This window comes from Hyperoodon ampullatus (assembly GCF_949752795.1).
Source record: "Hyperoodon ampullatus genome assembly, chromosome: 11".
Classification (NCBI taxonomy): domain Eukaryota; kingdom Metazoa; phylum Chordata; class Mammalia; order Artiodactyla; family Ziphiidae; genus Hyperoodon; species Hyperoodon ampullatus.
In genome coordinates this window covers 19,671,660-19,903,320 of record NC_136924.1, presented here as the reverse complement: position 1 = coordinate 19,903,320, position 231,661 = coordinate 19,671,660, and the positions used below count along the sequence as shown (strand labels likewise).

Sequence of the window (231,661 nt, the reverse complement as noted above, 5' to 3'; positions counted from 1 at the left end):
TTCAGTGTAATCAGCAGAAATGATGGAAGTGTGTCATGATAATGCAGTAGAGGAGAGGGAATGATGGAGCCAGTCATCCTTTTAAAATGGATCCCCATCTTAAAAGGACAAGACAGGAAGTGAATTGAGTGCTTGCTTCAGAGTGCTTGCTTAAGAGGGTTGGTCTGAGTAATTTTTTGTGCTCCACTCTCACCCCCCAAAATGGGGAGGATCATGATTCAAAAATATTGAGACCCTTCATTATATAGTAAACAATGAAGTCATGTTAATGTGGGACTCTGTTCCAAATTCTTTTCTGTCAGGTTGAAAGACTAAAATAGAATGATCATTTTAAGAAATTGGGACATCCCTGGTGGTCCAGTGGTTAAGACTCCATGCTCCCAATGCAGGGGGTGCGGGTTCAACCCCTGCTAGGGGAACTAAGATCCTCCCCGTCCCCCCCAAAAAGAAATTACACCACAAAACTTTTTTGTTTTTTTTAGAAGTATTTTCCCCCTTTGCTTTATTTGATATTATTTGGTCCTGTCTGTTTGTACTAATTCAACATGTTTATGTTTTATCACACTTAACATAACAAAGGTTTGGGGAGGTTATATTTAAAAATACATCTAAACTGCAGTAGTATTTTCTTAGGGAGTTCTATTTGTCTCCTGAGAACCTCAAGTGAGGGTTAGAAATACAGTTTGTCTGGCTGTGTGCAGATTGGGCTTTCACTCCCTGGGACTCGCACAGACATTGAGCAACACAGAACAAAGGGCCATAGAAGCAGAATGTGAGGCTCTTGAGCCATAAGTGACTTCCTTGTCTCTGCTCTTTGCCCACTTCAAGGCCTATCCCGGACTGACCTACCACACCCAGACAGCTTACCTAGGACACACTGTAATCACAAACACTTTTTTTTTTTTTTTTTTTGTGGTACGCGGGCCTCTCACTGTTGTGGCCGCTCCCGTTGCGGAGCACAGGCTCCAGACACGCAGGCCCAGAGGCCATGGCTCACGGGCCCAGCCGCTCCACGGCATGTGGGATCTTCCCAGACTGGGGAACGAACCCGTGTCCCCTGCATCAGCAGGCGGACTCTCAACCACTGCGCCACCAGGGAAGCCCCACGAACACTTTGATATTCTCTTCAGTGTATATCAAGGACATTTTATCAAAGTTTTGGTATTCTTTACTCAGCCCGTGTTCTCAACCATTTTATCAGCAGAAAGGGTAAAAGGATTTATGAGAGGAGACCCTGGGTAGGGGAAGTTGAGAACTTTCTGGGACCCACCAGAGCAGAGAGGATTCTCCTGGGAAACAACCCAACCTGGATACTTCTTTTTTTTTTAAATTTAATTAATTAATTAATTTATTTTTAGCTGTGTTGGGTCTTCGTTGCTGCACGTGGGCTTCCTCTAGTTGCGGCGAGCGGGGGCTACTCTTCGTTGCGGTGCGCGGGGGCTACTCTTCGTTGCAGTGCGTGGGCTTCTCATTGCAGTGGCTTCTCTCATTGTGGAGCACGGGCTCTAGACGCACGGGCTTCAGTAGCTGCAGCACTTGGGCTCAGTAGTTGTGGCTCATGGGCTCTAGAGCACAGGCTCAGTAGTTGTGGCACACGAGCTTAGTTGCTCCGCAGCATGTGGGATCTTCCTGGGCCAGGGATCGAACCCGTGTCCCCTGCATTGGTAGGCGGATTCTCAACCACTGCGCCACTGGGGAAGCCCCCAACCTGGATCCTTCTGGTGTGTCTGCCTTCTTCACCAATGTCACAACGAAAGTAAAACTCATAAGAGAATGGGGTATAGATGTGTGCACCCACAGAGACTCTCTGTAGAGATGCGCACAGATCCTTTTATCTTCCTATGTCTTCTACCTTCTTAGTTTTCTAATCATGAAGGTCTTTGGAGTCTTATCTGGGCTGTTCTGTGAGAAGTCAGCACCACAGATTATTGGCAGGGGAGGGTTCTACTGATGTAACCCAATTTTTGGAAATGTAGAAGAGCATAAAGAAGGAAATAAAAATCATCCATACTCTTACTACCCAGAAATAAACACTGCTAATGGTTCAGTGTACTCCCTTGCAATGTTTACACACACACACACACACACCCTGAATTCGGGTCTTAAGGCACATATAATAATATAAGCATTTCCCTATATTACTAAGTATTGTTTCTACATTCTTTTACAGCAACACCATTTATGTTGGCCGATCATATTCCAATATATGGCTGTACCATGACTTATTACTTAATATATCTTTTATTGCTGGATATTAAATTATTTTAAAGAACATTAGAAAAAATTAGAGCTGTCTAATAATGTTGGAATTCATAGCCTTGCAAAGCAGTGAGCTCTCCTTTTGAAGAGGCTAGAATATAATTTTTAGGGGATATCTCAGAAGGAACTCCTACCCTAAGAGGGTACCTTCTTTCTATTCTCTGGCCCCATTTCTCTTGGCAATTATTTTTCTTCCTAGTATCTGTCCTCTTTCCTTGTGCTTCAGTCTCACCTCAGCTTTATCATCCTGGTCATCTCCTTTTCCCTCCTTAGTGCAAGGTTCAGAAAGCACTGCTTTTGCATCCCTGTCTCTACCATAGGGCTTTGCAGTCAAATGCTCTACCAATGTTCTATATCCCCACTATCATAAGGCTTCTCTCTTTCCTGGCCAATCTGACCAGATGCTCTCTAGGCCCAATAACTTTTTTTTGGTTTTTTTTTGTCCATGCTGCGCGGCTTGCGGGATCTTAGTTCACTGACCAGGGATCAAACTTGGCAGTGAAAGCCCCGAGTCCTAACCGCTGGACCACCAGGGAATTCCCAAGCTTTTCTGTTTAATAGTTGAGTAGCTTGGCATCACATCATAAAAATATCCTAGGCCTTCTTAAAAATGGAATACTATTCAGGGTGGGCATATGAAAGAGTTGGTAGAAGAAGTTTAAATATGTTTAAAACAAGAAAAAAATCTTTAAGGGGGATGCTCTTTCTTCTCGTACCAGCTCCTCAGGCCCATACAATAATATTAGTATGTGTAAATAAGAGTGAAAACAACTCTGTTCTGTCATTAGTTATAAAGTTTAGCAACACTGTATTACCCTCTTGAGATCCTCAATTCTGACTTTAATCACTTTAGGGCAGGGACTCTGCTCTCCTTATTTCTGTTGCATCCTTTACAGTAGCTACAAATCAGTATTTGTACAGTTGATTTGTGGTGAAAGAGTAAATTTAATATTTAGGATCCAAAATCAAAAGGGCATCCCTAAATTTTTCCAAAAGCTAGTACATAGCTTTCATTTCCTATTTAGAGTTTTCCTATCCTGCTATCTTGTCCACCTCTAACATTTCCTATTTAGAGATGGCTGTTTAATCGATATAAGTTAAACTAAGCCTGCAATTTAAGTTCAGACAAAGAAATCTTTTGGACATACCTCAGCAACCCTTATCATCAATCAAAGGGAATAAGCCATTGTCCTCAGAATGATGTGTTTACAGAGAATTATAAACACAATTCTGAATGCTTCTGATAAAACACTGACTTGCAGAGCTTCAGACTCAAATAGATGACTGACCCACTGCTGGTTTCTAAAGTGCTGATTTGCCCTTTTCTCAGCTTCTCCCAAGTTGGCTGTAACTTTGCACTTGCATTGAGAAACAGTGTTCTTTGTTTAGGGTCAAACTGCCTAGGTTTTAGAAAAAAAGACGGTTAGATCAAAGTCTTTGTTGGATATCAAACTTCTTTAGTGAGCCTTTTTCTTCCTAATACCTCATGGTTTTCTCCTTTGACATTGGATTTGATTCAAATTTAGTACAAATGACTAATAATAACTTGAATTAAATAACATTTTAGTTTATAGAGCAGTCTGTGTACCTCATTTTGTTGAATTCTTATAACAGTTCTGTGGGGTTGGCAAGCCAAATGTGGTTTGTCTTTTCCTGACTGGGGAAGCTGAGTTTGAGTGAAGTGGCTTACCCACTTGATTACCCCAGCTAATCAATCCTGGGATTGGATTGGCAACTTCCAATTCAATACTCTTTCTACTGCATGTAAAAAATAAGGAGAGGGAATGTAAAGTGATGCAGTCATTGTGGAAAACAGTATGGTGGTTTCTCAAAAAATTCAACATAGAATTTTCATATGATCCAGCAACTCCACTTCTGGGCATATATCAAAAAGAATTGGAGGGCTTCCCTGGTGGCGCAGTGGTTAAGAGTCCGCCTGCCAATGCAGGGGACACGGGTTCGTGCCCCGGTCCGGGAAGATCCCACATGCCGCGGAGCTGCTGGGCCCGTGAGCCATGGCCGCTGAGCCTGTGCGTCCGGAGCCTGTGCTCCGCAACGGGAGAGACCACAACAGTGAGAGGCCCGTGTACCGCAAAAAAAAAAAAAAAAAGAATTGAAAGCAGGGACTTGAACAGCTATTTGCTTCATGACAGCATTATTCACAAAAGCAAAAAGGTGGAAACAACACAAATGTCCATCAAGAGATGAAGGGATAAACAAAATGTGGTATGTATCTACAATGAAATATTACTCAGCCTTAAAAAGGAATGGAATTCTGATACTGGCTGTAACATGGATGAACCTTGAAGATGTTATGCTAGGTGAAATAAGTGAGACAGAAAAGGACAAATACTGTATGATTCCACTTATATGAGATACCTAGAACAGTCAAATGCATAGAGTCAGAAAATAGAACAGTGGTCACCAGGGCCTAGGCTGAGGGGAGAATGCAAAGTTCTTGTTTAAAGGGTACAGAGTTTCAGTTTGGGATGATGAAAAAATTCTAGAGATGGATATTGGTGATGGTTGCATAACGATGTGAATGATGTGAATGTGCTTAATGCCACTGAATTGTATCCTTAAAGATGGCTAAAGTGGTAAATTTTGTTATGTAAATTCTACTACAATAACAAAAAAGTCGGGGTGGGGGTGAGTATAGGAAAAGCAGTAAACCTTGATTCTAGCCCTGGTTCTGCCTCTAACTGGTTGCGTGACCACAGATAACCTTTTTAGTCCTCAATTTCTTTATCTGTAAATCTAGGGGGACTGGATTAGATGATCTCTTGGTATCCTTCCAACAGTCATCAGAAAAATGCATGTTCTGAGGACAAAGCCATATCAGGATTTCTATTGGGGTCCCACGTGATGGTCAAACATTTGTGGAAAAGACATCCCTTCAGTAAGTGATAGAGAAAAATTGACATTTGCTATGCATTTCAGAAATGAATGTTAGAGTTGCCAGGCTTATTAAAATACAGGTCTGTAGGAAGAAGTCCGGATAAACAGTCTAGATGCTTTCTGAGTTGTTGTTGTTGTTGTTGTTGTTGTTGTATTATTTAGGCACCAATTAGAGTCTAGAGAAGCTACAGAATAAAGTTGGTAAAGCTAATTATCTCAAGTTTGGTGGGTAAAAATCAATCTCTTATACAAATATAGCTTATAGCTTTAAGTAAATAAACATCATTTTAACAAATGCAGTTTCCGATTACAAACATTTATGATCTCAAGGGTGCAAGCCAACAGTCCTTGTAACCATTACAACGCATCTTTATATATCACCAGAAAGCTCTTTGCCTTTCGTAGCAAACAGCTTGAGAAACTCAACTTCATGATGACAAGCCACTGAATAAATATAAACTTTATGGTACTTACGGGTAAAATTCATAATCTTTTTCCTATCTGTCTTTTTTTTCTTTTTTTTCTTTAAAGAGATCTGTTTAAGGGGAGCCTGGGGGAGAATGGATACATGTATATATATGGCTGAGTCGCTTTGCTGTGCACCTGAAACTATCACAACATTGTTAATCGGCTATACTCCAATATAAATTAAAAAGTTAAAAACATTTTTAAAAAGAGATCTGTTTAATTTTGTTTAAATTAATTTTGTTCAAATTCCTTATCATTTAGCTGCAGAACCCGTTTTTGATATAACTCTTAACATTTCACTGGCCTTGTGTTCCAAATAACGTCTTCCAGGCTTCTGATGGATAGGAGAGCACTGCAAGTAAAAGTGAAGATGACTTCAATGGCTCTCTCCCTGTCCCAACCCCTCCCTGCCTTTCTGGTCCTTCCCATCTTAGCTGCAACATGAGAGCACCCCAGGCAGTGACTGGAACAAATCAGCGCCAAGCCAGTGGGCTGTGATCATGTCAGGCTGTTTGCGAGGCTTCAGCTGGGGACCCAGATCGGGATCACTTGGGGATCTGTGCTGCTGCCTGGTCAGAGGGACTAGGGTGTGTGTAATCTTTTTTGTTATATCTAGCTAAGGTGCACTGCTTTGCTGAGTATTTGTCTTGTCAATACTCGGGTTCGTTGCTGAACTGCTGGGGGTTGCTTCAATAATAATTTGTAGCCAGTGTTGAATTAAAGAACGTAGGCCTTAGAATTTTGTCTCCTCACTAAAGCCAGAAAAGGGAAGGATGAACTGTGAATAGGAAAGCTAGTTCTTTTGATCTGGATCATGTAGGAGTCAAGATATTTAAGAGGGCGTTCCTGGTTGGGGAATGCTGGAACGCTGGCCCTCCTCAGTGTTCTGCCGCAAGTCCCCCTTGAACTCCACACATCCACCCTTTCCTATGTTTCACTATCTCTGTAAGCTAGTGACACCCGAATCTCCATCACCAGTCCAGATTTCTCACCTGTGGCTTGGAGCCTCTGCACTTAGAGGTGTTTTAGGTACTTCAGAGTCAAGTCCAAAGATGAAATTCATCTGGATCATAAAGTGTAAGGAGGAGAAGGTGTGAGGAGAGCCGCAAAAGATGAGATCATAAATAATGTAAGGCCTTGTGAGCCGTGAAGGGAAGGAGGTGGGGAGAAGGAGGAGGGCGGGGAGGAGGGAGAAGGGGAGGAGGAGAGCATGAACTTGACTTTCAGAGCCATGAGGAAAACCGAAGTGTTTTAAACAGGGAGTGACATGACTCTACATCCGTGATTTAGGAAGATCACTATCGATCCAATACAGATGATGAACTGGAGAGAAACAAAACTGTGAGCAGGGAGAACTTCTAGGTAGCTATTGAGACAATCTGGGAGAGAGAGGAAGGAGGCGGTAGATCTGGAGAGGGGACGTTGCTTGGGCCAGAGTGCTGAAGGGGAAATGGAGTGCCCCGTGGCCAGCAAGCTGATGCCACTGATAATGCCCACAGTCCTAGGAAGAATCCAGGGAAGGGAGCAGGGTCTCTCCACCTAAAGAGGCTCATCTCACACGAAACCTCCTTCATTCCTTCCTTCCCCCAAATATTTACTGAGTGCCTACTATGCGCCGAACTATCCTTGATACCAGGGATACAGTCATTAAAAAAGACAAAAATTCCCTGTTCTTCTGGAGCATACATTCTAGTAGAGCAAGCGACAATAACAAACATTATGTTGGGGAGTGATCAATGCTCTCATAAAAATAAAGTAAGATAAGGAAAAAGAGGGATAGCGAGAAAGAAAGGCAGCAGAAAAGGGTGACCCCAGGTTGCTGCTTAAAAAGTCCTGTGTTTTGTTTTAGTGTTTCCTGTAATAATTAGTTGCTTCCCTCCTTCCTTTTTACACTCAAGTTATTAGAGTGAAAAATCATAAGCCCTCATAAGCTCTTAAAGGAAAAAGGATCCCTTCCCCAGTGCCACCTTCAAAAAAATGCCAAGAAGGATAGGATATAGTCAGAGATCAAGGTTAAGAGTCATGAAAATTATTTTTGCTGAAGAAGGTGTAAATTGATTTGCATGCAGAGCTATACAAATAGCACACAAACTAGAAACCTGTTTGGTTCAGCCAGCACATGTTCCTGAATAAATTATTTTGCACCAAAGCTCAAAGGCATTCTAACTTTCCGAATTTCTAAATGTACTTTCTAATCACAATTATACTGAATAGAAATAAGGAGGTAGTGACCTTGAAAGAAACTGATATTCTTCCTTCTAGTTTTGTACTTTATTTAATAGGCATTAAGGCGTGTATTTGGTTTCTTAATCAATTAAGGATCTTTGGTTCCAAGCAAAAGAAACCAACTAACTTCAATGCAGGAGTGGTTTTGAAGGGTTAGGGCAATTCACAGAGTCAAAGTCAGACTTCATCAGCTCCTTAAGAAGACCCCAGCTCATTAAGAAGACCCAAGGAGAGAGGGGAGCCAGGGGAGCCCCAAGAATCTCTGCAGCAGCTACTCTGGACCTTCTTTCCAGGGCACTGCTGCCGGATGGCATCAGCTTTCAGTGCCATCCATCTCAGTATGTTGTCACTGTGTATGCAGCCCATGAGAGATGAAGTCTGATTGGCCTGACTTATATCACATGTCCAATAACATGCAAAGTGTTATCGAAAATCATATATGTAGCCATGAGCTCTAGTTTTGAAAAGGTCTTAATATGTACATATCTAAATTCCATAGTGGAAAAGCATAGCTGTTGGGAGTTCAATGATTTTGAAAATTTGCTTCCTTTCTATAATGCGTCTAGCTGGGAAAGCTGGGTGACCCTTCCATCAGGACTCTTACTGGGTAAAGCATTGAGAATGAAACTGCTCTTTGTGCTTCTAAGTAAATTACCTTTTCACCACTTTTCCCTGCCTGATAACATGGAGACTGGCTAGGAGAATCAAGGAAGGGAGAAGTGGGGCAAACAATATACTTGAAAGCTAAACAACAGCTTCAGTCTTCACACCTTACCAGTGAAAGTTGGGCCACCGAGGCATAACTACTTACAGCTATTGTTATGGGCTCCTACTTCTCTTCTAAGGAAAAATTATTGCATAGAGTTTAAGAATTAGACAGTCTGAAGAAAACCAACTAATAATTAGGCAGTTATAAATAATGGAATTTTTTCCTCCCAGTTTTATTGATATAACTGACATGCAGCACTGTTTAAGTTGTGCAGCATAATGAATTGACCTAGATACATCATGAAATGATTATCACAATAAGTTTAGTGAACATCCATCATCTCATATAGATACAAAGTTAAAGAAATAGAAAAATTACTTTTCCGTGTGATGAGAACTCAGGATTTACTCTCTTAACTTTCATATACAACATACCGCAGTGTCAGTTACATTTATCATGTACATTACATCCCTAGTACTTACTTATCTTATAACTGGAAGTTTGTACTTTTTGACTGTCATCATCCAATTCCTCCTCCCTTCACCCCCCACCCACTCCCGTGTCTGGTAACCACAAATCTGATCTCTTTTTCTATGAGTTTGTTTGTTTGTTTTTGAAGTATAATTGACCTACAACACTATGTTTGTTCCTGCCATACAATGTATTCAATAGTTCCATACATTTCAAAATGATCCCCAAGATAAGTCTAGTTACAATATGTCACCATTCAAAGATATTACATATTTATTGACTATATTTCCCACATTGTACATTTCACCCCCATGACTCATTTATTTTGCAACTGGAAGTTTGTGCCTCTTAATCTCCCTCACCCATTTCAATCCTTCCCCCCCACCCCTCCCTTCTGACAACCACCTGTTTGTTCTCTGTGTCTATAACTCTATTTTGTTATGTTTGTTCATTTGTTTTGTTTTTTTAGATGCCACATATAAGTGAAATCATACATTATTTGTCCTTCTCTGTCTGACTTATTTCACTCAGCATAATACTCTCTAGGTCCACCCATGTTGTCACAAATGGCAAGATTTTATTTTTTTATGGCTGAGTAATATTCCGTTGTGTATATATACCACATCTTCTTATCCATTCATCTCTTGATGGGCATTTAGTTTTCTTCCATATCTTGGCTTTTGTAAATAATGCTGCAGTGAACATAGGGGTGCATGTATCTTTTTGAATTAGTGTTTTCATTTTCTGTGGATAAACAGCTAGGAGTGGAATTGCTGGATCATATGGTAATTCTATTTTTAATTTTTTGAAGAATCTCCAAGCTCTTTTTCATGGTGGCTGCACTAATTTACATTCGCATCATCAGTGCACGAGGGTTCCCTTGTCTCCACATCCTGGCTAACACTGGTTATTTGTTGCTTTTTGATGATGGCCATTCTGATAGGTGTGAGGTGATGTCTCTTTGTGGTTTTGATTTGCATTTCCTTGATGAATAGTGATGTTGAGCATCTTTTCATGTGTCTGTTGGCCATCTGCAGGCTTTCTTTGGAAAAATGTCTCTTCAGATACTCTGCCCATTTTATGGTTTTTGTTTGTTTTTTTGCGGTCGTGGGCCTCTCACTGTTGTGGCCTCTCCTGTTGCGGAGCACAGGCTCGGGACGCGCAGGCTCAGTGGCCATGACTCACGGGCCCAGCCGCTCCGCGGCGTGTGGGATCTTCCCGGACCGGGGCACGAACCTGTGTCCCCTGCATCGGCAGGCGGACTCTCAACCACTGCGCCACCAGGGAAGCCCAGCACTAAATTTTTTATTCTGTTTTCTTTTCAAGTCTAGAACCTCCTTAAGACATGGCTCTGAAATCTTTAATGTTTACTCTAAGTATGTGAATCTGGTACAGTGAAAACCAACAAAATACCTAGAAGCAGTTGGTTTGGGCATATCTGGTTTGACTCTAAGGAATTAGAATAAAGATTCTTCCTCATTAGGAGGCTCTTTCTATAAAACTGCATTCAGAAATTCTCCTAGGACTATATTTCAAGTCAGGAGGGCATATGGTTATCAATACTAGTGACCAAACTTACTAGTAAGAAACGGATTTTGTAATGCTGAACCTTAGGGGAAAGTCATGATGTCAGAAGGGGATGGATAATCACAGATAGAAGGGAAATGAAACTTCTCTCTTAATGTGGATAAAATTTATAACTCTCTTCACCAAATTCTACCAGCCTAAGTTGGATGTGGAGGCAATCAATTACTCCATTGTCCCATTTCTAGATTCTAATTTTAGAGGACTATTTGAGGAGCTTTCATATCTTCTACCTGCATCCCTAAGAAAATACTTTTCTTATAAAAAATTCTGTGAGCAAAACCAGTACCTACCAAGGAAGTGTGAAAATCTGGTTGAGATTGATGTCACAATAGTTATTTTAAAATCAGAAATTCCCAACACACTGCTATTTTTTTTTATCATTTCCTGGAAGACTGTAATGGTTCTGGGCTTTAAAAGCTAACCTAGTTTAGTAGCCTTTTTTTTAAAAAATGAAGCAGAGTAGTGATTAAATTTTTATATTTGATGAAATGAGAGCATAAGCTTTGGGGTCAAAAACTTGAGTTTGAATCCCAGATCTAACACTTCTTTTTGTGGCTTACCTCAGTTTCTTCATCTGTAAACTGGGGAGAAAATCACCACCTCAACTATTGGGATGTTGTGAGGATTAACTGAGTTAGCATACCAATGGGACCTGGATTTAATGGCTAGATTTAATAGAAGGAAATGCAATCTTTACCTGTTGCTCACAGGGTTGATGTGAGAATGTGTGTTCAAATGAGAAAATGTATACAAAAACTTGGTAAACCAAAAAGTATTGTGTATGTTATTATTATTTTGAGGTGTGGGAGTTACACATGTGAGTGTGGAGCTCAGTCTTTAAGAGTGATTAGTGATGGTGATAGAGGAAGTGGTGGTGGGGATAGGGTGTGTGTGTGTGTGTGTGTGTGTGTGTGTGTGTGTGTGTGTGTGTAGAAGTGAAGGGTTTAATGGGTTCTGTGTTGAGCCCTTGGTCTTTTTTCTTTTTTTTTTTTTTTTTTTAGTATTACCTGAACCACAGCCTTTCCCACTCTCTTTGCCTTATCTTTTCCTGGGTCAATAGTCCTCAAACCTGGCTGTCCACCCATGGAGCTCTTTAAGAAACACAAATCTCACCCCCTAGAGATTCTCATCCAGTAGATCCGTGTGGACCCTGAGTATCTTTTTATTATTATTATTATTGAGGTATAGTTAATGTACAATATTATATGTTTCAGGTGTACAACATAGTGATTCACAATTTTTAAAGGTTATATTCCATTTATAGTTACTATAAAATATTGGCTATATTCCCTGTGTTGCACAACATATCCTTGTAGCTTATTTATTTTATAATAGTAGTTTGAACCTCTTAATCCCTTACCCCTATTTTGCCCCTCCCCCATTCCCTCTCCCCACTGGTAACCACTAGTTTGTTCTCTATATCTGTGAGTCTGTTTCTTTTTTGTTATACTCACTAGTTTGTTTTATTCTGAGTTTTTTTTTTTTTTTGGCCACGCCACGTGGCTTGTGGGATCTTAGTTCCCCAACCTGAGCCCTTGGCAGTGAAAGCGCCGAGTCCTAACCACTGGACTGCCGGGGAATTCCCCGAGTTTCTATTTTTTAATAGACCATGGAGTGCCTTTTACATACAACCAGGGTTAAGAGTCGGCTGTGTCACTTGGCCTCTAGGAAGAGTAGCTCACCTCAGGTCTGTTTTCTCTTCCATCGACACTTGCTCTTGGTACTCTCACCTTGTCCTGTGGCTTTAAAAGCCCTGTCATTAATATCCCCACGTGCAGTGTTTTCCTTGAACTCCAGCTTCCTCTTAATTCCAACTCACTATTCATATTACCCTCGGACGTTGGATAACTAGGCATCTTGACTCGATTTTCCCAAAGAGAACTCTTGTTTCCCCCCAAATCTGCTCCTCCTCTTATCGTCTGCATTTCAGGAAGTGGTCCTCACCCACTTTATTCAGAGCAAAAATGCTGAAATACATCTTTCCTTCTCTCTTGTCATACCCTACTTGCAATCCATCTGCCAATCCTGTAGCCTCTTCCTTCCTAACAAATGCAGAATCCAACTATTTGTTCCATCTCACCACCTCGGTATCATCCTCTTTATCTGCTTCTGCTCTTGTCCTGCCTACTGTCCGTCCTCTACATAGCGACCAGAGTAATTAATCTTTATAAAACCTAAATCAGATTACAGCACTCTTTTGCCCGGAACCCTCTCATGGGTACTCAACACATTTGAAATGAAACCCCAGATCCTTTCTATGGACCACAAGGCGTCATGTAATCTGGCCCCTGCTGCCTCTCTTGCGCTCGCCCACTCAGCTCCTGAGGCTCTGGCATCCTTGTCATTCCCGTTCAGCGCCGTTACACGTGGTGCTCTCTTTGCTGGCTGTTCTCCATATACTTGCATGGTTTATTCTCTCACATAATCACATTTCTAGACAAATGCCACCCTCTCAGTGGCCTTCCCTTTCTGCTCTATTTTCCACTCTCCATTCCTTACCCTGTGTGGTTCATAGTACTCAACACTACTTGACATCTTATGCATCTGCTGGTTTATTATCTGGTCTCCCCACTGAGGGCAGGGGCTTTGTCCTTTCTGTTCATTCCTGCATTCCATTGCCTAGGAGAATGCCTAGAAAAATAGTAGACTGCAATAAATATTTTTTGACTGGGTGAATGAACGCTCACCAATCCTTCCAACAGGAACGACAAGCCCATTTTTACTTTGCTTTGCCTCTTTCACTTATCAACCAAGTCTTTGTCTCAGCCTTTGGCAAGGCCCCAGACTTTTCTACAAGGCAGGAATTTCCCAACAAAACGATAAATATTTGAGACCCAAAGGAAAAGAATATCTGCTGAGAATCATACCTTTTCACATAACTAATTCCATGAATTCTGGCAACAATCCTATGAGATGATACTGTTGTTTCCATTTTACATATGAAGAAACTGAGCCTTCAAGGAGACCACACAGCTAAGGGGTGGAGCTAAGGTTTGAACTCGGGCATCTTGACTCATAGTTCAAAATGGGCAACAGGAAGTGTCTGTTAGCAGCGTTGGGATATAATGCATGGGTAGGTAGGGTGGGAAATTGTCTCCTCATTATTTTTTTGTAAATGAGACTTTTTACAATTCCCGGGAGAGAGTACTTTGGAGTTCTCTACTTATGCTCCTAACACATATCTTTTTTCCAGTCTCTACTTAACTGAAAGAGTTGCTGTCTGGAAGCATCTTGGGATATTTCATTAAGGTTAAGTGGTAAGTGCTTTAGAGGGCCATTAAAAACTCTTTACTTTCAACTCACTATTTGGTCACCATAAGGCTAATATATTTTTAGTTTGAGAGAGAGCAAATCAGGGACTGTTTGCCTGGTTTGAGTTGTTTGGAAAAGTCTTTCAATTCCACTCAGTTAAGTTCCTGGAACAAAGGTATAACTGGTGTAGTTTAAACATTTAACCTCTCACCATAGTCAACCAAATAAAATTGAACAGACTAGATCCCACAACTAGATAATAATAATATCTTTTCAGTTTACAAAGTGCTCTTGCAAAAAGATTCTCACATCAACTTCATGAGTAATGAGGAATTTAAACATTGAGGACAGTGGTGTCAGAGAGACTGTCTAAAGAAATTAGATTAACAGTTTTAATATGTGAGTGAACAATGCACAGAGAAATTAATTGCCTATTTCTTTTAAGAATCCTGTGATTAAACTAAATGCAGAATGAGGGGATTATGCTGCTTGAAAGGGTAATTAGGATTTCTCTGTGTGTGTGTGTGTGTGTGTGTGTGTGTGTGTACGTGTATGTCCTTGTATGTGGTGACCGATGCAGGAAAACAAGAGAAAACTGACAAAATACGTAGAACAAACATCTAATTTGAAGTCAAAGAGCCTTTTTGGAGAAGCCAGTCTATTATTTTTTCTTGTTAAGAGACTTGGGCTCTTGGGCTAGATATTTAACTTATTTGAGAGCCACTTTCCTCATTTATAAAATGGGAATATTTATCTCACAGTGTGATTATCGTATCTGGTACAAAGATGACCAGTCAAGTGTACTGAATTAAAAATTCTATTTGTTACCATCCATCATTAACAAACAAAATATTGTACAGTCATAGTTCATTTGGATTTCCTTGAAAAGTTATTCAAGTATTCTTTTTTTTAAAAAAAATTATTTATTTATTTTTGGCTGTGTTGGGTCTTAGTTTCTGTGCGAGGGCTTTCTCTAGTTGTGGCAAGCGAGGGCCACTCTTCATCGCGGTGCGCGGGCCTCTCACTATCGCGGCCTCTCTTGTTGCGGAGCACAGGCTCCAGACGCGCAGGCTCAGTAGTTGTGGCTCACGGGCTTAGTTGCTCCGCGGCATGTGGGATCTTCCCAGACCAGGGCTCGAACCCATGTCCCCTGCATTGGCAGGCAGATTCTCAACCACTGCGCCACCAGGGAAGCCCTCAAGTATTCTTTATAGAATTTATTCTTACTATGTTTTGAAAATGTATTCATTCCTAAGGTATCTTGGGATATGTAATATAAATCAAAAAGAAATATAAACTTTAAAAAAAGAATAAGAGAAGCCACACAAGGTACAAACCAGACTAAATAAATGTGACTTAACATCCTGCCCTGAAATGCAGCTCATAAGGGTGAGATTGATCAGGCCTGGACAGTTAACTTCGCTGAAAACATCTTTGCTTTGGTAGCTGTAGGAACTCAGTGGGAACCCCATGTTCTGTTTACTGAACAGCAGATGAAATCCTCAAACAAACTTCTGCAGTGCACTCACAGCTCAGTTAAATGAATTCTCATGTCTACAACCCAAACAAAGTGAACAAAAAGATCCATTGATCTAGTCAATGGTAATATTTTAAGCACTTGCTTTTTACAGCAACAGCTGAGGATGAGTTAAGTTGGTGAACATCACAACCATGAGGAATGCAGTGGCTCAGGAAGCAGACTTGAAGACAGTCACCACTAAAAATCAGGAAAAAACTTTCCGATAGAATACAACAGCAGTGGGACTTCCCTGGTGGTCCAGTGGTTAAGACTTCACCTTCCAATGCAGGGGGTGCAGGTTTGATCCCTGGTCGGGGAGCTAAAATCCCACATGCCTCTGGGCCAAAAAAACAAAACATAAAACAGAAGCAATATTGTAACAAGTTCAATAAAGACTTTTAAAATGGCCCACATCAGGGCTTCCCTGGTGGCGCAGTGGTTGAGAGTCTGCCTGCCGATGCAGGGGACGCGGGTTCGTGCCCCGGTCCGGGAGGATCCCACATGCCGCGGAGCGGGTGGGCCCGTGAGCCATGGCCGCTGAGCCTTTGTGTCCGGAGCCTGTGCTCCGCAACGGGAGAGGCCACAGCAGTGAGAGGCCCGCGTACCGCAAAAAAAAAAAAAAAAAAGGTCCACATCAAAAGAAAAAAAGAATACAACAGCAGCCCAATTGTCATAAGCATTTCACATGTATTAATCTTATTACCATTACAAACCTGTAAGCCAATTATCTGTGAAATGAGAATACCCCACAAGACCTGGCATGCAGGGAGAACTACTGAATGCTAGAACCTTAGAACAAGGAGTTAGAGTAGAACGATCTATTATGGCAATGATAATTAACGACTTACCATCATGCTTACTCTTCACTTAAACTTGTCGTTGACCTTGTAAAGTAGGAATGATTGTCCTCTACGAGTGAGGGAACTGGAACTCTGGAAGTGAGCACAGGCATCACCGTGGTGGGAGACCAGGGACTTGAACCTAGTTGTTCTGACTCCAAATCGAGTCAGATTTGTACCTCAGCAAACCCCCATAGGTTCAAGCTTGTTTTGGAACTCCGTTAAGTGCTGAAACAGCAAGAAACCTGGCCCTGGACCCAAAAAGGGCCTAACAGTTTTTTTCCATCCAGTGTAATTTGGCATCTAACTGTCACACCACTGTCTTACCTTGTTGGTATCAAGTCTAAGTTTGTATGATCTTATTTGATATCTCTGCATCATTTTGCACTGTTGATCATGTTCTTCTTGAGACTCCTCTTACTTACTGCTTTTGTAATACTCTTCTACTTGTGGGGCTGGTTCCCTCACTCCCTCATACCTGACTGCCCTATATAAAAAGCACTCTGCATCCTCCATATCCCTTACTTGGCTTCATTTTCTGTATAGCTGACCCACCCAATATATTAAGTTGTCTGATTCTCCTCTCTAGTGTTCAATGAGGGCAGAAGCTTTTTGTTCACTGCTGTCTTCAGCACGAAGACCAGTGCCTGGCATGCAGCACACACTCAAACTAAAAGGCCATTACAGCTTTGGCTAGTTTAAAAAAGAAAAAAAAAAAGAGATTGGGAGGGTGTGCAACTTTCAGGGTTTTAATTAATATATATTATGTGATAGATGAAAATTATTCAAAGCATGGGGCCCATGGGGAAAATAGCATCAGGGGTCCCTAGTTGATAAAATGCTGAGAACCTCTGGATTATTTATTCCAGGTTTTTTTTTTTTTTTTTTTTTTTAAATATTTATTTATTTATCTATTTATTCATGGCTGTGTTGGCTCTTCATTTCTGTGCGAGGGCTTTCTCTAGTTGCGGCAAGTGGGGGCCACTCCTCATCGCGGTGCACAGGCCTGTCATTATCGTGGCCTCTCGTTGCGGAGCACAGGCTCCAGACGCGCAGGCTCAGTATTTGTGGCTCACGGGGCTAGTTGCTCCGCGGCATGTGGGATCTTCCCAGACCAGGGCTCAAACCTGTGTCCCCTGCATTGGCAGGCAGATTCTCAACCACTGCGCCACCAGGGAAGCCCCTATTCCAGGTTTTGAAGTTCAACTGAAACTCAATTTCAACATTTCAGTAAGAAAACATTTTGAATTTTGGTACTGTGTCAGGTCATATCCTGGCTTCAGGACATACACAAACTTAAGGGTTTTTTTTTTTTTTTCTAGCTTAACATTTTTCTGTATCTTGACCAACTTATTTCTGCAAGAACAGAAGATTGCAGTCTTGTCTCCTTTTCTCTAGCCTCCAGCTTTAACCTAAGAGGTGATGGCTTATATGAATGAATATAAGCCCAAAATAACAATGACACCCTGTACATTTGCAACTTATCAATTTCTTAAATTACACTCTTTCCCCCTATTATACAAGTGTTTCACATTTATCCTGGTGAAAAAACTGGCTAAAAGTCACCCTTATGTTACTGTTTAAGAGATTATCACTGTTAAATTCTTCAGGTCTTATAAAATATTCACATATATAATATACTGTACATAGTAATTTGGCTATCAGGTGAGGTAAGTAGCTTCATGGCTAATAGCTTCATGGGTGCTAAAGAATAAAGTGTTTTAGATCACGGAACCACACCAAACTCCATTTCAGCCAGCATTGGCTATAGATAGTCCTAGATATGAAACGAGAGATTCTTTTGTTGCTGAAATGAAGAAAAACAAGAAAATTCTCTTCCCAGAGAAAACCTTGCAATAGGACACCCCTTCATGATTTAAAGATTATGTTATCTAAGGGGAAAGAAATAATATGTTATCAGAGAGAACAACTGTTCCTTTTGAATTCTTAGACTCTCCTGTTAAATACTTGTATTGGACTGCTTTAAAAAATAAGGTATACTTAGTCCTTAGCAGGTTCTGTTCTGTGCTGGACCAGCTACATTGTTTTAAAACTATTTACTATCTCCCTCCCCTGCCACTTCTTCTTAACCTTTCTAATCTCTAAACGTTGATTAATTTTCAAGATGCTCACCTGTGCATAAATATAAGCTGTCTTGTACCCTGGAACAAAATGACAGATTTGGCTTTACATTTATTAAGAAACAGACAATCTTGAGAATTTTACTACTAGAAGAGGATTTTAGAGGTCTAGTCCAATTCATAAATCACAATTGTTAGGTTTTTTTCTTACTCAGGAAACTGTGGCTCATTATAGTTAAGTGATTTGCCTGAGACTTAGAGAAGTAGTTTTGTCCATAATCCAACTCTACTGACTTCCCAATTCAGGGCTCTGTACTTTATCTTAGAGGTTAACTATAAAATGAAAAGTATCCACAAGTAGCTTATCATAATGATGAACAGATGTTGGTGTCTTTTAAGAATTGGTTGGGATACTGGGACTGCCACTCCATGTGTACGACTATGAGTGAGAAAATTACTGAGCCTGTTTCTTTATCTTCAAACAACATATTCATGTTCCAGGATCATGTTTATTACTTAATATTACTTTGTATATAAAAATAAACATTTTCTCCTAGGGACACACCTAAGATCTTACTTCAAACAAATAGGACTACTTTTCATATGGTCAGATTCTGAAAGTGTTTTATTAATTTTTACAGATGTACATTTGGGGAAAATTACTATTCGCCAACTTTATTTTCAATGGTTATAGCACACCTGCTAAGGACCTTCAAAAGCAAATTGTGAAGACTACCCAATGACTTCAGAATCCGGCAGAGTAACCATATACAATCTACCTTATCTCACACCTTTAATTAACAAATCCCAGACAAGGGCCAAATTTCAAGAACTGCCTTTATGAATATTTATTCCTTGCCTCAAATCTTTTCTGCAAAGAGGTAGCTTTTTAATTTAAAAGTTCAGTTTGAGGAAGGCCACTTTCTCTTTAACCAGCATTCAGTCTGCAGAGCCACTGTGGAATTACCACAAATGTTCCCAAGACTATAGCTAAGCTTAGGAAAGTTAAAAACAATCATTCATTCATTACATAGGACAAGTATGATCCATTGGACGTTAATTCCCTTCTTAGTTCAGTATGTTCTTTCTGTCAGGGAGGCCATATAAGTCAACAAATACAACAGGATTAGAATGTATCCAGTGGCTGACAGTCACTGAGAACGGTTAACATGGAGCTTTTAGACTTAATCTGCTGTTTTCACTCTGATAAAATATTTAATACAATGTGAGGCACCTGAATGACCAAACAAAACTTAAGACTAATGAATCCAAGGCCTTCCTAGATAACTGCTGTCTTTTGTGGGTATATTAATAAATTCTGAAAAAATACAATAGAAAAATAGAGACAGAAGAAGGAAGAGAAAAAGAAAATTTATCTTTTGGCTAATTCATGTTGCAAACACCAGAGTAAAAAAGGTACAAAATATAAAGAAGTACAGATTTTATTGGAGACTTCTTAAGCTTAGAAGGAACAACAATAATACAGATATGTACAAACCTACTGTTGGTTTTTGGTAAAATCTTTTAAAACAGTTGACAAAAATTCAATATAATTAAATACATAAAGTTATTAAAGAAATTACTGTGTTAAAAAAAGTTATACTCTCAAGTCTTCAATTAAGTTGGAAATGTACAGTTTTACTATATAAGTAGTCAAAAGGTAAAAATTAAAACATATCTGAAAGAATATTTTTAAATTTTACTTTAAAAATACAGTTTAACACTCCAAAATTATCTAAAGTGAAGGCAGACTTTAGAAACTTACTATCTAAACATGCCTGAACTCTGTTGGACAGTACACAAATTCCTGTTTTCAGTGTTCATATGTAACAATGTTAAAAGCGAGTACAAAGGCCCTCCCCTAACTGAGAATACTTATTGTACATAAACCTAAGGAGGGCTCTGTCAGGAAATACAGTTAACCATGCTCACAGATTAGTGCACTCATACAAGAATGCCGATGATAGAACTTTTTCATGTTTGGGTAAATATAAAATGTCATAAATTCTGGCAGAAGCTGAATATAAGGCTCACCTATTTAATTCTATATAGTTCATTAGAGAAAAAATGAATGAGAAGACTTGAGGCATAAATTAAGAGTGAATTTACAAGACAATAAAAAGCATTTAAATCATTTAGCTTTAAAAAGAATCAAAATCCAAAATCATTAGATCCAAAGTCTACTGTTTTATTAAAATATATGTATATATATACATAGTAACATGTACAGTGTTTTGATTTATGCAAACAGGAAAACATTATGCGAAAAGAAAAACACTGAGAGAAGCTTAAACATAATAAGATTTAAAAGGCAAAAATAATAGAATCTGTGGGATGAAGCATCTACGTAATACATGTAGTACAGAACTAATCCCAGGGTTGAGTTCTTCAGAATGAGCTTCAACAGGCTCACAGTCCTATTTTAAAGGATTCCTCATTGACCCAAATTTTCTGGTGTGACAAGGCTTGGAGGAACAGCACAGTTTCAGCTCCTGTCATGTGTAGAGTCCCTGATTAGTCTGCAATTATTTCTAACATGGTCTAAACCTACTGAAATGCCAGTGTTACCAAAAGTATACATTTTCATTGTGTATAATAAATAACCTTTGGATTTGGGGGTCTTTTCAATGCATTTTCAGAAATCTTGTCCTCCAAATTAAACAAAACATGTTATGTGACTATAGTGATGCCACAGTTAGGATGTGAGACTTTGATTAATCAACTAGGTCAGAATATTTTTAAAATCCAGAGCAGCAGGGAGTGAAAAAAAAGGAAACCTGCTAAAAACCTTATAAAATACTTTTGTAAAATGTGAGGTATCAACCATTTCCACTCTATCATCCTAGATTTTCATCAACCACAGCAGATTCTAAAATGTAGCCTACAACGAGTCTAACAAGGGACAGTGCGTCTACAAATGATGCTAAGGTTCTTCCCGGATCTGGACCTCAAAAAGCAAGCTGAAGGCAATGTGGTAGATTCAGTAATACATTAAAAGAAAAAGGCATTAGATTCCAGAAACAAGAGTTTAAATCACTTATCAATGCAGCCAGAAAACAAACACTAATACCTTTTAGAAACTATGAAAAATTAGTTAAATGAGACTGATAATAATATTGTTGAGTAGAAAGTCTTTGAGAAAAACAAAAACAGAAATCATTAATTTGGGGGAGAATTTGTTTTGGTGGCTAAGTTGTTTAACCTAAAAATAGAGACCTGATAATTAAGAACAATTCTTCTCACTGGCAATTAATAATAACCATATTACATACCACATTCCCATTGTGATAAATTACTATAATGTCAAAGTCTGGTAAGACTTTATCTTGTCCACTGTCATCCCTTTATTTCAGAAGGATTAACCAACCAATTCTTGCTAACATGTAGGCACACATACAAAAAAGAGTGAACGCAGGATGTCTCATCAGCCTCAGGTTATCTTCCGTCTTCATACTCTTGACGTTCCAGGAATGATGCGCGAGTTTAGGTTGGTTCTAGGATAGGCCCAGGGGCCTGGTTTGATCTGGGATCCCTGGGACCATACCTAGAACAAACCCAAACAAAACCAAACTCCTTGGGAGTGCTTTCAGCTCAGGCAGACTTCTGGGCTTTTCACTCATATGGACCTCCAGGGCTGTACCAGAACCATAAGCCAGTCTTTAAGGGATGGGAGTAACATATCTGGAGCTTTCTGTACATTGCCAGATGCTAATACTGTGCCCGAGTGAGCATTATTTAAGTCATGGTATGAATAGAAGGTGCAGGTTGGTGAAATAAAAGTGCAGAAAATACTTTGATTTAGAAATGGAGCTACTGCAGATTGACTTGGGAGGGGAAAATGTATATGTAATTTCTCAGGAAATATTATAAAAGAATAAACTTGTAAAAGACATGTTTTAGTTTTTAAAAATATGTTCAATGATAATTTGTAGGTAGCCAACCTTTAAGAAATGCTACAAAGTGAAAAATGTCAAGTCCAAAATAGTAAAATTATCCCTTAGTTTGAGAAACTCTTAAAATATGAGAGGAAAAATATATTTGTACAACAATATCTCATAGATTATACTCACTTTTTAAAATAGTGTATTCCGAAGCATACACAACTTAAATACTGTCCTACTGCAGTAACATGTTTGATATATGCCAAATGAAATTCAGTAAATAGGGATGAGGCAAACTAATTTAATTGCTAACAGGTTAAAATATATTAAAATTTACAGCATTTAAAACACTATCATATGTATTTTAATTTATCACACATTTTAGGATATCCATAAAATCAACTCCTTATTCATGTTAAACTTTTATATGTGTGAATTCTGGAATCAATTCATCCCTCTTTTTGGTTTATAGCAATTACACTAAGTAGAATCACTTTCCTCTCACAACTATACTCAAGGAGAATTTTTCTCCTGTACCACCAAACCAAGTTTGGCCTCATAGCTATTTTGTAATAGCAGCCTCAACTCAAGAAACTGGTTTGGATCATCTATTTTTTGATGAATACTATATCATAATTCCCTTCTAGTAGCATGAATAACTGAAAGCTGACTTTGAGGCATGGCCATAAAATAAGTAGATTGATTCTCTAATTACCCTGTAATTAGATGGAAGGATGAATCAACATATGGTTACTAAAACACAATCAGCCTGTTGGTAAAACCAAGTTGTTCAACGCTAATCCCAGACAAATATCCCTTTCTAGACATTTGAATTTTGCTTGCAATCATTATAACATGCAAATTTAATGTTTATTTTTCACGAGAAAAATCATCATGCTTGATTAATTAACACATTAAATTATCATTTAAACATGCAAAATATAGAATGACAGTGGGAATTTAGTCATTCAAGTATCTGTCAATATCATTAGATCTAACACTAACATTTGTCCAGCTTTTAATACACATTTAATTGAATGAAATTAAGATATTGTCTTAAAAACCTGCATAATCAAAGAATAAATTCTTTGTGTATAATTGTCTACAGTCTAAAAACCTTATTACTTCTCAGTTCTCTATGGTATCAATAATGAAAAGTTTCCTTATTTTCCAGGGCTCAACCTACTTCATGTTTTAGAAATGAAGATACAGGTCTCTAAAAACAAAACCAACATAACAAAAACAACCCAGCCAAAGAAATTCTTAGCAGCATGTGGCATCCAAGTCAAATAGAAAGTACTATAGAAAATGCTGACTTGAGTGGACTGGTTTTAATCGGAGCCGAAAAATTAGAGGAGTGAAATATATAGAAGGTAAAGTATGGAAACAACATTTTTGTACACTAACAGCTCTCCTATTTTGAGAACAGGAATCTAATCTAGTACACTTATTTTAAAGATAGCAATGAAATAGGTAGTAATAGATGTCACAAAATCCACGCACTTAAGTATAATCCAGTTTTTCAGGTCTTCACTGAGTCAGGTTACTCTTACTTTGTATTTATACATTCTGCTAGCTGTCTTAGTCACCTGGTTTCCAAAACTGAAGCAGACTAGAAGAAGCATTATGAAGGTGGAGAAAGTCTATTGCTACAGACACACTGCAGTGAGCACTAATATGAATTAGAGGAATCAGAACTATTAGAAAACAAAGAAAACAAAAAAGGCACAGCCGAACGGAGTTATTTAGTAAAGGGGCATATAGCTCTCAGTGCCTAATTAGTCTATTACAGTAAAACTGTTGTTAGTAACGATCATTTTGACATCTAATTTATTTCATATATTGTTTGAGAAGACAGCAATACATAGCAAGTTTTAAAAACACTTCCATCAGGGCCTTCCCTGGCGGTCCAGTGGTTAAGACTCTGCGCTTCCACTGCAGGGGGTACGGGTTTGATCCCTGGTCAGGGAACTAAGATCCTTCAGAAATTATTTCAAAATTTTAAAATGCTTAAAGAGGTTTAAGCTCCATAGAAAACTGGGATATCTAGAATGACTCATTCCCCAAATATTCAGTTAGGCAGTTCTTACTAAATTAGCCAGGCATGTTTAGTCTCAAACCAATTAGTTCTAGAATATAAATCTTGGTGAACACAGTTGAAGTCCATTTATAGTGCTCTAAGTTTTAACTCTGCATACTATACTAGAACATTTAACAAGAACAGAATATTTAACATTTCCCTAAAATATACACAATGATTTATACAAAGATGATAGTCAAATTTTCTTTTATAGCTGAATTCATTAATGGAAAGCCCTAGAAACATCACCACATAAAAACTGCATTAATACTTTAAATGTATGGCAATCACATATTCAAACAGGTATTTTTAGCAAATTCTTAGTAAAGAACTAAGAGGCAAACAAAAGTATGCTAAGCAGACAAACAGGTACCACAAAGTCCATGCACTTTACTGACAGAAAAGCCCCTTAAGCTTTGTTCAGTCTACTTACTCTTATTTTAGACACAATTCTAGCAAGCTTGGCAATCTGGTTTCTCAGTCCACAGCAGATTAGAAGCAGCAAATTAGGGCCTAGTGCGGAAGGCAGGCACACAAAACAGCAGCAGAAAGTGACAGTTGATTAAAGGGAAGATAGAGAAACCGTGAAAAACAGACATAACTCAAAAAGCTTAGCAATATAAGGTCATATAGTAAAGGGGCATTATATATCTCAGTAGCCCCTAAGTGAATTTCTGTTTATCACCCCATGATAGGAAGTAATGTTATTAAAGATGACAAAGAAAACATGGACAAGTATAAAGTATATTTTAGAATATTTCTTATAAAACTGTTTAAAAAAATTAATGATTAAACTGATTGCTTCAGTTAACTGAAAAATTAACTTATGCAAGTTAGTCACCTGTCAGTGATGACATAAATGAATTGTTACTGTACTTAGGATATTTTCCCCCCATATTTTCTCTTCTAAAATATTTGTAGCTTCATTTTGTAATTTTAAGTGTGATTTGCAATCATTCATGGCTTATCTACTTTAGCTCAAATAATGAGTTATACCACAGCATTATGGTATTTAGTTCTTGTTTTGTTTGGATACAAAAACAATATACTATGATTAAACCAAACCCGTTGAACTTTTCTTCCCACATGATTTCTAATAATTTATCAAAATATTTTATATTACTGATGATGTGTAAGTAAAAGTCAGTCACCAGAGTGAAATGACCTCTAGGGTTTACTTTTGATGAACACTCCGTTGACTTATAATTTTGTGAAACGTAACAGAACTTGATTCTTTCTATACTTTAACATTAAAAGCTTTACTGTTTTTATTATGTGAATCAGAATATTACTACTTATTTTTCAAGAAAATTGAGTTTTAAATTTTTTAACCTATTTTACTAACATATTTACTAAGTAGTTACTAATATAACCAGATCTTGTTTTCCAGCCTCAAAAGTTTTATTTCCTTTTTAACTATTGTTGAGAAGTCAGAAGTTGCAAACATCATTTAGCAATTCAGAGAATTTGGGTTTTGCTGGAAAAACTCCCCATGATATTATTACATCAGCTGCACTCAAAGCTTTTAAATGATGGTTCTGGAACTTAAACTTAGATCTATCCTTCTGTATTAAACCCTTAAACCCATATTCTTAAATTTCCTTAGTAATTTGCCTTAAATGTGTTTCTCCTGACTTGCTTGTCTTCAACTTCAGAAATCAAACTTGAGTCAATGCATCAGTTCCTAATGAAATATATTCACAAGCTGTTAAGTACAATTAATTTTAATGAGGTCTTAACTTATGAAGTCAGATAAAACAGACAACTTGTGAAAATAAGCTGCAGACTGCAAATCAAAGACCAGCAAGAATCTCGCCCTAGATAGGCCAGATATGTAGACTTTTACTGAAAGCTGGGGGAAAAATGGGGGGGCAGAATTTAAGATATGGTAACTGTCACCAGATCATTTACTGCCATGACTTTCCTAACAGTAAGCAAAGGGCAAAAATCTTCTCTTCAAGAGTGATCTAAATGCCTCTTTTCATATATTCTTACCTTAAGTACTAGTTTTAAAATAAACGATGGAAACGTTCATATTAAAAGCTGTTAGGATATTACTCCTTACAAGAATTATTCTGTCGGGTTTCCCTGGTGGCGCAGTGGTTGAGAGTCCGCTTGCTGATGTAGGGGACGCGGGTTCGTGCCCCGGTCCGGGAAGATCCCACATGCCGCGGAGCGGCTGGGCCCGTGAGCTATGGCCGCTGAGCCTGCGCGTCCGGAGCCTGTGCTCCAAAACGGGAGAGGCCACAACAGAGAGAGGCCCACGTACCGCAAAAAAAAAAAAAAAAAGAATTATTCTGTCAAAATACCACTGTTAAATTTGGAAAGCACAATTACAAATTTTCCCCACAAAATAGTTTCCCCAGAGGGCTTCTTTTGGACATAGGGTGGCAGCTATTAAAACTAGTCACAAGCCTGATAAGAAAAAGTGAAATATTATTTGAAAAGTAACAAGAATATCTAGTTATATTACATGGACTTATTTATTTCCTAAGGTATTCACGGCAAGAAGAATAAAGTCCTAGACAGAAGTTCTTAGATTTTACCGGGTATAAACATCAGCTAGGTCTCATTTCAAAATGACCAACTAAGAATAATTGGGAGTATGGCCCCAGATCTGTATTAAAAAAATAAGACCTATGATTTATTCTAATGCAGGTGGCCCCGTGAAAAAAAACAGAAAAACATCGACTTTTAGACTATTATAAGAGAAAATTAGGAATTTTCACAGGGAAGATAATATTTTATCTTGGAAATATTCTAAAAGATGACAAATTTTGAAAACTACATAAAAAGAACATTCAATTAAAATTCCTAGATCCTTATTTCATGGTTTCAGTAAGTAGAATTTTCATGGAACTAAGTAACAACTAGTGAATAAAACAGATCAGACTGGAAGGTTAGGAATTCCTGATTAAAATTAGTCTTTCAATATTAAAAAGTATCACCTTAGAAAGCATTAAATAAAACTGATATAATACTATGAAGATATTTCCCCCAAGCTGTTATAATAAAAATCATATATGATAAAAGAATTAAAAATTATTAAACTCTAATTCTTATTATATAAGGTTACAGATTAAGAGAAAGATTACCAAGTTTTTCCATAATTCTTCTAAATTCAAGGAAAAAAGAAGTCTGGCAAACTAAGCAATTTAAAATGAAAATAAACTTTAAGCATTGTTATGTAAGAATATAATAGTCAGTTACAACACAAGATTTTTTTCTTGAAATTTAGCTAACTATCTAAGTGGTAAACTAGGCCCACCCTAAGATATTGCTCCTAAGAGCTTAATTATGGGTTAAGTCCTAGAATACTTAGCAACAGGCAGAATCACTTATAGTACAAAGGATCGCTACTATTCATATAAAACATAACCAAGTTTTTCCTCAGGATAAAAAATAAATTTCCTTAGATTATTGAAAAAAAAATCCCCTTTGGTATATGAAAATTTACTCACTTGAAGTGCTAAGTTACAGGAATTCAAAAGCATTTTTTAACTCCAAAGGCATACTAGATTCACAACTTTCTTTCTAGGACAGCAGCATAAATTGAGTTTTTCCTACATTTTCCTCAAATAATGTCTATAAACTATATCACTGCATAGGAGCTATAGGTATTAAGAAACAATATACTCCTGGAAGTATCACTCTTTGAAAATGTAATCACAACACAAAATAGATGAGATTGGATGATTTGGAAAGCAACCCCTTTTAAGAGGTAGTTTGTAAATAAAGTATTAAGGAGACAAGGATGCTTTCCAGGAAGCCGACAGGATGTTTCCAGAATCTTATTAAGGTGGAGAGGGTACAGCTTCAGGCTAGAAATCAGTAGCATGGTAACCTGCTTGTGTTAATGGCACCCATTATCTCTAGGCAAACTGATAAAAGGAATTTTTTTGCAAAGTTGAGGATGAGGCCTCAGACTATAGGGATCCCACTATGATATCATCTCTTTTCGTTGCAACAAGAACAGAAAAAGATAAACACACAAAACTGAAAGGGTAATTCTTAAAAAGGTACAATGTGTTTTTTTTAAAAGATCATTTAGAAATCTTAAAATTAACCACTGAATACACATACGAACAAGGAAACATAAGACACATGTTATAAGCCAAGTAATTCTGAAACTACATTTTAGTTCCAAACCCCAGTACACATCAATTGCATGAATTCAATTTTTTTTTATTCAGAATGTGTATCTTTGTTTTAAGACTGGTATAAACAAAAATAAAATACAAACAACTTGTTACTGACATGATAGCTGCAGTCATTAACTGCAAGAATACAGTAAAAAGGAGCCATACTAAATGTTAATGTTCTTGCAACAGAATTATCCCAGTCATTTTATGGTAGTAAATTCTGGCAAGAAATGATAAATTCATTTATTATTAAAGATACTTAAAGAATTTCCAAGATCAATCAGTTGTGCTGAAAATAAAATAGCAGTTTATTCAAAAGAGGCCTTACCTTTCTCTTATTTTCCTAAAAGATCTGCCATTTACAGGTCAACTACTATTTTCAGATCAGCTGTTCAAACCAGGGTTCTTCCTGTAAATTCACATCTTAGCTTTAAATATAGTAAACTTACACTCATTTTCCCTTTCCAGTGGAATATCTAGTCTTGAAGTTAAAACACTTTCACAAAAAAGAACAATTTAAAATCCTTAATGGAAATCTTGGTTCTTACTTTTCTTCTACCTCATTTTCATTTTCTTGCATTATTTGTTCTTCTTCCTCATCACCAAAAGTCTGTTCCTGCATGGTAGTAAAGGAGAGAGATCTAGCAGCCACTTCTGCAGCAAGGCCAGCAGTGAAGGTAAAATCCGGTGACAGCTGTAGCTGTGCCAGCCTCTGCTTGATGGAGGGCGGCAATGAGGCCCCGTGGATTGGGTGGGCAGGGGCCAGGCCACCTGCATCAGCCTGCTGGGACTCATCTTCGCTCTCACATTGGTAATACACTCTTTCTTCAGCTCCTTGGAGGAAGACTTCATTTGCAGAATTGTCTTTATTTTTACCATCTAGAGGGTATTCACATAAATACTCAGTCCTATTACTTATTTCACTGTCGGTTGTAGAGGGTTTATTATTTTCCTCTTCAGTATCATTTTTACAAACTTTCCCCATATCTGAATCCACTGATGGTTCTGAATTACTTATGGGTTCCACTGGGTCTACAGGACACAAGGATTTCAACACAGCTTCAAAGGAAAAAAACAAAGAAAGAAAGAAAGAAAGAAAGAAAAGAAAGAAAGGAGAAAGAAAGAAAGAAAATAACTAAAAACCCAGCAATGATTTAAACTTTAATTTAAACTCCCAGTAGTTTTTTCTTATAAAGAACAATAAATAAATAAAAGCTAAATAAAACTTGCCAGTAAATCAATGTAAATTTATAAAACCAGAGAACTTTATAAGAGATAAAATGCCTAAGATATAAAATGAGATGGGGTTTTGATGAATATTTTACAACACCTCACATATCTCTTATTCAAAATATTAAAGCAGTGGTTCTCAAGGTGTGGCCCTTGAACCAATAGCATCAGTCAGCATCACCTAGGAATTTGGTAGAAATTCAAATTCTTCGGCTCCATCCCACACCTACTGAACTGGAAACTGAGTGAGGACTGGCTATGTTTTACAAGCCCTCCACTGGATTCTGATGCACACTAAAGTTTGAGAACCACTGTACTAAAGAATAAGCAGCATGGTTTTCACTAGTAGTATGTCAGATAAAACACCTAAGAGTAATCCAGGTAATCATCCTATCATCAACACATATATATTTACAAGTTAAAACAGCATGGGAAAAAAAATGCAACATACAATTCAACTCACTTGCCAACCACCTAACAAGACCCTGATGAAAATAAAGGCAAAACTTGAACACATTTTGTAATGCCACAGAAAAATATAAAATTAAATAAAACCTGCATTCCAGATCAACTACTGTACAAAGCGTAATACATAAATATTATATCCATACGGCAGAAGTTGTCCTTTCAAGGAAAATGAAGTTTTATTTAGCCCCTCTTGATGTTAGTAGGCAGTGGGTTGCTTGCTAGGCAGTCTCTCCTCCCATTATGAGGGGTTAGTACAATACAATATGTTATGAAGCATGACGGAAGAAAAAAAAAAGCACGTCTTGAAGATCTGGCGTTTATTTAAAAAATAATTTTGTAAAACATGTCCATTTCCAAGAAACAGGTCCCTAAGCTGCAGTAACTCCACTAGAGAAGCAGCAACAACAGAAAAAAATGGCCACAGCAGGTTCCAGTGTAGAATTTCCCTCTCTAATTCCATTCGGACTTTACCCCTGTAGGCAGAGACGAAAACAACTCTGGAAGATGTACTGAAATTTTTCATGGGCAAAGCATTTTAAGGTTTCAGCTTTTTATTTCTTTTCACAAACTAAATTAGCATTATTGCCTTTTCAAATGTAAACTATGGAAAACACATACCTGAAAAAGAGATACATTTCTCTCATCATTATATCTTTACCCATACTGTCAAGAAGATAATTTTAAAGCCACATGAAGAAAATACTAAACAATAAAAAAGGATATAAGTTCACATACCATGTTATTTTCAGATTTCATGTACAGTGTTAGTCTATAAATCTGCTAATTAATTCTTAAAGAATGCAACATATATTAGAAGTTGATTGATATTCCTGATTATTGTTAATTAAATGGGGGCAGGTAATCTGTATAATGCACCAATTGTTAACTCTGGGTTAGAATATAAACCTCCAGGAGTATGGGGATTTTGTCTCTCGATCTATGTGCTAGGGATACAACAGTAAACAGTATCTTAATATCTACTTGTTGAGTGAGTAATTTACTAAATGAATACTGTGGGGGATAATAAAGCCCCTATTTAAGACCAATTTAATTATAGAAACAAAAAAAAATTGAATGCATAGGAAACAACAGTGTCTAAAATATAATACTCTTAATCTCTGGTTTATGTAGGCCATAAATATATAGACAAGCAAGTTCAGGAACTCTGTTTTTACTGCTGCTTCTGGGAAGTTCTTCATCTACTACATGCTTTGCTGCTCAAGATGTCCTTTCATTTCACTGGAGTGCCCCCAGGTGTGAGGGTCTGTAGTGGTGGGAGAGGTGGTAGGACCGGAGCAGTAAGAGGGGGACGCATGGAGGAGAGACTGGTGGAGAGGACAGCATTCCTGGTAAAGGGATCACCACATATGTGTTTCATTAACAAAAACAGCAACCATCGTCTAATTAGATAGATATAAGTAGAGGAAGATATCTATGTTAGAAATAGTGGGGAATATAATTGGATATGATGAACTCATGATGGAGAGGCTTGGAACCAGGAAAAGGAGTTTAGATTCAATACAATTAGAAAGGGGGAACCACCACAGGTTTTTAAGATAGAGAGCTATTATCAGTGTGCTGTTTGAGAAAAATCTAAGTAGCTTTCAAGGATAAATATAAGCTATCCTAAAAACTTAGAAGCCATTTTCTAAGAATAGCTTAGAAGAAAAAGGTATTGAAAATGCAAGTCAACTAAGAGGCTATCACAATATACGACCATAATCTTATAAGGACCTGGGCTACAAAGGGGACCAATGGGAAGAAAGAAGGATAAAATCAAGAACTGGGGGCTTCCCTGGTGGCGCAGTGGCTAAGAATCCACCTGCCAATGCAGGGGACATGGGTTTGAGCCCTGGTCTGGGAAGATCCCAGAAGCCACGGAGCAGCTAAGCCTGTGTTCCACAACTACTGAGCCTGTGCTCTAGAGCTCACGAGCCACAACTACTGAAGCCCGTGCAGCTAGAGCCCGTACTCTGCAACAACAGAAGCCACTGCAATGAGAAGTCCGCGCACCGCAACGAAGAGTAGGCCCCGCTCACCGCGACTAGAGAAAGCCTGCATGTGGCAACGAAGATCCAACACAGCCAAAAATAAATAAATTAAAAAAAAAAAAATCAAGAAGTGTACATCTGGACAAGGGAGGATGGTAGGGCTCCTAAGAGAAGAAAAGAGAACGACGAGGAACCTTCCAGAGTATAGGTAATCTATATACTTCTAGTGAAAAAGAAAAGGAAGAGAAGGCAGTTGATTCTGAGGCTCCACATACTCTAAAATGGAAGGGAAGTCCCACTCTACCTTCTTAGAAATCCATAGGAATTAATTCCTAATTACGAATTAGCTAGTTTGATATTGTCAAGTACTAAGCTTCCCCTCTTTCCCTCTCCTGCCTCCCATGAAGTTCGACTAAAGAAAAGATGGGTGGTTAACATGAAGAAGTTTAAGGGTAATCTTAGGTACTACCAGTCATCCAACTTTGTCCGAATCCAAGTATGGAGACAGCGTGCACAGAAGCATCTCTGCTTCCCATCTACTAAAGTGCTCAGATCAATTAAGTAACCTAATGATATAGTTAAGGCCCTAGGTTTTAACTCATTTGTTTTAATAGTGAACATAGTTATTAATTTTGTGTTTTATTAAAGTAATTATAAAATCAACATAGGACAGAGTTTAGAATCTCAAATTCACTAAATTTGAAAACACATCAATTTATTCACAACTCACTACCCATTTCAAAACAAATTTAGTAAAAAAAATCAAATAACCAATGAAAAAGTCTAATTTCGTATTCCCAATCTGATTATATACTCACTCTTTTATTGATCAAATTAATTTTGTGTCTAGAAGAAAAAGTACTATACTTACTGGTGGATCCCTAAAATTAAAACCATAAGAATTCTATACCTAAAATAAGATTTATAGTTCAAGAAAAAAGAATCCCTTACATTGAAATAACGTTTTACTCTGAAGTCAGTGCTTACCATGATCACTAAACAGAAGTTGCTTCCACTTCTGCCTTTCTGCCTCTGATGCTTTAAATCCCAGCACAGATTTTAGTTCTTGGAGTACCCTCTTGGATTCTTCATGCTCACGCTCCTGTCTCTCTCTGTCTTCTTGAGACAAGTAACAAAAATCATCCTTTCTGAAATCACTGTCCATATCAATATCATCTACATAAGCTTCTAACTCCTGAAAATGAATAAAAGAAAAAGCACTGTACTTCAAGAGGACAATTTTCTAGTAGCATTCACTTACTTGCACCTATTGATCTCCAAGATTAAAAAAAATGAGGACTCCTGGCACAGGTCATTAAAGCACAGCTGGGCGAACAAAGCAAACATAGATAAATTGAAATCTTAAAAAAACTTACCTGATATGAAAAGGGTTGTGGATAAGAAGTTTAACAACTTCGATTGTTGTTTTTCTACTCTGATACCATTCTATAGATCTAGTCAAGATTACAGCTTTAGCTTTGTTAAAACCAATCAAAATTAGCAGGGCTGCTGGTTTGGGGAGGTGGTCAGGTATGTTAGTCTTCTTTGGTAGACATTTGTGGTTCTTTCTGACTTCCCAGGAAGTTTGAACACTATTGCTAGGATTGGGGAACACCTCATCTTATGGTTCTCCTTATCTCTAAGGGAGAGGGTAGGATCCTTGCTTACTCAGCTTTCCTTGCAGTTATGGTTAAGGAAAATGAGTTGAGATCCTCTAATCGGTTGTACCTGGATCAGATCTGATTCAGAAGTTTGTTATGAAAGAAATAGGCATACTACCAAATGTAAAATAGATAGCTAGTGGGAAGCAGCCGCATAGCACAGGGAGATCAGCTTGGTGCTTTGCGACCACCTAGAGGGGTGGGATAGGGAGGGAGGGAGGGAGATGCAAGAGGGAGGAGATATGAGGATATATGTATAGCTGATTCACTTTGTTATAAAGCAGAGACTAACACATCATTGTAAAGCAATTATACTCCAATAAAGATGTTAAAAAAAGAAGAAGAAAAAGAAATAGGCATTTTGAGGAATCCATTTGGCAAGGATGGTGGCAGATCAAGTTTCCAGAGGTAGAGGTTCTGAAGATAGTTTTCATTATTCAACATTGATGGAGCAAGTGGCAACATCTGCACCCAGTGACTTAGCAGTGATGTTGCCACTGGAACAGTTCTTTTGAGTGATTTTGGCTGTTTACCCCAGCCTGCTTCAAGCCTGATTATCTGGACCTCTGAAATATTCTGTCAGCTATGTAATGTTTTTAAACAAATTTCTTGTAGGTTTAACTAAGTAGGGTTGGTCTCCCTTTGCAATTAAGAATACTGAATAGACAGTATGACCTAAGGAAAAGAAGCCTTCTTCAGAATGAGCAATCTGTTGTCAACAACCCAATCATTTAAAAAAGTGTTTTATAAAAAAGCATATAACATACATACATGCAGCCAAATGCACAAATCTTAAATGTACAGGATTTTTACATAGGCACAGGTACTGGTAAACCACCACTCTGATCAAGATAAAAACATTTCCAGCATCCCAGAAGGTACCTTTGCTAATGCACTAATTTTTAATGCATTTCATCACTTTTGAGTATTTAAAAAATGGACAATTAGATATAAACAGGAAAATGTGTGGGTAGATTCAATGGATCCAAATTCAAGGCACTAAGAACTAATGATATGACATAAATTCAATACATTGCATTGTGATTTTGAAGTTCATTAGAAATATAAATTCAACAACTTACGTGAACTTATCCATGTCACTTACAGAGAAAGGTGGGTAAGTTATGTACGTGAAACTCTTTAGGGGAAAAAAAAGCAATTTTCACCCTTACCTGCTCCTCCGGAATTGGATCCTTGTCTGCAATGTGTAGAGGAGGCTGCATCAAAGGTACCATAGTACAGTGTGGGTTTTCACATGCCATTTCAGGTTTGCCTTAAAAAGAAACACAGAAATGAGTGAACATCTATTAAAGTTAACAAGAGTAATATCTATAGATTTACAATTTAAGTTAAACTCTTGGAGAAGAAAAACCTGTTTTTTCTCTCCCTTTTTCACCTTACCATAGTATCTGGCACACAGTAGGTACTCTAAATACTCGCTGAACAATCAACTTTGTTCATGGCACAGAAACAGGCTCAAGACAGACCCACTGTTCCCTACAAAAAACAAACTTTGATCTTGTACTTCGCTTATACTATCTTTATTCTCAGGAGAAGTTAGGATTGGAAATGAGTTTCACAAGTAAACAGATTGAAAAGATCACCCAGATGAGTTTAACTTTAATTATTTAAAATTGGTGTTTGGCATCTAATCTCGGGGTTACTTAGCCTCATGTCCAGCTCTCTATCTTTTATCATTGTCTCTCTACTTTCAAGAAGCAGGGGTTAAGCCTCTAGGTTTTTACCTTTCAAGAGTAATGATAGATACATGGTTGGGAACAGAGTTGGGGGGATTCTTGGCTGGCATGGGCTGGTGTGGTCAAAGCAAGCTAGGCTGGGGTGGGAAGAACCTTCAGTAGGTGTGAATCAGCAGAAATGTGACTTAGCCTACAGCAGCAGGCAATTGGTTACATACAAAAGATTGAGTAAATATATTGAAACTAATGACAGCCAAGCTTCTCATAATCACAAAAGGGAGGAATAAATATAGAGGGGGGAAGGCGAGAATAAACTATGTGGTATTAGAATTGAATTGGAGGTATTGTTATGAACTCATGGCTTACAACATATATGGACAGACAGATACAGAAATAGAGATGGAGCGTATTATACATGCATATACACAGATGTATTTCACAGCTCTGTACACTGAGAAGTGGTAAAAGAAGTAACATCCCAGTGGCTCTGAGCATACCCAGCACCTAGATCTTGGTTTCTAAATGTCATTTTCCATTAAAAGGAATGAGGGCTTCTTGGAGACAAGGCTGATGTTATGGCTGGAGGCAGGGAAAGTATGAGACAAAGTGAAGAAGTGCTCAGAGAATGATGGTGACACGAATTACCTTGAATGGGCTCCCTCTGGTCAAACTTTGGACAACCTGGGCAACAATACAACATAAAAATAACAAACTAGGGCTTCCCTGGTGGCACAGTGGTTGAGAGTCCACCTGCCGATTCAGGGGACATGGGTTCGTGCCCCGGTCCGGGAAGATCCACATGCCACGGAGCGGCTGGGCCCGTGAGCCATGGCCGCTGAGCCTGCGCGTCCGGAGCCTGTGCTCCACAACGGGAGAGGCCACAACAGTGAGAGGCCCGCGTACCGCAAAAAAAAAAAAAAAAAAAAAAAAAAGTAACAAACTATGATCTACTGAATAAAATAAGAATCCATATATCCACACTGATATAAATAAGTAAATAAGTGGAAAGGGGGGATGCTTAACCTTATAATAGAGTGTCAACTAGTAAGTGTAAATGGAAAATGGAAGTAGAAATTACCATTTGGCAACCATCACAGTAATACCCAATTCAAGCAAGAACTATCAATGCATGCTAAAACTGGTGGGTGAAAAAATTTTAAGCTAATTTATTTTATTCACTCATAAAATTCATTCTTTTTTGTATATACAATTTCATGAGTTTAGACAAATTAGAGTCATGTAATCACCTCTACCACCACAATCATGATACAGAATTGTTCTATTACGTCAAAACATTTACTTATGCTGCCTCTTTATACCCTATTCCTCCCTCCATATCCAACTCCTAGTAACCATTGATACGTTTCCTGTTCCTATTAAATTCTATCATTTTCAGAATGTCATATACATGGAATAATACAGTATGTAGTGATTTGAGGCTGTCCTCTTCTGATTAGCATAGTGCATCTTCCATCTTATTAATGCATCAGTAGTTCACTTCTTTTTTATTTCTGAGTAGTATTCCATCGTATGGGTGGACATAATGGCTTACCTATTCATCAGCTGAAGGAGCCTTGGGCTATTTCCTGATTTTGATGGCATACTACGGGTATGTAAAAGAAAGTCTGTTTTTCAAAGATGTGAACAGAAGTATTTAGGGGTAATGGGGTTTCATGTCTGTTACTCTCAAATGGTTCAGAATAATACCACCAAAAGAATTTATAGACAGATACACAGAGAGATAAAGCAAATGTGGTAGAATGTCAACAACTGGGGAATCTGGATGAATGGTACTTAGAATTATTATTCTCGTGATATTCCTATAATTTTGAAATAACTAAAAAAAAAAAAGATATAGCTAACTAAAAGCACCTGCTTCTTAAAAAAATTCAAACGGCTAGGACCTGATCGCCTGCGGGCTTTGGCTCGAGTTCTTACTTTTGCTTCTGCAGGGGCTGGGGTGCCTGGGTTTGGGGGAAAAATAGTAACTTTTTTTTGTTGTTGTTGTTATTATCTCCTTTATTAAACACTTTAAAAATCAATACACCTAACCAGTTTTCTACAAAGTTCACCTTTAACATTAGAGCCCTAACCAACTGCAAAAGTAAGTCAACAAAGTTTCATTCCATGAGAGTCAGATGACCTATGAAGAGGCTTAATTAAATGTCACACAATCATCTTCTTATTTTACTTCAAATTTTTGGATAGTTATGCTAAATAGTCACATAATCCATAGCAATTCTTGCATACCTGCCTTATTTGGACACATTTGGATACATTTGCAAGATTGTTCAAAACAGCATTATCTTCATTAGCAAAATCTAGAAACTACTGAAATGTTAAGAGAGCAATACATCAATGAAAAGGAATAAATACATCTACATATTCCAATATGGCATAATTCCTCAATGTAATTTTGACATTATTTGACTTTTTATTATGCAATATGTCTTGCTTTGCCCAATGTAATCAGTGGATATGACACAAACATAAGCTAAAATGACCTTGCATGTTTGGTCTTGTTCTCTTGTGCCACCCAAAGAGCTTTTGAAAAAGAAAAGAACTTGTACAACGTGAGGGTGCGTGGCCTTCTCTCCGCCAAGGCAGTTAGGAGCTTGAAGTTCCTTAGAAAAGCCAAACCGTGGTTTATTTTCACAGCTCCGTAGTTGGTATGGAGAAAACAGCACAGCTCAGCTGTGAGGATAACAGCTTGGAGTAGCTGATGTATAAAAATGAGCAAAAAGCCAATAAAAGCATGTCTGAATATTGGATTTAGAATATGGATTCAGTGCTTGAAGAAGGGGATCTAGCTGAGTGGGTGGCCGTAGGATCATTGTTATTGCCGGCTTTAGTAAGTGGCCTGCTTGTAGTCTGGAAGAAGTCAACGTAATGCTCACTTAAATAGGCAAACGAGCTCCGTTGAAGGCTGGTTAATAACCAAAGAGCTTTCCCAGAGTTTCATACTACGGAAATGTGAATTCACCTGCATCATTACTATCGAATTGTGAGGCGGAAATTGGTTCCTTTAAGTAAATCAAGAAGTAAAAATAATACTTAAAAATTATTTACGGAAATAAAAAGTGATCATTAATAAGTAATTACTGTGGTGGTGTGATGAATTGGGAGATTGGGATTGACATATATACACTAATATGTATAAAATAGATAACAAATAACCTGCTGTATAAAAAAATACATAAAATTAAATTAAAAACAAAAAAGTAAAAAAAAAAAAATTCAAACGAACAGTTTTATTTCAAGTTGTGTAGCCAAGGCTACTATGGGCATTTTAGTGAGAAAAGTTTGTGAATACTTGTATCTTACTTCAGGTCATTATCACCTATGAGCAAAAGCCACATATACAGAGGACATCATGAAATGGCTTATCATCTGCCCAGTGATTTGGAGACAATTTTAACAATCATGTTTGAGTGACTAAGATTCAACATCTCAGAGTATGCTAAGGGAGGGGTGAATGAGATGCATCTTTTAACATCCAGTGGTCTTCTGAGTGTTTCTATTTACGGAAAATACACTTAAAAGCTCTAGAGTCATATCAAAAAGTTTAATATGTATAAATATTTGCACATATTAAAAATTCTTGGCAAATTTATCCTTTGGAGAAAGAATTATTCACCATTTACTTTTGAGATATAAAGGAAATCTATTGGTAGTATATCGGTAATTAGCTTGTTAACATTTCCTTTGAAAAAAGTTAATACTTTTACTATCTAAGGACTTACTCAGTTTGTTTAAGACATTAAACAAAGTATTACAGATCTAGCTGTAAACAAAACAATGACTAAGAGGATGATAAAGCATTACTCACCTTTGGCAGCAATACAATTTCTATACATAAATCTGATTAACCTCATAATAAGGTTCCAAGGGATAAACATGGTATTGACTTGTAGCATAAGTTTAAAGATTAATATGTCAACCATTTACAATGGAGTTAGTGAAATTAGTAAAAACAAGTATAACATCTGGGTCCAAAGGAAAGCAGTTTTGCTGAAAGTTTCAAGACTGCCTTTTAATCTAGCAGTACAAGGCACTCTGATGCTCCTATTAAATAACGGCACATTTTAATACATTTTCTTTTTTTTTTAACATCTTTATTGGAGTATAATAGCTTTACAGTGGTGTGTTAGTTTCTGCTGTATAACAAAGTGAATAACCTATATGCATACGTATATCCCTATATCCCTCCCTCTTGCGTCTCCCTCCCACCCTCCTTATCCCACCCCTGTAGGTGGTCGCAAAGCACCGAGCTGATCTCCCTGTGCTATGCGGCTACTTCCCACTACCTATCTCTTTTACATTTGGTAGTGTATATATGTCAATGTTACTCTCTCACCTCATCCCAGCTTACCCTGCCCCCTCCCCGTGTCCTCAAGTCTATTCTCTACGTCTGTGTCTTTATTCCTGTCCTGGCACTAGGTTCATCAGAACCTTTTTTTTTTCTAGATTCCATATATATGTGTCAGCATACGGTATTTGTTTTTCTCTTTCTGACTTAATTCACTCTGTATGACAGACTCTAGGTCCATCCACCTAAGTACAAATAATTCCGTTTCTTTTTATGGCTGAGGAATATTCCATTGTATATATGTGCCGCTTCCATGTCCTGGCTATTGTAAATAGAGCTGCAATGAACACTGTGGTACATGACTCTTTTTAAATTATGGTTTTCTCAGGGTATATGCCCAGTAGTGGGATTGCTGGGTTGTATAGTAGTTCTATTTTTAGCTTTTTAAGGAACCTCCATACTGTGCTCCATAGTGGCTGTATCAATTTACATTCCCACCAACAGACAGCACTTAATACATTTTAGATCCTTAATAACAAATATGCAGTACCAGCTAACATAGCATTTGTATACTTTTTTTTTTTTTTTTTTCTGTGGTACGCGGGCCTTCCACTGTTGTGGCCTCTCCCGTTGCGGAACACAGGCTCTGGATGCACAGGCTCAGTGGCCATGGCTCACGGGCCTAGCCGCTCCGCAGCACGGGGGATCTTCCCGGACCGGGTCACGAACCCGTGTCCCCTGCATCGGCAGGCGGACTCTCAACCACTGCGCCACCAGGGAAGCCCTTGTATACTATTTTTATTTTTATTTTTATTTTTATTTATTTATTTATTTATTTATTTTTGCGGTATGTGGGCCTCTCACTGTTGTGGCCTCTCCCGTTGCGGAGCACAGGCTCCGGACACGCAGGCTCAATGGCCATGGCTCATGGGCCAAGCCGCTCCGCGGCATGTGGGATCCTCCCAGACCGGGGCACGAACCCGTGTCCCCTGCATCGGCAGGCGGACTCTCAACCACTGCGCCACCAGGGAAGCCCCTATACTATTTTTAAATGACTGAAGTATTTTATCTTAGAAGTAAACTCAATTTCTGGCCCCTGACTACCAAACTCATTATTACCCTAACTGGAAGAGTTTCTGGAAGTCCTAATAATGGAATAATACTATTAAAATCTATTTGTTTAATTAATTTTTTTTAAAAAGGAGGTATATGATTCAGGGAACTTTCAAAGCATATTTATTTTTTATTTACAAAAATAAGAGCCAAGACTTTATGTTCAGTGTCAATTTGTACATATAGATTTAACTTTTTTTTTTTTAGTAAACTAAGTAATTTTGTCAAATCAGTTTCATCACATAGATAAGAAGTACACCTAGGGCCTCCCTGGTGGCGCAGTGGTTGAGAGTCCGCCTGCCGATGCAGGGGATACGGGTTCGTGCCCCTGTCTGGGAGGATCCCATATGCCGCGGAGCGGCTGGGCCCGTGAGCCATGGCCGCTGAGCCTGCGCATCCGGAGCCTGTGCTCCGCAACGGGAGAGGCCACAACAGTGAGAGGCCCACATACCGCAAAAAAAAAAAAAAAAAAAAAAGAAGTACACCTAATAAAATCTTACCAGAGAAGAATAAGCATATCTGATAAGGGTACGCAAAAGAACTCTCTCATAGGTACCTTTTTTATCTGTGTTTCTTCGTAGCAGCTTGTCCACTTGAGAAATGGCCTCTTCCCAGCAATTGTTGCTTGCTTGAACATGGGGCTGAATCAACTTTAATTTCTGTTCTAGGATTTGATAAGCTTCGGACACTAGTTCTTGTGTTTCTTTAGTACAAACAAGCTTTTCAAGTTCATCTTCAAAAATTATTACCCTGAGTAATACAGAAAAACAGCAACAGATTTCTAAACTACGAAGTGAAATGTATAATTCGCAAGGTTGATTTAAGAAATAAGTTTATAAGATGAAAAAAGCTCTGGACATGGAAGGTGGTGATGGTTGCACAACAATATATATGTAGTTAATGCCACTTAACTGTATGCTTAAAAATGGTTAAATGGTCAATTTTATATTATGTGCATTTTACTACAATTTTTAAAAAAGCTTATAAAGAGTATTCATACATTTATTCAACAAGTATTTCTTGCCTACATACAAGGCATTTTACAAACTGAAAGGATAAATTAAACCCATTTCCTACTTATAAGAAACTTAAACCAAATCAGGGAAATTATACATATATAATACAATATCATAAAAAATTAAAATTAACATTTTATTTCCATTCCAAATTAGGTCTAGAGAGTTGAAGAAACTTGTCCAGGTCATAGAGCTGGTAAGCTGTGAAGCTGGGCTAAATCCAGGCACAAAATGACTGAGAGATAAAGACAGGCTTGTAAGAATTCAGAAGAGGGGGAAGTTACTACAGCTATGGGTACAGACAGGGAACAGCTAAGGAGGAGGTACTTCTGAGGCAGCACTGAAAGGATGGATAAAATCGGAGCATGTACAGAAGACGAGGAAAGTCATCCTAGATGGTACATGGGGAAAGGCATTTATACAGTTTGGCTGGACCGAAGGAAAGAAGTGAGAAATAAAGACAGAAAGCAGCCTGTTGTCAGGTTATGGCAAACCCTTTCTGTAGAATGTTTTATACAGACTTTAGTCTAAGCTGTTATAGTCCAAAATCAGTGAAAATTTTCAGATAAGAAAGCATATATATGCCTCAGAAACATTAATCTTGCATCTAGAGGCCAGGAGAACAGTTAAAGGGTTAATGTCCTAGGGTAGGCAAGTGAGAGTGGGAATAGCAAAGGGGACAAGCGAGAGGGAGGGATGAAACACAAAATTTCTTAGATAACACTTTTAAAAGTTGTGTGTGGCAGTGCTAAAGAGCAAATCAGATATGATGGTTTGTGACTGGTTTGCTCTCTAGTGAAAGTATTTTGAAAGGTGACATGTAGTAGCATACATAGAATAGTTCATTTTTAAATAGGAAACATACTTCCCACGCATCATTCATAATCCCTGACCAAGGTACAAAGCCCTTCTTTATCATTTTCATGTCCATCCAGTGTAGCACTCCTCCTTCTCGAGCCACCTTCCCTCACGCTAATGCATTCCATTGCGCCCTGTATATTTCTGATTCTATTGCCAAACATTAATTCTTTATAGACCCTGGCTTTGCCTAACACAGCCTTTCCACTGAAATCTTTTTGTCCTCTCATGATGATCCAACTCTTGCCACCCACTCAAGTGGAGATTGCCTTATCTCCCATATTTCCTGTGGGAGACAGGGTTTTCTTAGAACGGCAGCAACAGACCACTGGAACGTCCCTGCCTCACAGGTTCTTAGTTTTACCCTATGCTGCAATCTTTACATCAAACTTAAATACCTATCTCAGACCTTGAACTGATGGGTATAAACTTCTCTTCTTAAAATGTCTTTCTGAACTTAATTTCCTATCCTTGTACATCACCGGCTTCTTCACTCCAGTAAATTAGCTTTTTGATTTTACTGAGACTTCAAGTCCTTTTGGCCCATTTTCTTATCTTACAAAATCAATTGCTGCCCTCCCCCTTCTACTTCTTGCCTGGTATCCAGGGTCAAGTTCATCAACTACAATCTTCTCAACTCATTAAATTCCTATGACCTTCCCCTGATTACAACATGAACCCAATCATTCATTTGATCCAGTTCTATGAGTATCTGTTACAGAAAAATTTCACTGAAATGACTGGACCCTACATTTCACTAAGGCGGAGTATCAAAGTAGAAGATCAACAAATATAAACTATGGATTCTACGTTTTTATTATTCAACTGGGGCCAAAAAACTTGTTCTATGCTATAGAAAAATGTCCAAACCTGCTCTGATTTATTCAGAAAAACAGCAATATTTTTCTCATCAACTGTATGTAATAATACTTCTCTGCTTTTGTCCTATCTTTCTAGGTTTTCTGTTGACATCAGGTAAAGTAAAAACTATAAATGGCTCCCCCAAATTACAGTACTTACAAATCACTGTTTGTCTGCTACATTTGTACCTTTAAACCATCGTTTAGGCTGCATGTCTCAATTTTGCTGCTGCTTTTTAGCTAGGACACAAGCCAACAACAACCACAATGGCACAAGACTGAAGCTTGCTAATCATGGGGACATTTCCTTACATGCCTTCTAAACTTACTCATTCAGTAATGCTTTCAGATGGAGCTGCAAGCTGCGTACTGCTGTGTGAACATTATTCAGTTCTCTTGACTTCTGCTGAGTTTTGGATAAACGCTGGGGTACTGACTGGTGCTGAGTTTCAAAGTACCGATAGAACTCATAGCTGCGCTTAAGCTCTTCCAAACAGGCAGAATGAGCATGAGGTAGACCTTGAGTCACATCAGATAGAATATGATGAGGCAAAAGTGCTGGAGTAAGTAAGGGCCCAGGAGGTGAATTAGCCGTAGAAAGTAACAGGGCTAACCGCCTGAAGAACTCTGAACTCTGTGCCACCCAGAGTTGGAACAAAACCTAAAAAAAACAACAAGAAAAAGGACTAGATCAATAAAAAATATTCGTCAACATTCAAAACAACAAAACAAACTACAGATTTGTTTATCTTAACTTCTGGTTTAAACTTTTCACTTTATTCTAAGTAACGAATATAGCTGAGTTTGAACTAACTCTAAGAGTAGCCAAGAATGTTACGTCAAATTATATAGTCATGGCACATGGGAACTTCTGATCATAATATAGCAGCTAATACCAGTATTTTTTTTTTTTTTTTTTTTTTTTTTTTTTGCGGTACGCGGGCCTCTCACTGTTGTGGCCTCTCCCGTTGCGGAGCACAGGCTCCGGACGCGCAGGCTCAGCGGCCATGGCTCACGGGCCCAGCTGCTCCGCGGCATGTGGGATCTTCCCGGACCAGGGCACGAACCCGCGTCCCCTGCATCAGCAGGCGGACTCTCAACCACTGCGCCACCAGGGAAGCCCGTCCAGTATATAATTTAGTACAGTTCTGTCCTAAAAGAGAAATGCTGGTGGAATGAGACACAGCTAATTAGAAATGAATGTTCTTTGATGAATTATTTTAAAAATGTACACAAAGGAGAAAAGGAGACAGCAGGAATGATGGACCTACATAAGTCCAAAGAAACAACTCATTGATGGAGCCAGAGTTTGGGCTTCAAACTATGCCATTATTTTGGCCTAGGAAATAGCTAAGAAAAAATATAAAAATCAGTCCCAGAGTGATCATACTCAGGAATGTCTGGCATGAGAAACTACAACATACATTCTCGAAAGACACACCCTGAGTCTGGCAGCAAAGGATTCCTCCAGATAGTACCATTCAAGAGGACAACATCAAACAAACAAATACAATCTAGTCTGAACAGGAGTTAGCAGACAATAAAAAGAGGATAATTTACCACTCTGGATAATTTAGATTTCAATTTTTTATAACCATGAAAATGGACATTATTTAAACTGTTTTATTAAATGAATTTTAAAATTATGCAAATAATGAATTAAGATAATTTAATGTAAACCTATTTTATTATTAACTCATTTTTTTTTTTAATGAGCAAGGCCAAAATTCTAAATCACTGAAGATACACTATCTAGGGATTCTTAAATATAAATACAAGGTATCTCACAAGTCTTCTTATTTAACCATTAAGTTTTGTTACTAAAATGATTTTCTTTATCCTTTATTTTTTAATTCACCAAATATTTCTTGAGCACCTATGATGGGCCAGGCAGTACTCTAGGTGCTGATAATACAGCAGAGAACAAAAGTGAAAAATATCCCTGCCCTGATGAAGTTTACATTCAAGTAGGGGGAGTAATAGATATTAACAAGTAAAATAAGTTTCTTGTCTGATAGGGTATGGGGAAAATACAGCAGAGAAAGGGAACAGCAAATGTGGGTTTGTGTGTGTATATGTGAGGGGAAGAAGAGGGAGAGAGAAACAAAGGGAAGGGGGGTGGCTAGGAGGGTCTCTAAATTCATCTGGAGGAACTGAGCCACCATGAGGAAAGAGTTCCAGGGAGCAGAAGGTTCAAGTGCAAAGTCCTGTAGTAGGAGTATACTTGGCACATGAAGGATTCTAAGCAGAAGAGTAATATTATCTGAGTTAAGCTTTAACAAGATCATCCTGTGTTGACAGATCATAGGGAGGTGAGCACAAGTGAAGACAGTTAGGAGGTTACTGCAATAATCCAGGTGGGAGTTAACATGGTAGCTCATACCATAGTGGTTCGTGGTAAGAGGTAAGCAGCGGTGAGAAAACTGACAGAATCTCTTGACAGACTGTTTAAGAGTAAAGGTGTTAACAAGGATGATTCCGGAGTTTCAGACCATAGCAATTAAAAAATCAAGTTGGCATAGGTTACTGCCATTTTAAAAAAGACAAATTTATTATCTAATCACTGCCATATTATACAATTAAACCAAAACTCAGAAATACACATTTTTTTCTGTTTGTTCTTTGAATAAGGGAAGCCGCTCTGGATGAGGGGATAACCATAGTTTATGGGCAATTAGGAAATTTTGATTTAAAGCATTTTCAGGGAATTCCCTGACAGTCCAGTAGTTAGGACTCGGTGCTTTCACTGCCATGGCCCAGTTTCGATCCCTGGTCAGGGAACTAAGATCCTGCCAGATACGCAGCATGGCAAAAAAAAAAGTATTTTCACAAAATGCAGATTTGTCTTTTAAAGCAGGAAATACACTCTTTATAATAATAATAATTTTATTAAAAAAACTAGTTAAAGTTTTAAACTAAGAAAAAAAAAGGGATAAGGACTCTGTACTAGATATTTCATGTCTCTCCTCAGGATGCAATTAGGAAGTTTCTTTCCTTTTCAAAGATGCAGCACTTGCAATTCCTAAGTTCTCCTGAGGGAAGATATGTGAACAATTAAAAAAAAAACAACCCCCAAATGTATTTTCTTTAGAGGACACAATGAAGATTACAAAGGAAAACAAGAGGCCCCGATTTATTTGTAAACAATCTTTCACTACATTTTTAAAGAAGCTTTAGTTAGTGTTGCTCTTTTGAGAAAGAATTTTAAAATTTAACTTACAAAATCCATTTTAAAATTCTTTATCTGGATATAATGCCAACTGTACAAGGTGGCACTACACAGTTTTTGAACATTACAGGGATTTTCAGCAGTTTATAAACTCTGTAAATCTCAAGATAGGCTTCTTTTGGAGTCTGATATTCCTGATAACAATGCAACATAATCATCAGGTTTAGTTATAGATTAGTTATATGTCAAAATAAAGCAGAATTAAAATACTAAAGTTTGTCTGACTTGTAAAATAATATGCGTGAGCAGAAAGGATCCAGCTACAACCAGTACCATTCGTGGTGGAGTAGAGAGAGAACGAGCGAACAAGTCCCACAGTTTAGAGTAGGTCATGTCAGATGCAATTTAAAAAAACAGCTAACATTTATTAATCACTTACTCTCTCCCAGGTATTGGACTGGCAAATATTTAATCCTTTAGTGATCAGCATTATGGTTATCTCATTTTATGAACGCAGAAACAATGACTTGCTCAAGTCCACATTAGCAGTCAGGTGAGAGAGAGTCAAACCTAGAAAGTCTGACTCCAGGAGGCCCACTGTTTCTTTTTGCTGCCTGTACTTTGGCCAAAATATAATCCAGGATTTAACAAGCTTTTTAAAAAGCATAAAGAAATAGGGAAATCACTGAGACATCTTTATGAGTAAACAAAAAAATAAGTTAAAAGGGAAATTAAGAAATATGACCATAATTCTTTCTCCAAATCCTTCTTTTTTTTTTCTTTTTTAAATTTATTTAATTAATCTTTTTTCTTTTTTCTTTTTTCTTAGTTTCTGCTTTATAACAAAGTGAATCAGTTATACATATACATCTGTTCCCACATCCCTTCCCTCTTGTGTCTCCCTCCCTCCCGCCCTCCCTATCCCTCCCCTCCAAATCCTTCTTAAAGCGTAACAGCTAGGGCTTCCCTGGTGGCGCAGTGGTTCAGAGTCCGCCTGCCGATGCAGGGGACATGGGTTCGTGCCCTGGTCGGGGAAGATCCCACATGCCGCGGAGCGGCTGGGCCCGTGAGCCATGGCCGCTGAGCCTGCATGTCCGGAGCCTGTGCCCCACAGCGGGAGAGGCCACAACAGTGAGAGGCCCGCATACCACACACACACAAAAAAAGAGTAACAGCTATTACCATTTTGGGTTAACCATTATACAACAAGCCCTGTTGTAGGTATTTTGTGTGTTTTCTCATTTAATCTAACACCTTGTAGGGCAGGTATGGTAACGCCTTTTTTTTTTTTTTTTGGTAACTCCTTTTTACAGATTAGGTAAGTTCAAAGAACAACTCACTCAAGGTCAAATGACTAGTCAGTGTCAGGGCTAAAATATAAACCCATGTCTGCTCAATTCCAAAGTCCCTGCTTTTTCATCGTTAAGAATCTCCCAAATTGTTCTTTGAAAATAACTTTATTTCCATCATAGAGTAAAGCATGGTCATGGTATTGAATTTGGAAGTAAATGGAATTACCTATAGTGCAACCACACTAAAGAGGAGCTATTGGTATATTAGTATTTTCTCACGGTCTTTTTCTAAACACAGAGTTACTAAATATATATTTATGTATCCTGATTGTTTCACTGGTTTCTCCAAGTTTTTACAAAATCTTCATAAGCAAGTTGTAGCTGGTATACAATGGTTCACCATGTTGGACTTACTGTAATTCATGCAACTATTCCTCTACTGCTGGACATTTAGGCTGTGTTCCATTTTTCACTATCATAAGCAAAGCTAATAAGCAACCTGGTTTATAAAGCTTTAGTATATTTGAAATCATTTCCTTAAGAAAGATTTGCAGAAGTGGAATTACTGATTTAAAGCATATATCATTTTTAAGGCACTTTACATGTCAAACTGCATTCTGAAACGAACTTTAGGGAACTAAGGAAACCAGTAAGAAAACCATTGTAGCAGCCTCGGTAAGAATGATGGCAGCTGGGACCAGAATGGTGGGAAATGACATGAAAAAAAGGGAATGAGTTTAAAATGTATTTTGAAGGCGGAACCAACACAAAAATCTACTCATAGCTTATACGTGAAGGGTAAAAAGAGGGATAAGAAGGATAGTGCCCAGGTTTCTAGCTTAATAAGTTGTATGATGCCATTTATTAAGATGGGTTAGAATGAGGTTAAAAATAAATCAAGGCAAATTTCAAGTAACTGGAAAGAAAAACAGGAGAACTAGAACTTTTATGTGGATCTGAAGATTTTAAAGATGTAAAAGTTTATACGGTTCAAAACAAAATGAATCTTGAAAAATATGCTGTTAACTACACTTGCACTGATTTCCATGGTATCAAGTGAAGTTAAAGGCTAGAAATAAAAAAATATCTAAGTGGAGTTTGCTAAATACTGAAAAGGAATTTAAAGACATTTGGCTTGACTTTTTAAAAATACTACTGGAATCTTACAATGCGTACAGTTAGTTTTTGTAAGATGCTTTAACTTATATTTTTTCATGTTATTTTTTTCTACTACTAACTCCAAAGCAGTTCATTAAATGAATATACCATAAATCTCATTACCAAACTCAAATCACTGAATTTTTAACTCATTTCGAAGATTTGCTGCTGTAGTAATATTATGAACATATATCTTTGATTACTTCCTGAGATGAATCTGTGAGCTTAAAATTGCTGGCGTAAAGGGTACATACCTTTGTGAAGACTGGTATTCACAGCTAAAGTGAAGCAGTTTATACTTTGACCACTGGTGTGAGGTCTCTCAGAATTTTCACTGACAATGAGTATTATCAACTTTCAATATCCTTGGCAAAATACTAGTAAGGCTGAAAATTTTTATCACATTTATTGGCCATTTCTGGTTTTTGTGAACTGGCAATTCACACACCTGACCTATCTTCAATAGGTTTCACATACCTTAGTGCTCTTTATGTAGAAAGAATTCAAGCCCTTTGTTTATAAATCACTGAAATTTTTTTCCTGAGCTTATTTACATTTAAAGTATACAGCATTTGGGGCTTCTCTGGTGGTGCAGTGGTTAAGAATCCGTCTGCCAATGCAGGGGACACAGGTTTGAGCCCTGGTCCGGGAAGATCCCACATGCCGCGGAGCAACAAAGCCCATGCACCACAACTACTGAGCCTGTGCTCTACAGCCCGCGAGCCACAACTACTGAGCCCATGTCCTGCAACTACTGAAACCCACGCACCTACAGCCCGTGCTCAGCAACAAGAGAAGCCACTGCAATGAGAAATGAGAAGCCTGTGCACCGCAACGAATAGTAGCCCCCCCTTGCCACAACTAGAGAAAGCCTGCATGCAGCACTGAAGACCCATGCAGCCATAAATAAATAAATAAGTAAACAAACAAACAAAACAAAACAAAAAAAGAATCCATCTGCCAATGCAGGGAACACCGGTTCGAGCCCTGGTCCGGGAAGATCCCACGTGCCGTGGAGCAACGAAGCCCATGCGCCACAACTACTGAGCCTGTGCTCCAGAGCCCACAAGCCACAACTACTGAGCCCGCAAGCCTAGAGCCCGTGCTCCACAACAGGAGAAGCCACCACAGTGAGAAGCCCGCGCATCGCAACGAGGAGTAGCCCCCGCTTGCCGCAACTAGAGAAAGCCCACGTGCAGTAACGAAGACCCAACACAGCCAAAAATAAATAAATAAATTTAAAAATATATCTATATAGGGCTTCCCTGGTGGCGCAGTGGTTGAGAGTCCGCCTGCCGATGTAGGGGACGCGGGTTTGTGCCCTGGTCCGGGAAGATCCCACATACCGCGGAGCGGCTGGGCCCATGAGCCATGGCCGCTGCGCCTGCGCGTCCGGAGCCTGTGCTCCACAACGGGAGAGGCCACAACAGTGAGAGGCCCACATACCGCAAAAAAAAAAAAAAAAAATATATATATATATAGCATTTAAAGTTTAGAAGTTTAATTCTTATGTAGTCAAATATATCCTTTTATGTGGTTTTTAAAATATGAAAAGATTCTTGTTCTATATAAGAATTTTGGAGATTTTCCAAGGAAAGATGCTGATCTTGTATGTTCTTTACCCATGTTTGTTGAAACAAATGGCTAGTAAATAAAATCACTCATATATTGGGTTCCTACTAAACTCATTTATCTTCAAACTCTAATTTAATACAAGAAATGCCTATAGTAAGAATTTAAAGTATTTCAATATCAGAACATAAGGATCTCCTCTCTTCATTCATTGATTCATTTATTTATGGCTACACTGCGCAGCATGTGGTATCTTGGTTCCCTGACTGGGGATGGAACCTGTGCCCCCTGCAGTGGAAGTGCAGAGTCCTAACCACTGGACCGCCAGGGAATTCCCACTCTTCATCCAGTCTTCACAGTGCTGTCCCTCTTTACAGGCAGTTTCAAAAACATCAGTAAGGCTATTATGGTAATGGTATCCAGCAAACAACAGGTGCACCATTTATGTTCAGAAAGCGCAGGCACAATCCAAATGCATCTATCTTTTCTTTGGCCCTTCCCATCCATGAATGGATTACCTTCAATGCAGGCAGGCTAAAGCCATCTGTAAGGTTATGTGCTTCCTCTTCTGAAATCTGCTCTTCACTAAGTCCAAGGCCCAGCTCCTTAAAAGGCACCACACAGATGTAGTTGGTTACATTGTCACTCTCAGAGTTCAGGGGGTAGGTTAAATTAGGTTAAGGCAATCAACAAAGCCTTTTCATTAAAGCATAAAGAGTACAATAAAACTGTCCAAAATTACCTTTACTTATCTTTGTTCTGAACTTTGAGGAGATTTACATCAGTTTTTTTAAAAAGAAACTAATCTTAAAATCTAATACATTAATATACTTCATATCTTACAGGATACTTGAGAATAAAATGTCTTTATAGCTGGACAACTAAAAGTTCAACTCTTCACAAGCACTAAAGTGCTAATTTAGTTATTTTTCGCATCTACCTTTTGAAACTGTATTATGTACTTTATTGTATCATGGCTCAGGCCCTCACCACCCTACAGCAAATACTTCCTCTTTTCCTCCAAGTCTGCACACTGCAGGACATCACTACCTGACCACTACCTGAAAACATAAACTACTGATGTAAGTAACACTAAGCCTGTTCCATCTAGGTTGTTGACAGAGACTGCTGCTCTGTTTCTGCCTTCCTCTTCCTTGTGCGCATCTATCAACATTACTATGTGATTTCCTCCTCTTTCATTGTTTTTGTAAAGAATTACATCCATACAATTCTTGATATCTGAACTCTTCATGCATTTATAACATAACCCTATTTTGTCATATTATAATAATCTTTTGATATAGTACTAGGCGGAATCTATAAATATTCTATTTGTGAGATTGGTTTTTATTTGGAACTGAGATGATAGTATCTGCATAAATAAAATGATGTACTGTAGCTTTCTAACCTTTTCTATGGTCTGAAATAGTTTTTTTTTTTAAACTACAAAACCATCTGGGCCAGGTAGTTAAAAACATTTTTTCATTCACTTAGTTTTTGAATAAGTAATATATTCACAGGATTAAAAATTTATAAGGTATTAAGGGGTATAATAAAAACTGCTTCCTACCTCTATCCCTTAGCCACCTAGTTCACCTACCCAAAGGCAAAGGCAATCACTGTTACCAGTATCTGGTGTATACTTCAAGATATCTTATGTTTATGTACATACATAAAAGGAAATCCAAATATAAATGTGTGTATGTGGGGATATATATATGTGTATATACACATGCACACACTCTTATTTATCCCCTCATATATACAATCCCTTCTACGTACAAATGGAAGGGTAGTATAAATACTGCTCTGTGCACTTCGCTTTTTTTTTTTTCCATTTAACAACATAATTTGGAGATCATTCCACAATAGTGCATCAAGACCTTTTATCACTTTTTTACAGCTGCACATTTTCCATTGTTTACATATATAACCAGGTGCTTTCTTTTTTTTAATGGAGTTCTTTTTATTAATCTCCAGTTTCTGAATTCTTCCTAGGTCAGTTTTAGAGATTTGTGTTTTGATATGAAATGATTCATTTCTCCCTACAGTTTCAAAGTTGTGGCCACAAAGTTACAGATACTATCCCCTTATAATAATTTTAATTTCTTGCTCTGTTCTCATTACTAATCTTGTACATTTCTATTCTTTTTACTTTGATCAGGCACACGAGGGTTTATATAACTTACTGGTCTTTCCAAAGAAATAGTTGGTGGATACATTTTTAATTCCTTAAGGTTTCTTATATGGAGAATATGATCCGGCCCCTGCCTACCTCTGAATCTCATCTCATACTCGGACTCCCAACTTACTGTGCTGCAGTCTTCGAGTATGATGGTCCTTTTTCTATACTCCAATCATACTAAATTCACTCCTGCCACAAGATCTTTATACTCGCTGGTCCATCTGACTGGAACTCCATCTCAAATCTAAGTTTAAATTGCAGGCCTTCCCCTATCATCCAATCAAAAACAGCAACCCACCAATCACTCGCTATCCTATTCCCCTGGGGTTTTTCCCCTTTATAGCAAATATCTGAAAATATTCTGTTCAGTTTTTATTAATTATATCATTCACTAGAAGGCAAACTCCATAAGAACAAGGATCTTGTCTATCTTGTTCACTGCTAGGTTCCCAGTATCTAGATAAGTGACTGGCCCAGGGAATTCATACCATCTGCAATCTTTGTTAGGGCCCTCTCAGCCCACCTCACTCCCAATCCCTCACTAATCTATAGGCTCCCCGAGGCAGGGACCATGTCTATTATGTGGACCACTGTATATCTAGTGACTAGCAAACTGCTTGGCATAATATTCACTGAATGAATAACTACTTGCAGTTAACATCCCACACTGTCATATATCTATTTCCTTCTATATCTTTTCTTCCTTCTACTTGCAATGCACACTTTTATCCTCAAGGTCAACTCCTACTCACTCCTTGAGGGTCAACTCAGGTGTCGCTTCCCTGAAAGCCTTCTGTGTCTTCACAGAAGTCACAGGTCAAGTACATTGTCCTGCTATGCTGGAAGGCACCCTGGGCACTTATACTGTATTATGAATATCTACTGACTACACTCAAAAGTCTTTAAAAGTAGGTAGTAACAGGTTTTTGTTCTGTCTTCCTAGCACATTGCAGGCAGGTATTTAGGCAGTAAACAAATTGAATAGACAAGTTCTTGACTAAAATGAAAGTGCTTTCTCCCAATTTCCAAAGAGGTAATACAGTACAATATGTGTATGTATGTATGTGTGTGTGTGTATCTAGATATAGTAAATCTATACTTATATAGAAAAGGTTTAAAGTCCTAAGTCCCACAGTCAAGACACAATTTCACCTCTTACTAACTGTGTGACACTGGGTAAATCCCATATAGAGATTTTATTCAGTTTTCGCATAAAGTGGAGATAAGAAAATCTAGATGGAAAGGTTTGTATAAGGATATAATGATAGAACATAAAGCACTCTGTTAACTTTTAAGCATTATATTTATCAATGTTACAGTACTCAGCATACTGAAGGTACAAAGTAGTTTTTGCATCCCATTTACTCATAACTTATCTAACTAAATTTTAACTAAAATAAAGATCTTATACACTTTTACTAACAGACCTAATTTCCTGATTTAGTAAATTTAAGAGACAGACTTATTCTCATGCAGTCTTTAAGTGCTTATTATATACCAGACACTGCCTAAGCACTTTATATGCACCAATTCATTTGGTCTAACAAAAGCAGTCAGGAAGATTTTGTTATTATTGTCAGTTTACCAATAAATAAAGCAAGGTATAGAGAGTGAAGAAACTTGCTTACGGTCACCTACACAGTAACTGATTCAGCCAAAATTTAGACAGCCAATCTGACCCTAGAGCCTCTGTTTTTTGAAAGGGGAAAGATTTCCTGTTGCCAGTTTATTTCCATGTCATGATGCAAATTTGTCACGTTCAGTAATTTGAAAAAATGTCTGACCTAGAGAAGCCAGGTTCTTTTGACTTTATTCTTTGGACCAGTGAAGGGAGGGACTTCAAATGTTTTCCTTGTTAAAAATGAGCCACATGAGAGCAGAAGAACTTTCTTCCTGTCTATTATTGTCATTCCCCTAGTTTTAAAATAGAAGTGATGATGGAAATCAGCTTCAAAATAGGCAATTTAAGTTTACAGTTAACTTTTATAGGATGCAGCTATGATATCTATATTCAGGACTCTGGAAACATTGCTTATTCTTACATACAGACAGAAAAGGATATTTTTTCAGCATGTATAGGGTAGCTAGCCTTGCTGCTTGAAAGTTGGCTCTTACAGTTCTGTAGACAGCTTTCCGAAGACCGATGAGATGCTGACTGGGATGCTGTCCAGCTTTATTAAATGGGCAAGCAGCACTGACCCTGTCAAGCAAACTTGAAAAGTAAAATGTGATACAACTGTACAGGTGTCCTAAAGTTTTTGTTTTCTAAATCCACAATTCTATTAAACTTAGGAAAAAAAATTCCTTTTTCATGATTTTCATTAGAAAATGCTTATAAATATCCCAACTCAGGTCTCATAAATAGATATTTCCCTGACACATATATAGCCACCAGAAAAAAGACAAATGAAAAATTAAAATCTCAAAGAATAAAGGCTCCCTCTGATATGGGGAAACAACAAATTTTAATTGAAATATAGTAGAACTGTAGGAATATTTATATAAGAAACTGTAACTTTTTGATATAGACACTCTATCTGCCAGAATATACTAAAGTGGTACTACTTTACATTTAGTTTTCAAAACCTATGTCTACAGTAAGTCTGAAAGCCTTAATTATAAACACTTTCACATTCTTAATATGCATTTACATATGTTCATCAATCGTATTTTTGGTCATTTGTACAGAACAATCAAATACTGTATAGAAATACATTCTGTACATTCATAAAAGTAGGGTAAAATGACTTACCCACCTGCAGCCACTGGCACTTACCTACTCAAAATGAAGTAGGGGACGCAGAAAGATAACAGGACCAGTGGCCAACAGGGGAATGCAAGTAGAAAGGCAAAGTAAGGGTTACTACGTAGTAGCATAGCTACTCTCAAAACTGTTCAAGAGGAGGCACATTTCATAAGCACTTTTCCAAAGATAAATGGGGAGTACCTATTTGCAACAACACCATGTAATGTATTATGCTTTTATAAATAAAACTATGAGTGATTTCATATTACATAGTTTTCCAGACAATAAGTTTTTCACCTAACTAGTAACCTCTCCTAATAGTAAAACAAAGTATTTGGAATTTATAAATTTCTTACACTATAACCACAAATTTGTAAAATAAGACATCTAACTCAAAACTTAAAAAAATGTTAAACCAAACTAAACATATTCAGGCATTAAAAATCTATAAAAAACAGGACAATGACGGATAGGCTTATTTTAAAATAAAGAAATGAGGCAAAGAAGGGTTAAATTATTTGCTAGAGAGGAAAAGCTGAGGCAGAATAAAACAGCACTAATATTTTCAATATATGGACACTATCGTTTGTGTTCCATTTTACTAACTCAGTCTTAAAAATGAAAATATTTCTAAAAAATTATGATTCAAAATTTATTATTCCTCATAATTTTTTCAATCCATTTTCCAGTGAGATGGAGACAAGTGAAGTACAATTGCTCCAAAAATTTTTCTGTCTGTCTGCATTTGAATAGATAGAAGTCATAATCCAGAGGGAAATCATGCCTAACGGGCCCCTTTTAGCTCTTCATGCCAATTCTATACATATGGGTAAAAGTGGGATAATGACAAAAGGCACAGAATCATCTATACAGGCCTAAGCATTAATTGGACACAGAGCCACTTTGCTTAACCTGTCAGTCCTCTTGTTGTGCAAGTCCAGAATGAAAAGGAGCTATAGTACTTACTTAGTACGATTTTTAACTTTTAAAATTTGACACTCAATATTTGCTATGCTCTATCAACAAGAAGTGGACTTTAATTACAATGGAAAGACCAAACTTAACAGACGCTAAGGACTGTTACATTTTGAATTAAGCAGAAAGAGAAATTATAAAATCTCTCTCATGTCTCTGGAGTTTAAAACAGTGTTCCAGAACACAACAGAGTGAAAAATGAGAGGATTACTGGAGATTCTTCTACTTTCCTGTTTCATGATATTCCAAATACAGCTTTTATGTCAAGATTGTTTAGGTACTACTCTAGAGTGAGCAGAGTGGAGGGTGCAATGACGCCCCAAGGTTCTTCTGCCCACCTCTTTTCATGACTTTCCAGATACAACTAATTAAGAGCAACAATTATTCTCTGCCATATACTTACTTTCTCCCACCTATAGGTTGCAGACGTTATATGAGTTATATAAATTATTAAATATACTATACTACAACTATCATCTCTAAGTGCTTAGCTGGCAGCCTAGTGTACGGGAAATAAGCTTTAGAGGCAGATGGAATGAACTTGAACATTTGCTCTACCGCTTATAATTGTATACCTTTAGTTGTATGCAAAATTGTCTGGCATAGAATATGGAACATAATTGGTGTTTTCCCTTTAATAATAGAATAAATAGCCTATCCATCTGGTAGCTTAATACACTTACAGCTAGACTGCTGAATATTTAATTTCCCATATTAAATATCAGTGAGAGTATCTGAGAGTATCAGTGCCAAAATATCTACTAATATTAACCTAAAGAATATTATTAATACATGGCAAGAGTTTTCAAAATGAATTCTTGTCAGATACATCTACCATGTAAACTGAGTAAAGAGAGCATCTGACGGTGAGTAAAGAGAACAAGTATTTATTGGGTAACTACTGCATGCGAGGATCAAGGCTCTCTCTATATATTATCTTATGTAATCACGTAGTAACACACAGAAATAATCATGACTCTCAAAGCACTTTGGTTTCTCAAAGTAGAAAAAAGAATAATACCACTTATTAAATCTAATATATAATGTATTTATTCTTTCACTTAGCAGTTAACAGACTTTAATACGTGCTAAAGAGAAACCTAGTTTTTTCTGTAAATGCAAAACAAAAATGAAAATAGGTAATAAACATTCTAATTTAACTATGTAGTAGAAAAGAATTATTTAAAAAATAAAATGAAAAATGAACTCACAGTGTAAATCCTCTGGAAATGACTTCAGTTTCTTGAATGAGACGTAAAGCTTTTCTCACGAGGTTAGTAAAACCTCGGCTATTTGTTGCTATATCTTCCAAATGGACATTGTATTTTTTTAGGGTTATTTGTAGTTTTGCTGTCCTCCATAATCTCAAAGCTCTTATGATCAGATAAACAAATAGAATCACTCCCCATAGCAGCCAGGAAGATATAATCCACCAAGTGGGAAGCATAATGAGCAAACTAATGAAGGCAAATAGCACTGAGACATCCCTAGAATAGAAAAGCCAAAAAAATGATATCCATCAGTCCAGAGAAAGATGAGTTACTTTAGTTAGCAATTCAGGTTTCCTAAAATAGATAAAACGCTAGCTTCTTTATAAAGTATGACTTTATAAAATATGACATTTAAAAAGTAATATGGAACAGTTAAAAAATATCTAGCACCACTGTCTAGTTGCTAGACACCCACTGTCTAGAGCTAATCAGTTTAGGTAAAGGACATAAATAGGTATCTTCTGAAAAAACCTTTTTTTTTAAAAAAAAGGTATGTGTTCTTTAACCTAAAAACAAATTACAGATTTTAAAATCTGACTTTACAAATATAAAATTTTAAAAAACTTTAATTTTTACTAATTTTTAATACTAAAAACCTTTAATATTTCGAGATATCATGAGGTCTTTTCCCCTAAAATTAGACTTTAATTATCTGTGCAAAAACATATAATACCTCAAGAAAATATAAGCATTTTTCCAATTAGAAATAATATATACTTCATGAGTAATTGCTTTGAATAAAGTCATCTTATTTTATTTTATTTTATTTTATTTATTTATTTTTTGCAGTATGTGGGCCTCTCACTGTTGTGGCCTCTCCCATTGCAGAGCACAGGCTCCGGACGCGCAGGCTCAGCAGCCATGGCTCACGGGCCCAGCTGCTCCGCGGCATGTGGGATCTTCCTGGACCGGGGCACAAACCTGTGTCCCCTGCATCGGCAGGTGGACTGTCAACCACTGCGCTACCAGGGAAGTCCCATCTTATTTTATTTTATCATTAATTTTATTTTTTATTTTATCATTAATTTTAAATAACCATCACCACAATTCTGGAATATACATATTTACTGCAGACCGTAATATGGACAAGCTTTGTATTTTTAAACTGCTTTAACTGAAGTCAAAATATGTATGAAATTTTTTTAATTTAGGTCAATTACAAATCTACAGACTAACATACATCATTCAAGCAATGAAGGCTTAGATGAAAATGTGAAAATAAAAGAAAGAGGTAAATATAGGGGAGCTGTATCTGAGGATATCCGAAAAACAACATCAACACTACTTTAGACAGTTATATAGTCAAACTACAAAGAAAATGTAAGAATGCTTCTTAATAAATATTTGCCTGCCCTAATTTCCCTTGGAATCCTTTACTGTTAGACAATATTGGTAATATCATAAAGCAAAATCTCATCATATACTTTTATGTATTTATAGCAAAGTCTATAACGTATTTATAGGGCTCAGAATTGCTTAATGACATTTGAGGTCAAAGAAAACTTGAATATAAAGTTATAAAATTCTTAAAACCTATGCTTCCTTCTAGCAGCTCCTTAAGTTCTTATATTTTTAAAGGATAACATGCTTTACTTCATCATGATATCTGAGTGACTACATATTTGGAAAACACCATACTTTGCTATCTATTACAATATGAAGCATTTGTCAATGTGACAGGAAAGACAGATAAATTCAGAACACTGTGGCCAATGAGTGTAACTGCCCATATGACTTGAACAGTTTGAGCAATAATTTAGTTCATTTAATAAACTCATACTTTAATAGGAAGAGGCTATTAACAGTTCTGTATATATAATCCCTTTTTACTATACATATATATTTCTTTTTAACAGATTATGGCCTGAGACTTCTGCATTAGACTCAAATACTTTAAGTGGTTGACAAGTTTTAGGATAGTTTGAATTGTCTATTGTCTATGATCTCTTCTCACCCAACAAAGCAGGATTCAACTGTTTACCTCCATGCCCCATGTCCTATCCTTGGTGTCTCTACAATGTAATTATTACATAATCTATTAATGGTAAAGAAACATACAGCACTGGCTAGGCCTTCATGCGCACATGCGTATAGGTATATGGGTAAGAGAGATTTTTTTTTTGGCATATGTTATACCTGCTTATTGGGTTGTTAAACACAGCACTAACTATACTGAGTTGAAAGTATATAATAATCAAACTGGATATTTTTTCCACCTTCACTTGAAATAGTATTTACTTTAGAAAGTGACTTTTTTTTTTTAACCTCTGGCATATCATTACATTAATTAAAATGCTAAAATGTTTATAATGCCGAGCGTGATGATGGATTTCCTCTGGTAATACTCTGTATATAAGCAACGGTTAGATGTTTTCTGGACAGTACCAAGTATTAGGGGTCGCCAGGGAGCAAAGTGTTGGAAGGTGTCCATTTTCCTGTTGTTGAGGTTGCCCTGCAGACAGGACACTGGGATCAAGTAGCTCAATCAGTTCCACATCCTCTTGTAACAGGACTTCCTGTTGCAGGATGGTATGTAATGAGTCGAGTCGGAATCCAATATCCTTGACATTAAAAGACCGGAAGAGAGGTATTAATACATGCATAATTTTGTATTAAATATTAAGCTCCTACCATGCTAATAAAATTAGAGGTGTTTATTTTCAGTACAGACTCCAAGAAGAAGAAACAATAGTCAATCTATTTTCAGTATGATGGAGAGGGTTTTATTTTCATTATAAATGTGAAACAATAAAGACTGAGGTAGACATTATGGAGCCACATGTGAGTGAAATATATATTTTTAATAAACAGATGTGAAGTAATTACAGATTAATAAACCTGTTGAGTTAAGCCTAATTAATTAAATTGTTGAAAAACAACATGGAAAATAAAATCCTGTAACAGAAGATGCTGTCCCTGAATGCTGTAACAATATAGCCAATATCTAAGAATTACATCAGTAGGATCAAGGCTTTCTAAAAATGGACATTTAGAATGTATTAAAAATACATCATTAAGGAATATAATACAAAATGACAAAAACATGTGCATAGCACTTTATAGTTTACAAAATGCTTTCACATATAGCAGCTTATTTATTCCTCCCTCTTTTCCTTCTACCCACCTATCAAGGAATACATACCAGGCAACGTGCTTGACATCAAAAGCATAAAAAACTGAACAAGACATACAAGACTTTACTCTTAGAGAGTTCATAGTCTAACACAGAGGACTGAAAAGTAAGTGCAAAGAAGTGTGATGAGGTATAACTAGGTTATTATCAAAATGGCATAGAAGGAACAAAACCTGCAACAAAGAGAAAGTAAAAGAGGTGATGCCTAAACTGAATCTTAAAGGATGAACCAGATGAAAGAGTTGGAAGAATGGGATGAGACAGAATGAAAGCAAGTCTCTTCTAGTTTGGGGACCTGCAAGTCACCAATATTAGTTTTTGCAGAGTGTACCTGGTGGAGGGGTGAGAGATGAGGTAGCAGTGTTAGAGCAATCCTCACAGTAACCCTGTGATGTACATTGTCATCCTCCAGTCCATTCTGTAGAGGAGAAAACTGAAGCTCAAAGAGATTAAGTAACTTTCCAGGATTATGATTTCAAACCCTAAGTCTTTGGTAGTTGATTCTTCTTCCCTGAATATAGTCTTCTCTACCAGAAAATTTAGTTTTATTTTGTATGAAACTTAGGAATAGGGAGATACTATTGTATGATAAAAATAAAGAGAACTTCTAATGGATAAGACCCTTAGCAATTAAAGTAAAACCAGTTAGGTCTAGGGTTTGAGGGCAGTGGCTTTGCTCTTCTTAATCATTCCCACACCACAGATTCTAGCCCTAGCTAACCATGAGGACTTAACCAGTGATCTATACACTACAGATCCATACACTATGCAGTGATCCATACACTAAGAGCACATATCCTCTTGGTCATGGGCTATACATCACTTTTAGAGAAGGAGAAGAATATTTTTAATATTAGGCCTATTTGGATATATTTCTTTTAATTATCTAAAAAAAAAAATCTCAGTGGAATGATGATCTTCCTTTTAGCCTATAAGGCTTTTTTACCATCTACTGATACACCCTGCACATACCTCTGCAGCACTTTCATATTTGAACTACTGCCTCCTCTCTCTTACAATCCTAACATTAGGAACTACTTAGTTTTTCGACATTCCACCCCACTTTCATAAAGACAGAACAACACAACTCACTTTATATTACTGTTGGGGGTGGAGAGGGGGAAGTGGGCTGCAGGGTAGCGACAGGAGGTGGGCGGTGGAAGGCAGGAGGGCAGGGGGTGGAGCATGGTAGCTTTTCCAGTAATCCTTAAAATAAACCTTCACATATTGGCATTATAATTTGGTTTAGATTCCCCAATCAGACATGACCATATTCACATACGAGTACTAAAAATAAAACTTTTGCTACAAAAACTTGAAATCAGGCCTTTTATGAGACCTCTAAGTAACTGTGTAGGGGTAAGTTTAAAGAAGCCTAATTAAATGAAGGCTAAGGCTGACAGAGAGGGGGAGGCTGTTAATGCAGATTGGGACCTCTTCCTCTCACAGACCCTCTTACGGGCATGCCGCTTAATCAGGAACTCACCTTCTTCAACACCACTCCTTGGCATCAGACCTGTTGCAGAACTGGGAGAAAGCCTCCCCCAAACCAGTGTGATTTGAGGCAGTATTAATAGTATGGGTGCTCTGTGCTGGGGGGAGGTATGCTATGTGAACTTTGGCTTGCCCTCAACAAGTATCAAGACTTAGTTAGTGCCTGGGTTTATATTTTGGTCCTACAACTTAAGCAAGTTAATAACCTTTCTGTTCCAGTTTCCTCATCTGCAAAGTGAGGATAATAACAGTACCCACTTCACAGGGTTGTTGCAAGGATTAAATAAGTACGTATTTATAAACTACTAAGAGTATCTGGCACGCAGTAAGCGCTATGTAAGTGTTAGCTGTTAGTGTTCTTAGTACATATGAAATAATTAAAAATACAATAAAGAAAAGCTCACAGGATATACAAACTTACAGAACATAGCATAGATAATTATTACAAGGTGGTTGCACAAAATAAGAGATCCAACAGACTGAAGTTTCTGGGAAAGGCCTTGAGGAAGAGCAAGTACCGCTTAGTGGAAAGATTCCAATAATAGAAAAATGGAACAAATTTCACAGTATAATAGTACAAATATAGACATAGAGAATAGGCAAGGAATAAAGGAAAAGGAAGGGTGCATTGGGCTGATGAAAATATTGGGGGATAAAGCTGGAAAGGTAGATTAGGGCCAAATTACGCAGACTCCTTCATGCCAGCCAAAGTGATGAATTGGACTTGATTTGATAGGTAGTAGGGATCTTTTTAGAATTTAAACAGAAATAGCATGAGAAGATAACTTAGGATGAATTCCACTTGGATGGAATGAAAAGACTATGAGAAGCACAGCTAAAGAATAAAGAGATTTCTATTTTGGCCCCTAGGGATGGAGAAGAGAACGTATTCATGTGTCAATATACTTCAATGATCTTACACACTTTTTAATATATAGTGCTATTTAATAAAGCTGATGAGGATCAAGTGAAATAGTGTATGATAGCACTTTATAGGCTAAAAAGCACTTAAAAAGTGCCAATACCACTAACATCATACTTGCTATAAAGGAATTTTTTTTTAATCTTTAAGAAGAAAAGTACTACCTTAATGAAAATGAACAATGGTAAAATGTTCAGATATCATGGAGCAATTGCCAGTATCTTTATAAAAGGAAGAGACTGGTTCAATATCTGTATAGCTAACAAAATTTAAAATATTTCATAATCAAGGGGAAAAGTCAAGCAATCTCATGCCAGATGCTAACTGGGCCATTCCTTGTTCCATTACTAGTAAACTATTTCTCAGGAATGTACTTCCTACAATTCTGCATAATATAGGCACAAAAGGGATGCATTCAGAAGCTGGTACTTTACAGTGAAATATGACATGAAGCATGTGGCCAGTGATAAAGAACCAAGAATGAAAAGATCAGGACTATGCAGACTATGATTAAACCACAGAAAAATGTATATGGATCCATATACCTTACCACAGTCCTAGTATTACTGAAGAATGAGGATGGCTCCACCTGGCTAGAGATGATGTCTACGTAGATGACAAGACACTTCATTGACCTTTTCAACACACCTATGAAGATGAAACCCTGAAGAGAGAACTTGCCCATATAAGATTGCTAAAAAAGTAATTTTAGTCAGTCAAAACATAGTAATACTCAAGCTAGAAAGTTGGTACATTATAATGAAAAGAGCCTGGGATTTGAAACCAGGAGACCCGAGTTCAAATTCTGATTCACTTTCTAGCTGAACATTCTTGAACAATTCAATTAATAAGTATTCTTTTTTTTTTTTTTTTTTTTTTTGCGGTACGCGGGCCTCTCTCTGTTGTGGCCTCTCCTGTTGCGGAGCACAGGCTCCGGACGCGCAGGCTCAGTGGCCATGGCTCACGGGCCCAGCTCCTCTGCAGCATGTGGGATCCTCCCGGACCGGGGCACGAACCCACGCCCCCTGCATCGGCAGCATCGGCAGGCGGACTCTCAACCACTGCGCCACCAGGGAAACCCTTAATAAGTATTCTTAACCAAACTGAAATGTCTGACCCTCAGGCTTCCAAGTGGTAAAACACACTAAACCTTATATAGCATTTGGATTAACAAATCAAAATGTGAAAGCACTTTGTAAACATCCTTTGACAAATGATAGTTTACAAGAATGATCATTATCATCTTAAGGTCACAGGGCAGCAGAAGATTCTGAAATCTGCTTACTTGTGAGAGTCATAAGAATTTTAAAACTTTAATTTTTTTAGCTATATTACCTAGACTTCATATTGTTAGGATGTACTCCCTCTTGGGGCTCAGAGATCAAGCTAGTCTTTGGGAAATTCTGTGATTTATCAGTCCCGGAAGACTAAATTTTATATATGAAGTTGTCAGAGAATGGTAGATTAATGATAAATAAATTAGGGAGGAACCACTCTTGATTTTGCCCAAACTTTGTAATCATAGGCTGTGGAATAGAGACAGTCAAGTTCCTAATGAAAAGGGGGAGGGTCCCACTAATAGATCTATTCCATTCCTCACGGAGAGGAATACCTGTCAATGGAGGAAGACGGCAGCAGGAAATGAGTAATTTAACAAATAGGGCTTCAATAATTACCAGAATATCCTATTCTCAGTGGCTAATAACCTCTTAGAAGACCTATGAAATACTACAAATGAGTCCAAATGCAAAGATCCCCAGTTACTGAAGAACTTCCTTTCCTTTTTTTTTTTCCTTAGGTGATACAAACAAACTTTAACAGTTCATGAAGCAGACAGTCTCCTTTTGAAGAACAGCCCAGAATTTCTAATCAAAATCAATCACTGCCCAAATCAGTAGCAAAACAAATTCGGATTCATCAATTTTCTCACTAATAAACCGGAGTCCTGAAAAGTGACAAAAAAGAAGTAAAGTGAACACTCACCAACTTGTGAAGTAAGTCGTCATTCTTCCTGCACTGAACCAAAATCCAGCTTTTGATGGTTTCAGCCACTTTTAACAGGATGCCTCGCTGAAGGAGATGAATGACATTGTAAAGGATTATTAAACCACACCTCAACAGCAGAAAAACTTCAAATAACTTAATTCTAATTGATCATAATTTTTATCAGAAAAAGGAAGAAAAAAGTCATCTAGGTTATATTATATGCTTTGCCAGTGTGTTGCAGCCTCCTTATTAGATCCCCAATTTACTCACACATCAGAATCACCTGGAGGATTCAGTCAGAAACATACTCCTGGGCCCCCCAACTAAAGATTCAGATTCAGTGAGTTTGGAATGAGACGTGTAAACCTACATATCTTGGGTACACTATATACTACCTATGTCCACATGACGATGGTATTGGGTACGTATTTCAAAATGAAAACCACGTACTCCAAGTTCTCAAATATTAAGAGCATTTCATTCTACAATACTAAGGCAGAAAGATATTTTAATCAATTTAAAAAAACTATCTCATATTGAAATAAAAGTTATATTATTGAATCAATCAAAAATTCAATTTACCTTAATAGCCCATTTCCTGAGCAGGCCAGTAAATGGAGTTTACATTCATTGAGTGACTATTATATTCCAGGTACTGAAAAAGGGTCATGGGAACAAAGATGAATATACATAACTGCTGTTTTCAAGAACTTAGAAGAGACAGTACAAATAATTACAAACCAATGTAAAATCTGAAAAAGTGTGGGTAAAAGGAGGTCAAGAGGAGCTGACACTGGAGCTAAGCCCTAATAGATGAATAGGAATTTAATAACAATGGAGGAAGGAACACTCCAGGCAAGGGGAAAGGATGAATAAAGGAGAGAGCCATGGAAGTACATGCCATTGGGGATGGTGGCATAGTTTGGGACAGTTAAGACCCAAGGGAAGAATAATGAAGTTTAAAAGGTACACTGAGATAGGTTGTAAAAGACTGTGGTCTTTTTTTTTTTTTTTTTTTTTTTTTTTTTTTTTTTTTTTTTTGGTATGCGGGCCTCTCACTGTCGTGGCCTCCCGTTGCGGAGCACAGGCTCCGGACGCACAGGCTCAGCGGCCATGGCTCACGGGCCCAGCCGCTCCGCGGCACGTGGGATCTTCCCGGACCGGGGCACGAACCCGTGTCCCCTGCATCGGCAGACGGACTCTCAACCACTGCGCCACCAGGGAAGCCCCAAGACTGTGGTCTTAATAACAGTTTAGAATTTATCCTATAGACTGTGAGGAGTCACCAAAGGTTTTTATATAAGGAAGTGAAACAATAAAAATCAGCACTTTAGAAAAATAACTGGCAACAGTGCAGAGGCTGTACTAGCGGGGAATGAGTGTTGCCAAGAAGCATGATTAGAAGGATATACAACAGCCCAGCTAAATAATGATAAAGGCTTGAACTAGCAAAAATGGTAATAAGTAAGGACTGGCTTTTAAGACAAAGATGTTGAGTCACTTAATGACCAAGTCAATGTGGGAGTGATGGGAAATTGCAAGATAATTGAGAGGGTGGTAATTTGGGAATACAGAAAGAATATTTTGTTTCAGGAATGCTGAGGAAAAAAAAAGTTGTTTTAGACATGTTGAATCTGAGTTGCCTGGAGCACAGGCAAATGGAAATGTATAACAAGTATCTGGAACTCAGTGAAAATGGAGAATAAACAAAAGTAGCCAATGAGGGTAAGAAAGCAGATGAGATAGCTCAGAGAAAACAGATAAAGCAAAGAGGACTGATGCTGAAACTTTGTGGGAGGAATGTTTAAGAATAATCACAGGGGGCTTCCCTGGTGGCACAGTGGTTGGGAGTCCGCCTGCCGATGCAGGGGACACGGGTTTGTGCCCCGGTCTGGGAGGATCCCACATGCTGCGGAGCGGCTGGGCCCGTGAGCCATGGCTGCTGAGCCTGCGTGTCCGGAGCCTGTGCTCCGCAATGGGAGAGGCCACGTCAGTGAGAGGCCCGCATACCCGAAAAAAAAAAAAAAAAAAAAAAAAAAAAGAATAATCACAGGAACAGAAACCAGAAAAATATACAGAGAATGAATATTCATGAAAAGAATACCAGTACAGACTACTCAATAAGTACTTTAACAAACACATTTAAAAAAAAAGTTTAAAAAGGGTGATTAATGCTAATGAGTGTTTCATCATGAACTCATATAGAAAATTTGCTTTCCAAAGAAAATAACTGCTACTTTACAGCTTGAACAGAATTTGGGGGGCAATTCTAAAAATATATCCGCTAAGAAGGAATAACAAATCTTTCTAAAATTTAGCTGCTTCATATCTAGAAAAACTCCATTCTAGAAAGATATAGCTTGTACAGTTGAAATGTGTAACATGAAGACTAAATGAATTTTCTAGACATGTGGTAATTTTGAAAAACACCCTCTGGCTATGCTTTTTACTGTTCCTCTATTTCTAAGAGGATGAAATTTTAAACTCTCATTTATTTATAAATTAATAACAACATTTCTATATGTAAAAATACCTGTCATAAATGAAAATTAAATACTTACAAAACCCAAGTTTACACACACACACTCACACACACAAGAGGTCAATGTCCATCTCCTGCCCCAGCACTATCCCTTGGCCCATTCTTTGTCTTTTGTTGCCAAGTAATCTCAAATTCAAATTTTAGTCTGTAAATAATCTTTTATTTTTATTATTTTTTAAAAAATATTTATTTATTTGGCCATGCCGGGTCTTAGTTGCGGCACTCAGGATCCCCACTGCGGCATGCAGGATCTTCAGTTGCGGCACGCGAACTCTTAGTTGCAGCATGTGATATCTAGTTCCCCGACCAGGGATTGAACCCGGGCCCCCTGCATTGGGAGCACGAAGTCTTAGCCACTGGACCACCAGGGAAGTCCCAATAATCTTTTAGATATATCTTTAGGTCTTGCTTTCAAAACTTTTCCCAGGAACATTCATATTTGAAAGGAGCAAGGAGAAGAAAGGGTTTAAGTACAGAGGACTCTTGCTCCCCTAACTCCCACCTTGTGAGTGTTAGTGAAAAAAAAAAAAAATTTCTCTGGTGTTTACTCTGCTGTTGCAATTGGGCCCAGCTTGGTTACCTCACATTTTAGAGTTTTTCTAAGAAGTACAGAAGGAAAGGTCTTTTCCTTTCTATCACACAGAGTAAATGACTAATTGAAAACTTTAAAATTCTCCTCCCAAAAGGAACTTGAATTATAATAAAACACTGATTAAACTAGAATGCTTGAGAAATGAGGTAATCTGGTTATATTTTTTGTTAAATTAGAATTCCTTTAGTTAAAACTGAAATATACTGGGATTTTTATTTTAATAAATACAGCTAATAGAACATGAATCAATCTAGTAAATATATTTTATAGAACATAATTATCGGTGGCTTCTTCTAGTATCTCAGCCTCACAATGATGTACATCAACTATGAAATATTCACTGTATAAAAGTATATGATACTGCAGATATAAAGGGCATCAGAAATTGAGGTAAATACACCCACTCCATCATATATCCTTGAAACTGTTTATTAAGTATTAATCTGCTTTCTTATAATTTGCACTCTCTTTAAAAAACTTTTTTTGTTTTGTCTGCACTTGCTATCCCACTATTTTTTTCTTTTTTTAAAAATTAGTTATCTATTTTGTACATATTAGTGTATATATGTCAATCCCAATCTCTCTCAAGGAAAAAAATTCTAGTTACTATAGGAATCCTATAGTTAGTTGGGTTCTCATTAAGGTTTTAGTTTATTTGTCTGGTTCCTTCCAGATAACTTCAATGTTTAAATATGTAATATATTTTAATCTTCAATCATATTAATTTTAATTCATTATACAAACTACCCATGAGATAGTCCAAAACAGCATGGATTCATGTTTATCTAAACAGACACGTACTACTGATGAAATAAAAATTAAAGTCTTACCAAGGGAGAACATGGAGGTGCCAACAAGGTGTTTTTTTGTTTTTGTTTTTTGTAAGGATAAGGGTAAAGGCAGTTTAAATAATCAGTAAAGAACAAAAGATTGAGTCAAAGAGAATGAGTATGCCTTCTTACTTTTGGCAGGGCTCTTGCAGGAGGCTTTTGTTGTCCCTCTGTCACTGTGCATTTTTCTGGTTTTGGTGACAGAGAAGAACATACTTCGAAGTCTGTGTGTCCCAGATCCTGTAAGTACTGGTAAAGCGGAGAATTCTGAAAAAGACATAAAGTAAATTTCAAGATCATTACTACAGTTGACCCTTTAACAATAAGGGTTTGAACTGTGGGGTTCCACTTTGATGAAGATTTTTAAAAATAAATACATATTATAGCACTACACAATGGAGGGTTGGTTGAAGCCCGGGAAGAGGAACTGAGAAAAGAGAGGGCTGATTGTGAAGTTATACGCGGGTGGGTGCCTCTAACTCCCCTATGTTTCAAAGGTCAACTGTATTTCAGAAGTTTTAGAGGCCAAATTCAACATTATGACAAGTATGCCCAAATTCTTTAAGGCTTCTTCTATAAAGAATTGAATTATCTGTCACAATGCCACGTACCATTAAAAAAAAAAAAAATCAACAAACAATTCAACAGAGTAACCCAAAAAAGGAAAAACTAAATAAAACACAGACTTTTTTTTTTGAGTGAGTACCAGCAAGAAAAAATGAATTTAGGAATATAAGTAGATTTGTTAAGCAATTTCTTTGTCCAAATTTTTGTAGTATTAGAATAGATTGCTTCATAATAGCTAATCCTGGCTAAAGATAGCTCCGAAAAGGACCTACAGTGAAAAAGTTATTACTTGAAGCCAAGAAGAATTAATCAATGATCATACTATATCAATTATAAATTTATCATACCATCATATTCATTAATTCATTCAAGCACAAATGAGTATTATGTATCATATGCCAGCACTGTAAACAAACTTAAAACTCCAAGAAAGTTACCTAAAATATGCCTACATAAAGCATATAGCAAATAAGACAGGTAGGTTTGTGCAGGTTAAGAACACAAACTCTGGAGCCAGACTGCGGATTCAAATCCCGATTCTGCCTCTTACTAGCTTGGTAACCCATGGCAAATTATAATCCTTCTCTGCTTGGGCTGTCTCATCTAAAAACAGGAATAATAATTAACACCTAACTCACAGGGTTCTTACGAGGACTAAATAAATATAAAGCATTTAGAACAGTCCTTGGCACATGGTAAGCATTCAATTTATACCTCAACTTTATATAAGCTATGTGGAAAGAGCACAGGTTTTGGAACAGACCAAAAAAAAAAAAAAAAAAGAACATCGAACAGAAACATCATCATCACTATTGAATGAAAATCCATGGGACAACTCTTTCTAGGTAAGTGGCAGCTTTAATTTTAACTTTTAGTCTTTTCTAAAGCACAAAGTTGGTAAATGTTTAAAATAAACCTTGGTTCCAGTCAACAAGATTTTTAATACTTAAAAAAGACATTATGTCAGATATTAGAGATACAATAACAACCACCACCAAAACAACAGCCACTCAGATGACATAGTGCTATGTGGCAAAACCTCAACTAAGCATTTTACATGCGTTGTCTCAGTTAAGGTTTACAACAAACTAAATTACCATCATCATTACTACTGTTATTCCCATTTCATAGATGAGGAAAGATTCACTCAGCTAGAGAAAGCAGGATAGGTCTGACTCCAAAGCCAGTGCTCTGAAATATTGTGCTATATTACCTAAAATTACAAATAGTCCCTCCTGTGTTTAGAGAGGAAGACACCAAAGAAGCTTACTTATAGTTTAGTTACAGAGACACGAAGCAAATTAATAATTACAGGAATGTGTTGGTTGCTATGGAAACAGAGGAGAGGTAGCTAAATTAGACCAACGCTTTTAGGGAATATATCTTTGAGTTTGGAAAAATGAGGAAGAGTGGGAATTTGTTGGACAGGTAGCAATTCACTGGCTATTAATTTGAGGGAACAGGAAGATGAGTCAGATGCCTTCCTTTTAAGCTATGTTTAATTTCTCTTTTGAGAAAAATATGCAAAAATTTTAAAAATAAGGAGGAAGAATTTACTGTCTTATCCTTGTTATCAGACTTTAAATCTCTGGTGGCACAAATGGTTAATCTTTTTATCACCCATAATGTATCTTCAAATATTGCCTTGAGTTACTCAATCTGTATTTTCAAACTGAACTGTGAACCCCACCCTGCCCTGCCCCCAGAGTGGCAAAAGAACAAGAACGCTAGCTCTTTGGGCTGACCTTTGGAAAAGTTTACATACTTTAGAAAAAAACCCAAAACTTGTTTTTAAGGCAGTAGAACCCTTTCTTCAAATGAACTCCCATGGGGAAGAACAATAAATAAGATGGATCAAAGTGGAGTTACTCTAATTCAAGGGTCATCAAACTTCTTCTGTAAAAGGCCAGATAGTAAATATTTTAGGCTTTGCAGGCCATATGGTCTCTGTTGCAACTCATCAAGTCCGTTGCAGTAGTGTGAAAGCAGCCACAGACAATATATAGACCAATGAATGTGGTTATGTTCCAGTAAAACCTTATTTATGGAAATACCAAACTTTATAATTTTCATGCATCACAAAATATCATTCTTTTGATATTTTCCCCAACCATTAAAAATACGTAAAACACCATTCTTTGTTCACCAGCCACATAAAAAAGGCACAGAGGGAGTACAAATTGGCCCAACAGCCTTAGTTTGTTGACTCCCAACTCAATTAAGATCATGAGGTACACTCTTGCCTGCTAATTGTTCTCTGGGAGGAGGCCTGGGGGCTGGGGATGGGGCCAAACCTCTTTTTATTCAAACTGTAATGTCCTTCCTTACAGCACACTTAGCTGATGCTAAGTCAGCACTGACCACAATATCCCTTCCTTTTCCAGCTTATGTCACAGCTCACAAAATAACAAAATGGAGTATCTGTAACACAGATTTTTAAGAAGTGATTACACAGAAGAGATACAATGAATACTTTGTTCTCCCTTTTTGTTTGCACATTAAAAGCATACACACTCAGTTTGGATCACCATAGTCTGGAACACTTGCTATTTCATATTTCACAAAACAGCAGCATTAATTGTTTACCTTGTGTACTACTGATAATGCCCAACAGTGTCTTTTTAAAAAATATATATATATATATTTATTTATTTTTGGCTGTGTTGGGTCTTTGTTGCTGTGTGCGGATTTTCTCTAGTTGCAGCGAGTGGGGGCTACTCTTTGTTGTAATGCGTGGGCTTCTCATTGTTGTGGCTTCTCTTGTTGCAGAGCACGGGCTCTAGGCGCACAGGTTTCAGTAGTTGTGGCACATGGGCTCAGTAGTTGTGGCACACGGGCTTAGTTGCTCCGCAGCATGTGGGATCTTCCCAGACCAGGGTTTGAACCTGTGTCCCCTGCATTGGCAGGTGGATTCTTAACCAATGCGCCACCAGGGAAGCCCCAACAGTGTCTTTTGATACAGTAATTCTACCAGTAACTTATCCCGACTTTTCTCCAAACAAAACCTCTCAATAACTTTTTGGCTGGTTCATACTTCTGGTCAAAGGTGTGACATACATACCCATTTGTGCTACGCAACTATGAATGATGCCTTAGCAGTTCTGGTTTCTTCCTCATCTTTAGTGATAGAATTCATCACTTTCAGCCTAGAAAGCACCGTTTTACAGTTCTGGAAAATTCTGGCTTGCCAAGGCCATCATTGTACTTTGTTTCATGACTTTATGTAACTAAGATTTTGGCAAAATTTCAGAGTAGACCACCTCTGGAGACAAGGGATGAAGGTACTGCAGGTCCAATAAAATGTTAATTCCAATCATCATCGTATTTCATGTCTGCACTCTTCTCTTTTTGGCTGTTAATGCAAATCATATCACTTTCTAACACATATAAACTCAGACTATATGAACACTAAAGCTACACTATGTTTATGATAGTATTCTGAGTTGTAGCATTTATTTTACTGTTTTATTTCCACTTTTACGATTCAATCACCTTTGAGCCAAAAGAAAATTTTAAACTTAACCAGTGATGGAACTTCCCTGGTGATGCAGTGGTTAAGAGGGGACGCAGGTTTGAGCCCTGGTCTGGGAAGATCCCACATGCCACAGAGCAACTAAGGCCGTGCGCCACAACTACTGAGCCTGTGTGCCACAACTACTGAAGCCCGCATGCACCTAGAGCCCGTGCTCCGCAACAAAGAGAAGCCACTGCAATGAGAAGCCTGCACACCGCAACGAAGAGTAGCCCCCGCTCGCCGCAACTAGAGAAAGCCCGCACGCAGCAACAAAGACCCAACGCAGCCCAAAATTAATTTAAAAAATTTAACCAATGATAACACACAAATGAAAAACAAACATCCTTTGGTTAACAAACTGAACATTAGCCAAGAAGAACTGACAAGGATAGACCTTGTAGCACATGAGCAATTTTTAAGAATGCAAAGGGATTTTTAGTAAAGTTATTATTTTATATTAATTTAAAAAATGTCTGGCAGATAAAATTATCTTTTTCACTGAAACTGACAAATAACCTGTGCACTATTTGAAAGATCTCAGATAACCAAACCATGACCAGTGGTTCTCAAATTGTTTTGGTCTCAAGACCCCTTTATGGTCTTAAAAATTATTGAAGCTCCCAAAGAGCTTTTGTTTATGTGGCTGTCTAACAATATTTACCAGATTAGAAATTGAAACTAAAAAATTGAAACATTTATTAACTTACTTAAAATAACAATAAACCCATTATAAATTTATGTAAACAACATAATTTTAATGAAAAAATTTTTTCCACAATGAAAGAAATGTATTAAGAGTGGACTGTTTTATATTTTTGCACATCTCTTAAAGTCTACCATAACAGGAGGTAGCTGGATTCTTATATCTGCTTCTGTATTGAATCAGTTGTAATTTTTTATTTTGGATGAAGTATATAAAGAAAATCAGACCTTAAACAGATATGTAGTTGGAAATGGAGGAGTATTTTAAGTCTTTCCTGATAATTGTGTTACCAAAGAATAGCCATACCAAACTTGACAACTGATAATTTTGAAAAGGTTAATTTTAACAGGCAATACGAAACCATATTGATTAGTTTTTCATACTCTGTACATGCATGACAGAATGAGAGAGAGGCAAATAACGTCTTTGTATAAAACCTGATCACCCAATATAAAATACTTTTTCTTTTACAGCAAGGTGAGGCTCCCTATTGTAACAGCCTTAACCACTATATTTGGAGGTTTGCAGCTATTAGGCTTAAAAACGAACACACAGAAATTTCTATGATTCATATAATGAGTATTATTATAGGTTGATCCAGCTTTAGAAAGGGACTTTTTGTGTGTGTGTGTGTGTGTGGAGGGTAAGGCAGAGTAGGTGGTGATAGGTAATTTTCTCTGTTATAACTTTTTCCTTGGTTCAAGCAAAACAGAACCACAAATGTTTCAGTTAAGTTGTTTTCTTGAAGAGAAATTATTAGCACTGGACTCAAACTGTAATTCTGTAGTATTGGAGAATGTTACTGCTGCCAAAAGAAATATGAGAAATCCCAGACACAGCATGGGGGAGCTTCTCCTCAGGAAATCCTTGTGGTTCACTATTCCTGTAAATTTTAGCTGACAGAAAACACACATCGTAGCACCAGAAAGAATTTTGCTAAGTGAAAAAATGCCAACAGTCCTTGGTTGTGCTAAGATTGTTCTGATGACTGAAACATATTTTTGTAAGAAAAATAAACAAAAATAGACAGGAAACCCCAATATTTTTGCTGAACAAGCACTGCAATAAAATGACTCTTTAAGTCCCAGACTACCTGCACTTCATGCTCCCCCCAAGATATCAGATCCCACACTAATGGATATATAAAGTTTGAATGCATTTTAATGCATTGTTTATTTTCTGCATGATTTATGGTGCATTCTATAGAAGTGCCAGTACCATTATTGCTGGTTTGCAATTAGAAAGGAAGATTAACTAGTGCAGAAATGGAGGTGATGAGTAAAATGCTTTTATTATTAGGTTTGCTCTCCTAAACTGCTTTAAATCCTTACGGATAGAACAAGTTGTAACCTTTCAGGTTCTAGCCCAGAAAGGGAAGAGTAGGCCAAACCTGGCAGAATTAGACAACTCATAATAATAAATACTAATTAAATATCCTCCACGTAGCAGGTAATATGTAGGCACAGGGGAGAAAACAACACAGGTGAGGTCTTTGCTAAAAAAGTTTCATCCTATGACACTTCTGATAAAACCATGGGACACTCGGCTTTCAACAGTACCAAGGAAAATGCTGAGTAGTCTGATACTTTCCAACTAAGTTGCTAGTTTCAGGAAAACCCTCTCTTGGTCTTAGCTTCCTTAAGTACAAAATAAGAATGCTACGAAGTTCTTAAACTTTTCAGGTAGTAAAACAAAACTCATGACGTTCTTTGGGAAACAAGATAAAAAAGTGGTATGTTAAAATATAGAATTTTGTGCTAACAAGAATGCCATTTTATCCTATGTAATCGGCCGAGTCCACAATGTGGAAATTCTACAGATCAAATTACCCAAGTTTCTTCAATGAATAAATGATATAATAAAGGTGGAGGAGGTGGAGAAAACTGCTAAAGACTAAAGGGACGTATCACCCAAATGTGATAGATGGACTTTGTTAGGATCCTGGTTTGAACAGTTGTAAGAAGACATTTTTGAGATACTTGAGGCAATCCAAACACAGATTAGGTATTAGATGATATTAGGGAATTATTATTAATTTTTTTAGATAATTGTATTGGAGTTAGCATTAAAAAAGAGAGAGAGAGAGATTACTTATCTGTTGGAGATGCATACTGAAGCATTTACAGGTGAAATTAAGTAATGTCTGGAATTTGCTCTAAAATACTCCAAGAAAAAAGATGGGGGTGGGAGGGGAATAGATGAGACAGTTTGGCAAAATGTTAACAGCTGCTCAAGCTGAAGCTGGGTGATGGGCACATGCAACTTTCACTGTATTACTTTTTATGTATAATTTTAAAAGTCCATTATAAAAGTTTTGAAAAGTCAGATGCTAGGTTTTCCCAGAGTCTAGTATAAAAGATTTAAGAAAATACTATGGCAGAAAAGTGTAAAATTGAAAAAATTCAAGTTATTATTTTAATCTGGGCAAAAAAGTTTATTAAACTTTAGAATAGAACACTCAAATCTTTACAAACTTCCATATAACGGTAGTGGTACTTTTCGTATCTAGTGAAAGAGAATAGGACAAAAAGCAAACATTAATTTAGTAACATCTTTAAATGAACTTGTGAGTTAATCACACAAGCATCAAATAGTATAACATGTGTACGTGATATTTTATTTATTTACTAAAAAAATTTAGATAACACTGGGCAAATGTTTGGATTTGCAAACTTCCTGCAAAAATTCAGGCCACTCAATACTTCCACCTAAAACAACAAACGTCCAAAGTACTCTCGAGCAACAAGATTTCCAGTTACCAGTCTTACTGGAGGTAGAAATAAATGACCAATTACATATCAATGTCAATTATTCATATTTACTTTTCAAAAATTAATGTGAAGCTTGTGGAACAAGCAATTCTCAATTATGTGATTTTTGAACCCATGCTTAGACAGTGAAAAACAAAACCCCAGTATATTCCTACGGAGCAGTAGTTCTCAAAGTAGACTTTGCCCCCATTCCCCAACTCCGACATTGGCAATGTCTGAAGCTATTTTTGGTTGTTATAACTGAGGAGGCGAGGAGTGTTACTGGCATCTAATGGGTAGAGATCAGGGATGCTACTCAACATCCTGCAGTGCACAGGATGAGCCCCACAAGTTATGCAGCTCAAACTGTCGACAATGCTGAGGTTGAGAAACCCTGTTTTAGAGTATAAGGAATCACAGGTTGAAAAAATTCCCCCAAAATAAGTAGCCCAGCAGCTGCTTTCATGACTTACTTCTTACTTTGGGAAAATGATTCAAAAACCAAAATGGAAAATTAGTTATTTTTCCATGACTTGCAATCTAAAAACTCAACAGGCTCTCTAACAGTGAAATGAGTTACCTTCAAAATAACTGTATCAGAGTTTATGCATTAAAATTTTAACCAGCCACCAATACTATATAAAACCAAAATAATTACAGCACTTGGTTATATATGGAGATTATTTCTTTTTCTTTTCTTTTTTTTTTTTGGCAGTACACGGGCCTCTCACTGTTGTGGCCTCTCCCATTGCGGAGCACAGGCTCCGGACGCGCAGGCTCAGCGGCCATGGCTCACGGGCCCAGCCGCTCTGCAGCATGTGGGATCTTCCCGGACTGGGGCACGAACCCGTGTCCCCTGCATTGGCAGGCAGACTCTCAACCACTGCGCCACCAGGGAAGCCCTGGAGATTATTTCTAAATGAACTTCTTGTTCGTCTAACTGAACTTCAGTCTTCCAATAAAATAATTTCCTTATTAAAACATTTCTGTTGGGGTCTCAACATATATATTTCTTATATATAAGAAATATATATGTGACTAACTGGGCCACATATGTAACTAGGAAAGTTAGGTATCTAAATAAATTTAGCTTCTTCCACAAATGGCATCTTACTAAGAAGCGGTTTCCTTTGGCTACTGGCACACCTCTGTCAATGCTATAGGCCCACAAGCAAGCACCTGCATCAGGTGCAGCCAGCAGAACCCTAACATCCTCTTTCCAAACTAATCCTGATATACCCTCTGGATACTCTCCGTCTCTTCCCCAGAAGAGCTCTGTCAGAAGAGCTGTATACCTTTTTAGAAAAGCAATCTGTAGTCTGCAACAACTACTGGCCAAATTCTGATTCTGGCTCCTCATCAACTATTCGCTCTGTCTTCTAGATGCTAGTGATTGACTGCTAACAGCATTCCACTAGAAAAATTTAGCAAAAGGGAAACTTAAATGGCAATCATCATTTGTTCATCTACCACTAACCAAATATTTATTGAGCACCTACTATACTAACTACAGTTATACTAATTTTCTACCATTAACTTCTCCCAGAGGATATCAAGGAAAAGTTAACATTGCTTTACCTATAAAAGGAAACTGAGTTCAACTGCTCAACTTCATGGATTTTTTTTTCTTACTGTTTTTAAATTAAAAATTCAAACAGTACAAAAAGATGTAAAATGTGAAAAAACTTTTTTTCCTGCCCCTAATCCCTACTCCTTCTCACAAAATGTAATAAGCATTCTTTAGTTTGTGAATTCTTCCCCCCAAATTTGGTATCCATTTATGATTGAAAGTGGCTGTCAATAGAGATGACTAAGATGACTCCTAGATTTTTGGTTTGAACAAGTAGGTGGTGCTAGTTACTGAAATATAAAATAGCAGCAGAGGAACAAGTCTGAAGAGGGAGGCAATGAGTTAGAGGCACCTGTGAGATATTCAAATGTGAGTAACTTGGACCTAAAATATTTGGAGATCAGGAGAGTGGCCTAGTCTGAATGAATACATTTTTTGGCAAATAGGTATGGTGGCAAACCCATACAATAGTATATAGGTATGGAAACACATGGAGTAAATGAGATCAGCTAAAGATAACACATAGTGTGAGAAGACAAGAGGGCCCTAAGAGAGATCAATATTTTAGAAGAGAGTAAAGCCAAAGCTGGAAAATAATAAGAGTAACAGTAAAAATAGTTAAGATTTGTTGAGTTGATTATATGTTAAGCATTAAGCTAAGCATATTTTATGATACCTCATTTACTCCTAACAACAAATTTCTAAAGAGGTATTATTACTACCACCCCCATTTTAGAAGGAAACTGGGGTATGTGGAGGTTAAATAACTTGTCCAAGGTCACCCAGCAGAATGTGAGGCTAGCTGGTCTGAGTCCAAAGCCTACACCCTTAACCATAACACAAAATTGCCTGAGGAAAAAGGAGATCTAAAAGGAGCCACTAACGCTTCTCTCACCAATTTGTCTTACTATTTTAAAATACAGGTTTAAAAAAAAATTTTATTTACTTTATTTTTGGCTGCATTGGGTCTTCATTGTTGTGTGCAGGCTTTTCTCTGGTTGCGGCGAGTGGGGGCTACTCTTCGTTGTGGTGTGTGGGTTTCTCTTGTTGCGGAGCACGGGCTTCAGTAGTTGTGGCACACAGGCTCAGTAGTTGTGGCCCATGGGCTTAGTTGCTCCGCGGCATGTGGGATCTTCCCGGACCAGGGCTCGAACCCGTGTCCCCTGCATTGGCAGGTGGATTCTTAACCACTGTGCCACCCTAAAATATAGGTTTTATTGTACAGGTGTGGTGAGGCCAACAGATCAGCAGACAACTGCCATTGGAAAGACAGTTGGTTATATTCACAGATCCCAAGAGAAGGGAGCAGGTTGTGCCACAAGGGAGGGATGGGCGTGTGGGCAGCACCAGGGTCAGTCAGGAGGGAGAGGAGGGAAATTATGGGAGAGAGCCTTTATTGTGCTTTCTGTGGGAAGGAATGGGCGAATGGGCAAGGCAAGGTAAGCAGGCTTAAGGCTGGCTAAATGGATGATTTCAGCAGTCTCTGGAGCATAGGGGCTGTCCCTAGTAGGGTCTGGTACCTGACCCCGGTATGATTAGGCAGATAGATAGTAGCCAGGTGAGTAGTGTACTATCGTTTAGTAACCTGGGAGGAGCAATCCCTCCAGGGTCAGCAAGGCTCCAAGTTGTTAAATGAATCAGAATACAGAAAGTAAAAGAGATGGCTAATATATGTCAGATTTTATATTCTGTAAGGTCTAAAATGCAGGCCCTGCATGGTACAATTTTTAATTCACTTATATATTCCCCCCCCCTTCAGGCTGTCCTCATCTCAAATTATTCCCCTTTCACTGGTGGCTCTAAGTTTCACAGAACTACAGTCTCTTAAATCTGGACTTTTTTCCCTGTGAGTGTATTTTAGAAAATGGCAGCTCCTCCGAACCTTCACAGAATTGGTATTCTTATGCTCTACAGGCTCCATGATTTTTCTGGTTACTCATTCCAGGGTTCCAGTTTCCCACAGGCTATGGGGGCCATAGGTAGTGGACATCTGGAAATAGCCCTTGACTTGCTCCCTCTGCCCATTTCTCACGCTAAAGCAGGGTTTACCTCTGGTTTGGAAATGTCGGTGGAGGCTGCTAATTCTGTTTGATGCTACCAGCTGCGCTTTTTTCTCACAAGAGGATGATCAGTGTAGACTCTCATCTGTTTGTTGATTCCCTCCCCACTAATTCCTCCCCAAACAGCAGCACTAAACATTTACTGAGTAACCACACTGCCAGGCATTGTTCTAAGCATTTTTATGTACTAACTCTCATCTTTACAATAATCTTTTATGGCAGAACTCATTTAAGATAAGAGGAAACTAAGGCACAGAGAGACCAAGTAACTTGGCCAAGGTCACAGAGACAGTAAATGGTAGAGCCAGGATTTGAAGCTAGGCAGCCTGACAGAGTTAAAGCTGTTATTTACTCCACTACATTGCAAATAACTTAAAGTAAATAAGTTCATTAACTTGGTCTAATATAGTATCTTGTATAGTTTGCATATTTTTTAACCAGAAACTGAACTTGTAATTTTTAAATTACTTAACAGATTAAGTTAGAAAATTCAAAACAGGTCAGCATAAGTCTCCCGATAATATCTACATTTATTATCAATCATTTCTCTTTCAGATGAGCTATAATTCATATGCATTTGCCTCAGATTACACAAGTCTAGAAGCTGGCTACAATGAGCTGGACTTAAAAGTGGTTTGAAAGAGTAGAGTGTTATTACAATGACAATATATTCATGTGTGTTATTTGTGTGGAAAAAGGTGCCCAACATAAGGCCTGATTAAAAAGGTGCTATATTCTTAATTTAGCAAATGAATAGAATGATCCCGAGCACTTTTCTATATCAAAACTAATGATCTACTCGACTATTACACAGTTCCTTTATTTACAGCATCAGTACTATATCAAAGCAAAATGCTAACTACTGTCAGATGTCAGATGTTATGTGATCTCTGCAAGTCTATATTAAACACAAAAAGCAACAGGAAAATAGTTAGCTACTAACAGAAGGTAGTAGGAGGCAGGAAGCATTGGCATAGAAACCTGAAATTGTGTGATGTAGAAGTAACTGTTAATGAAGACTTTACAAGATATAAATCTGTGCTTAGAAGCCTTCAATTTCCATTCCCTTGTTAATAGAATTTATCAAATTACTTACAGGTAACGTTTTTTTAAAAGTCTGTATCAATTTTTAGTTTCTTCAGGAAAAAACTACTATAATTTAAGTTACATACTTTAAAAAGTTTCTATCATACCAGTAGAACCTCTAAAAGATCTTTTATTCAAAACAAAATCTTTAAGGAAAAAGATATCTGTAAAAGGAATCTGATGGAGAATATTTGCCGGGAAACAATTATTTATTAGCTATTAAAAATATTTTTAAAGTCTTTTATCTGAATATTGCTTAAAGCTGTAGGTCTAAATGTGATTATCAGTATAGAACAGCATTTTTTGGGGGAAAATATGATTGAAAAGGATGAACTCCTGTTGTCAGTTGCTATGATTTTCTTATTTCTTCCCAGCTAACTGCAGAACCCCCAAAAATAAGCTGATGAGGAAGACAAGACTGTCACTACCAAATTACACAAGGTAGCTATTTTCTCTATTTTTAATGAAGAAGCTTTTGGTATATAAAGAGCTAAAACCGTCACAGTTAACAAAACCCTACAAAGGGAAATAAATTTCTCCACGACTATTAATTATATTGCCAATATACAGAATTTCTATAGAACTTTCACTTATCTTTAATCAGTACACAATCACAAAGTATAATTTAAAAATAACTACTTATTGTCCCCCACCTTAAACCTTGAATAATATCATAGAAAAGTACCTTGCAAAATTAAAGATATTATAAAATAACAGGAAATACTTTTGAGTATACACATTTCAGTATAACTTCTAAATTACTATTCCAAAAGCCCCAAATCCATGTGTTAATTTAATTGTTCCTCGTTATCAGCAAAGCAAAATCTAATCATAAAACTTAAAAAGATTAAGTAAGCTAAAAGGGTTCTTTAAAATTGGTCCAATGAATTAAACTACTCACAGGCAGCATAGTTCTAATTTCTCCACTTGACCTAGAGGAAAAATTTACTGCCTCTTGACCATATTCCTTTGATCCGTACACTTCTTTCTTTGATGGTTCCCACTTGTTTCTCCAGCACTACCGTACAAAATGGCCACTGAACTGGAGGGCGTGTCTTCATCATTACTAAGCATTTTCCTATCAGAAGCAGTTCTTTGAAAAAACCTGAACATAATTTCTTCAGTGCCACTCAGTATTACTCCATAACTGCAGAAGTAGTAATAGAGATAGTGGTGTTTAAAAAATACCATTAGAGAATATTACTTAATATTTACATTTACTTAGGTTTTTTTTTTTAAACCAACAGCAGAGAAGACATATATTCATAAATTTTCCCGGCTGCAGGCTTCTGATATTTTCCAACAGAAATTCATCCTATCCAATTAACCTTTCATGAAATGTTATAAACAACAAAAAGCTTTAAAAACACTAACTTTACATTTTTTCCTATATAATAGTACAAATGTACTTACGTACAATAGCATCTAGTCCAAAACAAAACATATCCATCAAAAGAAAGATGAAGAGATGCAAAGGGAAAAAACTCACACAGCTTATAGGCTCAACTTATTAAAAACAAAGAGCAATAGTGACTTGGTCTTAACTAAGGAAAGAGAAGAAAGTAATCCTGATTGAGCTCTCTCTAGTTCTGATGCTACCCTTAATGTTATTCAGTATATGGTTCATCACCTGGCATATACTGGGCATTTACTGAATGTACAGCAGAAGCAAGATGAGAAAGGAAAACTATCATTTTTAACTGCTTTAGAAAAAAAATTAGAGCCAGGTTAAACACACTGGCAAAATGTTGGGTGTGAGAAGAGCGTGCAGTAAACATTAAAATGAGGTTTGGACATTATTAGATCACATCCAACCTTATTTTCTTTTTTCCTTATTCCAAATAATAATAATAAAAAACGTGGAGACAGAATTTGTGGTTCTGTTAAGAGACAGAGGGGAGGTCTTTCTCTCAAAATGATTCATTATTCCCTATCATCAGGGAGATTCTACAAGGAAAAGTAAAACCAAAAGAACATGGCAAAATATATACTAAGCTAGAAAATCCACTTTAATAAATATGTTAAAGAGATCTGAGGTTAACGATTGTGGATTTATCAGCAAAATTCCAACAATAGGATATAGTTGGCCAGATTCTGTCAGCAAAATAAATTACAAAGTGGATTTAAAAATAAAGGATGTCCTCAAATATTTCAAATAAAGATGAATAGGCATTCTGATCTTCTGTAGTGGGAGTAACAATACATGTGATAGCAATATTCTAAAAATCCAGAGGCAATGAAGTCAGTACACTAACTCTATAGCCATGTGGAGTACATTGAGCTTTGGGCCTTTTCTCCTAACTCCTTAAGGCATGATTTGCTCCTGGGAACTCAGAGAACACCTGGTAGAGAACCAGGAAAACTAAAATTGAGCCAGGATTTTGATCTAAAAATAGACTGGAGGGCTTCCCTGGTGGCGCAGCAGTTAAGAATCCGCCTACCAATGCAGGGGACATTTCGAGCCCTGGTCCGGGGAGATCCCACATGCCACGGAGTAACTAAGTCCATGTGCCACAACTACTGAAGCCCGTGCACCTAGAGCCCATGCTCCACAACAAAAGAAGCCACCGCAATGAGAAGCCCGCGCTTGGCAACGAAGAGTAGCCCCCGCTCACCGCAACTAGAGAAAGCCCGCACACAGCAGCGAAGACCCAATGCAGCCAAAAATAAATAAATAAAATAAAATAAAATAAATAAACAAATAAAAACAGACTGGAAATGAGCAGAATCTCTTCCTGTATTTCCTAATTAATGGAAGCCCCTAGGGGCCTACTCTCATTTAGTAAACCAACCTACCAGATTCAAGAAAAATTTAATACTAAAGGATGATATGGTATAACTCCTTTATAACAGATGGGAAACAAGCTCTAGAGAAATTAAGTGATTCACTCAAGATATAATTGCTAATCAATCTTAGTCTCTTGATTACTAGTCTAGTCCCCTTTCCACAATGTTTTCAAAAAATGAAAGCTGTAGGGCTTCCCTGGTGGCGCAGTGGTTAAAGAATCCGCCAGCCAAGGCAGGGGACACGGGTTCGAGCCCTGGTCCGGGAAGATCCCACGTGCCGCGGAGCAACTAAGCCTGTGCGCCACAACTAGTGAGCCTGCACCCTAGAGCCCATGAGCCACAACTACTGAGCCCGTGTGCTGCAACTACTGAAGCCCACGCACCTAGAGCCCATGCTCCACAACGAGAAGCCACCACAGTGAGAAGACTGGTCCCCACTCGCCGCCACTAGAGAAAGCCTGCGTGCAGCAACGAAGACCCAACACAACCAAAAAATAAAAATATAAATTAAAATAAATTAAAAAATTAAAAAAAAGAAAGCTGTTAATATAGCTACATAAGTAATTAAAAGTAATTTAAGACCTGTGTATCACAGCCTGAGACAAAGGAACCTGCATTTTAATAAATGCAATAAAAATACATAAAAGAGAGACTAATTTACTACCTTTTGTGAAGTTTACATATTTTTTAAAATGTTAAAATCTATATTGGAGCTCTGAGGATACGTGATGAAGCTAAAATAGTAGAAACAACATGACCCAGACAGAAAAAAAGCAAAGACTTGTCCCTCAAGAAAAATTTGTACAATTCATGTTAAACAAATTTATTCTTGCATATGTGGTAATAAACTAGCTTTGGACTTAATGGTCAATCTTGTATGTCAATAGGTTCCGATTTAATAACTCCATTAATAAATTTCCTTTCTATTACAGATACTGATAAAAGCAGGAATTTTGCTATGCTTCTGATCTCAGCTGCTATTCAGAAATAAATTACAAAATACAACTGTAAAGCTTTATGTACTATGGGTAACTGAAAATGCATTTTAAGGAAAAATAAGATGACACAACAATACCTACAATTTTATATGTATAATTTTTCCAGACAGCAAGCTCCATTGTCAAAATAGCAAATACTGTCAATGTATACATACACAGACGAAAACAATTTCCTTCCATTAGTCAAATCAATATTGCAAGTAGGAAAGAATCTACAAACATTACTTATAAAACATGCCTTACTGTTCTTTAGAGATGTAAAATAACCTTTAAAAATAGAAAGAAAGGAGAATCTTTCAAGCAAGAGAGGATTTTTTTGTAACTTTCTTTTAAATGTGGGAGATTATGTGAGAGCCATCTCACATTCATTTGACTGATTTAGTGCTGGGGGTCAGGGGAAGCTAAACCTGAACACACTGCCAACAAAGGGTTAACATTTAATAATTTACTGAGAAGGATGAAGGAGGGAAAGAAATCAAGACAAGGGGGGCTTTCCCAGTTCTGAACAGTTACTTCCCCCAGTCATGAACAAGGGAAAAAAGAATGAATTTCAACAACTATCAAAAGGAATTCAACTACAGAAAAGGGTTACCATGGATGGAGAGTTCATAGAGTAAAAAGGTCCCTTGAGAACAACATTGTCCCTCTAAGAAAGTTACCAAAAAATGGTTTAGATGCACTACAAATAATGCAAAGAGGTAGAAATATTAGTCCTTTAAATAATAAGTTCTTATTTTCAGGTACTCTTCCCTCTAGGAGTAGAAGGATTCAAGATAGGATAAATGACTCAAAATTTCTGCAATTAATCTATAATGAAAAAATCCAACAGCTATGAATGAGCAGTATCAGAACTAGTCTCCTAAGGTGACTAGAGAATTTTTACTCTCAAAACATCTTAATTAGAGATTACAATAACAGAGCAAAATGACAACACTGGTATCTCAGTATTTATCTTGCTTAATACCCACGTTAGATATGGAGTCCATCATTTTCTAAACTTTGTCCTGTTGCTGCTCAGCCTGTGTGAGGTTATGCTGTCCTTCCCACTTCAGCCTCCAGGGGGTAGTCAGGCTCCAAGATAAAGGAACTAACTTTGAAGATATATACGGAATCTAGCCTTGAAGAAATGAAAGTGGTCAGATGCTAGGGCAAGGACCAGAGGACCAGAAGTTGGGCCTGGGAACCTCACTCCTCCTTCCTTTTCTTTCAGACCATCCCCAGTCCTCCCAGACTAGGAGGACTCAAAGGTGACTTCTGGAGGGAGAATACGAAAGACCAAGATTAGAAGATAGTAAAGTTGACTAATAATCAAGGAAATTGGTATTAAACCAAGCCATTTCAAAAAGGTTTTAAATAGGGAAAGGATGTGATTAGAATAGTTTCCGAAACTGCTTGATTTAAAATTAAAATTTTAACACAGCACATGACTCTCTGAGTTAGTTTTAAGACATAAACAAGTCTGATTTCCGATTCTGAAAATCATTAAAATAACAGTATTACACCAAGTATACTAAAAACATCCCAGTTGTGGGTGGAGTCAAGATGGCGGACTAGGAGGATGTGGAATTCATGTCTCCACACAACTAGGGGACCTACCAGGCACCGGCAGGGGACCATGGACACCTAAGGGGAAGGGAAGAACCGTCAGCAACCAGGTAGGGCCTGGGTCGTGGGGGGAATGAAGGGAGAGGAGAAGTGGAGGTGGGACGGGACTGGCGCCGCTGAGGGGCGGCTGGGGAAGGGGAAGGGATCCCACGCCCGAAGGGGTTAAGTTGGGGGACCATTGGGAGGACAGAGGATCAAACAGGAGCATGGCCACGTTTCCCCTGCCCACTTGGGCCCCCAGGAACCTGCTGAGATCGGGCCTGATCCTCGGCCCACCTAGGCCCCCTCCAGCCGTGCAGGTCCTGAGGGAGGGGGAGGGAGGGAAGGGGGAGCAAAAGTAAAGGCTGGACCCTGAGGGGGGGCTGGGGGGGGAGGAGTTCCTACACCCAGCCGGACCCACCGATGGTTAGGGGTCCAGTGGCAATGAGGGGGACCCTGGGGGAGATGGTGGGGGAGGGGCACGAAGGAACAGGAGGGAACGTGGCCAGCGCTTTCCCTGTCCATGTAGGCACCGGGGAGCCTGTTGGGCTCCTGGGCCTAATGTTCTGCCCTCGGAGCCTCCCTCCTGCCCCACAGAATCCAAGCCCCACCCCTACACCCCCACCCAGGGCCCCACCTCTACACTCGGAGACCCCCTCCAACGTGCTGGGCCCAAACCCCCCACACACACCCCCACCCAGGGCCCTACCTCCAAACCCCGGAACTCCACACTCCAGAGGCCCTCCTTTCCACGGTTGCCTCTCCCTTTCCACGCAGGTCCTAAGCAGAGGCCCTGCCCCACGCTTGAACGTCACCCACCCCCCAGGTCCCGAACCACCCTAAACCCTGCCTCTGCCTAAACTCCGTCCCCATAGCCAAGGCTTTTTTTTTTCCTTCTTCTTTTTTCCTCTTTTAGATTGGGGTTCTATTTTACCTTGCTGACTCGTTGTTGATTCATTTATATTTTTCCTAATAAACCTTTTATTTTTCTAATTTTATTTTATTCTTTATAATTTGTTATTGTCCTCTCCTTTTGGCTTGTTTCTCCCTGCCCTGCCCCACTTTATTTTTCTTTTTTCTGTTGTGGTTTTATTTTACCTTGTTGCTATTGTTTCAATTATGTTTTTATTTTTCCTCATATATTTTTTATCTTTCTAATTTTATTTTGTTTTTATTTCTTTCATATTGTACTACACCATTTTTGTTTCTTTTTTTTTCTTTTCTGCCATGCCATGAAGCTTGCGGGATCTTGGTTCCCAGGCCAGAGGTTGGGCCCAAGCTCCTGTGGTGGGAGCTGCGAGTCCAAACCGCTGGACTAACAGAGAACCTCAGACCCCAGGTAATATTAACTGGAGTGAGGCCTCCTGGAGGTCCTACTCTCAGCACCAAGACCCCGCTCTATCCAGCCTGAAAACTCCAGTGCTGGATGCCTCAGGCCAAACAACCAGTAAGACAAGAATACAGCCCCACCCATCAAAAAAAAAAGAGAAATAAATGACAAAAAAATATGTTACAGATGAAAAAACAAGGTAAAAACCTACAAGACCAAATAAATGAAGATGAAATAGGCAACCTACCTGACAAAGAATTCAGAGAAATGATAATGAAGATGATCCAAAAATCTCAGAAACAGAATGAAGAAAACACAAGAAACATTTAACAAGGGTCTAGAAGAACTAAAGAGCAAACAAACGGTGATGAACAACACAATTACTGAAATTAAAAATACTCTAGAAGGAATCAACAGCAGAAAAACTGAGGCAAAAGAACGGATAAGTGAGCTGGAAGATACAATGGTGGAAATAACTGCCAGGGAGCAAAATAAAGATAAAAGAATGAAAAGAATTGAGGACAGTCTCAGAGACCTCTGGGACAACATTAAACGCACCAGCATTCGAATTACAGGGGTCCCAGAAGAAGAAAAGAAAAAGAAAGAGTTTGAGAAAATATTTGAAGAGATTATACTCGAAAACTTCCCTAACATGGGACAGGAAATAGTCAATCAAGTCCAGGAAGCACAGAGAGTCCCATACAGGATAAACCCAAAGAGAAACACACCGAGACACATATTAATCAAACTATCAATAATTAAGTACAAAGAAAAAATATTAAAAGCAGCAAGCGAGGGCTTCCCTGGTGGCGCAGTGGTTGAGAGTCCGCCTGCTGATGTAGGGGATGCGGGGAAGATCCCACATGCCGCGGAGCGGCCAGGCCCATGAGCCATGGCCGCTGAGCCTGCACGTCTGGAGCCTGTGCTCCACAAAGGGAGAGGCCACAACAGTGAGAGGCCTGCATACCGCAAAAAAAAAAAAAAAAAAAAGCAGCAAGGGAAAAGCAGCAAATAACATACAAGGGAATCCCCATAAGGTTAACAGCAGATCTTTCAGCAGAAACTCTGCAAGCCGGAAGGGACTGGCAGGACATATTTAAAGTGATGAAAGGGAAAAACCTACAACCAAGATTGCTCAACCCAGCAAGGATCTCATTCAGACTCGATGGAGAAATTAAAACCTTTACAGACCATCAAAAGTTAAGAGAATTCAGCACCACCAAATCAGCTTTATGACAAATGCTAAAGGAACTTCCCTAGGCAGGAAACACAAGAAAAGGAAAAGACCTACAAAAACAAACCCAAAACAATTAAGAAAACGGTAATAGGAACATACCTATCGATAATTACCTTAAATGTAAATGGATTAAATACTCCAACCAAAAGACACAGACTGGCTGAATGGATACAAAAACAAGACCTGTACATATGCTGTCTACAAGAGACCCACTTCAGACCTAGGAACACATACAGACTGAAAGTGAGGGGATGGAAAAAGATATCCATGCAAATGGAAATCAAAAGAAAGCTGGATTAGCAATACTCAGATCAGACAAAATAGACTTTAAAATAAAGACTGTTACAAGAGACAAAGAAGGACACTACATAATGACCAAGGGATCAATCCAAGAAGAAGATATAACAATTGTGAATATTTATGCACCCAACATAGGAGCACCTCAATACATAAGGCAAATGCTAACAGCCATAAAAGAAGAAATCGACAGTAACACAATAATAGAAGGGGATTTTAACACCCTACTTTCACCAATGGACAGATCATCCAAAATGAAAATAAATAAGGAAACACAAGCTTTAAATGACATATTAAACAAGATGGACTTAATTGATATTTATAGGACATTCCATTCAAAAACAACAGAATACACTTTCTTCTCAAGTGCTCATGGAACATTCTCCAGGATAGACCATATCTTGGGTCACAAATCAAGCCTTGGTAAATTTAAGAAAACTGAAATCGTATCAAGTATCTTTTCCAACCACAATGTTATGAGACTAGATATCAATTACAGGAAAAAAAACTGTAAAAAATACAAACACATGGAGGCTAAACAATACACTACTAAATAACCAAGAGATCACTGAAGAAATCAAAGAGGAAATCAAAAAATACCTAGAAACAAATGACAATGGAAACACGATGACCCAAAACCTATGGGATGCAGCAAAAGCAGTTCTAAGAGGGAAGTTTACAGCAATACAATCCTACCTCAAGAAACATCTCAAAGAAACAACCTAACCTTACATCTACAGCAATTAGAGAAAGAAGAACAAAAGAACCCCAAAGTTAGCATAAGGAAAGAAATCATAAAGATCAGATCAGAAATAAATGAAAAAAAAATGAAGGAAACAAGAGCAAAGATCAATAAAACTGAAAGCTGGTTCTTTGAGAAGATAAACAAAATTGATAAACCATTAGCCAGACTCATCAAGAAAAAAGGGACAAGACTCAAATCAACAGAATTACAAATGAAAAAGGAAAAGTAACAGCTGACACTGCAGAAATACAAAGGATCGTGAGACATTACTAAAAGCAACTATATGCCAATATAATAGACAACCTGGAAGAAATGGACAAATTCTTAGAAAAGTACAACCTTCCAAGACTGAACCAGGAAAAAATAGAAAATATAAACAGACCAATCACAAGCACTGAAATTGAAACTGTGATTAAAAATCTTCCAACAAACAAAAGCACAGGATGAGAGGGCTTCACAGGAAAACTCTATGCAACATTTAGAGAAGAGCTAACACCTATCCTTCTCAAACTCTTCCAAAGTATAACAGAGTGAGGGATACGCCCAAACTCATTCTACAAGGCCACCATCACCTTGATACCAACACCAGACAAAGATGTCACAAAAAAAAGAAAATCACAGGCCAATATCACTGATGAACATAGATGCAAAGCTCCTCAACAAAATACTAGCAAACAGAGTCCAACAGCACATTAAAAGGATCACACACCATGATCAAGTGGGGTTTATCCCAGGAATGCAAGGATTCTTCAACATATGCAATTCAATCAATGTGATACACCGTATTAACAAATTGAAGAATAAAAACCATATGATCATCTCAATAGATGCAGAAAAAGCTTTCGACAAAATTCAACACCCATTTATGATAAAAACTCTCCAGAAAGTAGGCAAAGAGGGAACCTACCTCAACATAATAAAGGCCATATATGACAAACCCACAGCCAACATTGTTCTCAACGGTGAAAAACTGAAACCATTTCCTCTAATATCAGGAACAAGACAAGGTTGCCCACTCTCACCACTATTATTCAACATAGTTTTGGAAATTTTAGCCACAGCAATCAGAGAAGAAAAAGAAATAAAAGGAATCCAAATCAGAAAAGAAGACATAAAACTGTTACTATTTGCAGATGACATGATACTATATATAGAGAATCCTAAAGACGCTACCAGAAAAGTACCAGAGCTAATCAATTAATTTGGTAAAGTAGCAGAATACAAAATTAATGCACAGAAATCTCTTGCATTCCTATACACTAATAATGAAAAATCTGAAAGATAAATTAAGGAAACAATCCCATTTACCATTGCAACAAAAAGAATAAAATACCTAGGAATAAACCTACCTAAGGAGACAAAAGAGCTGTATGCAGAAAACTATAAGACCCTGATGAAAGAAATTAAAGATGATACAAACAGATGGAGAAATATACCATGTTCTTGGATTGGAAGAATCAACATTGTGAAAATGACTATACTACTCAAAATAATCTACAGATTCAGTGCAATCCCTATCAAACTACCACTGGCATTTTTCACAGAACTAGAACAAAAAATTTCACAATTTGTATGGAAACACAAAAGACCCCGAATAGCCAAAGCAATCTTGAGAAAGAAAAACGGAGCTGGAGGAATCAGGCTCCCTGACTTCAGACTACACTACAAAGCTACAGTAATCAAGATAGTATGGTATTGGCACAAAAACAGAAATATAGATAAATGGAACAGGATAGAAAGCCCAGAGGTAAATGCACGCACATATGGTCACCTTATCTTTGATAAAGGAGGCAAGAATATACAATGGAGAAAAGACAGGCTCGTCAACAAGTGCTGCTGGGAAAACTGGACAGCTACACGTAAAAGAGTGAAATTAGAACACTTCCTAACACCATACACAATAATAAACTCAAAATGGGGCTTCCCTGGTGGCGCAGTGGTTGAGAATCTGCCTGCCAATGCAGGGGACATGGGTTCGAGCCCTGGTCTGGGAAGATCCCACATGCCGCGGAGCAACTAGGCCCATGAGCCACAACTACTGAGCCTGCACGTCTGGAGCTTGTGCTACACAACAAGAGAGGCCGCGATAGTGAGAGGCCCGCACACCGCGATGAAGAGTGGTCCCCGCTTGCCACAACTAGGGGAAGCCCTCGCACAGAAACAAAGACCCAACACAGCAAAAAAAATAAATTAACCAACATCTTCTTTAAAAAAAAAATAATAATAATAATAAACTCAAAATGGATTAAAGACCTAAATGCAAGGCCAGACACTATAAAACTCTTAGAGGAAAACATAGGCAGAACACTCCATGACATAAATCACAGCAAGATCCTTTCTGACCCACCTCTTAGAGAAATGGAAATATAAACAAAAATAAACAAATGGGACTTAATGAAACTTAAAAGCTTTTACACAGCAAAGGAAACCATAAACAAGACGAAAAGACAACTCTCAGAATGGGAGAAAATATTTGCAAACGAAGCAACTGACAAAAGATCAATCTCCAAAATATACAAGCAGCTCATGCAGCTCAATATCAAAAAAAACAAACCCAATTCAAAAATGGGCAGAAGACGTAAATAGACATTTCTCCACAGAAGATATACAGATTGCCAACAAACACATGAAAGGATGCTCAACATCACTAATCATTAGAGAAATGCAAATCAAAACTACAGTGAGGTATCACCTCACACAGGTCAGAATGGCCATCATCAAAAAATCTACAAACAATAAGTGCCGGAGAGGGTGTGGAGAAAAGGGAACCCTCTTGCACTGTTGGTGGGAATGTAAATTGATACAGCCACTATGGAGAACAGTATGGAGGTTCCTTAAAAAACTAAAAATAGAACTACCATACAACCCAGCAATCCCACTACTGGGCATATACCCTGAGAAAACCATAATTCAAAAAGAGTCATGTACCACCGTGTTCATTGCAGCTCTATTTACAATAGCCAGGACATGGAAGCAACCTAAGTGTCCATCGACAGATGAATGGATAAAGAAGATGTGGCACATATATACAATGGAATATTCCTCAGCCATAAAAAGAAACGAAATTGAGTTATTTGTAGTGAGGTGGATGGACCTAGAGTCTGTCATACAGAGTGAAGTAAGTCAGAAAGAGAAAAACAAATACCGTATGCTAACACATATACATGGAATCTAAAAAAAAAAAAGGTTCATGAACCTAGGGGCAGGATAGGAATAAAGATGCAGATGTAGAGAATGGACTTGAGGACACGGGGAGGGGGAAGGGGAAGGAGAAGCTGAGATGAAGTGAAGAGTAGCACTGAGATATACACACTACCAAATGTAAAACAGATAGCTTGTGGGAAGCAGGTGCATAGCACAGGGAGATCAGCTCGGTGTTTTGTGACCACCTAGAGGAGTGGGATAGGGAGTGTGGGAGGAGGACGCAAGAGGGAGGGGATAAAGGGATATATGTATGCATATAGCTGATTCACTTTGTTATACAGCAGAAACTAACACAACATTGTAAAGCAATTATACTCCAATACAGATGTTAAAAAAAATTAAAAAATAAAAATATCCCAGTTAAATTTTCTTAGGAGAAGAGGTTAGGTCCTATGATGGATATGGTGGGCTGGTTTGTTCAGCCTCTATACTACATTCCTTCCTAGTGTGACTCCTGTATTAAAGGGATGGAAAGGCTAAATGTGATATTTTCCAAATTATCTTGCAGCTAGGGTTCTAGATATAAATGAGGCTTCCCAATTTGGAAGGAAGCCAGGAAGCAGAGATTCACTTCTTGCTGCCTTCTTTTTTTTTTTTTTTGCTGCTAAACTAAGCTGTGGATGCAAAATGTTTCTAAAGCAGTATTCCAATATGTATTCTCCAGCTTACCAGTAAGGCAGAGGCAGTTGTGGAAGAGACAGTGGATGGTTAACCTGAAATACACTGCACAGGCTTAGGAGAAGTCAAATGGTAGATGGCAAGGAAACATATTGCAGGTTAAAAAGCTACTCATTCCAGCCAAATGGCAAAACATTTTATAAAACTACTGCCGCTGTAATATTTGTACCTTGAAAGACAAACCATGTGCCCAACAAGCTTTCAGCTCTGCAAAAGAAGGGTGTCTCTGCCTGTGGCCTGAGATTCCAGCTGACTGAAAACGGTAATGGGGTGGGGGGAGCAGTGTTCTCATGGCTGGAAAAGCCAAAAGGCAGGAAATAAGATGGTGGCCTGAAGCCTTTCCGAAGACCCTCCCTCAAAATAATGGGAACCAGTCCAGCTGCTAAGATCTAATTAAGGGTGATACCTTTCCACCCAAGCCTCTTATTGCAGATGATGCCATGAAGTTGAAAAAGTCCAAAATAGAACCAGTATACAATCTACAGACTTCGGATTTAAGAGCTTGGTCTAAATGAGCTCTTTAACTGTGGTTACTTGTGTATGAAACTGCCTAGAAGCAAACAGACTGGAAATCTACTACATTTCAGGGAACTATACTGCTAAAGAAACCAACACCCTGCAAAAACTCATATTCAACCTTTAAAGCAATTCTTCGGTCCACAACCTACACCAGCAGGAATCTGGCTGTGAAAGGTATGCAGTCTCCAAGAAAGGTATACTTTAAAACCCATTTCATATGAGGCAATGGAGTGCTAAGAGATGAAGAGTAAGTTCTCAGAGGGCAAAACCAAAGGTCGTGGATGACAATGGATAAGAGTTAATCCTAGGGCTTCCCTGGTGGCGCAGTGGTTGAGAGTCCGCCTGCCGATGCAGGGGACGCGGGTTCGTGCCCCAGTCTGGGAGGATCCCACATGCCGCAGAGCGGCTGGGCCCGTGAGCCATGGCCGCTGAGCCTGTGCGTCCGGAGCCTGTGCTCCGCGGCGGGAGAGGCCACAGCAGTGAGAGGCCTGCGTACCGCGAAAAAAAAAAAAAAAAAAAAAGAGTTAATCCTAGAGAATAGAACAGGGGCTACAAAATAAGTTAACCAAGGAAGTCTTCTTGAAGGAAGACTTTACAAGAAACAGATGGCACACTCAAAAGGGATAACTGAAAAGAGTTTAATGAAATGACCATTTATTTACCAAGGCGTAAGAAGGGTTGAGGTAACCAATAGGGGATAGTGAAGCACCCAGGGACTAGCAACAGCAGGAAGTTATTATCTTCCACAGGCCTAAAGGCCAAAGGAAAGAAGCAGTGTCACTGAAGCCCTGTAAGAGATGAAGTTAAAGGAGTCCCCCAAGAAGACTTGCGGCTTTAGGTACAGGAACACAATCACTACCAAATGGTAGCCCTGCTGGGAGGGAACTAGGAATATAAATATCTCTCCAGTGCTCTCTCTTCTACCCTCTTGCTATATGTTTGCGTCCTCCCAAAATTCATATGTTGAAACCTAATCCCCAATGTTATCAGTATTTGGTGCTGAGGCCTTTGAGAGGTGCTTAGGTCACGTGGTTGGACCCCTCAAGAATAGAATCAGTACCCTTTTAAAAGAGATCCCAGAGAGTTCCCTCACCGCCTCTGCCATATGAAGACACAGGGAAAAGACAGTCATTCATGAACCAGGAAGTGGGTTCTCATCAGAACTCAACCATGCTGGCACCCTGAATCTTAGGTTTCCCAGCCTCCAGAACTGTTAAGAAATAAATTTTTGTTGTTTATAAGCCACCCAGCCTATGGCATTTTGTTATAGCAGCCTGAACAAATTAAGATACCTCTGATTTAAGAGATCTTTCTCATTGGGTGAACCTAAATGGAATCCATAAGACAAGGAAATACAGGTGATGCGTTCCATAATCTTCAGGGTAGAACTACGGGTCTGGAGGAGCACATGAAGAAAAATCATCACTAACAATAACATCAATCCCTTGCCCATACACCTATTAAATCACCTATTAAGAACAAATCACAAAGGAAATTACAAAATCGTGAGACAAACCACATTTTAAAACTCATGAAATACAGCCAATGCAGCACTCATAGGGAAATTTATAACCTTACAAATTATTTTTAGTACTTAAGTCTTTAACTCAAGAAGCTAGAGAAAAATAACACAGCAAAATAAACACAAAGTAGAAGAGAGAAAATAGATAAAAGTTAAAAATTAAAAAAAAGAAGAAAACACTAACAAATTCAATTGGGTCCATCAAACAAAACCAATAACTGATTCTTTGAAAAATGTATCTGGTAAGTCAATACTGCAGCAAATCTATGCAACATAAAAAGAGAGGGCATGAATAACATAAGTAATAAGACCTAATTAGGTCACTTACATTAAGTCATTTAATACTCACAACTGCTCTATGAGATTGATACTGTCATTTCTACTTAATATTGAGAAAACTGACACACAGAGAAGTTAAGTAAACTGCTCAAAATCACACTAACTATTATGTACTGGAGCTAGGATTTCCTATGCTATCCAACTCCAGAGTCTGTTCCTTTGAGAACTGTATTACACTCCCTTTCAGAATAAAAAAAGACTATCAAAATATCCCCCCAAATAGAAAACTGGAACTAAGCAATAACCATAAAAGAAAAGGAACCAATAGACATCATCCATTCCCTATACCCCCAGCAAAGGCCTAGACCAGGGGTCCCCAACCCCCAGGGCCGCAGACCGGTACCGGTCCGTGGCCTTTTAGTGGCCTGTTAGGAGCCGGGCCGCACAGCAGACGAGTGAGAGAAGCTTCATCTGCCGCTCCCTATCACCACCTGCACCATCCCCACCCTTCATTCCCCACCCCACCCCCACTCCCCCCACCCTCCCCTGCCAGCCGGGTCTGTGGAAAAACTGTCTTCCACGAAACCGGTCCCTGGTGCCAAAAAGGTTGGGGACTGCTGGCCTAGACAGTTTAAGGGCCAATTTTAGCTATGCCCTCAAGGAATAGATCATTCCTGAAAGGTAGCAGAATATGCCACCCCAAAATTATGTCATTGGGCATATTGATTATTTTGAGCTGTAGGCACTTGAAAAACAGCAAATGAAGGGGAAAACTTTCTCTGAACTCTCCCCCTTATTCTGCCTAAGACAGATCTTCCAAAAGGAACTCAATTATCATAAATCCCCTCCCTGGGAGTTTCATCAACTAGGGAAGATTGAGTCATCACAGGAGAGGAGGCTACACCCAGACAAATTCTGTCATATCTCCCATCTGCTCTTCTAAGGGTCCATTTATCTTTCCTAAGTAAACATTTACTCTTCCCTAAGAGGTCTACACCCCTCCCCCCATATAAATGCTATCTGAGCCTGAATTCCAAGCCATCGAGTGTTAGAATTTTCCCCTGGGTATTGACAAAGATTCTTTCCTTAATCAAACTTTAGTCAGGCTCCTGAAATTTCTCCTAGGTCTACCTGTGCACTTCCTTGCAAAATCTAGTTTTAACAAGAACCCCAGTATGTCAGTTTAGCAAGCGTCTCCCATCCGCCACAACTGATCACCCTCAATATTGGGTTCCTCATCTTCTACCATTCCCCTAGGTGTAATCATGCCCCACAGGGTTAACAGAAGCTGCTGACTAACAGAGATTCTTGAGCTTGTCTTACAGAACAACAGATAAGGGAACAGCTTGTTAAAACCTCTCTGCTTATAAACTGCCTTCACTGATCAGCTTGCTTCAGTTTTTTCCCCTCTCCTTAATTGCATACCCTCCAAGCTTCACATAGCCTACCTAGGTAATACACCACAAGACACCTTAACCACCCCACAGATAACACCTCGGATGTATGGGTTGCTGTAGTAATGGGGGCAGGGACTTAAGTTGTTTTTTAAGAACTTAGAGTCAGCTCTTGTTCAGTTCGAGCTAAGACTGGTTGGGACCACGGGCCCTAACACTGGGCCTGCACAGGTGTTGGATGAATGCTCTTTTGTTGTCAGAGGGCCAAAACCTCCACCCACAAATCATGCTAAGCACCTCCATTTTTTAACATGCATCCCTGGAAGAAGCATGTAACCAAGGTATGTCTGTACAGAACACCGACTACCTCACTTTTCCCCTACCTCCAATCACCTTTCCTCGCACCTAAGACCACCCTGCTCCTTTACCCCATAAATATCCCACCTTTGGGAGGGTGGATTTGAGACTTGTTCTCCTCCCTTGGCTGCTTTGTGAATAAACTCTCTCTGCTGCAAACCTTGGTGTCTGAGGTAACAGAGGTAATGTCTGACTACGCTAGCCTGTCTTCAGCAAGAATCCTGTTATATTGGTTTAGCCAAAACCCCTCTTGAACCCGTGTTTCCTCTTAGTAATTAAATTCCCATTTATCCATGCTGTATTTGCAATAGAACCCAGTTCTATACTGAGGTCTCTTTCCTCCTATTGCACGTCCTGAATAAAATGTTTTAACTGCTTTAACTACTGTCTAGCTCTGTTTTGTTTTGTTTTTTTAACAGTATCTCCCATGTATATATGCAGTATACATGTTGTTAAAAACAGGATAACGGGCCCCAAATGGAGTCACTTATACTAAGATCCACCTTACCAAATCAAGACTTAATTACATTTTTGGCCTCTCCAAGAAATGTAACTGAACAGGACCTGTGGAGCCTTCCCAGGACAGAGCCCCTCCCCCATATCTTCTGCTGTAGCTCCTCTTAGAAGTACCAAGATAACAGTATTTCATGCATATTTCCTGAGCTTTTCAGATGCTAAAACTGCCACCAAATGGGAGAAATTAGCTTCTTGATGATCATGAGCCTGTAGCCCCCAGACCTACTGGTACCTAAGGATTGATAATGTTAACTGCCCTGTTACCTCAAGATCAACCAATCAGAGAATTGTGCACGTGCTGATCACATACCCTGCAACCCCACTCCCTTACCTGGCCTTTAAAAATGCTTTGCTGAAACCCTTCAAGGAGTTAGGGGTTTTTTGGGCACAAGCTACCTGTTCTCCTTGCATGGCCCTGCAACAAACCTTTCTCTGCTCCAAACTTCGACGTTTCGGTTTGTTTGGCCTTACTGTGCGTCAGTCACAGGAACCTGCATTCGGTAACAGAAATAGAATCTTAAGCCAGTCAGTCAGGAACTACCCAATCAACACTAGTGAGGTAATCTGCCTGACAGACCCGTGCCATCCCCTAAAAGAACGTGACCTTGACACAACCAATCCACTCTTTTTTTTTAATTTATTTTTTTATATAGCAGGTTCTTATTAGTTATCTATTTTATACATATTAGTGTATATGTCAATCCCAGCCATAAAAAGGAACGACATTGGGTCATTTGTAGAGACGTGGATGAATCTAGAGACTGTCATACAGAGTGAAGTAAGTCAGAAAGAGAAAAATATCATATATTAATGCATACATGTGGAACCTAGAAAAATGGTACAGATGAACCGGTTTGCAGGGCAGAAATTGAGACACAGACATAGAGAACAAACATATGGACACCAAGGGGGGAAAGTGGCAGGGGCGGGTGGTGGTGGTGGGATGAATTGGGAGATTGGGATTGACCAATCCACTCTTTGCTAGCCTAACTTCCTTGTCCCACTCCCTTCTGCCTACAAAAGTCTTTCATTTTTTACAGATCCTGGGAAGAAGATCCTTTCTGTCTGCTGGATGGGATGCTGCCTAATTCATGAATCATTGAAGAAAGCCAGTAAGATCTTTTAAATTTACTCCAGTTGAATTTTGTTTCCTAACAATGTTAATAAACTTTTGTTTTTCTTTTGTTAATCTATCTTTTATGACAGGGGTCTCAGCCAAGAACTCGAAAGGTAGAGGGAAAATTGTTTTTCCTCCCCTGTATTCCCAGTTTGTAAAATCAGTCCTACAGCACAGAAAGTGATGGGAAGCTGCTTGACTCATTTAGGAGGCAAGCAATAAAAATACTATTGGAATATTCAATACTGTAAAGATGTCAGGTCTCTCCAAATTAATCCAAAGATTCAAAGCAATTCCAACAAAATCTTGGTAGTTTCCTTTTTCTAAAGTGAAAATGATAGGCTGATTCTAAAATTCATTCAGAAATACAAAGGGCTAAAAATAGCCAAAGCAATCTTGAAGGAAAATAAAGCTGGCTGTTTTTATTCTATCAGACACTAATATGTATTATAAAGTTCAGTAATTAAAATAGTGTGGTATAGGCACAAGAATGATCAAATTAACCAATGGAAAAGAGAATACCCCAAAACAAGGCCACACATACAAGGTATCCTGATTTATGACAAAGGCAACACTGTAGTTCAGCGAGGAAAGGATGGTCTGTTCAGAAAATGCCAGGTTAGGACTTCCCTGGTGACAAAGTGGTTAAGAATCTGCCTGCCAATGCAGGAGACACGGGTTCAAGCCCTGGTCTGGGAAGATCCCACATGCCTCGGAGCAACGAAGCCCATGTGCCACAACTACTGAGCCTGCGCTCTAGAGCCCGCAAGCCACAACTACTGAGCCCATGTGCCACAGCTACTGAAGCCCATGCGCGCAGAGCCCATGCTCCACAACAAGAGAAGCCACCACAGTGAGAAGCCCGCGCACCGCAACGAAGACCCGACACAGCCAAAATTAAATAAATTTATAAATAAATAAATAAAGTTGTTTCCTGAAGATGGAGATTCCTTCTTAAAAAAAAAAAAAAAAAAGAAAATGCCAGGTTAACTAGACATCCATGTGGGAAAAAAACATATGTTGATCTTTACTAGATACCATACAAAAATCAGTTCCAGACGGATAGCAGATCTAGAAGCAAAAGGTAAAATAAAGCTTTTAGAGAAAATAATCTTTGTCACCTTAGAGCAGGCAAATATTTCTTTAAAGGCACTAACCATAAAAGAAAATGGTTTACTTGGATTATGATAAAGTTAAGAGCTTCTGTTCATTGAAAGACACTCTTAAGAGAGTGCCATACACCTCCTGAGATATTTGAGGTACACAGATCCAACAAAGGACTTATATCCAGTATATGTAAAGAACTCCTTCAAATCAGTAACAAGAAGAGATAATCCAAAAGGAAAATATGCAACAAACTTGAATTGGCTTCACTAAAGTGGATACAAAACTGGTCCTTAAATATATAAAAAGACTCCACCTTTCCTTATCAGAGAAATGCAAATTAAAGCCAAGAGGAGATACCAGTACACACCTACCAGAATGGTAAAAAGAGAAACTGAAATTAGCAAGTGTTGGTGAGGCTCTACTAGCCTCTGCGAGCAACTGAACCTCTCCTGTACTGCTGGTAGGAATATAAATTGGTACAACCACTTTGGAATAATGTTTGGCAATATCTACACAGGTGAATGTATATATTTCCTATGACTTAGCAATTCCACCTCTAAGTATATACTCAACAGAAATATGTTCAATAAGACATATATACTAAAAGGTTCACACTAGCACTGTTCATAATAGTCTCAAACTGGAAATCACCCAAAGACCATTAATAGTAGAGTGGATTTAAAAATGGTCATGCACTCACATGGAATACTACAGAGAAATAAAAAATGCTCGCATGACCATATGGATGAATCTAACAAACAAAACCAGAGAGCAAAAAGTCAGAGCAAAAAGAGCATACACAAATGGAATTGCCCAGTGTGTAAACTATAAAAATAGACAAAAGGGGGCTTCCCTGGTGGCGCAGTTGTTGAGAGTCCGCCTGCCGATGCAGGGGACACGGGTTCGTGCCCCGGTCCGGGAAGATCCCACATGCTGCGGAGCAGCTGGGCCCGTGAGCCATGGCCGCTGAGCCTGCGTGTCCGGAGCCTGTGCTCCGCAACGGGAGAGGCCACAACAGCGAGAGGCCCGCGTACCGCAAAAAAAAAAAAAAAAAAAAAAAAAAAAATAGACAAAAGGAATCTAAGTTAGTTATTACAAGTCTGAATTGTGGTTATCTTTGGGGTGGGGAGAAGTGACTGAACGGGAGTAAAAGGGAGTTTCTGGTGTGCTGGTTGACGTTCAGTTTCTTAACATGGGTACTGGTTACATGGATGTATTCAACATGTGAAAATTCATCAATCTGCACATTTATGATTTGTGCACTTTTCTTACAAATATCATGCTGCGATAAAAATTAATGTATGTGACAAAAAGCAAATAAATTAAACTACAAACTAGAAAAAATTTCTAGAAGTATGGTAAGGTTAAGTAACATATGAAAAACGTATGCAAGGGACTTCCCTGGCAGTCCAGTGGTTGAGACTTCACCTTCCAATGCAGGGGGTGCAGGTTCTATCCCTGATCAGGGAGCTAAGATCCCACATGCCTCACAGCCAGAAAACCAAAACATAAAACAGAAGCAATGTTGCAACAAATTCAATAAAGACTTTACACTGGGTTCACATCAAAAAGCAAACAAACAAAGAAAAGTAAAATGTATGCAAGTCGTAAGAAGCTAACATCCAATAGTAAAATGAGCAAAAAATATAAAAAAATGCTCAAGAAAGAAATAAAAATGTTTCCAGTAAATGCACAAAATATAAATTATAACAACAGAATGCTATTTTTCCTATAAAATTAACAAAGATTAAAGGAAACTAATAAGGTTGTTGCTGAGGATTTGGTGAAAATACTCCTAACGGAAACTTGAATAGGTATAACCTTTCTGCATAAGTCTTAAAAAATGTTCATATCCTTTGACCCACTAGTTTCCCTTCTAGAAATTACTCTAAGGAAAAATCAGAGATGCAGTAAAAGATGGACGTATGTCAGTGCTGATTACAATTGTATTTTGAAACAATATAACTATCCAAGAATGGGAAAATAGTTATATTATGATACACATACATGATTGGATATTATGTTATTGTTTTCAAAGAGTAATGAATAGGAAAAGACTCACTGAAAAATACATATAAAATTCTATGTGATAGTTTTTGTGCTTAAAAAATATCAAACATACATTTGAGTAGGAAAAAAGTCTGTAAGAACATATACTATAATGTTAATAGTGGCCATGTGTGGGTGGTAGGAAAATGAGTGATTTTAATTTTGTGGCTTGTTTTCTACAATGAAATGTTCTTTGAGCATGTATTACTATTATACTCAGATATCTAAGAATAGGGTAAAAAAGTATCCACCCAGTTCCCTCTCTCTAGCCATCTAAGCAACATAGATTTTTGTCTCTTCTTCATCTCCCACATTCAATCTTGTAACTGTTTCCTCGATTTTACCTTAGAAGTATCTGTCCAAGCCATTACTCAATTATTTCTTCCCTCTTTTCCAGAACTCAGGCGCTTGCCTTCCCTACTGACATCCTCAAATCCAGGCATTTCCTTTTGGTAAAAGAGTCCTATCTTCCACTACTTCTTCACTCCAGCCCCATCAAACCACTTTATATAGCGACACTCCACACTCAAGTCCCTGAAAAATCTACACCAGGTACTTTCACACCTCCCAACCTTGACATACTCTGTTCTCTTTCCTTATAATGCATTTTCTCCCTTCCATCTCTCTAAACATATTCACAATTCAAGATCCACCTCCAATATCCATTTACTGGGTGTAGTGTCTCCGAGGCCACAAGAACAGACGGCGGTTTCCAAATCAATCCTCCAGTGACAGTTTGTATATATTTCAACATTTACCATTCTGTACTATTTATTGCGTAGCTCTCTGATGGTATGGAATGAGCCGTTTCTTTTCTTAAATTTCTTAAAATCTTGTCGGATGAATGGATTTTAGTAAAGTATACATACATGCCTTATACAGGGGTGTGACTTTTCACCTGTGTCTGATAGACAAATGGCAACAAAAACACTAGACTGTTTTTTTGTTTGTTTTTGTTTTCATTCAAGATGGCAGAGAACGTCTTAAAATAGTCCCACACAAAAGCACTAACACCCGAGCCTCGAATCAGAAGAACTAGCTACACCTAGCGCAACAGCAAAGGACAAAAGAATTAGATGCTGAGATGCCCCGGCCCAAATCACCCACAGTAGGTCCCACATACAGATCTTAAACCACGGTATAAGAAAACAAAAACTAGCACCTGCTGCCTCCATTCCGAGAGCCACGCCTCGACCGCGAACTGTGACCTGGGGCATTTCTGGATACTGACCCGAACAAATCGAGGACGAAAAAGGGGGAAGCTAAATCGTACGGGTGAGTAGGAACAAGCAGGGCTCTAGTCCACCGGCCTGGCTGGGAATTCTGGGAGGGCCCGAGGCAGAGGCCAGGCGCGGCGAGAGAGCCTCAGGCTACACCTGTCAGGCTGCGTCCAACATTAGGCCCGGAAATTGCCGAGATTCGGTGACCGAGGCCGGCAGGAGCGACACCCGACTCCTCGCCCCGGGATCGGCCTCTCGCCCGGCCTCCTCGCCTTCTCCCTCGTCCTTCTCAAACAAAGGCAATTCACACGCACCGCCATTTTCCCCTTACCTCAAAAACCACCTCTTCGTCAAAATCCGGTGTCATCCTTCTCCGCCATGCCACCCGCCTCAGCACGATGGGAAATGAAGGCGGGAGAACCGGCTGCATGCGCCCAGGCGTCTGCTTCTGCAGGTCCCGTGAGTCCAGAAAACTACAATTCCCAGCATGCCTCACAGCTCACGCCCCCTTTTCAGACCCGCTCATTGGCGCTGAGCTTGAACGTGTGGGCGGGAGGGGCGGGAACGGGCTGAAACTCGGGCTCCCTGATTGGAGGAGGCTGGGGCTTTTGTCCGCTTTTTACGGCCGCGACTAGCAGGGGGCGCCTGGAGCTCTGATTTTTTTTTTGGAGCTGGACAAGGGCGCGCGCCGGCGAAGCCGCGGTGAGCACTGCTCGTGTGCGCGCGTGGCCGTCTGCCGGGAGCTCGGCTGGGCGGCGCTCGTGCCCGCCCGCCCGTCGCTAGCGGCTCGCGCCCGGGAGCGCCGCCGGGACCCCGGAGCCGGCCGCGTCCTTTGTGCGGCGCTGGGGTTGCGCCTCGGGGCCGCGGGACGGAATGTGGGCTCTGCCGGGGCTTTTATTTTCTGCCCAAACTGTTGAAACAATGGACTGTAAGGGGAGCGGGGATTGAGGGGGGCGAGCGGGGAAGCGAGCTACACGGGGGAATCATGACTTCTGCAGCCGGTAAGTGACGGCGCTCGCGCTGCCGCTGGAAAGTTTGTAGCGAGCGCTGCAGGTCTTGGGCTCGGAGCAACTTTGTCCTCCGGGATGGGTTAGCGATATTCCCTCTACCTTTCCTCAGGACTGTGCGGAGGAGACGGTGTTTGCTGCCGGATTTTTTTCGTCCCTTCGTGCCAAGAGGGGCTCTTTGGAAATAGTGTGTCTCTTGGGACCTCCTTTTAAAAGAAGACCGTGTTGGGGGCTCTTAGCGCCAGGTGAAACGGGAAATGTAAAGAGGACGTTTACTTTTCTCTCCTAAAATTTGAGCGACTTTGCCTTTGCGTATGAAAATAGTTTAGATTCCCATGCTAAGAAATCAGTTATTCTAGGAAAGGGCAGTGTTCCCGGAGTGTTGAACTCGGCGACTAGGCTGAGTGGCTTTAACCCCTAATGTCGACTGGAAACCCTGACCCTTATTAAGTAAAGAGGTTTAGACATTTTTACTCCTGTTTTGCTGGTTTTCCCCCGGTTACCTGAGGAACAGAGGAGTAGAATTGCCGATGCCAAGGTTTTGGTTCATCTTCATCCAATTTTTTATGGATTTTTGCCCCCTATTTCTACCTGGTTAGTGTAGACAAAGCCTTATTTTTTGTTTGCCTCCTGTCGCCGTTTCCCTTTATCCAAATGGCAAAGCCTGTTTTATTACCTTTGTGTAGACTTTGAAGAATTCTGGACGTTGTATTTCTAAACATTCCGAAGGAACAGTTCCTATTTTCCAAAATAATTACTAAAGTGGTGTTAAATTCACTTATAAGAACATAGGTTAATTTTAAAGCCAGAACTTAATGATGTATTCAGTATTAAGGAACATTTTTGCCCACGTAGTAATAAATAAACTTTCATTAGACATTTTATAGTAAAATAGTGTAAAGCTTCACCACAGTTACTTCTAGAACCAGCATGTAAGTATCAGATTAAATTTTCTTAGCTTTTCTTGGCATTTATTTTAAATTCCTGCATCTTGTAACTGTCAAACAGCACTCTAAATATTCTGGTTTGTATTCTTTCTAAAGCCTAGATATATTGGAGGTTGTACGGCTAGGTGTAATCAGATTACAACTAACGAGGCAAGAAGTTTAGCCAATAGGAATAAGAAAGCAAGGGATGAAGTGTTCCCATAATAGTATTCCTGAGGAAGATGTTGTGGATCTTTCCTTTTTGTTGCTCTATGTGTGTACAGGAGATATGTCATCGTGTACTGAGAATTATGTTATTTATAAACTCTCTTTTCCTTACCAAAAGGAGGCTTTCTACTTACTTGAGGTGAATTATTTTCATCCTAAATTTCTGTGCCTCACTTTAAGTTTTATTAAGGAACAAGTCTAATTTAATTTCAATTTAAAGTGGTTGGAGATTTTAAAATCCTTCCAGCCAACTTTAACTCTCCCCTCCAGTGTCAAACACATTTAAAATTCATACCTTATATGTATCAGTTTTCAGTTCCAGTCCTAACAGTTTATAATGAACCCATACAGAAGCATTTAATTCTACATTTAAATATGTAAACCGGATCTAGGTCTCAGTCTGGAATTTTATTATTCTTTCATTTGAATGACCCTCGAATAATGCAAACTATTTTTATATTTTATCAACTTTATAATTAAAGAAGTCCACAGACATTTTTGTGGTGTTTAAAAGAGGGACACTTCCTGTGTTTAGCTGAGTTAGTTGGTTTTTAGCACGGCTTGCTGAGAAGCATTAACTACTTTTTTATTCGCCCATCTGTTAAGATTTATTATTTCTTCTCATGTCTAAATGGAGAATATGGAAAAGAACTGGGGTTTTATTTGCATCCTATTCTTATAAAATTATGTGTTCATCATTCTTACAAGCTGTTTATGATGCTTTTTGGAACAGTATTCAGAATTCATTAAAACTTTAGGAATGTTATTTGAAGTTGGGGGAGGGGATGTTTGTTTACACTGACTCTAATCTGTGGTATTTGGGATGGTTGGCTTAATTTAAGGCAATAAGAAAAATGTAGAACATCTAAGTTATATGTATCCTGAAGAAGAGCTTGCTTTGTTTTTCTGTGTCTATGAAAGAGTAGGCCCACAATAGAGATTTTAGAATTATTCTAATCAGTATATGAAAAAAGGAGAGATAATTATAGAAATATATTTCATATATTTTTGAACATGTACAGGTCTCGGTGTATATGTGCTGTGCTTTGCTTTTTGGCTGGTCCAATAGCTAAGAAAGTGTTGCACGTGGACTGCCGCCATCTGTGTGTAACAGATGATGAGTGTGTTTGTAATTGTCAGTAAAATGGTACTAGTGCTTTACTTTCTTACCTTATTTTTCCCTGGAGCCAAACAGCTGTGTAAATAAAAGATTTGCTGCTATGCTCTAAAAAGCTTTGGGTTTGACTGTTGATACAGTATTAAGATCCAAAGGTGCTGGATCCATTTCCAAACATTGTGCACTTATTTCAAGAGTTTGACATTAGAGCAGACCGTAATATAAAGGCTTGTTATTTTTTGAGCTGTGTTTCTTTCAAAATAGAGCCACTAAAAAATAAATAAATAATTTAAAAAATAATAATAATAATGAAGGACTTCAAATATTGCTATTCTATGACTTAGTTGAATACTTGTTCCTACTAATAATTAAGAACTTAGGGACTTCCCTGGTGGCACAGTGGTTAAGAATCCATCCACCTGCCAATGCAGGGGACACTGGTTCAAGCCCTGGTCTGGGAAGATCCCACATGCTGTGGAGCAACGAAGCCCGTGCGCCACAACTACTGAGCCTGCACTCTAGAGCCCACAAGCCACAACTACTGAGCCCTCGTGCCACAGCTACTGAAGCCCGCGCGCCTAGAGCCCGTGCTCCACAACAAGAGAAGTCACTGCAATGAGAAGCCCGTGCACCACTAAGAAGAGTAACCCCCAGTCGCTGCAACTAGAGAAAACCTGTGTGCAGCAACGAAGACCCAACGCAGCCATAAATAAATAAAATAAATTTAAAAAAAGAAGAACTTATTCAGTAATCCTATTGAAGTTGATTCCTGCTACCTTTTCAAAATATTCTACATTTAAGTGGATATTGATTTCTTTTTAAAGAAATATCTTGTTATTGAGACATAGTAAAGACTATGCGTATGTGGCAGCTCTGACTGTTCCCAGGCCCTGTGTTTAGCATTGGGGATACAGCAAAGAGACAAAGTACCTGCCCTCCTGGAGCTTGCCTTCTAGTGGTGAAGACAGAGGGAGGTACACCGAAGAAAAATCACACAGGGCAAAGCGGCTAGAGAATCTAAGGGTTCTCCTGAAGCAGATATCTCCTGAAGTTATCATCTCAGAATCATTTAGGCTTTAGAGATCTGTTCAGCTCCCTCATTTGCAAGTAAGGAAACTGAGGCAACCAATTCTCCACAGAGGCACACCCAGTTATGTTATTAGCCTCCTCCAATACACGGTTAGCTAAGCCAAAGCTCGCAGTTCTTTATTTAATTCAGTGAGTATGTGTTGAGGCAGTTAGGTACATAATGCTGTGCTATATCTGTTGGTAATCAACCATAATTCATATAGTTAATTGAATTTCTAGGACACTAAGAACAGAGATTTATGAAAAATGATTGAACTAAAATAGCAAAAATTGGTTGAGTAAATGACCCTGAAGCTTCTGAAAAGGCTCTAAGATTCAGAAAGTAAAAGATTAATGAGACAGGGGTTTTTTTTTTTTGTTTTTTTTTAGTTGTGGTAAAATACACCTAACATAAATTTACCATCTATACTTTTTTGTTAATTTTTTTTTTTATTATTTATCTTGGCTGTGTTGGGTGTTCGTTTCTGTGCGAGGGCTTTCTCTAGTTGCGGCTAGTGGGGGCCACTTTTCATCGCGGTGCGCGGGCCTCTCACTGTCGCGGCCTCTCGTTGCGGAGCACAGGCTCCAGATGCGCAGGCTCAGTAGTTGTGGCTCACGGGCCCAGTTGCTCCGCGGCATGTGAGATCCTCCCAGATCAGGGCTTGAACCCGCGTCCCCTGCATTGGCAGGCAGACTCCCAACCACTGCGCCACCAGGGAAGCCCCCGTCTGTACTGTTTTTAAGTGTACAGTTCAGTAGCGTTAAGTACGTTCATACTGCTGGGCAGCCAATCTCCAGAACTCTTTCCATGTTACAGAACTGATTTCTGTTTTTTTTTTAATTCCTTCAAAATGCCCAGAGGTAGGATGTTTTCAGAATGCTTACAGAAATGAAATCAATGTGATGGTCTGTCTGTTTTCCTTATCTTGAGTAAGATGGGAGGTAAGAGGCCTAGGGCATTCATACTTTCTCTTAAGACTTGACTTTAGGGTTTTTTTTGTTTGTTTGTTCATTTGTTTTTTTGCTGTACGCAGGCCTCTCACTGTTGTGGCCTCTCCCGTTGCGGAGCACAGGCTCCGGACGCGCAGGCTCAGCAGCCATGGCTCACAGGCCCAGCCGCTCTGCGGCACGTGGGATCTTCCCGGACTGGGACACGAACCTGTGTCCTCTGCATCGGCAGGCGGACTCCCAACCACTGCACCACCAGGGAAGTCCCAAGACTTGGCTTTATATGTCAGGAGTTTAATAGACCATTACACCAAGCTTTATCATTAGGCTTTGAATGGTTTAAAAATTTTTTCTACCTAAGAAAACAATAATAACATGCTTATTGAACACAACTGAAATTGCATGGTGTTGGGAATTTGTAGTGTCATTTTGGAAATACTTCATATCTTTTTTATTATAACATTATCCTGAGGAATTGAATGAGAAAGCATCTGTCATCAGGTGATCTTGGTTGAACAGAGTATTAGGGGTTTGAGAAATTCTTCCTTGGTTGGTAAAAGGAAGTAGAGAACCCTACTTTTTTTTTTTTCCTCCCTACTCATGTCCCTGTAATATCGTCCCGGGTTGGAGTGTTGTGACTAATTTCCTTTGTTGAAAAGAAACTCCTCACCAAGTGAAGAATCGAAACCTCTGTGTATTCAAGTACTTAAACAATGTCCAGCAGATGATATTTTGAAAGGTTTATGTTTATGTTTTTCACTAACTACGTTTTCATTAAGTGTTAGATCCTGTTGGAGAAACAAACATAAGTATAAGAAGTATAAGATAAAATACGTTTTACCTTGTCTTGGGAAATATGACGGGGTGATAAGTGATAGTATAGGTAGAAAAACATAAAAGAACGTTAAAAAATGAGGATGTTCAGAATCTGTGTAACTTCATTTTACAGGTCTTTTGTGTGAAGCTTTTTTTTTTTTCTTGAGGTACACGGGCCTCTCACTGTTGTGGTCTCTCCCGTTGCGGAGCACAGGCTCCGGACGCACAGGCTCAGCGGCCATGGCTCACGGGCCCAGCAGCTCCGCGGCATGTGGGATCTTCCCGGACCGGGGCACGAACCCGTGTCCCCTGCATCGGCAGGCGGACTCTCAACCACTGCGCCACCAGGGAAGCCCTGTGTGAAGCTTTTATTTAGGTTCCTGTAGGTTAGTAGCAGATCTTTGCAAATCTAGCACAGTGTAATAGGTGCTCATTGAGTCCTTTTTACATAATGCCAAGAAAGAATTGCTACAATAGGAATTATGGTCATCTTTTAAATGCACTAGAATAGTGGTTATAAATGAAGGGTACACAGCATAATCACCTGGGGTAGAGCGTAGGCATGTGACTTTTTAAAAATAAAGCTCAGTGAAGGATTATAGTGAAAATTCCCATTTGACAACCCCTGCACAGAAAAAATACCAACCTTATCAAGAACCTCAAATATTACAGTATCATTACTTTTCAATTTGGAAATTTTCTGATTTCTGTATTCCTTTTTAGGTTATTTTGTGATTCTAGTGAGATAGGTCATTGATAAAGGACATTCACACAATTTTACTGTATGTCATTGACATAGAAGAATATGTACTGCTTATTCACATGAGAAGCTTAAAGAGTTGCATCCTACATAAACCTTAGGCAGATTCAACTCTTAGCACTCAGCAAATGAACTGAAGTGCCTTCTCCTGCATATGGATCTCAAGCAGAAGCCAGTTACTGTATTTCATTTAGTGTTGCCTGAAGATATGGTAATCTATTACAGAGTTAGAAGAAAAACTGTATTGGACTTATTAAGCAATGTACAATATATCCAAAGCTATGTGTACTGGAACTGAAGGGCAATTTAAGGAATTTTCAAGAGTAATAATAGACTCTGTATAATGTAATATAAACTACCTAGTAAAATGCAAGTTCAGCATATTGTCAAAAGTAAAAATGTTATCAAATTTAATCATTTGTCTTGTGCTTTGGTTTTTTGGTTATCAGATTTTTTTTCCTTTCTAGAGATTAAGAAGCCACCAGTGGCCCCCAAGCCAAAGTTTGTGGTGGCAAATAATAAGCCAGCTCCACCTCCTGTTGCACCTAAACCTGAGATCGTGGTTTCTAGTGTTCCACAGTCAACAAAGAAAACCAAACCAGCAATAGCTCCGAAACCAAAAGTGCTGAAGGCCTCATCCGTTCAAGACATCAGGCGGTCACCATCAAGGAAAATCATCGTGAACCTGGAAGAGCATAAACAGGAATCCCCTGAAAGCATTGACAACTCTAGCTGCAAAAACAGAGGGCATCAGAGCAGTGATTATATTTTACCAATGTGTTCCTGCCGTTCTGAGTGTAACCATAAGCTTGGAAATAGAGAGAATTTGTGTGTCAAGCAGCTTGTCTTAGGGCCCCTGGAAATGCATGAAAATTTAGAAAATAATAAAATTGGTGAGTCCTCTTCAGCTATAAAAACTCAGCGTAAATGTGATTCTAATGATGAAAAGGTCAAGAGCCAGAGTGAAGTAGTTTTAAAGGCAAGCATTCTGGAAGAGAAGCTCAAAGATGTTTTAACACAACGAACGTCACCTTTTATTTTTCCACAGAAGCACAGATTCACAGACAGTCCAGAAATGAGTGATGGCTGTAATTCCAACAGACAATTCAGAATTGAATTTGCAGATTTGTCACCGTCCCTGTCCAGCTTCGAAAAACTTTCTGATCATCACCATTGCCACCTACAACTTCTTAGTGATGAATTTCAAAATTTTGAAACTAGTCAGGGTGACAGTGAAAAAAGCAACACTTACTTTCATTCATCTGAACAAGAAGCTCTAGAAAATGATAAAAAGAGTACTTTTTTATCTTCAGAAGGAGATATTAAGAAATCAGAAGTCAAAGACCTTGGTCCCTTGGAAATTCACTTAGTGCCATACACCCCCAAATTTCCAACTCCCAAGCCCAGAAAGACACGTGCTGCACGCCTGTTACGCCAGAAACATATAGATCCTCCTAGTGAAAGTAATGAAGAATCAGAGAACGCAGACAGTAGCTCTCCTTGTCTTTTTGAAGATAGTTTGAAAAACAATAAAATCAGTGTTTTTCATCGGAATGTTTTGTGTAACCAGGAACAGGTGGACAAAGTGAAGTCAGGAAATAAAAGTGAATTGAATGTGGACTTCAACGGTGACAGACAAAACTTAATCAATTCACAAAAAGCTTTGTGTCCTGAAACATCTTCCTTTGAAAATATGGCATCTCCTTTAGAGACAGACTCTAATTTGAGTTCTGACAAGACAGGAGATGGTTCTAGTATGTCACCTGCTGTGGACAAAAGGACCAGTTTTATAAGATGTAGTACTCTCTCTATGAGCCTGCCCAAGCAACTCAAATTAACCTGCACCGAACACTTGCCTACTTCCTGTAACCCGGGAGTGTCTGCCCCTCAACTGCAAAAGGAATCTATGATAAAAGATGAAAGTTCCTCAAGAATTGTCCCCAAAAAACCTCAGAGACACAGCTTGCCTGCTGCAGGAGTGCTTAAAAAGGCTGCCTCAGAGGAGCTTGTGGAGAAAAGTTCTTACCCCTCAAACGAAGAAAAAAGTTCAGAGAAGGGTCTAGAAAGAAATCACCTTCAGCATTTATGTGCCCAAAACAGTGGTGTGTCGTCCTCCTTTGATATGCCTAAACGGGCTTCAGAGAAGCCAGTGTGGAAATTACCTCATCCTATTATACCCTTTTCAGGGAACCCAGAATCCTTAAAGTCTGTTACTATATCCTCAAACAGTGAACCTCCCACTGCCCTAACCAAGCCTAGAGCAAAATCGTTATCTGCTGTGGATGTAGAAAGGTGCACTAAGCCTTGCAAAGACTCTCAAAAGAAGAACTCTTTAAAGAAGTTGCTCAACATGAAGCTGTCCATCTGTTTCATGAAGAGTGACTTCCAGAAATTTTGGTCCAAGAGTAGCCAACTCGGAGACACAACCTCAGGCAGCCTTGCTGGTGGGGAGAGAAAAGGGAGTGAAAGTGATTGGCATGGCTTGTTGGTAGAAGAAAAGAGAAATAAACCCATTAAGGCATATTCGGCAGATAACTATAGCCTGGAATCCCAAAAGAAGAGGAAGAAGTCGCGGGGCCAGACCAGTGCAGCTAGTGGACCAAGAGCTGAGTCTTTGGATGACCAAATGCTCTCCAGGGAGTCATCCTCTCAGGCACCTTGCAAATCTGTTATAAGCGGCTGTGCGCCGGAGTATGAAAATATACGCCATTATGAGGAAATACCAGAGTATGAGAACTTGCCATTTATTATGACTGTGGGGAAAACTCCAGAGCTGGGATGGCAGAATTCCAGCAGCGTGGAGGACACCGATGCAAATGTGTATGAGGTAGAAGAGCCATATGAAGCTCCAGATGGCCAGCTGCCACTTGAACCCAGACATCAGCATTCCAGGTAACACTTAGGTGTCAGACAGACACTACCCTTTTGCTTGCATCACTGAAATTAACCTTCAGCAGCCCTGTGAGGTAGGTTATGATCTCATACGTGGGAAAAAAAATCACCTCCTGAGGGAGTGGTTTAGTTAAGCGTATATTAAATTGTTTCCAAAGTGCAGTCTCTTTTTATCATATAGTCGGGATGGGTGTTTGCAATGCAGCCTTTAAGGAGTTGACTTAGTTTAGTAGCTGATTCAAAGAATTTGAACCAGTAGTAGTAGTAGTAGTATAGGTACTACAAGGAACACCTAGAACAGAGACATCCCAGTTCCTCTAAAGCACCAACTTGGAAGTCATAGCAAGAACCTACGGGAGGAAATTGGCCAATTCAATGAGGTTTATTTGCTAGGTGTAAGAAATCTGTGAAGTTTTTGAAATCTGTGTTTACCTATGTTGCCCTTGTCAGGTAAAACTTCTAAATTTGCAAAATTCACTACTCTTCGAGGATTAGTTATTTTACTTGTTGAAGGCTAATTAACAACTTCAGATGGACGTAGGAAAAATGCAGGAAAAACGTAATTACTGTGCTTTCTCACTTTTGTATGTGTGCTTCCTTCCTCTGGTGTACCTACTTCATCTGTCTTAACTGAAACCTTGCACATTCTTGATGGTCCTGCTCAGCAACCCTTTGCATCATGAAGCTCCTACACTTACTTAGTGGCAAGTGTTTATTTCCTATTCTGACTTCCCAGTTATGCTGTGGTATCCTTTATCTCAGTCTGATTTATGGTAGAATTGTCTGATTGGTATTCGGTTTTAAGCTCCAAGAGTTCTGGTCATATCTTTTTGTCCTGCATAAGGCCAAGCAAGGGTCTTAGTAGGAATCAGTAGAGGTTGGTTGAGTATATGAGAGAATGAGTGAAAGAGAGGGAAAGGAGGTAACTGGGAGCAGCTTCCTTCTCTCTCCCTAGTCACAAAGGGAGCCTTGGCATTGTACTTAAAGTGTTTTGTGTTTAACACGAAGTACACAGTACACAGACTTTTTTTTTTTTTTTTTTTTTTGCGGTACGCGGGCCTCTCACTGTTGTGGCCTCTCCCGTTGCGGAGCACAGGCTCCGGACGCGCAGGCCCAGCGGCCATGGCTCACGGGCCCAGCCGCTCCGCGGCATGTGGGATCTTCCTGGACCGGGGCACGAACCCGAGTCCCCTGCATTGGCAGGCGGACTCCCAACCACTGCGTCACCAGGGAAGCCCCACAGACCCTTTTTGAAGTCTTCATATTCTTAGGTTACTAACTTCAAGCCTTTGAGTGCTTAGGTCTTAAAATAGGACTTCTGTAGAAATAGTAACACATGTGGCACATAGTAGGGGCTCAAAAAAAAGGATTATTGGGTGAATTGAATAAATCAAATTATTAAGCAAAAATCGCATCAAGTACAGTAAATTGTTGTTTTAACTTTCAGATGGTCTCCTAGCGCTTTTCTTTACTCAGTCCTCTCTGCCCTTCCTCCTTCAGCCCATAAAAGACTTACCTTCCTTGTCTGACTTCCTTTTCTCATATCTGACTGCATTCTGTTTACAACTGTCTACTCTCTGAATGTTAGTACCTAGGCAAAAGCCTCTCCCTTGGCATAAACATTTCAATGGAGAGTGGAGTTAAGTATCCAACTTAAAAAAACAAAAGTCTATTTTCATGCCTGCTCTTCTCACCATGGAACAATTTTGTTGGTACTGCCCTCCTTTTAACAAGTTTTTGTGTATTATTTTGTGTGTGTGTGTGTGTATGTAAGGAATGAATTTGGCTTCTTTGTGACATACTACTATCCTTAGCTATGACGGAGTTTTTCCTTGAAATTGGAGGTTTGACCCTTAGTGTAAGTTTCCTGTTGGCCCTCAGGCTTAATCTGAAGGGTTTGTCATTATCTCTAACACAAGCTGTAAACTTCTAGAACTTGTTCTTATGCCTTTAGGGCACTGCTGCTCGGGTGGGGGGAACCAGCATGGAAGGGGTTAATGTTCACAGCCAGCCAGTGCAGCTGGATGGCATTCATAAGGAGGGTTCTTTCTCAAGGCCACAGGAAACTGAGGGCGGCTTTGGACAGGTTGAAGCTGTCAAGTAGGGCAGCCTGGTGAGGAGTGCGTGAGCTCTGCTTTTGAATTTTGCTTTCCATGGAGATTTTTGTTTAGGCCTGGAGCAGGGAGGCCTAAACTGGCTTGAGATTCCTAAAATGTGCCAGCTGAATCCAAAGCCTTCAGTCATAGGGCCATCCTAACAGTTTTGCCTGGGAGGTTGTACCTTTTGTAAACAACATCACGTAGAAAGAGAAAGCAAAATTCAAGCCTTCATGAGGAGGACACCTGGCCACCCCAGAATAAGGTAAATGAGAAGTGGGGCATCCGTTTCAGGTGAGCTGAGTGGCTCCACGTGGAATCCTGTTTGGGAATATGGCTGTTGAAGATATAGACCTGTGTTTTAGAGTAATTAACTCAAAATCCAACACCCTAGTTTTCTAAAATGATAAGAAAAAACACAGATGAACCCTGTTTAAGATTATTCTGCTGAAGTAAATCAAGAGAGTGTCTTTAACAGTTTCTTAGGCCTCGGGGAAGAGGTTTTGGATCTTACAGAGGGGACTGATTCACAGAGACTCACTAGTTTTACCGAGTCTACATATATAACCAAGAAGATTCTGGATTAGTAAACAGACATTTGCCAAGCTTGGGGTAGCCCATGTGGTCACCTTCTTTAGAGTATAGATGTTTCATGAATCCAACTACTTAACATTTACAAATTTATAACAACGTGTTTATTACTTATCAGGAAAGAATTGCAGGCAGCCCCCAATTCCAAAAAGGATTGTGTTCTAAAAGTTCATGATAATTTGGAACTCAGAATGTGTTTTCCAAAGAAACAGTTGTGGAAATGGTGGTAAAGATCCCAGTTTAGTCCCCCAATTATATTAACCATTACTGTACTGGCTTCGCCTTCCCTCTTCCCAGGAAAATTCTTCCTCTCTGTGCTTTGTGCTGATGCAGGAGAGTTGGCCAGGGTGGAGGTGAGCCACCGGGATGTCAGTGGAGCAAATCTGCTGCTTCTGAGGCTACAGGGTTTGTGGAAAGGGTGAGGTGACTAAGGAAAAATGAGGAAATTGGGGGCTGGGCTTGCGGTGAGAAAGACTGTAAGGCACTGAAGCCACTGCTAGTGATAAGGAGAAGGGAAGGGCTGGGTGGTTGGGAATTAGGATGCAGTGGATTTGCTTTCCCTCTTTTCTTCTTTATTATTCCTATCCCTCCCCTTTCACCCTCCCCAGTCTCCTTTGTCCTGAGTGGAAGAAACTGGGGGAGGGGGCCTGGATGGTAACGAGTGGCACTAGGAAGGCTGAACGGCCAAATCTCAAGGGGAAGGAGGGTGAAGCCAAAGAAACGTAGCTTTAGGTCTTCCGAGCGTTAAGTCATCATCGGGCCATCGCTCTGGGTTCTCAGAAACAATTTTGTCTGAAGTAAGATTGTGAGCCACTTTGGAGTATTCCAGTGCGTTTGGGGTATACTTAGCCTCTTCCTTGATATGTTTCAGACATAATAAATCTAAAACAACTATCAGACCGTGGGCCTTTTTCTCTCACTGGCATGCAGGTGATGAGTGCTCATTTACTACTATTATTTAAGAAGTGTGATTTCCATAAGGAAGTTCCTCAAGTTGGGGCCTCTGATATTAAAGAGTTAGGGACAAATCGCAAACTATTTGTGCCCAAACATTGGAATTTTCCTCTTAAAAGTGTAGTCGAGGGGCTTCCCTGGTGGCGCAGTGGTTGAGAGTCCGCCTGCCGATGCAGGGGACGCGGGTTCGTGCCCCGGTCTGGGAGGATCCCACATGCCGCGGAGCGGCTGGGCCCGTGAGCCGTGGCCGCTGAGCCTGTGCTCCGGAGCCTGTGCTCCGCAAGGGGAGAGGCCACAACAGTGAGAGGCCCGCCTACCGCAAAAAAAAAAAAAAAAAAAAAAAAAAAAAAAAAAAAAAAAAGTGTAGTCGATTTCTCGATTCTATAACCAAGAAAAATTTTCCCTGGAAACATTCCAGGTTTTTCCTCTGTTGTTTTAGTTTGTTCTTATTACAAGCACTTCAAAGAAAATGTGTGGTAATTGAGTTTTCCTGGGTAACGTAGCAAGTCCTCAGTTTATTTACTGCACAAGGCTGACCATGTGTCAAGCACTGTGCATTCAAAGGTGGAAGGGGGTGCTACTCCCTAGGAGTTTCTGCCCAGTGAGGTGGCTCAGTTATAGGACACACAGTTTTGGTAATCTAAGCTTTGTCTGAGTTATATCCCACACAGGGTGCGTGACTTCACAGAGATGGTGACACTTGACCTAAGGCTTATAAAATGGACATGATTGGATTTGGCATTTAGGAGGTCATTTTCTAACCTGGATAAGAGCAGGTTCATTGTTTGTTTTCTCCCTATTTTAAACACAAAACTGGACTTAAAGAGCTGCCGAATGGTATTTCAAGTCTCAAATCCCATTATGGCATTTGTGTCATAAATCTTCAGACCCAGTCTAGAAGCTATCTCTCTTGGGTTGCATTTACCATCTAGTAGTATTGTTGGATTTTAATATAATGATGAAATTATAAATTAATAACCCTAACGAGCATTTCCATGGTTGTCATAGCACCAGTGAGATTAAGCTCGGTTAGAAGGTAAGGGTTGGGACTCATGTGTCTCAACAGCAGCCCTTTCCTGTAAGTTATTTTCAGCATCAGCTCAGGAAATATCAAACATTTGTATGGCTCTTTAACTCTGTGTTTCTTGTGTTGGAACCATAGCCACACAGGTTTGGCAAATCTATTTGTTTACATACTTACCCTACATTTGAAACTGCGGATTTTATTTCTTGGCAGTAAGGCTTTTCTTTTTTCCTTTTAAATATGTATTAGGAATTAGTTAAAGTGCAGTATTTTGTCCAACTATATTACTTTGGTCTCATTCTTGCCAAAACAGATTAAGTGATATTTTATCAAATATATATGTTTTTAAGTGATAGAGCATCACTTTATACTTTTAGAGTGCATATTTTTAGCCAGAGATGGAAAAACAAACATCCTACATTGTGATTGTGTGTACACACACACACACACACACACACACACGCATCCTGCCTTCCTTGGTAAAAATACATTGTTTTGAGATAGCTTATGTTTGCACATTTGGGGGAAAAAAGGTGGCATTATTTTTTGAGATAATTGATTGGTTATCCATTGCTAGGTTTTTATTAAATTTTGAATAGTAAAAATCAAATATGTATTTTAAAAATTTAGCCAAGGTTCTCATTTTGTTTTCATAAAATTGCAATTAAAAATTATATCAGTGATTTTCAAAAATGAAAACACTGAACAAGGAGGTGGAGCTGGGGCACAGGACCAGGGAGGTCTGCCCAGTGTGGTGTATCTTGGCGTGGCTTTTCAGCATTGCGCGGTCCAGCTGGATCTGACCCTCCAGGTGACAATGACACACACATAGCCCTAACAGTTCGCAAGTTGGGAGAGGGGTATAGGTTTAAATGCAGGTGGTTTGAAGGAGGTATGTTTAATAAAGGCTTTGATTTAATCTTGAAAAAAATTCTATCAGTGAGATAGAAATTGCTTTGCAGGATGAGATTCTGACCTGTTTTCTGGGGAAATGTTCCCAACATGAACTTTTTGGGAAAGGGCAGATGTGGGAAGGATGACAAAGAGGGCCTTCATTCTTTTCCTGAGCATTTTTAATTCCTGTAAGGACCTGATAGATAAAGATAATCAGGGGGCTTCCCTGGTGGCGCAGTGGTTGAGAGCCCGCCTGCTGATGCAGGGAACACGGGTTCGTGCCCCGGTCCAGGAAGATCCCACATGCCGCGGAGCGGCTGGGCCTGTGAGCCATGGCCGCTGAGCCTGCGCGTCCAGAGCCTGTGCTCCGCAACGGGAGAGGCCACACCAGTGAGAGGCCCGCGTACCAGAAAAAAAAAAAAAAAAAAAAAAAAAAAAAAAGATAATCAGACAATCCATCAGTCTGTGAATGGATTAATCATATAAGTCAGATGTCTGAAACCTAATGAATTTTTGCAGTAGAAATAACCAGAGTAGGAGTTGGGTTCCCAGCCAGCCCACAAGAGCATCGTTAGTATATGAAAAATGCAATGGAAAGTAACAGGAAGTGAGACTGGGACAACAGCATTACAACAGAACAATAAAGTTAAATAAATCATTTTTATGACTCTTAAATGCTGGTGTATCCAAAGAGGAAAAGGTTAATGTGTTGATGAGGAAAATATTAAGGGAGGAGGGAACAGGATGAAGAGGTGGAGAAGATGACCTTTGGCTCACCAGTCCTCCAGGTGGTTCAGGGGAATTCCAGGTGCAGGCTCCTGTTCAGACATAAGGGGATGAGTATATTCATATTTCAGGTATTCATAAGTAATGCCTGTGCTTGTGTGATACTTTGGTAAGCTTTCTGTGTTCTCCCAGACATTTCTTTTAAATGCATCATCTTTTCATGGAGTTGCATAGATTAATTTGGTATTTAGGGAAAGCCCTTTATTTAAAAAATAGACATGTTTATATGAGCCTGTTTATTTTAATACTTTATCAAAACTATATTAGGTACAAAGAGAAGGTCGAGTCATGGTACTTTTGGGTGTGGGAAGCTACAAAGCAGTGCTGACCTTTTTATTAAAGACTGAGTTTAAAAGTTAAGTTCAAGAATGGAACTGCCGAATTTCTTCTGGGTGGTATGGAAAAACTACTTTGGTGGTTTGGTCTGGGTCTGGTAATTGTGGATCTGTGGAGGGAAAAGAGTATTTGCAAGTAGTTTTGACATCAGGCAAAGACAGCCTATCACCGGGGCTATAAAAATTGGGTCTGTAAAATAGACTATCCGTGGAGTAAAGTACTGTGATAGTATTTCCAGAAAGGACAGCCGTGTCTGCAGTTTTCATTCAGTTTTCTCATCCCTTCTTATTTGCATGTATTATAGATCCATTCTGGTTCCATGTAAGTGTGAATTAGAGTAAGGCTGTATTAGGTGTTATTACCCTTTTATATATAAAGAAACTGAAGCATTGTGGTGGTGACTTCAGGAAAAAGGGGCAAAGATGGAAATGCAACTGGATGAGTGGTTCTGAGCCCTAACGTTCAAGGGTCTGTTTACCAGACTATCCCATTTATCAAAGTGTTTTGGTTTCTGCTTCAGGAAAGGTAAAATAATAAACACTGAACAAAGCAAGTCAGTTTCCCCTGAATGTTTGGATAAAAAATAAAAGGAAAACAAACACATTTAGCCTTTTTCTGTTTGAAATAATATAACTGCTTGTTCTTTTAGCTCCTGTGGATTCTGTTGAAAACTTTGTTTTACTTAGATCATGTATTTTTTTAAAGTCAGTTTCTTGATAACATATAACAGTTGATATACTTTGGCATATGTTATTATCACTTGAAACATTAGGAATTAAAGTATAGACTTGGTTTTTAATAAACTTAGAATAGCTTGGTTTTTGTTTTGTGGGTTTTTTTGTTTTTTTTCCCCTTAATCTGATAGGCAGTTCTGATTTGAATTGCATGGCAACTGTAATTTCAAATCCAGGAAAGAAGATATAATGAATAAATAAGGAGTAACTGGTAACTGTTTTTTCCCCTCTTTCTGTTGGTCTTTAGATGTATCTACAGTCATAAGTAAACAGAGATTTCAATTTAAATGAGTAGTTTTTTCACTACTTAATTTTTCTTTCAATAGCTCCACTATTAGAAACAGGAGAATAAAGCACAGTTCCTCTCTAACGCTCTGTTAGGTTGCGGGAAGGACTCCGGAGACGGGAGGGAGGGGTAAATAATGAGATCGTTCACTAGTCCAGGTATGATTTATTAGCAAAAGTTGGAGTGAAGACATTTAAATGAGGGCCTTTGGGATAGTTTGAAGAATTTGGAAAGTATGTCTTTTAGTGACTTTAGGTCAAATGTAGTCATAGAATCATTAAAGTTTAAAACGAAAGGAGTCATTACAAATCATTCAACCCAGCCTCCTCATTCACTGATAAGACCAAGCACAAAGCACAGCAAGACTTGTTGACTTTCCCCACACCACAGAGATGGGAAATTGCAAAACCATGGTTCCAACCTGGTGCTTCAAAATACCATGTTGCCACTTCTAACGCTGCTGTGGTAGCCTTACAGAGACCACAAGATTTAGAAAACTCAAGTGATCTTAGTTGCAAAAAGTTTCAGGATTGCTTGTACCATTGCCTTTTTTTCTCCTGCTATGACAGATATTGTTCCCCCTATCAGGAAGGAGAGCTGCTGCACAGCTGCATATGAGCACAGGATTATATGACTCCTATTTTTTAAACGGTGATTTCAGGGAGGTTGAGTGTTCAAACTAAGCGGAAACTTTCAGCCAACAAATATCTGTTGCTGCTAATATATGTTAGTATATTAGTATTTCTTCCCTTCAACTCTCTGATTCTCACCATCAATCCAGTTTTTTCCCCACTTCACCGAAACTTTATTTATCAGACAATATCAAGGATAAGAAATGCTGTTAACATCAGATAGCATAGATTCCATGTTTAATAGTAACAGCTACTATTTACTCCGTATTTCTGACATGCTAGGAGCTCTCACAAGAATTATTTAGTCCCTATTATCCTATAAGATAGAGATTATCTTCTATTACAGGTGAGGAAACCAAGACTTTAATGAGGTTTAGTAACTTGCCCAGGGGCACACAGCTGATATTTAGATAAACTCAGTATGGAACCAAGTTTTCTGATCCTGAGACATAATGATTTTAAATCAGAACATGTTCATATTACAGAGTTGTCTACCCAGGGGACCATGATTGAAAAAATATTACTGTCCCCAATTTGTTCACTGTCTAGAGGGAAGACACAGGGACACCTGCAGTGATATGTATAGAATTTAATGAGCAGTTTCAGAGGCTCTTTTCATGCAAAAAGAGCTTGTGAACTGGAAAGGTTTTATCATTAGGAAATAGATACTTCAGTCGTTGAAAATGGAAGTAACCATGCCATGTTTGCATTTGGTCAAGTTAGTAGTGGTTACTATTCAAAAGTTAAAATGGTTTCTGTCATTTACCAGTTGCATGTGGACATCAATGACACAGAAAAGAATTATGCATGTCTCATATTTCCCCACTGATTTACATGACACTTGCTTTTTTATCTGTTATCCCAGTTCCTCGTTTCATTTTCTGTCAAGTACTTTCTGAGCTCTAAAGCACTGTAGTTTAATATTAATTACTATTTATGGATTCCCCAAAGTAAATAATTTTGTAAGGCTGAAACACCTCTTAAGATAACATAATATCCCTATTATCATAATGAAAAATTAGATTTAAGTGAATGGTAGGGTTTTTTCCCCAAAGAGGCAGGTGATACACTCTCCCTAGTTGAAGATTAGAAGAGGTAGGATTTCTGGAGCCTTTTGAGTTATGAAAGTATAAGACCTGGAAACTGGGCAAGAGAGCACATTCAGTTGGGTTGTAGGTTGAAAGAAATCCTTAGATAAAGCATTTCTAACATCATTGCTGGGGCCGCTGACACGGGTCACAATCACTGACCCTCTCCACCTGCGGGCTGGCAGAATACCTCCAAGGGGAAACTGATTGAGATGCCTCTTTGTGACTTTTTAATTCAGCATCTATGTTCATCCTGTCTAGGCTCCACTAAACCTGGCTAGTCTTCATTTTAAGCAAATAATGCTATAAATCATATTATAGAAAACATTTAAATTCCTTCTGTGCACATCCTGCTGGAGATTTTAATACTGTATTGGCATAAAATAATTACAGTGCTTATTTTATAACAGACTTCTCTGAAGCAAGCCTGGTAAAACCTCTACTTGGCTGTTAAAGGTAGATACGTGTGTGTGAAAGTACTCAAACTGTGTTTCATGTTCAATATCCTATAATTCTAATGTTTAATGAATTTTAACTTTTTTTCTCTCAATTTAATCCCAATTAAAAATCTACCCAGAAATAGCTACACAATTGGCTTCATCATCAGGATGTTTCATTGTCAAAGGCATGTAAATCAAGTTTTTAGTCTACAAACGTAGATACATAGATGCTTCACTGCTCTACATCACGTGTTGGCCGCCTCTCCTCTTCCCCATGTTTTATGCTAAAACAGAAGATGGAGAAGGGACAGTGGAGTGGTACTGCTTTGAAGGCTTTTGTTCTAGGAGCCAGCTGAAATCCCATGGCCTCAATCTGCCACTTTTCCATGACTCTGATGCCCAGAGACTCCTACCTAATGACAGCTGCTTTCAAAGGCATCTGGTTCTCATGTAGACATAGTGACATTTTAACTGCTAGAGGGATATTTTCAAGTGATTTTATTCCCAAGTGGCTAATCAGTGACTTTAGAGAGAATTAGGTTTTTACATTTCATTTTATAGAATTTTTATGGAGACTTTTTAGTACAATATAGGTTTTTACTTTTATAGAAATTGATAATCTTAATTTTCCTTTGGATAAACCAGAAACCAAATAGTTACTGTTACCTCTTATTATTCCCTTCTCTCAGGCTGGTCTCAGCATTTGGAAATTGCAGGAGTGAGGTGAAATCAGACTAGAAGTCAGAGAAATTAACGAGATTAATTTCCTATCCACAAGGAATTTACAATCTGGTTTACTGTTTTTTAATTGAAATTGTTATTGATATAACTGTAGATTCACATACAGTTGTAAGAAATGGTACAGAGAAAAACTAGCTATACTTTAGCAAGATTCCCTTACTGGGAACATTTTGCCCAACTATAGTAAAATAGCACAACCAGGATTTTAACATAGATACAATCCACTGACCTTACTTAAATATGCTCAGTTTTACTTGTACTCAGTGTGTGTATATGTATTTAGTTCTATATAATTTTATCAGGTGTGTAGGTTTGTGTATACACAATCACAGTCAAGATACCATACAATCCCATCACCACTAAGCTCCTTCCTGTTGCCCTTTTATAACCACACCCACCTCCCACCTACCTCACTCCCCAATCCTTGGCAATCAATACTCATTTCAAAAATGTTATGTATAATAGAATCATACAGTATGTAACCCTTTGGAATTGCCTTTTTTCATTTAGCATAATTCCTTGGAGATTCATCCATGGTGTTGCATTGCATCGATAGCTCTTTCCTTTCTATTGTTGAGTAATATTCCAGTTAAAGGACATCCAGTTAAAGGGCCATTTCTTACAAATAAAGCTATAATGGACATTCATGTAAAGGTTTTTGTGAGAACATATCTTTTCATTTCTCTGGGATCAATGCCCAGAAGTACAATTGTGGGGTATATGGTAACTGTATGTTTAGTTTTTAAGAAGCTGCCAAATTGTTTTCCAGAGTAGCTATGTCATTTTACTTTCCCACCAGCAATGTGTGAGTGATCCAGTATCTCTGTATCCTCACCAGCACTTGGTGTTTGTCACTTTTTTATTGTAGCCATTCTGATAGGTGTGTAGTGACATCCCATTATGGTGCAATTTGCATTTCCTTAATGGCTAATGATGTTAAATATCTTTTCATGTACATATTTGCTATTTGTATTTCTTCTAAGGTGAAATCTGTTTCTTCTGCCCATGTTCTAATGAGAATTCTGGTTTTGTGTTTTAAAGAATTATTTTGTAATTAAGCATCATTTGGTGGCCTATGCCCTGGATGATAAAATTCAAACTCCCTAGCTTAGTATATAAGACTTTTTGTGGTCTGGCCTTTCTAATCTCATGATCTTACCCATTTATATAAGACTGACCAACATTCCTAAACACCCTATTCCTTTTCATAGTTTTGTTCTACTACCTGACATACCCTTTCCCCCAGAGAGATTATCTCTCAACCCTGTAGACCTTATTCAAAAGCTACCTTTCAAGGAGGTCTCCCCTTCCAAAGTAGGAAAGGTAACAAAATACCTCTACTTCCACCTATCTACTTATCCACCTACTCAGTTCTATTTTTCTTTCCAGTACGTCCTATTCCTGTCAGTAATATCTATTTATTTATTTGCTCATCTGTCTCACCTACTAGAACATGACCTACATGAATGGAAGGCGCTTAATTTTTTTACTGAAGTATAGTTGATTTCCAATGTTTTATTAGTTTCAGGTATACAGCAAAGTGATTCATTTAAATATATATATTTTTTCAGATTCTTTTCCATTATAGGTTATTACAAGATGTTGAATATAGTGCCCTGTGCTATACAGTAAATCCTTGTTGTTTATCTCTTTTGTATATAGTAGTGTGTATCTGTTAATCCCAAATTCCTAATTTAGCCCTCCCCACCCCCCAGTCCCATTTCCCCAGTGGTAACCGTAAGTTTGTTTTCTATGTCTGTGAATCTATTTCTGTTTTGGAAATAAGTTCATTTGTATATTTTTTTAGATTCCACATATAAGTGATATCATATGACATTTGTCTTTGTCTGACTTACTTCACTTAGTATGATAATCTCTAGGTCCGTCCGTGTTTTTGCAAGTGGCATTATTTCATTCTTTTTTATGGCTGAGTAATATTCCATTGTGTGTGCGTGTGTGCATATATATATATATACATATATACATATATATATATACACACCAAATCTTCTTTATCCACTCGTCTGTTGACGGGCACTTAGTTTGCTTTCATGTCTTGGCTATTGTAAATAGTGCTGCTGTGAGCATTGGGGTGCATGTATCTTTTCAAGTTATGGTTTTCTCTGGATATATCCCCAGGAGTAGGATTTCTGCATCATATGGTGACTCTATTTTTAGTTTTTTAAGGAACCTCCATACTATTCTCCATAGTGGCTGTACCAATTTACATTCCCACCAACAGTGTAGGAGGGTTCCCTTTTCTCCACATGAGAAGCACTTAATTTTGTTACATTGCTTTATCCCCAGTGCCTAGAACAGTGCTTGGCATACAGTAGGCACATAGTAAATGTTTATTGAAGGACTGAATGAGCAAGTGACTTTGTGGATACTTGTGTTGCCACTCCCTTCCATAGCATATTGCCTGGCATATCCTGTTTGTATCATTATAAAAGTAATAGCTGGGCTTCCCTGGTGGCGCAGTGGTTGGGAGTCCGCCTGCCGATGCAGGGGACACGGGTTCGTGCCCCGGTCCGGGAGGATCCCACGTGCCGCGGAGCGGCTGGGCCCGTGAGCCATGGCCACTGGGCCTGCGTGTCCGGAGCCTGTGCTCCGCAATGGAAGAGGCCACAACAGTGAGAGGCCCGCGTACCGCAAAAAAAAAAAAAAAAGTAATAGCTAACATTTACTGTATTGACTGTATACTAAGCAGTACAAGGCACACCTTTCCTTGTTCAATGATTGCACAACACTAACTTATCCTTCTACCAGAGCTTTATTAACCTTACTCTTACCGGTCCCTCCAAAAGAGGAAACATGAGGTACATGAAATATAAGAATAAATAGTGTAAGAGATTATAAGCACATTTGTATCCTTGGCCCCAGCACATTCCTGGCACAAGCCAGGTGACCATAGGTGGTCACATCTGAGTAAATAGTTGTCAGGTTATATATGCTTTTACTTGCGTGAGGTCAGAATCCAGCTGCATTTTGAGTAAACCAGGCTTCCAGAATGCACAGGAAACACCTGTTAATTTTGGAAAGCAATTACACTGATTTGGAGAATTACTGCTGTTCACTAAAACAAAGCTTCCTTGGAGAAGACAAGTGGAGTTAAAAGGCCTCACATGCATCTGTCTTTATTAATTACGTAGTGAGCACCCTTCCATGTGATGGATTGGTGACACAGGAAACATTCCAACTCTCATTCCACTAGTCCTTTTATCAAACCTGCAGAAAGAAGCCATGGAGTCTAAATTCCCACGTCAATCAAAAGCAGTTTTTAACAATTTCTTAAGTAGTACAGATCTCAAGATGTTCATATGCTATTCAGAAAACACAGACAATTGTATAACTAAAAAAATCAAAGTTTTATAAAACTCTTCTTAGATGAAAGAACTGTCCCTGTGTCTTACATGTAAAACTGAAAGTAAAAAAATCTGGGCAGTCTGTAGGTACCTTTGGAGGTAGCAGAAATGTACTAAGATATCCCAAAGTCAAGAGCCTGGTAAAGGGCCTGATGCAGCTTTTTTTTTTTTTTTTTTTTTTTTTTTAAGAGCTGTCCACACAAAATTTACATAAAATTTTAAAACTCAGATAGGTCACAAGTAAAAGGATAAAGACTTTTGCTTATTACCCGGTTAAGTAGTTCCTACCAGACCCAGACCCAGCTATGCCACAGATAGCAAATATAATTTAAAGAAAAATACACACACAAACTTACAAAAACTATCGAAAGGCAGCAAGATTCTGAAGGCAAGTCAATACTTGGAAGTGGTTACACATTTTTCAGCTTTAGCCTGAGTGCTGGCTAAAGTCAGTGTATTGTGTAAAGGATAAAATCCTAAAAAAAAAAAAAAAAAAAAACCACCATAGTCTTTCTGGCCTAAAAAAATCAGAGGCAGAATGTAAAGGCATCCATATTTGCTAGAAAATAAGGTTTTTATGTTTATTTATTTATTTATTTATTTTTATTGATCTTTGCTCTTGTTTTCTTTGTTTTTTAAATTTTTTTATTTATTTATTTTTTCACACACACACTGTATTTTATTTTTACAAGAGATAAATAAACTGACACCAAGGATTGTAAATGGATGACCACAACAAAAGCAACAATGATTGCAATTACCAAACATGAAACACACTCGTACTATGTCATAATATTGACATTCAGTCCAGTAATCCTCCACTGAAACAGCTCCTTTACTTAGCAGTGAAAATTGATTTGTATATATTTTGGTGCAGTTTTTATATTGATATATATGGGGAAATGCTCAAACGGTTTAGCTACAGAAAACATGTTTTCCCTTATAAGGTGAATTATTCATAAAATTGTCTCAGGATTTGAACATCTGTCTGCTGGAATATATTATTTCAGATTCTTTGCTCCACTGTCTCCAAATAAAGTGTGTTATGAATCCCAGTATGGACTAGTTGGGTATCCAGATGGGAAAGATGTAAGAGTCTTACCTAAGAAAGTTATGAAATCTTTTAGAAAAGTATTAACTTAAGAAAACTCCTTACCTTTATCTTTTAGAATTCTCACTCTGTAACAGGTAAAATCCCATGCCTTAGCTGTTAAGAAGTTAGGTAAAATATGCTTATGGACGTGCACAGATAACCTGTGAAAGCTATTTAATAGATTACATCTTTCCTCAATGTATTACGTACTGTTTCTAGTTAACAGGTACTTACTGCACGTTGACTGTGTGCTGGGAACCATATTTGAGGGAGTATAAAAAGAACTCTTAAAATGAAAACTGGTATGAAGGTTTTAGTGAAGAATGTAAAATAAAGATCTAGAGGGTTAAAGTTTTCTATGACTATCAAAGAAATGGGTTTTAATCTTAATAAAAATGCATGAAATCTTTTTGTAGGACAAAATTTAAATTCTATAAAAATAAGAAAATACATCAGCTCTAATAGGTTCAAGAGTTTTTTGATGGTAAAATGAGTTTAAATATGTTTTTATACCCAGTTACTTGAATAACTGTTGATGCTTTCATACTGTAGGCTAAAATGAGATCTTAGCCATTTTCTGGAATGTGGCTTCATTAGATTGACCCTCGATGGTAGGAATTCTAAGCCACTTTAATTCATATTGAGTCCTTTCGCTGTTAAGGAACAAAGTATTTTTGTAGGCTCTTCTATACTCAACAAATTAATGTCTTCTCTGCCTACTCACTGCAATTTTGGCCCCAGTAAATATTTCTGCTGGCCTTTCCGCTAATGCTCTGTAGGTGGATCCATGAGTAAAATCTGAGTATGAACAGAGGCGTTGGAGTTTATAGAAGCCTCCATGTCACTATACTTACCTGATGCCAAGGTAAAAACGTTCTTTCTTCCCTGGGTTTGCCTTACAGGGAACTTATCTTTTTCCCTGATAGGGAAACACTAGACACTCTAGAAGGTTAGAAGTGTGTTCATTTATAAGCTGTCTGCAGGAAACACACTAAAAATCATTGCCGCAATCCACGTCAGCATGGTCTGATTTCTTTTTTGCATTTTGGTGGAGGTCCAGATGAGGATGACTGTCTCCAGCCCATCCTTTCTCTTGCCTTTGACCTTTCCTTCCTAAGTATTAAAAAAAAAATACTGTTTATGAGGAATGCTTGAAATAATTCAGATAAGTAAGCTTGGAGAAGGGAGAATGGGGGTTTTCAATCCTTTACATATTATTATTTTTTAATTTTAAAAGTTATATAGAGGGGCTCCCCTGGTGGCGCAGTGGTTGGGAGTCCGCCTGCCAATGCAGGGGACACGGGTTCGTGCCCCAGTCCGGGAGGATCCCGCATGCCATGGAGCGGCTGGACCCGTGAGCCATGGCCACTGAGCCTGCGCGTCCGGAGCCTGTGCTCCGCAACGGGAGAGGCAACAACAGTGAGAGTCCCGTGTATCGCAAAAAAAAAAAAGTTATATAGAATCCTTTTAAAAAAAAAAAGTCAAATGTACATAAAGTGAGAAGTAAAATGCTCCCTCCTTTCCCTCTCATTGTCCCCCGACATTCCAGTTGAGAGAAAAGGGTTTTGTTTGTTTGCTTGCTTTTTAATATGGAAAGTTTTAGGACAAATGGAAAGTTTAGGGGTAGTTCATCTCTGTCCCCAGGAGGCTATTGTTATCTTGGAGGTATGTGAGAAAGGCAGAGGCTGTCAGTCCTATTTCCCCCTTGGCAGGAACAGTGTCTTCCTTCTTGCCTGTCACCTCAGTACCTAAAACCAAGCCTAACCCAGTAAATGGCCAGGGTAACACACATCACAGATGGAAGAGCGGATGACACTTTGTCTTTCTAACCTGCTCCTTATTTTTCTCCTCTTCCCCTCTTTCCTGGTATCTTAATTTCTCCTTACTTCCCTCCTCTCTTCTTTTTTTGTGCTTTTAGCTAGTGGCTCAGGCAGAGGATCGGTGTTTTGAAGGGCTGTCTACTAGCCTCTTTCTGCTATTTAGTCCCATGTGAAAGTCTGTACAGGCACTTGGCTTTACATTGCGAAGTGAAATTCATATTAGCAAAGAAATCAGCAACTTCGTTCCATAAGTGACACTTGCTTCTTATGTCATTCATAGGCCATTTCAGCCTGTTTGGTCTTTGAGGTTGTCATCATTGTGATCATTATGTACCAAAGAGGGATGAAGCTATTTATTTATTTATTTGGCCGCGAGGCATGCAGGATCTTAGTTCCCCGACCAGGGATCGAACCCATGCCTCCAGCAGTGGAAGCGCAGAGTCTTAACCACTGGACCACCAGGGAAGTCCAAAGCTAGCTTTTAGAAAGATACTTTAAAAAGTATCTTGAGACCTAGCAGGATACCTTTAAGTCATTTATGTTGGTGATGAAAATTCTTTTATAAACAGGAGACTGTATTGTGATAGGCGTGAAACCATTATTATTCTGAGCTTTGGATCTTAACTGTACAGGTAGTAAGCTACCACAAAGAAGCAGTGAAATTAAACATGGAAGCCCAGGAGTGACCTGCAAAACCACAGCTCACATGATCTCACTGCAGGAGTTCTTTACTCAGACGTGTGCACTGGAGGAGTTCTTTACTCAGAAGTATACTCTGGTGATGAGCTGTTTCACATGACTGATAATGCAGAAGCTTCTCTCTGCTGTCCTTTTTGCTACAAGTCTAGACTTTTAAGTGTCTAGAATACTAATTTATTTTTTTTAATAATAGAGATGACCCCCTAAACATATATATGAGGAGAAAGAGAGTACACACGGCAAGTGAGCTTTCTACGTCTCAGGCATTGTTAGAGCATTATTTGTATTAATTCATTTAATCCTCATAAAGCCCTGTCAGGTAGGCATTATGATTATCCCCATTTTATGGATGAGGAAATGAAGGCATAGTGAGGTTAAGAGTCAGTTTCACTTAGCTAGTAAGTGGCTGAGCTAAGATTCAAACAGGCAGTTTTGCTCCAAAGCAGAGCATTTCTAGCATCTACTTCTAGAATTGTATGAAACTATGATGAAATGTTTGTGACCCTGTTAGAAGTGAATCTGTTTATCTCACTTCTTGAATGCAGGTTTATTTTCACTTTCCTTCCGTTTTCTCTGACTCTGGCTTTAGAAGCTTGGGTAACAAGTTTGATAGAAATGTTGTGATTTTTTTTTCCAATCAAGGGAGCTCAAAATAAGCAAGAAGCTGGTCAACAGTGTAACTAGTGGAAAGATACACTGATACTAAGAGTGGAGGACAAAACGCATGTCCTTTCCTGATGCTGTCTGCAGCCTCTCAGTCTTGGAAAAATGGACCTGTATTCCCAGTATACTCTGAGAAAGAAATGGGTTCCGTATGGGTCTTTGCAGTTGTTGATGATTCATAGCGGTATAGAGTAGACCTTTAAGACAGTTATTTTGTGGATGGTGTCTGAGGAAGAGAAGTGGTAAATAGAATTGTTCATGTATGGTTTTATTTATTTGTTTATTTTAAATTTATTTATTTAATTTTTGGCTGCGTTGGGTCTTTGTTGCTGCGCGTGGGCTTTCTCTAGTTGTGGCAAGTGGGGGCTACTCTTCGTTGCGGTGCGCAGGCTTCTCGTTGCAGTGGCTTCTCTTGTTGTGGAGCATGGGCCCTAGAGCGCGTGGGCTTCAGTAGTTGTGGCGCTTGGGCTCAGTAGTTGTGGCTCACGGGCTCTAGAGTGCAGGCTTGGTAGTTGTGGTGCCCGGGCTTAGTTGCTCTGCAGCATGTGGGATCTTCCCGGACCAGGGCTCAAACCCGTGTCCCCTGCACTGGCAGGCAAATTCTTAACCACTGTGCCACCAGGGAAGTTCCCTCATATGGTTTTAAATAAGGAAGTGGACTGATTTATTCATGAGCGATAGTTTAACCCTCCCCTCTGTAGCTACTTACGGGCTCCTGAGAAGCCTACTATCTTTTTCCCCCATGTCAGTGGGAAATCCGAATTACAGGTTGTGGTTCCTGTTAGAAAATGGGAACATACAAGTAGGCTTGGATAAAATAAGATCTAGGACCCTAAGCAGATGTCCTTTTGGTTTAACTACTGGTTTCCTTGTTAATTCCCCACTATTTTATTATAGTGGAGTCTGTATGTAATGTAACATTTAATTTTAGGTAACATGGACTAGGTCATATTTCTGTAACACATAACAGTAATACCTTTAACTTGAGAATGGCTTGAGTTTATCCAGGCAGAGTCTGTTTAGATGTATATGCAAAGTATAATTAGGTATTCATGAAGCTATGTTCGTATACCCTTCGATATGATTTCTCAGGATAATCCTATCAGAAACCACCAGTGCACCTGCTTTGTGCTTAAGGATCCCAGAAATTGGCACCCTCTTTGGTGGTTGTTTTAATTATGTCCTATTCACTCTGTTGGTGAGGGAGGGTCGAGGATGGGACATGACACTGGACAGATGAGATTGATAGCAGTTTGTCGGTCACACACACCTTAGGGGAGGAGGACATAGCATGCCACACAGGGCCACGTGGAGGTTGCACTTGGGGACAGAGGGAACCACCAGGGGCTGTAGTAGGCACACTTTGTAGTATCAAGAGGGTGAGGTGACCCTGGTTTCCAGGGGAAGATGTGATTGACTAGTTTGACTAAGGAATTAAAATCCTCTACTCAGGGATAAGCCAGAGCAGTCCCTGTGGTACAGAAGGTTGTTTGGCTTGGGGACCTTATCTGAGGGAGCGGAGTGGGAAGAGCAGCTTGTAGGTAGGCCCTTTGGGCCCTCTTGGTTTTCCCCAGACGTCAAGGCAGAACACCATAGTGGTTTCATACTGAGTCACAATCAAGAGCATGGGCAGAGGGCCGGGTCATATTTTCCAAAAGTCTCACCACCTTTTCAGTGACTTAGGAGTATGATGAAGAGCCAGTAGCAGAAGCAATGTGGTGTGTGATGATTGACACAATGATTGACACAAAAACACATGGCCACCCTGTTAGAGTCGGCAGTCAGAGGGTGAGCTGTTCACCTCTTCCTACTCGCCACCCACTCTCACTCCCCTAGCCTGACTCCCCCGCTAGGGTCCCTGCTCTAGTGTTAGAACTTGATAAAGCCAAGGGGAGGGGTTGGGTTTGAGTCCCCAGCTCCCTTCATGGATGGATGATGTCTCTTCTGTCTTGCCTGCTTGCTAGCCGTGTTAGCAGGAGGAACCTCTTTCTAACTAGTGAATCTCCAACTTCTCATCACACAGAAATGCACTCGCCTCTCGCCCCTCATCACCCTCCACATCACTTCCATTCCTACCTCCAAGCCTTTGCTCCAAGCCTTTGCTCACAGTATTTCCCCTCCAGTCCTCTCCCACTTCGGAGGCCTTTGCTCCTCCTTCCATTCACTGGAGTCCTCTCTCCCAAGTGCCTGTACCCTGCCACCTCTCTGACTGCCCCGGTCTGCATGGGCTACTTCTTTCTCTGGTTCTGTAGCCCTTAGTGCCTGTGCACTGCCTTTAGCATTTAGCATACACTTACTTTTAGTTGTTCTCTTTTTATTTTACTTATTTATTTATTTATTTTTTTGCGGTACGCGGGCCTCTCACTGTTGTGGCCTCTCCCGTTGCGGAGCACAGGCTCCGGACACGCAGGCTCAGCGGCCATGGCTCACGGGCCCAGCCGCTCCGCGGCACGTGGGATCTTCCCGGACCGGGGCACAAACCCGTGTCCCCTGCATCGGCAGGCGGACTCCCAACCACTGCGCCACCAGGGAAGCCCCAGTTCTCTTTTTAGAAAATGGTCCCTGCCTTTACCCTACTTACTGTGATTATACTGATTCCTTTTGCCTTTATCAGTTTAATAAAGTTTCAATTAGCAGGTGAAAAGAAAAGCAACCAATAACATTTACACTTTGAACATTATCTGTGACTAATTCTATTAGATTATCTTCATCCAACCCCTAAAAAATGATGCATAATAAGTCCACAGTAAATATTTATTGAAATAAATGGCATAGTAGTTTTATATATATTAAATATTATAAAATATATATGTGAAAATATATGTATATAGGTACAATAAATGTGTGTGTGTGTCTAAATATGAAGTGTCTGCGTGTATTCATCCCAACCTCATTATATCTAGTGGCCTTTATTTGGTCTGGTACTAGTGAGTTACACATTACATAATGAGGAAGTAAAGAGAAGAAATGATGTTGAGTCAAAATATAACTTTATTTAGACATTTTTAAAATTTTTCAACAAAATAAATACCATCTTTGCCACAATGAGAAAACTGGATTGGGAACCTGCTATACATTTTACTTGGAGGCAATTCTTAACTCAGTAGAATGCTTTTCTATTTGTATTACAAATTTCTATCTATATTTCTTTTTTTTTTTTTTTTTTTTTGTGGTACGCGGGCCTCTCACTGCTGTGGCCTCTCCCATTGTGGAGCACAGTCTCCGGACGCACAGGCTCAGCGGCCGTGGCTCACGGGCCCAGCCGCTCCGCAGCATGTGGGATCTTCCCGGACCGGGGCACGAACCTGCGTCCCCTGCATTGGCAGGAGGACTCTCAACCACTGTGCCACCAGGGAAGCCCTCTATCTATATTTCTTGAAGAGCATTTTAAAGAATCATTCCTCAACCCCCCTAAGAAAGCAAAATTGCTGGTAATTAAATGTTTGGTACTTATTTTAGCCAGTCCTTGTTTCAGTAGGCATGTTTATAACAATTTATTCCACTGTGGCTAGGAACAGCTCAGGCTCTAACCAGACACCTCCCAGCTGAGCCTGAGGGGCAGGAGGGTCTGTTGGATTGTGATTGGCCTTGGGCTCCTTCTTTGTCTTTAAGATTGGACCAGGAACCCTGGAGGGCATGATCCTTACAGGCCAGGAGTTCTCCCACAATCCAGACAGCACTGCGGGAGATGCCTAATAGTATGGTGCTGTTTACTGTGGTCTCCTCAACAGTTGTGTGGTTACTCTGTGGCCCCTACAGACTGTTGAACAATCCGTTTACAACATCTTTTTCTCTTTTTAAAGCTGTCAGCTGCCTAGTCAGAAGGTCAGTCCTCCTACCTATTATCTGGAGACTCATGCTAATGGCTTTCCTAAATAAGCCCCTACAGGCTGTAAGGGAAGGCATAGTCTATGTAACTTTCCCACGTAAGAAGTAGTTAAAAGGGAAAAAATAAAGGCAATCTTGAATATGTGCAGACATCTGGGACTTCCCTGGTGGTCCAGTGGTTAAGACTCTGTGCTTCCACTGCAGAGGACACGGGTTCGATCCCTGGTCGGGGAATTAAGATCCAGGCCAGGAATTCTCCTACAGCCCTGACAGCACTGTGGCACGGTCAAAAAAAAAAAAAAGTGCAGAAATCTAAACCTGGGGTGTGGGGAGGAAGGAACAGGAGTTTCTCTTTTTCTTCCTTACTTCCTTTTCTTTCTTTCTTTCTTTTTTTTTTCTAAATATAATTCTCATCTCCCTGTGAAGAAATAAGCTATCTCTAAAGAGTTGGTGCTCTGAACCATCTTTTATAAAACTTATCAAAGTTTCTGAGTTTGTGGGGTGTGTGTGTGTGTGTGTGTGTGTGTGTGTGTGTTGTCTTTGAAAAAGTAAATAGAAACGTTTTTATTGTAAAAGCACCAAAGGGTAAATAATGAAGTCTCTGTCTGATCTCAGACCATAGTCTCAGAGGCAACCATTGTTATCAGTTTCTTCTGACTCTTTCTAGAGATATCTATCAGCATATTTGTGTTTGCCTGCCTGTGTGTCTACATTTTATATGCATACATATATATGTATATACACACATGCACACATATATATGTGTGTTTTTCCTTTTTACACAGATGGATACACACTGCTGTGTGCCTTGACTTCTTTTTAATCTAGCAGTATTCTTGGAGAGCAACCTGTATCATTGTACATAGACCTATTTCATTTTTAAACAGCTGTTTAGTAATTCATTGTATGGATGTGCCCAATTTATTTAACCAGTCTCCTATTAATGGCCATTGATGGAAACTCCTTTTAAAACTGCTTATCTGTCCTTAAACCTTACTGACTCTAAAATCTGCTTACATAAAGTGGGTGTGAACATCTGGGTAGGTTCTCTTCTACTTTAAGGAATTTTGAATTCCATTTGGTTTTTAACCAGTTTTCAGAGTTTTTCTTCGATGACTATATTTTAAATAGCAGCCTCAGGTACTTATCCTGATTTTGTTTTTGTCAGTAGAGTACACTTTTAAGAATCCTAGTAATAAATGCATTTCTGGGGAAGGGAATGGTAATGGTATTTATAAGGGTAGAAGTTGTCCCTGTAAAATTAATCAGGCCTGTTTTTCAAAGTTCATCACTAAAGCCTGGTTTTCCTTCCTACAGAGTCACCCAAAGCCAGGTTTTTTGTTGTTGTTGTTGCTGTTTTTATTTGTTTTGTTTTGTTTTGTTTTTTTCCAAAGCCAGTTTTAAAATAATCCTCTAGTCTATATTTCAGGGGATACTGGATATTTTTCTGTGTTTTCTTTTTTTGAAGCCATAGAACTGCAGCTTGCTAGTTTTAAAGGCTTGGTGGTTAACACCTCTAAAATTAATGAACCAATGAGTAAAAACACTAATTGTGTACATTTTACACTGCAAGTTTTTGTTTTTGTTTTCACACTTCTTTTTGGTAACAAATTCCTGCTGTGCTATCCCGTATTTTAGTGATTTTATTTATTTGTATTGTGTGGGGGTTTTTTGTTTTTTTTTTAGTGTGGACCATTTTTTTTAAAGTCTTTGAATTTGTTACAGTATTGCTTCTGTTTTATGTTTTGGTTTTTTGGCCGTGGGGCATGTGGGATCTTAGCTCCCTGACCAGGGATCGAACCTGTACACCCTGCAGTGGAAGGCAATGTCTTAACCACTGGACAGCCAGGGAAGTCCCTATTCTGTGGTTATTAATCAAAATGTTTAATTCCAAAAAGTTAATATACGTTAAATTATATATATTTTTTTACTGAAATCAAGATAATAAAATCATTAATTGTTTAAATTGAAGTTTGCCCTAAACTTTAGGCACTCCAAGATACTGGGGTGGGGGGGTGGAGGGGAAGCAGGGGTGGGGATTTCTGCTCTTCAGCTGTCAGAGCATCAGCCATCTATAGTCTTACATATTATGGAAGCATCAGTGTTTATTTTTAGTCAAAGCAGTTAGTAATGGAGAAGACCTATCAGATGATTTGGTTTGCCTCTCAGCGCAGAGGGTCACACTTGATAAACCTGATTTTTGTTGAAGTCAGATAAGTTTGTTTCAGACTCTGTGTTATTTCTTGGCTTTTATGTTCTGTCACCCTGGCTCTGCATGGACTTAAAGTAATTTTGCAGGCTTCCCTGGTGGCGCGGTGGTTAAGAATCCCCCTGCCAATGCAGGGGACACGGGTTCGAGCCCTGGTCCGGGAAGATCCCACATGCCGCGGAACAACTAAGCCCGTGCACCACAACCGAGCCTGCGCTCTAGAGCCCGTGAGCCACAACTGCTGAGCCCGCGTACCACAACTACTGAAGCCCGTGCGCCTAGAGCCCATGCTCCACAACAAGAGAAGCCACCGCCATGAGAAGCCACCGCGATGAGAAGCCCTCGCACCACAAAGAAGAGTAGTCCTCGCTCGCCACAACTAGAGAAAGCCCATGTGCACAACGAAGACCCAATGCAGCCAAGAATAAAACAAATAAAGTAAAAATAAATTAAAAATTAATAGTAATAATTATGCAAGATCCTGCGTTTGGAAAACATAAAAACATGACACGAATATATGAGTCTTGCTTTATTAGAGGATGAAAATGCCTCTGTAGGGCTGATTCCCAAGTTGTGCCATGTTTCCTGAAAGAAGTAGAGAGAAAACTTGCTTATTTTATGGGTAGTTCCCAGGAAAATCATGTGAGTAGGGGGTAGAGAAAATTCCACATGTACTGCATAATTGAGAAGAGGACCTGAAAATAAGAAGAGGAATGGTTTTTAAATTGTTTTTTGTTGATTTGATGCATGGTTTTCAACCTGACACTGGAATCTGCAGTTCCATAAGGGAATTGAAGTAAAAGAGTAAAAAGTTTTCTGGGGAAACTAAATAGAAACAATTTTCCAGTGAAAATTGTAAACCTATTTCATATACTTGGCATATTATAATACATAACTTATTTTTAAATTTTTTTGCTAACTTTTCCATGGAGTGTTGTTCATCCTTCAAGTTTTCCTTGGTAGTTTTTCCCACTCATTCTGTGATAAATATGAAAGCAGCCAAAGGAAACACGTAGTCACCAAGTCATAATGAGACAGCATTTGCAAAAGAATTTTGACATCCTGAGGACTAGCAGGTTCTGTTCAGTTTGGTCCAGGAGTAGAAAGAAGAGGTGGAGAGAGATGACAGAAGTTTAGGTTTATATGTTGTGACTTGGAAATGAGAAAGAAACTTTGAAGGTGAGAATACTGGCATGAACTTCTTTCTTCACATTTGGGAGGAAGTACATGGAGTATTCTTTGTTTATGGGGTTCAGAATAAAATCACAGGCAGAGAGGAAAAAGATAACTGGATTTGTCAACAACTGAGAACAGGCTTCAGTGCTTTGAACGCATTCTTCAGTTAACTTTGCTCCCCTTTTCCTTTTTGTGCCATCCTTGGCCTCTTTCCTCCCCTTGCTGGACTCTTTAATTTAATAGAGTTTCACAAGGATGTTTCCGTGGTGAACCCTGGCAACTTTTATGCCTGGCTTGGCACTGTGCAGGTTTTATGTTCCTAAAAACTCTTCGAGGAAATGGATTAATTATTTTTTAAAAGACCGTTTCTTTTGAAAATGAGATCATCCTTGATGTGACATCTTACCTGAAAGAGAAATTTGATGTACTTCCAGTATAAGATGTGCTGTTTATATACAGAAAATAACATAAGTAATTTTGGGGACTTCCCTGGTGGCGCAGTGGTTGGGAATCGGCCTGGCAGTGCGGGGGGACATTGGTTCGATCCCTGGTCTGGGAAGATCCCACATGCCACAGAGCAGCTAAGCCTGCATGCCACAACTACTGAGCCCATGTGCCGCAAGTACTAAAGCCCGCGCGCCTAGAACCCGTGCTCTGCAACAAGAGAAGACACCGCAGTGAGAGGCCCGTGCACCGCAACGAAGAGTAGCCCCCTCTCACTGCAACTAGAGAAAGCCCGTGTGCAGCAGGGAAGACCCAATGCAGCCCAAAATAAATAAAATTAAATCTTTTGAAAAAGAAAATAACATAAGTAATTTTTTTAAAAAAGTGATGGCAGTAAATAATCATCACTCCAAATGCAAGGATCCTTGGCACGTGGAATTGAAGGAACAGTTGCCTAATGAGTAGAAATTTACTTCTGGCTTTACTTGTCTCTGTTTTTATCCCCGTGTACTTGGAAAAAAGAAATTATTTTCTGGAAACCAGGCTTCTTCCCTGTTAGAAGCAAATCTGACTTGGAAAGGATGGGCTGGGGAAGGAGAGCCCGGTTTTGGCTCTTTCTGGTTGTTGTTGCAGCTTACCGCCCTCTACTTCATTTATCAAATTATGTAATAACTAGGCAGGAAAGTGTGGAGGAAACACTGTGTCCTGTTCCTTTAACCCTAAAAGTAGACTGTATTAGGATTTATCTTCTGACAGTGGGAAGGAAGTGTAAGGAATGGAGGAGCAGCATAGGTAAGGAATCCATGTTTCATCCTCAGGAATCTAAAATTATTAGATGGCTTTGAAAGCGGTTCACGGTTATATGGGAAAATAGATTAATCAACAGGTTTTTTCTGTTTAATCATTTAGAGGTGAACGTGTATGTGGATACTAGGTACCGTCTTTCCTGATTTTGTTGCTGACCCCATTATCTTTCCTTTAAAATCAGATCCTTTGTTGACATATTTTTGTTTCGATTGATGTCACCCTCATTTTGCTGGTGACTGTTCACGAAACCTCGAAGGAAGACTTGAGTTTCTCCCCCTCCTCTTTACCCTAGCTCTGGTGATTTTTCTTCTTCTTACATACAACCCTTCCTCTCAATTCCTGATGTAGCCACCCTGGCGCAGGCTGCCTGCACTATTGAAATTAACTCCTAGATCTTCCTCCACTTCTGTCACTGTGCCTACCTCCATTTCACCCTTAGTTCATTGGTTTTGGGTTACAAGATTAATACTCTTAAAACCCCATTTTGCTGCACTCACTTTCCTGCCTCCTAAGCTTCAGAAATCATAATTGGTTTCTACTGTTTACCATTCAGGTATGTGGGGAGCTCCTTTAGCTTCCACTTAAGCTGTGAGATCATCAAGGTGATCTCACTGATGCTAATAAACAAGGATATCCTTTCCTCTGGTTGGTGGGGGTGGGGTGGAAGGTGCTGTGCTTACACAGCTTGACTGACCGAGGAGGTGCCCTTTTCATCTCTGTTGGCACTAACAAGAAAGAAGTATGGTAGTGACAAACTTGGAGGTATAGTAAGGAAATCTTTGAGGTCTACTGGAAGATTTGAGTCTCCTCGTTGAAGGCCTACAAGATGAGTATAAACTCCTTAGCTATTGTTCATGCTCCTTGACAGCCTGGCACCTGTCGTCTTCTCCAAGCTTGTTTTCCGTTAATTCCTTACAGGAGATTCCGCTTGTAGCCAAAATGTTTTTTTTGTTTGTTTTGTGAATACCAACATTCCCACTTCTACACCATTGATTATGATGTCCAGATGTCCCTTCTCCTTTAAACCATACAGTTTTTCCAGTATTCCCCCCAAACCTTTCTTTGTGATCACCACTACCATATATACTATTGGAAGTTCTGAAATTTAATACACATTGGTTTCTAATATCATTTTGTTCATTCAGTAAAAATTTGTTGAGTGCCTATTACATATCAAGTAGTATGCTGGGGATTCAACTGAAAAAGAGAATTGCCTTGTCCTTGGGAGTTTACATTTTCATGAGAGAAACAAATATACCACGGAGTAAGATCACGTAGGATTGAGAAAAGCCAGGTAAACTAATTTGTGATAGGAAGGGGGCAGTCAGGGAAGGTTTTCTGTAGGTAAGCAATTTTCAGAACTAAAATCTCCCAAAGTTTTATGGCGGTAGGTTTTGATCCATGTTTTTAATATTTAAAGCTTATTTATTTATTTGTCCCCTTGTTCTTAACTGTTAACTTTTGTAAACATTTATATTCCTAATAGATGTGGCAACTAACTGGTTACTATCTTCTTAATAGCTCTCTGAATGTTGATCCAGGAAACACCTCTCAGCGCTCTTTAGACAAAATAAACCTACATTTCCTCACAGGTGCCACAGCCCTATTACTGATTATTTGAAATTTTTATACTGTTGAGTCCAAAAGAGCTCACAGATGGGCTGGTCCAAAAAATCAAATTACTGGGGTTTTGTTACAACCAGATTCTGATTCAGTGGGGTGGGGCAGGGACTGAGGTTTTATTTTTCTAAAAAGCTTCCTGGTGATGCTGAAGCTGCTACTAGATTGAATATGTTTTGAGTAGCAGAGTTTCAGAGTATCTCTTTAGAGTTGAAGAGATAACGAATTAAGATAAAAACAGGTTGAAGGTATATTTTCTTCTGTTTATATGGATGGATCCTGCAGTCTGTACATCCTAACTCATTTACTGTCAGTCATCTAAATCAACTAATTTCCCAGCTGGGTGGGGCTCCTATCCCGGCACCCAGAGACAAGCGAATCTTGCCAGTGATTTGACTAGAAAGCTTCTGTTCCCCACCCCCCCACCCCACCCCGGGGTGAGTCTTCTCCATGTCATGGGGAGCTATGATAAGATATGCACCCACCTAATTGAGGCTGTGATATGATTCCCTGAGGCCCCCAGCCACTGAGTAATAGGAAACCCCATCTTTAGCAGAAGGAAGTGTTCCTTTTGGCATTCTGCCTCCATCCAACTAGTTTGTGTAACTGTCAGGCTCCAGGAATGGCTTCTGAGGCAAGTCTGTATCCTACAATGTGTAATCAGGAACTGGAAGAAAATTTATCTTCAGCTTTTAAGATTCCCAGTTGAAATTCTCATAACTTGTAGGAAGCTTGGCAGTTGAGTGACCTGCCCATGACCTGAGGAAGGAACCTGCTAGAGTGAAATGCAACTGTCTCTTTATTCTGCCTGAGTATTTCCCCTGACGATTTTCTATGGATCTTTTCCTGACTCTTCTATTCTGCAGGTATTCTTTATTTATTTATTTTTGGCTGCATTGGGTCTTTGTTGCTGCGAACGGGCTTTCTCTAGTTGCGGCGAGCGGGGGCTACTCTTCGTTGCAGTGCGTGGGCTTCTTATTGTCGTGGCTTCTCTTGTTGTGGAGCACGGGTTCTAGGCGCGTGGGCTTCAGCAGTTGTGGCACGTGGGCTCAGTAGTTGTGGCACATGGGCTTCGTTGCTCCGCAGCATATGGGATCTTCCCGGCCCAGGGCTCAAACCTGTGTCCCCTGCATTGGCAGGCAGATTATTAACCACGGCGACACCAGGGAAGTCCTCTGCAGGTATTCTGTTGACTGCAGACAGGAAAGCAGTTGCTACAGGCAATTTGTTCCTGACTCTTTACAACTAAAGCCAGAAAGAATTATTTCTGTTGCCTTTCTTGGGAACTTTCCTATGGAATTTCCCCCCACAGGTTGGACTGCAACAGTGGCTTTTAGATTCGAGAGATCTAAAAAATGTTAGATCTGAGAAATGTTGTTGATGACAGGCTGACGAGAAGCAGTTGGTAAATGGCCTGGTACAGGGGTTTTGAAACTTTAGCCTGTATCCCTTGGGGGCCCTGCACCTCTAGGGTTTCTGATTTAGCAGGTCTGGAGTAAGCTGGAGAATTTGTGCCCATCTCATTCCTTCCCATGTCTTGTGATGTGGTTACATGAAAGGCAATTGGTGATAACCAGAGAGGTGGGCACATGTCCACAATAGTACATTATGATCATCATCATTACCTCCCAGTCCTTGTAGATTTGTTACTTGCTTTAAAAAAAAACAAAACAAAAGCAAACCACTGAGGCCCAAAGAAGCAGCACCTCTTCTAATGTTGGAACATGAACATGGTTGGTAACCCAGCTCACCTCCTGTGAGGCTTTTTGGTTTGTGCTAGTAGAGACCTGATTGTCTAGAGTTAAGGGATAGGATGGGTGCAGCTGGGAAACTTGCTCCTTACCCACCTTCCTATCACAGAAATACATGCTGGTTTTTTTTTATTTTTAAAATTTATGTAATTTTTAAAGGTCACTTTCCATCTACAGTTACTACAAAACATTTGGCTATATTCCCCATGTTGTGTAATACATTTGAGTCTATTTTATACCCAATATGTTGTACCTGCCCCCTGCCACTAGTAACCACTAGTTTGTTCTCTGTATCTGTGAGTCTGCTTCTTTTATGTTACATTCACTAGTTTTTTGTAAAAATGCATGTTTTTCAAGATGATCCATTTTAAACCCAAAAGTAATTTGGGTTTTGGACAACTGAGATAGGGAAGGGGAAGGGAGAGTTTTGTTGATCTGACTCTTTTTATCCCTCGAAATCCCTTAGATGTGCCTTGCTTACATCACACAGTTTGTTTTTGGTAGCATTCCTTGTTCTCAAAGGTGACTAATGAGATGCTCTCTATTGCAGCAGTTCTGGAGCATCCCAGGAGGGACACAATGATCTGGACCTTCGTCTTAGTGACCTTCCTTCAGATGAAGAGGAAGTCATCAGCAGTTCTGATGAAGACAATGTCAGCTCTGCTTCTAGTAAAGGGGAGCCTGACCTGCTGGAAGATAAACAAGTATGTTGTTGGTATTTAAATATTTCTACTTTTGTGTTTGTTGGCCTCTCAGGACACTCAGAAGTAATATTTATTAACATAATAGGCATAAAATCCCTGTTCTAAATGTTCTAAAGTTAGATTGCAGTGATGGTTGCACAACCCTGAATATATTAAAAACCATTGAATTATACATTTTAAAAGTGTAAAAATATATTGTATGGAATGCAAATTATATCTCAATAAAGGTGTTAAAGAAAATTAAAAATCCTGATAAAGGGGAAATGATAGTGCTAAGTATAGTCATGCATATCATGTAGTCCTATGTACATCAGCCCAGGATGGGCCACAAATGTGGCTTTAGCCAACTAATAACTCAAGGAAAGAAGGTGATAGCAGTTTCTAAAAGAAGTCTTTGGTGTAGAAGCATAGGAAGAGATCTTCTTTTATAACTTCTTTGATTTTCAGTTTCTCAGTTTATACAATGGGACAGTAATGTTGTTCTGAGGCTCAAACAGGATAATAGTTGCCAAAACACTTCGTAAGTCAAGAAAGTTTATGCACATTAAACATGTATAGGGCTTCCTGGTGGCGCAGTGGTTAAGAATCTGCCTGCCAATGCAGGGGACACGGGTTTGAGCCCTGGTCCGGGAAGATCCCACATGCCGCGGAGCAACTAAGCCCGTGCGCCACAACTACTGAGCCTGCACTCTAAAGCCCGTGCTCCGCAATAAGAGAAGCCACCACAACGAGAAGCCTGCACACCACAACCAAGAGTAGCCCCCGCTCGCCGCAACTAGAGAAAGCCCTTGCACAGCAACGAAGACCTAATGCAGTCAAAAATAAATATATAAAATAAATAAATAAACACGTATAATATACTTCTATAGTTGTGTTTGTGGTAGGTTGTATTAGTTTCCTAGGGAAGTCGTCACAAACTACCACAAACCGAGTGGCTTGAAAACAGAAATTTATTGTTTAACAGTTCTGGAGGTCAGAATTCCAAAATCAACATGTTGGCAAGGCCATGCTCTCTCTGAAACCTGTAAGGGAGAATCTTTTCTTTCCTCTTCCTTGTGGTTTGCCGGCAATCCTTGGAGTTCCTTGGCTTATAGCTACAGCACTTCAGTCACATGGTGTGCTCCCTTCATGTGTGTGTGTCTGTGTCTTCTCTTCTTATAAGGACAACAATCAGATTAGATTAGGTGCCCACCATAGTCCAATATGACCTCATTTTAACTTACTGATTACATCTGAAACAACCTTGTTTCCAAATAAGGTCACATTCTGAGGTCCTGGGGGTTAGGACTTGAACATTTATTTTGGAGGGACGTAATTCAAACCATAACAGGTACCATAGTCCATGGACATATAATGGGCATATCACTGATATGTGTCTAGATGCCAGTAACATTCCCTCATGAAAGTGCCAGACTCAGTCTTAGTAGGAGGAGAAAAGAAAGAACATGTGCTGCTGTGCTCTTGTCTTAACTTTGTAAAGGAAAAGCAAGCTGATGTTCAAAAGGTTATTCCTGGAAACATAAAAGTACCACCATTAAAGGAAGAAAATTACCCCTGCACCACACCTGTGTGTCTGTGCTTATCTATGTGCAGGTTATTACATTTAATCTTCAAAATCATCCTAGGATATAGATATAACATATGTACTGTTTTTCTCCTTTTCACATGAAGAAAAGGAGTTTTAAAAACAGGTTAAGTAACTTGCCTTGGAACCTCCTGAAGTGAGGTTTTTAACCTAAATCTGTCTCTGCTAATAACTTGGTATAGGTCCCAGAATCTGAATGATTTTTTTTGTTTGTTTGTTTTTAAATAGTTATTTACTTATTTGGCTGCGCTGGGTCTTAGTTGCAGCACGCAGGATCTTTAGTTGAGGCATGCGGGAACTTTAGTTGTGGCGCGTGGGATCTTTTAGTTGCACCCTGCGGGATCTTTTGTTGCGGCATGTGGGCTCCTAGTTGCGGCATGCAGGATCTAGTTCTCTGACCAGGAATCGAACCCGGGCCCCCTGCATTGGGAGCACGGAGTCTTAGCCGCTGGACCACCAGGGAAGTCCCCAGAATCTGACATGTTGATGGAACATGTTTGGGGTGGGGGTGAATAGCCATGCTAATTTGTTTTTCTTTCCTCCAAGTTTTTAGTTTTATATTTTTTGGTCTTTACTTTCAGTGCTTAATAAATGATTGTTTAAAAATGAGATCTGTTCATTCTGCTTCATTGTGGTTAGAATATTCACCACTGTTCACCCCTCCTAAATATTGACTTCCCTGCCGTTTTTACCCCCAAATTTTCTTTGTAAAATAGCTCATCTGATATATACACTCACAAAGAGATGCGAAAACCTAAGAGAATATTGTTTTTTAGAAGTTAATCATGTGTCACCTCATTTTGGGGATAATTTAATGATAAGGAGATGTTTCTCAGGCAGATCTGGTTGTTCAGTTTTTTAGTAGAACTCTTGAGTAATATAGCAGAGGCCTTTTATGAATTCTGTTTAAAAGTAATGGATAAATTTCACTGAATTTTACTTGTAGTGAACAAATATGAAAAGAGGAGAACAGAGTTAAGAATTTACAAAGCTGGGTCTGGGCTGTTATCAGGAGATCGGAACATAAAACTGGATTTCAGAGCAAAGGTTCTGTTTTGGAATTTGTTTGAATTATTTTATGGCCTTGACAAAGTAATTTCATTTGTGGTCCATGTTTCAGCTTCCATGACTGTATACTTTGGGTAGATGCATTTATTTAACAGGCAGTCTCCTTTGAAATGCGTTGTAATTTAAGTGAGGACTTTCATTAACTGAAAAGTTAAGATACCAAATAAGGCCTCTCTCTCGCAGTTTTACATCATTGTTTGACTTGGGTCAGAATCATTGTTCTTACAAGTTGAAGTTAATATAGAGCTTTTTATTTTGTTTTGGTTTTTGGTTATCTTTGACTTTCTATTTTGAAAATGATTGTAATCCACTGAATCGTTTTCTGATATACTGTCCCTCTTTAGCTCTATAGTCTTCCTACTTTGAAAGGTAAAGTAGACAATTGAATACACAGACTCCTAGAATTTTAGAATTGCAAAAGGCCTTAATTGTCTAGTCCAGGACCCTACTCTTTTACATGATGAAATAGCTATAATGAGCTTTTTGTTTGTTTCAGATTACATATTCATGTTACTCAACACATATTCAAAAGCAATGTGCTCTGGTCTTAGATTCTGAGAAGGTGGCAGCCACCCTTGTACACTTGCTTATTCAGGCATCTTAAGTGCATAGTGAACCAGGCTCTGCGCTCTGCACAGAAGGGGGCAAGGGTGAATAAGATCACAGACTAGAGAGAATTCAGACGTGTCAGCAAATAAACACAATCCACTGGGTTAAGCCCTAAAAATTCTCCACTAATAAGAGAATAATCTTGGGACTTCCCTGGCAGTCCAGCAGTTAAAGACTCTGCACTTCCATTGCAAGGGGCGTGGGTTCAATCCCTGGTTGGGGAACTAAGATCCCACATGCTGAGCGGTGCAGCCAAAAAAAATTTAAAAAAAAAAAAGAGGGAATAATCTTGTCATTTGGGGATGGTAGGGAGAGCATATCAAGGCAGCAGCCTTCATAAAGGAGGAATCCTTTGAGTGCCTGTCACCTTAAAGGATGAGTTGAAATATGACAAGCAGAAATCTTTAGGAGAGGGGGAGGTGGTGAGGAGGGATGTTGAAGCAGAAGGACAGACATGTAAGGGCAGAGCACACTTGGAGTTGCAACGTGGTTGCAGTTCGGCTGGATACACAGTGTGGAGGAGTAGGAATGAAACTAGTGAAGATAACGAGACCCATTGTGGAGTGTCTTCTAAACACAGCAAAGAAAGTTCAGTCTTTGTTGCCCATAGGTGATAGGGAGCTGCTAATGTAGCTCAACCTGAGAACTAATGTGCTCATATTTGCATTTTAGAACTAGTACTCTGGTGGCAGTGGAGAGAATGGGTTACAGTGGGGTAAATCTAGAGCAAGGAAGCCACTTCCTAGGTTACTGCAGTAATGTAGGCAAGAAATAAGGAGGCAATATGGAAGGAGAGGAAAGGATTAATAAAATATTCAGAAGCACAAATCAACAGGGCTTGATAATTGTGATCATAGAGTGTGGAGAAGAAAGTAGGGTCCAGGTTTCTGGCTTTGGCCAGTAGGTATATACAGTACGTAGCAACGAGTGACTGAAGGCCATCAAATGCTTTATTCTTTTTTTTTTTTTTAACATCTTTATTGGAGTATAATGCTTTACAGTGGTGTGTTAGTTTCTGCTTTATAACAAAGGGAGTCAGCTATACATATACATATATCCCCATATCTCCTGCCTCTTGCTTCTCCCTCCCACCCTCCCTATCCCACCCCTCTAGGTGGACACAAAGCACAAAGCCGATCTCCCTGTGCTAGATGGCTGCTTCCCACTAGCTATCTGTTTTACATTTGGTAGTGTATATAAGGCCGTGCCACTCTCTCTTAGTCCCAGCTTACCCTTCCCTCTCCCCGTGTCCTCAAGTCCATTCTCTACATCTGCGTCTTTATTCCTGTCCTGCCCCTAAAATGCGTTATTCTTTATGAATCTTTTCCTGATTATGATTACACCACTCCCCGATTATGATCCTTCCCTCCTTCAAGATATCAGCACATTTCATAGTTGTCCTTATGTATAGTTATTTGTATATATGGTTTGATCCCTTGTTCACTTCTTGAAGGCTGGAGCTATTTCTTTTTTTTTTGCGGTACGCGGGCCTCTCACTGTTGTGACCTCTCCTGTTGCGGAGCACAGGCTCCGGACGTGCAGGCTCAGCGGCCATGGCTCACGAGCCTAGCCGCTCCGCGGCATGTGGGATCTTCCCGGACGGGGGCACGAACCCGTGTCGCCTGCATCGGCAGGCGGACTCTTAACCACTGCGCCACCAGGGAAGCCCTGGAGCTATTTCTTATTTATCTTTAATCTCCTCTTCTAACATCTACTTTCATGCCCCGTTTCAGAACTATGAAATCAGAATTTCCAAGACAGTTACCTAGGAATCTGAAATTTAAGAGCTGCCTGGTGGTTTTAGTGATCAGTAATGTTTTCAGACAGCTGTAGAGCAATGAATTAGCTGACGGTGGAGCTGTTTTCTACTACTAACCTTGCTATCAAATTATGGATATTGAATTACTAACGTCAGATTTTTAAATGATGGAGTAAAAATGGTACATTCTTCCTTTTGGCAATGATCTCAGAATAACAAGGAGGATAAGAAACATAAACTCTGCCTTCAGTGATATTAGGAGACAGCTAAAACCCTAAATCACAATATGTGAGTAAGGGCTACCGTAAGGTTCCAGTTTCTCCATATCCTCACCAATACTTGCTATTTTCTAAATTCTGATTATGCCATTCTGTGGGTATGAAGTGATATCTCATTGTGGTTTTAATGCATTTCCCTGATGACTAATTATGTTAAACATCTTTCATAATACTTATTGGCTCTTCTTATATCTTCTTTAGTGAAATGTCTATTCACCTCTTTTACCCATTTTTAACAGAGTTTTATTGAATTATAAGAATTTTTTATGTATTCTGGATACAAAATTCATGATTTGCAAGTATTTTTTCTCACCTATGGCATATCTTTTTATTTTCTTTATGGTGTCTTTTTTTTTTTATTTTTTTATTTTTGGCTGCGTTGGGTCTTCGTTGCTGCACATGGGCTTTCTCTAGTTGCAACGAGCAGGGGCCCCTCCCCGTTGCGGTGCGTGAGCTTCTCATTGCGGTGGCTTCTCTTGTTGCGGAGCACGGGCTCCAGGCACCGGCTTCAGTAGTTGTGTCACTCAGGCCCAAGAGCTGTGCCGCGGGCTCCGTTGTTCCATGGCATGTGGGATCCTCCCGGACCAGGGCTTCAACCCGTGTCCCCTGCGTTGGCAGGCAGACTCCCAACCACTGCGCCACCAGAGAAGTCCCTATGGTGTCTTTTGAAGCATAAAAAAATTTTAACGTGTGACGTTCAGTCTATCAATATATTTTTTTTTATGGATCATGCTTTTGGTGTTGTATCTAAAAACTGTTAGCCTAAACCAAAGTCACAAAGATTTTCTTCTAGAAGCTTTATAACTTTAGGTCTTACATTTAACTCTATGATAAATTTTCAGTTAATTTTTGTATATGGTGTCAGGTAGAGTATAAATTCATCTTTTTGCTTGTGGATATCCAGTTGTTCCAGCAATTTTCAACCATTTGTTGAAAATACAGAAAAAAACCCAACTATCTTTCCATTGAATTGCCTTGACAACTTTGTCAAAAATCCATTGACCAGGGACTTCCCTGGTGGCGCAGTGGTTAAGACTCCGTGCTTCCAATGCAGGGGACCCAGGTTCGATCCCTGGTTGGGGAACTAGATCCCACATCCATGCCACAACTAAGAGTTCACATGCCACAACTAAGGAGGCTGCAAGCCTCAACTAAGACCTGGGGCAACCAAATAAATAAATACATTAAAAAAAAGAAGCTTCCCTGGTGGCGCAGTGGTTGAGAGTCCGCCTGCCGATGCAGGGGACACGGGTTCGTGCCCCGGTCCGGGAGGATCCCACATGCCGCGGAGCGGCTGGGCCCATGAGCCATGGCCGCTGAGCCTGCACGTCCGGAGCCTGTGCTCCACAACGGGAGAGGTCACAACAGTGAGAGGCCCGTGTACCACCAAAAAAATAAATAAATAAAATAAAATAAAAAAATAAAAAAAAAGAAGTTAAAAAAAATCCATTGGCCATAAGTTTAAGGGTTTACCTCTCAATTTTTTTCCTATTATCTACACATCTGTCTTTATGCCAGTACCTACCATTTTTTCCCCAAAATTTATAATCTCAGCTTCTAGAAAAGACACACATACTTTATAGTCACCACTCCCAGTGCTGCCTCTGAATCACTGTCACCCTTTGTCTCACTGACTTGCCATGCAACACCTGAGATCTGAGATATTTAATGTTTAAATACCAGAATTTTAAGGTTGAAAGTTCAACACTCTAATTTTTTTTTTTTTTGCTTTGTTTAGCAGATAAACCATTGTTTATCTCCCCACCTCAGATAAACAATGGGGTTGAGGTGAGGCTAGATGGAAAATGGGGCTACCTTTTCCCCTAGATGCTTTTGATTTATGATTTGACGTTTAAGTCCATCCACAACCTTTCTCTGGCAACTAAATTTACCTGTTATAGCCAAGGGCATGAGACTCGGGATGACACTAAGTGGAGGTACAGAGCAAAAACGGAAGAAGATGGGACAGAGATGAAGATGAGGTGCTAGGTAGAGATGGCCCCTCTCGAGCCCTGAGGCCAGGAGGGCGGAACGAAGACCACAGAACAGAAGAAAGTGTGGGCCTCTGGCTCTTCCCAGAATCTATCCCTGCTGGAGGCTGGAGTGGGTTCAGAGAAACGACAGGGAGCAGCAAGAACAGTGCTGTTGGTGGGAGCTCAGTTTTGAGGAAAATCTGCAGTGAACTGTCTCACTGTGGGTTCTCTGGAAGAAAGCTGTTTTTAGAGGAACTGGCTCTGCTATTCAGGGAGACCAGTGCACACTTCTCTGAGCTGCTTTGGCTTTGAAAAAACATCTAAAAGAGTCTGCCAGATTGCTTTGCATGAGAGATAGACCTTCCTTTCCCTGAATGTTGGGGAGTGCAGAACCCCTCCCAAGGTTCAAGAGCATCACTACCAGCTAAGGATTGCACATATAGGGGACAGAGAACCAGATGTGGTGCAAAGCGACCCTAAGGAGAAGGAGAAATCTGGGTTATATAGGTGGCTATGGACAGGAGGTGGAATTCTTGATGGTAAAAAGAGAAGTCACGTTCAGATGTCTTTGGGATGATAAATCAGACACTTCCTGTGCATCCTGGGGTGCATGCTACAGTTTCTACTCTCTGCTCCCTCTTTCTCATCTTTCAACCTCCCCCACCTGCTGGTCTTCTCTCATTGATAAGAGGATGTATTTTAACTGCTCAAAAGACTTTTAGGCTAACACACAGATCCCCGGGCACGGGCTTCGCTGCCTTAGGGAACAAACAGGTTTCCTCTGCAAAGGTCTCTCTTACATGTCACCTCCCAGTATCTAACCAGAGAATCTTGCCTCATCTGCTTTAATGTCTCAGCTTTATTTTATCACAGAGGAGAATGAGGCAAGCACAGCAAGAGAAGTTCTAGGCAATCTGTCTGGTGGGTCGTGTGTGCCCGGTCAGCAGGGGAAGCCTTATTTCCATGTCTGCATACGTTTGCATGAAGATGAGCTACTGCCAGGCTCAATTCACAATGCAAGTGTCTAGCCTAATTCTTTTTTTTTTTTTTTTTGCTTTATAACAAATTGAATCAGTTATACATATACATATGTTCCCATATCCCCTCCCTTTTGCGTCTCCCTCCCTCCCACCCTCCCTATCCCACCCCTCCAGGCGGTCACAAAGCACCGAGCTGATCTCCCTGTGCTATGCGGCTGCTTCCCACTAGCTATCTACCTTACGTTTGGTAGTGTATATATGTCCATGCCGCTCTTTCACTTTGTCACAGCTTACCCTTCCCCCTCCCCATATCCTCAAGTCCATTCTCTAGTAGGTCTGTGTCTTTATTCCTGTCTTACCCCTAGATTCTTCATGACATATTTTTTTTCTTAAATTCCATATATATGTGTCAGCATACAGTATTTGTCTTTCTCTTTCTGACTTACTTCACTCTGTATGACAGACTCTAGGTCCATCCACCTCATTACAAATAGCTCAATTTCATTTCTTTTTATGGCTGAGTAATATTCCATTGTATATATGTGCCACATCTTCTTTACCCATTCATCCGATGATGGACACTTAGGTTGTTTCCATCTCTGGGCTATTGTAAATAGGGCTGCTATGAACATTTTGGAACATGTCTCTTTTTGAATTATGGTTTTCTCAGGGTATATGCCCAGTAGTGGGATTGCTGGGTCATATGGTAGTTCTATTTGTAGTTTTTTAAGGAACCTCCATACCGTTCTCCATAGTGGCTGTACCAATTCACATTCCCACCAGCAGTGCAAGAGTGTTCCCTTTTTTCCACACCCTCTCCAGCATTTATTGTTTCTAGATTTTTTGATGATGGCCATTCTGACTGGCAACACTCTAATTTTACAGATGAGGAATGTCAGGCCCACCATAGTTGTTCTCCTAAGTTAAGGTATTGTTGTCCCCTGCTATAATATCTGCCTAGGGATAACATTATTATAGAGTCACTCTGCACAGTTCTCTTTAACCCAGGCCCCGGCAGAGCAAGGTCCTGAAGAGGGGGGAAAGAAAAAGGTTCAGAGTAGAGTCTTAACAAGGGGAGAGTGATAAAAAGAGGAAAGGAAATAAAAGGTAGATGCCAAAAATAAAGTACATCTACTTGAAAATTTTGTATAGAGCTGATACACATTTTAAGTGGTTCTACTTATTAAATGTTTTAGCACCTGTAGTGTGCCTAGATTTATTTAAAGCTAGTAATAAAACCTCCTCTTGACCTTTAAGGGACCTCACATCATTTGAAAATTGAGCGTGCAGTACCAAGGCTTCAGTTCTTTCTGTGGTTTAGGTTTCTGTTTTTAATTTTTAATGCATTTCTTCTGGCTTTCTAATTTTTAAAAGACATACTGTATTTTACAAATCTTAAACTTGCTTCCTAGCTACAGACGACATAGAGAAATCATTATAATAGTTAGAAAGGGGCTTCCCTGGTGGCGCAGTGGTTGAGAGTCCACCTGCCGATACAGGGGGCACGGGTTTGTGCCCTGGTCCGGGAAGATCCCACATGCCGCGGAGCAGCTGGGCCCGTGAGCCATGGCCGCTGAGCCTGTGCATCCGGAGCCTGTGCTCCACAGCGGGAGAGGCCACAGCAGTGAGAGGCCCACGTACCGCAAAAAAAAAAAAAAAAGTTAGCATTGATTTGCTAAAATATTTTTCAAAATAACAGTTCTCTGTGTGTGTATACGTGTATGGCATACCTAGCCATGGTTATTAGTGCATGACTGATACATGGTCTTTAAGATGAGGCTGTGCTTAGGACTGCTCCTGAGGAATGTTATCTACATGTCGTTTAAAAGGTAAGTGAATGGAGTTGTTCAGTTGAGCAGAACTTATCCAACCTGTTAGTAGCAATCATTCAACAACCTGTCTTAGAAAAGAGGAATGAATGGGGGATAGGGGTCAAATTCATCTATCTAATTGTCCCTTTAAAAAATAGAGTTTAAGGGCTTCCCTGGTGGCGCAGTGGTTGAGAGTCCGCCTGCCGATGCAGGGGACGCGGGTTCGTGCCCCGGTCCGGGAAGATCCCACATGCCGCGGAGTGACTGGGCCCGTGAGCCATGGCCGCTGAGCCTGCGCACCCGCAATGGGAGAGGCCACGACAGTGAGAAGCCTGCGTACCGCAAAAAAAAAAAAAAAAATAGAGTTTGGGAGCTAAAGTCAAGTAGCAAGGCTAATTAGACCAGACTATTACTCACTCTGAATTAATAACTGATTGTTCTTTAAAGATTATTTTTGGAGACTTCCCTGGCGTTCGAGTGGTTAAGACTGCATGCTTCCAATGCAGGGGCATGGGTTCAATCCCTGGTCAAGAAACTAAGATCCCGCATGACGCGCGGCACGGCAAAAAAAAAAAATAAGATTATTTTTGTAAGTAGTTGATTTCATAGCTTACTTTGAATATTTTTTGGATAACAATACTTATATTCTGATGGAGGTTTAGTATTTCTTGATATTGTATGTAAATTCTTCTGTAGTAAAATATGAAAACATGGAAGCAACAAATGCACACTGTGACATTAGTGTTTACTCCTGGAGAAGGAGGGGAACTTTAATGTTATATATAATAATTTGTTTCATAAAAAGATTTAAACCAAATATTGCAGAATGTTTGGATTTGTAAAATCTGGAGGGGAGAGGAGAGGAGATATACGTGGGTATATGTTTAGCAGTGAATGTTTGTAGGGACATGCCATGATTAGCAGCAGATAATGAAGAGAGATTCAGTGTGTAATAGAATTTCTGGGTGAGATATTGGGAAATCTGTGTTCTCGTCCCAACTCTGGTAATAATCAACTTTGAAGCTTGGCAAATCCCTGTTTTAAATGGGTATTCTTTGGGATTCTGCTCTTGGTCCAGTTCTCACTTTATATATTCCTTGTGTTTCATCTCCTTCACTTCCAGGACTTCTACTACCATGTTCGATTCAGTAGTTTTCGATACACTAAAAAAAGAAATCTAGGGCTTCCCTGGTGGCGCAGTGGTTGAGAGTCCGCCTGCCAATGCAGGGCACACGGGTTCGAGTCCTGGTCTGGGAAGATCCCACATGCCACGGAGCAGCTGGCCCCGTGAGCCACAATTACTGAGCCTGCGCGTCTGGAGCCTGTGCTCCGCAACAAGAGAGGCCGCGATAGTGAGAGGCCCGCGCACCGCGATGAGGAGTGGCCCCCACTTGCCACAACTAGAGAAAGCCCTCGCACAGAAACGAAGACCCAACACAGCCATAAATAAATAAAAATAAATAAATAAATAATAATTAAAAAAAAAAAAAGAAATCTAAAAATAAAATTCTTATATTTCTTATATCTATATCTGTGTGACCTCTTATGAGAATAGAAATGATTATAATTTTAAAAACCTAAATTTTGGGCTTCCCTGGTGGCGCAGTGGTTGAGAGTCTGCCTGCCGATGCAGGGGACGCGGGTTCGTGCCCCGGTCCGGGAGGATCCCACATGCCGCGGAGCGGCTGGGCCTGTGAGCCATGGCCACTGAGCCTGCATGTCCAGAGCCTGTGCTCCACAACGGGAGAGGCCACAACAGTGAGAGGCCCGTGTACCGCAAAAAAAAAAAAAAAAAAAAAAAAAAAAAAAAAAACTAAATTTTAACATGGTGTAAAACCTTGAGGAATCCTCTTCCTATTTACTCATTTAAATGTCACCAATGTTTTAGCTTAATAAAAGTGTTTTAATGTATACAGAACATAAACAGACATACTTTAAAAAATCATTAAACTGTAATTTTCAGAAGAGCTTCATTCATTGTTAAACTGCATCTATTTCTTTTTAATAATAACTTTTTCTTAACATCTTTATTGGAGTATAATTGCTTTACAATGGTGTGTTAGTTTCTGCTGTATAACAAAGTGAATCAGCTTATACATATGCATATATCCCTATTTCTCCTCCCTCTTGCATCTCCCTCCCACCCTCCCTATCCCACCCCTCTAGGTGGACACAGAGCACCGTGCTGATCTCCCTGTGCTATGGGGCTGCTTCCCACTAGCTATCTATTTCATGTTTGGTAGTGTATATATGTCCATGCCGCTCTCTCACTTCGTCCCAGTTTACCCTTCCCCCTCCCCGTGTCCTCAAGTCCATTCTCTACATCTGCATCTTTATTCCTTACTTCACTCTGTATGACAGTCTCTGGGTCCATCCACCTCACTACAAACAACTCAGTTTTGTTCCTTTTTATGGCTGAGTAATATTCCATTGTATATATGTGCCACATCTTCTTTATCCATTCATCTGTCGATGGACACTTAGGATGCTTCCATGTCCTGGCTATTGTAAATAGTGCTGCAATGGGCATTGTGGTACATGACTCTTTTTGAATTATGGTTTTCTCAGGGTATATGCCCAGTAGTGGGATTGCTGGGTCATATGGAAGTTCTATGTTTAGTTTTTTAAGGAACCTCCATACTGTTGTCCATAGTGGCTGTATCAACTTACATTCCTACCAGCAGTGCAAGAGGGTTCCCTTTTCTCCACACCCTCTCCAGCATTTATTGTTTGTAGATTTTTTGATGATGGCCATTCTGACCAGTGTGAGGTGATACCTCATTGTAGTTTTGATTTGCATTTCTCTAATGATTAGTGATGTTGAGCATCCTTTCATTAAACTGCATCTATTTTTTTTTTTTTTGGCGGTACACGGGCCTCTCACTGTTGTGGCCTCTCCCGTTGCGGAGCACAGGCTCCGGACACGCAGGCTCAGCGGCCATGGCTCACGGGCCCAGCCACTCCGCGGCATGTGGGATCTTCCCGGACCCAGGCACGAACCCATGTCTCCTGCATCTGCAGGCGGACTCTCAACCACCGCGCCACCAGGGAAGCCCTAAACTGCATCTATTTTTATACATTGGTTCTGACACTGAAATTCTGGAAGCAGGTAAAAACAATTTTTTTTGCAGATAATGAAGTAAGGCAAGATAGGGGTAGCAGATGAAGAGGCACAAACTACTATGTACAAAATAAATAAACTACAAGGATATATTGCACAGCACAGGGGATATAGCCAATATTTTATAATTCCTTTAAATTGAGAATAATCTATAAAAATTTTGAATCACTATGTTGTACACCTGAAGCTAATATAATATTGTAAATCAGCTATACCTCAATAAAAAATTAGGTTAATAAAAATTATAAAGGCTTGGGGGCAGCATCATGAGCCAGCAACCTGTATCACACAGGGCCCTCACTTCTTCTGATGCTCTACAGTCACAATCTTGATAGTCTTAATAATTTTGAACAAGATGCCTACCTTTCACTTTGCATCAAACCTGCAACTTCCGTAGCCAATCCTGTAAAAACTGAAGCATACAAAAGATTCCCTCATCCTCACGCCTCCTAATCCTGCCCAGCTGTGAGTGACTACCACTAATAATTTAGTTTATCCGCCTGGAGGCTTTTTACAATAGGATGCATATTCAAGTGCATACATTATCATGCTTAAGTCTTTTTCTCAAAACTGCTACATTGAAATCTACACAAAGTCACTGTGTGCTGTATCTTCTTGGAAAACACCATAATCCAGAAGGCTACAAACTTAAAAAAAAATTTTTTTTTTTGTGGCTGAGCCAGGCCACACAGCACGTGGGATCTTAGCTCCCGACCAGGGATGGATCCTATGTCCCCTGCAATGGAAGCGCGGAGTCTTAACCGCTGGACTGCCAGGGAAGTCCTAAAAAATTTTTATTTATTTATTTATTTTTGGCTGTGTCAGGTCTTAACTGTGGCACGTGGGATCTTTCCTTGCGGTGCGTGGGCTCCTCTCTAGTTGTCGTGTGCAAGCTCCAGAGCATGCGGGCTCTGTAGTTGAGGCACGAGCTGGGCTTTCTAGTTGCGGTGCTGGGGCTTAGTTGCCCTGCGCCATGTGGGATCTTAGTTCCCACCAGGGATGGAACCCATGTCCCCTGCATTGGAAGGTGGATTCTTAACCACTGGACCACCAGCGAAGTCCCCCTAAAAATTGTTTTAAAGGGGCTCTAAAAATCTCAGGCATAAGAAGTTGGTACTGAACTGCAGTTTCAGATTTTATATTGGTGTGTTTGTTTTAAAGCATGTTTTACTTAAAGCTTTAGGGAAATAGCTTAAGTTTCAGAGTATTAAGATACCTATCTCTAATGAGATTTCACTTTCTAAAATCTAGTAAAATAAACACTAAGCCTCTCATAGGCAAGTCAAGAATGAAAATAAAGTTTATTCATCAGTTTGGCTCAATTGAACAAGGGGTTCACTAGTGGGTGTATAGGATTATTTGGGGCTGTATTTAGTTTGGTGAAGGGGAAAGGTGAAGGATTCTTAGAAGTAGCTCCATTAAATGGTAGGAGCAGAATGAGCTCACAGTTGTTAATGAGACCTTTTGTTAGGGAACTTAGGTAAACTATTTCGTTTAATCCTCCTGACAACCCTTGCCAGAGGTGGTATTATCTTCATTTTACAGATGATGAAGCTGTGGCTCAGGTCTCAGAAACTTTCCTAAGGTTACAAATAACGCATGGCAGAGCAGGAACCCAAACTTGTATCCTTGCAACTTAAAGTTCATGTACTTTCCACAGCCTCACTCTTTCTAGAGGTTTGTTCGTTCATGCAGTACTTGTTGACTGCCTACAGTGTCCTAGGCATAGATGCCAGGAAGGTTAGACCAGCAGCAGGACTTGCAGGAGACTTACTGGGGCAGTTGCCTCTGAGGGGAAAGAGGGAGGGAGGGAGGGAGCAGGAGTGGAAGGAAAAGCCTTTGACTTCCATGCAGGTGGGGCCTGTGCTAGGAGAGAGGGAAGGAGGGACTGGGGGGAGAGCAACCTCAGGCCAAGGCAGTTCTGAGAAAGTCTTGATCAGGCTGCTGAGGGGTCTGCATCAGGCAGGGGGGCCTGGCTCTAGTACACTTTCCTGGTCATCCTTGCTGGGGGCAGCCTGTGGGACTCGTGGCCTGATGTTCTTGCTGTGGTGACTCTGAATGTGCGGCAGCTAGAGGCTCTCGGTCAGCCTGGCTCCCTGCAGCAGGTTCCCTTGACGGGCTGTCTGAGCGGGCCACCCCCCTGGCCACCACACTGTTCTATCCTGGTGGGGATGGGGAAAGACTGACAGTGTGAGGAAGCAAATGGATACAAAAAAAAGAAAAAAAAAAAAAAGAAAGAAGGTAGTCCTTTCCTTGGTGCTCAGGTAAGCAGATGTGCTAGCATCCTAGCCATGATTTCAGTTTAGAAAAGAAGACTATTTCACACTGTTACTATTATTATTTTTAGAGACTTAAACGTTGGGTAAAACTTTGAGATAATCTGAGAGTTCACTTCCTAAATAAATAAATAAGAATTAGTCACCACCATTATTTTTTTCCTGTCATTTTATTAGTGACTGACTACTGGACTGTCATGGTCACTTTTTATCCTTATTGTGACATTGCCTTGTCCAGCTGCACTCTGTGCAGCACAAAATAACTGGGTCCTGGTATTGCCAATGCCAGCATGAATGTAGAGGCCTCTTTCTAAGACCAGATCTGACATTTCTTCCACAGAAACATCAGTGCACTTTCCTTCTAATGGCAGCAGTCGTAATTTTCACCTTACATGTAATACCTGAAATTTTATGATGGCTTGTTCCTTGTTTACTCTCTTGCCCTTCACTCTGTAAATGTATGTTCAGATCTTTCACCAGAAGAGAAATGGAGAGAAACTCTTCTTTCCTCTACTGCCCTGGAGTCAAAGCCAGCTCTGTCAGTATTTAAATGAAAACAGCTACAACAATAATCTCACATAAATATTGAGACCTCATTCATAATCACCTCTCTTTTTTTCAAAAGTGTACATATTTTGTCCCTGCTAGAGCTTTTAATTTTCACACCATACAATACATATTAAAATAAATTCTTTTCAGCTCTTTAGAATAAAACTGCCTTGACTGTAAGAGCATATTTCTAAAAGGGATTTTAAGTAAGTTGAGAGTGCCTGTGGCTATAATATTGGCATGTGTGTGGTATAGATTGTGAAGAGTCCTTTTCAGATGGCACTTAAGTTGCCTGATTTAGAGTGGCTTTACTAAGGGTGAAGTGCTCTTATACATGCCTATTGAATCTTTCCTAATCTTAAATTACTTGTGTGCACCCCAGGAACTCACATCATGTGATATCTGTAGGCTTCAGTGGCTGCAGAATGTGGCTTCAGTTTTGAACCATTGACAGTATGCCCCACCAGGGCTCTGGGGCTCCTGGGGCAGTCTATCAGTCCACTGTTGATGATGGTGAGGATTACCGATTGCTCTCAGCAAATCGTGTATCATGGTTTAATAACTACATCTAAACCTCCACGTTTGCCATCTGAGACATTATATAGTATGAAATGTGTTCTAATTGAAACCTATAAGTATCAGAGCTTGAATGTACGTCTAACTAGCTCCAAGCTGATCTTCATTATCCTTTTATGAGTTCATGTTTTCTTAATGCACTCTTAACACAGGGTGAAGATACTGGAATGAAAAGTAAAGTCCATCATATTGCCAAGGAGATCATGAGCTCAGAGAAAGTGTAGGTATCCAGTTTCCAATTCAGAAGACTATTTGTTTCCCCATTGACTCATTTAAAACATGTCTCATTGCTGTTTTTTACAGGTTTGTGGACGTGTTAAAACTTTTGCATATTGTAAGTATCTGCTAACATTTTCTTGAAGTCTGAGACTATCCACTTTTACATCTTTTCCTGTCCCTCAATATGTTCAGCATAATTAACTTAAATATATTTAAATTAACATGTATATACATGTATGTGCTTTCTAATACATGATTATATTTTTAAATTCACACATATGTGAAGAGAGAAATTTTCTAAAATGCATTAATCTCATGTATGTGTAGTATACCCAGATGATTTCTGAAACATAGAGCCTTTATATCTGTATTTCCAGAGTCTTTAAACTTTCTATCTTCATAATAAAGAGTTATTAAAAGGATAATATTTCTTCTTGGGCATTTTACAGAAGATGTCTGCTACAGTAGAATTTTGCACAGCAATGGGTAAAGAATGTCATGATCAGTGTTTAAAACTGTTCTAACTGAACAGGCTCCTAGAAAGACACTTAAAATAGACATTTTTACAACTAACTTTTTAAAGTTCTGTTTTCAGTTTTTATAATTGTGAACTTGAACAAACCTGTTGGGAAACAATTATGTGTCTGAATGCATATTCATTTTTCTCATGCACTCCTTTGTACCTGCAAGTTTTCACAAGTTTCATTACTCATTGGCAGTTAAAATGCTTTTAGTGTTACTTTATTTTAATTATATTTGGGCAAGATATTAAGACTTAACAAAAGAAAAGGTTGAAGTAGAGGAAACAATAGAAAAAGAAATGGAAGTGAATTGAATTACCATCAAGAAGTTTACTTATATGGTAATTATTAACATCATATTAAACTGAATTGCTGAAAAACAGTGGGTTTACAAAATATACACCCATTTATGTCTCTGCAAAGAGTATGATTTTCAGTGTTTTTTTTTAATATATAAACATGAAAAATGGGTTATACTTAAAGGTGGGATCATTCACCAAATGATCCCCTTGTGCTCTGTACTTGGTCCAATAGACACATGGAGGCCTAATTCCTGTGTGAAAATCTCTAGCTTTGGAAATTTTTTCTTAAAAATTTCTTAACATTGCTAATTTGTTTTGAGAAGTTATTTTCCCATGAATAGTTCCTCATATAACTCTTGACTATATTGGAAATTTCCCTTTTAAAATTCATATATATATATATATATATGGCAATATTTGGTCACCCAGAGTTGTTGACAAGCATATTGTCAATTCCAAAATTAATGATAAGCTTGATAAATATAAATGACTTAGCAAAATAAACTCCATATACATTTGCTGTTATGCCCCAGCCTCTATTGTACAAGCAATTTCAGGGGGAGAAGAAAATGCTAAACTGCTGTTTTTCTGGAAAAGTTAGAACATATCTCTAGGATGAGCAAACTGTATCCATTGGACATATTTTCTGATAGACATGTTTAAATACAAATAGGACCACTCCAAGGAAATTTTAAGCATCTGCAAGTGAATGAGTAAACTTGTAGAGGCAAAAATTGCTATGTTTAACTTCACTGTTCGATTTGATCAAACCTTGCATACCAATAACAATTTGTAGACCACATCTGGAGAAGCATTGGCTTAGTAGATTGTATTTCTTACCAAGTATGTGAATTTTAGAAAATAGTTTGGGGAATTTCCCGGCGATCCACTGGTTAGGACTCTGCACTTTCACTTCCGAAGACCCAGGTTCGATCCCTGGTTGGGAAACTAAGATCCCACAAGCTGCATGTCTTGGGCAAAAAAAAAAAAAAAAAAAAAAAAAAAAGTTTGACCTGTTAGGTCTAGCTTTCCTCATTTGTAAAATGGGGATAAAAATACCCATCTCTCAGGTTGTGAGGAATCAGTGGAATAAAGTATGTGAAAGAACCTAGTATTGTGCAATATATGGTAGGGTCTCAAATTGCTGTTACATTTTCTTCTTCTTCTTCCCTTGTAGAGCATCAATGAATGGGTAGTATTCATTTTAATAGTACCAGGCAGTAGACTTTTCACGATTCTGTCCCTTTCAAATGCCCTTTCCCCACCCCCCCGTATTAAAATTTCACTTTAATGAAGAAGTTCTGATTCCAGTGGGTAGAGAAGCAATTAAAAGCTTTACTAGTATCAGCTCGGTGCTTTGTGACCACCTAGAGGGGTGGGATAGGGAGGGTGGGAGGGAGGGAGACGCAAGAGGGAAGAGATATGGGAACATATGTATATGTATAACTGATTCACTTTGTTATAAAGCAGAAACTAACACACCATTGTAAAGCAATTATACTCCAATAAAGATGTAAAAAAAAAAAAAGAAAAGAAAAAAAATTTTTTAATATCTTCTAAATTGAAAAAAAAAAAAAAAAGCTTTACCAGTATGTTTATTTGATTTAAATATATATATATATATATCCTGGTTCTTACCTATATATTTTTGGAACAAAGCATAAGCCCTATAAAAATAGACAATTAGACCAAAATATTTCCCTTATCTTAGATCTGATTGATGGCCTTGGCCTCTTCCCTGCTGATGTTGAACCGAGTGAATCATCCATAACCCACCTTGATTTGCACATCTTCAAAACCTCCTAAGCCTTTAATGTAGGAGTGGGAGTAGGTCATCTGCCAACCTCATGTTAACATCCTGTCTGGTATGTGCAAATGTTAACTCACTAGAGCCCAACATTAGCGGGTATCTTAACAACCAAGCATTAAACAGGTTCTCAGCCATTACTAGGAGGGGTTTGTCACCAGGATAATGTGGGTGAAGCCAAAAGCATCTTGTTTGTTTCAATCCAGCACTCCCACTGTGCTGTTAAGGCTCATATTTACTCTTCTACCAAAAGTACCCCATAAAGGTAGCACGTGGATTGTTTTAATCCTGAGCGCTTCTGCTATCTGATTTCCTCTAAATGGATTAACTTCTGTGTTAATTATGTTAATTATGGTTCCCCCTGCCTGTAAGGCGCCCTGTGATTTGGCCTTTAGTAATGAGGTGAAATGTTGGTGAAAGAGAGAAAGGCATTCTCTCACTTGCAGACCATGTTCTGGCCATACCAGCCTCCTTTCAGTTCTTAGTTCAGTGCTAAGGTTATTCCTGCTCAGAGATTTTGCCAATGCAGTTTCCTGGAACTTTCATCCTTCCTTCATTTGCTCATGGCTAGTTCTTTCTTTATCCTTCCAGTCTGGGCTTAATGTGACTTCCTCAGAGAGGTCTTCACTGACCATCCTTTTCTCTTCAACTTTCCTGTGTTTCTTTTCTTCTTGATACTGCATATGTTTTGTATATCTGTTTGTTTACTTGTTTGTTTTTGGTCTCCTGTACTAACATGTAAGCTAGGTGAGGGCAGATATCCTGTATCTTCAGAGCCTCCCATCATTCCTATTCAGTGGAAGGCCCCCAGTAAATGTTATTGAATGAATGAATGGGACTAATTGGTTAGTGGTTAAGAATTCTGCTTCTGCCACTAACTGTGTGCTCTTGGGCAAGTTAATGAAGCCTTGTTTTCTTTGGAAAATGGGAATAATAATAACCACATAAAGTTGGTGTAATGGTTAAATGTGATCATACAAAAAAACTGTTAGGCACCAGTTAGTTTTAGCTGCAGGCTAAGTGGAGGTCCTTCAAAATATAGTGTTGTTATTTAGAATGTATTTATGTCAGTTAAAATCCATACTGTTTAGTTTTAATGTTATCTTAGTAAGCTTTTACTAAAATCAATCAAAATAGAATTTGTTCCTGAAAAATACCCTACTAGGTTTCTTCTTCCATTAGAAAGTAAGCTCCATGAAAGCAGGGATTTTTATCTGTTTTGTTTATTGGTATCATACTAAATTAGTATGTTAAATGAATGATAGGAAACTGCTGAATAATACTTGGTTTGGTGAAACTCTAGTTGTTTATATTTCTTCTCCTCTTTTGTAGCAGAAGTTGTCCAATCCAGAGGTTGCTATTATATTGTATATAAATGCCATTTTCCAGATAAAACACCTTAGACATCTAATATAATTAAGTACAAATGATACAGTGTTTTTTTGCTTTTTTTTTTTTTTTTTTTTTTTTTTTGCGGTACACGGGCCTCTCACTGTTGTGGCCTCTCCTGTTGTGGAGCACAGGCTCTGGACGCACAGGCTCAGCAGCCATGGCTCACAGGCCTAGCCGCTCTGCGGCATGTGGGATCTTCCCGGACCGGGGCACGAACCCGTGTCCCCTGCATTGGCAGGCAGACTCTCAACCACTGCGCCACCAGGGAAGCCCTGCTTTTTATCTTATTTGCTTTCTGATGGGAGACTGGTTTAATAGACATATCTATAAGTTTATTTTTTAAATGTCTAAATAGCATGATTTAAAAAATATATTTTGAAAGAAAATGATTAGAGACTTTGAGGTCTTTTTAACAAAGATGGGCTGGTTAAGCAGTAGGTAAGTGGTACTCGTAATGAAGCATCTTTGTTCTACCAATTGCCTTAGACTGGGATATACATTACCTTGAAAATTTGAGAGACTCCCAATTAAAATCCATAGAGTTATAGGCAAAGCTACTTGGACATTCAGATGTCTGTTAGTAAATAGAATATATCTTTTTAAAAAATGCATTATAAAAGACTTCCTCGGGCTTCCCTGGTGGTGCAGTGGTTAAGAATCTGCCTGCCAATGCAGGGGACACGGGTTCGAGCCCTGATCCGGGAAGATCCCACATGCCATGGAGCAACTAAGCCTCTGCGCTGCAACTACTGAGCCTGCGCTCTAGAGCCCGTGAACCACAGCTACCAAAGCCCGTGCGCCTAGAGCCCATGCTCTGCAACAAGAGAAGCCACCGCAATGAGAAGCCCGTGCACTGTAAGAAAGAGTAGCCCCCATTCACCACAGCTAGAGAAAGCCTGCCCGCAGCAACGAAGACCCAACACAGCCAAAAATAAATAAAATAAATAAATAAATAAAATAATAAAAGACTTCTTCATAGAAGCCTCCAGTTTTTACCATCTTAAAATGACTTCATCTTGTTCTACTGAATACACCTTGTCTTTTCAGTTCTGAGAACCATTTAAGTATCGTTTGTTCTTTAGTTATAAAGAATCCGCCTTTAGTGTCTATTGACGTGGCTACCAGACTTTCACTTCTGAGCAGCTTCCTTCACGTGAGGACTATCCTTCACTGAATGAAGTTCATTGGTTTTTTTGGTTTGTTTTTGTTTGTTTGTTTGTTTTAATTTTTGACCACATCTTGTGGCACGCGTGATCTTAGTTCCCCAATCAGGGATCAAACCGGTGCCCCCTGTACTGGGAGCATGGAGTCTTAACCACTGGACCGTTAGAGAAGTCCCTGAAGTTCATTGTTAAGAGTGCCTTTGTCTTGCTGCTGAGGTGTTTGTTTCCCTCACCTTGGTTTGGTATAATGTTTCCTTCTGTTTATAGACCTCTGTTTGAGGGCTCTCTTTCCAAGCTTCCAGGGACTTGTGGATCTTAAATGGTGGTCATGTATCATTTAAGATAACCAAATCTCCTTTAATTAAATAAATGGCCTTATTGAGTGCTCTCTGTGCACCTCGCAGCATGATATGTTACACAAATTATCTATTTTAATCCTCATAACCACCCTATCAGATAGATGTCATTTCTGTTTTTTTAAATGAAGAAAGTAAGCTAACTGCCAAAAGTAACCCACTAAATGGCAAAACCCATTAAATGGCAAAGCCAGACTTTGAACTCTGGTCTGTTTGAGCCCTTGCACTAAGTGAATGTTCAGAAATTGATTAAAAATTGTTACTTGAAATCTCTGCCATGTTGTGTAGGGTACAGTGTATCTTTGAGTATATTGGCTTGCATTCAGAATTCTTTCAGTTGGGTCAGGAAACTGGAGAAGTTCTAGTTTTTCATCTTCTAAAGATGATCATTTAGGATATATGATGATTATTTCTTAATGTTATTAAGCAGGGGTTGGAGATTTGAGACAAAGGATAGGTTTCATCCATGTTTTATACAGTTTTGCATTGATGATTGTACATGATATCGCCAGGTCTGAACATAGAGGGAGGAGTAATTTCATTCGTCAAATATTTTCATTTTAAAACAAAATCAAATTGTTAACGTGGAGCCTTCCCCCCACCCTCTTTAACTTCATAGTATCACACTGCTTTCTGTATATTTTTCAAAGCTCTTTGACCTTAGCAGCTGCTTTGCTTTTGCTTAATATGAAGTGATTCTTAATGCCCTACGTGTAGGCAGGGAGCCCTGCAGAGCTCCCTGTCTGCTCATATGTCCATTTAGTCTTTGTAATTCACTGTGTCATCATAGTGGTTAAGTAATGCCCTAAGGTCAGGAAGCCCAGTCAGGACAGCTGGTTATTAACTCACTTACTTCTCTTTGGTCCTGGAGATATAAAGCCTGACCTGACAAACAAGGCCATCTGTTTTGTGCTTCATTGCTTTAGATGTTCAGACTTGATTTTATTTGCATTGATTTTTGCTTGCTCTTGCCCAAGTGATCAGAGCTGGTAAGGCTAGTATGTTAATACCTCAAAGGAGCTGAGTTTTTTTTAAGTTGATCTGGTTCTTATTTGTAGGTTTTCTTAGTATTATTAAGAATACTATTATGGTATGCTTTTTAATCCAGAAGCCCATTTCTGTTTCTAAAAAGGCCAAGTTGTTGGTGATCAGAAACTAGAGTGTAGATGGTTCCGTTTTGCATACAGAATCTTTGGTAGGTTTTATGTTAGAACAATAGATTGAAGTATATGTAGTTGATATCAAAAACCTCACCTGCTCACCTGACATTTTTACACTCTAGCTCCGCTCACCTCTTTTATTTTAATTACCCACCTTTTCCAGTGTGAAAAAGTATACTTTGGATCTTATTGAAAGTGCCAGTCCTGTGGTCTTGCATCCTCACTGATGTAGTCAAGGGGGTGTTGGTAAATTTAGATTCTTCTGCCTCAAAATAGTTTTGCCTCTGGCTCTTAAGTGTCATCACACTTTCCCAGATTATCCTGGCTGTTAGCATTTAGAAAAATAACCAGAGATATGTTGTAATCATCTTTTCTATTAAAAAAAAAAAAGTTTCCTCCTTCCAGTGGCACGAGTTTGGAAATGGCTGAGGTTCATGAAGAGCTGAGAAGTTAGAGACTGTGTGTAGTTTCTGTGTGGATTAGTTGCATCTGGCACTGGGGCCATTGCACATGGCTTTCAGGGGATGGTAGCCCACGAGGTGAGGGAATGAATTGGGGCCAGGGCTGCGCTGTGTGGTTAAGAAGGCCATCTGTTATGAGTAGGGCCCTTGGTCTGAGTTGCACTGGCCTGGAGGAAGGGGTGCTCTTTTCTGTTTTCAAAAATCCACCATGAAGACTAACAATGGCCCTGGTAGTACTTGTTTAAAATATGTAACTCTCTGGGTCTTAGGAATAGTATTTAATAGTTGGGTATAAACTCTCTAAATTCCTATTGTCTTTGTTAAACGTTCTCCTTTTGTGCTTATAATTATATTTCTCTTTTATTCTGACATGCTACTCATAATTTTTAAAAAGGCATCATAGCCCATTCATTCCTCTAGAGCTGTCGACACCACCCAGTAGTACTGGAAAAAAAAACTAAAGTTTTGCCTGGTATGTGACAGGGACCTCCAGTTAGAGGTGGCCACCTCACTGGTCAGTACAGTGTGGATTTGGCTAGTGTCTGTTGCATGTGTCTTAAATAAACCAGTTTCCTTTTTGGCAATGGTGGCAGACATATGGAATACAGAGTCTAGCAAAAGCTGTGTCAAACAGGGTCCTTAAGCTACTTAGCAGCTAATGTCTGCTGTCACTGTCCTGGCTGAGGAAATGTCTTCCAACTGGAAAATAAAAGTCATCCTGCTGCCAAGGGACAAACATATTCATCATTTATCCTACCAGAAGAAAGGGCAGTGCTTCTTGTTTTGCTGAACAAGGAAACTCTTGCGTCTAAATTATATTAATCATTAAACTGGTAAAAAAATGCTATGGAAGATGTTTAACTGTTGTGCTTTGAATACATTTACAGTTGAGGATGTTATTCGTGGTATGTAAATATATTCTGTATAGTTCCGCCTGATGGAAAGTCTAATGACTTTCGAAAGTGTTAAGTTGGCTCTATTTTCTCTTACTAAATGTGAATGCTGATAGAAACAAGCTGTTGGGAGATGGAATTTGGCCCAAATCCATTTGGTTTCTGGAGCTGTGGTTTTCTGGATTGTAGTTTATACAAGTAATGAATTCTTATTTTATATTAAAGTAATTAGTTGTCAAAATAGTTCTTTAGTTACTGGTCTAACTAGTTGGTTCCTTTGGGTTAATATGACGGTTTTGGGCTGATAAAGTTAGTCCCAGGTACTGAGGCCTAAGTGAAGGGTTTATTAGCACTTGTTGAACACAGGATTTGCCTTGTCTAAAATATACCTTAGAAGAAGAATCGTTTTTTAATTTTTTTTTGGCCACCCCTCGCGGCATGCGGGATCGCGGCATGTGGTATCTCAGTTCCCTGACCAGGGATAGAACCCATGCCCCTGCAGTGGAAGCCCAGAGGTGGAGTCCTTACCACTGGGCCACCAGGGAATTCCCAAAAGAGGAATCTTTTTGTGTACTTTTATTTATTTTTTTACATATACATATATTCATTCTTTTTTAGATTCTTTTCTCGTATAGGTTATCACAGAATATTGAGTAGAGTTCCTGTGCTCTACAGTAGGTCCTTGTTGGTTATCTGTCTTATATATAGTAGCGTGTGTGTTCATCCTAAGCTCCTGATTTATCCCTCCCCCTCACATTTACCCTTTGATCACCATAAGTTTGTTTTCGATATCTGTAAGTCTTTCTGTTTTGTAAATAAGTTCATTTGTATTGTTTTTTTAAATTAGATTCCACATATGAGTGATATCATATGATATTTGTCTTTCTCTGTCTGACTTTACTATGTATGATGCTCTCTAGGTCCATCCATGTTGCTGTCAATGACATTATTTCATTCTTTTTTTTAATGGCTGAGTAATACCCCCATTGTATTTGTACACACACACACACACACACACACATACACACACATATATAAACATCTTCTTTATCCATTCATCTGTTGATGGATATTTAGGTTGCCTCCATGTCTTTTGTGTGTGTGTGTGTGTGTGTGCACCACAAGGCCTGTGGGAATCTTAGTTCCCTGGCCAGGGATTGAATCCATGCCCCCTGCAATGGAAGTGTGGTGTCTTAACCACTGGACCACCAGGGAAGTCCCCTCCATGTCCTGGCTATTGTAAATAGTGCTGCAATGAACATTGGGGTGCATGTATCCTTTTGAAGTATGGTTTTCTTCTCATATATGCCCAGGAGTGGGATTGCTGGATCATATGGTAGTTCTATTTTTAGTTTTTTTAAGGAACCTCCATACTGTTCTCCATAGTGGCTGTACCAATTTACATTCCCACCAACAGTGTAGGAGGGTTCCCTTTTCTCCACACTCTTTCTAGCATTTATTGTTTGTAGACTTTTTGATCATGGCCATTCTGACCAGTGAGAGGTGATACCTCACTGTAGTTTTGATTTGCATTTCTCCGATAATTAGTCTCTGCCATCTGTAGGTCTTCTTTGGAGAAACGTCTATTTAGATCTTCTGCCCATTTTTTGATTGGATTGTTTGTTTTTTTGACATAGAGCTGCATGAGCTGTTTATATATTTTGGAGATTAATCCCTTGTCGGTTGCTTTGTTTGCAAATATTTTCTCCCATTCTGTGGGTTGTCTTTTTATTTTGTTTATAGTTTCCTTTGCTGTGCAGAAGCTTTCACGTTTAATTAGGTCCCATTTGTTTATTTTGTTTTTATTTTCATTACTCTAGGAGCTTTTTGTGTACTTTTAAATTAGGTATGAGGTTGGTGCCCTTCACAAGAAGCATAAGAAATACTAATGGTTACTGTATGTATGTAAGGGGTAGGTGCTGAAAGGATCAGGGAAGAAATCAGGGTCTTTTTTTTTGTTTATTTGATTTGCCCAGTGAATTCCTGAAGGGAAAGCAGTTAGAAAGGAGAAAGAAGATAAAGCCTAGTAGAGAGTCTGTTTTGCCCAACCTTTGCTTTATGGTTTTAATTAAACCTCCTGTTTCTAAGAAGGAACAACCTTTGTTATTGAATCCTCAGGACTATAGAACAGAGTCCACCATTGTTTTACTTATCCCCTGGGGGTAGGCTTCAAGATATAGTGAAATCTAGAGAAGTACCATCTCCAACCCCACCCTTTCCAAGTCCTCTGGAGTGATAGGGTAGGGTGGGGTGGGGTGGGCCTGTCTTAAAACATGTTATAAATAGTCTTACAGGGAAAAGTGCTATGTGATGAGAAAAGGTTTTATTTGTGAAAAGTATAGATTCTGGTGAATTTATGGGGAGGTTGGATAGAGGGAGGAGAGAGTTTAAGGTCCAGAGTTAAAATGTTTTGTTGATTCTGTGTGCCAAATACATTGTAAGAAGCTTTGTGTGCAGTATCTAATTAAAGTCTCATAACCCATGTAACAGATGAGGAAAATGGAGCTAGCTCAAACAAACACAGTATTTTAGGAGTAAGGGCTTGGATTCAGTATTCTCTGATTATCAAGAATGTACCACCCTCCACATGCCTCACTTAGAATGCTCCAGCATTTGGGAAATAATTACTGAAAGTGGACAAAGGGACACTTCCAAAATAAAATTAAGATCTGGAGACTTTTAAAATAAATGGATTTTGTTCATATAGTAGTATTGGAATAATTTTAAGGACTACTTAGAGTTGCAATACAATTTACAGATACCCCCTTAGTATAATTACTAAGTTTGGAGATCAAACCAAAAGATTTAAGAGAAATATCACACAGTCTGTTTTAAAACCAAATATCCACCCCAGCCATTTTGTGTGTGTGTGTGTGTCCTATCCAAATAAGTGGGATAGGAGGAAGTGGGTACTTTACAATTTGAGTCCTTCGTGGGAAATACAATTTGCAGTTTATATTGTTGTAGGGAGGAGAGTGACTGGGGAAAAAGCTTTTTATTAAGTTACATATGTATGTATATTGTTTTTCCTCCTCTGAACTGTAACAGGATTTCCGGGATGCAGTAGCCCATGCTTCCAGGCAACTTGGGAAACCAGTGATTGAGGACCGGATCCTAAATCAGATCCTATACTACTTGCCTCAGCTATACGAGCTCAATCGGGATCTCCTGAAGGAACTGGAGGAGAGAATGTTGAACTGGTAAAAATGGACTGACTGGCTTTCCCAGTTTCCAAGTTTAGATGAAGCCATAAGGGCCCTGCATATGACAGAGAGGCATTGTTCCTGACATTGTGTTTTTTCAATATATTGAGTTTTCTTGGCAGTTACCTGCGGATTGATCACTTTGGATGGCCAAAATTCACTGTTGCACCTAGTTCAGTACTCTAAATTTTTAAATTCTTTGGTAATGTTGCCTCAAAAGCAGGAAGGGCCCATAGTCAGCCAATTTAACTTTCTATAGGTGACCTTTATAATCAGGATTTTTGAAATTGGGAGAGTTTAGTTGATGTATTCACATTGGAAACATTTTTAAATGTCTCATCTATCTTTTTGGAGCTTCAAGCCAGGAAACTGCATTTTGGAAAGGAGGGCATTCATCGAGATAATAGGAAGATTTGTTGTTTGGTTTGGAAAATTTACACATATATGACATCGTTGCAGATGTTGTAGATTTTAGAACAGGAAAAGAATACCAAAGGTTAGCTGCTTTTATTGGTCTTTAGACAGTAACAGAAACTTTGGTGACATCTTTGGAAATGTGTACAGTTTGGTCTAGGGGGATTGAATTTATTGTTGAAGTCCGTGGGGAACCCAAAATAACAACATGGTGTATCACCTACTTTCATGATAAAAATGATGAAAATTTCCCTCTAAGCGTTCTTTATACATAATCCAGGAAAATACCTCTGCCTGTTTTACAGATATCTTGCTTCTGCATGTTGGGAAAATATGCTAAATAGTGATTAATACTTAGCTGCAGCCTAAGTATAAAATTACACAGAGTTTAAGGGCTGAGGAATGATTAAAAGCTATTTTTTAAAAGCATGATAAAATAAAACATAATTAAAAAGAGTTTTCCTGTCCATACTTTATCATTACACTTATAAAAAGTTATCTTAAAAGTTCATCTGAATTTTCTGAACAGTCTCTGGCTATACAGAAGCATGAGATGGTGAAAGCAGGGAGACCAGTCAGAGGACTGGCAGAGTCCAGGCAAGATGTAATGGTAGCAATAATGGAAATGGGAAAGAGTGGGCATTTGGGGATATTTCTTACAAGAAGAGGGAAAAAAGGTAAGTTGATGGCTTGGAAATGGGGCTCTGCTCATCACTGGATATGTTTTGGATACCGTAATGACTCATTTTCTGTTTTGGTCTATCTCTTCTCTATCCTTAGGACGGAACAACAAAGAATTGCTGATATCTTTGTAAAGAAGGGACCATATCTAAAAATGTATTCCACATATATCAAAGAATTTGATAAGAATATAGCTTTGTTGGATGAGCAGTACAAGAAAAACCCAGGTTTTGCTGCTGTTGTTAGAGAATTTGAGGTATTTTTGCTACCGTCCTCTGTTTTGCTACCATTTCTCTGTTTTGAAACTAAAAATATTAGTGAATTCCAGTTACAGCAAACTAGAAAAGTTTTAGAAGTATTAAGATATGGCTGATTTCTAATTTGTACGGTAATTAAACTTTAAAATCATTTGTCATTTTTTCTTCCCTCTTTTCCTTTCTTCTGAAGTCTTCATGCTATTGATATTAAGAATGGAAGTGTGGTATATACAGCTATGGCAACTGATAATTGACCCAGGTTTTCATCAGTGTCCAGTGAGTTGTTCTGTTGCCTTGGCAGCAAAAGAAAATATGATGGAGAAAGTTAGCTGTCTAATATCTAATGATGCTTGCATGATCGACGGTTTTTTGTTTTTTTTTTTTTGTGGTACGCGGGCCTCTCACTGTTACGGCTTCTCCCGTTGCAGAGCATAGGCTCCCGGATGCGCAGGCCTAGCGGCCATGGCTCACGGTCTCAGCCGCTCCGCGGCATGTGGGATCTTCCCAGACCGGGGCACAAACCCGTGTCCCCTGCATCGGCAGGCGGACTCTCAACCACTGCACCACCAGGAAAGCCCTTTTTTTTTAAAAAAAGCTTATGTCTCATTACTTCTCATTTCTTTTTTCTTTTTTTAAAAATAAATTTATTTATTTATTTTTATTTTTGGCTGTGTTGGGTCCTCTTTGCTATGCGCGAGCTTTCTCTGGTTGCGGCGAGTGGGGGCTACTCTTAGTTATGGTGCGCGGGCTTCTCTTGTTACGGGGTTTGGGCTCTAGGCACGCGGGCTTCAGTAGTTGTGGCACATGGCCTCATGGTTGTATCACACGGGCTTAGCTGTTCCGCGGTATGTGGGATCTTCCTGGACCAGGGCTCGAACCCGTGTCCCCCGCATTGGTGGGCAGATTCTTAACTACTGTGCCACCAGGGGAGTCCCTTGATGCTTTCTTAACATGCATTGTCACTATACTTTAATAATTATTCTACATACCAAACCCTGGATGTACATATTTAGAAAAAGATAGAACCATCATACTTGAAAAAACTCTTTCCTTCCCACTTGAGCTGTGTAAGAACACCAGGACATCTTAGGAGGCAGGGACATTTTCACTTGGCCATTTTGATGTCACCCCACAGTAAATACCTTTATTGGAGATAGGAGGAGAGGCTCAGGAATGGGCACCAGTATCTGTTGTACATACTAAGAAAAAAACTTTCAGCAGAATCAAATGTCCTTGTGGTCAAGTCGAAAGGGTTCCAAAATGAAATGTTCCCATATACAGTGTGATTTGGGGGCTGTGTTTTGTAGCCATTCATCTGAGAAAGTTTACATTCTTCAGGCTTATAAGACGAGGTTTGCTTAGCAAGGCTGCTTTTCACATTGTCCTTAATTTCTGCATTCTCCCCAGCACCAACTGTTGTTATTATGAGTATATTGATGATAGGCTCTGATGGTTATTTGAGTCCAGTTCCCAGTAGTTTTATTTCCGCCACCTTATTTTGGGGGCCAGGCATTTCGTTCTTGGTTGTTGGGTTGGTGTGTGTTCATAAATACATTGGTAGATGCTTTTCTAAGTGGTAGCTGCTGCCTCTGATTGGCCTACCACGCAGACTGCAGCCTCCACCCTCCACCCTCTCTGAGAGGGCTGTGAATTTCCCAATGAGTCAGTGATTTCAGAGATGTATCTACAAGAGGGGGCAGACTCCGTGGTGAGTGGTTCTGGTTTCCCACTCAGCATAGGAACTGTGCCTTGAAGGGAGCTTCTCCATGAATCCCAGAGTTGCTGGCTATTTAAAGTTCGGCTTCTCGAGCACTTGGATCTGGGTCCCTTGCTTCTTAGGAAAATGCGTGTGTTTACTTTGGATGCCTTTTCCTTTCAGATGAGCCCACGCTGTGCTAATCTGGCCCTCAAGCACTACCTGCTCAAGCCGGTTCAGAGGATCCCCCAGTACAGGCTGCTGCTAACAGGTGGGCTTCTCTGGCAGATTACCAAAAAGCAACTCCTATCATTCTTAGGAAACCCTGCCTTTCCTAACAACACCTCTCTTTTTCTATCCGGTAGCCGATTTTCCTAACACATGAATTTATACACTGCTGGCAGCCTCACGTAGACATTGCCGGCACTGAACTTCTTTAGTTCTTTGGTCATCCATGTGCATTCTCTGCTCTAGGCATTCATACATGTTAATTCCTTTTGCTCAGAACTTCTTTTACAGTCTCAGCCCCACAACGCTGTGTCGTTTTACCTGGTTAATATTATTAATTCCAAGAAGGTACTTTCTCAGCCACTCAAGAATGAGGTTTAGAGTGTCACTCCCACATATTTGTATATCAACTACCATGGCCCTCTAGTCACTTACTTCAAAGGGTTGTTATAAGGATTGATTGATGAGCTATGTGCTTAGAATAGTGCCTTGGTCATAGTAAGTTCTAAATAAGTATTAGCTGCTATTGTTAGTAGTATCCATATCCTTATCATCATCATGATTGTCATCATGTCTGGTCATTGTATCTTCTACTGGAACTTCAGGATTACAGGGCTGTGTGTCTAGTTTACCACTGTAATAGTTAAAAAAAGAAAAAGAAAGCTATGATTTGAGTGAAGGCACACACTGTGCTCAGGACTTTATATTCATTGGGTCTTTAAGTCTTCACCATAGCTAGACATATATCAATATTATTTACATAGATGAAATAACAGGCTTATAGTGATTGAGTGGTCTGGCATCATGAAAAGCCAGTATAGTCTCAGTACCAAACATAGTATCCAACACATACTACTACTAGATCCTCTGTGGTATTTGCTGAAATGGATTGGATATGCAGTGACTTAATATACATATATAATGTGCATTAAGAACTATGTCAAGGACTTCCCTGGTGGTCCAGTGGTTAAGACTCTGCGCTTCCAACACAGGGGGCACAGGTTTGATCCCTGGTTGGGGGACTAAGATCCTGCAGGCTGCATGGCATGGCCTAAATAAATAAATAAATAGATAGATAGATAGATAAGTGTCTAGATAAATAAATAAAGAATTGAAGAATTGTGTCCAAATGCACAAGAATATTCAAATGCCACTGCCACTCAAAATTCAATCAGTTGTAATTTTATGTATATAGATTTTGAGGTACTTGGTTCCTATTAGTGTTCTTAAGCAATGGCACCCCTGCTTTAATCCTTAATCACTTTCTCTTAAGCCAAGAGCTATACTGAATGAGGTAGGTGAATTCTGGAAAGCCAGGATTTCCTGATTTCGCTTTAGGCAAAACCTTCATACCTTCCAAGCTTGCCTAGTAAACTGCTGATGAGGAAGGCCTGCCTTTCAGCCCCAGGACTGGCTACCCTAGGTTTTTCTACTTAATTTGAATTTCTAACTGTGAATCAGGCACTAGATTTCTCTCTGGAATGACGTAGGCAAACCAAATAATTTGAGGATATCCTGTCCATCTGTACTTTTTTCCTCTGCATTTGGCAGAGATTTAGACTACACAGGGCAAAAGGAAGTGCCCATGCATGTGTTGTGTTTTTGCTAGATAAGTTCAATGCTGTATCATAAATGAGCTATTGAATGGCTTAGGCTATTTCTACAGCTATCGAATTAAGTACTGTTTTTAGTGGCAAAAGACTATGGTTTCAAATGAGAGAAGGATGGAGTAAGGTTCTGAAATTTTCATGTAAAAATATTTTTTTTCCCACACTGTGACTGATCTAAGTAAAAGAGTTACACATGTGTTTAATGTAGGTTTCATACTGAGTTTGATTTTAATTGATTAATGGTGAAATAGCAACGGCAAGTTTTAAAAATTCTCTTTAAGAGAACAGATTTCATTTGTTTTATAACCAACATGATGTGAGCTTGGGGTTAGTTTTGAGCTTTGTCTTCTTTAATCTTAAAGCCCTCCCCACCCTTAACTTGGAAAATCTCCATTATTTAAATGATGTACCACACTTTATATATAGCAGACCCTTAGTGGATTTATTTGTTCAAGGTTACAAAGTCAGGACTAAAGTTAAAGAAAGAACATAGACTTTGTAAAGCAATAACCGATGATTCATTCTATGCCTTTTCTTCCATTGATTCAAATTCTTCCCTTCCTCCACCTGACCTGAAGTCCTCCATTACCTCCAAAGCCATCTCTGATTACTCCAGTTCTCCTTAACCCTTTGTATTGGTGCAGTGTGACTTAGTAAATATTTATTTGATGCCTTGTGAATTTGCTAATATTTATATGACTTGAATGTTGATTCCTTAATTTGATTATAAACTCCTTGAGGTCAAGGAGTGAGTCTTTTAATTAATAATTAATAATTTATTGCACCCCAGTATATCTGGGTCCCTTTGGGATAGCTTGGAAGCTGTTTAGGAAATAATTCTGGTTGGTTTTAAGCTACATTTAAAACATCCCTTTAACCAAAATATCTGTAGCTTAATTAAAGGACAACATTGAGAGAGAGAATTTCAGAGACAGTCTCTCCTCCAGAGAGGTGAAGTGTCTTGCCCCAGCAACACAAATAGTGTCTATTAGTTGAAGCGCCTGTGGTCATATAATCCTAAGGACACGTGGGGGTTGGTACCAAAAGTTTGTTTTATACATATTTTTATTTAAAACTCTTATTTTCCAATACTCCTTTTTGTTATGTTCTGATTTCTGTCTACTCTGCAAGATATTTCTACTTTTGTTATCAAAGTGCCCCTATCTATGCGCTTAGATTTTTAGTAGTTGGATTTTAAGTCTTACGTTTGCATCTGTTCAAACATGTGAATTAACTCTGAATCCTCATCTTTGGATAAACAAGCTCAATGATTTAATCCTCCACACAACCTTGTGAGGGAAGCATTGATACTTTTATTTCCATTTTAGAATTTGGAATAATTCCAGGGGCACAGAGCACACAGGAACAGAGAGAAAGAGTGAGATTATTTCAGGCAACTCCTGACAACTTGGATTTATTGAGTTTCAGGCAGAGAAAGGGATTCCTACCTGGCTTGGTATAAGTAGGTTTGTGCCCACCTTGGCTTCTTGAGAAGGGAAGATTGAGAAATGCAGGGATGAAGTACAGATAAGATAAGATAATTTCTTTTGGAATCCTTTAGAGAAAGGTAAGTGGAAATCCCCAGATACAGCAGTCCTGCCCCTACTGTTCAAACAAGCATCCTATTGTCTGCAATGTTTTCTTCAGGACCTAATTTGGGTTTTTAGTGGGTATTTTACTTAGGCTATTTCTTCCTTCGTTGTAGTAAAAAATTTCCAACTGAATTCTTGGTAATATTTTTTTAAGCTCAGCTCAAAATAGGATCAAATAAAATGTATATGTTGTATAATGAAATGCTTAAGATTAGAATTGTTTTTTTTTTTTAAGTAGTAAAGAAAGTGATTTACTTAGTTTAAGCAGGGAAAACTTGTAAATTTTACCTTTATTTTGGCCACCTAAGAGCAGTGGATCTGGCCAGATCTTTCAATCTGTGTGGGGCCCAAATCCTATGTGAAGTTAGGACAAAGGGGGATCTTGAGGCAGCAGTGAGGGAGCAATTTTTAAAAAGTGAACAGATGCTGCTAAAAGAGCAGCATTAATTTTTTACCACTGCTTATTTCCTTCCTCCTCATCAGTTCAGGGTAGAGACTATCTTTTTTATCCTAACTCAGTGTCTGCATAGATTCTGGCACATAACAGGGACTCAGTAAACTGAAAGACTTAGGGAAATAAACGTTGTTCCTTTTTATGAGGTTGAGAATCCCTATGCAGGGATGCCTGTGAACATTTGATGGATGGATGGATTGATAAATTGCTTTTAAGAGTAAAAACACTTCCAGTTACCCAGAAACAAAACTGTGGAAAGGACTAAAATGCTTCTCTTTCCTTGTCTTTCCTCCGTCATAAGATCTGCTGACTAGTTTTCCTCTGCTTCTGCTTCCTGCCCTTTCCATTTCCCTTGTTATACTCCAGGCCAGGCCTTTCTAAACTCATGCCAAGTTGTGGCAATATCTTCCTATTGGTCATGCTCCCTTTATCACGCCCGCTTCCAAGAAGACCATAGAAAAAACGCACTCCTCCCATGTCTCCACTTTGCTCTCACACTACCACACTCAACGCTTCTGACACCAGATATATAGGTTTTTTTCCACACCAAGCGACTCTCTTCAACACCAGCTACGTGTCCTATAATTCAATTCAATTCTGACACTGTCTACCTGGAGATAGTGGGCTCATTTCCACAAGCCTGACCTTTCCAAACGTCAGATGCCATTCGCAAGTCCCAGGCTGTAACCTATATTTCTGACCGACCGACCGTAAATCGGGGTTCCCATGGCTTTCTCCTTGGGTTTGAAAGTTTGCTAGAATGGCTCACAGAACTCAGGGGAGCACCTGTTTACGTTTACTGTTTTATTATAAAAGGGTATGCTAAAAGATAAAATTGAACTTCATATGGAAGAGATACATAGGGCAAGGTATGGGGGGTGGAACTCCCATGCCCTCTCTGGGCACACCAGCTCCCTAGAACCTCACCAAACCCTGTATTCTGGGGTTTTTATAGAGTCTTCATCACGTAGGCATGACCCATCATTAACTCTACTTCTAGCCCCCTCCCCTTCCTTGAGGGTGGAGAATAGGACTGAAAGTTTTAAGCTTTTAATCATGGCTTGGTCTTTGTGGTGACCAGTCCCCATCTAGGAGCCAACCAGGAGTCACCTCATTATAACAAAGGACACTACTGTCACTTAGAAAATTCCAAGGTGGCTTTGTGTCAGAACTAGGGTCAAAGACCAGATATTAGAACAAAAGATGCACCTACTGCCCTTTTTTAAAATTAATTTTTGATATGATATATTTTAATAGATTTATTTATTTATTTATTTTTGGCTGCATTGGGTCTCTGTTGCTGCGCGCGGGCTTTCTCTAGCTGCGGTGAGCAGGGGCTATCTTTGTTGCAGTGCGCGGGCTTCTCATTGCGGTGGCTTCTCTTGTTGCGGAGCACGGGCTCTAGGCATGTGGGCTTCAGTAGTTGTGGCACGCAGGCTTCAGTAGTTGTGGCTCGCGGGCTCTAGAGTGCAGGCTCAGTAGCTGTGGCACACAGGCTTAGTTGCTCCGCGGCATGTGGGATCTTCCCGGACCAGGGCTCGAACCCGTGTCCCCTGCATTGGCAGGCGGACTCTCAACCACTGCACCACCAGGGTAGTCCCACTCCTAGTGCTCTTATCTCTCAGAAAATTACAAATATTTAGGGAGCTCTATGCAAGGAACCGGGGCCAGAGACCCTACAGTTGGCCCTTGGTATCAGCAGATTCGGAACCCATGGATAGGGAGGGCTGACATTACTACACCACTTTATATAAGGGAACTGAGCATCCACAGATCCTGGTATCTGAGGGGAGTGCTGGAACTAATCCCCCGCAGATACCAAGGGATAACTGTGTATATGTTTTCTATCATTTCACAGATATACTTTTATTCTGCTTATTAGGAAAGTTGAAAACCTGCTTATCCTACCATAATGATGGATACATGTCATTACATATTTATCCAAGCCCACAGAATGTACAACACCAAGAGTGAGCTATAATGTAAACTGTGGATTGTGGGTGGTCATGATGTGTCAGTGTAGGTTCATCCATTGTAACAAATGGACCACCCTGATGGGGTGTGTTGATGACGGGGTAGGCTGTGCATTTGTCGGGGCAGGAGATGTATGGGAAATCTTCATACCTTTCCCTCAATTTTGCTGTAAATGTAAAACTGTTCTGAAAAGTTAAATCTTACTGTAGGAAAAAAAATGATTTATCCACAGTATAAAGACCACAATTATAAACCTGTTCTATATAACCAAAGAATTGCCCAAATCTTATTTTCCTTTGTTCTAGATGCATTCATTTTCTTACCTTCTCCTGAAACCTGACTTTCAAGGCCAGATTCTCACCTCCATTAATCAATCACCTACTCATTCAACCAGTATTGATACAGGCTGGCACTGAGCTGGGCACCTGTATACACTGGCAGACAACACAGTGGTGGTCCCTGCCCTTATGGAGCTTACAGTCCTACTCTTTGGGGCCACACCCAACCCCTAAGGGTCCCTCCCAGCTCTTCCTCTTCTCAGTTCCTAAAATTTATATTGATCTGGTCACCTTTTTTTTTTTTTAAGTTTAACCCATTTCTTTTCCTCCAGGTCTTTTTTTTTAAATATTTATTTACTTATTTTATTTTTGGCTGCATTGGGTCTTTGTTGCTGCACGCAGGCTTTCTCTAGTTGTGGCGAGCGGGGGCTGCTCTTCATTGAGGTGCACGGGCTTCTTGCGGTGGCTTCTCTTGTTGCAGAGCACGGGCTCTGAGCACGCGGACTTCAGTAGTTGTGGCACGCGGACTTCAGTAGTTGTGGCTCACGGGCTCTAGAGCTCAGGCTCAGTAGTTGTGGCGCACGGGCTTAGTTGCTCCACGGCATGTGGGATCTTCCTGGAGCAGGGCTCGAACCCGAGTCCCCTGCATTGGCAGGCGGATTCTCAACAGCTGCACCACCAGGGAAGTCCCTGGTATTTTTTAAAATTAATTAATTCATTTATTTATTTATTTGGTTGTGCCAGGTCTTAGTTGCGGCACACAGGCTCCTTAGTTGCAGCTCGTGGGCTCCTTAGTTGTGGCAGGCGGGCTCCTTAGTTGCGGCATGCAAACTCTTAGTTGCAGCATGCATGTGGGATCTAGTTCCCTGGCCAGGGATCGAACCCAGGCCCCCTGCATTGGGAACACGTAGTCTTATCCACTGTGCCACTAGGGAAGTTCCTGGTCACTTGTTTGAGTGAGAATATTCTGAGGATTTATTTTTGTAGGGGTCACTTTTCTTTTTTGAAGGGATCTTTTGTGCCTATAAAAAATATGTTACATATTATAAAAAAACAAAGTCCCTCTTCATCTTCTACCATCCAGGGATGACTATCATATATCCTTTTAGGGTTGGTGTTTTTTTGTTAGGTAGGGTTTTTTTTTGTTTGTTTTTTATTGTCTTTATTTTGTGTTATATGTATTATAAATTTTTCAATGAAAAGTCTTTTATTTGTGGAAAGCTACTACATTGGTGTTGAAACAAGGTGAATCAGTGGGGATCACAGTGGAGAAAATATAATGAAAATATAATTTAAAAATTCCTCTGAAGTATTTTTTCCATTTCTGTATTTGCAGAGGGGAAGAAAAGCTTTTGAACTTTGATTAAATTTGGATCAGGTAGTTTCTTTGATCTTGTTCAAAATATTTATAAGTGACTTTAACAACATATTATATTACTTTTCCTATAATCTTTGCCTTTAGTCTGGGATGGCATTAACTCCCTCTAGGTTTTAGAAATCCAGGATTTCCCATGTTGGTAGAAAATGGGATATTAAAAACATCTGTTCTGTTCTGAAGCTATAAATTTGAGTTATGAACAGGCTAATAAGCAGATTTGACAAAAGATCAGAATCGAATTAATGCATGACTTTTAAAAATCCCTTACTGAAAATTGAAACTTTTGCTTCTGAAAATTCAAACTTCTGCTTAGCAAGTGTTTGTTTGAAAACCATAGACTAAAATCATTCTAACACTTTCTGTAGAGCAGAACTTGATGAAAGGCGAGGCTGTCCTGGATGCCAGCCAAAGAATTTATTTTCTGAGGAACCCAAAGGCCCTGATACAAAGCAGCTCCGTCCATGTAAAATGGGAGGGTGATAATTAGCTCAGCTCCTGTTCTGTTGCAATTCTTTTTTTTTTTTTTTTTTTCCGTATGCGGGCCTCTCACTGTTATGGCCTCTCCCGTTGCGGAGCACAGGCTCCGGACACGCAGGTTCAGCAGCCATGGCTCACGGCCCCAGCCGCTCTGCGGCGTGTGGGATCTTCCCAGACCAGGGCACGAACCCGTGTCCCCTGCATTGGCAGGCAGACTCTCAACCACTGCGCCACCAGGGAAGCTCTGCAATTCATTTTTAATTGTAGTTGTGAATAAGGTATTTTGAGAGATGATGTGTAATAAATTATGTCTATGAAGTATTTTAATACTACAGAAAGACTTCAGGATATAAGAGGTAAGCACATTTTATCTGCTTGTTCTATTAAATTATAGCTTTTAAATGTAATCTCACTTTCTGTATAAAACAAGTGTTCTTAACCTTTTTAAGGTTAGGCCAGAATCCCTCTGGGAATGTGGTGAATCCTATGGATCTTGTCTCGGAGTAATTTTTGAAGTTACAGAATAGAATTCATAAGATTAGGAGGAAACCAGTTGGCCTGAAATAAAGTTATTAAAATAATTTTGAGGAGTGACAGAGTAATACATGTGCTTCTTTAGGTAATACATTAAATAGGAAGAGGTGGTGTGGATCTAATAACTGTCATGATTTTGAATTTACTGGTGAGAGTAAACAATATTTTGAGATGCCTGCAACAACCGTAATGTCATATAAAAAAACATGCGATTTCTATGGTGATAAAGCCCTGGTGTCATTGATAATACTGTGATTTGTTGACTACATTCGTAACGGAAGGAAATTCCGTATTTCACTTAGAGATTAGTAGAAAGATTTTTTGGTTTTGCCTGTCCAAGTTTGCAGACCCTCTGAATTCTACCCATAGACATTACTGCAGAGCCATTCTTTTTCCAATTCTCAGTATAGATTTGACTCGGATTCCCTGCAAGTAACCGAATGCCTCTATTGCTGGAATGGGCCTTGCCAAAGATCTAGCAAGCTGACTCTGTTGCCAAAGAGTTTCCCTCTTAGCATGTGTCAGAATCATGGGCTCACATCAGGAACTGTTCCAGGGAATTCCCTCGTGGTCCAGTGTTTAGGACTCTGCCCTTCCACTGAAGGTGTACAGGTTTGATCCCTGGTCAGGGAACTAAGATCCCGCAAGCCGCACGGCCATTTAAAAAAAAAAAGAGAGAGAGAGAGAACTGTTCCAGTTGGAGAAAACACTGAAATTCAGTCAAACTTGAATTCACTTTGGTGTTTATATCTGCTTTATTCTTCACTTAGCAGTTCTTTGGGTAGTAAAATATACTTATCTCCTCAAACCTCAGTAATCAGGGTAGTGGGGACCAAATTTGGATAAGAGGTTCCTTAAGTGAGACTTGCCTGTGTCAAGGCCATTTCTGTACATGTGAGATTCTCACTTGATAAACTGGCAGGCTTAAATGTATCCACAAAGAAAAGCAGTCTCAGTGAAGTCAAAATAATGGATGTTTACATTTGTTGACTTTCCTATGGGTCTGACTCCCCTAAGGGCATTCTGTATATGCCAAGCCAACATGTCCTGCTAAAAAGGGACCAAAGGGAGATTCTGTCCATTGTAAGATCTGATCCAAAATTTTGTCCTAGGACGAGCCTGGCATCAGGTTTGGTTTGTGAGTCCTTTGGGCATGCCACCTCTGGACCAGACTTATCAAAGTAAGACAGGCCAGGGCTGCCTCATGTGGCTATGTCCTGACAAGGGCTCCTGGCTGAGTTCTAAGTCCAGCCAGTGCTCCACTTGCCATATTGTGTGCCCTGGCGAGGGGCTGCATCAGCCCAGGAGAAGTGGCCTTTTTAATTCACAGAAAGGCATTGTCAGCTTTCCAAGAACATGAATCTGTGAACCTGAGAGCCCGGAAAGGTCACTTTTCTAACTTAGTAATCTCTGGGCCACATTCTCAGAGGCCAGAACTGACCTAATATTTGAGAAGCAGGAGAATTAGAGCAGAGACTGCAGCACTTTTTAATTAGACCCTCAGAGTATAACTGCTTAGTAAAATATGGAGCAAGAAGTGGTAACCCTAAATGAGTGTCATTTAGTCCATCATAAATTAAGGAAACATTTGTTGCATATGCACCAGACCTTGTTCTAGGTGCTGGGGGATATAAGGATAATTAATTCAGACTCCTGGTCCTCCTGAAGCCCATGATTTAGCATTTGTGCTTAAAGGGACACTTGACACTATAGAACCATTAACTTAGCTTTTAACTAGTTGCTTGCACTCCATATTCTCATTAAGGTTGACTTAGTTTGCAATTTTATCCATACATATCAAAATGATTTTGTGTATGGTAATAAATAGAGTACATCATTAAAGAATATTCTGAGAGGGAAACATCAGTCAATACGTATTTTAAAATATCAACAGTTAAAGACACATGATACTATTGATTAAAAATAATAATTATTATTCTGCCATTGGAATAGGGAGGTAACTTGAAATAGACTGTTGTTTATAAGAATCTAATGTTGACAAAGTAGGAAGTGCAAGACAATAGAAAGGATTATTTGGTGAATAACCTGTTAAAATTTGAAAAACTAACTAAAATTCATACATTATTGGATACACTAAAAATAAAATCAAAACTAAATATAAATAGGCAGAGCACAGAGAATTTTTAGGGTAGTAAAAATACTCTATGATACCATAATGATGGATACATTTCATTGTATATATTTGTCCAAACTCATAGAATGTACACCACAGTGAGCCGTAATGTAAACTATGGGCTCTAGATACTAATGATGTGTTGATGTAGGTTCATCAGTTGTAATAAATGCCCAACTCTGGTGGGTGATGTTGATACTGAGGGAGGCTGTGCATGTGTGTAAGCAGAAGGTATATGGAAAATCTTTGTACCTTACCCTCAACTGCTCCAAACATAAAACTGCTTTAAAAAAATAAAGTCTTAACTTTAAAAAAAAATTACATATGAAGCATTAAACTATAGGAAAACCAGGGAAAAAATAAAAATTGGTTATTTATTAAAACTCTCAGGGTAGGGAGAGGAGGAGAGATGATTTTCTAAGCCCCCCCATATTAATGAAATTATAAAGGAAAATATTGACACCTTTCAACTCTTCTATATAATAAAAACATTATAAAGGTTTAAAACATAGTTGAAATAAAAAGATAAACAGTACATCAGAAAACATATTTGTAGCAAATACGAAAAAATACTATTTCACTAAGAATATTAAGACTTTTATAGATATCTGGACTAAAAATATGAACAAACAATTCACTCAGAAAAAGTATACATAATAAGTACACTGTGGCATGTTTAAGGTCCTCTGAATTATAAATATCAATTAAAATAAGTTATCAATTCCCCCTACTACATTAGCAATAAAAAACTACAATACACAAAACTGGCAATCATTTAGTGAAGCTGGTATTTTCATATATAAATAATGATCTTTTAAATTGGTATATCCTTTTAGGAAAGGTTTCTCATGAGATAGATATATAAAGTACTTAAAAAAAACAAAAACCTTCTCATTCCCATTGATATTCTGCCCCCTGCACATACACACCCAAAATGTGAAGTATAGAAAAAGACAAATATATCAAGACATTGACCACTGTTACTTGTAATTAAAATAATCACACAATTTATTATTCAAACCCAGTACCTTTAAAGAGTGCAAGGGGCGGTATTTATAGTAATACCTGGACAACAGGTATATGCAGAATCATATGGGCAAATTAGGATGTATGGCCATCCAGTTTATAACAGCCAAAACAAGATAACTAAAAAATGACTTAAGTCTAATAATAGAGTACCTAAGTCCCATATCATATATCCCTGGAGTGGCATGTTTGCTACTTCTATGTATTAAAAAAAATGTGCGGGTTAGAATACTTTAAATGTGCTATAAAATTCTATATATTATTAAAATTAAGTAAAGTCAAGCATTTATAAAAATAGAAGGAAATAACTTCAAAATAAATAGTTGTTTTAGAGAGATGTTCATGGTATGCTTCATGGTACTTTAGAATGAGAGTCATTAGTTTTTCAATCTGGGCCAAGCCTACTTATTTTATGTATGGGGATACTGACACCCAGAAATGCCACAGGACATGGTCAGAGTCACATACATACCTCTGCTAGACATGGCTGGACAAAGAAAGTACGAATCTGTCTTCTCACCCCCAGCAAGGGCTCTTGAGCTCTTCGCCAAGCCACCTTCAAGATGGCAGCAGTGTGTCTTACAACCTGATACTTGATCTTTATTCTGGTGTTTAAAATATTATCTCTACTCTGTTTCACAAGTCAGGATAATTTTAGGTGGCTTCTTTTAACATTTGAAATTTTGGCAAACAGGCTTTCATTGACTAGACTTATTATTCTCTGGATCTCATAATTCTGTATTTTGTTGCTGATTTCATTACACATTTAGGGAGGAAAGAAGAAATCTAGATAATACAAAGCAAGACATGTCCTTGAATTCAAAACACTTGACTTTGGAACGTTACCCGGTCCTATATGCTAATTTCCTCTGTGCTCTGCCATCAACCGTTTCTGAGCACACAGTCCAGGAATCTTACTGGGTGCTGTTGAATTTAAAAGTCCCCGATTCCCACAGATGACTCATTTTTAGGAAATGGTTCCTGCACCTCTGAATCATTTTCTGCTTTAAGTTGATTATTCGTTGATTAGGCAATCAAGGGATTGTAAGACTTACTAGGAGCCCATGTATTGAAAACTTAGACCTCTAACAAGATATGGTATTTGTTGGGTCCTCATTCTTTCACTCTGGGTCTCATATATGAGGACAGAGTTAACTTGCATAGCCCTTGAGACTGCACATGCTATGTTTTGGTTAGTTTTGTGCTGCTAATGTTGGATGATGGTGATGATGGGGACTGATTAACTTTTAATCAACGATGCCACCTGGTGGCCAGAAAGTACATTTTGTGGTGTCCAGGCATGCTGTACCAACCTTTTTTTCTTTGATACAAATAACCTCAGTAGCATTTGAGGCATTTTTATTACTGAAGTTTTGAAACATCCTTGTTTGGCTTGGTGGAAACAGGAAAGTCATAGAATACTACAAGTCCAACATGGCAAGTTGAGATGACTCCTCCGCTCGCCTCGATTTTTTTAAGGAAGCTCCAGCAGGATGCTAGGACCTAAATGATCTGTAGTAAACAATTCCAAATGGCCAATGCAGGAGTGTCTGTCTGGTTTGCCTTCCTGCGTTTCACCTGGGTTATGACAGTCACTGGGGCAGCTCGTGATTTCATTGCTCCTTCCATCTGACTCAGAGGGTGATCAGTCTCGTTCTTCTCATTCTGTAGTTAAGGCACTAGTGATTCTTAACTGAGGGGATCATGGTCTTGTCTTCCTAGAAAAGGTAAAAGTTCTCAAAAGGAGTATGTACTGCAGTGAGATGCCCTGAAAATATGGATGAATACATGAGAAAGTTGAATTTCTAAAATTCAGTTTTGGAAAGGTGAATTTTGCAAGTTGAGTTTTAAGATTTTTTTTTTTAATTGGCAAGGAAAGTAAACCTTAACCCCATTTTCTCCTTGATTAATAACATGATTTTGCAACATTTTTATCCTGGGTTTTCTGCCCAGCCAGTTTGTGTATTTCCACTTTGTTCCTAAAAGTTTAGGTTGGCGAGCAGCAGCTGAGCTTGAGTACAAGGAAGGAAAATGCAACTCAGAAGCTTATTGGGCTCAGCACAGTGATTCTGAGGTCAGGATTTCCTAATATGGACATCTTCCAGTGACCTCTTTTGGTTTAGAGAAATGTCTCAGCTTGCATGGATATGCTTCTGTATTAAAGAACAAGAATTGAAGACAAAATGGGAACTTGCTATGAATCTGATACTTAGGTAAATCTGCTTTCATTTCCACACTCTTCAGCTACCTGTGGCTTTAAGGAACATCCCTTTTGATTAATGAAGTAGCCCAAGAAGAGTAAGTTTTTCTTGCTAACCCTGTCGCTCTCATGGAAAAGTTAAATATTTGGATTCACTAAACATGGCTTATATATGGAATGCATTCTGAGTAGGGTCAGAGTGAGATTAAGTTCATTTTTCATCTCCAGATGAGGCCAAGTATAGTGTATAATCAATGTATTTTGTTAATTTTTGTGGGTTTCTTATTTATTTGGTTGGAAGAATTGCTCTCCAACTTTTATGTTCTGATTACTTTCAGATCTAAATTGCTTGTGATGGTCTCTGGCAAGGTAGAACCTATGCCTGGGCACAGAAGCTTAACGTCGTCATACACGATATCTCGCTGTGGCTTGTTGCCAGGGCTGGATATTTATAATGTGCATGTCTAGACTCACACAGGTTCTTGGATCACTGTGTCAAAGATGTATAGTTTCAGCAGTTGGGTGTGTATGTTAGTCGTCTATTAAGTTTGAAAATCTGGCACTAACGTCCAAGTTCCCCTTTGTGCCTTTGAGCATGACTTAATAAATCCATGAGATGAAATTATATCTGTTCCATAATATTGCTAAATGGAGATTGGATCTGATAAAAATGCATTCAGTCTTTTAATATGCCTTTCCTCTTTCCATTTCCCAACTCCCACGGGCATTAGGATTGGTTTCAGCCTTTATTGCCTTTTACCTAAAGTAAGACACAATCCTGTCTAAAAAAAAAATCATTTTTTTAAAATTCATTAAGCATTTCTTGTCCCTTGCATGCAAAGTCTCTGGCTAGGTACTATGAGAGATAGAAAGATGAATCAGATGTAGGCTGGCCCTGCCCACAGGAGCCTTGAGTCTAATGAAAAAGAAAATGATAGAAGGCATACAGTAACTGCTGTGTAATGTGTTATTCAAAGGGAAGGAATATTTCTTTCAAATGGAAAGTTTGGTAAGAGAGGAGGAATTTGAGATGAGCCTTGAAGAATTATGAGTAGAATTTTTATACGCAGAGACAGAGAAAGGATTCAGAAGAAGGGAACATTAAAGACAAAAAGTATGGAGCCAGGGAACACATGGGAGGTGTTTAAGAAATTGTGCAGAATCAGACTTAAGAACAAAGGGCCTGTGTAAGGCAGTAGCAAGAGAGAAAAGCAGAAAAGTCAACAGGGGCCATGTAGTGGGGACTTGAAATTCCAGGAAATAGAATTTGTTTTAATCTGAGAGTTAATGGGAAGTCATCCAACATTTCTCAACAGAGAAGGAAGTATTACCTTGAAATCCTGTAACATTCCTTGGTTACAGGATTTATGAAATATAACCTATTGCCTTAAATGTTTTTTCGTATTACTAGAACCACTGTATACCATGTTGCTCGTTTACAGACCATCTTTTTTTTTTTTTGCGGTACGCGGGCCTCTCACTGTTGTGGCCTCTCCCGTTGCGGAGCACAGGCTCCAGACGCACAGGCTCAGCGGCCATGGCTCCCGGGCCCAGCTGCTCTGCGGCATGTGGGATCTTCCCAGACTGGGGCACGAACCCGTGTCCCCTGCATCGGCAGGCGGACTCTCTACCACTGTGCCACCAGGGAAGCCCCCCAGACCATCTTCATCTAGACCAGGGTTTCTCAACTGCAGCCCTATTGACATTTTGGCGCAGATAATTCTTTGTTGTAGGGCTGTCCTGTGCATTTGTAGGATGTTTAGCAGCATCTCTGGCCTCTAACCACTAGATGCCAGTGGCATCCCCTTTCCGCCAGTTGTGATAATCAGAAATGTCTTCAGACATTTCTAAATTTCTCCTGGGGGGCAAACCTGCCCCCATTTGAGTACCACTGGTCTAGATATATGTATTGCATTTTTCTGGTGTTCTGGGCATTGTTAGACTCTTAAGATTGCCAGATCTCAGAGTTCCTTAGACATTCAATCTATTAATGCTTGAAATTTGGTACTAAACATGCATCTGATCTTGAGATTAAGGTACTTTGTGCATGTTGGAGTTAAAGAGCTGAACCTGGGCATCAGGAGACCTGGGTTCGGGTTCTGGTCCTGGCTCTGCCACAAAGAGGTTGTATTACTTGAGTGAGACCGTGTCCTCGGTAGCCTGATTCCTCATCTCTAAAATCACTAGTGCAAACTCTCAGGCTCTTTCTAGCTCTGATTTTGTGTCCTGATTTCAAATTGACCCCAGGGCTTTATTCTTTCATTTTTAGAAAGGTAGCACAAACAAAATGAATATGTATATTAACCAATAAGGCTGACTAGAGTATTGAATAAGAAAGACAAATGTTTTTTCCTTAGTGCTTTATTGTACTAAATACCATAACTTTTTTTCCTTTTCTAGACTATTTAAAAAATCTCTTAGAAGACGCTGGAGATTACAGAGACACTCAAGGTAAACAATTTTTGTGGTCTCATGTGTTATAGAAGTTTTTATATTATGTTCATTTGAACCTGGAAAGTAAAAACGTAACAAAACCCATATACAAAACTGTGTTTTATTCATAAGAAGCCTTTTTAAACTCTGTTTTAGGCAGATTAAAATAGAACTAGATAAAGTGGTGCTGGATGCAAGTGAAATTATAGGGGCAAAAGATGCCCATGGTCAGGCAGCCATTGGAGCCAGCTTCCTGAGAGAGTGGTCCCAGCATAGTCTGTTGTCAGGGAGCTTCATCCTCCTGGGCTCAGTCTCTCTGTGCCAGGGTGCATTCACCTTCTCTAGATGTCCACTGCTTTCAAAAACAGAGATTGAACCAGTTGATCTGCAAGGTCTTTTCAAGCTTTAAAATCATGAGTCCATGAAGTGACCAAACTACACAAATTAGAGATAAGGTCTAAAATAGTCTATTATTCTGTTTAATGATGGGCATTAGCCTTACCATCCTTCCACTCCCTCACCCCAGAAGTACTTAAGGAAAATAGTCCATTACAACACAAGGGACTCATTGATATTCATGGGATAATCCACTGTGTGTGTCTGTGTCTGTGTGTGTGTGCATGTATGTCTGCTGTCTTTCTCTCTCTCTCTCTCTCTCTCACACACACACACACACACACGAGGATTTAGTTCTGTTTAGGAGAGTAGTGTTTCTTTCTATTTATTCCCAAACTACCTCTTTTAAATGTCATAGGTATAGCCCTGGTTCTAATAATCTACAGAAACACATTAGACAAATCCATCTCCACGCCATTCATTTTATGAATTTTGATCACATTCTTGTGCATTCTTTACATTATCAGATTACAAAGCTGAAAGGTTTTTAACCCATTTTTGTAGAGATTCTTTTTTTTTTTTTTTTTTTTTTTTTGTGGTACGCGGGCCTCTCACTGTTGTGGCCTCTCCCGTTGCGGAGCACAGGCTCCGGATGCGCAGGCTCAGCAGCCATGGCTCACGGGCCCAGCCGCTCCGCGGCATATGGGATCCTCCCAGACCGGGGCACGAACCCGTATCCCCTGCATCGGCAGGCGGACTCTCAACCACTGCGCCACCAGGGAGGCCCTGTAGAGATTCTTATTCATTCTATTAATCATTTTACTTCTTCTGTAACATCTTTTATTTGCAAGTGTTATGCCTTTTTTTTTCGCCGTATGCGGGCCTCTCCCGTTGCGGAGCACAGGCTCTGGATGCGCAGGCTCAGCGGCCATGGCTCACGGGCCCAGCCGCTCTGCGGCATGCGGGACCTTCTCGGACCAGGGCACGAACCCGCGTCCCCTGCATCGGCAGGTGGACTCTGAACCACCACGCCACCAGGGAAGCCCCAAGTGTTATGCTTTTAAAGGTGCTTTTTTAAAGGAAAAGTTTGGAGTGGGGGACATGACATGCTTCTTGTCTCTGGTAAACATATAATTTAGTTGAAGAAGAAAGTCTGTGATAGGGACTTCCCTGGTGGTGCAGTGGTTCTGACTCACGCTCCCAATGCAGGGGGCCTGGGTTCGATCCCTGGCTGGGGAGCTGCATCCCGCATGCATGCTGCAGCTAAGAGTTCGCATGCTGCAACTAGGGAGCCCACGTGCCGCAACTAAGACCCGGCATAATGAAATAAATAAAGAAATATTAAAAAAAGAAAGAGAAGAGTCTATGATACCCGTCAGAGAACAAAGCAGATAGCTTTAAAGTAAGGATGCACTTAGCAGTATAGAATCATTTGGAAGATGGAGAAAAGTGTGAGGATGGAAGAGGTAGAGCTTTGCTTAGAGGGAAGTAGAACCAGAGATGAGTTGATGAGGGATGGTGGACGAGAGGAAGAGTGGGCATTCCAGGCCAGAGTCTGTCTCATGGAGATAAATATTTTAGACAGAGTTTAGCAGATCGGGCCTCAAGAAAACATCTGTCCCAGGGCTTCTGCCTTCAAGGAAAGTGAGCTATTAGCTCCATTTTGCAGGTAAAACAAATACAGGGCCAGAAATTAAGGAGCTTGTTTAAAGAAAATTACACACTTCAGCAAAGACATGGCTTAGGATAAGCAGTGAACAGTGATGTGCACTGTATGGCCAGAGGCAATGCAGTAAAGTGATGAGATTGCCCAAGGGTGAGGGAAAACGAGACTAATATACCTTGGGAAGATAAGCAGAAGAGTTAAAGGAACAGAGTCACCAGGGCCTCTTAAAGGGATGATATGAGGAAAGTAGAACTGCAGAATGGATGGGAGAGGTCAGAGCTTGGAGGCCAGGTGACCAAATAGCAGCAGCTTTTTTACTTCATCCATTCATTAAATTTTAAAGCTTTTATCCCTGTCTGCTGGAAGTTCAAGCAGGCCAGAAAGCAGGGAATGTGTCCAAGGTCACCTCTTGAATATCTGCCATGATGAGTGCCAGATACAGTAAATTCTGATGCGTGGTTTGAGTCTCTATAAGGAAATACAGCTTTCCTTTAATAATGGTGATAATAATACATTTAAAGACTATAGAAACCTCCAGGGTTGGTACCAGAAAGAGTATCCCTTGGTAGGTATAGTAGCTGGACCAAAACACCTCAAACCCTTTCTGGAAATTGATTTTTTTTTAATAGTCCTTTTAGTGACGATTACTGTCATTGCCACACCAGCCTCAGAAGGGCATGCTTCCTTCTTTAACACTCTTACCAGTTTTTCTCAATGGTAGGGCTTCTGTCATACCAGATAACCGTCTTTGTGTGGATTTCTAATTAGCATTGCAGGATGTTTAACATCCCTGGCTCCTACCCATTAAAGGCCAGTGGACCTTCCCAGTCATTGTGACAACCGAAAATTATCTTATACATGTCCAAGTGTCCCTAGGGGAACACTATTGTCTTGAATTGAGAACAACTGTATCCCAAAAGGAGACAAGGTACAGACTTTTTCCTTTATATCTAGTTATGAAGATGACAAGACTGAAGCATTCAAAAACATTTAATAAAGGCAAGAGGTTAATAAAAAGAATAAAACACAGGTGAAGCTAAATAACCCAACTCACAAAATAATGTGTGTAATTTCCTAAGGTCTAGTATGCTTCCATGTGGCATTTCTTCCCTCTTGGGATCAGACTAAGAGAAGGCAGCTAAGCCCTGACCCTCTTAAATAGCTGGTCCTCATAATTCTGGTTTCCTGTCCCAGGATCCTTCTCTCCCAAGGCAGTTTATCCTGGAATGGTCCTCAGCCTCCAGGTAAAATCCTATCCATCCTTGTAAACTTCAACAGAATAATCAACTCTCAGCACAAAACAACCCTGACGTTCATACTATTGATACACATGGTCTGTAATGTATCTTTAGAGTCTTTCTTTGGCTCATTGTTTCATAAGTACTGTTTTCCTTGGTTTTGCTCTCATCGAACCGCATTGCCTATATTTCTGGCCACTCACAGTTAACTGATCTCCTGCAGTGGTCCGTGGCTGTGAACTAGCCATCTTGTTGTCTGGAGTTGCTCAGTGTTGCAATTCATTGGTAATGATAGTGATCGAATGCCCCTTCTGTTCCTACATATTTTAGATGCCCTTGCCGTTGTTATAGAGGTAGCCAACCATGCCAATGACACCATGAAGCAAGGAGTAAGTATCTTCATTTCAACGGCTGCTGTACTGTTGAACCTGGGAGCCCGTGCCTTCATATGCTCTGCATTCTCTTTCTGTAGGACAACTTTCAGAAACTTATGCAAATTCAGTACAGCTTAAATGGACACCATGAAATAGTTCAGCCTGGACGGGTAAGTGTTTTAGACTGCCTTTTGCAAACTTAATACAATGGATTTAGGCACGGTTTGTAGCTACTTTCATTTGAGTTATGAAAATAGGTTATTTGTTATTGTTACTCTTCAGTGACCCAATCTGGATCAACTAAGTTCATTCTATCCTTTCAAAACATTCATGATTTAAGTCATTGTGACAAGAAGTCCAATTCAATTAGGAGAATAGCAAGGGACCCCACAGAGTATCTGATCAAATAGGATCGTTTTATTGTGTAGTACTAGCTGACCTCACACAGCTTTAAAGACAATTTCAATTAAAATCTTTAAGAGAAGATTATGAGGGGAGGAAGAAAATTGGTATTTTGATGTTCTTCACAGAGCACAAAAGTGACTGAGGGAGTGAATTCAGGAAAATTAAAAAGTGCAATTGTCAGGATGTTGGCTATGCCTCAAGATCAAGTACACACTCAGTCAATTACATTTCAAACCATATGGTACCCCTGGGCTCAGTATTGGAGTTATGAAACTCTGCTGGCTCATCCAATTCCTAAATGACTTACAGGGTTTAAAAAGAAGCCATGGCTGTAAAAAGTAACAAGTAAACTATGTCTGCCAAGCCTCCACGCAAAATAATTCTGGGGAAAGAAGGTCGAAAAGGAAATTACATGTATATGTTATTGTAGTTGTGTTGTGAGGGTACTAAATGGGTGTTTGTTTGGATGAATCAGGTTTTTCTCAAAGAAGGAATTCTGATGAAGCTATCTCGGAAAGTCATGCAGCCCCGAATGTTTTTTCTGGTAAGTGGCCACGTGTGTTTCTGTTGAGCCCGAGGCAGGGATAATTGCTTAATGAAAGGAGACGGTTGTTTAGGACAGATAAGATTGGCACATTCAGACAGCAGTTTTGTTTTTTTTTTTTGTGGTACGCGGGCCTCTCACTGCCGTGGCCTCTCCCGCTGCGGAGCACAGGCTCCGGACGCGCAGGCCCAGCAGCCATGGCCCACGGGCCCAGCCGCTCCGCGGCACATGGGATCCTCCCAGACCGGGGCACGAACCCGTATCCCCTGCATCGGCAGGCGGACTCCCAACCACTGCGCCACCAGGGAGGCCCCAGACAGCAGTTTTAGTAGGATCTTTGACTGGCTGGATTGCTTGTTTGCATGTCAAGTATAGGAAACAAAGTCTTGTATGATACATAACTAGAAATTCACTTCCTTTTTGAATTTAGTTTATTTCATCTCTGATTTGGAAAAATTGATTCAATCAGTGATTTGTTTTGAAAGATTATAATACCTTAGGTGGGATTTAGAATTCAGAAAACGTTAAATCTGTTACAGAACTTGGAAAGAAAGCACATTTTCTAGAAATTGCCTTCTAGTAGTATTCTAATAGAACATTCTAGGTGGTTCTGGTTTTATAAGCAGAATATAAGTATTATATTCAGAGAGTTTTAAACAAAGAGGTAATATTGTTCCTTTATTCCTGTATCTTACCAATATCTTTGGAGCTGAAATTTGTTGCTTTACTTTGTCCTATGAAATGTTTCTACTTTCAGTTTAATGATGCTCTGTTGTATACAACACCGGTGCAGTCCGGGATGTACAAACTGAACAACATGCTCTCGTTGGCTGGAATGAAGGTCTGTGCATCTGTTAGAAGATTTTTCTTTTCTTTTTTTTTTTTTTTTTTTTGCATAAGATATTTTTTTACCCAAATGTATTTAGAGAAAAAGCCCTAAGATAATCATCTTCTCATATCTCTATCTCTTCTCTCTCCATGTGTTACTGTTCATTTATTCATTTTTGTAGTTATTTGTTCCCTCATACATTAATTTAGTCATAAGATATTGAGAACTACTATACTGAGAACTACTATAAACAAAATGTGTTATCGGTTTAGTGAAAAATATAAAGATGAATTGAAGCATGATCCTTTTGTCTCCACCTCTACTTCAATCCCTCCAGGAGTTTAGCAACTAGTTGGGAAGCTAATATGCTGCATATCAATACCTATAAAATAGACAGTAATAAATATCACTATAAAGGCACAGTTAAAGTTTGTGGGAGCTCAGAAAATAAAGAACGTGCAGCTTTTGCTGGGACATGGTAGAGGGATTGGTGGTAGTTAGGAAGAGGGAGACTTGAGGAAGTCTTTTTGGAGGAAGAGCCAAGAGCCTTACAGAATTGGTCACATTTGGCCATGCTGAGATGTAGGGAAAGGCATTCTAGGTACAGGGAATAGTGTGAGCAAAGGCCTGAAGGTGGGGAAGTTGGGCCTTCTTGTATGTGGGTATTTAAATTCATCTGGAGCACAGAGCAGATGAGGGAGAGTGATGGTAGATCAAGCTGGATATGACGGCTGGGGGTGGGTGTCAGCCGTGGGGGCATTGGGCAATTTTAGCTATGCTTCAGCAGTGAGGTTTTCAATTGGATGAGTCTGCTCAATCATTTTGTTTTCTTCCAGGTCAGAAAACCCACCCAAGAGGCATATCAGAATGAACTAAAGATTGAAAGTGTAGAACGTTCCTTCATACTCTCAGCCAGGTAAATTTTAAAAATGTATGGGTGAACATTTGTCAGTATTGCAGAGTCAAACATCTCCAGCATTTTTCACATTTAGGTTAACTAGTAAACTTATTTTTTTCCCTTTCTTTTCTCTCCTAATACCATGCAGTTTACTCTTGACTTACAATGTAGGTAGGATGTCTAAGAGCTGATGCAGTAGTGTGCTAGAGGTACAAAGACTAAAATGTTCCTCTGAATGGAATAATAATGCCGAAAAGTGCTTTGCTGATCTTTTTTTTTTTTTTTTTTTTTTTTTTGCGGTACGCGGGCCTCTCACTGTTGTGGCCTCTCCCATTGTGGAGCACAGGCTCCGGATGTGCAGGCTCAGTGGCCATGGCTCACGGGCCCAGCCGCTCCACGGCATGTGGGATCCTCCCGGACCAGGACACGAACCCGTGTCCCCTGCATCAGCAGGCGGACTCTCAACCACTGCGCCACCAGGGAAGCCCTGCTGATCATTTTTTAAAAGTGGTTATTTCAAGACATTTTACAATGATACATAATGTTTTTAGAAACATCTAGTGCTTTATAGTTTACTAGGAAGTTTTCGTGTAACATTCAGAGGTCATAACAAATCTACTGAGGTAGGTGTCATAAAAAAGGAGGAAGACTAAGGTACAGAAAAATTGAGTTGCTTTCTTAAGGATGCATAGCTGGCAAAGTCAGGATACAGGTAGAAACTTTCTGCTTTTAAATCTGTTGTTATTATGACATACCACATTGCCTCAAATCAGAACCTACAGTGACTTATGTGTAAATCAAAATATATTACCATAATGTAAATCAAGTACTGAGGAAACCTGGGGCTGTGTGACTCATACACACATATATTGGCTGAGTGGTAGAAGTGCATGTGTGGCAGGATTTGACTGGTGAAGGGAGAGCCACCAACAGTCATAGCTTGCTCCATTGCTGAATCTGCATAACAAGTCTGGGCGGCTCTCAGATCTCACCTTTGACATAATAAAAATAGAGCAAACACTGATGTAGCGCTTACTTTGTGCCAGGGACTATCCTAAGCACTTTCTGTGTATTAATTCATCAAATCTTCACAATAACCTTTTAAGGTAAGTTACTACTATTATACCCATTTTATGGTGAAAAAAGCCAACCAGCTGTTAAGTAGCAGAGCAGTGGCGCTGAAATTTGAATCTGACACTAAAATTCATGCTTTTAACCATTCTGATATTGCCTATGTCTGTGGATGTCAAGGACTGAGACCAAATGTGCTGACTTCCCAAATCAGACCGCAAGAGCATCTCCCTGGGTCGTGTCACTCTTCTGAAATGGAATGGCCACTGCTGCCTGACACCAAATCTCAGGATGACAGGAGAAGACAAATTCCTGTATTCAGGGTTTGTCAAGTGCTTCCCAGCTACCAGCAAGAGCAAGCAGAGTTCCGTCAAGGCAGGGGGCACCTGAAGCATCCTCCAGATCAGTATTTAGAAAGTGAAAGTAGGGGAATTCCCTGGCAGCCCAGTGGTTAGGACTCCGCACTTCCACTGTAGGGGGCATGGGTTTGATCCCTGGTCATGGAACGAGGATCCCATACGGCCAAAAAAAAAAAGGTAAATGCTTGATCACCTGGAACTATGCCCTTTTTTTTCTTTCTTTCTTGAGTCTGAACAAAAGTGCAAAGAACATCAAGTCCCTGTACATCAGGCTCCTGGCAAATACTTAAGCCTGCTTCTTAAAATCAAGAAAGTTATTTTCAAAGATCCAAAGAGTGTATAACTGATTCACTTTGTTATAAAGCAGAAACTAACACACCATTGTGAAGCAATTATACTCCAATAAAGTTGTAAAAAAACAAAACAAAACAAAAAAAAGTCTTTTAAAAACAGACAAAACAAAACAAAACAAACAAACAAAAAAGATCCAAAGAGGACATGCCTATAGGGAAGTTAAGTTTTCAGTTGCACTTAAGTTTTCTAACTAAAATAGGCTTTTATAAAAACAAAATTCTGTTTATTAAAAATTAAACAATTCAGGAAATGATGGTTGATCTTTCTTTCTTTGGTTGCCTATGAGGTAAATATCTGGATGTCGAGTGTTTTTTCAGATGGGCCTCCTAGACCTTAGCAAGATCATTGGATTTTTAAGTGTGATGGGAAACCATCCAAAGGTTTTAAGCTAAGAATTGGTGTGACATCATTTTTATTTTTAAAAGAGCACACTGTCTGCCTTGTAGAACTAGACCGCCAGAGACTAGAGTAGAAGTTGGAAGACCAGGTAGGAGGTTGTAGATGGTGATGTCTGGACTATAGTTGTAAGAAATGGTTCAATCAGGTAGAGCCAATTAGGATGGAGTGAATGTGGGGTATGCAGGAGAATGATAAAACTGGAAAGTTATTGATAAAAGAAAAGTAAATTTCCACAGGAGGGTTAAGGTGGCATGCATGCAAGAAAGGGGACAAACACATACTAAATGCCACCCATATGCCAGGCTCTCCTTCTGAATTCCCCCAACCACACTGAGGTACAGTGTAACAGGTAAAAAAGGGATAGGAGGCCTCTTGTGATCTTGCTCCTGTCTGCCTCACCAGCCTGATCTCCATTCACTCTCCTTGTCACCAACCCCACCAAAGCATGGCATGTTCCATCAGCATATGGATCTGCTAATGATTCTCCATGCATGCCAGCCTACTTCACATCCTTCTGCCTTGCACAGGTGGCTACCTCCACCTAGAATTCATCCCTTTGTTCAATAAGTAATATGGAGCGTCTCCCCTGGGCCAGGCATTTTGCTGGGCATCAGGATACAGGGGACAATGAAAAGGGCCTTTCCTTCCCTGAGCTTATAGTCCATTAGGAAAGACATACACTTAGCAAGTATTACCACAGTCAATTATCAGGGAGATTAAGTAGTATACAGGGAAACTACCAGGTGCTATGAGGCTGTAAAACAAGGGATCTTAAATTAGATTTGGTGGAAAAAGGGCAGTTAGGGATAGCTTCCCTAAAGTCCTGTGTCTGTTAAGTTAAGAAGGATAAGTAGCTGTTGGACAGCTAGGCAGAGAGAAAAGGAGGAGGCTTCTGGCCATTAGGAACAGTGTATACAAAGGTCCTGAGGTGGAAAGGGACATGGTGTATTCAAAGAACTAAAAGGCCAGTGTGTCATGAACATAGCGAATGAGAGGGAGAGTGACCCAAGATAAACCTGGAGGGCCAGGGAGAAAGATTATGCAGAACCGTCTTGTGGATTTTGGTCTTTAGCCTAAGAGCCACAGGAAACCACTGAAAGGTTTCTACACGGGAATGATGTGATCGTATTGGCATTTTAAAAAAGAATATCTGGTTGCTCTGTGGAGGATGGTTTGGGAGGGGGAACTGAAGGAGACGAGTAATGGGACGGAGAGAGGCAGAAAGAGTGAGTCTCCAGCCTGTACAGCGTATTGGATTGCTGTGATAAGGAAAAGTGGGAAAGGTGCAGCTTTAGGAGAAAAATCAGGAATTTAGGTTCAGATGTGCATATTGAATGTGTGGTGCCTATAAATCATCAAAATGGGGTCATCAAGGAGGCAGTTGATGTCAGGAGCTGGATGTCAGAAGGAAGACTGGACTAGAGGCATATCCTGAGGAGTCATCAGCCTCGAGACGATGACCAAAGCTAGGAGACTGGCTGAGGGTGCACAGGGAGATCGCAGAGTTCCCTGTCAAACACCTGTAGTTGTCCCAATAGCACCTTAGTCATCACCTCTGCAAAGCCTTCCCTGCAACCCAAATAAGGTAATTAACTACTTCTATGTTACTTATCTATCTTACATTTATTATACCATATGGTAATTTTTACCTGACTTTATGTCTCACCTCAGTTAGATGTGAGCCCTTGCAAGTGAAGTGTACTTTGTGTGCCCAGTTCATGGCGTAGTACCTGGCCCATAGAAGGCTCCCAGTAAATGTTACTCAAATAAACTTAAGTGATGTGGCCTTTGGACCTCAGAGTTGCATCCCACAGTTAACACAAGAAGTAAATAGTGTGGCAAGGTCTAACACACCAGAAATCTCTTCTGTTGGAGAGTTTTTTCCCTTAGAAATTATTTCCATTCATTGGGGAAATGGTGCCTGTTTAATGCAAATTTGCTATCTGGTAATGTCCACATTCCATAAAGAAAAGAATACTTGGCTTAACTGTGTTTTTCTGTGAGGAAGATGCTGATTCTTCTACTAGCCATGTCACAAAGGCAGAGCTAGAACATCTCCACTCGATGCTGTAGGCAAATGTGTGTGGTCTATGAGAAATGTGTTATCAGCTGATAAACATTGTTTTGGCAGAACCCCACACAAGAGAGAGCCAGGAATGATTAAATGAAAGAACAGCATATGTGACATGATTTGCACGGTCGAGTCACATTCCACGTGCTCCCAGGGCTCCAGAAAAACCAGACGGCAATCCTCAAATTAGCCATCTGCCTCTCGACTTTCTGTTACTTTTTCCAGTGAAAAGTTGGGGAGGGAGAGAGGGCAGGGGGGACAGTAATATTTTATGAATGTTTACTTGGAACCTGAGCCTATGCTCTCATAGTGTAGTCCTTCAGAGAACAGGAACAGAGGCCAGAGGTGACATGGTGGTGAAGGGTTCCATCCTTAGCCACACTTGGATCTGATACCAAGCCACCATTTAGTACGGAGCCTGTTATCTAAAGCAAATTATCTAACAGTTCAAATCCTCACATTGCTTTTCTGTAAATGATGATGGTGTGTGACGTTGGGATTGGGGGAATGGGGTGTAAGATCCCATGTATTTTCCATGGGGTACCTCTGAGGATGAGAAGTGATGATATTTGCAAAGAAAGCATTCAGCATAGTTGGCTGATACGTAGTAAATGTTAAATCAGCGGCAGCTAGTTGGGGCAGTGGTGATAGCATAGTAGAGGTAACTGAGGCAGGCAGGTTTTGTTTGGTTTAGAAAGAGAGGGGCTGTTTCTATTTTATTTTGGTTTTGGTATATAATGAAACTTTGAGAAATATACTAGTTTTAAAATTTTATTTGTAAACTTGATATCTTCCTTTTAACATCCATATGAGTGCATTTTCTAAAAGGCACTGAAGCCATTTAGTAGGAAGATACATTTCTGAGAATGATTATTGTGGGGAAGGTGAGTGGTTTTTAAAGTTATCTCCTTGACCTGCTCTGGATTCATCAAAATACGCCTATTTGTATCATTTTTTGTGATGGAATTTTTCATTTTAGAGTCATTATTTAAAAGTTAAAATATACTTAAAATTACAGTGAATAATACAATGAAACTGCATATTCAGTCACCCAGACTCAAAAATTACCAAGATTCTGCCACAAATTTTCCTGTTTTCTAAAGTACTTCAAAACAAATTACAAATATCAGGTCATTTTACTCCTACCTACTTTAGTGTGCTTCTCTTAAAAAAAGGAAAGTTTACATTTTCTTATACAATCACATTCCCATTATTATGATGGATTTTATCATGATAGAGATTTAAATTTATTATTAAATTCTGTCTCTACAGACACACACACATACACACACAATACCTAAAACGTGCCTCTCCCTCTTGAGTATGCAAAACAAAATGGGCGATACCAGTGATGATTCTGAGTTACCATAGCATTTTTTTTAGAGGGAGGTGTGGTTGCAAAAACGGAGAACAAGAATGTGTTTTTCTGAGCAGGCTTTCCCCCTGTTTCGCCCATTTCCACCTACATTCGAGTCACATAGCTCCTGATGAACTGAGGGTTAAGAACAGAAAATGTGATGGGCCAAATAGGTAGAGGAACCCTAACAACCACTGAAGGCTATTTCCCTTATTAACCACTCCTTCAACATCTATTTATGACGCCAAAAATATGTTTCCTTGTCTCCAGTGCCCTTTCTAGAATATTTAGTAACCTAAAAATATTTAGTATTCTATGCTGTAAATTTGGATTTGAAACTTGATTTCTTGGAATATTTTTAGATTCTAGGATTATATCTCAGGAAACTCCTTGGTTATATAAATAATCATAATGATTAATTGCATGAATAGCCCTTAAACCAAACAAAAATACCTCCAAATTTAGGAGACTTCAAAAGCCATTCAGTAGAAAGCGGTATTTTTGGAAAGAAAAAAAGCATTGTGTTTGCTAAAATGCCGTGTGTGCTCTAATGCCTGCTCTGATTATTTGTGCACGTAAACCTCCGAGTTGTTGCCTGTGACTAGCATTGTTGGAGGGTGGTGGAATCTGTTGCCATGGCAGAAGGAAAAGATGTAAGAAAAAGGCAAAGAATAAAAGCTGACATCTGGTTGACAGAACTCTCTTTTGCCCCCGACAGTTCTGCCCCAGAAAGGGATGAATGGCTAGAAGCGATTTCCAGGTCAATAGAAGAGTATGCCAAGAAAAGAACCACATTCTGTCCTAGTAGGAGTCTTGATGAGGTATTGTCTTTTCCTTTTTATGTTTTTGCAGTGCATTTCAAATCGTTTTTACCTTCAAGAAACTTTTCCCAGGGGTTTAGAAAAGCAACATGTGTTTCACAGAAGGATTGGAGGTGTGTGCGTAATTTCAGCGCTAAATATTCATTCTGTTAATGTCTAACTACAAGTCTATGATAGCATATAGTGCATTCATATTTTTTCTAGTTTTAAAACCTCATTGTAGAAAATACAATATAGTTTAAGGAAGAAACTAATTGGCTGTTATTGCACTACCACAGGCATCTTTTAAAGTTAATTTTGCACTAGAGGATTGTTGGAATGTAGCTAATCTTAATATCCTAATAACGTGAAAAATATGATAGCTCATATTTCATCCACATCCTTAATGATGCCATCAGCACTGTGAGCTGCCAGTCCAAATAAAAAGGCTTGATGCTGTAGCAGGCAGTGTGCATAGAGATAATCAGAAGTCATTCTTCCACAGGCTGACTCAGAAAATAAAGACGAAGTTAGTCCTCTTGGATCCAAGGCTCCCATCTGGATTCCTGATACCAGAGCTACGATGTGTATGATCTGCACAAGTGAATTTACTCTGACCTGGAGACGACATCACTGCCGGGCCTGCGGAAAGGTTGGAGAGGATCACACTCACCTCCCTTGTGATTTTCAATAGCTCTAAGCTGTACATAACGAAGAAGCACGTTTCTCCTTGTAAACCATTGGGGGTGGGGGGAGACACTGAATCGTGGCTGATATCTCCTCTACATATTTAGGCACAAGGCAATCTTATTAGGGAACTTAGCTCTTCCTAGCCCAAGATTACTTCAGAATGTCAATAATAGATCATGTTCATTTTTTAAAAAACTAATAAATTCAAATTAAATAGATGCTCACATTTACAGATAATTATTGAAACTGCATTTATCTAAATACTAAGTTCTTAATAGGAGGAAACTTTCAGTGTTGAAGTTATCACTAGTGATGTTTCTAAGTCTTCATGACGTTATTAGTAAAATGAGCATCGTAACAATGACATCCGAGAGTTACTGTAAAGATTTAATGGGTCTTATTTAGACAGCATGTAATCTGGGCCAGACACTGGGAAGAGGCACAGCAGAGGTGTTCATAGTTGCAGCAGTGATGATGACAGTGACGATGATGACGAAGATGGTAAATACAGCTAACATAGGACTTACTACACACCAGGCACTGTTCTAAACATTTTGCACATGTTAACTCCTTTAGTATATTATTATCTGTAGTAAGCACTCAGTAATAATCTGTGGCCTCTTCAAATGTGGTATTGTGTGTGAGTTCCCTACATGCCTGAGCTCCACTGAATTTTTATTCAGACTCAGTGACTATGAAAAGGTTTTGAAAAGTAGACAACTATAAATTGTAACATAACTGGTGGTTTAGATACAAAGGTTATTCTAAATGAAATAATTCCAATGTGTTTTCAGATTGTATGCCAAGCTTGTTCATCAAATAAATATGGATTAGATTACCTGAAAAATCAACCAGCAAGAGTATGTGAACATTGTTTCCAAGAACTGCAGAAATTAGGTAATATATAAGTAAAGATTTAATTGAAAATTCCATTATTCCCCAGATACTTTCAGGCAACCTTCTGAAAGAATCATCTTAGGCACATTAGCAAAATGATTGGTGATACTTCTCTCAAAATATTAAGTATCTTGCTTTCTTAACTTAGTTCAGCTTTCTTAACTCATATTTTGTGGTAATTCCAAGAAAGGTTGGACTGAAACTTATTTTTACTCTGAAAATGGTTTTGCTGAGGATCCTGATTATAGAAATGTAATCACAGGATAAAGTGCTTGGAGTAGTTATAGGGGAACTTTAACTTCCAAATAATTTTCAAGTTTCTAGTTTCACAACTGTGTGCTCATTACAAATCATTTTTATCTATTAGTAAAGTAACTCTCTATGGAAACATACTAGGTAGAACTTTGTTAGCCTTATTCTAATCACTTGGACTGATGTAGTGAGGTTTTATTTTACATCTAAATGTGCAGCTTTTCGCCAACTACAAAATGATAAATCATATCTGCCTGTTCATTATTTGCAAGTATCCATCCCTACAGTTAAGGTGAATGCAGTTCAGGTCTATATTTTAGGATGAGATCCTGAAACTTAAAGGATCTAAATTTTTAAAAGATTATCCTTCATGTTGATGAAGAATAGCTTTTCGTCATCAATGAGAATATCTAAATGAATATAACTAGATGACATGCCATTTCAGAATCCATATATTTATAGAGGAATCGTTTGTTATTATCTATATACATTTTCCAAAAAGACACGTCCACCTAATCTTTTGCCACACTTATGCTCCTCCCTTTGTTCTCTGGTTATATAATATACGCTCAAACATTCAAAATTCATTTTTGAATACTCCTCCCTCATCACACACACCCGTTTGGTCAGTAAATCTTGTCAAATTTATGTTTGAAAAACCTGTCTTGCTCTTGAATTCTTTATCCACCTCAGCCCTAACAAAGCCTTCATTATCTTTCATGTGGACTACTGTCCTAATTTCCTAACAGGTTTTTCTGCTGCAAATCCTTCCTCTTTCCTACTGCCAGATTTATTTTTCTAAATTCAGTCTGCTCGTGTTACTTCCCAGCCCAAAAGGCCTTTGATTTCCCACTGCCTAAAAGACAGTCCTTAGAACCAGCCATTTTTTTCCCAGCCTCACCTCCAAATAGATGAACTAATTTCATATCTGTGTGCTTTTGCTTATGCTGACTTGTCTTCATGGAGTGTTCTTCCTCCACTTTTTAGCTTGGCAAACTCCTACTTATACCTTAACGCTAACTCAGAACTCTCATTCTTTTCCCAGCTTTCCTTGAACCTCTGCAGTGAAAATTAATTACTTCCTCATCTTGTCTCATAGTCCCTTTTCTAGCATTTTGTTCATTGTAATATTATTTGGTCATGTATCTGGATACTAAATGATGTTGTCAGTTTGGTTTTTTTTTAAAGTCAGGAGGGAAATTTTTTCAATTTTTTATAAAGTTGGTAGTACATAAACATGTTTCAGAATTCTTAAGGCGCAAAAGGTCAATCCTTTCGTATGGCTTGCAGTTGAAAAAGTATAAAATCATAGACAGTGGGAAGTCTTCCTCCCACTCAACTTCTAGCCTGGGGAAGTGTCATAAGTTTCTTAAGTATCCTTCCATGGATATTTATGCAACAACGTTTATTGATTTGGATTAAATTGAATTGCAGAATGCTTACCATTGGTTATATAAGTGTACCCGATTTGTTTTAGATCACCAGAACTCTCCTAAGATTGGATCTCCTGGAAATCACAAATCTCCTTCAAGCACCTTATCATCAGTCTTACATAGTATTCCATCAGGGAGGAAACAGAAAAAAATCCCAGCTGCTCTCAAAGAAGTAAGTGTTTCCATTAGACTTGCAACCTGATAGAGGCTGAATTATTCATACACTTATAATACACTATTTTTCTTTCATAAAGGAAGACGTCATTTCCCACCACTATTAAGACATGCATTTTAATACTGGTAATGGATGTGGTTGAGGCCTCACTATCTTGCTTGATCTCCCTTATGACCTGAGTCATTTAGAAAATGCCTGTTGAAAGGTTTGGAGAACATTTTATAGCAATGATAGAAAGGAAAGATAACTTGGACACGTGTGAATTTTTAAAATTACTTTGAGGAGACCCCTTCCTTTCTCCTTTGAGGAGAGGGAAGAAGTCTACAGAATATTTGGGGCATTTTATTAGCATTTACTCATCTGCATGGCTTGTTTTTTATAGGCATTAGTTGGTTATATACAGCTGATATCACTGATAGTACGTTGTTCTTCCTTTAACTTAAAAAAATTTTAAGTGATAATAGACTACAGAGTTAGACCTGCCACTGGACTAAATCCACAGGCATCAATGATACCCTATCCCAGTTCCTCAAAATCAGGTGTTCAGTCAGCCAGTGTCAAGAATTCAGACAGTCCTGCCTTTCTGGTCACTCCTATTTTGATTTTTATTAATTCGTTCTACCTATGCTAGTTCTGTGGCCAGGAGAGTAGTTTTAAATTCTCTTCTCTTGCTTGGTTGCTGTGGAGGTCTTCTATCATGGAAAAGCAAACAGCTCTAAAACTTTTACCAGGATCATGTTTCTCATGTAAAGTTGAGTGTATTTCATCATGGCCATTGAAACACTAGGCAGTGATTTATAGCCAATCTCATGCTATAGTAAGAATAGGACTTACAGTTCCATTTGCCAAGTTTCATGTGGAACTGGGTAAGCCAACTGAGTGAATACCCCTGAACTCTATTTCTTCCATCACACAGTTCCTGAATCTATATCTACATTCAAAAACCTTAAGGTTCTTAACCAACCAAATTAATGTTAAGTTCTCTGTAATTTTTCACCTCTCCATGCTGATGTCACATTTTAAAAATATAATTCTTACCTGTGCTCCCCTCTTTAGTCGAAACTCCACAGCACTGGCTACCAAAGCTCGTTATGGTCTATAGACTAGACTCAACCTAATTCCAATCCTTTTTTGTACATCTTTCCACCCAGCCACACAAACAGGCCTTCCTGGCTGCAGCCATTTCTCCCTTGACTCCACTGGTTCTCAAAGCATCCTCCAGAGCGGCAGCAGCACCGCCTGGGAACTTATAGAAATGCAGATTCCTGGACCCACCCACACTGTATGGAATCAGAAACTTTAACCAGCATTCTTGGTGATTCAGATATATGTCTACTAAAGTTTGAGAGCCATTGCCTTGCTCCTTTGTGGTCACATGGGGAAATTTATCCAGTTAAGTGCTATAAAAGTCAAAGTAGTCTCCTCAGAAAGCTGTGTTTTTTGTCTTTTTTTTAAAAACTGAGGTGATATTCACATAACATATAATTAACCATTTTAAAATATACAGTTCAGTAGTATTTGGTGTATTCACAGTGATGTGTAACTGACATATTGCTCCAATTTCAAAACTTTTTCATCACCTCATAAGAATACCGTGTCTGCTAAGTAATCAGTCCCCACTATCCCCTCCCTCCAACCCCTGGCAACCATGGATCTGCTCTATGTATTTGCCTATTCTGGATCTATCATATAAAAGGAGTCATACAATATATGACCCTTGTGTCTGGCTTCTTTCACTTAGCACAATGTTTTTGAGGTTCATCTGAGTTATAGCATGTGTCAGCACTTTGTTTCTTTTTATGTCTGAATAGTACTCCTTTTTATGTACGTACTACAACTTAGCCATTCATCGGTTGATGGACACTTGGGTTGTTTCCACCTTTTGGCTATTGTGAATAATGCTGCTATAAACATTTGTGTACAGATTTCCATGTGGACCTATGTTTCCATTTGTCTTGGTTATATACCTAGGAGTGAAATTGCTTGATCATACAGTAATTCTATATTTAACTTTTTGAGGAATTAGGGAGTTGTGTTCTTATTCCAGTGATGTTCAGTACATTTTTCGAAATTCCTCTTTTTTAAAATTACATACATTCAGAGCGTCAGCACCCTCAGTAATGGCAGGCTGCATCTCTTGAGTTGGATTTCATTCATTCATTCATTCATTCATTCATTTATTTATTTATTTTTTGCGGTACGCGGGCCTCTCACTGTTGTGGCCTCTCCCATTGCGGAGCACAGGCTCTGGATGCGCAGGCTCAGCGGCCATGGCTCACGGGCCCAGCCGCTCTGCAGCATGTGGGATCTTCCCGGACCGGGGCACGAACCCATGTCCCCTGCATCGGCAGGCGGACTCTCAACCACTGCGCCACCAGGGAAGCCCTATTTTTTATTTTTATTTTTTATTTGTTATTTATTTACTTTTTAAAATTAATTTATTTAATTTATTTATTTTTGGCTGCTTTGGTTCTTCATTGCTGTGCATGGCTTCTCTAGTTGCTGCAAGCGGGGGCTACTCTTTGGTGTGGTGCGCGGACTTCTCATAGCGGTGGCTTCTATTGTTGCACAGCACGGGCTCTAGGCACGTGGGCTTCAGTAGTTGTGGCTCATGGGCTAACTAATTGTGGCTCGTGGGCTCTAGAGCGCAGGCTCAGTAGTTGTGGCGCATGGGCTTAGTTGCTCTGCAGCATGTGGGATCTTCCCGGACCAGTGCTCAAAACCGTGTCCCCTGCATTGGCAGGTGGATTCTTAACCACTGCCCCACCAGGGAAACCCATTTATTTTTTAAATAAATCATTGGAAGGAAAGTTTTGTGAATCAATTAGGTGATTAAGCTGGTTAACACCAATTTTGCTTTTAAAAAGATAATAGAGGACTATGTATGACTATTCAGTATTGGGATTAATCTTGTATGGCTAATAAATTAATTATAAAATATTCCAAAAGAGTAATGTACCAAATATTTTGGGCAATGATAGTAACACTTAACATAAGTACATAGTGGGTATCCCAGTGTGACTACATTTTAAGAGAAACTTCCTTTAAATATAAACATTTTAGTTTTTTTTTTTTTAATTACTTAGTAGTCTTATACAGGGATGTTATTTCTGTATACAAATTTACTTGCACTTGAGAGATATTTCTAATTTAACATTAGATATAAATTTTCCACTTGGGACTTCTCTGGCAGTCCAGTGGTTAAGACTCCACGCTCCCAATGCAGGGGGCACGGGTTCGATCCCTGGTCAGGGAACAAAGATTGTACATGTCACAGGGCAACTAAGCCCACGTGCCACAACTACAGAGCCCACATGCTCTGGAGCCCAGGAGCCACAGCTAGAGAGAAGCCCGAGTGCTGCAACTAAGAGCCCTCATGCATCAACGAAAGATCCTGCGTGCCACAATAAGACCCGACACAGCCAAAAATAATAAATACATAAATAAATAATTTTTAAAAAATCACCATTAATAATAGAATTTTCTGGGAATTCCCTGGTGGTCCAGTGGTTAGGACTCTGTGCTTTCACTGCCAGGGCCCGGGTTTGATCCCTGGTCAGGAAACTAAGATCCCGCAAGCCACGCAGGCATGGCCAAAAAAAAAAAAAAAGAATTTTCTATTTACTTTTGTATTGATAAAGTTTTTAGAAATCCAAAAAGTTATTTCAGGAACTGAGTTAAAGGTTTAAGTAATTTTCCCTAACACCCAAAATAAGAAGAGCAATAAACAATATATACTGTCCCAAAATACAGCTTTAAAAAGGCATTTTTCTGGAGTGGGTGTGGAGAAAATGGAACCCTCTTGCACTCTTGGTGGGAATGTAAGTTGATACAGCCACTATGGAGAACAGTATGGAGGTTCCTTAAAAAACTAAAACTAGAGCTACCATATGACCCAGCAATCCCACTACTGGGCATATACCCTGAGAAAACCATAATTCAAAAAGAGTCATGTACCACAATGTTCATTGCAGCTCTATTTACAATAGCCAGGACATGGAAGCGGCACATATATACAATGGAATATTCCTCAGCCATAAAAAGAAACGGAATTATTTGTAGTGAGGTGGATGGACCTAGAGTCTGTCATACAGAGTGAAGTAAGTCAAAAAGAGAAAAACAAATACCGTATGTTATCACATATATATGGAATCTAAAAAAAAAAAGGTTCTGAAGAACCTAGGGGCAGGACAGGAATGAAGATGCTGACGTAGAGAATGGACTTGAGAACATGGGGAGGGGGAAGGGTAAGCTGGGACGAAATGAGAGAGTGGCATGGACATATATACACTACCAAATGTAAAATAGATAGCTAGTGGGAAGCAGCCACATAGCACAGCAAGATCAGCTCAGTGCTTTGTGACCACCTAGAGGGGTGGGATAGGGAGGGTGGGAGGGAGATGCAAGAGGGAGGAGATATGGGATATATGTATATGTATAGCTGATTCACTTTGTTGTACAGCAGAAACTAACACAATACTGTAAAGCAATTATACTCTAATAAAGATGTTAAAAAATAAAGTGGATGGATCTTAAAAAAAAATAAAAGGCATTTTTGACATGTGGAATTATTATTCATCTTCTGGCAACCGAGAAAATACAGGTGAACCCACAAAGAAACACATACATGCAAGCACAGTTAAACCAGGTAAAATTCTGGAATTGCTTCTAAAAGGAAGGATTTTATGCCCATGGCATGGCAGTATTCAATTTGTACAGCAGCAGATTTTGAAAATAAACAATTTCATTCTGAAACATGATATTCTTATTATGGTTATTGCTTTCAGCACCAATGATCAAAAGCAATTTTGTGATTTTAAATTTTGTTTTTGTATGAAAACTATTAAACTGTGTGTGGGGTTTGCTTACCTAGGTATCAGCAAACACAGAAGATTCTTCTATGAGTGGCTACTTGTACAGATCAAAGGGCAATAAAAAACCTTGGAAACACTTGTGGTTTGTCATAAAAAATAAAGTGCTATATACGTATGCTGCAAGTGAGGTAAGATCTGAAATCTAAACATGAATAATTTGAGGGTCTTGTTTTATAATGCTACCTGGAAATAATTACGTTTGCCTAATTTGTCTCTGTTTTTTGTTTTGCTTTGCTTTGGGAGGGGGGAGATGTTGCTGTTATTTTTGACATGAACAGTGTCCTTGTTTTGTATCTAAAGAGCTCTTACTCAAAAATGTTAGGAATTTTCCATAGTGTTAAAATGTAAGTTTGGGGAGTGTCATGTGACTACTGACTACTTCACTAAAGGCAGAGGTTCGGTGGGACTGGGGTAATCACCTTTCTGAGCTACATTTTCTGCATCCATAAAATGAAAGTAATATAATTACTTACCTCCTGTGGTTGTAGAGAAATAATGTAAAATTCAGTGGATATGAACACACTGAAAACTGTCTGGCACAGTGTCTGGCTCATGGTGTAGGTGGGGCAGGGGTGTCCCAATAAATATCGTTGAATAAATGAAAGGTGAATAAGTTGCTAGAATTACCATTGTTTTATATATATGTATTTGAAACTAAATTGGAGTTACATAGATCAAGAGTTAGCAGATCTGAATTTTGTATCAATTTAGAAACCCATCTCCTTTTGTGTCTTTGTAAATCTAGGACGTGGCAGCTCTGGAGAGTCAACCTTTACTAGGATTCACTGTCACTCAAGTCAAAGATGAGAATTCAGAGTCGAGAGTGTTTCAGTTACTGCACAAAAACATGTTATTTTATGTATTCAAAGCAGATGATGCTCACTCGGCTCAGAAGTAAGTAATTTAGACATATTTTTCTTTCATACATTAGATTTCAAGTTGTTACTTTAACTGATTGATTTTAAAAATAACCTACTTCCATGCATGGAAACAACGAAGAACTTAAATCAGACATACAATTTAGAAAGAATTTAATGTATTATTCAGACTCTTTAGAATTGTTTTAAAGACAGGCAAGAGTATCTGGAATATTTTCAGGAGGCAGAGAGGAAAAGAAAATAGGTAGTTCTGTCCAAAATATTTTGTGTACACATGACCTTCAAGGAAGCAGCATGATTCTCCTCTGCTGAAAGGAAGGGAAGCTGAGGTTATTTGACCTCTCCTCCAATGAGGTTAAGAATCTTCTCTTGAAACATTCCGGGACTTTGGCAATCCAATGATTCAATTGTGCCATGGAACAGCAGGGGTTTAAACAGCTGCTTGCTGACTTACTCCTTTGGGGAAAAGGTCAAACACATTAAGAGGCTCCCATGCTGTTCCCAATGACTGAGTAGAAAGAAATGGATATCATTTTAGGTGGAAAAGGCTGAAATAGTCTCTTCAAAATTCCAACAAGAATATTTATTTAGGTGTCATGAGATTGCTTAACATAGAGAAGCATATCTCTGTGAAACTGAGGTCCTTTCTGAACCAAACAATTCAGTTCGCCTCCCTTTCATTTGATTTTCATTTTGGCCTCACAAAATATACATTTTATTTTCACTAAGAGGTGCTTATGTTTTCTCAATACGCTTTAAAAGTGCATGCAGATCAAAAAGAATACTTTAAATAAGCCAGGCTTGTCTTTTCTTTAGGCAGTTAAAATTAATGTACCAGAATTACACATGTTCCTGAATAATAATCAGGTACTTTTGAGTACTGAAGAATATTTTTAAATTATGACACAACTATTTTTTCTTTAAAAAATAGTTACTTGGGGCTTCCCTGGTGGCGCAGTGGTTGAGAGTCCGCCTGCCGATGCAGGGGACACGGGTTCGTGCCCCGGGCCGGGAGGATCCCACATGCCGCGGAGCGGCTGGGCCCGTGAGCCATGGCCGCTGAGCCTGCGCGTCCGGACCCTGCGTGTCCGGAGCCTGTGCTCCGCAACGGGAGAGGCCACAACAGTTAGAGGCCCGCGTACCACAAAAAAAAATAAAATAAAATAAAAAATAAAAAATAGTTACTTGGATAAAATAGTAATTGCCCTAAAATTCTGTTGGATATTATATTTCTCATCATTTTTACCTGAATTCATCATCAAGCTGATAAGCTTTTGAATATATATCTTTATGTCATTAAGTTGACAAGATAGAAAGCCCTTCAAGACAGAGCTGAATGTAGTTGGGTGAAGGGTATCAGCTTACTTGTTATTTAGAATTAATACAGGCTAATTTATAAATTTCTCTTTACGTTAATATCATATGCGTTGCTGTATTTGCACATTATAGAATATTAAAATGTGTTAATTTTAATGGAAACTTTTGACTTTTAAAAAGCCTTTTTATTATGGTATAACTTATATTCCATTTGCATTAAAAAATTTTTTTTAAATTCCATCCTTAAAATGTGAGATAAATCTGCTACAGGCTACTTTTACTAATTACATTGAATGATTGCAAGTGTTCATGGTAAGTTTAGAAGCCATTACACTACTGGGGAGGTACAAAGAAACTACCTCCAAGTGTCTTCTGAATAATTGTAGCTGTGTATATTGTCAAATAAAACTTTTGAGGCAAAAGAATTTTAGAAAGACTTCTATGAAAGTGAGACACTTTTATATTGCATGCAAACTTTAGATCAACTGAGAGTAGACTACTAGATGCTAGATTCCCTTTCACTGAAAATATTAGAATAGGTCTGGACTACAGATGCCCAAGGAGTCTCTGGTTGGTAGAATTAAGAGATGAGGAGACAGGGACAGAGCTAGTATTCCCAAAGGCAGAACGGGGGTTAAATAAAGGCCTCTGCAGATATATCCACTTCCAAAATCAATTAGATGGGATCAGTAGAACTTCATAGAGCCTTTACATGGAATGGCCCCTTCCTCATGCTTCAAAGAAATAAGAGATGCACAGGAATTCCCTGGTGGTCCAGTGGTTAGGACCCGGCGCTTTCACTGTCAGGGCCCGGGCTCTATCCCTGGTTGGGGAACTGAGATCCTGCAAGCTGTGTGGTGTGGCCAAAACAGAGAAAGAAGTAAGAGATGCACTTTTCAGGCCAAAGTTTGGTCCAAATTACCAAATAAAGGGTAGTTCCATACATACAGAATTCTCATTTTCTATAGGAAAGATCTTAAATATACTGTTAGAGTAATTGGATCCACAGGCACAGCTATTATCTATACTGTCTTAACATATATTGGATGATTGTATTTTAAAATCTAACAAATCTCTCTTATAGGTGGATAGAAGCATTTCAAGAAGGCACAATATTGTAGCTGTATTTGTTTCATCTCTTGTGTGATTCCAAAAAGGTGGAATTTCATCAGAATAGAGTAAATGCAGAACAAAAATTTTAAATAAGTGAACACTGCCAAGATAAATCCAACCAAAATCTTCATCAAAGAAATTATTTTGCTAGGTATAAGGTAATTTTTATAAAATGTTTGTTTTTCATGTATGTTATTTATTAAAAATTTGATGTTTACTTAATGGTCAGAGTTATTTCTGAGACTCACACTGAATTCTAAAGTACCTTTTCTTTAGAAACCAGAAAACTTATCTTAATACTGTATTAGCTGTTTGTGACACAGTCCATACTGTTTTCTCAGTGTGTTTTACAGTGTTACTTTGTAACATTCTCACTAGTGGTAAGTCTTTGTAAATAAAAAAGACACATCAAGGAGCAAATTTCCATGCAGTGTTTGGTTTGGAAATTATGATTATAAAACAGCTGGTGAAAAAAACGCATGTCTTTGAATCAATAAATTTAGATGAATTTTTTATCTTTTAATGGAAAAACACATGGCCAATTTCTACCTCAGTAACTGTGAAATGAAATTCCAGTAAATTATCAAAAGTATTTCTACTATTATGTACCTCTTTTAGTATGAGATAATGTTACATTATCAAGGAATTATAGCAAAGGGATAGAATCTGAATTTTCATCTAACTCAACAATGAGTAGGAAAAAGGATGTTTCCATTTGCAGGGGAACACAAATAATCAACTCTATGGCCTTTACATTAAGTCTAATCTTTTTTTAAAAAACTACCATTTCAACGCAAACATAAGTGTATTATTTCTTTAAAAAGTAAAATATGGCAAGCATTATATTACATGATGTCCCTTGCTATTGTAAGTATTCTGAGTCCAAGTCAATGGTGGTATTTGTATCTAAAAAGAATGTTACATTTTCTATAATATTGTGATTTTTTAAATGAACTGGAATTACCATATCAAAAAACACAAATTCTAAGCCAGTATTAGCAGAAATTGTATAGTACCATTTTTTAAAGAATTTTTAATACCACTTTGTGTTATGTCCTCTCTGGTAATTAAAAAAGTATATTTTTCTTTAACCAACTGTCAGCGTACCTCATTAGGAAGGGTTTATATTCCTAATTTTGGTTCACATACTGTTTAACATATGAACTACTTTATATATAAAATTGATCAGCAGAAGTAAAATGAAATTAACACTATGATTAAAGTCATTCCTGATGTTCAAAATATACATTTATTGACTGAGCTTAAACTAAATATAAATTATCTTAAAAGGCAAGTTTATCCATAGAATATTTCATTAAAGGGCAAAATAAATTTCCCTTCTGCTTTTATATAAAGGATTTCCTAACTCAGTATTATATTTATGATTGCCAGGAGAATTACTGAGTGCCTTCTGAAGCCTTCTGAATGTTTGTTGCAGCACCAGGGTATCTACTAGATCTAGAGTAGGCTGCTGCAGTTTTTTGGCTCTTGCTTGCTGTGGAATCACTTTGAATCCTCTTGCAACCTCACATACAATCCTCACATGCTATCTCCCAAATCTTTTTGTCACTGTAGGTAAATTAACACTTCTTTGCAGCTCATTAATTTTAACCAAGGTAGCATAAATAAGGCTTCCATGTTAAATCCCTGCAGTTTTTAGTGTGTCCTTTTTGGAGACCAAGGTTATGCCTTATACAGTGTTTCCTTCTGTTTCATTGGGACTAGCATTTGCAAAACAACAAGTTATTGGAGTTCCTCCCTCCTCCTCTTGAGCTCTCAACCTTCTGACTACAAGGTTTGGTTTAATCTGAATCTAAAAACTATCAACCAAGGCTATTCTATCTTCCAACTGTTGGCTGAGTCAAGAACCAGTTAAACATTTAAATACAAGAAACATTGCATAAACTTCTAGTAATTCTCCTAATTACATGTGAAACTCATGTATGATTATGCTAGCTATTGGCTTAGCCCCATGGAGGGCTTTGAAAATTAAAAAATATAGCGCCTTTTGAGGAAGCTATCAGATTACCAGCACCCCTCCGCCAAGATTTTTTTTCTAATTTTTGAATTTTATTTTTTTATATAGAAGGTTCTTATTAGTTATCCATTTTATACATATTAGTGTATATATGTCAATCCCAATCTCCCAATTCATCACACACACACACACACCCACCACCACTTTGCCCCCTTGGTGTCCATACGTTTGTTCTCTACATCTGTGACTCTTTTTCTGCCCTGCAAACTGGTTCATATGTACCATTTTTCTAGGTTCCACATATATGAGTTAATATATGATATTTGTTTTTTTTCTTTCTGACTTACTTTACTCTGTATGACAGTCTCTAGATCCATCCATGTCTCTACAAATGACCCAACTTCGTTCCTTTTTATGGCTGAGTAATATTCCATTGTATATATGTACCACATCTTTTTTATCCATTCGTCTGTCAGTGGGCATTTAGGTTGCTTCCATGACCTGGCTATTGTAAATAGTGCTGCAGTGAACATTGGGGTGCATGTGCCTTTTTGAATTATAGTTTTCTCTGGGTATATGCACAGTAGTGGGATTGCTGGGTCATATGGTAATTCTATTTTTAGCTTTTCAAGGAACCTCCATACTGTTCTCCATAGTGGCTGTATCAATTAACATTCCCACGAAGAGTGCAAGAGGGTTCCCTTTTCTCCACACCCTCTCCAGTATTTGTTGTTTGTAGATTTTCTGATGATGCCCATTCTAACTGGTGTGACGTGATACCTCATTGTAGTTTTGATTTGCATGTCTCTAATAATTAGTGACGTAGAGCAGCTTTTCATGTGCTTCTTGGCCATATGTATGTCTTCTTTGGAGAAATGTCTATTTAGGTCTTCTGCCCATTTCTTGGTTGGGTTGTTTGTTTTTTTAATATTGAGCTGCATGAGCTGTTTATATATTTTAGAGATTAATCCTTTGTCCATTGATTCATTTGCAAATACTTTCTCCCATTCTGAGGGTTGTCTTTTCGTCTTGTTTGTAGTTTCCTTTGCTTTGCGAAAGCTCTTAAGTTTCATAGGGTCCCATTTGTTTATTTTTGTTTTTATTTCCATTACTCTAGGAGGTGGATCAAAAAAGAACTTGCTGTGATTTATGTCAAAGGGTGTTCTTCCTATGTTTTCCTCTAAGAGTTTTATACTGTCCGGTCTTACATTTAAGTCTCTAATCCATTTTGAGTTTATTTTTGTGTATGGTGTTAGGGAGTGTTCTAATTTCATTCTTTTACATGTAGCTGTCCAGTTTTCCCAGCACACTTATTGAAGAGGCTGTCTTTTCTCCATTGTATATCCTTGCCTCCTTTGTCATAGATTAGTTGACCATAGGTGCATGGGTTTATCTCTGGGCTTTCTATCCTGTTCCGTTGAGCTATATTTCTGTTTTTGTGCCAGTACCATATTGTCTTGATTACTGTAGCTTTGTAGTATAGTCTGAAGCCAGGGAGTCTGATTCCTCCAGCTCCATTTTTTTCCTTCAAGACTGCTTTGGCTATTTGGGGTCTTTTGTGTCTCCATACAAATTTTAAGATTTTTTGTTCTAGTTCTGTAAAAAATGCCATTGGTAATTTGATAGGGATTGCATTGAATCTGTAGATTGCTTTGGGTAGTATAGTATACTCAGTTTCACAGTATTGATTCTTCCAATCCAAAAACATGGTATGTCTCTCTATCTGTTTATGTCATCTTTAATTTCTTGCATCAGTGTCTTATAGTTTTCTGCATACAGGTCTTGTCTCCCTAGGTAGGCTTATTCCTAGGTATTTTATCCTTTTTCTTGCAGTGGTAAGTGGGAGTGTTTCCTTAATTTCTCTCTCAGATTTTTCATCATTAGTGTATAGGAATGCAAGAGATTTCTGTGCATTAACTTTGTATCCTGCAACTTTACCAAATTCATTGATTAGCTCTGTAGTTTTCTGGTGGCATATTTAGGATTCTCTATGTATAGTATCATGTCACCTGCAAGCAGTGACAGTTTTACTTCTTCTTTTCCAATTTGTTTTCCTTTTGTTTCTTTTTCTTCTCTGATTGCTGTGGCTTCCAAAACTATGTTGAATAATAGCAGTGAGAGTGGACATCCTTGTCTTGTTAATGATCTTAGAGGAAATGCTTTCAGTTTTTCACCATTGAGAATGATGTTTGCTGTGGGTTTGTCGTATATGGCCTTTATTATGTTGAGGTAGGTTCCCTCTGTGCCCACTTTCTGGAGAGTTTTTATTATAAATGGGTGTTGAATTTTGTCAAAAGCTTTTTCTGCATCTATTGAGATGATCCTATGGTTTTTATTCTTCAATTTGTTAATATGGTGTATCACATTGATTGATTTGTGTATACTGAAGAATCCTCCTCGCATCCCTGGGATAAATCCCACTTGATCTTGGTGTATGATCCTTTTAATGTGTTGTTGGATTCTGTTTGCTAGTATTTTGTTTAGGATTTTTGCATCTATATTCATCAGTGATATTGGTCTGTAATTTTCTTTTGGTATCAGGGTGATGGTGGCCTCATAGAATGAGTTTGGGAGTGTTCCTTCCTCTGCAATTTTTTGGAAGAGTTTGAGAGGATGGGTGTTAGCTCTTTTCTACATGTTTGATAGAATTCAGCTGTGAAGCCGTCTGGTCCTGGACTTTTGTTTGTTGGAAGATTTTTAATCACAATTTCAATTTCATTACTTGTGATTGGTCTGTTCATATTTTCTATTTCTTCCTGGTTCAGTCTTGGAAGGTTATACCTTTGTAAGGATTTGTCCATTTCTTCCAGGTTGTCCATTTTATTGGCATGGAGTTACTTGTAGTAGTCACTTAGGATGCTTTGTATTTCTGCGGTGTCTGTTGTAACTTCTCCTTTTTCATTTCTAATTTTATTGATTTGAGTCCTCTCCCTCTTTTTCTTGATGAGTCTGGCTAATGGTTTATCAATTTTGTTTATCTTCTCAAAGAACCAGCTTTCAGTTTTATTGATCTTTGCTATTGTTTTCTTTGTTTCTGTTTCATTTATTTCTGCTCTGATCTTTATGATTTCTTTCCTTCTGCTAACTTTGGGTTTTGTTTGTTCTTCTTTCTCTAGTTCCTTTAGGTGTAAGGTTAGATTGTTCATTTGAGATTTTTCTTGTTTCTTGAGGTTGGCTTGTATTGCTGTAAACTTCCCTCTTAGAACTGCTTTTGCTGCATCCCATAGGTTTTGGATTGTCGTGTTTTCATTGTCATTTGTCTCTAGGTATTTTTTTATTTCCTCTTCGATTTCTTCAGTGATCTCTTGGTTATCTAGTAATGTATTGCTTAGCCTCCATGTGTTTGTGTTTTTTAGTTTTTTCCCTGTAATTGATTTCTAATCTCATAACGTTGTGGTCAGAAAAGATGCTTGATATGATTTCAATTTTCTTAAATTTACTGAGGCTTGATTTGTGACCCAAGACGTGATCTATCCTGGAGAATGTTCCATGTGCACTTGAGAAGTGTAATTCGCTGTTTTTGGATGGAATGTCCTATAAATATCAATTAAATCTATCTGGTCTATTGTGTCATTTAAAGCTTGTGTTTCCTTATTAATTTTCTGTTTGGATGATCTGTCCATTGGTATAGTGAGCTGTTAAAGTCCCTCACTATTATTGTGTTACTGTTGATTTCCTCTTTTATAGCTGTTAGCAGTTGCCTTATGTATTGAGGTGCTCCTATGTTGGGTGCATATATATTTATAATTGTTATGTCTTCTTGGATTGATCTCTTGATCATTATGTAGTGTCCTTCCTTGTCCCTTGTAACATTATTTTAAAGTCTATTTTATCTGATATGAGTATTGCTACTCCAGCTTTCTTTTTTTTTTTGCGGTACGCGGGCCTCTCACTGTTGTGGCCTCTCCCGTTGTGGAGCATAGGCTCTGGATGCGCCAGGCTCAGTGGCCATGGCTCACAGGCCCAGCCGCTCCACGGCATGTGGGATCCTACCGGACCGGGGCACGAACCCGTGTCCCCTGCATCGGCAGGCGGACTCTCAACCACTGCGCCACCAGGGAAGCCCTCCAGCTTTCTTTTGATTTCCATTTGCATGGAATATCTTTTTCCATCCCCTCACTTTCAGTCTGTATGTGTCCCTAGGTCTGAAGTGGGTCTCTTGTAGACAGCATATATATGCGTCTTGTTTTTGTATACATTCAGCGAGCCTCTGTCTTTTGGTGGGAGCATTTAATCCATTCACGTTTAAGGTAATTATCGATATGTATGTTCCTGTTACCATTTTCTGAATTGTTATGGGTTTGTTTTTTAGGTCCTTTTCTTCTCTTGTGTTTCCCACTTAGAGAAGTTCCTTTAGCATTTGTTGTAGAGCTGGTTTGGTGGTGCTGAATTCTCTTAGCTTTTGCTTGTCTGTAAAGCTTTTTATTTCTCCGTCAAATCTGAATGAGGTCCTTGCCGGGTAGAGTAACCTTGGTTGTAGGTTCTTCCCTTTCATCACTTTAAATATATCATGCCACTCCCTTCTGGCTTGTAGAGCTTCTGTTAACTTTATGGGAGTTCCCTTGTATGGTTTCTTGTTTTTTTTTTTGCGGTACGTGGGCCTCTTACTGCTGTGGCCCCTCCCGTTGTGGAGCACAGGCTCCGGACATGCAGGCCCAGTGACCACCACTCTGCGGCATGTGGGATCTTCCTGGACCGGGGCACGAACCCATGTCCCCTGCATCGGCAGGCGGACTCCCAACCACTGTGCCACCAGGCAAGCCCCTCCCTTGTATGTTCTTTGTCGTTTTTCCTTTGTTGCTTTCAATAATTTTTCTTTGTTTTTAATTTTTGTCAATTTGATTACTGTGTGTCTCGGCGTGTTTCTCCTTGGGTTTATCCTGCCTGGGAATCTCTGCACCTCCTGGACTTGGGTGGCTATTTCCTTTCCCATGTTAGGGAAGTTTTCGACTATAATCTCTTCAAATATTTTCTTGGGTCTTTTTTTCTCTCTCTTCTCCTTCTGGGACCCCTATAATGTGAATGTCATTGCATTTAATGTTGTCCCAGAGGTCTCTTAGGCTGTCTTCATTTCTTTTCATTCTCTTTTCTTTATTCTGTTCCGTGGCAGTGAATTCCACCATTCTGTCTTCCAGGTCATTTATCCTTTCTTCTACCTCAGTTATTCTGCTATTGATTCCATCTAGTGTATTTTTCATTTCAGTTATTTTATTGTTCATCTCTGTTTGTTCTTTAATTCTTCTAGGTCTTTGTTAAACATTTCTTGCATCTTCTCAGTCTTTGCCTCCATTCTTTTTTTGAGGTCCTGGATCATCTCTACTATCATTATTCTGAATTCTTTTTCTGGAAGGTTTCCTATCTTCACTTCATTTAGTTTTTCTGGGGTTTTATCTTGTTCATTCATCTGGTACATAGCCCTCTGCCTTTTCATCTTGTCTATCTTTCTGTGATTGTGGTTTTTGTTCCACAGGTGCTGGATCATTGTCTTCTTGCGTCTGTTGTCTGCCCTCTGGTGAATGAGGCTATCTAAGAGGCTTGTGCAAGTTTCCTGATGTGAGGGACTGGTGGTGGGTAGAGCTGGGTGTTGCTCTGGTGGGCAGAGCTCAGTAAAATTTTAATCCACTTGTCTGCTGATGGGTGGGCCTGGGTTCCCTGCCTGTTGGTTATTTGGCCTGAGGTGACCCAACACTGGAGCCTATTCGGCTCTTTGGTAGGGCTAATGGTGGACTCTGGGAGGGCTCACGCCAAGGAGTACTTCCCAGAACTTCTGCTGCCACTGTCCTTGCCCTCACAGTGAGCCACAGCCACCCCCTGCCTCTGCAGGAAACCCTCCAACACTAGCAGGTAGGTCTGGTTCAGTCTCCTGTGGGGTCACTGCTTCTTCCCCCGGGTCCCGATGAGCACACTACTTTGTGTGTGCCCTCCAAGAGTGGAGTCTCTGTTTCCCCCAGTCCTGTCGAAGTCCTGTAATCAAATTCCACTAGCCTTCAACGTCTGATTCTCTAGGAATTCCTCTTCCTGTTGCCAGATCCCCAGGTTGGGAAGCCTGATGTGGGGCTCAGAAACTTCACTCCAGTTGGGTGGACTTCTGTGGTATAAGTGTTCTTCAGTTTGTGAGTCACCCACCCAGCAGTTATGGGATTTGATTTTATTGTGATTGCGCCCCTCCTACTGTCTCACTGTGGCTTCTGCTTTGTCTTTGGATGTGGGGTTTCTTTTTTGGTGAGTTCTAGTGTCTTCCCGTCAATGATTGTTCAGCAGTTAGTTGTGATTCCAGTGCTCTCGCAAGACGGAGTGAGAGCACGTCCTTCTACTCCGCCATCTTGAACCACTCTCTCCGCCAAGATGTTTTAAATGTGGAATAGTAACATTCCCTTTCCCCCTTATCAATCCTTCATAACTTCACTGAAGCTGATCAATTATTTAACCTTGCTCGTTCAATGTCAAATGAGAAACCTAATTATATACATACATCTTGTTGTAAAGCTACTTTCAAAAACCTCTTTTTTTTTTTTTTTTTTTTTTGCGGTACGTGGGCCTCTCACTGTTGTGGCCTCTCCAGTTGCGGAGCACAGGCTCTGGACACGCAGGCTCAGTGGCCATGGCTCACGGGCCCAGTCGCTCCGTGGCATGTGGGATCTTTCCGGACCGGGGCACAAACCCGTGTCCCCTGCATCAGCAGGCGCACTCTCAACCACTGTGCCACCAGGGAAGCCCCAAAAACCTCTCTTGATAGCTAATATTTTAGCAAAAAAAAAATATTGGATGCATTCTATAAATGAGGAGAAAGTATAAATAGTACTAAGAGGGACTTACCTGGTGGTCCAGTGGTTAGTACTTCCCCTTCCAAAGCAGGGAGTGTGGGTTCGATCCCTGGTCGGAGAGCTAAGATCCCACATGCCTCATGGCCAAAAAACCAAAACATAAAACAGAAGCAATATTGTAACAAATTCAATAAAGACTTTAATAAATAAATAAATAAATAGTACTTAGATCCCAAGCGTACTGTATTTACTACACTGATACATGTGCTTCCATCAAATCCTTTTCAAGTATCTCCTTTTATTCATAAGGAAGAGAAAAGAGCAGTTATAATGCTAAGCCCAAAAGGATGCTGAAGGAAACCTAGACAAGAGATGCCAGGTCAAGCTAGGGGAAGGCTGGCCTTCTTAGTACGTGGCTCCAACCAGTGTTCTTCCTTTATCTGTGGCAGCTGTAAATGCAGAGGACCCTCCAGAGTCTAGGAGAATGAGAAAGGTTATCTTTGGCATCATCCCACGTTTCTGAACCTCTCCCCAACCTCTTTTCCCCTGTTTCCTAATGTACCCAGTATCCTCCTATTGTCCTTTGCCCAAGATACTTAATTCTTTTTTAACCAAAACCTTGATTCTTTGAGTATGTAGTAGCATTTCTTAAAATGAGATCATCAGAGCAACCTTTGTTTAATATAAAGCTGTAATGAAACAGCTAATTGAAGAAGACAACTTTAAAGTGTAGTTTTATTAGCCAAAGGTATGTGTTATATCTGGTTGGTAGAATATATCTAGAAATAGGGAAAGCCTGCTATTTAGTAATTCAGTTAAAATGTAAATGTTATCACAGCATATGTTGATATGTCTCAGAGTGTGCTTTCATTGTACTCAGGTTTTGAAGTTTAAGATCCATTGTAGTTAAATATCGTCACTGGAACTTCCAGAGAGATAAATCCTATTTCTCTTACTACACTGCCCACTCCTTGAAGACAGATACTATATCTAATATGTCAGTTTCTCACAAAATACCTACCCTGTGTCTTTTAAGTGAAAATATTTGTTGAAGAAAGTAAGGACAGGATTCTGGTCATCTCCAACTCAAAGTCCCCAAAGTTCCCTCATTATAACTCAGACCTTAGACCTGCTCTTTCCACCATCCTGCAAGTGCATATTTGCAAGTACCTGTTGGATATCTACATCTTAAGCACTTTAAACTTTACATGCCTAAAACTCAATTTCTTTTCATTCAAATCTGTATATTTTCTTCTGCAATGGAAAAACACCATTCTAGACTCCAGAATCTGCCTGTAAGTGTCAGCGGGACCCTCTAGAATTGCCTTTGTATCCTTTCTGTCTTCATTGTCCTTCTGTTATTGCATCTGCCCTAGCTCAAGTCCTTGTTACCTCTTCCCAGTGACTGGCATAACTTTTCTTCTAATTCCAATGCCTTCTTTGCATGGTCCCATTTTAAACACTGCCAGAGCCATCTTATAAGGCATAGTTCTAATCTAGTTTCATCCCTGCTCTTTACAACCTTCATTGGCTTCCGAGTGGCTTGGCGTGGAACACTTTTCCTCAGGTATCATACATTGCAGGTAACCCCAACCCAACCTTTCTCTGTTCACATCATTTTGTTTTTCTTCATCCTTTCCCCCACCTCCATTTCTGCCTATTTATCCAAGACTTCTCTGTAACAGTTGATCCTAGTCCTTCTGTCTCTGTTCCTCCTCAGATCTACTGTCTCCTTCCTCTATGCTTCCGTAGCCTTTAGCTCCTTTAGCTTCCGTAGCCTTTAGCTTTCTTATGGTGCTTATCACATCCTAGCCTTGAGAACAGCAATTGTATCTTGTTCATTTGAGATTCCTCCTCAGCATCTGGCAGAGTGCCTTGCATGCACTGGACACCCAGTATTTGGTGAGTTAAATTAATTCAAATGGATCTTTTTATTTTAATTCCTCTAATACGCAAATCATTCTGGAGCCTATGCCACTTTTAATGTTATTTTCTAATGGAAATTTTCTAGTAGGATTTTTGTTTTGTTTTAAGATAAACGTAGTAGTAAATTTTCAAAAAGCCTCAATATCAAATCCCTCTTTTTTTGGGGGGGGGTCTTTTATATGAGTTGGTCATACAGCATGTTAAGAACCAATCTGGAAATACTTTTTTTTTTTTTTTTTTTTGCGGTACGCGGGCCTCTCACTGTTGTGGCCTCTCCCGTTGCGGAGCACAGGCTCCGGACGCGCAGGCTCAGCGGCCATGGCTCACGGGCCCAGCCGCTCCGCAGCATGTGGGATCCTCCCGGACCGGGGCACGAACCCGTGTCCCCTGCATCGGCAGGCGGACTCTCAACCACTGCGCCACCAGGGAAGCCCGAAATACTATTTTTTTAAAATGAAATTTATAGAAACACTTTTTACTTAAAATGATAATATAGTTTGTATCTTATTGTCCAGATAGATATATAGATCCTTTATAAATAAAATATTAGCACTGTAAATAATGTTAATATGTATTATATTTATACACAATAAATTTACTAAATCTACTTTTGGTGTGATGATGTCTTTTTTGTTTGTTTGCGGTACACGGGCCTCTCACTCTTGTGGCCTCTCCCGTTGCGGAGCACAGGCTCCGGACGCACAGGCTCAGCGGCCATGGCTCACGGGCCCAGCCGCTCCACGGCATGTGGGATCTTCCCGGACAGGGGCACGAACCCGTGTCCCCTGCATCGGCAGGCGGACTCTCAACCACTGCGCCACCAGGGAAACCCAATGATGTTTTTGTTTTTGTTTTTGTTTTTAATTTTTATTTATTTATTTATTTATGGCTGTGTTGGCTCTTCGTTTCTGTGTGAGGGCTTTCTCTAGCTGCGGCTAGTGGGGGCCACTCCTCATCGCGGTGCGGAGGCCTCTCACTATCGCGGCCTCTCGTTGCGGAGCACAGGCTCCAGACGCGCAGGCTCAGTAATTGTGGCTCACGGGGCCAGCCGCTCCGCGGTATGCGGGATCTTCCCAGACCAGGGCTCGAACCCGTGTCCCCTGCATTGGCAGGCAGATTCTCAACCACTGCGCCACCAGGGAAGCCCCCGGATGATGTCTTTTAAACCATAATTTTTTATAGTCACACATTTAAGGATGAACCACACTGACCTGTTTTTCTGAATCATAATTAGGGGAAGCTATTTCTCACCCAAAAAAGATACTCCCCAAATGGCATATTAGGCACTTAGAGGAGAGGTCTCAGATTGCCTTTTCCCATTGGACCTATAGGATACTTTCTTAGCTTTTGCCTTTGGGACAAACTTAATGATTTGATCCCAAATTTGGGTGGATGGAGGAGGGGCTGCCTTAAAACAACCAAACACACAACAAACGGTACTAAAAGGAAGAGGGAGACTTCTAGAGAATGAGGCATAGAGCATAGTTTTACTTGTTAGGGGTTTTTGCTTGCCCCTTTTCTTTGTCCAGCCGCCTAGTTCCAGAGGGAAATGACAGAGGAGATGTTCTCCTTACCAGTGCACTTTTGTTTTCCCTGACTTGGGTTTCTGGCCTGAATCCGTGACTGCTTTTCTAGTGCCAATCAAAACTAAGAGACATTTTGAGGACCCCCTTCCCTTAAAATCTAAACCACACAGTGCTTTGCACACAGGGCAGCCCTTGCTGTCACACCTCGGTGCCTCAGGAGCCACTATCAGAACGTGAAGTTCCGTCAACGCCTCATTTCTCAAATCTTCATTGACCCTTAGGCACTGTCCTATAAGCTCGGGAATACACGGCTGAACGAAACAGACTAAAGCCAGTCTTCGGAAGCTTTCATTCTAAGTGATTATATTAAATTCTAGCTCCATTTAGCCCTTATGCCTGTTTACTCACAAGACTTTATAAGTAAAACTTAGCCTTACTATATAGAGGACTATGCCCCAGCTTGTTTTATTTAAGGTTATTTAAAATACTTTATCGGGATCTACCCAGTTGTGTTAGTCCTCTAATAAGCCGTTTAGTCCAAGCTAAGAGCCTGAAACAGAGCCCACTTCACCACAAATTAGAAACCGAACTGTCTAAAACTGATTGGGTTACCTATCCTGGCTCAAATCTGAACAGTCTCAAAACTTCCTTTAACGACCGCCTTTTGCAAACGGAACGCTAAGGCCACGCGGCTTCTCGAAGTCCCGAATAGGGACGCGCAGCTGCGGCGAGGCAGTCTCCCTCCCATCCGATAGGGGATAGTCGACCTCCAGAGGCTGGGTTCTCTCATCCCTCTACCCGGGGAACGTCACTACCTCCTCTCGCCGCCTCTCCACTGCACGCATGCGCAGGCGCGGACGGGAGCGCGCACCGAGGAGCCGAGGGAGGGGTCACGAACTCTGACCCCCCCCAAATACCCAAACCCAGAAAGCTCCCTGCCCCCATTTTTTTAACCCTCCCCCCTTCAGCTTTCTCCAACCTGTCTCTTCCCGGAGCCCCCCCGCCGCCCAGCAGCCGCTGCAGCGGGGCTGTCGTCTACGCCCGGCGAAGGACGTAGCTCGGCAGAGGAGCGCCGGTAAGAAGGGACGGGTGAGGAGAAAAGCAGCTGCAGCGGCGCCCGGAGCGGGGACCGTGGGGAGGTCCCTTCCTCCCAGGTACGAACGGACGCGCCCCCAGCGTTCCCAACAGCCTGTGGCTTCGGCCGGCAGAACCCGCCCTCCGGCAGTGCCGCGGCGCGCTGCTCGGGGCGGGCTGGGAGCGCAGAGAGCGGCCGCAGCAGCGGGACCGAGTGCCCGGGGCTCCGAGAGAGGCCGAGGCCGGAGCCGGAGCTCGGCGCGGGGCTCGGAGCCCGGAGAGGGGCTGGGGCGGCGGGCGCGAGAAGGAGTCCCCGAGCGGCTCGGCGCGCACGGCAGCCTCTCCCGCGGCGCCTCTGACCTTTCACCTACAGGAAAAGCTTCCGTCTGGGTGGCGCTGCCGCTTCCCCCGCCTGAGGGAGCCGCGCGCCGCCCCCGGGTCCGGGGCGCCGCGTGGGCTCGAGCGCCGGCGGGATGCGGAGAGGCCGGCCTGGCTGCGAGTGGCCGCGAGCCGAGGCCCGGATCCCTTTCACCGCGAGCCTCTGGCTAGTTCTCGTGCTTACACAGGACGGATGGAATAATGCTCTCAACTTTCACGACCGACGGGGGCGGGAGTGGCCGCTGCCTTTGGACCCGTATCTTTTGAGAAATAAAATGGAACGGCCAAGGGTCCTCAGAGCAGTGGGCATGTCCAAGCTTCCAGTAGCTCTTTTGTTAAGAAACTGTACCTCCGACTCCAGCAGATGCCGTTTTACGAATGACAAATGTTGCCAAACCTGTCTCGTAACCTTCACTAAATACGTCAGCTGTTGAAAAAAAAATAATAACTGGAAAGGAAAAGCAAAAAGACTTGAAATGAAGCCCTTTAGGGGTTTTGTGCCTCCGGAACTTGTAAATAGGCCTTCGACTTTGGAGGGTTTTTGAACAGTGTCTGCTGTGCGGTTGGTTGATACACAATGATTGATTTTAGATTTTGCTTGTGTGTCAGTTTGGTAGATCTAAAGGAGATATTTCTATTTATTCTTTTAAAAAAGTGGGTCGCATACAATGTAATTTCATCATTCTTTGTAGGGACATGTCAGTCTTTTTTTAGGAAATCAAAGGCAGCAGACATTCCCAAAATATCTACTCTTTGTATGTCTGCTACACAAAATATAATTCCTACTCCTGGGGAATAGAAAAGACAAAAGAAACCGCATATGATAAAGGCTTAACAGTCTATATAATCATGTAACTTTTAAAAGTCATATAGGACCCGGTGCACCCTCTTCAAATCTTTTATGAAAGCCATGGACTCTCGCTAGAAAAATGCACCTTCCCATAAAATTTTGCGTACAATATTAGAAGTAAACAGAAGTTTGTTCTTGAGTCCTTGCTAACAGCCTTAGTATACACAATAAATGCTGTACCCATCTAGAAAG

The 231,661-nt window shown here is 39.4% G+C and overlaps 2 protein-coding genes across 8 annotated transcripts; one reads left to right on the top strand and one right to left on the bottom strand.

Annotated features, from left to right (window-relative positions):
• Positions 1-28,442: 28,442 nt before the first annotated feature.
• On the bottom strand, positions 28,443-105,054 carry VEZT (vezatin, adherens junctions transmembrane protein; the record flags this gene model as incomplete). Of its 7 annotated transcripts, none has more annotated exons than XM_079714113.1 (13): positions 28,443-29,471; positions 33,089-33,296; positions 34,935-35,035; positions 41,438-41,631; positions 43,945-44,276; positions 51,325-51,468; positions 55,050-55,203; positions 57,924-58,199; positions 60,369-60,544; positions 64,083-64,196; positions 65,516-65,602; positions 69,615-69,749; positions 105,004-105,054. In XM_079714113.1, the coding sequence occupies 13 exons, from the start codon at positions 105,037-105,039 to the stop codon at positions 28,957-28,959; spliced, it is 2,472 nt and encodes an 823-aa protein (XP_079570239.1). In that variant the 3' UTR covers positions 28,443-28,956. The 7 variants fall into 7 exon arrangements, with proteins under 7 accessions (XP_079570239.1, XP_079570241.1, XP_079570240.1 ...); XM_079714115.1 differs by having other exon boundaries at positions 64,083-64,138; positions 65,512-65,602; positions 105,004-105,039; XM_079714114.1 differs by lacking the exon at positions 64,083-64,196.
• A 491-nt stretch (positions 105,055-105,545) lies between these two features.
• Positions 105,546-217,190, top strand: FGD6 (FYVE, RhoGEF and PH domain containing 6; the record flags this gene model as incomplete). Its single annotated transcript, XM_079714795.1, is given in 21 exon segments — positions 105,546-105,599; positions 112,012-114,434; positions 145,065-145,215; positions 161,953-162,020; positions 162,104-162,134; positions 173,123-173,274; positions 174,472-174,628; positions 176,509-176,596; positions 192,611-192,661; positions 196,214-196,272; positions 196,356-196,427; positions 197,138-197,206; positions 197,964-198,047; positions 198,872-198,951; positions 205,263-205,365; positions 205,850-205,996; positions 206,829-206,931; positions 208,661-208,788; positions 213,665-213,793; positions 214,411-214,559; positions 216,945-217,190. Coding segments are annotated over 21 exon segments (4,335 nt in total). The 3' UTR covers positions 216,982-217,190.
• Positions 217,191-231,661: the final 14,471 nt, after the last annotated feature.